Consider the following 288,358-nt stretch of genomic DNA (forward strand, 5'->3'; position numbering starts at 1 on the left):
CTTGTTACAGTGTGCACTGACTCTATCACTATCACTCCTGCACCACTCTGACTGAGCATAGATTTGTTCTCTTGTTGCAGTGTGCACTGTCTCTATCACTATCACTCCTGCGCCAGTCTGACTGAGCATAGATTTGTTCTCTTGTTACAGTGTGCACTGACTCTATCACTATCACTCCTGCACCAGTCTGACTGAGCGTAGATTTGTTCTCTTGTTACAGTGTGACCTGACTCTATCACTGTCACTCCTGCACCAGTCTGACTGAGCATAGATTTGTTCTCTTGTTACAGTGTGCACTGACTCTATCACCGTCACTCCTGCACCAGTCTGACTGAGCATAGATTTGTTCTCTTGTTACAGTGTCACCTGACTCTATCACTATCACTCCTGCATTAGTCTAACTGAGGATAGATTTGTTCTCTTGCTCAGTTATGAATAATCAGAAATTTAATATTCCTGTTCCTGAGGGACTTAGCATGAGGTGGCTACTTGTCATAGCTTAAATGGATGATCACAACTAGAGTTCTTTCCCTGTTAGCTGACTCCTCACAAAGTGAATGTGCTGTGACAGATTCCTAAGACGGTGGGGTAATAATGCCTGTTGTAGTGATGTGGATGCTGGATAGTGCTATGATCCTTAGCAAGTGACAGACAGTTGGTTATATGATAACAGATCTTATCCACGTTGATGTGATGCACCTGTAGGCACTCAGATCCTCAGCCAGTCTCTTTGGTACCTCTCTGCACTCATCTTCTCCAGCGCTTCCAGCAGCTCAGCTCCGACAGACAGCACAGGGCAGACACCACTACTCCGCCCCTGGCTCCACCCTCTCCTGGGGAGCCGCACCTCTCCTATCTTCTATCACTGGGGTGGGACGGCTTAAGGTAGTCTGACTCCTCCTCTAGGGGCCGTCTCACAGATGCTGCTAATCTAAGAGGCTGCTGCTCTCTGCTCCGCCTGGTCTCCTCTCTGTCCGCGGCAATGGCTCCCTCCAAACAAATGACCAGCGACGGCAGCACAGCCCTCTTCTCCTCCGGTCCTCTCAGCAACTGCTGCTAACGGCCGGTGAGTCCCACAGTTAAGCCCCCTTTGTTGCCCGGATCGTTCTCCCTCTAACTGTAACTGCAGCGCGCGGTGATCAGGGATTTCACCCACATGGCAGCGCACACTACAGCTGCTCCAGTCCCGGCCACTGTCACCAATAGCGGGGGCACATTTAGGGGGCATTACAAATGTAGCAGGCACATTTAAGGGTATTACAGAGGGGATTTTGGGTCTATGACTCAGAAGCCCCTCCGGCGTCCTTCTGCGCATGCGCCCATAAATAAAAAGTCTTACACTTCAAATAAAAGCACCTAGGGGTATATGTAATAAAGTGAGAGTTTTTAGAAATGGAGATGTTGCCCATAGCAACCAATCAGATTTTACGTAACATGCAACTAGCACCTTCTAGAAGATAAGAGCTAGAATGATTGGTTGCTATGGGCAACATCTCCACTTCTAAAAACTCTCACTTTAGTAAATTTACCCCCTAGTCTTTTGCCCGCTGTTTCTGGTGCGTAGTCGCTCCAACATTCACATTCCAACTTACTATTCCACAGATCTCACAGTGTATCTTTAGCCATGTTGATAGGATGTTTGACACTTAAAGATAAATAAGCACAAAAAATCGCCACAATAGTGTAATCTCAAAGGGAAAAATGTTGACAATTTATTTCCACATTACACTCACATATCATATATAAAAACATGGATATCACCACTTCATCCTGGTTTTTATACCTTTAGGATCCCTGCTGGACCATCCTGCCTCACCTGTCCCCACCGATGGTAATGAGTAGCATGGTCTTGGTAGCGGTAACCGTAATCCACACAAAGGTAGGTGTACGGCGTTCTTCCAGCAGCGTCTCCATAGGGAGGCTTTGTCACACGCCTCTGAGGACATGTAATAATACTTCTGTTGAGGGAATATCTTGCCCCACATCATGAAATCTTGTGTTACACGGGTGTGTTATGATGCTGGTTTGTTGGGCTGACGTCTTATAGTCAGACTGATGCAGAACAACAAGAAGAGTAGTCAGGTGCAAGATGGAGTTTATGTACAAACTAATAGCCTGATACAGCCCAGATCACACGGCTGCGTTCTCACACACCTGCTAGCTGCGGAAATATGCTAATGAGTGCGATCTCACAGCAACCGCAGCGCTATACCAAGACGCCCATCACTTTATAAAGCCGCCCACTTCCCATGACACATCCGCAAGTCAGCGATAACATTAGTAACATCGGAACCAGTCGCACAGATGTGGGTGACCTGACCCTGCCGCACAAGGTGCTAAACTTCCTGTCACCATCTAGACCTCTCAGTTAGAGTGTGCACTTGCATCTGTCTTTTTTTTTTGCTTGCAGCACTACAAGTCTCAGCAAGTAGCACCTCACATTGTCCTTAGGGTGTGCAATCTAGGGCCCCTCCCCCTATGTACTCTGCCAGCGTCTGCAATCACAGGGGCTTATTTATGTATGCCCCTGTAACAGTGTTCAACGCACAGGCACCCCTGCGTTCCGCCAACCATCCCACCTCTCCACCCCCAAATGGTCACTGTGAAGGCTCTACGTGCTCACTGCAACCGATTGCCGATCGCAGCAGCCAGATCGCACACGCGCCCTGCAATGTATACGTATGCGCAGTATGCAAACATTGGCCGGCTGCGTGCGAACACAGCCGTGTAATCCAACCTGCATGAGACCCTATGAGAATTACATGCACAATATCAGGAACAGAGTAACCACAACACACAGGATACAGGAACCAAGATGGATTCTTCCTAAGTTGTAGTACTGACATCTCAGTTACAGTCACGTTCAAGGGCTGTTTAAAGTTTCAAACTAAAAGTATTAGTTCCAGGGTATCAGTGGTGTAAATTCATCCCAGTAACATGAAGCTAAGATAGATGTTAGCGCCACCCTATGCCGACTCATCAACTTTGTAACATTAACGACATGTCCTTAACATCCCTATAAAGATGACTTGTATTCAGGGCCGGATTAAGGTCTGTGGGGGCCCCTGGGCAACAAATATGCGGGGGCCCCTATCACTAAAAGTTGAACATATATATATATATATATATATATATATATATAGATATCACAAGTCCCATGAGGTTGGCACTCCCTTAGAGAGAGTTTAAAAGACCGTGGTACCAGCAATTCAAATTCCAATCAACACATATCAATTATATATATAAATACATAAGTATATATATATATATATATATATATATATGTGTGTGTAATAATTTTATCTCTCTCTCTCTCTCTCTCTCTATATATATACATAAAATTATTACCCACACACATATATATATATATATATATATATACACACACACACATATACATACTGTGTGTACAATATATACATACATATATATATATATATATATGTATTTTTTTAATTATTTTGTTAACACACATACAGTATATACCCAGACACTCCTCTCATTCACCAATTACTTCCCTCCTCTGTCATGCACCAAGGACACCCCAGCAGCACCCAATCATACGTTCATCACCAACACACAGTCCAGACACAACCCTCATCATTCACTATCAGCACGCACCGTCACATACTGCACTAAAAACCAACACAGACACCCCCCTCCTACATTAAAATCACACAGACACCCCCCTCCCACACTAAAACCACACAGACACCCCCCCTCCTACACTAAAATACACAGACACCCCCCCTACCTTCCGGCTGCAGTGTGCTGCTTGTGCTCCCTCCATGGTGCCCACTGACCTGAGCAGAGGAAGCAGGTCCCGGGCCTCGACCGCCTTGTGTGTGGGCGGAGAAGAAAGGAGCCAATAGGTAGCCCGGTCAGTTTGAAAAGGGGGCGGAGCCAAATCGCGGGAGGGGCGGGGCCTAATTGCGGGCCGCGGCACCGTTAATAAATAATTTTTTTTTATGTTTTATGGGGATGTGGCTGGGGGCTGTGTGTGGGGGCCCCCTATGTGTGGGGGCCCCAGGACGACTGCCCCTGTCGCCCTGCCCTTAATCCGGCCCTGCTTGTATTGTGCCACTTGGTACTCCCCATCCAGTTACAGACCATATCCTGCTAACCTGTTACCTCTCCCGTTCACCTATCGATGCAAATCCATGGACCTTTGAGCTGCTAATTTGACACATAATTTGCCATATAATTATTATTATTTATTAGTATTATTATTAGTATTATTATTAGTATTATTCTTATTAGTATCCTTTATTTATATGGCACCACAAGGGTTCCGCTGCGCCTTACAATTCAGCAGAACAAAAGGACAGTGACTTTCAGTACAAGAAATTGCAGCACAAGTACATGGTATATAAACATTGCTACAACAGCGATCATATCACACAAATAAGTAGCAGGGTGGCAGAAGGCAAGGGATAGGTGCTGCTGTAAGGAGCGTGGAGTAGATAATAGTATAAGTAAGGGAAGGAGAAGCACATGGGGAAGAGGGTCCTGATTGTCAGAGCTTACATTCTAGGGAGAGGAGGGGCAGACAGACAGGTGTGACACAGATGGAGTACACAGTGAGCATGGGACAGAGGGTTAGGATGAGAGATGGTTGGCTTTGATAAAGAAGTGGGTGTTGAGATCCCGTTTGAAGTTTAGCAAAGAGGTGGAGTCTGATAGGGCGAGGTAGAGAATTCCAGGGGTAGGGAGTAACAAGTGCACAATCTTGGAGGTGGTCATGGGAGGAAGTAATCAGTTGGCAGGATAGACAGCATTAATTTGCAGATGGAAGAGGGTGGGCAGGAGTGTGAAGGAAGATAAGGTCAGAGATGTAATTGGGAGAGGAATGGGTGAGGCTTTGTAAGTGAGTGTGAGAAGCTTGAATTGGGTGCTGAAGGGGAGTGGGAGCCAGTGGAGGGCTTGTAGGAGAAGGGAGACAGGTGTAGTATGTTTGGAGAGGAAGATAAGCCAGACAGCAGCATTGAGGACAGATTGTAGTGGAGAGAGTTGGGATTTAGCAAGGCCACATAGGAGGAGATTATAGTAATCCAATCTGGGGCAGTGACGTGCGGTAAAGTCAATGACTGGGGAGTGACACATGGAGATGGGTCTGAGTGCTGGGAGCCTGTCTCATCCCCTACTCACTGTAACTCTCCCCTCACTACACTAAGCTTCCGTGTCCATTGACTTCCCTACCTGCATCACTGTGTCTTCTCTTGCTGCTGCTGACTGAGCTTTGATCTCTAAACACTGCAGTGCATTTTCTGGTCACATGACACATCTAAGGAGTCCCTCAGTGCTCAATCTATACATTAGTGTAGATTTACCATTGTAAAGTGGAAGATTATGGCCCTTGCTAAATATCTGTCCCATAATGGGGGAAAGGGGAAAAGGGAATGGGACCCTGCACAGGCCAAGTAATTATATGAGTATGTATTAACAATGAACCAACTGTGACACGTTATTATTCTAGATAAATATTCGTATAAATAACAATGTGTTGGTGGTGCTCCCTGGAATAAATAAATAAATATCTATAGTATAGTAAATTGCAAGGGTAAAAAAGAAAATTCCTTTTTTGGGGCACTCTAAAAATAGAAATGTAAAGATAATGATGATTAAAACTTAACATTTATTACTTACTTGTATTATAAAATATTGTTTGATAAATCAAGGCGAAAATTAAATTACTATATATTCCTGTATGATCTAGGTATCCAGGAATTCACCTCCAATCACAAATGTTCAATTAAGGTACTATTTATTGTGTTCAATTAGTAAGTACATATAGTCAGGTGCATAAATATTGGGACATTGACAGAATTTTCATATTTTGGCCTCTATTCTCCACCACAATGGCTTTGAAATGAAACAAACAAGATGTGCTTTAACTGCAGACTTTCAGATTTAATTTGAGGGTAATTACATCCAAATCAGGTGAACAGTGTAGGAATTACAACGGTTTCTATATGTGCCTCCCACTTTTTAAGGGGCCAAAAGTAATGGGACAAACTAAACAATCCTAAATCTAACTTTCACTTTTTAATACTTTGTTGCAAATCCTTTGCAGGCAATTACAGACTGAAGTCTGGAACGCATAGACATCACCAGACGCTGGGTTTCATCCCTGTTGATGCTCTGCCAGGCCTCTACTGCAAATGTCTTTAGTTCCTGCTTGTTCTTGGGGCATTTTCCCTTCAGTTTTGTCTTCATAAAGCGAAATGCATGCTCAATCGGATTCAGGTCAGGGGATTGACTTGGCCATTGCATAACATTCCACTTTTTAGCCTTAAAAAACTCTTTGGTTGCTTTTGCAGTATGCTTCGGGTCATTGTCCATCTGTACTGTGAAGCACTGTCCAATGAGTTCTGAAGCATTTGACTGAATATGAGCATATAATATTGCCCATTACAATTCAGAATTAATTCTGCTGCTTTTGTCAGCAGTCACATCATCAATAAATACAAGGGAACCAGTTCCATTGGTAGCCATATATGCCCACGCCATGACATTACCACCACCATGCTTCACTATTGAGGTGGTATGTTTTGGATCATGAGCAGTTCCTTTCCTTCTCCATACTCTTCTCTTCCCATCACTCTGGTACAAGTTGATCTTTGTCTCATCTGTCTATAGGATGTTGTTCCAGAACTGTAATGGCTTTTTTAGATGTTGTTTCGCAAACTCTAATCTGGTCTTCCTGTTTTTGTGGCTCACCAATGGTTTACATCTTGTGGTGAACCCTCTATATTCACTCTTGTGAAGTCTTCTCTTGATTGTTGACTTTGACACATATACACCTACCTCCTGGAGAGTGTTCTTGATTTGGCCAACTGTAGTGAAGGAGTGGATTATTTTGGCCTTAGCTAAATATCTTCGGTCACCTCTGGTGCTATAAAGACATGTAGGAGACACTAGTATAGGTTTATCCATTTTAAAGAGGAACATTATGGAACTGGCTAAATATCTTTAATCCTCCCCGGTGTGCTAAACACTTTTAGGTGACACTAGTATTGATTTAGCTATTGTAAACATTATAGACCTTTCTAAGTATTTTTGGTCCCTTCTGGTGCGGTAAACACATTCAGGTGACAAATTTATAGATCTAGCAATTGTTGAGTGGATTATTATGGCCCTGATTAAATATCTTCGGCCACCTCTGGTGTAGTAAACACTTTTAGGTGACACTACTATTGATTTAGCCATTTGTGCCTTGCTAAATATCTTTGGTCCCCTCTGGTGCCATAAACACTTTCAGATGATGCTATTATAGATTTAGCTATTATTGAGCGGATTATTTTGGCCTTGTCTAAATATCTTTGGTCCCCTCTAGTGCAGTAAACACTTTCATTTGACACTATTATGGATTTAGCAATTGTAGACCAGAATATGTGGTGCGTTAAACACTTTCAGGTGAAACTAGTATTGATTTAGCCATTGTAAAGCTGAACATTTTGGGCCTTGCTAAATATCTTTGGTCCTCTCTGGTGTTGTAAACACTTTCAGGTGACACTAGTATTGATTTAGCCATTTAAAATAGGAATATTATGGGCCTTGCTAAATAACTTTAATCCCCAATGGTGCAGTATACACTTTCAGGTGACACTATTATCGATTAAGCAATTGTAGACCAGAATATTATGGCCCTTTCTAAATATCTTTGGACCCCTCTAGTGCGGTAAACATTTTCAGGTGACACTATTATTGATTTAGCCATTGTAAACTGAACAGTTTGGCCCTTGCTAAAAAACTTTGGTCCCCTCTGGTGCCGTAAACACTTTAAGGTGAGGCTATTTTTGATTTTGCTATTGTTGAGCTGATTATTTTGGCCCTGGCTAAATATCTTTGGTCCCCTCTAGTGCAATAAACACTTTCAAGTGACACTATTATGGATTTGGCAATTGTAGCCCGGAATATTATGGCCCTTGCTAAATATCTTCGGTACCCTCTGGTGCAGTAAACACTTTCAGGTGACATTATTATGGATTTAGAAATTGTTGAGTGGATTATTACATCCCTGGCTAATAATTTTCGGTCCCCTGTGGTACAATAATTACATTCAGGTGAAATTAGAATTGATTTAGCCATTGTAAAGGCTAACGGTATGCAGTCGGGATGCCAACAGTCTAAATCCCGACCATCGGCATCCCGACTGTCTAATCCCAGCAAGGGTCTAATGACAGGCATCGAAATCCCGACGCCTGTCATTTTACCTATGCTGGGATCCCAGCGCCACCGGCATCCTGATCGAAGGTAAGCCGGGCGCCAGGCGCAGAACAGCCGCAGGGGAGAGTGGTTAGGTTAGGGGCTCCCGGGGGGGGACTTAGGGTTATGCAGCCCCCCGGGAGAGTTAGGCTAGGGGAAGAGGTGGTTAGGGTTAGGCACATGGGGGGGAGTTAGGCACCCCTAAGGGAGGGTTAGGGTTAGGGGGGTGGGTTAGGTTAGTTTATACTTACATTTAGCACAGTCGGGATCTTCACCTCTGCCGGGCTTCCTCTGTCGGGATTTGAACCGCGGCCAGTGGTTAATCATACCAATCCCAGAGTAACATTATGACCTTGCTAAATATCTTTGGTCCCCTCTGGTGCAGTAAACACTTTCAGGTGACACTAGTATTGATTTAGCCATTGTAAAGCAGAACATTATGACCTTGCTTAAAATCTTTGGTCCACTCTGGGTGCAATTAATGTTATTTTATATTGGTGACTATTAATGTTTTGATCAAGCATATAAATAATGAAAACATTTATCTGATTTACTGAACACGTCAAGCGATGCTGTTTCTTTATGTGCTTTATATCGTAACAGTTGAAGATGACAGACAGCAAACAACAACAGCAAGCACACTGACGCACCACTGCAAGCGGCTTACGTCACTCTAAGAAGAGATGACTATGGTTTGTCTGGATCCCTGAGTACAATTCCAAAGGAAAATATCCATGACAAGAACGCCTTTCCGAATTGTGCTTGAGGACTTGGCTATGCAAGGATACAGTGCTTTTGAGACTGGAACTGGAAACCGTGACTCCAGCATGGCTTACACATCCTATCAACAACATGCCCACCACTAGAAAGTCACTTCTAAAGCGATATGGAATTTTTATCCCCTGCTTGACAATGCCGATAATCCCATAGGGAGAGACCAAGCAGAGGGGAAGGTGCTTGAAAACGGGGAGTGGAGATCCGAACGCAGGCGTGCCTAGCGGTCAAAACGGGCGTTTAATGGGAGTGCATAATTAACAAAGCAGTGTCATCGACCACGTCACTTGGTTGTCTTTTAGCCTGAACTGCTCGCAGTGATTGCGAGAAGTAAAACCTACCACAAGCACTGCGAGCAGTTCAGATGCATTTTGATGTACTCGATTAATCTAATAAATAGCGGAGATGACTTGTGATGCGACGGCCAGGGGGCATCTTTACAAAATAGCGAGCCAGTAGAAAAATAGTGTAGCGCTGTTATTGCAACAGAGATTATCAGTGAATTGTCGGCAGCTGACACAAGGGGATAGCTGCCTGAAAATCCCCAGATCAACCTATACAAACAAGAAAAAATGTGTCTGCGCCGAGGATCACTGCTCTATCAAAACAAACCAAAAAATTGAATCACATAATATATTTATTAAAATAGCAACAATGTGCCTATAGAACTGCAGTTCACATACAATGATTTACCCATACAATCAGAACAATAAAACAGAATATAACCGCACATTAGTAAGGGCATGAGGCCATATAAAGTCCAAATGACCTACACAATACAGTCACTGATGAAAATATATAAGTTCCTTTATCAATGGTATAGCTCCATAAAAAAGCTGGGAATCAAGGATAATTCAATGGATAGCAAATGGCTATGTCCCCTTACTTTGGATATTCGTATCTCCTCTGTTATAGACTGCCACTCACCACCGTCATGGAATCCAGAGCAGGTCAGGGATCGGCAAGTGGGGATGCAAGTGGGCAATCGACCCAGCCAGGGATATGTATCGCCGGAGCACAGCCGGCCACGGGTGACAGCCTTTCCGTTCACAGAATCTCTGATTACAAGCTGATTCCACAACGGGATGCAGCAAAGTTGCGTATAGCAGTAGACCCCGTCACCTGAGATCAAATTGGGATCAGTCAGCGGCAGAGTGGTCAGCAGGGCAGCAGGATCCACTATGGCCTGGGATCAAATGGAATCAGTCAGCGGCAAAGTATTAGGTGAAGCAGCAGGATCCGCTAAGGTTTAGAATGAGTGATACACACTCCAGTGTGTTGTTCCTCCTATCAGCGGCAATCGACTGCTTGGCTCCCCATCAGCAGCAGTTCAAAATAGAAGGATCTGTTCCTTGATGCGTTTCTCCTCACTTAGGGAGGAAGGCCGAATAAGTCCCCCCTTTCCAAGGAAGGGATTAAAAATCCACAGCTACCAATGGTAGACTTCCATGTCCAGCTTGACATGATTAGTCAATTATCAACCCTAAATCAAAAACATAGCTGTCACATTACCCATATAAGAATCAATACTTCTTGGTTTGTTTTGTTAATAATAAAATACACATATATTATACTATATTATCAATTGGCTGGAGTACTCAAATTTAAATGTAAAAATAGGCTCACAGATATATTAATAACATTTATCAAACATAATAACTAAAAAATAATAATAATAAACATACACATATATATATATATATATATGCACATACACACATACATACATACATACATACATATATGCATATACATATAAATAAAAAAACAATTCGAATAATAAAACATATATTAAAAAACACAAAAATTTATTTTTAATAATAAATATATATATAAAAATTCATTAATTGGACAAAGTAAATATAAATGAATCAAGAGAAACAAAAAATAATAATAATGTGATATAGAATGAACAATAAATAATGAATCCCCATAACTGAAAGAGGATCTAGCAAAGATATTACATACAAAATAAAATCCACAATCAGAATGGGGAACAAAAACACAAAAAGATCCCCCTAAAAATCTATATCCACCGTTTCATTCAATCCATCCGGAGTAAGGGTCCGCAAAGTGTATCCAATATGCCTCACGTATACACAATCTGCGGAACCTGTCTCCTCCTCTATCGGTGGGGGGAATATGTTCAATGCCCACCACTGTCAGAACACTTGGGTCTCCAGAATGTTGCAATGTAAAATGTCTTGAGACACTATGATTTCTGAAGCCCTTAACAATGTTTCTACAGTGTTCCATAAATCTAGTCTGAAGAGATCTAGTAGTTCTCCCTACGTAACTCAGCCGACACGGGCATTGAAGCATATATATGACATATGTGTTTTTACAATTAATGAATGACCTAATCGGGTATTCTATAGCAGAAGATAAAATAGCGAGAGCATGTTTCGTTCGCTCGCTCAGACATAGAGGCGTCAACAGACCGCAAAGAGCGAGCACACAATTTAAATAGCCGGCCCCTTTTTCTGAACTACCATTCGCAAATAGCGTCCGGCTCTGAATCAGGCCCTCTGTACACAAGGTCAGGGTGAAGCATTGACGTATAAAGAAACATTGAATGTAGGAAAATACTTGAGGCCTAAATTCAAATTGACATGAAAGAGTACCCTATAGCTACAGATGTCTGTTTATTATAGCACTTAGCGTCTGCGCTGTCGTGCATTGAGCTCATTACCCTTCTAAGGTGATCTGCGTCTAAAGTGTCTGCCAAGGAATGGGTGGAGCAAACCCCCTTACCAGTGAGCGACCGGGAGCCACCTGGTCACACTGAAGATTTTTACTGATCCGCGTTCAACGATGCAGATACCGCCATCCTCAGGTATTTAGCGTGCCATTATTTTCCATCTTGGTCTTTAGAACTGCTTCCGTAGAAGATGCGCCTTATGTAGAAAACTAGTAGTATTGTTAGTGGAGACACACTAAGAAACCATTCTCTTTGACTCACAGAATCACACTAGTGAATCCTCATTTACTCACATGGGAGAGGACTCGCAGGAACCAGGTCAGGAGAGGGACCCAACCAACAGCCCAGTAACCTGTGAGTGTTCCAATGAGGATGTACATGACATATAAATATAGATAAATACATGTACCCAACAAGACAGTCAACGGTGACCAAACTAGATATGGAGAACCAGGTGCGCTAATTAGCTGAGTATCAGAGTATACTATATCCTCAGCTGCTGACCCAAAAACAGGGGATTCCTGCCTATATCCCCTAAATAGAGTGAAAGAAAAAAAGAGTGTTTGTAGGGTCTGCGCTAAGATATATATCAATTAAGAAAAAATGTATACAAATTGAATGTACCAATGCCGATGTGCTAATTACAAACAATTTATTGGATAAATATCAAAATGATTGATTGACTGCAGTCGGCTATATAAGTATAAGATAAAATGTGCGCATTAAGCATTAAAACCAAGAACCATCATACTCTTGTGACATATTAACAATCCACCTGTATTATCTAAAAAGAAACAGTCTCATAGCAGCTGTTGTTGAAGCTGTAAATACCAGTCTCCCAGTGTGGGCTTGCCAGAGGATTATGGGCCTGATTCAGAGCCGCTCGTAAGCGGCCGCTCGTTCGCTCCGAGCGATATTCGCACATCTGCGCATGCGTATGGGTCGTAATGCGCATGCGCCAACCAATCAGTGCGGTCGGAAATCGTGTGCTCGCAAAATAGCGAATACCTTCTAATTTGAGTGACAGGATGAGGCATTTGTGGGTGGTAACAGGGGAAGGTGCTTGAAAACGGGGAGTGGAGATCCGAACGCAGGCGTGCCAAACGGTCAAAACGGGCGCTTTAAGGGTGTGCATAATTAACAAAGCAGCGTCATCGACCACGTCAGTTGGTTGTCTTTTAGCCTGAACTGCTCGCATGATTGCAGTAGGAAAATGCTACCACAAGAATAGCGAGCAGTTCATACGCCTTTCGATGTACTCGATTAATCTAATAAATAGCGGAGATGACGTATGATGCGAGCGGCCAAGGGGCGTCTTTACAAAATAGCGAGCGCATGTTTCGGACGCTCGCTCAGACATAGAGGAGTCAACAAATCGCAATGAGCGAGCGCTCAATTTAAATAGCCAGCCCCTTTTTCTGAATGAGCGTCCACAAATAGCGTCCGCTCTGAATCAATCCCTATATATGACCTCTGATCAAAGGGTCCATAAGCATAGGTGTATGAGATGTGCGCAAGAGAGAGAGGACCTCATTCAGGGTTGGTCGTAAACGGCCGCTTGGTCGTACGCCTAATGACCGCGAAACTGAAAAAGGAAGCAATCGCACGGCCAGCCGGTCGCAACCAAAGTGACGCCCATACGTGAACAATGCAGCTCCTCTAGATAGCGAGTGATAGCAGCTAGCGATCGAGTTAATCGTTGTCAGTCGCTGTATGTTAATTTTCTTCTGATGGTTGCGGCCGCTTGTGTTGTATTGTTCAAATGTCATTTAGTTCATGCTGATGTTTTACCGGTAGTGCATTTGTAAATTAAAAAGATTTTAAACCCGGATTTTGGAATAATAATGTTGTGTTGTTGCTAAATACATGTTAAAATTAACAAAAAGCCGCATAGAATAAGCCATCCCCATGAAATGTATTTATTCTTATTATTTGCTAATTCTAACGCAGCTGAATCAATTACAAGCCAATTAGCAGTGTTATTAGCTTCAACAAACGATTATTAGCTGCTTGCATTGTGTGGCTCAAACTAGAAACATCAATCCTAACATCAATAACATTCGATAGTATCGATTGTACTCTGGGGCTTGCGAGAGCACGTACCCAACCTCAAGCTGGACGATCAGCCAGGCCTCGAACCTGCTCGCAGAGTGACGTTTTACTACTTCCGGCCTTCTATGTCGGTCGTAGCAGGTAAATTATGTATGCCACTAAAATGCCCTCAAAACGCTGAGGCACGCCTGCGTTTTCTGACCACCACCTCCGTTGACACCAACAAATGACCTTTCATGTTAATCAACTCTCGGAAGCCACTTCCTGCTCGTAAGCCGTACGATCTACAGCATTTTGGATCGCAAAGCCTCGTATGCACATGCGCACAACTAACTGTGCGCATGCGGGTCCTCACTCTGATAACGGCCAGTGTGTGGCCGGGACCCAGACACGAGCGCGTGCACTGTGGCGGGTCTTCAGAGTCCGGGCTGTGGTGGGTCCTCAGGGTCCGGTGGCTTCTTAAGGAACTGTGGGCCTGATTCAGACCCGGTTGCTAGGTGCATATGCTCGCACCCAGCGTATGCAAATTGGGCTAAGTGATGACATGGCAGGCGAACACATGGCAAGAAATAAGCATGCCCACTATGTCTTGGCGTGCGATTGCTCAGTACAGTATATGAAGGTGCCCAACAGGCTGTCTTAAGATGCCCACTTGCGCACGTACATTGGTACATCGAGTACCATCGGAAGCGAACGCAGCACTTGAAGTTGACTATACCCTACCTCAAACACTGCGAGCACTTCAGTGTGAAATACAACCAGGTGATGTGTACTATGATGCTGCCTGTTAATTATGCACGCCTCTGAAATGGTGTTAAGATGCTCAGGCACGCCTGCGTTCTCACCTCCACTCCCCCACTTTTAGTGGCCTGTCCCTGTAACCACCCACAAACGGTTTCTCCTGTCACTCACTCTGCTGGGCAGTCTATGCGCAAGGAGCGAACGCTTCCCGATCTCTAGCACTGGTTCGCGCACGCATCCTGCGATACATACGCAAGCGCAGAATGTGAAGATCGGCCAGCTACAAGCAAACGCTTCGTCTGAATCAGGCCCTGTGTTTTATTATAAGTTTTCAGGAGTAAAACTCACGCAAGCAAAGGGAGAACATACATATAGTGAAGGTCGAACTAGGGACCTAACTATGACTGCTAAGCATTATGCTGTCCATAGACGAATTGTGCTTAAGAAGCACATATATCATATATATATATATATATATATATACACTGTATATTTATGTATATCCCACAGACAGCCCTGACGATTGTTTATGATGAAGGTAGGTCAAGTAGTCTAGAACGTCCATAGGCTATAGGGCTGCCTGCCAGTTATGATGACAGACATGAGTCCTTCTGAAAACTTGCAGTGGTCTTATCCAAGTCAGATACTGTAGCAGCCATATTTAAAAGACAGCATTTTCTTCACCAGAAGGGTTGTTCCATTTGAGTTACATGGGGCACCTGCTACCTTTCAACGGATGATGGATAAAATTCTAAGGCCCCATAGACAGTATGCTGCTGCTTATCTAGATTATGTAATTATTTAAAGTCCTGATTGGCAGCCTCACTTACCCAGAGTACAAGCAGTGTTGGGCTTGGTTAGTACTTGTAATGGAATGGGTATGAAATAATCCCGTTAGCGGCAGCCTGACAAAAGCAGAGTTAGAAGCAGCGGAAGCCCGACAGCGCTGGAAACCTGATCGTGGATAGGTGAGTATATAATATACTAACCTAACCCCCCTAACCCTAACCCTCCTTAGGGGTGCCTAACTCTAACTTCCCCCCAAGGGCCTAACCCTAATCCCCCCTCTAAGTGCCTAACCCTAACCACCCCTTTCCCCGCTGCCTAAACCTAAGTCCCCCGGGGGGGTGCCTAACCCTAACCACCCCCTTCCACGCTGCCTAAACCTAAGTCCCCCCCGGGGGTGCCTAACCCTCCCTCCCCCTAGCCTAACCCTAACCCTCCCGGGGGGTGCCTAACCCTAAGTCCCCTCCGGGAGCCCTAAACCTAACCCTCCCCCCCGCGGCTGTCCGCTCGCGGCACCCGGCATCCCTACGATCGGGATGCCGGGCGCCGGTCTCCCGGCATCGGGGAAATGCGGGCATCTACATCTAGACGCCCGGCATTTCACCCTTGCCGGGAAATGACTGTCGGGAAGCCGGCTGCCAGTATTTAGGCAGTCGGCTTCCCGATTGCTTCCCCTTGTAATAGGATCAGGGTAGGAGGCCTCTCTCCTGTGGTAATTGGACACATCCTTACACACTGCAGCCAGGAAACAGCACACCAGTTCAGGGTTTTCGTACAAGCTATCCGGAGCTAGTTTTTATTATGAAGTAATAAAAAAAAGGTAAATCATAAACATAAATCCTAGCCTGCCTGGGCACTAATTAGACAATATCTTCCCTCTCTCAAACAGTGTTAGGGCATCCCCACAAACATAGGCATATGCACATTACTTACAATAAGTAAATCACAGTGTCTCTGAACAAGCATGCCTGCTTGTTCTTCCCAGGTGTGAGAACCTGAGCCAAACCCTGACACAGCTTATATGAGCCTCTTTCAGGTGCAATCACTAAACAGCCGGCTCTCAGGTTGCAAGGCCCAACATATGAAAGGACCCTGTGGATGGAGCCCTCCCTTCTCTCTCACATCCACACCTCCAGGACCCATTATCCGGCTTTTACTTATAGCCCCAAACTCCAATAAAGCAGATACAGCAAACTGTCTTCATAGGCCAGCTGGCTTCCTGGCCTGTGTTCTACTGTAAACTTAAAGTTTTGCAATGTCAAGAACCACCTCGTTATTCTTCCATTACTCTCTGACATCCACTTCAAAGGGGTATGATCAGTAATCAACCTGAATTTCCTTCCCATCAAGTAGTGCCTGAGAGTTTCTAATGCCCACTTTATGACCAACGCTTCTTTCTCAAACGTAGCATAATTTCTCACATATACAATATAAATAATAGGATGTTCTTCACCTTCTTTGCTCTGGGCTAGGACCACTCCTATCCCTACATCTGATGCATCAGTTTGCACATCAAATTCCCTGTTAAAGTCAGGCGTCATCAGAAGTGGTTGGGTACACAACGCTACAGTACCTTTAACTCCTGAAAAACCTTCTTTGCTTCAGGACACCATTTAACCATAACTTTATGTTTGCCTTTGGTAATGTCTGTCAGTGGGATTGCAATGGTGGCAAAATTAGGTTTAAATCTTCTATAATACCCTGTGATTCCTAAGAAAGCTCTCACCTGCTTCTTATACCTCTTTTCCACCAAAAACCTTGGTCCAACCTGGGTTTTTGGACATGGTTCCAACCCAGGTCAGACCCCATTTACACTGCACCTTCAATCTGGGTTACTCCCAGGTCAGCCCTGTTCACACTGAACCTGGGTCTGTCCTGCTAAACCTGTAAGGTCATAAAAAGTGTGAGTTGACTGCTCCACAACCACCAATCAGCTCATTTTAGGCATGACCCAGGTCAGATAACCCGGGTCACACTGTTTACACTGCACCATTACCCGGGTCCATCCTGGGTCCAACCCTGGTAGCTACCTGGGTTGGATTGCTGGGTCACTTGACCTGGGTTATATTTCAGGGACACTTTCACACTGAGCTGCAACCCGGGTAGACCGAGCAATAACCCAGGTTTTTGCTCTGGTGTATTTTTAAGGGGTCGTGGCCAATTTTTTATTGCCTCAATTTTATTAAGTTGGGGCTTTATCAAACCCCTGCCAATGGTGTATCCAAGACATTTTACTTCTTCCATCCCTAGGCAACATCTTTTTGGGTTGGCTGTCAATCCTGTCTTATAGATGGAGTCCAACATTGCTTGTACTCTGGGTAATTGAGACTGCCAATCAGGACTATAGATGATTACATCATATAGATAAGCAGCAGCATACTGTCTATGGGGCCTTAGAATTGTATCCATCATCCTTTGAAAGATAGCAGGTGCCCCATGTAACCCAAATGGCAACATCTTCTGGAACACTGGAACAACCCTTCTGGTGCATCTACTGGAACAACCCTTCTGGTGCAGAAAAAGCTGTCTCTTCTTTGGCAGTCTTTGGTTAAGTCTAATGTGGTTAAATACCTTGCTGTTCCTAATCTTTCAATTAGCTCATCCACCCTAGGCATTGGATAGGCATCGAGCTTTGACACACTGTTCAATTTATGGAAATAATTGCAGAAGTGCAAACTCCCATCAGGCTTTCGAATAAGCACAATGGGACTTGACCACTCACAATGTGATTCTTAAATTACACCCAATTCCAACATTTTTTAAATTTCTTTGGACACTGATTTCTTTGGGTTTTCCGGTAATCTATAGGGCTTTTGGTAAATCTTAACCCCTGGGTCAGTGATTTGCGTCAGCCCTGAAGGGGGCACCTGGCTCCATTGTCCCCGGGAGCTGCATGGAGAAGGAGCGCCGATCAGCGCCACCTCCATTGGCGTAACTACAGAGGGTGCAAGGGGTGCGGTCACACCCCTGCACCCTCCATTTGCCGGGCGCCCGCTGAGTGTGTTACCAGCGGGCGCCCGGCTCCTATCCTCCTGGCGGTAGCCGGAGGACGGAGCTCCCTCCGTCTTCCGGGTCCCGCAGTGTACTATGGGAGTGACGTCATAATGTCACTCCCATAGTGCCGAGGAGCGGACGCCGGGGAAGGAGCTCAGGAGTGAGCTCCGTCTTCCGGGTCCCGCAGTGCACTATGGGAGTGACGTAATGACGTCACTCCCATAGTGCCGAGGAGCAGACACCAGGGATGGACGGCAGCAGCACTGGAGCGGGGATAAAGGTAAGTGTGTGTTTGTTTTTTTTGTGTGTGTGTGTGCGCGCGGTGGGGGCCATCACTACTGGGGGCAACTACAGGGGCCTACTACTGGGGGCAACTACAGGGGCTCACTACTGGGGGCAACTACAGGGGCCTGCTACTGGGGGCAACTACAGGGGCCTACTACTGAGGGCAACTACAGAGGCCTACTACAGGGGCCTACTGCTGGGGGCAACTACAGGGGCTGCTACTGTGGGCATCTACAGGGGCCTACTACTGGTGGCAACTACAGGGGCTCACTACTGGGGGCAACTACAGGGGCCTACTACTGAGGGCAACTACAGAGGCCTACTACAGGGGCCTACTACTGGGGGCAACTACAGGGGCTGCTACTGTGGGCATCTACAGGGGCCTACTACTGGTGGCAACTACAGGGGCTCACTACTGGGGGCAACTACAGGGGCCTACTACTGGGGACAACTACAGGGGGCTCACTACTGGGGGCAACTACAGGGGCTCACTACTGGGGGTAACTACAGGGGGTTCACTACTGGGGGCAACTACAAGGGGCCTCACTACTGGGGGCAACTACCAGGGGCTCACTACTGGGGGCAACTACAAGGGGCCTCACTACTGGGGGCAACTACCGGGGGCTCACTACTGGATGTACTGCATAGGGGGACTACATAGGCGGACCACTACTGGGGGCATTATATAAAAGGAACTGCATAAGGGGGGCGGCGGCAGCTGGGGCTGGCATAGGTGCTGGGGTGTGGTACATTTTAGCTGGGGGGGGGGCACCAACATTTATCTTGCCTCCGGGCACCTGGGATGAAGTTACGCCACTGCTTGGGAACTACCAATTGTTCTTCAATATTTACCCCTTTTTTAATCACTTGAAACAAATAATCATGGTGTACTGCCATGTAAGGATATGACAATGGCTTTTACCAGAGCAGGGTCATTTAACTGCTCCACAGCAAAGATCTCTTTTCTGACTTCAAGATCTGGCAGACGATCAACTGGTTCAAACAACATTTCCTATCTCAGTGGGAGGCACATCATTCGGCGACCCACCATCACTCTCAGCATTCTCTGGTTCGACAATCATGCTAGAAAAAGAGAACATCTCAGACTCGGAAGGAACTCCCACTGCTACTGTATCAGTAACCTTCTCAAATGGGTTGGGGTTATTTACTTCTGTAACAAATCGGCTTTCCCACAACTTCCAGAAGTGGGCAAAGTCTCTCCCCAATATTGCATACATCAAGCCATAACCCAAACCCACAGAGACTACAGCTGAACCATACTGCATTACTATTTTCACTTCCGCAGTAACATAATACAGAGTATCCATGTATGCAAGTCACACTAACAGTTTTTTCCTTAAGGGGTTCACCAGTTAAGCTTTCTTAAGATTAACCAGGCTACCAGAATCTAACAGAGCCTCTACCCGGTTGCCTTCTATAGTGACTATACACATTTGCTTATCTGTCTCAGCCTGTTGGTCAGCAGTACAGGCTGGCTGAGCAAAGAAAGACCCTCTGCGGTTGACATGAGCTGTATCACATTGCATAGGTTCAGAGATAAGTGAACAATTAGCCGCAATATGACCCAAACCACCACATCAAGAACAATGTATCATATTGTTATCCAGTCTTTTAAGGGGTAGGAACCTTCCTGGCCCTGCTGGCCTATTTCCATGTTCCAAACCCGCAGTCTTAGGTTCATTCCACCGCCCAGTACCTTTCTCCCCTGGAACAGTCTTACCAGTGATCACGGGAGATTGCCATTGTGGAACTAGGGTTTGGTGGGGTACACTTAATAGTTCCTCAGCTGCCACTAACCTCTCCACCAGTTCAACCAATTGGTGTGCTGTTTTAGGGTCTGCATGGCTCACCCACTTCTGCAGAGTTGTAGGTAAGGGGTGCAGATGTTGAACCATAACGACCCTTTCCATGATCTGTGATCCTCTTATAGACTCTGGCTGTAGCCATTTTGTGGTCAGATGGACGAGGTCATGCATTTGAGAGTGGGGAGGTTATTCTGTTTGGTTTTCCAGCAGTGGACTAGTTGGGCATAAAAAAACACTGTGACTCCCAACCAAGTTAGGATTTCTTGTTTTAATATGTCATAAGCTTTGTCATCAGTCAGACACAAGTCAAAACATGTTGGTGTCTGTACTTTTAAAATTTAAACTTTTCCTAATACTGCAATTTTCAGTGTGCTGCCTGAATTCTCCACCATTTGTAATATGATCGGGGTAGGAGATTCCTCTCCTGGGGTAGATGGACACCTTCAAATACACAGCAGCCAGGAAACAGCACACCAGTTCAGAGTTTTCGTGCAAGCTAGCCACAGCTAGTTTTTATTGTGCAGCTAGTTTTTATTGTAAAACATAAAAATAAACTCTAGCCCGTCTGGGCACTAACTAAACAATAAATTCCCTCTCTTAAAGTGGTAGGCCCTTCTACCCTCACAATAAACATAGGCATATGCACAGTACTTACATGTAGTACATCGCAGTCTCTGAACAAGCCTGACTGCCTGCTCTCCCAGGTATGAGACCCCGAGCCATAGCCCTACACAACTTATATGAGATTCTCCCAGCTGCAGGCACTGATTAGCCTGCTCTCAGGCTTAAGGCCGGAAAAGCTGAACCGGCCCTGTGGATGCAACCCTCCCTTCTCTCTCACATTCCCACCCCCAGGACCTATTTTCCGGCTTTTACTCAAATACCAACTCTCACCAAGCACAGACATTTCCTGGGAGATTTAAAACCTGGGACACATATATATGCCATTTAGCAGTTTACTAGTGCTTCTATCACATATCCCCCGCGCTTTGTTTTGACCTGTGGGGTGGAGCAACTGCAGCCCCCCAAAAAAACACACAAGACAAAGCATCTGCATTTGTCAGTTGGCTTCCTGGTCCATGCTCTACTAAAAATTTTTAATTTTGCAGTGCCAAGAACCACCTCATTATTTGTTCATAGCGCTCTTTATTCTCAGATATCCATTTTAACGGGGCATGATCCTTAACAAATCTGATTTTCCTTCCCAGCACTTAGTACCTGAGAGCCTCTAATGCCCACATTATTGCCAATGCTTCTATCTCAGCAGTAGCATAATTTCTCTCATGTACATTTAGTTTTCTGCTTAAGTAAATAATAGGATGTTCTTCACTTGCTTTGTTCAGGGACAGGACGGCTCCTATCCCTACATCTGATGCATCAGTTTGCACAACAAATTCCCTGTTAAAGTCAGGTGTCATCAGAACTGGTTGGGTACACAATGCTACCTTTAACTTCTGAAAAGCCTTTTTTGCTTCAGGACACCATTTACCAATAACTTTCTATTTGCTTTTGTTAAGGTCTGTCGGTGGGACTGCAATGGTGTCAAACTTTGGTATAAATCTCCTATAATACCCCGTGGTTCCCAAGAATGCTCTCACCTGCTTCTTATTTAGAGATCATGGCCAATTTAGTATTGCCTCAATTTTATTAAGTTGGGGCTTTATCAAACCCCTGCCAATGGTGTATCCAAGATACTTCACTTCTTCCATCCCTAGGCAACATTTTTTTGGGGTTGGCTCTCAATCCTGACTTACAGATTGAGTCCAGCACTGCATGTACTCTGGGTAAGTGAGACAGCCAATCAGGACTATAGATGATTACATCATCTAGGTAAGCAGCAGCATACTGTCTATGGGGTCTTACAATTGTATCCATCATCCTTTGAAAGGTAGCAGGTGCCCCATGTAACCCAAATGGCAACATCTTGTATTGGAACAACCCCTATGGTGCAGAAAAAGATGTCTTTTATTTGGAATTCTCAGTTAATGGCACTTGTCAATACCCTTTGGTTAAGTCTAGAGTGGTTAAATACCTTGCTGTTCCTAATCTTTCAATTAGCTCATCCATCATAGGCATTGGATAGGCATCGAACTTTGAAACACTGTTGAATTTACGGAAATCATTGCAGAAGCGCAAACTTCCACCAAGTTTTGGAATAAGCACAATGGGAATTGACCACTCACTATGCGATTCTTGAATTACACCCAATTCCAATTTTTTTTTAATTTCTTTGGACACTGATTCCTGTTGGGCTTTTGGTAATCTACAGAGTTTTAGGATAATTTTAACCCCTGGCTCAATGATTATGGGGCTTATTCATGAAATGATAAATGGCCCAGTAACCATGCGGAAACGCCAGTTTCCGCATTTTTAAGTTACCGGGCCATTCATCATTAGGGGCCCTATCGGACCACTCCGATATTCAGCAAACTCAGAAAACTTAAAGTTTTCGGAGTTTGCTTGCCGAGAACAAGTGCCATCTTCAGACGGTGCTTGTTCTCAGATTCCCGATCCTTCCTATGGGAAGGAGTTCTGGGGTTGTGAAGAGGGATCCAAGCGGATCCCTCCGCCGCCTCCTCGCCAGCTCCCCGGCGGCTGTGCACATGCGTGACCCAGCATATCCGGGATAGGTGGACTATCCGAGCAAGCAAGTACATTTGTTGATTTACATCTTAGACAATATGTGACTATATTACCCTCCCATGCCCAAGATACCTTGGATGTATTGAGGAAGATAGATGACATCAAATTGGATGCTGGTCAGATACTAGCAAGTATTGATGTCGAATCCCTCTATACATGTATTCATCATCACCAAGGTATGGAGGCAGTTAGATCATTCCTGAACATGGATGAGACATCTGAATTTCATGAACTACTGATGGAACTGCTAGAATTTATATTACACAAAAATTATTTTGTGTTTAACAATAGATTCTACCTCCAACCAGAGGGATGGCCATGGGATCAGTGTGCACTCCCACTTATGCTAATCTCTTTTTGGGATGGTGGGAGAGCACAAATGTCTTTAATGAAGAGAACGAGGAATTCAATGCATTGATACCCTTATGGGTCCAATATATCGATGACATATTGGTTATCTGGCATGGACCAGTTGATAGATTCCATGACTTCATGAGGAAGCTCAACTATAATAACCTCAATCTTAAATTCACCTATGAGACCAGTAATAGATCAATTAATTTCTTGGATCTGAAATTAACTGTCGATGAACAGAGGATACAGTAACAAGGGCATATCATACTGTATCAAAAACAAGAGGGAAATGCTTATTTTTCCAACCAACAAACCAAAGGAAAAGAAACCAGACAAAATCAGGTTCATAGGGAATTTTTGTCAAGAATGGCAATCCATACATGACATTATACAAAACATTGGGACATATTGATAATAGATCCAGATCTAAAACAACATCTAGACCCCAAAGCCCAAAGTAGTTGGCACAGGGCACAAAATCTGAGAGATATGTGTGTCCGCAGCCACTTTTCACCAGACACCAGGAAAAATCCAGATGTAAAGGGCTCTGTCCCATGTGGACAGTGCAAAGCATGCCCTAATATGCTCAAGAGGAAGGAGATAACAGACCGCTTTAGCAAAAAACATACCTTGTGACACTTTATCAACTGCAATACTACCGCAGTAATATACTGCTTAGAATGTACTTGTGTGAAAAGATACATAAGTATGACAACTAGACCTTTGAAACAGCGGATACTAGAACACATTGGAACCATAAGACACACAGCTACGGACATACAAAGGATGAAAAAAATCACAACAGTAGTGAGACACTTCCTTACATATTATCCAGAATATTGGAAAGACCTGAGAGCATTTGGCCTTGACAAGATATCTTTGGGTTTGAGGAAAGGTGATCTAACTAAAGAACTCCTCAAAAAGGAGTGTGAATGGAATTTCATATTAGGTACAATAATTCCTAATGGGATGAATGAGATGAACAACTATAGTCCATTCCTTGATACATGATCATATATTGAAATAACACAATTATCCATCACATATTTACTTCTCCCTCTATTATTTTATTACTATATTCTGTTTTCACTATACGTCACGTATTTTTTACATACATATACTCATTTGTTTATGATTCACTCACTTATTTTTTACTTCTTTATAGAGTAAGCTTATTCTTACTGAATGTCTTCTAACGAATAGCACTTTTCCCAACACCTTCTTTTATTACTACACTTATCTAAGATATTATAGGCGGACACCCTTTGCCTACATACTTGACAAATTGAGGGTATATATATTTAATACTCTGCTCCACATCTTTATCTCTGTAGATGTTTATATTGATTATATATCTATCTTCTTTTTTATTCAATCTCACATTAGCGCAACCTTATTGGACTAAAATAATGTTCATTCAGAGGTGTTGATGGCCGTCTTTTATAAATCCTATTTTATCCATTTTGAGTGATTACTTCTCTACCCAATAATGTTCCGTGTTTAGCCTTATGATTAATACTCATTCACAATTTTTGTTATCTTTAGACTATAAAGTCCTTGCGTATAATCTCACTGGTCTGTCTTCCTTTCACTAATCTATTTTTTTTTATAGATTTAGGATTTACACTAGGAATACTATAGTATCTTAGTTAATACTTATATTTCTTATCTCCTTTTTTACTCATTTGCCACATATACAGTATGTCCAATTTAGCAGCACAGTATTTAAATGAATATACAGTACTTTACTGCTTTTGGAAGCTGCACACTACAAATTTGATGAGTGATTAATGTACTAATACTAATCCCTTAAACAATCCTTGTGAAACATAGATAATATATGTATGGACTTTGGGCCTGATTCAGAGCCGCTCGTAAGCGGCCGCTCGTTCGCTCCGAGCGATGTTCGCCCAACTGCGCATGCGTACGGATCGTTATAAGCATGCGCGAACCAGTCAGTGCGGTCGAAATTCATGTGCTCGCAAAATAGCGAATGCCTGAAAATTTGAGTGACAGAAAGAGGCGTATGTGGGTGGTAACGGGGGAAGGTGCTTGAAAACGGGGAGTGGAGATCCGAACGCAGGCGTGCTTAAAGGTCAAAACGGGCGTTTTATAGGTGTGCATAATTAAAACAGCAGCGTCATTGACCATGTCACTGGGTTATTTTATAGTCAGAACTGCTCGCAAAATTGTGGTAGGAAAAACCAACCCCAAGAATAGCGAGCAGTTCATACCCTGGTCGATGTACTCAATTAATCTAATAAATAGCAGACATGACGTTGGATGCGAGCGGCCAGGGGGCGTATTTTTTCAAAAAACGACCGCAAGTTTTGTTCGCTCGTTCAGACCTAGAGGCGTGAACAGACCGCAAAGAGCGAACGGTTGATTTGAATAGCCACCCCTATTTTCTGGACGAGCGAGTGCTAATTGTGTCCGGCTCTGAATCAGGCCCCGTGTGCTTTTCTATTGCTCAACTGCGCGTTTATATTTGGGATACCACTTATTTATTATTTTATTCTAAGACCTTTATAGTAATTTTTATTCCATCTCTAATTATATGTTATCCGTTCATTTTGTATAACTGAACACGGCAGCACTAATTTCCATAAGAACCTGAGCCTCTTAATTGTTGTTCCGGTAACTTCACTATCATATAGGATTGTGCGTACATATTATCTAATGGTAGGATCAGCTATGGACTAATGTATCTACAAGCTAACATATCTAAATTGAGTTCTATATGATCCCATTGATGCCATGTGTTATACTTCTAGGTGGCAAAATTATAGCACCACATCGACTTGATAATGGTACATATTAGATTTATCTAAATAACAATTATGTATGTTACTAAATATATTTATCTGATTCAGCGCTAACCAGGTTACTAATCCATCTTATCTATTTTTTTAGTCTCATGTGACTTCGGTTTGTTCGATACTGTTCTTTTATTTGTAACATTACCAGCATCATCTCACAGATCTATTTTTATTTCACTGATCTATTCTGTTTCATTTTAAGATTTACACTAGGAATATTACATTAACTTGGTTAATATACTGTATATTTTTTATTCCTTTTGAATATCCATCAGCCCCTTATATACGCTATTGAGCAGCAAATTAACACACAGCACCTTTCTGTTTCTGAAAGCTATGCACTATACACTTGATGACTGACTAATGTACGAATTCCCTAACAATCCATGTGAAACTCGCTCAACTGCGTGTTAATATATGGGATACTACTTATTTATCACTTTATTCTATGACCTCTTTTGTACTCTATAAATTATCCGTTCATTCTTGTAATTGAACACGGCAGCACTAACTTTCACAAGTACCTGTGCCTATTAATTGTTGTTCCGATAGTTTTAGAGTCACATAGGATTGTGTTTACAGATTATGTAATAGAAGGATCAGCTATGGAATAATGTGTTTACAAGTTAACATATCTAAACTGTACTCTATATGATCTCCATTAATGCGATATGTCATACTCTTAAGCTGGCCACACACATGGCGATATTTTACCCGATCAGGCTGATTCCAACACATTGGAACGACAGATCTTGTAAAATATGGCCAAATTGAGAATAAATCGTCAGTCCCCACTCACGATCACGATGTGATGCGCGTCCCCGCTAGTCGCACTTTGCATCGTCAGATCTGCCGTGCAGTAGGGCAGGTATGACAATCTAGGAGGCGATGCACTGAGAAAGTCTGACTACAGAAGAGATCGTTTGAAGATTGGACACCAAATTGTGCGCAGAGCTGCCGGGGAGAATATCAAGGGAAATCGTACACATCGGCTCATCGTGTGCAGATCGCTATGTGTGTGGGCACCTTTACACTGCAAACATCTAGAAGCATCATATCAATTTGATAATGTTACATAATAGATAACAATTACTTATGTTCCTCAATACATTTATTTAGTTCAGCGATAACCCGATTACTAATCCATCTTAGATATTTACTTAGTTATTCTCATGTGACTTTGGCTTGCAGTTAATGTTTGATATTGTTCTTTCACTATTAACCTTTTACCATGTATCAGACATAGCTTCTCTCAGCGATACATGTTAGGTTGCTAATTAGCTGATCAGCTGTTGACTCGGTTTCTCAGCTGTAACTCCGCCCAATTTGTGACATCACTCCAGTAAATATAGGAATCTACCAATTAATGAACAGCCGGCACCATTTAAACCCGCTCTCATACACATTGTGCTGACAGCTTCCTTGACAAAGCCTCCGGCGAAACGCTCATCGGCCTCGCAGCTGGGGGGGACTTAGGCCCTGATTCAAAGCCGGACGCGCGGAGTGCTCGCTCTGAATCAGGGCGGCATTATTTTTTTTTGTGTCAGCCTCCTGGCCACTCGCTAAGCTGTGGGTGACCACCCACAGCTTTTGCGAGCGGCCAGGTGATGGTCGCGATGATCGCGACCATCGGGCTTGCGACGACACCCTTGTGGTAGGGTCTCGTCCATCGCAAGCCCCAGTGAGCTTCCGGCTCTAATAGAGCTGGAAGCTCACTACTGAGGCCACCCCCAAATGGCAGGCGTTCCTTCGGGAACACCTCCGTTTGGCCAGCCACTCCCCCTGCCTGCCTCCAAAACGGGGCAAGCTGTCAATCACAATCGACAGCCACCCCTTTTTGGTGCGAGACCCGTAGCGACGGAGTGCCCGTCACTGGCCGGGTCTCGCGCATGCGCAGTGGGGGACCATCGACCTACTTGCGAGCGCTATGTGCTTGCGAGCGGGTCTGAATCAGGCCCTTGGTGCGCACTTTGGACCTCCACACCACGATCCTGTCCTGGGAGAGATAGAGACAGGTATTTACCTTTACTATTTACTAGTAACGTGGTGATCAGCTCTTTAAATTTCATATATTGTTTGTTTGTTTATATCATATGTTTCACTTATTTCGCCATAGCTATCTGTGCAACTTAATTTTGATACCCCTGTATACTATAACTACGAGATACACCATAATTGTGGACTATTTAATATTGATGTTTAACGTTTTTGAGGGGTACATGTTGTACTTTTAGGATTTATTACAATCATAATCACGATTGTCACACTTCTCAGTCGTCTGTCCTGCACCTGTTTGATGCTTATGTCTGGTACTTTGAACTTGGCAGTATTATTTTAATTCCTGGGTAAATAAAAGGTATATTTTAATATTAATCAGATCCCATATTTCTACCAGAGTGTGCCCCACTACAGGAGTTATTTTTCTTTGTATATGCTTATAATACTCTGAGGGAGCACCTCTGTATTAGACACATACTATTCCTATACCGCCTTATTTTGGCTGTTTCTTCTCCTGTGCAATTGTTTTCAACCCATTCCCCTTCTCCCTATTCTTGTAATTAAACACAATCTCTATACTCCTATAGAGAGTGCTGCAATATGAATCTTCTAGTCTCACAGTAATTACTTATATTTAATATACAACTTATCAATATATATTGCAGCCCTACAGAGGGCGCTAGAATAGTTACATTGGACGATTTACCAACAAACCATATATTTCCTGTATGGTGTATATATCGGGGATTCAACGGCCTGGATGTTAAGTGGCAATTATACCAATTAATCCAACAATTATTTAATGTCTGTGTGTATTTAAAACACAACTACAAGCTATGTTCAATATATATTATGTGAGCCAGCTTTGTAGTCCTATAGGGGGTACTATGATAGCCTTTATATTCCTACAGAGAACACTATAATATCAACACTAGATAGCGAAAGGGATTTATAATCCATATAGCGACCACAATTTTAGGGTTTAGCACACTCTGGGCCTGATTCAGAGCCGGACGCTATTTGCGGACGGTCATTCCTAAAAAGGGGCCGGCTATTTAAATTGAGCGCTCGCTCATTGCGGTTTGTTGACGCCTCTATGTCTGAGCGAGCGAACGCAAAATGCGCTTGCTATTTTGTAAAGACGCCCATTTGCCGTTCGCATCACACGTCGATGACGCTCCTTTACTAATTATGCACTCCCATTAAACGCCCTTTTTACCGTTAGGCACGCCTGCTTTTGGATCTCCACTCCCCCGTTTTCAAGCACCTTCCCCTGTTACCACCCACAAACGGTACATTCTGTCAATCAAATTAGCAGCCCCTCGCTGTTTTGCGAGCGCTCGATTTCCGACCGCAATGACTGGTTTACGCATGCGCATTACTACCCATACGCATGCGCAGTTGTGCCAACATCGCTCACAGTGAACGAGCGGCCACTTACGAGCGGCTCTGAATCAGGCCCTCTATTCCAATAGGGGGTATAATGTTTTTTGAAATAGAAACTGGATACATGCTCCCATGTGGCAAAATTCTACAGCTGTAGACGTTTTACTCCTATAGAGGGCGCTGTGACTGTTATTACAATACAAACCTTTCAGAACCATCTTCAGAATATACAATCTGTGTAACTTCAATACAGATTATGGCCAAAAGATGGCAGCATTCCACTGAAAATTGAATACTGTTTGAAGATACAGTCGGGCTATTATAAGAAAGGGAAATGATAATAACATCACCACCAATCTCTATATAATGTACAAGTGATAAAATAATTTGATGTAATTAAGAGTGCATCATTAACACTAGGAGATATTATAAATTCATTGAATATCTATATATAAATATATATTTATTGTCCTTGGTAGCACCCCCACAGAATTATTACAAAATGATTATGAATTGTCTAACTGGGGCCATTATATAAAATAATCTTTAAGACGCAAACCTAGTGCAGAGGTATCTCCCAAACCCCCCATTCCTTTATTTAATAAGAACTGCATTCATATAGCTCCCAATCAGGTCCAGGGGGATGTAGTCTGGAACCCGACGGTCGAAATGCCGACCGCCGGCTGCCAGACTGCTTTATCCCGACTAGGAACGAATGACAGGTGTCTAAATCTAGACGCCTGTCATCTCCCCGACGTCAGGAGACCTGCGCCCGGCATCCCGATCGAGCGGATGCCGGGCGCTGCAGCGGACAGCCGCTATTAAGTTTAGGTCTCCCGGGAGTACCTTAGGCACCCCCCCGGGAGGTTAGGATTAGGCTAGGGGGAGGGAGGGTTAGGGTTAGGCACTCCCGGGGGGGGGACTTAGGGTTAGGCACCCCCCCCGGGGGACTTAGGTTTAGGCAGCGGGGAAGGGGGGGTTAGGTTTAGGCACTTAGAGGGGGGTTAGGGTTAGGTACAGGGGGGAGGTTATGGTTAGGCACCCCTAAGGAGGGTTAGGGAGGTTAGGGTAGTAAATACTTACCTTTACGACAATCTGGATTTCCTCCTTTGTCGGGCAGCCGCTGTCGGGAATTGAACCGCCGGCCAATGATTGGTCGCTTTAGAAAGAGCAGCCTTTATTGGAGTGTGGAGTGTTATAAATAGCACACAGAAAATGACAAAGTGCTAACTTTACTAGTAGCCTCAAATAAGAGCCCTGATGCATACTTGCTTACTATCCCGGCCGCCCGGAAAAGCGGGCAAGTCTCCCGGCCGGCCGCCTACACCCGGACCCCTCCACCCAAATCCCCTGCTTCACAATGCCGGTGATCAGAATGCAGAGATTACTGGCATGCTTCACAATGTTGGTAATCTCGGCATTGTGTAGCAGGGGCAGGGCCACAATGACGCGATTTGCGCAGTCACACCCCGCCCTATGCCGCAAAACGTCCCCCGCAGCCGCAGCCCCCATGGCTTTCACTGGGCTGAGTCCAATGGGGGCTATCAGACTTACCAAGCTAATTTGGCCCCAGCAGCTAACGCCATCTGAAGATGGCATTAGCCGCTGTAGACTATGGGCTACATTTTGCAAAAATTACCAGGAGACGGTTTCTACCGAACCCTCACCGGCAATGGTCTTCAGTGCACTCATGCGTGGTCGGAGGACTGCGCATGCACAGTAGCATACAGGGGATCCCAAAATAATAGTGAAGTGACCGCTAATGCGATCCCTTCACTACCAGCAACATGGCAAGTTGTTCCTGAACGTATTTTTTGATACATTCAGGCAGTAATTTCTTATTGACGTGAATAGCGGCGATAATTGATAAATATTAGACATATGTGCAGACCCTTGTGTTTTGGTTTTGGTTCTGACTTCTAAATCATTGTGTTTTGGTTTTACTTTTGTAATCCTTTAAAAATTGGCAAAAACAGCTAAAATCCTGTAACCTAGACCTGCTTTCAGGACCGTAACTAGGGGTGTGCAACCGGAGCTGCCACACAGAGCCAAGGGCTCTCTGGGCTGCACCATCACTGCCCCATGGCCCTTGCTTCTGGCTTGCAGGGTACCTGGAACTGTTTCTAGACGCTCCGTGCAGTGTGACGATTCCAGGTGCTGGCTAGCCCCGCCCCTATGTGTGAGGTCATGACACTATGCACAAAGGGGGCAGAAGCGGCGCAGGGCGAATTGAAGCCCTGTTATGGCATTGACTGTTTTTGATCCTATATTATTATTAACAACAATAACATTAATTTCCAGTCATTTCTTCTCAGTTTTGGCCACTTCACAAAGTGAGGGACCTAAAAGCAATCCAAAACAATCAAGGTTTTTTTTTTTTTAGATCTGAGTTCTGAACTTGACGAGAAGACACGAATTAGGATTCGGTTTTCCTCGGAACCCCAAAGTGATCCGAGCTGGGACATGGCTGGACTCGGAACCCTAAAGTTCAGGTGTGTTCGGTTTTTGTCAATATCGAACCGCTCATCTCCTACCAGTGGCGTATCTATAATGGGTGCATTATAGATACGCCACAGTGTGTGTGGGGCACACGGGTCCCCAGATCCAGCGGGCCCCGCACCGCACACCCTGCACCCATATTAGTTTAAACCTACCTGTCCGTGGTCCCACGTTGGGTGTCAGCGCTGCTCAGAACATGGGGAAAATGGCCGCAGCGGCCATTTTTCCGGTGTTCTGCGCATGCGCAGTAGGCTCCGGGCACACTCTAGTTATTCCTGCCCCCGAATCATGTTCATACTGTATGTGGTGTCAATCCCTGTCCCCGGACCTTCCCAGACCGTCGCACAGTTTCTCAGCTATACATCTGACCTGTAACCTATTCCACTCTCTTCCTATAAGCAAAAGCAAACGTCAAAGAACTCTAAATATTATGTGTAAATACACTAATCTGTCTGAAAAGTCTGTGGTCGAAAATCTCAGACAATTTAAGATGAGGATTATTTGGGAAAGTAACAGCTCCCTAGGTAAATAGTTCTCAGTAAAGAAAGATACAAAAGTCTCGTGTATATATAAAAGCACAGTGCAGCCAGGGATAACGCAATTTTATTGCCGTGACCTGTATATCGAACACAATGGCGCTGCGTGTGTTAGCGATCTTCACTGTCATCCTGGCTTCCATGCAGCTCCTGGAGACTGAAGCTGGCCCTGTGCTGTGTGAGTATATGGACTGTATATACTTGTATGAGGGGGGATTTGTTTGTGTTGATGACTTTGTATATAGAGCATTGGGTCCCTTGTGATTATGAAATGGATATTATTAGGTCCAGGTAAGTATTATGACCAAGTAAGGTTTGAGCAACTTGAATGACCTTCAGCTGTTGGGTAACTACAATACTGTAGGTCCTTAGATTGTCTCCCTCTGATTTAAAGGTACATATCTGCAGGTGACGTCTAATATACATGCAGGCCCTCATTCAGACCCACTCGCGAGCGGCTGTCCGCTCGCAAGTGGGTAGATGGTCTGCGTGCGCATGCGCGAGACGCGACGAGCGAAGGACTTTCCTTCGCTCGTAGTGTCTCATCAAAGGGGGCGTGCTGTCGATGGTGACTGACAGCACGCCCCCTTTGGTGGGCGTGTCGGGGGCGTGCCTGCCAGACGGAGGCGTTCCCAAGGGACCACCTACCGTCTGAAGCCGGCCCACTGACATCCCTAGTGATGTCAGTGAGAGTCATTTTGGCTCTGATAGAGCCAAAATCACTCCTGGCCTTGCGGTTGAGAAACTCAACCGCAGGCTTCTGCTCGCAGTTTCGATGGTCGCGATGGTCAAGACCATCGCGACCATCATCCTGCACGCTCGTAAATGCTGTGGGTGGTGACCCACAGCTATACGAGCGTCCAGGAGGACGCTCCATATTTATGGAGGTGGGCCCTGATTCAGAGCGAGCGCTGTGGTCAGAGCGTCCGGCTCTGAATCAGGGCCATAATCTGCAGCAGATCGTATCCTATTACTTACAGTTAGAGGTAAGCAAAGCTGCTCAGTATGTTTAGAATCTTCCCGATTTTGGCTTTGACAATAGTTCCAGTACTGACTATTTCTACAGATGAGCCATTAAAGATTGATTTGAGCAATGTACAGTAGGTCTGATTTACCAAATTTAAAAAAATAAAAAATAATATTAAAATGATGACCATTGTTTGGGGCAATAGTTTCGGGACAGCCATCAGAGTGTGCAATTGTTACTAATGTACCGAGCCTGGGCTCAGAGAGGGGGCCCACATAGCGCCGATGGTCTCACCGGCGAATGCTTCTCATTTACTGGCAGTTCGCTATCAGGATCATCAACAGCCTCCCAGGGTCGCAGAAGGCTTAGCCGAGCCCGTGTACTTTTCGGGGGACGTGGCCTAATTGTGGGAGGCGTGGTCATGCTACCTTAGAATAAGAATACGGAAAAAAATTATGTAATTAAGTAGGGCGATGAAGAGGGGCCGCCATGAGCCCTTCAGCAAGGGGCAAATCCAGGGGCTGTGGGGCAATCACTGTGACCAAACACACACAGGCAGAGGAGACTGCTTATCAGCCTCCCTGACCTCCCTGAAGCGCAGCGCACAGCAGCGTGTGTTGGGCTGGGGAGAGAGACTGCAGCTGCTGCTGACAGGTAATAGGGGGGGTGAGACAGGGGCGGCGTCGGACACGGGCCCCTCCAACAAGCCCAGGTTATTAGTATCCCTCTTTCTTGGCAGCCTCTCTGCAGGACCCTCCTGACAGTGGGGGATTTTCTACCGTTGTGTGTCATGGCGTATATACTGTATATGTTGGCTTGAAGGCCGGGGTAGAGGATTCTGGACCTGATTCAGACCCGGTCGCTAAGGCACGATCGCTCGCTGCCAGGCGATTGTGGAAAACTGCGAATGCGTATTAGTCGCAGTGCGCCTGCATAAACCACTCACGGCAATGGGGAATCGAGCGCTCGTAGCACAAAGACAGCTCGCTAGTTTGATTGACAGATAGTGGCGTTTGTGGGTGGGTTAATGGGAAGGTGCTTGTGAACGGGGGAGTGGTGCTGCGAACGTAGGCGTGTCTGGGTGTGAAAACTGAGTTTTATGGGTGTGCATAATTACCATGGAGGCGGCATTGTACATGTCACTTTGTTGAACTTTAGCCAGCACTGATCGCAGTGCTTGCGGCGGGGTAAGGTCTACCTCAAGGGCTGCGAGCAGCTCCGACGGCTCACGATGTTACCGATTATTCATACACTTCCTGGAGATGACGTGTGCTGCGAGGGGAAAGGGGGCGTCTTTATCCACCAGCGACCGCTCACTGCCGTAGCTCGCTAAAGACACAGAGGGCGTCCTTACACTACACAGTGCGACCGCGGATTTTGCATACCCGGCCCCTTTTGGAAGCGAGCGATCGCGCCCTAGCGACCGGGTCTGAATCCGCTCCTCTGTCTGTTTCATCTTGTGGCAGCCCTGAGCATTTATGTTATGATTGAATCAATTCAATCCAGTCACTAAGGGGGGAATTTAATTAGACCCGATAATTTTTCAGGAATATAAATCAGGATTTTAACGCTGGAATTGCCTTTGGGAAGTTCAATTAGATCCCATTTTATTCGCCTGAAAAAATACCTGTTTTCAGGCGAATACACATAGGATCCATGATAAGTTCACAAATCCTGTGTGTTAATGCTGCCGTCAGCCTGAAAACAGTTAGTTTTCGGGGATTTTTTCCTGAGCCTGCTGAGCTCCTGAAAAGAAATGGCCGATAAGCACACGCTGCTGTATGCTGGGCTCCAGCGGGACCAGGGAGACTGCAGTCACTGAGCAGCAGCAGTCAGCTCTCCTCTGCCTGTGCAGGGGTGGGGGGATGACCACACTGATCGTGCCCCCCCTGGATTTGCTCTTGGCTGAGGGGCTCACAGAGCCCCCCTCCTCAGCACCGTGGCAAATAATTAAATTTTTTTTTCCTAAGGGAGCATGGCCACGCCTCCTGCAATTAGACCACACCCCCGCTAAGTGTAGGCTTCAGGACTAATTGGATCCCCCCTAAAAGTAATAAATAGTAGATAAACTTGTAGTAAACAGTGTTATTTTATTTTATTTTTTGCCATAATTCAAATAAGGACTAAAGAACATTTATTCTATTTTATTTTATAATTGAACAATTTTACATATTAAAACAATCTCCTATGAGCGAGCGTCCTGCTTCAATTCTACAATCCACACATTTATTTGAGAGGAATCCGACACACTGTGAATTGTGTTAAATGGCTCAAATTTAGTAGAAATAAATAAACAAAACATACATACACACATACATATGTACATACTTACGTATGTACATATATATATATATATATATATATATATATATATATATACACACACATACATACAATTCTGTCGTCAAATTCTATGTATGTTTCTGTTTCTATGTTACATACATACATGCATACATACAGGGCCGGCCCGCCCGTTACGCCGACTGCGCAGCTGCGTACGGCGCCGGCCAGCAGAGGGCGCTTGGATTTGTCACCAGGCCACAGCTCAATAGCGCGGCCACACTCCTTCCCGTCCCGTCCCGTCGCCACACTCCTTCCCACAATACTCCCCCGACCACCGCAGGGAGGTCCATTTGCCGGGCACCAGCTGTGATTCTACCAGCGGGCGCCCGGGTCCACACACCGGCAGCCGGAGCTCACTCCTGAGCTCCGGCTTCCGGCTCCCCCCACAGGCACTATGGGAGACACGTCATGACGTCTCTCCCATAGTAACGAGGAGCGGCGGACGGCAGAGGATACAGGATCGCGGCTTGAGGTAAGTATTGTGTTTTTATTTGTGTGTACAGTATGCGTGGCACTCTTACATAGGGCATTACTGCTGGGGGCACATTTACATAGGGCATTACTGCTGGGGGTACATTTACATAGGGCATTACTATGGGGGGCACTCTTGCATAGGGCATTACTACTGGGGGCACATTTAAAGGGGGCATTACTACTGGGGGCACATTTACATAGGGCATTACTACTGGGGGCACATTTACATAGGGCATTACTACTGGGGGCACTCTTGCATAGGGCATTACTACTGGGGGCACCTTTAAAGGGGGCATTACTACTGGGGGCACTTTTACATAGGGCATTACTGCTGGGGGCACTCTTGCATAAGGCATTACTACTGGGGGCACATTTACAGGGGGCATTACTACTGGGGGCACATTTACATAGGGCATTACTACTGGGGGCACTCTTGCATAGGACATTACTACTGGGGGCACATTTACAGGGGGCATTACTACTGGGGGCACTCTTGCATAGGGCATTACTACTGGGGGCACATATACAGGGGGGAATTACTACTGGGGGCACATATACAGGGGGGAATTACTACTGGGGGCACATTTACAGGGGGCATTACTACTGGGGGCACTTTTACATATGGTATTACTACTGGGGGCACTCTTACATAGGGCATTATTACTGGGGGTACTTTTACAGGGGCATTACTACTGGGGGCACATATACAGGGGGCATTACTACTGTGGGCACTTTTACATGGGCAATACTACTGGGGGCATTATAACAGGGGCATTACTACTGGGGGCACTTACATGGGCACTTCTACTGGGGGCTAACTACTTGGTGCATTATTACATGGACATTACTACTGGGGGTGCTTTTACAGGGGGCATTATTACTGGGGACACTTTTACAGGGGCCTTACTATTGGCTGCAGTACTACTGGGGGCATTATTGCAGGGGCATTTCTAATGGGGGAACTGTTACATGGGGCATTACTATTGGGGACACTACTACAGGGGGCACATTTACAGGGAGCATTATGTTTGGGGGCACCATTACAGGGGCACTACCACTGGGGGCATTACTACTGGGGCCATTACTAATGGGGGCATTGCAGAAGGGGCGCCACTAATGGGGGCACTGCATAAGGGGTACCACTGCTGTGGGCATTATGTGTAAGTGACACTATAGCTGTAGGCATTGTACAAGGGACAGTACTACTGTGGGCATTGTATTAGGGACACTACTACTGTGGGCATTGTGTATAAGGGGCACTAATATTGGCACTGTGTATAAGGGACACTACTGTCTGGTGTAGTTTGCATTGGGGATACTATTGTGACCACACCCCTTTCTTTTGAGACCTCGCCTTTAGCATACCTCCCTACCACCCCGATTATAGCAAGAAAGTGTCCCAAATGGGGGGAGGAGGTGTTGAATAGATGCCATGCATATGCATACAGCATCTATTGACTGGAGAAAGTGACAGAGCATGCCCAACAGCTCCAAGAGCACTGGGCATGTACCCAGCATGATTGGAATTACAGGGCGGTGCTCATGATTATAGCTTTTCCCATTATACCACACTCCTTTCCTTTGTCGGGTGCACGCACCTTCGACACATGCAAATTCCGCCAGGGGGCGCCAAAATGTATCTTCGCTGACCAAAAATATTAGGCTCGGGCCGGCCCTGCATACATACATACATATATTGGTGTCAAACACACATTTTGTACTGTAAAATAAAACTTATTAAATTTCCCAGCTGAAGCCCAGTGCACCTTGTCTCCACGCCAGAGGACAGACTGTGGATACGGGGGGATCAGTGAAGAGGAATGTGTCAGCAGAGGCTGCTGCTTCGACTCAAGTATCTCGGGAGTTATCTGGTGTTATAAGATTCCACGACCCGCGGCTCCAGTAATCGAGGTCCAGCCTGCGGCTCCAGTAATCGAGGTCCAGAGAGCCTTTGCTGTGCAGCCCGTGCAAGCAGAGATACAAGAGGCTCAGACGCTACAGGAAGAAGAAGGTCTATACACTTCTTTACAATCATTGCAATGTCTACTTAAGTGCATGTTCCAATGGTTCCAGATAAAAACTTTTTAACATTAATACATGAAAAGATGTCATATAACATACTAAGCACCTGTCACTTACACACATCACAGGCAGCCATTTTGAATGTTGAGCCCAATATTTGAATGAATGCAGCCTAGCCAGCTCTTAGGAGGCACTGAGGCTCTCTCAATTCCTGTTATGAGTACTGTATGTCACTGAATTAGGGTTGCTGTAATATCCCTCTAAACATGGACACATGAATTACACAGGTTCTCTGACTGACTAATGTCAAGTCTGCATTTCACCTGGATTTATTCAGCCGCAGGAGGGACATTAAAGCCAGGGCCAATGAGAGCTCTGATGGGCCTGGGCCAGGTGCGTTTTAAGAGAGGAAGGGGCCCGTGTGCAGCTTCTAATGTGCATACACACAGGTCTCGGGAAACATGGCGCTGGAGACATCTCTAGTGCGCATGTGGAAATCACCGGGAAGATGGCCGCTGAACCATTTTCCCAGTGATTTCAGTTTGCAAAACCAGCCAATGCAAAACTCAGGAGCGGTAAATATAATAATTATATAGGTGCAGGGTGTGTAGTCTGGACCCCCCTGGAACTAGAGGCCACACCCTGCACCAATTATAGATATGCCAATGGCCCAAGCCAAGGGGGGAATGGCACAGCATGCTCAGCACAGGGGGGTAACTTCAGGGAAAGGGAAGTGATCAGTGTGATCGTCCCCACCTGTAGCACAATCGCTGCCCGTGCCTGTAATGCAGCGTAGCAGTGCATCGGGCTGTGAGAGACTGCTGCAGCAGCTCTCTCACTGCCTAATGTGCCACTGTGCTGCTACATAGGTGTGGCCAGCGGTAGTGGGCAGAGCAGTGGGGGTGGTCACTGACTTGGGCCCCTCCAACCAGCCCAGGCAAGTAGGGCCCCTCCCCCCTGGCCTCTCAGCACCCTTGATTATAGCAATCCTACACTGGGTTGTAGCATATTCATAAGCTGCATGCAAATTAATATATTAGTTTATGTGACCTTTTATATGTTTTATTGCAGATACTTGGGGGATGGCACAATTCTACTTATCCCATGTATCCAAATGTGTTTTCTTTTAGATACAAATGTGCTTTATGTGTTTGCTTTTAAATTGTCCTTGTACAGTATTATCTGTGCTTACTATTTCTTGTTTCATTTTTTTTACAGATTGTATTTAAATCAAGAACCAGACAGCAATGTATCAGCTCATCAATCTCACCGAACGCCTCGCCCACTTCCACCTATTCTTCCACCATGATGGTTCTAATTTGCAACAATAAAACAGATTTGGCTGTGCTGAATACACTTATCTCCTGAATCCATCTCCTAAATGTTGTAGACAAGGGTGTTAAATACCAATTTTTATCACACAAACATGTAAAGGGCAGGTGTTACTATGACACATGGGTATGAATAACAGCTGATAAAACAAGGACCCTTCCATTTTTAATAAATATTTACATTTTGGGGAATTTTTGATGCTTGAGCAGTTGACCATTATTGGCCCATCTGTCACAGGTGAGGCGCGGCAATGTACAATGTGTTATTTCATGGTTTCTAAAAATAAGCATGTAGACATCGCAATTGGCTCTGGCCATAAGACTGTCACTGGCGGAGGGGTCTAGGTACAAAGGCAAAGGAAATGATGAGAAAGAAAAAGGGGTTTTATATACTAAGCCTTGGATGGAGGCAAAGTGAATGGAGAAAGTTCCAATCAATCAGCTCCTAACTGCAATTTTTCAAACACAGCCTGTGACATGGCAGTTAGGAGCTGATTGGCTGGTACTTTATCTCCATTCAAGGCTTAGCTAATAGACCACATACTATTGCTTTTATTAAACCATTTCCCTGTTTGACATATACATAACAAACATCTATATATTAAATACTAAGATATTGTGTGGAGTGTGGATAGTCTGTTTTAGAGGAAATGGCATTTGTGGACCTTCACCTCTGTAATTAGATTAAAACATTTCACAACATTATGGTGGATATAAAGGGTCATTTGTGTACCACAATATCTGCAGACTGGCAATTTTGTGTATTTTTATTTCTTATTAACAGACAGGTAAAAGGTCACAGAGACTTCATTATTTCTGTGATACTGGGGTGAGCTCCAACGAGACTGATCACACACACATTGATGTTAAAAGGTTCACAATTGTACCCCACATAGTCCAGCTAACAGCAGCTTCCTGTGAGGGCTTGTCATAAAGATAACAATGCTACAAGACCCTCTGCTACAAGTCCATGAGTCATTTTGTCCTCCTCACTTCTCTCTGTCCCCGAGCAATAACACCTAATCTTGTGTACGGGCACCCATGTCCCCACTGGGCAGGAAAATGGTAAAATAGTTGAACTGGGAGACAGTTGTCATTTGGTGCCTTCCTCAGGTCATGGCTACCAGTGCTGATGGTCTCTGATGGTTTTACACAAATATATTCAGTAACATAAGAAGGGTAAAGGTGTAATGGATGAACAAGTGGACCCTTCCCAGTGCATTATACATGAATTTCATTTCATGGAGTGCATGGGATGTGGGCACACTTGGGTGACTACCCTAAAACAAAACAGTAGTAAATTGGTACCTACACACGGAATAGGGTGTCAGGTAGGCTTGACCATTATTACATAGCCTGGCACCCCATATGGGCACAACAGATCTGTGCTATAGTTTTACACTGTTGCTATTCACCAATGACCCTTATTGTAGGTGATCAGGAGTGTGATGCTCAGGTAAAAGGAACATCCATGGGAGCAAGACTTGCACCTCTCTCAGCAGCAAGAAAACAACTGTAGTAATTGCCACCAAGCATAAGGAAGTGAAATTGATATGGTGCCTAATATATATACTGTTCTCATAGCTTTTACCATTGTATGCTAGCTAGTCTGTGACTGAACCATCTTTTTACATATAACTTGCCTGTTCCCTTCTCATTATTCCACATTTCTGCTTATGTGTCTTATTTTGCCAAGGAAGAAGAGCTTGTGTAAAATCATGAGACGTGCATATATTTTTTGTCAGCTAGTGTCCCCTTGGTACAAGTCAGTTGGGGTAATTCCTGTCACCTTACATTTCATGCTTGGGCACTTGAACAAAAACCCTAGAGATGCTAGCTGTGTGGAGCCACTGAGTAAGATCAGTCACCTAAACATGTGTACACTGAAAGTGGTGCGTCATATTTACAAAAGTCTATGTAATGTTGTTTCATTGATTAAACACTCAGACACACCTATGAATGTCAATAAGGGAAACCTCCTTTATTGAAATGCCCCACATCCTAATAGTTAATTAAATGTACAGTACATTTTTCCAATGAATGGAGAGCATTTACAGTCAATAACCCATGTTATCTAGAGCAGTGCAAATCTATCACGGCGTGCATGGAGCAGAAATCCTATGTGCCCCAATGAAACAGTGCAAAGCACTTCACACATGGAAACAAGCTATATATGGTCCACTTCCACAATATACATAAATGCACATTGCCGCACGCTGATTAAAGGTTTCTTGCATTGATTCTTGCTTTGTTAAAAAAAAAAAAGAGAAAAAGTTCTGAGACATGTTAATATAACATTAAATATCTTACAGGTTTAAACCTTTTTTTTCCATTGTGACTAAAGGTTAATTAGGTTAAAATATAGTTATAAAAAAGAAAGCAATCTGCAACTTCCCAAGAGTACTGTACAAACATAATATATATATTTTTTCATTTGCAATATTTCCATTTATGCAGTAATTAAAAAAATAACTTTTTTTTTCATATTCGGGAAACAATAAAATGCAGTATTGTTTTTGTATACAACCGTGGTTTACACCTTTACCCAAATGTATACATGCTCTGAATAAAATAATTCTCAATTAAAACTTTTTTTGCCCCATAAAGGCAGCAATACTTTCACATGTCAGTATTTCAACAGGAATGTCTATCCATTAATACAGTGCTGTACTAACACAAAGAGGGGCATATATCTGCTATTAATGTGGGGGAAATGTATCAAACCATATAAAGAGTGGTTAGGTGGAAAAGTTACCCATAGCAACCAATCAAGTTAATTTCAGTTTATAGAATTAACTTGATAAATGCTAACTTGAAGCTGATGAGTTGATATGCACCACTTCTGCACTTGTCCACCCTTTAGAAGCCTTAATACATCTCCCCCTATGTGTTCTAGGACCAATAACTATATTTATAAAAAAAAAGTATCCTACAGAAAAATCAATGAATGTTGGTAGGAGTGAACAGAGCCACAAAAAGTCATGGAGGGTCACGTCAAGACTTGGCACACTAGTTGGACAGCTCTGCATTAAGATATCATAACTCTAGACTCTCCTGATTTTAGGCTGGTGTCATGATTCTGGGTTACTTTTCCCCACAACCCCAACAGCCAGAGATGTTGGGACATGTCCCAATCACTGCTATTCTGCACAGTAGTGCAAGGGAGTTTGTAGAGAAGGGGTTCAGTTGAATGATATATATTACAGCTACTAGACTTGCCCCCATGGATGTACCTACATCTCTATCAAGATGCATCCCATTATAACAATAGGAGAGGTGGGAGGTATGCAATAATACTAAACAATTCAGGTGATATACATTAATAAAAATATATGTCCTAACAAAGTAATACTAAAACTAAAAGTCAGAGACTTTATTAAAAAAAATTGTTGGGATAGATACATAGGCTTGTAGATACTTTAAAATGTCTTTGCATTATATGTGCATGTGTTTGGCGTGTACAGAAAATTACCTCTATACTACATGTGTAACGAAAAACAGCTTCCATGTACAACATGGATTCCGTTCTACCTTTTTTCTTATCATTATTTTCTCCCAGTAATGTACCCTTATCCAGGAAGGGAAATGCTAACAGGTTTACAATTATTGCACATTCAAAGAAAGACACAGTAGGGATAAGGGTTGTATGAGCATTATAGAATTCAAACTAGCACCAGGTTTTATGCAGGTCATAGTCCTTACTCATCGGCTAGCACGGTGGGACAATCAGTAGAATGAATCATTTTCTAATTAACTCTTTCATGGGAAAAATGAAATGCATGATTGAAAATCACTGTCCTAACACATGTATATAATAAGATAATAATATGAATTTGTGTCTAGTTAGTAATTCTGCAAAGCTGGCCAGACAGTGATCCCATTAGAATCCCCAATTTATGCAGCAGGCTAGTAATGTAATGTGTCATTCCAGTAAATCTCCCCAATCTGTCCCATACTTGCCAATGGTTTCCAGGGACACATTCACTTTATCTCTGGGGACGCTGGAGAACTACAATACCCATCATTTCACGTTTAGTGAAATTATCATAGCTGCCATAGCATAATTTTTAGCTTCTTGAAATATATCTCTTTAATAAATATAAACGTAAAAAATCCCTGCAAATGAAAGATAATAGGAATAGCACCTACAGTAAGAGGCAGCTAAAGAAAAATGTTACTGTCCAGTTGAGCAATAAATGTTGAGAAATAGGGACATTTCAGGAGATACAAGTCTAACAGATGGGATCGTGTGGAAATGAGGGACAGTTGGAGACTATTCCACTACCTGGAATAATATTTTTGGTATTTACAGTAATGTAAATATGGAGAAACAGAAGCAGAAGTGCTACTGTAACTGTACTATGTACTAACTGTACTATGGACACAGAAATGTTACTGGGCATGAAGAATTATCCAGGGTGAGAAGGAATTGGCAGAAATGCAATTTATGGCAGATTATAAAATAGCATGCCTAAACTTTTTCAGAAATGTCATCAATGTGTTGGCGCTGTTGTGAAGGCGCTGTACTGTATATCACAGTTGGAAGCAACTTTTTTATAGATACATATGACCCTAATTAATGACACATACCAAAGGTAGTAGCTAGAATGTGTCCCCAATGCTGTACAGTGGTGTAACTTCATCACTGGCACCCAGGATTCTCCCAGGTCCCCACTCCCCTGTGCTTCTGCGTATTCCAAGCTTATTTTTCTGGAACGTAGCATGGACACAAGTGAAGCATGGAGTTGAAGTCCAGGAGGAAGTGGGGACACACAGTGTTAATGGCCACTCACTGCGTCACTATAATGCTACAGGCAGTGTATTCCCCAGACTACAGAGACTGGTGCTGTGGGCCTTCAGCATTCTATAGGAGCCCTCCACTCTCTGCTCCCCTGCTGGTGCTCCCCACCACCAGTGCCCAACAGGGAATGTTTCTGTTATGCTTCCAGGAGTTATGCCACTGCCCCTGTATTATCCTCCACTTGTGAATGTCCCTGATCCACATCCTAAAGTAGCCACAAGTGTGAGATACGTGTGGCTGAGAAGCTGCCACAAGTTGGGCACAAGTACTGTAAAGTGACACATTTGATGCATAATAACATTGCCCAAATGCTCTTGAGTCCAGCTTGAAATCAGACCCAAAGTGAGTACAAAATGTACATTTCAGTTGCCTTGTAGAAGTTCCCTTTGATTTTTCTATGTAAATGAATGCACAAGGGTGTTGTAATTCTGACAGATGTGTTTATACAATATTGATGTCGGTGCCGTACTGTATTTAAAAATAAGAATTATACTACATTATATGATCAGGCACAATGAAACTTTTAGTGCGCAACAGCGAAATATTAGTTATATCGAGAAGAGCGTTCTGTGGTGTGTGAACTTTACATGAACAAAACTATTGTTTTGTAGAACTACAAGTCTCAGTGATTGCTGCAATCTGAGGCTAGCTTTACTATTGAAATATAAAAGGTTCAACAAAGGCTGGAAAGGCCTGCTGGGACTTATAGTTCCACAACAGATAAAGAGCCACAGGTTGCCTATCCCTGTTGTAGAAAGTCAAGAAGTCTTGTCTTAGAGCAAATAATTAGTCTAAAATGTTACTTACCTGGGGTCCGGAGTTCCAACCAATCTGGGGAGTCTCTAGTGTCCAACAATGCTCTCCTCACTCCCGTCAAGGCAGGTTTTATATACAGACAGATGCTGTCATTCCACAGCACTCACACAGCCAGTAGGAGTGAGGATAACATCGCTGGACCATGGGAGACTTCAAGGGCCCCTCAGCCAGAATTCAAGGTACCCAGCAGGACCAGGTGGAATGTCGGACGAATGGTTTAAAATTCAAGTTTGCCTTTAGTTTTCTACAGACACCTGACTCAAGAGCTGTAATGGTGCATACACACGGTCAGATTTGATGAAGGATTGAACGATTTTTTACAACAATTTGAACGATTTCATGAACGACTGAACGATTTCTGACTATTAAAATGAATGAAATCGTTAAAATCTGACTGCAAACACATCAGATTTCAGAGATCGTTATCTGACATGCGGGAATGCGCATCGTTCGTCGATGCGTGCCCCACATGTCACAGATATGAACGATTGAACTATTTTTACAATCGCTATTGTTCAGATCTGACACAAAATCTGACAGTGTGTATGCACCATTAGAGGGTGAGAGACATCCACATTGTGGCCTTGCAGAGCAAGTTTACAGATTACATTGGGTAGCTACAGGGCCAGATCATCCATTGGGAGACTCTAGACTCCTGACTAGGTCCCTCCACTGTATGGTGGCATGAGGCCTAGGTTACCTAACGGGTGATCCTTATGTTGGGACGGACATAGCTATAAAGTGGGCAGCATCACTGGTGCTCTGCTCCCAGGACCAGCCACCAACACGCTGCAGACAGACAGAAGTAAATCATAGAGACAGCTCTGAGCAAAGCTATAGCAACAGATGGGACTAATGCCACAGATACAGCTTGGAGGAGGGGCACAGAGGCAACGCAAAGGCTAGCCATGCAGACAGTTAGTAGGAATGACATAGAGACATCTAGTAAGTGTCACTGAGACAGTTTAGAGGAATTTTACAGGGACAGATCACAGAAAAGTGATAGAGAGACAGTTAGGACTAATGCCACAGACACAGCTTGGAGGAATGTCACAGAGACAGCTCAGGGAAAGACATAGAGAGACAGAAAGGTCTAATGCCACAGATAAAGCTTGGAGGAATACCATAGAGACAGCTCAGGAGAAAACCATCGAGAGACAGATAGGACTAATGCCAGACACAGCTTGGAGGAAAACCATAGAGACAGCTCAGGGGAATACAATCGAGAGACAGAAAGGACTAATGCTACAGGCACAGCTTGGAGGAATGTCACAGACACAGCTCAGGGAAAGCCATAGAGAGACAGATAGGACTAATGCCACGCTTGGAGGAATACCATAGAGACAGCTCAGGGAAAGCCATAGAGAGACAGATAGGACTAATGCCAGACACAGCTTTGGGGAATGCTACAGAGACAGCTCAGGGAAAGCCATAGAGACAGACAGGACTAATGCTACAGACACAGCTTGGAGGACTGCTACAGAGACAGCTCAGGGTACGCCATAGAGAGACAGATAGGACTAATGCCACAGACACCGCTTGGAGGAATGTGTCAGACACAGCTCAGGGAAAGCATCGAGAGACAGGACTAATGCCACAGATATAGCTTGGAGAAATGCCATGGAGAGAGCTCAGGGGAAAGCCATAAAGAGACAGATAGGACTTATGCCACAGACACAGCTTGGAGGAATGTCATAGAGACAGCACAGGGAAAGCAGTAGAGAGACAGATAGGACTAATGCCACAGACACAGCTTGGAGGAATGCCATGGAGACAGCTCAGGGGAAAGCCATAGAGAGACAGAAAGGACTTATGCCACAGACACAGCTTGGAGGAATGTGTCAGAGACAGCTCAGGGAAAGCCGTATAGAGACAGATAGGACTAATGCCACAGATGTAGCTTGGAGGAATACCACAGAGACAGCTCAGGTTAAAGCCATAGAGAGGCAGATAGGACTAATGCCACAGATGCAGCTTGGAGGAATACCACAGAGACAGCTCAGGGAAAGCCATAGAGAGACAGAAAGGACTTATGCCACAGACACAGCTTGGAGGAATACCATAGAGACAGCTCAGGGAAAGCCGTATAGAGACAGATAGGACTAATGCCACAGATATAGCTTGGAGGAATTCCACAGAGACAGCTCAGGGGAAAGTCATAGAGAGACAGATAGGACTAATGCCAGACACAGCTTGGAGGAATGCCAAAGTGACAGCTTGAAGGAAAGCCATATAGAGACAGATAGGACTTATGCCACAGATGCAGCTTGGAGGAATACCACAGAGACAGCTCAGGGAAAGCCATAGAGAGACAGAAAGGACTAATGCCACAGATATAGCTTGGAGGAATTCCACAGAGACAGCTCAGGGGAAAGTCATAGAGAGACAGATAGGACTAATGCCAGACACAGCTTGGAGGAATGCCAAAGTGACAGCTTGAAGGAAAGCCATATAGAGACAGATAGAACTAATGCCACAGACACAGCTTAGAGACATCTCAGGGGAAACCATAGAAGTATCTGGGAGGAAAGCCATAGAGACATCTGGGAGGAATGTATAGAGACAGCTCGGAGGAAAGACTATAGACATAAGGGATGAATGCCCTATTCTCATCTCATTACATTATTTTTGGCCCTCTTTTATTATTTATCACAATAGTGACATAGGAGAATGGGGGGTAACGGTATACTGTATTTAGCCAAAGTCACCGTACATTACTGTGCCGTCAGCGTGCAGCAAGTTATATGTAATTCTCAGTTGGTACAGTGATGAGCTCACCCATTCTGTACAGAACTGTGTATGCAGAATACGCCGGGCCCTGTATATAAACACTCTCCTCGTCACCCTGTACAGTCAGTGCCAGTGCTGGCACGGCGCCACGTCACACCCTCCAGTGTAAAGATTAGGGAATGCCAGAATTGTGCTCCCTGGATTACAGTATATCACTTGGATCACAGCAACTAACTGATAACATAACACCTGTGTCACATACTTAGCCACTCAGTCTACAATTGGCATTAGCCCTACAGATGGTCACCTTAAATCCTGCATGTGCTCAAATAAAGCTATTAAGTATATAAAAAATAAATAAAAGACTGTCACATACTGTAGCATTCTTACAATAAACAGAACATTGGTTTAAATGCCCAGTAATAGTTATAGTAGTTGGCAACCATACTGTCTGCATTATATAGTAGATAACTGTAGTATGAGTTCTGCTCTAGGATACTCTACTAGGAGGTAAGTAAAAACAGTGAGTGCGTTTCCACCTGTTGGCAAAAAGTGGTACTGCAGTCTCTATATATGGGCATCTCAGACAAATGTAGCATCTCCTAAATACAACTAAGCTGCAAGTGACGTGAGATGTGACAGATAAGTTTTGACAAGGTTTCTATCCTTTATCTTTGTTTGGATGCTGCAACATCATTAGAAGACCATCCTTTTTGTTCAATATATAGCTACTCAAGTGGGCAAGTCCCTTGTATATGATCTTCTGCTTCTTGAAGCTGAAAGCATTCACCTAGATGGGCAGATTTGTTTGCTTGGACTGAATGCCTAGTGATGGGATCAATGTACAATAGTAGCACCCAGGCAGGAGATCAGGTTTAGGTTCCAGGCAGGAGATCTGGTTTAGGTTCCCAGGCAGAAGATCTGGTTTAGGTCCCAGGCAGGAGATCTGGTTTAGGTCCCAGGCAGGAGATCTGGTTTAGGTCCCAGGCAGGAGATCTGGTTTAGGTCCCAGGCAGGAGATCTGGTTTAGGTCCCAGGCAGGAGATCTGGTTTAGGTCCCAGGCAGGAGATCAGGTTTAGGTTCCAGGCAGGAGATCAGGTTTAGGTTCCACGCAGGAGATCTGGTTTAGGTTCCCAGGCAGAAGATCTGGTTTAGGTCCCAGGCAGGAGATCTGGTTTAGGTCCCAGGCAGGAGATCTGGTTTAGGTCCCAGGCAGGAGATCTGGTTTAGGTCCCAGGCAGGAGATCTGGTTTAGGTCCCAGGCAGGAGATCTTGTTTAGATCCCAGGCAGGAGATCTTTTTTAGGTCCCAGGCAGGAGATCTGGTTTAGGTCCCAGTCAGGAGATCTGGTTTAGGTCCCAGGCAGGAAATCTGGTTTAGGTCCCAGCCAGGAGATCTGATTTAGGTCCCAGGCAGGAGATCTGATTTAAGGCCCATTCTTGGATGGATCTGGCCACTTGGTGCTCAGTCTGACCGGTTTAATAACTTGGATCTCAATTAGTTATCCCTAAGTCATTAGACATTAGTTTAGCAGATTGTTGTTATCAGTCAAATTGATTTTCTGGCAACACTAATGTTCTCTTACCCATCACAATTGCCACATGTGATCCGCAGCGCCGTACAGAGGGCAAACAATAAGACAGTACATTGTAGACAGTACATTACAGTAACAACAAATGCCAAAAAACACTGCATTGCGCAATACAGCTATGAAGGCAAGAGGTGCAGGGCAAAGTAAAAATCTAATTCCTGTCTCTTATTCTATGGGAGAACAGCGGCTAACGGTCGCATAGGTAAAGGCAGCTGTTCCTGGCTACAAAAATAGAAATAGAGAAATAGACCGTTTGGTAGAACATTTTTCTAGTTCAGTATATTTGTGTGGTTGCTGTACAGTACATTGATGCCGTCACACCAGACTTGCCTACTTTTGAAAGAGCGTTTTAGGGACATTGTGAAAACAGCAACTATAAGCGGCCACCTATAAGTGGTCGTGTACTGCTACATCTGAGAGGCGTGCCAAAAAATTTACTTCCGTCCACATGGACATGAGCCCCAAAGAAATTAGTAAGATCTACTTGTTGATGAAAACACACTGATACTTTTCAGGGCTTGCTCATGTATTCTGTTTTGCAAATGGTCCATATACTGTACCATATATGAAAGCCATATGGATCATAGGCCCTCATTCAGAGCCGTACGCTCTGAGCAGAGCGCACGCTCTGAATGAGGGCCGGGCTCCATTTTCATGGAACGTCCTCCTGGACGCTCGTATAGCTGTGGGTCACCACCCACAGGCTATACGAGCGTGCATTGTGATGGTCGCGATGGTCGAGACCATCGCGACCATCGAATTTGCGAGCCGGAGCCTGCGGTTGAGGTTTTCAACCGCAAGCTCCGGAGTGATTTTGGCTCTATCAGAGCCAAAATCACTCCCACTGACATCACTAGTGATGTCAGTGGGCCGGCTTCTGACGGGAGGCGTTCCCGTGGGAACGCCCCCGTCAGGGAGGCACGCCCCCGGCACGCCCACCAAAGGGGGCGTGCTGTCAATCAACATTGACAGCACGCCCCCTTTGATCGGACACAACGAGCGAAGGACTTTCCTTCGCTCGTCGCGTCTGGCGCATGCGCACGACAGCCGCTCGCGAGTGGGTCTGAATCAGGCCCATAGTGCCTTATTATAATAACCAACGCAGGGAAAGGTTACTATTTGAACATATATATCTCTAAATTTATTTATTTTTCCCATGTATATAACAACGTCATAATGGGGGTACGGTGCAATCAGGGAGATTGCTAGACTCTTCAGGGAGTCAGGGAGATTGCTACTATTTCAGGGAGTCTCCCTGACAATGAGGGCGAGTTGGCAAGTACAGTATGCGTCACATATCTACACACAGCATGGATCTTCCCATAATTCACACACAGTTACTGGGGTTTCGGCGGCCGCAAAAGGGAAGATTAAACCTTCTAAACAGGATAAGTGGTGGTGTTGCCCATAGCAACTAGATTCTAGCTATCACAGTATTTAGTACAATCTATAAAATGGCAGCGAGAATCTGATTGGCTACTATAGGAAACACCTCCACTTGTCCTCCTTAGAAGGATGGATAAATCTTCCCCCCCCCCTCCCCCCCGGGGATAGAAGGAGCCAATCAGCCCTTAGTCTGCCTAGCATATTGGGGTCGCAGGAGAACCCTCAGAGCACTGGTGCTGTTACTACATCTGACAGCTCTATGACTGTGCCCTTGAATGCTAATATAGGTAATTAGTGCTCCCCAGACAAGCACAAATATTGACTTTTCCCATCCAGAATGTTCCCTTCCTGCTTTAAGCATGAGATTAGCAAATTGTCCTTTGGTCACCGGTCTAGTTACTGCTCACTCTGAATTTCATTTATCCATCTGCGTTTGCTTATTTTCAAGGCGGTTACAACAAGAATAACAGCCACTCCCGGGTGTGCAGGAACACGGAGGCCGCAGCCCTTATGCAAAGCACTGAGCAGAAAAGGGAATTATCTACACTGATCAAACGCTGGCAGAAAGAAGTAAACCTAAACACAGAGGTAGGCAACCTGTGGCACACCAGCTGGCACAGCACTACAAGTCCCAGCCTGCCCCCATGGCACACACAATCATAATAATGCTCTAAGAGGGACTTCTTTAGGGACCAACTGCCCTCTTGTCATTACTATTGTCCCTATCTATAAGCTACATTCTTTGTCCGGATTAATAAATTCAATATAAAGATATAGCTCCATCCCTCCAACATCTCTGACACTCTGTCCACTCTCCCTCCAGCCCTGTCTGCTGCTCCACAAGCTGCCACCTCACCCAGATCACCTCTTCTCACTCTCGCATCCTGGTTTCCTCCTGTGCTGCCCCTTTCACTCCAGAACTCACTCCCTCGCTATATCAGATGTTCTGCCATCGGCCCTCATCATAACTGACCACTGGTGTATCTAGAATGGGTGCAGCGTGCACAGCGCTCATGGGCCCCTAGGTCCAGAGGGCCCGCACACCCAGCACTAAGAGCAGTATGCCTGCAGTGAGTCTCCCCAACAATTTGCTGCCTGTGCCATCTTTCATGTGATATAGTTGGAGAGATGGTTCCAGCACAGATGAGAGTAAGGGGCACTACGCTAGAGCTTTTTCCATCTCCTGTGCATGCGCTGTTTTCCCAACATATCACATGGAAGATGGCAATGCCGGCAAAAAAGGTAGGAAGGGAGCAGCATCACTGTGAATGCAGGGGGGGGGTCCACATGGAATCCATAGACATTAATGCTTTAGACTGCAAGCCCTCATGGCCAGAAGGATCCCTTTGTTCTCTCCTCCTAGCACTATCCCTGTCACTAGTGTGCAATTATCCCCCCGTGTACGTTTCCCCACCAGTGACTCCGATCTTGTCTCACCACTTACTGCAGGGATGGGGAACCTCAGGCCCGCCGGGGACCATATAAGGCCCCCAGAATCATTTGGTGTGGCCCTCTGAGCTTTTTTCTGTTAGCCTCATCTGGCTTTAAGGGTGCCTAGAATGGCACCCTGCAGCCAGAATCTATGCAACAGCGCCACCTGGAGAATCCTTAGGACGCTTCAGACGGTCACACCGCTGCCCTTACAACTCCCTGGAGCATCCACAGGATGCTCTGGGCATTGCTGTAATCACCGACGATTGTGACTCCGCCCCGTGTGATGTCACACGGAGGGGGTGTGGCCTGCACCGGTTCTGCAAATAATGTTATATATATCAAAATGGCCCTCAGCAGAAAAAAGGTTCCCCACCCCTGACTATGCTGGATATACTGTAGGTATATTGAGTGCTCCCTACCTGTCATTGCTGCTTCTACAGTCACTCTATTCCGCTCCCACTTCCCATCCACTGTCCTATAGTTTTATTATTGTGGGTTCATGTTTATCCTATATATTTATGCTATACTCATGTTAATGTTTTTTTTATCACTGTACAGCACTGTGGACACCCTGTGGCGCCCTGTAAACCAATAATAATAACAACAACTAAGGTTATAAAAATAATTTGAGCACAGCCTCTATTTTTTTTTTTTTTAGTTTACTTTTTGATTCTAGCCTAGATTTTTGGCATAGGGGCCCCATAACTATAATAACAGGAGTTTGGGCACCGTCACGTGTTTACTGTATGGAAGACACAAAATAGGTGAAAACAGTCACCAGCTCCTAAATATCATTACTTCCTCCATAATTATCATTAGGTATAACGTTATACAGTATTATTTCTGTTTGAAAAATGACAGTTAGGAGCTGATTGTTTGGTACTTTATCTCTCTACAAGATATGATACATCTCCCCCGCTAAGTACCTTAAAATGATTTTGTTGTAGGGTAAGTGCTAGTGTCTTATTCTATTAATCCTTCCCACAATATAAATACTTTTAATAGCCTGATTTTTCCCACAACAAAACCCTGTGAGATTAAAATCCTCCTATTTATATATACTTAATGCTGATATATGAATCCTATAGTTATTTCATGAACAATGCTGGATGAATTGATGTGCAGTGGACATGTACATTTATACTAGTGCCCGATTTAATTTTATTTAATGGTTATGTGGACAATTGTCAGAGGGAGCCAGGAATTCAACTCATCGCTGCATGGTAATCCAACATTCACAATGTTCTCAATATCAAGCCCAGGGGCGCTGAGGGTGGGGTGGAGCGGGTACTAATTATCCGGGCCTGCTGGAGGGGCCCGGCAGGGGACCGGGTCCGGCACTGCCCCCCCCTCCCTTTTACCTCATAGCAGCCCACCACACGTTGCTGCGTGAGCAGCCGCAGCAGTCTCCTATGCCTGTGGGGGAGAGTAATCACACTGATCGCCCCCCTCCTGGCTTCACACCAGGCTGAGGGGCTCACGGCACCCCTCTACCCAGTGGCACTGCCAACATAATATTTGTTATCCTAATGGGGCGTGGCCACGACTCCCACGATTAGGTCACGCCCCCTTCCCCGGGCCTGGCACGGCTCTCAGTGCCCCTGATGAAGCCATCACTAACTGCACTCAGTTCCACACCTATGAACACCGTTAAGAGAACTTTATAAATTGTTACCAGTATGGAAATGTGATTGAAATGAGGTCAGATGACAAATGGCAGGGATGAAATTTAGGTTTTCAGTACAAATTTATTTCTCTATACAAAATGTTATATATGTTCTCTGCAAATCCAAAGTATACAATATAGCAGGATCACTGGAAATATTTTGGACAAATAAAAATAATATAGGAAAATCTCTATAATTAATTTTAAGTGCGTCTTATAAGCAATGACTTAAATAATAATAATACAAACATTTAGCAAGTCATAAAAAAAAAATCTACTGACAGAATATTATATGCTACTGCAGTATATATGGCTGAGTTAGTGCAATTTCCTAAATGGTTACCGCCATTGATGGCACATACCCACAATGCACTACATGCTTGTGGCAGAGGGACCATCGACGGGGCGGTTGGTGTGCGTGCTTTCTATACATGCAAGTAGCCTTCTAAATATATTCTAGCATGGGACAGTTTTTTACGACGCGTTTCAGCAAGAACTCAGTTTCAATGGACTCGATTTGTGCATTTCATTGAGGTAGTTTGTGTCCGCGACTGTGATCTGTACAGTGGAAAGAAGCCATAGGCCAAACTCAAGGTGCGTTGGGCTTGATATTAACTTGCGACTTAATGGTGAGAAGTATCATGATTGAGGGTGCGGTCATAAAAAAATTGGGGCATGATTGGGCAGATCGTGTAGATGATTGGGTGGACGGGTCATAGCGGGATTGTTATGTACCCCTTGTTTCTTTCTTGTTTCTTTCTTGGCAACTTGGGGTGTATGGTATGTTGAAGGACTGACTGTGTTTGAAAAAAAAAAAAAAAAATTCTCAACCCCTATCAATGTAATTGAACCATGTCTGGTGACAAGGAACCTCGTGGTGTCATGGTATAATGAAGAAAACGGAAAACATGATGATGTCATTGTTGAATGGACTGGCAGGTGACGTCACACAAATAGGGATAGTTAAGGTCTTTCTGGACAAGGTGTCCCTAGAACAACATGAGTATCTTGGAATATCGCCCGTATAACCATACCAACCACATTTCTCATTTGTCACTACTTTTTTTTCCGTAAGATATGAGACCAGCTCTATGAATAATACACTAGATCCTTATACATAACAGAGTAAAGGTAGGCTTGTCAGGGCAGCTTATAGCTTTTTCAAAGCTTGACAAGAGAAGCATTAGACTTCTTTGAAAGCTATAGCATCCGATACATTGAAGTAACACTACAGGGATCCAAAGAAGTAGACCTCTGTTGTTCCAGATGACAATAAAGCCCTGTACTATAGCCATGAGGTGCACGGACGTTCTATAGGAGTTATTGGCCAGCGTTTATAGAAAGAAAATTGTATGTCATCAGTCTCAATGAAATACTAAACAGACTGTCCAAATTTTACAACCCCCTTCTGTTTCTTCCTAGTTAAATCTAGAAAGTATAATTAACAAATAATCCATGGAAAAATCTCCGCAGGATTTATGAAGCTTACCTAACGAACCACCTAACCCAACAAAGTTCCAGAAAGTTAGGTCTTGGTGGCATCTCCACAGTTAGCCCCCGATTGGCCATGTATAGAAGTACAACAACAATCTTCACCGGAAGTCTTCTTGGTAGTATCATGTCTTTACCTCTCTGCCCGAATTTTATATCGGAGTACAAAATAGGCTACGAGGCGCAGAGTGACGAAGAAGACGCCAAGAATAATAAAGTCAAGGTACAGTTTGGCGTTCTCCACGTCAAGTTCCTTAAGAATAGCCTGTGACTTCTGGAAGTGGCATGTTTCGTCTTTGTCGCAGTGCAGATCTTCTCTGTCCAGGCCGTAAATTGATAAAATCACCCCCTCAAATCCATATCTGCAAAAGAGATGCAATATTATACGTTTAGGGAGAAGTAGGACTGGAAAATTGGGGAAGAGTGTTCTGTAGCACGCACATTTCTATGCTATCCAGTGCAGGTGGTCTCACATGGAGGTTTTAACTCAAATCCTATATGGAGGCCAACTGCCAGCCCATCACAAATCACTTAAGGTAACCAAACTCCCCCCCCCAATAACACACGAGAAGCCCATCGGGACTGGTGGTGCTGCCGTCCCCAGTAGGGTAGAATCAGACTAAACTGTGTATTGGCAGTCCCCAGTAGGGTAGAATCAGACTAAACTGTGTATTGGCAGAGACAGCACCTCTAGATCTAAAACAAAACAGCCACTGCTATCATTGATGAATCAGGGCGGCCGAATGTTTTTCGTTCGGCCTCCTGGCCACTCGCTAAAGCTGTGGGTGACCACTAAAGCTGTGGGTGACCACCCACAGCTTTAGCGAGCGGCCAGATGATGGTCGCAACCATCGGGCTTGCGACAAGACCCTTGTGGTAGGGTCTCGTCCGTCGCAAGCTCCAGTGAGCTTCCGGCTCTAATATGTCTGGTGTTTGGTTGTGCTAGATACAGTATTTTAAGTGGAGTTTATACTTTACCCAGTAACACACAAGAAGCACATCGGGACTGGTGGTGCTGCCGTCCTCAGTAGGGTAGAATCAGACTAAACTGTGTATTGGCAGAGACAGCACCTCTAGATCTAAAACAACACAGCCACTGCCATCATTCTTCCCCGCAAGATAATAAAGCCAACAACTAACCAAACCATAAAAAGGAGAGGGTGGGTGAGAACGTCTGAAGACGGTAGCTGCTCAATCACCTTAGTAATATCACTCAGGTGCATGAAAGGGTTAGTCTATACAAGAAACAAAAGGCATCCCCTAGCACTCAGAATGATATCAGCAATAAGATTTTAAAAACTACATGGTGGTAGATAATTCAGAGATCTTAGTTGCATATATTTGCAAAAATATGTCTAAGCCTCGAGGCCGCGTCACGGCTTCTCTGATACTGGAGGTTCCTACTTCTAAGGCAAAGTCTGGGGCGCGGAACCCCAAAAAGCCAGCAAAGGCCAGCCACCCCAGGGCAGCACACCAGTGAAAGACTAAAGGTGTTAGTAAGTGTTAATGATAATATTAATAAATCAAAAGCTATGTGTTAAGGGGTGATACATAGGTGAAGGGTGTAATTAAAATGATAAATAATTGTTGTTATTTTTGGGGATAAGTTTGTGGTGCGGTGCTCCTTGGGTTGGTATGGCTGGACTGCTTTGGGGTGGCACACTAGAACACTCTATTTAGCACTTTATTAATATTTATTTTCTACTAATACTACTTTATTTAGCATTTTAATTACACCCTTCACCTGTGTATCACCCCCTAACACATAGCTTTTGAAGAATACCTCCCAGTTCTAGAAACAATAATATAAACACCAAATAATGCCCATATCATACCCAACACACCCTGAAAGTCCACAGCCTACTACCAATATAAATGTATACTGACCCATCCTGGTGGCTTAAATTCCACCGGACATATTAAATGCCTCCTGTCTCCTTTATTTGTCTAGTTGCTAAAGTGTTCACATGCCCATGTGACACCACACTAAAAGCTTCAAATGCCGAAAACGTGACTGTCCAAGGAGATTGGAGCACCCTAAACGTGTACCTGGGCATGCTGTATATTAGTCTGCACTGAACAGCCTTTCACACTGCAACGGTTATATCCATAGTTAAGAATTAGAGCGGTGCGGGTTCGGTTTTACGCTGTTCTTTTCGCCACATTAGCGCAAGTTCGGATTAGTTTGGATTAGTGGCGGAACTAGAGAGAGTGGTGGGCCCAGGTGCAAGAATATGCTTTGGGCCCCTCCCCCCTACATTCCTGGCACCCCGACATCTGACACAACCCACAGAAGAGGAACAAGCCTTTTTTTACCACCTCACTTCCCCCCAGTCATTAAATTCAGTGTGTCCCCCGCTGCCCAAACTGTTTTTTTTACCACTGTACACCGCAAACCCCCCTCCCCTGCTGCCCAGCCTTTTTTCACACTTTACATCGTCCGCAACCCCCCCCTGCTGCCCAGCCTTATTTTCACACTTTATGCTGTCCGCAACCCCCCCTGCCCAGCTTCCCAGTCTTATTTTCACTTTCACCACTGTACACTACAACGCAACCTCCCCCCACACTGTCCAACCTTTTTTTCACACCTTACACCGTCCACAACCCCCCACCTATTTTTTTTTTTACCACATTCACTTACCTTGTTTCCTTCGGCTTCTCCTTGTCAGAGTCTGCTTCTTTCCCGGCGCTGCTCCTCTCGATCGGCGACTCTTACATCTCCCTGCAGCAGCGCGCGTGACATCATGACGTCACACTCGCCGTCTCAAAACAAGGACCGGGCCGCGGCGGGTGTCTGTCATGTTGGTGGAGCCGGAGCGGGCCCACTCCGGCTCCATCCATTTACTTAATGGGCACAGGGTCGGCGGGCAGTGGCGGTGGCGTTGTTGGATGCAGGTGCTATGGGCCCCTGTACCACAGCGGGCTCCGGTGCAAGGCACCGGCTGCACTGCTGCTAGTTCCGCCCCTGTTTGGGATTAATCCTATTTGCTATCCAAAACACGTGAGAGCTGGACAGCCAATAAAATAAATCTGAACGAATCCGAACTTGCGCTAATGTGGCGAAAAGAACCAAGTAATACCGAACCTGCACATCTCTATTAAGAATACTGCATGCTATCAAAATAACTAGTGAGAGGTCTGGGTGAGGGGAGATTCTGTATGGAACAAGTGAGGCCAAACTCCACACCAACATAATACGCAGAATCCTGTAGCCAATGACAGAACGGGGCAAATATGCAGCAGAACAGCTCAGGAAATTAACATTCAACACATAAAATAAGAGAAACTGTACTGTCAATTTCATCAGCATCGGAAAATAGAGACCTGAGGAAATTAGTGATGTGCGCAAATCCCCCGTGTTTTGGTTTTACTTCTAAATCATTGTCGTGTTGGCAGTGGCAAAACCGCCTTCAAGTGTTTTGGTTTTGGATTATCTTAAATATTGATAAATAAAAAAACAGCTAAAGGGGCCTATTCATCATAACTATAATATCGATGGAGGTAATTAGGTTTAGAACTGGCATGAAGTTCTACCTAATTACCGGAGGAATTCATCTTTCCTCCTCCCTATAACTATCTATTCCGAAAAGCTGTCATTTTTGCGATGACAGCTTTTCGGGAAATAGATGGTTTTCCCTGCCTATACATACCTTACCGCAGCTGGAATCCGTGCTGCGCATGCGACTTTACGTTCACAAAATCGGCGCATGCGCAGCACTGCCTACAGCTGCGGTAATTCTGTTTCCCCCCCAACCCCTCCCCCATCCTCCCCTCCGCTCACCTCCCTGTCCCCCACCTCCCATCTGAAGAGGAGAAAAATAAAGTTAAAAAAAAAAAAAAAATCTATATATTTTTTTTAAACTTTACGGTGTTCTGTCGGGAGAACACAGGGCCTGATTCAGAGCGCGTGCTCTGAATCAGGGCGGCCGCATGTTTTTCTTCGTTCGCCCTCCTGGCCACTCAGTAAGCTGTGGGTTACCACCCACAGCTTTAGCGAGCGGCCAGATGATGGTCGCGACCATCGGGACCATCGGGCTTGCGACGAGACCCTTGTGGTAGGGTCTCCTCCGTCGCAAGCTCCAGTGAGCTGCCGGCTCTAATAGAGCCGGAAGCTCACCACTGACATCACTCACGATGTTAGTGGGGCCGCCCCCAAATGGCAGGCGTTCCTTAGGGAAAACCTCCGTTTGGCAAGCCACCCCCCCTCCCCGCCTACAAAACTCGCCTTTTGGATGCCAGTGCTGGAGCGAGTGATTTCTCGCTTGCTCTGGGGCTCGCGCATGCGCACTGCCCGGCCATCAACCCCTGCTTGCGAGTGCATAGCGCTTGCGACCGGTTCTGAATCAGGCCCACAGTTGGAGCAGCAGCCAGAGCCGGAGGAGGGACCAGGGATCAATGGAGCGAGTCGGAGAAGGACCTGCCCTGCTGAAAGCAGGTAAGTGTAACCCGCTATATGCCATCTGAGAGTGACGTATAGTAACACCATCAAATCCTGAAAATACACAATTTTCGAATTTTGATGAATAGCCTAATTTCTACATCCCCATACTAATGTACTAATATACTAATGTACTAATGTATGGGGAGTGTGGAAATTAACGCAGAAGGACTTAACCAGGAGATATCAGTGGTAATAATACTAAAATAACTTATAACCGTTATTCTAGTGTTGATGAACAGGCCCCAAAATCATGTCACTTGGGCCTGTTTTTGTTTATATAGTATTATTAACATCAATAACATTAATTTCAAGACACTTCCAGTCAATTTTGACCACCTTAGAGCACCTGAGATCACAAGGGAGGGACTTAAATGCAACACAGACCACACAAAATCCATATTTTTTAGATCCAAGTTCCGAACTTTGGCGACAAGACCTGATTCGGGACTCTGTTCTATTCCAAACCCCAAAAGTGATTTGTGACGTTACTCGATTTGACTCGCGACCCCAAAGTTTGGATGAGTTTGGTTTTCACTGAAACGCTCATCTCTAATAGAAATGTCAGCTGCTGTATAAACACTAAATACTGGATTTATACATAAATTGTAAATTTAAGGGAGAATGGCAGACCCATGAAGTACAGTAAATGGTCATCATTATTATCTTTCCCTGTTGATACTGCTGTTTTGGAGGGAAATTATATTGTAAGCTCCTCTGGGACAGGGACAGATGTAACTTAATAAACATTTTGTGAGTGTGAAAAGTCATGCTTCCGTACCTGACATAGGACATGTAAGACATCCACTGAAGATAGCCAGGAATGGTGTCAAAACTGACAAAGAATCCAGAGAAGAGAAGAACTGGGATTGCGGTCACCGGACCCACAAATGTTGCCACCTGCAGAAAGAAAGGGTCCATTAGTAGTCAACCAAAGATTCACCGCTTTATCTCATTCCAATAGTCATGCTCTGAGCAAAGGGAACTATTGGTCCACAAAACTAAGTGCCATTGGTCCTCCTTCATAATGTATAGGAAGATTGTGACTCTGCCCAACCCCTTACCTTGCCCTGTCCAAATCTAAGCTCTTCCAATAAACACTACTCCCCCCCTCCATCACCACAGCGCAACCCTATGCACTGTGCTGGAAATCAGCATGGACGGAATTTTTGCTGGGCACCGGTCATTGCCGTCTCTTCTGCTAAATGTTATGTACCCTTCCATACCCAGTGTATTTTCTTTTGTCTTTCAATTCATTAAGTCATCCAAGTAGAAGGAACCTAAGTCTGTATGTAACACAGGCAGATGGAGTGTATACACCCCTGCAGTCTATACAGCTACAACACATGCTTAATAGTGGACTAAAGAAAGGCCCCAAAATATTGGAGTACAGTGCATGGCACAATCCTACATAACATGTATGTACCTGCAGCGACGTGGACGCTGCCCCTATTAGGAGCCCCAAAGATTGAGCCACTAATGACGTCATGGTTCCAAGGGCAGAAAACAAGACGAATCGCAGAGCGTCCGATGGCTGGGACGTCATCCAGTACACGATACTGCAGTACGCTACAGGGAACATAATCTGAAAAAAAGATACAGTGGTTAACTCAGGAACAGGCACACATATACTCAAAATATAGCAGGCATAAGAATGTCACTGTAGAAAAGACTAACTGAAATTGAAAGAGACAGCGTGCTGTGTTTGCTATCTATGGTTTTCATCACTTTTTTCCTAATGCTGCTCATCCACTAGAAGAAAGGCAAAAGACTGCACGATTACGACATTGCAATCGTGCAGTCGTTTGTCAGTCTGTGATGAGCAGTCGTTCAGTGCAGGCACAATCAATCATCTGCTCACATGCTCAACCTGACGTTATCGTCAAGTTGTCCAGCATGTTTGCCCGATGATAGATGTCTAAAAAGACCAACGGGAGCGCGCATCGCTGGTTTATTTTTAGACATTTTAGTGAACGATTTGCAAACCATTAATGAACGATTGATATCGTTATCGTTCAATCGCTCAATTTAATCGAATAGTGGATGGGCAGCTGAAGTCAACACGCCTATCACATTTGCCTATACAATATGTTATGCGGGATAAGTCTAGCATATAAATTGTATCCAATAACATATCAGCTCAAGAACTGATTCCAGCAAGAAATGGAATAGATCTGCAGAGTACTCCGGATGATACATTTCAATGCAAAACGCATTTTGTAACTTATTAGTCTTTTAAAGTAGATTTTTAGCTGGAATGATTTCTTGTCTTCGTAAATACTGTTTTTAAGTTGTCCATTGTCTCATATTGCTTGGTATGGTTATTAACAATAAAATATATAATTTTCCATATGTCTGGTGTTTGGCTGTGCCAGATACATTACTGTAAGTGGAGTTTATACTTTATTGTCTACACAGAACAACCCATCTACCATACATATTTAATGAGCTTTTGTGAGCATGCCTTTATCATACTGTATAATTGCTGGAAAGCTTCAGATGAGCTATTCCTTTCTTATATATGTAATAAATTTAATAAGTCCATGTTTTAGTTGTATAAAATGCATTAATTACCTGGAACGGCACATCAGCCATTGTCTTGGCTAAGTAGTATGCCTTTAAGCTGTACCAGTAGTTGAGATGCTCTCTGAGAAACACTCCCATTTCCAGCGGAACTGGTAATAAACAAAGGGGCGTGGAGGAGGGTAGAGATTAGCTTTTAAGACAGATATCACTGATTTACATCCATCGTTGCTGGTAATTTGCTATCATATGTTTAAAGGTGCAGTAACCGGTTACAAAGAATCGGACATTTACTTTGGTCTACTGACTTCCTCTGGACAGTTGAACATTAATAGCTGATTGGTTGAGGTACGTTATAGCTTATTGGCACTTTTTTTGTTAATCGAACTTAATTAATTACTTCCAATATAAGAATAAATTATATACAGAAATGTAAGATTAAGAGCTTTTGATTGCCAAATTTTTTTATTTTTCCACCGAGATCTAGAACAGGGGTGGGAAACCTGTGGCGTTCCAGCTGCTGTGGAACTACACATCCCAGCAGTCACTGCCACTTAGATCATGCTTAAGCTGTGCCATGGCCATAGGTTGCCTACCCCTGATGCAGCATACAAGAACAGTCTCAGGGGACAGTGAATTATGAAGTAACATTCTGCCCACTAGTAGTCTATTCTTGGGATTTAGACAATTCTAATAGTGACCCTTAGGAGCGATCCCAGTAGACTCACCGGTTTACGCCTCAAGCTGGTTACAACTATTACTGTGCCTGTATCAAGCATTCCATGTGCGAAGTAGCAGAATACACATGAAACTTGACTGGATTTAAAAGTAGGGATCAATGATCCCTGTGACAGGTAGAGGAAACTTACACATGGGAGTTATAAAAACAAGAAAAATTGTCATTTCTGCAGATAAGACCTTTCCTCTGTTAGTCACACTGTAGATGTGTCAAATTCTGTAAAGCAACTGGAATTCCTCCTGCAGCAGCCTTTATCCAGGCACACTCTACACATTCCCAAGTGCGAAACGCGTCACAGCAAATACTCACAGGTGAGGACAGTCGGCATGAGAGCTGCAAACATCAGGAAGAGCATGGAGAAGAAGAGGAAGCCAGAGTTGCTTAGGACCTTTTTAGCCTCGTTACCGATGCCCAGGTACAATAATCCTATTAGTATCCCAATTCCTATGTGTGATGTGATACGCAGATGGGTCAGCACCTAAAAGAGAAAGGGAATTATAGTTTTACCAACAGCTACAACCTTAGCAGGATTGAACCTTGTGTTGTAAAGGAAAGGAATCAGGACACCCACCACATAGAAATTCAGAAAGAAAAACAAAATGCCCCAATGCCCCATGACATCTCAGTGCCAGGACTGTTTGTACAGAACTAGCGCTGTTTAAAGTAAAAATAAATAAATGAATGACAAGGCCTGTACCATTGGGCAGAGAAGCCTATTTGCAATATATTCACAGCCTGCAAAAACATTTCTGCGCGCGTGTGGTCCTCCTGCCGTGGTGCAAACCTGCCCCAGGGTGGACAATTGTGGACTGGAATTTTCAATGAGTGGGGGTCTTGTAATTGGCTGCTGGTGAGGGGTAAAATCTTTTCTATCTGGATTATTTTTAATTTTTTTATTTTTTATTTATTTATTTTTATTTCGACCACGTAGGTTAATTAAAGCAGATAACTTTTTGTATTTAATACATTTGTAACTTAGGATTTGGGGAAGTCTTTGATCAATTAAAAGATGTTTATATTATTTTAAAATTGTGCGCCTGTCTGTGTGCATGTGTGCGTGTGCGTGTGTCTGTGTTTTTTTTTATATTGGGACTGCCGATGTAGCACGCTTGTGATTTCCCTGTTATATAGAAACCAGTCCATGCTGTGTAGCATTAGGGCTGTTTGGGGATTTGGGTAGCCCGTGCACGCTATAAATTTTCTACTTTCTTTTTCTTTTTACACAGTCGCAGCGGCAATAATATACAAACGCTAGTTTCAGCCAACCCCTCGTGTGCTAGCGTGCACCGGAATGTGCAAGCGCTGAGACGGCCTCTTTCAATACCCGGTCCAACAAAGCAAATTGCTCCATGTGTTAGGTGTCTGACTGCAATGTATGAAGTCCTGGGTTCGAGTCCTGGGTATGACATCTTATATAATGTGTATATTAAAATAAAGGAGGATGTCAACTGAAGGTGCACATAGCCTCCTGTACGCCTGCCCCGTTACCCCACATAAAAGTAGATCGGACACTGACAGGGAGGCCTGCAGCATGTTGATAATTCTGACAGCTGATTCTTACTCAAACATCTTCCTGTGAAAAGGAAGCAGCTCACAGACCAGACCATCAGCAGGCCCACCTCTGAGTCCGGTACGTTAGTGCAGGTTGTACTGTACCCAGGGGCGTTTCTAGAGAGGAGGGGGCCCCTCCTCTCCGCCCGGCGGCCGGCAGCGCACTGAGCTATAGACTCTGGGCACTAGGGTGTGCCCAGAGTCTATAGTGTATGCACAGGGCACCGGGAAAATGGCCGCGGCGGCCATCTTCCCTGTACTGCGCATGCGCAAATGACGGGAAAATGGCCGCCACGGCCATTTTCCAGTCGTTTTACAGGGCCGGAACCCCGCGCCAACGTGGGACTCCAGAGAGGTTAGTAATATTATGGGTGCAGGGTGTGCGGTGCGGGTCCCCCCTGGACCCAGGGGCCCGTGTTCCCCGCACACCCTGTACCCATTATAGATAAGCCCCTGACTGTACCCCACTGAGGGCACCCCTATATCTCCACAGCTGCATCAGACGAGTTGACATAGACCCTGATAGTGCATGTAAGTAAAAAGCTTTGCCGAATAAAGACGTTGCTTTTTTGCGTTGTTTTTTTAATATATATATTATAAACTATAAGGTATCCCTGGTTCTCTGTTTTCTACAGCTCAGTCTCTCTAATTCTATCCTCCCACACGTATGTTTACAGCACTTACATCCATTATACTTCCTTGTTGTTTTGTGACATTGCAAGAAAAAGTCAGTATTCCCATGTACAGTATGTGCCTGATGTACAATACATACTGTGGCTTTAGCACATACAGTATACCTCACACATTCTTTGCCAGCCAATCAGATCAAACATTTCCGTAGGCATGGAAACTGATTTGTCGTCACTATGCAGGCAGCATGAATCTGCTTACATGACAGATCGACACGGCGTACTTATATAAAGTACACCGATTACTCTTTGCTCAGGCGGGAATTATTTAAAAAAAAAAATACAAACTAATATATGAGATAAACAGAAAATGCAACTTGAAAAGGACATAGGGGAGGATTCTTCCCATAAGAGCCAACAACCTGCTGTTATAATATCCAGATGAAACCGTCATTACAGTATATGAGCAGGCACTCACCGAATCCCTCATGATACTGAGACATGTCCTCTTAAACAGAATACAGAACTGAGTGAGGCAGCTGGCAGAGAAACTGTGGCACCCTTCTGTGGGCGAGGAGTCCTGCAAATAACACAAGCCGTCAGGGATCTAAACTGTAGCGGTGTCAGGTAAATGTATCAAGTTTATACATAATACAATTGTCATGGCATACAGGTTATTTGCATTCATTACAGTACAAAGAGTCTGATACAGATTAGTACGCAAACGCTTGCGAACTACTCCGATGTTAGAAGATACGCAGGATCTGTACTGCGCGTGCGCCGGTCTTCTACAGCGAGATATCTCGCAGTTCCCCAAAGCCGCAGCCTGATTGACAAGCTGCAGCCTTTTGGAGGCGGGGAGTCGGTGGTGTCGGCCTCTGGTCCAAGAAAAACTGGGGAGTGTCTCCACCGTTTTCTGGAAGTGCCAAGACCGGGATCTAGTTCTTCTGACACAGACTTCCTGGCCCCGGCTACGGTGCTGCGAGGGGCAATCTGAGTAACCTCAGGGTTACTGAGTAGCCAATGGTCTCGCAGAAAATCCGATGCTGTATCTTAGGATACAGCACTCGGATCTGTGATGCAGTCAGGAGAGGTCTCTCTCCTACAGTCGCCTCCTGCATTAGCAGATTAGTTGTACGGTATTGTGTAGCCGCTTTCCTGGAGCTGCGCAATACTGTACAGCTGTGAATCAGGCTCTAAATCTGCATGAAATCTACAATATCAACAGCTAAGTAAAAAAAAAAAAGTTTGCACCATCAGATAACTTCTACATATTGGCTTGTACATGCACTCCTGCAACTTTACTAATTACGGGCCGTATTCAATTAGCGGCGAAAACAGGCGTTTTTTTTTCGCCATAGGCAAAAACAGCTGGTTTTCACAAAAAAAATGGCGATATTTTCACCAAAAAACAGGCGAAAACGCAATTGGCAAAAAAAAACTGGAGATAAGTTTTCTCCATCCCAGACCAGGCGACAAAAAAATACAAAATCCCTATTTTTGGCTAAAAATGTGGGGATTTCTTTCAGAACCCTTTGGACACCCTCCCTAATGATACATGACCCAAAAAAATGTTGTAAGTTGCACACTTTGGCGATAAGCGACCGCGTAATTTTGGGTGGAAAAAAATAAACCGTTGAAAATGATAGGAAGCAATTCTTTTTCCAGGAAATTACTGTTCCACCTAAATTGGGGGTACGTTAAAATGGGTGCAAGTATATTTTTGTGTCGTACAAACGCAATTTTGAAAACCGTAATAAAACGCCTGCTGCGACCGCGTGCGATGTTTAAAATACTTCACACATCCATACCGTTCCCTGAAAAATCAGACCCAATACATTAAAACCATTTTCAATGTTTTTTTTTTTTTTTAAACCCAAAATTTTTGCAGTCGTTTTTCGCCAAAGTGCGCAACTTACAAATTTTATGGGGGGTAATTTATCATTAGGGGAGTGTCCAAAGGGTTCTGAAAGAAATCCCCACATTTTTGCATTTTTTTTCACCTGCTCTGGGATGGAGAAAACTTATCTACAGTTTTTTTTTCGCCAATTTCGCTTTCACCTGTTTTTTGGCGAAAATATCGCACAGTTTTTTTAGCGAAAAATGTCAGTTTTCGACGCAAATTGAATCTGGCCCTACATTGTGGTTAGTTTCTGGCATTGTGCTTCACGCAGAGAACACAATAGGGATGAGTCGTGTCCCAGGAAAGAAACTGGCCTGGATGATATCAATATTTTGCTGAAAAGCACAGACGAGTTAGCAAAAGATGAAGTACGGCATGTACAAGTCTATAGATTAAAATTAGGCACGTGGCTACAGCAAGTGTACGTGGGAGCTGGCAGAGACAAAAACACTCTGGGCTATGATTAACAGTCTAATATTTTAAATGGCTTCTTGCTGATTCGGTCCCACTTCGTTCACCTTTACTGCATGTCATTTGTTGAATGCCACAATGAGGTTAATTTACTAAGGGTCGGGTTCTAAAACCTGGCAGTTCAGATCATGCTCAGGTCTGAAATTTAAAAGGGCGATGATTTTACTAGCAACAGGTGATGAGACTCTAATCAAGCACATTTAAAATTAAAAGTGATTGTGGGCTAAAAAAGTGCTCATAAACCCAGTAATAACATCATTATATTATATTGATAAATTAATATTTAGACAATCAGCTATGTGGATACTAAAAATATAATAGACATCCCGGTTAATAAAAAAAAAAAGCAATGAAAATGTATGCTTTGATGGTCACCCTGTAACTTACATCATTTAATGCCTGAACTGCAAAGAATACCTGCAGTGAATTCACCATAATTCAGTAAACAATACTTTAGATACTTATTGATATTGGCATATCATTACATAATGCAGTATATTGGCACTAATATTTGTATGTCATCAATATAATGTAAATGATGAATGCATCAATCAACGTGTTCTTTCCTATGAGGTATTTGCAGGCATTTGTATTATTGCTGTAGGATAACTTTTGTTAGTTTACCTCATCAGATGGTTTGTGCCACATGAAAAGGTTGGTATCATTTTCTCCACAATGGTCCATTTTCTGTTCTGACACACGCATGTCTTGTACGGCTCTCACAAGACGAGGGTTTTGGTCTCCATACTCTCCTGAGGCTACTTCCATTACTACAGGTAGAGTGAAAAAAATGTTTTCTATCATTATCTCCTTTTCAATATCTCTCAGGAGGGCACTCAAATATGGCTGAAACAGTTCTCAGCATGACATGTGATGTCAGGGTAGTTAGAAAGAAGGGAACAAAGTCACAGAGCACATAGAAAACATATTGGGCTTGATTCAAAGCCACACGCAACGTTCACAGGGTTGATTGACTTTTTCGTAATGCGTGTGTGTCCAAAAATACCCATGCCCAAAAGCGCTGTTGCGATTGAGATGCGCAGTAACAGGAATGTCTACAGTAAAGTTCTTGGGCGGTGACTGGAAGGTGGCTAAACAGACACGCGGAGATGGTCCATATTGTGTGCATGTTATGGGAGTATCGCGGACGTGTCGCTGTACACAGATGCTCGATCGTACACAGCGGAGGCCATACTCAGAGTGAAAATCTGCACCTGCCAAAGGACTGGTGCAAGTCTCGATGGTGAGGCCGATGGTGGCATATAAAAACACAAATCGGTATTACAGTACAGAGTCTACAGATGATCGTTGTGGGTGTCTCAGTCCTTCTAAATTCGGACACACGGATCTACACCAAGGAAGGGCTTTATAGCGACATTTGCACGAAGCCGCAGACAGGTCACCGCCAAAAGACGCAGCTGCTTCTGCATCCACACCTCAGTCAGGCCCAGAGTCTGGCTGACTGAGGTCTAGCTGAAGTCAGAGGTGGACGGATTTAGAACATCGGATGCCAGCACCAGATGCTTTAAATCTGCGCATGCGTCTCGATGGTTACGGTTGGTGTAAGCATATCGGAATTGCATGGGGATCCATGCAGTTTCGACAGGTGTTCATGGGCAATGACTGGGGGGTGGCTTTTATCAGCGGGCATGTTTCGCTGACCATGGACCGGTGGATATTCTGAGCAACCATGGGTTTGCTCTGATGTCCGATGATTTGGCAATGTCCACTTGGTGGTGTGACTTTCAGCGCAGCCAGTGGGCGTGTCAGTAGGAAGCTCATCGGCTGCGTCATTACCATAAATTAGCAGCAGCGGCTACAACAAAAGCCGACCAGGCACGCTGGTTTGGGGGCAGTGTCCTCCAGCTGGATAGACGGGGTTTCTATCATGAGGCCTTGTAATGAGATCTGCTTTATGTGTGGTTGTTTGGGAAAGTGACTTTCTACGTGCCCTATACAGTGACTGCTGGGCTGTGACGGAAGCCTCATTATCTTTTCAGTACCAGACTTTACAGCTAACATAAGACGGTGCATCTGCTATGGAGCCAGGAGGTGCAGGGCCCCACCAAGGCTTCTGCTGTACATGGTCTATACACAGAGAAGCCTAATTAAGCTATATATATAGATTGATAGATATCGAGTGTAGGAAGCTGGCACTCATTCTTCTATAGCTCGCATCTTGCCACAGTGCCGCTAAAGCAAGAATCAATATACACCAGCCTACAAAGTAGTGGCACTCTGTGGACTTAATATAGATGATACAACCAGGTACAAATCACCAGGTCACCAGAGCTATCCTTAAATAGTCAACGTTTACTTTTTATTAAAAACGACTAGATTTTTTTAATAAAGATATAGATAGATAGACAGACGGATATATATGAGATAGATAGATAGATAGATAGATAGATAGATAGATAGATAGATAGATAGATAGATAGATAGATACTGTAGATAGATTGATATGAGATAAATAGATATGAGATAGATAGATATGAGATAGATAGATAGATAGATAGATAGATATGAGATAGATAGATAGATAGATAGATAGATAGATAGATAGATATGAGATAGATAGATAGATATGAGATAGATAGATAGATAGATATATATGAGATAGATATGAGATAGATAGATAGATAGATAGATAGATAGATAGATAGATAGATAGATAGATAGATAGATAGATAGATAGATAGATAGATAATTAGATAGATATGAGATAGATAGATAGATAGATAGATAGATAGATAGATAGATAGATATGAGATAGATAGATAGATAGATAGATAGATAGATAGATAGATAGAATCAAATCTAACAAGGGCCATAACAATGGAGTACTAGTAATATTATATGTCTTTCATTTCTAACATTAGGAATACAATACCTTATAAATCACAACACAAAGAACTCAAGTTACAGGGAATAGTCAGAGGTTCCCAACCACGGTCCTCAAGGCACACGAACAGTCCAGGTTTTAAGAATAGCCATACTTAAGCATAGGTGTCTTAATCTGTGCTCAACCAAGAATATCACTAAAACCTGGACTGTATGGGGTAAATTTACTAAGATGGGAGTTCCATTAAGAAGTGATGTTGCCCATAGCAACCAATCAGATTCCAGGTATTATATTCTAGAAGGTGCTAGATAAATGAGAAGTAGAATCTGATCGGTTGCTATGGGCAACATCACTTCTTAATAGAACTCCCATCTTAGTACATTTACCCCTTATGGAGCATACACATGGTCAGATCTGTCAGATGAACGATTTGAACGATTTGACCAAAGATTTGAACGATTGAATGATTTTGACTGCATTAAAATGAATGGAATCATCCAAGTCTGACTGCAAACACTTCAGATGTCAGATATCGTTATCTGACCATCGGGAACGCGCATCGTTCAAATCGTTCATCAGACAGATATGTCAGATATGTCACATTTTCCTTCAGATATGAACGATTGAACGATTTTTTAAATTGTTATCGTTCAGATCTGAAGAAAAATCTGACCATGTGTATGCACCATAAGTGTGCCTTGAGGACCGAGGTTGGAAAACACTGGAAAAGATCATGGGAAGTTATAGACCCCCAATAAAGCATATACGGTAAACAAATACAAAGCAATATTAGTAAATTCAAAATGTTCTACTGTATGTGAAATACAAAAATCCCCTCTAAAAATGAAAAGACAAATGGGCATGTTATCATCTGCAAAGTAAATGTACCAAAACTATTCTGAAACACTGTAAAATGTATGCAAGTCTGTAGTATGCCAAGTAACCACCAGGGTGCGATAGCACACCAAGAATGGGATGAGTTCTTGTCTGTACATCTGCCAATTATTTCAACTATGAAACTTGTTTGATACATTGGGGTATATTTACTAAAGTGCGTGTTTTTAGAAGTGGAGATGTTGCCCATAGCAACCAATCAGATTCTAGCTATTATCTTCTCAAAGGTGCTAGATAAATGTTAAGTAGAATCTGATTGGTTGCTATGGGCAACATCCCCACTTCTAAAAACCCGCACTTTAGTAAATATACCCCATTGTTTCATACTTATGGTCTGCACTGCTACTTATGTTACAATTTACACCATTCACATGTAAAACTTAAAAGTTAAGCTTAGAATAAGACTTTTTAATGGTTGCAGCTGTCCTTTTGCTGTGTCTATGTTTATATCATGATCTAAAAGGCTTCTTCATACACTATAACTAGCTATTTATGTAGCAAATATATAATTATTTATATGATATACATTTAATATTAACCTCAGAAAAATTTAAATGACTGTGGGCTCTATTTACTACAATCCGCATTGGTAATGCAGATTGTAGTGTGATATTACCGAGTGAATTCGCATTGCGAATTCAGGCAATATCACAGGGATTTACTACAAATCCCTTACAGGGACAGAGCTTGCGATAAAGCTCTGTCCCTGCTAATCCCCTTCGGAGCCTTATCACGGTATTTTCGCAAAAAATACAGTGATTAAGAGCCCGCGCATGCGCCGACCTGTCGCCGCTGCTACCCCCCGGCGCTAAGCCCCGCCCCCCGCGATCGCGGACCCCCCGCGACCCCCCTCGCCCTTACTTACACTTACCTGCATGCTCCGGGCCTCCGGTGATGCTCTCCATTCCTCCGGTCAGGTGATCTCCCATACTGCACTGGGGCCCGATCACCTGATGACCGGGCAGCAGTGCACTATGGGAGACCAGCTGACCGGAGGGGAGACATCACCGGAGGCCTAATCACCGGTTCCTGGAGTCAGGTAAGTAAATTTTTTTTTACTATTTTTTCTTTTCTTTTTTTTTACAGTAATCAGCTTGCGGACTGTTTAGACCACACAGCTGATTACAGGGACCGACTCCCGGCTCTGCTCTCCCCGTTAGAGCAGGGCAGGAGGCCGGTAACCGGGGGAGACCCTGGATAACGCCACCTCCAGGTGACGTTATTATCACAGGGCTTTCCCCGGTATTTTTTTTCACATTTATTTTTAGTAACTATGGTCAGATCACATTTCCCATTACAATTATGGGAAATGCGATCTGCTTTACTAAAAATAAGTGATACTTAGGGGTTGGAGTAGAATTTTACGAATTCTACACCAATTGCCCTGTAATAACTATAGGTGATACTAAAATAATGTGAAAAGGGTGTGAAAACATCCTTTTTCACATTATTTTAGTAAAAATAATGTTGATAAATAGAGCCCTAAATATTAATATCTGGTTTCTCTAAAAATCATTGAAGTCATATATAAAATGACAAAAAATTATAATGGTTCTCATGAAACAAAAGTTTATTTTCCGTGGATGTGCTGACATTCGGATCCACCACGGTGCTGCGATGTTCCCGTGGGGATATGTATCAAAGCTTCTACAGAGTGCACAGTTGCCCATAGCAACCAATCAGCTGCTACCTATCATTTTATAGAATGTGCTTGATAAATGGTAATGATTAACCCAATAAATGTGCATCTGTGCCCTTACTCCGCCCCTATTTCTCTGGGCATGCCCCCCAGCTATGATCTCACCCAGTGAGATGGGATATGTATATGGGGGTGCTGTATGGATGGGACAGGTATATGGGGGTTCGGTATGGATAAGACAGGTACATGGGGGTGCTGTATGGATGGGACAGGTATATGGGGGTGCTGAATGGATGGGACAGGTATACGGGGGTGCTGTATGGATGGGACAGGTATACGGGGGTGCTGTATGGATGAGACAGGTATACGGGGGATGCTGTATGGATGGGACAGGTATATGGGGATGCTGTATGGATGGGACAGGTATATGGGGGTGCTGTATGGATGAGACAGGTATATGGGGGTGCTGTATGGATGGGACAGGTATATGGGGGTGCTGTATGGATGGGACAGGTATAAGGGGGTGCTGTATGGATGGGACAGGTATATTGGGGTGCTGTATGGATGGGAAAGGTATATGGGGGTGCTGTATGGATGGGACAAGTATATGGGGGTGCTGTATGGATGGGACAGGTATATGGGGGTGCTGTATGGATGAGACAGGTATATGGGGGTGCTGTACGGATGGGACAAGTATATGGGGGTGCTGTATGGATGGGACAGGTATATGGGGGTGCTGTATGGATGGGACAGGTATATTGGGGTGCTGTATGGATGGGACAGGTATATGGGGGTGCTGTATGGATGAGACAGGTATACAGGGGGTGCTGTATGGATGGGACAGGTATATTGGGGAGCTGTATGGATGGGACAGGTATATGGGGGTGCTGTATGGATGAGACAGGTATATGGTGGTGCTGTATGGATGAGACAGGTATATGGGGGTGCTGTATGGATGAGACAGGTATATGGGGGTGCTGTATGGATCAGACAGGTATATGGGGGTGCTGTATGGATGAGACAGGTATATTGGGGTGCTGTATGGATGAGACAGGTATATTGGGGTGCTGTATGGATGGGACAGGTATATTGGGGTGCTGTATGGATGAGACAGGTGTATTTAAGCTTGCAGGTGGGAGTTACAGGAGTTTTATTTTAACTAATTTGTAAAAGTGGCAAAAATAACACAAACAGAAATAACCGTGCAACCGCCGGTGTAATAAGCCTTTTCCAACTGAATTGTGCAATAAGCGGGAGCACGCCCACAAATGAAATCAGCGTGCAATAAGTGCGTTAAGTCAAGCTGCAGTAAACAAAAATGTTGCCGCCGCTAATTGAATTCGTCCCTCAGACCTTCAATGATTCTTTACGAAATACGGCACCAGCTTATCATATCGGTAATTTGGTCTTTTGCCCTTGGTGGTAATTTGTCTTTGGAAAGGTGTAAGAACGTTTATTTTCCTGCAATGGAAAAGCAATATATATCTGCTGTACCCGACCTATTACTACGTCTAACAGGGATAACGCCGTGTATATGCACAGAGACTGAGGGCAGACGAGCAAGAACAGTTTATTTATACTCACTGAAATCCGCTGGGTTGTGATACGTTGGGCAGTTTAATCCTAGAAGCCGCAAGTAAGGAACAAGGTTTGACACTTTCCCACGGTAGATGCATTGTCCCTGGCTTAGCACATAAAGCTGTATAGAAAAAAGAGAGAAGGAATGAGGATCGCGTAATGCTATCTGTCCAGCAGCTGAATAACATAGAGAAGTAATAGTATAAAGCAATTTAACCATATTGCGGACAAGGAACTGCGAGCAGCGATTTATGCTACATAAGAGCTGAGATTTTGTTATAACTTCTAGGGCGGAATTCAATTCTTTCAACCCCCCTTCACACCCAACAGAGCTATTCAATTGTTGCTCCTGTCGGGCGTGATCAGCTCACGGCGCTGGAATTTCAGCTCGCACCCCCCCGGGCGGGTGCGAGCTGAAATACAGGAAAGGTGACCCGTTTGGGCGTGTCCAAACGGCAATTTTCACGATCGCGCCCAGCACTTTGGTCGGGTGTAGCGTTTGAGGCGGCTAAACCCAACCTCTTTGGGTGTGATCGACCCGAAGATCGGCGTCAATTGAATAGCGCCCTGCGATCACCCGTTACTTTAGATGCGAGATAATCGAATACTTCCCATTACGTTAATTGAAGGTACACAGCTATAAGGGTATACAGTATACGGTAATCAATTGTGAGATGATCACTGGTGTCCTTGCTCCATACTGTTACAAAGAGATCTATGGGGGTCATTCAGACCCGCTCGCGAGCGCAGGACGCTCACAAGCGGGTCGATGGTGCCGAATTGCACATATGCACAACGGAGGGAGCTCCGTCGTGCGCATGCGCGAGACCCAAATAACGACGGCCAAGCCATCGTTATGGGTCTCGCACCAAAGGGGGCGTGCTGTCGATGGTGAGTAACAGCACGCCCCCTTTGGTGGGCGTGCCAGGGGCGTGGCTGCCAGACGGAGGCGTTCCCATGGGAACACCTACTGTCTGAGTCCGGCCCCACTGACATCAGTAGTGATGTCAGTGGGAGTGATTTTGGCTCTGACAGAGCCAAAATCACTCCAGGGCTTGCGGTCACCGAGACCCTACCGAAGGGTCTCGTCGCAAGCCCGATGGTCGCGATGGTCTTGACCATAGCGACCATCATCATGGACGCTCGCTATAGCTGTGGGTGGTAACCCACAGCTATGCGAGCGTCCATGAGGCCGCTCCAAGTTGAGGGAGGAATCAGGCCCTATGTACTAAGCCTAATAACCCTTTTCCTCCAAAATCCTAGGTCTGACTCTGGAGTTTTTACCAGGGCATTTTCGGGTCATACCTGGCTTAGACCCAGTTTCCACTGCACCCTCGGACCAGGTTTTTCCAGGGTCACCTCCGTTTCCACTGAACCCGGGTAAGCCCAGCAAAATCTGTGGATGTCATTAAAAATGGCCTTTATTCAGGTCATTTTAATGACATCCACATTTAATGCCATTTTTAATGAAATCCTGTATTATTTTTTATTACTATTGTTATTTAATTTTTTTTATTATTTATTACATTTAATTCTTCTTATTATTGTTTATTTATTATTTATTTAATTATTATTATTATTATTATTATTATTATTATTTAATTTATTTATATATATATATATGACATTTTTAATTACATCCTTTATTCAGGCATCTCCTCTGGTCTCTGGGTGTTCTCATCAGCAGCCAGCACCCTGGAAGGACCAATCAGTTGGTTTTGCAATTACCTGGGTCAAAAAACCCGGGTAAGACCTGTTTCTACTGCAGTGTTCCTGGGTTTTACCCGCTAAAAACCCTGCTCGATACCTGGGAAGAAATCCTGGGTCAGTAGACCCTGGATTTTTTTCCTTGGAGCCGTTTCCACTGAGCTAAGTCCCGGGTAGACACGGCACTTACCCGAGTTTTCTAGGCAGTGGAAAAGGGGTATTAGAGAGAGAAAAAGCGGATAAAGATAAAGCCCCAACCAATCAGCTCCTGTTACTTTACAGGTTGTGTTTGAAAAGTGACAGTTAGGAGCTGATTAGTTGGTACTTTATCTCCATCAATTTTACATAGATTGAGGGGTCTATTTACTAAGCAGTGTTAGGAGAAGTGAAAAGTGAAGAGTGAAAAGTGATAAGGTACCAGCCAATCTGCTCCCAACTGTCATTTTTCAAACACAGCCTGTGAGATGACAGTTGGGAGCTGTTTGGCTGGCACCTTATCACTTTTCACTCTTCACTTTTCACTTCTCCTAACACTGCTTAGTAAATAGACCCCTCAGACTCAGTCACACACAGATGTACGAATGTCGCAGGCACTTATGGTCAGTGTAGGCCAAAAATGTAGTTCTGTTGCTACCAGTTGTTATATTTATGTGAAGATGAACATTTTGAGCTAACAAGAGGCTCAGCGTGGCGAATTGCACAGGACCTGGCGCACCGACAGGGCTATTTGGAGCGACTGAAGCCACAGTATAAAAGGACACATCTGTACACCTGGTGCAATGTGTATAGTTCATGTTGTTTCCAGCAGTGACATAAATCAGCCATTCCCTTGTATGTGCGTTTCGGTTTTACTCGGTTATGTTCTGATCTCAAAAACGGCATGATATTGGCTATCCGGCTCTCACGTGTTTTGGATAGCCAATAAGATAAATCCGAACTATTTCAAACTTGCGCTAATATGGCGAAAAGCACAGAGTCAAAACCGAAACCCTCATCTCATATTATAATTTGGCGGTTACATATCACAAATACAAAAAAATACAAGTAGTGACGAGCCACTTCCACCATCCATAGCCTAAAGTAGATATACAGTCAGGTGCATAAATATTGGGACATTGACAGAATTTTCATATTTTGGCCTCTATTCACCACCACAATGGCTTTGAAATGAAACAAACAAGATGTGCTTTAACTGCAGACTTTCAGATTTAATTTGAGGGTAATTATGTCCAAATCAGGTGAACGGTGTAGGAATTACAACGGTTTCTATATGTGCCTCTCACTTTTTAAGGGGCCAAAAGTAATGGGACAAACTAAACAATCCTAAATCTAACTTTCACTTTTTAATACTTTGTTGCAAATCCTTTGCAGGCAATTACAGCCTGAAGTCTGGAACGCATAGACATCACCAGACGCTGGGTTTCATCCCTGGTGATGCTCTGCCAGGCCTCTACTGCAAATGTCTTCAGTTCCTGCTTGTTCTTGGGGCATTTTCCCTTCAGTTTTGTCTTCATCAAGTGAAATGCTTGCTCAATCGGATTCAGGTCAGGGGATTGACTTGGCCATTGCATAACATTCCACTTTTTAGTCTTAAAAAACTCTTTGGTTGCTTTTGCAGTATGCTTCGGGTCATTGTCCATCTGCACTGTGAAGCGCCGTCCAATGAGTTCTGAAGCATTTGACTGAATATGAGCATATAATATTGCCCAAAACACTTCAGAATTCATTCTGCTGCTTTTGTCAGCAGTCACATCATCAATAAATACAAGGGAATCAGTTCCATTGGCAGCCATACATGCCCACGTCATGACACTACCACCACCATGCTTCACTGATGAGGTGGTATGTTTTGGATCATGAGCAGTTCCTTTCCTTCTCCATACTCTTCTCTTCCCATCACTCTGGTACAAGTTGATCTTTGTCTCATCTGTCCATAGGATGTTGTTCCAGAACTGTAATGGCTACTTTAGATGTTGTTTGGCAAACTCTAATCGGGTCTTCCTTTTTTTGAGGCTCACCAATGGTTTACATCTTTTGGTGAACCCACTATATTCACTCTTGTGAAGTCTTCTCTTGATTGTTGACTTTGACACATATACACCTACCTCCTGGAGAGTGTTCTTGATTTGGCCAACTGTTGTGAAGGGGTTTTTCTTCACCAGGGAAATAATTCTTCTGTCATCCACCACAGTTGTTTTCCGTGGTCTTCCAGGTCTTTTGGTGTTGCTGAGCTCTCCGGCGCGTTTTTTCTTTTTAAGAATGTTCCAAACAGTTGATTTGGCCACACCTAATGTTTTTGCTATCTCTCTGATGGGTTTGTTTTGATTTTTCAGGCTAATGATGGCTTGCTTCACTGATAGTGACAGCTCTTTGGATCTCATATTGAGAGTCGACAGCAACTGATTCCAAATGCAAATGTCACACCTAGAATCAATTCCAGACCTTTTACCTGCTTAATTGATTATGAAATAACGAGGGAATAGCCCACACCTGTCCATGAAATAGCTTTTGAGTTGATAGTCCCACTACTTTTGGCCCCTTAAAAAGTGGGAGGCACATATAGAAACCGTTGTAATTCCTTCACCGTTCACCTGATTTGGATGTAATTACCCTCAAATTAAATCTGAAAGTCTGCAGTTAAAACACATCTTGTTTGTTTCATTTCAAAGCCATTGTGGTGGTGAATAGAGGCCAAAATATGAAAATTCTGTCAATGTCCCAATATTTATACACCTGACTGTATTTAGCATTCTGAGCAAGCAGTTACTGGAGTAAGATAAAAGCTGACACCAGCAGCTTCCTGGTGAGAATTCTATAGATACAGTAGGTAGGTAATGTGACGTTAATGCTGAACATAAGTCTGGATTATACTGTATATGTTTTCCGTCAGTGATTATAAATGATGACTAAATTACAATATTTATTATGTTGCTGTCATAAATCTATTTGTTATAATTCTTTTACCATCAAGATAATTTAAGACAGAGCTAAAGTTTGTATTCTCAAAACCATGCACAACCTGTAATTGGTAAAAAAAGGGACGATTTAAAATTTACTCACACATAACAGGTAAAATGTTTAATCAATCTGGTATCAGTGGGGTCCAGTATTGGTCCCCATTGCATTCCTCTATTTCATTGGTCCAAAATACGTAATAAAAGGAGCAAATATTTTCCATTATAGAGTTGCCTCTAGTGACGTCACCAGGGAAGGACTCACCTGATCGAACAGCTCAAACAGCTTGGCACTGGGCTGGTGGATGGTGCAGATAATATTCCGCCCACCCTGGGCCAAAGATTTCATTAGGGAGACGACCTGGAAACAGGACGAGCTGTCTAGACCACTAGCATGGGGAGATAGATGATACGTTTAGTTGAAAAAAAGTGAGCGTCAGTACAAACTACACTGAATGTCACTCTGTCTGCATCAGGGCATCTTCATGGGTTTGTTGGAGGCTGTCTCTCACTCTCTACCTCAGTCGTGACCCTGCTCAGTCCCTGACTCCCTCCCCTCTCTAGGCTGCTGCTAAGCAACAGGGCACATTGCTATCTCTGATTAGCTCTCACTGTCTCAGAGAGCCAATCAGAGCGCAGCCCTCGGACCTGCAGCAGCAGTCAGTCACTCACACAGCACAATAGTTTTTTCTGTGACTTGCTATATTCCAAGCCTCAGTTTCAGATGTTCTCTTGCTGTTTCAGCACCCTGGCAAGCTCCTATACAGCAGCTTGGTGTAAGATTTTTTTCAATGACTTTGCTTCACTAAAATCATCACTGCCTGGATCCCTTTTGTCACAGATGAATGGTTCTAAACCTTCCCCCACCAAGCTGATTTTAATATTGCAGCAGCAGAAAGTCTCTTATCACATTTTCATTCATTGAGTTCGTGTAACGATGGTATGAAGAGACATACAATAATAATATGAAGAAACACAATAGTATGTGGTGAGGATAACATATAAATAAATCTACCACATCCTCTTGGCTTGATTCAGTAAATTTGCAATATTAAAACAGCTTGTATATAATGCTGCTATAATAAAGACGTTACTGAGAGATTTTGTTCTGTTATAATATTAAAATCAGCTGATATATGTTGCTTCTAAAACACAGAAACAATTGAGAGACTTTCTCGACCAATGCTGTATATTGAAAACCCATCGAAATCTGTGTAGTGGATCAAGAGCTGAAGCTGAACGAAGAGGCAGACCCTTAAACCAGGGACTTTAATTTATATAAAGAGTGTATATAAAGAGTATATATATATATATATATATTTTTTTTTTATTTTTTTTTTTGCATGGAATCTCGGCTCTCACCTCCTGCAGCCTAACCCTAACCCTCCCTCTAACCCTAGTCGTGAACCTCCCCCATATCCCTAACACTTACCTATGCAATCTGTCGGGATTCTGACAGTTGAGATGCCGACTACATCCCGTTATTGTTAAAGTATTTATCACAATTATAGAAGCCGAGAGCACAGCAAACAATACAACCACTACCGGTTAATCCAGGTAAAATTATATAGGATTCACCACTTTCAAGATAATTTACTTAAATAAAAGTGAAAGGATGAAAGTTTAGACGTTTGCAGTTTCTCGTCTTAGGTGACACATGTCAAACAAGTAGAAAGCATTTTAATGTAATGACAAGAAGATAGTAGAACCCAGGACATCATGTGATCCCCTGGAGAGGTCATGTGATCCCCTGGAGATGCATTGTGATCCTGCCATGTGATCCCTGGACATGTCATGTGATCTCCGTGATGTCATGATGTTCCTGTGATGTCACGTAGTACAGGGTCATGGCACACATACTGACCACCTACCTGGTAGGTTCATCAAAGAACATCACCGGGGGGTTGTTCACTAATTCCAGCGCAATGGCCAGTCGTTTTCTCTGACCCCCAGAGAGACATCCCGTCCTGGTGTCGGCGCACGGCAACAGGCCCAGAGCCGTCAGTATCTCCTTCACCTGAAATGAGGATATGGAACATCAGCCACCAGATCAGGCCTTAGACACTGTGAACTAATATCGCTTAGTGGGGGATTAAAGCAAAGCAATAAATAAATTGGCAAATACAGATGTGCGCCCATACATCTAGCCTCAAAACGCCATGCAGCGCGGTATGCCTAGCGTGAGAGAGCCGCCAGGTCCCGTGCATCTCTGCTATTGTCAGGCGTCTTTTTATATGCGACGCTTGTGTATTTGTGTGCACCGTAGTCTGTATATGAATCACAGCGGAACTTGGAATGAAAAAAGCATTTAGCACTTCGTATTAGGATTCAGAGACTCAGTCACAGACAGATCTACTGTTCATGCGACTTTTTTCCTTCAAATGCATGTGAAACGCTACGTTACAGTATCACAGCTGCTCACACTGTAACGTAGCGTTTTGCATGCAGATACAGCCGCAGTCGCATACAGAATATAGGCCGCATATCATTTTAATCAGCAGAAGTTGCTTGTGTGTCTTATTCACATAGCTCTGCGAATAAGATGCATTTGAACGTAAAAAAGGCGCACCTCGGCACTACCAAGACGCATGGAGCTTCTGCGTTACGTGTAGCGCCACTTGTAGCACATGGGGGATAGGTGTATGTGGACACATCTGTACAAGTGTCGCATATCAAATTAATCAGCACTCTCTGCTGGTGCATCCTGGTCACATCGCATTGGCTTCTGGCTTCTGGCTCCAGCGCCCGGCCCTTCACCAGGCCTGCGCGCGACCCGCGTCGGGGACAGTGGCAGGTGGGCAGTTTGACTGGGGCGGTACACCTGTCAAACCATAACGCAGGCGTCCTAAGGCGAGCTCTGGGAGGACAGAAACCTCCCGTGGAGCAGAAGGGCTATCAGAGTCTCATGGGGGATATAGTCAGCATCCCAGCGTGTGGGAGGCCGATGGTCGAAATACCGATGCCGAAATCCCAACAGCATCAGGATCCCGGCACCAGAATCTCGACCGCCGGCATCCGAAAGGTATTAGGGGTAGGTTTAGGTTTAGGCACCGGGCAGAGGGAGGTTAGGGTTAGGCACTAAGGGGGAGGTTAGGTTTAGGCATTGGGGAGGGAGGATTAGGGGTAAGGGTTAGTCTTACCATGCTTACCTAAGGGTGTCGGGATTCTGACTGTCGGGACGCCGCTGTCGGTATTCTGACTAGCGGCAACCAGACCGCCGGGATCTCATACTCAACCCTCTCACGGGACCTGGCGCGCAGAGAGGGGCTTTTTGCCATGACTGCAGCAAAGATGTGTAAGGACACATCTGTAACTACAATTTTCTCCAGTTGCAGGAACCACATCAGTTGTGGCTTTTATGGTGTTGTGGCCAAACACTGCTGAATTATTGTCAGGTAATTACTGAGATAATTAAATATAAATATTGTTTTGAACTCTCATCAGGTTTATAATCCCACTAGGTCACAAACCAGGAAGAAACAGAATAAAGTGTATTAGTGGACCAGCTGAGAGTACTCGTTATATTATAATTCACCAGGCAATTTCTATTTTATAGGACTACAAAAAAAAAACAGCAGAGCAAACCGGTTATTTTAACGTTTGCAGCAGTTGCTAAGAGCAGGATCCTGACATTAGGCCTGATTCAGAGCCGCTCGATGTTACCCCACTGCGCATGTGCCACGTCCGGCGTGCGCGAGCCCTGCTAAGCGACTGCAGCTCAGTCGCTACGGGGCTCGCTACAAGACGGGGCGGCTGTCGATGGTGAGTGACAGCTCACCCCATTTTGTAGGCGGAGAGAAGGGGTGGCTGCACAAACGCAGGCATTCCCCTAGGAACGCCTGGCATTTGTGGGAGGCCCTACTGACATCACTAGTGATGACAGTAGTAGACTTCCTGCTCTATTAGAGCAGGAAGTCCACTCGGCCTTGCGGTAGCCGAGACCCTACCACAGGGTCTCGTCGCAAGGCCAATGGTCGCGATTATCACGACGGTTTCCTGGCCGCTCGCACAAGCTGTGGGAGGTCTTCCACAGCTTTGCGAGCGGCCAGAGAAAACAAAAACGCCCACAGACCCTGCGAGCTGCCTGCGGCAGCGAGCGGTTCTGTATCAGGGCCATTGTTCACTCTCCAGGGCGCAGGTATAATAGTAACAGTCTACACAGCGACTCACTCATCAGAGGGACATCTCCTTATAGAGCTGCCGCGTATCATCAGGGGCGACTTACAAATGCGCAGTGCGAAAGGCACGATAAGTCTGAGTGTTCCTATACTGCCACCAAGGCAGATGTGTTTACAGAGCGATATAACAGCATCTGCCCAGCAGCAGCCAGAGGGAGCCGGAGAGAGTAGAGGCATTCCTGCTAAAGGACAGCACAGATGTACTGATGCAGTGTACACTACAAACTAAGGGGTATATATACTAAAGTGCAAGTTTTTAGAAGTGGAGATGTTGCCCATAGCAACCAATCAGATTCTAGCTATTATAACCTGCTAGATAAATGTTAAGTAGAATCCGATCGGTTGCTATGGGCAACATCTCAACTTTTAAGAACCTGCACTTTAGTCAATATACTCCTAGATCTCCTTTTGCAGAGCACAAACATTATAAGAGGCCTATTTATAAATAAGTGTGATTTGCTGGTGCTAATTACCATTCCTTATACCCAGTCGAATAATATATTTTTTATTATAGATAGGGGAGATGTATCAAACCTTTGCGAGAGATAAAGTTGGGTAGTTGCCCATAGCAACCAATCAGCTTCTGTCATTTCATAAACTAAATGACAGCTTTATCTCTCTCGAAGGTTCGATCTCAGCTATAGAGAGCCAGACAGTTGTACAGTGAACCAGCTGTCGGAGAAGGATTGTGTAAGCGCGTCAATCTTCACTGTTGCCGTTGACCGTGCACATCTGAGACCATCGGGCAAAATAATTGAGTTGTGCATCGGAAAGAGCTTCAGCCCGCCAACGAGGTTTCACAAGAGCGCTCTCCGGTCAGGCTTCCCCCATAGAGGAGAGCGGGCTAGCGCTAGAGTTTTCAGAGCTTATTTTAGAGCCCCACATAGCGCTGTCCCTATAGAAATCTATGGGTGCGGCTGCAGCGAGCACCGTGGATCAGAAAGCACTTTCTAGCCAAGCTAAATAGGGGTGATAGGTAATTCTGCCATTAACAGCCGTGTCTGCATGTTTTAAGGACAGAAGTACTTTAATAAATAGGACCCTGGATGGATATAAACGGCTGGAGGGACCATCTTGAAAACTCTAGCATTTTTGGTTAGAATTTTTATTGCTGGGTGGGTGTGGACCAGCTATCCGAATGACATTGTGATGACAGAAGCCTGAGACGGCACAATCTGGATAACATTCAGTGATAATGGGGGAGAGGGAGCGGCATGTGAGCGCAGAGGGAGGGACAGTGTCGGACTGGGGTATGACGGGCTCACCAGGGGAATGCAGTTATAGGGGCCCATACTTAGAGGTGTGGCCAACCTCCAGAGGGGGTGTGGCCAGCCTCCACAGAGGCTTGGCTAACCATTAGAGAGTGTATGGTCTGGGACCCTACATATATATAGTAAATACTGCTATTACATGCGTGATAATGTACCAGATTAATGACAGTAATGCATTGTAGAAAATACACCATAGTCCTGTGCAGTATAATGTAATATATGTATATTGTATAATTCAGGTGCACAGTCTGGAACCTGATCCCTAGAGAAGAGGGTGGGCTCTCAGTCAGTGGGGCCCACTGGCGGTTTCCCCTGTACCCTTGTGGGCCAGTCCGACCCAGGGGAGGGAGACGGCTTAGAGAACAATAGACGAGGTGACTGCGCTGCGTAAGGCGTTCTCACCTTGCTCGCAGGACAACCGTCCCGACCAATTATACACCGCGGAGAGTGACAGTAAACACAATGAGAATGACATACTATAATCAGCCGGCAGCGTGCTGGACAGGACACTCACCATTTCCCTTCTCCCTTCATCTTTCTCTTGAAGCTTTAGATGGGCAGAGACCTGGGGGGAGACACAATATGTATCAGATGATGCAATAAATTCAGTCATTCAATAATTAGCCTGTAATATTGGGATATAGGGCACCAGTTGTCATGAAAATAGCCGTTTATGTGGAAATTAATCTACAACAGGCCTGGGTGGTCGTGCTGGGACTTGTAGTTCCCTCAGACCTGTGGGCGGATGTATCAAACCTTCGAGAAAGATAAAGTGGAGAACTTGCCCCTTGCAACCAATCAGCTTCTAAGTGTCATGTTATAGACTGTGCTAGTTAAATGACAGCTAGAAGCTGATTGGTTAATGGGTAACTTCTCCTCTTTGTCTCTCTCTCCAAGGTTTGATACATCACCGCTCTGGAGACAGAGACGTTAGTTCATTTACCATCATGGCCTCCTGCACGGTGAGGTGCGGCAGCAGCATGTCGTCTTGCATGATGTAACAGGACACTTTGCGAAACGTCCGCAGGTCTCGGGGCTGCCCGTTAATGAAAATTTCCCCCTTCATGCCGGTCTCTCTGGAATACAAATGACACAAAGGGCATACGTTATGAATGAAATTCATATAGCTAGCCAGTGTATGCTGGGACTTGTAGTTCCACAGCAGACGAAGAAGCGCCACTGGTTGCACACCTCTGAGACAGAACCCCTGCGCCAAAATCATTTCTAATATAAATAATCTTTATGATAGGTTCCACCATTACATTACTATGAGTGGCCATGCCCACCTACAACATATACTAAGTTCATCCACTCGTCTATACATTAAATACGATTGTACCAAGAGACCTGCTCTGTGTCATATAAACAAATCCAAGATATAAAGACAAGGATAAAAAGCACAGAATAAAGGAAAATGAACTTAGTAAAAGTTAGATGTTTCCAATGTACTTATACAGCAAAAAACAAAATTAATCCAAAGGTGGAAAAGTCTTTAACATCCATAACAATATCCTATTATGAATACATGTCGGTGACTCCACCAGCATCCCGACAGCAACTATTCCCCATTGGTACTCTAGTTCTATTGTCGTTTGTCCCTGTTTTTATCATGTTCAATAAAGAACATACAGTCATCACCTGCTCTCAGATGAGTTTGTTATATGCATGACGCCTGGCAGCTCAATGCATTATAAAGTACAGCACCAGTGAATAATAGATGGCCTGCTAGGGGCTGTATAGTAGTTCAAGCTCCAACCAGTGTGACCTCTGTGTGGCTCGGATACTTTTGAGCAGGGATATTGTTCTGGAAAAACAGGTTCAGGAACTGTGGGTGGAGTTGCTGGGGGTGGAGCTACAGAAAAAAAACAAATTTTACATATATATATATATATTTTATAAGGGCATAGTCATGCCCTTATATTAAGGCTGAATGACAAATAAACCGAATTCTCCCATAGAGAATTCCTGAGGGGCGGGGCATGGTGTTTAAGGGGCTACACCTCAAAAGCTATTGGTGGTACCGAGCTGAAATTTGGCATGGGAAGGTAGAACTGTCACTCGGTGCTGCATGCCAAATTTCAGGGCAAATATTATGTACAGTACCAGTCAAAAGTTTGGACACACCTTCTCATTAAGTGGTTTTTGTTTATTTCAATTATTTTCAACATAGCAGATTAATACTGAAGACATCAAAACTATGAAAGAACACATATGGAATTATGTTGTAAACAAAAAAAGTGTTAAATAAATCAAACTATGTTTTATATTTTAGATTCCTCAAAGTAGCCCCCTTTTGCTTGGATGACAGCTTTGCACACTCTTGGCAATCTCTCAATCAGCTTCATGAGGTGTCTCCTGGAATGGTTTTGAAGTAACAGGTGTGCCTTGTCAAGAGTCACTCTGTGGAATTACTTGCCTTCTTAATGTGTTTGAGACCATCTGTTGTGTTGTGCAGAGGTAAGGTTAGTACACAGTGGACACCACTATTTGACTACTGTTGTAATCGATATTATGGCACCAACCACTCAACTCAGTAAAGAGAAACGACAGTCCATCATTATTTTAAGACATGACGTGTCAGTCGATGCAGAAAATTTCAAGAACTTTGAATGTATCCTCAAGTGCAGTTGTAAAAACCATCAAACGCTATGATGAAACTGGCTCTCATGAGCACCGTCCCAGGAAAGGAAGACCAAGAGTTACCTCTGCTGCAGAGGATAAGTTCATTAGAGTTACCAGCCTCAGAAACCGCTACTAAACAGCACCTCAGATTAGAGACCACATAAAGTCTTCACAGAGTTCAAGTAGCAGACAAATGTCAACATCAACTGTTCAGAGGAGACTGCGTGAATCAGGCCTTCATGGTCGTATTGCTACGAAGAAGCCACTACTGAGGATGAACAACAAGAAGAAGAGAATTGTTTGGGCCAAGAAACACAAGGAATGGACATTAGACCAGTGGAAATCTGTACTTCTAGGTCTGATGAGTCCAAATTTGAGATTTTTGGTTCCAACCGCCATGTCTTTGTGAGACGCAGAGAAGGTGAGCGGATGGTTTCTGCATGTGTGGTTCCCACTGTGAAGCATGGAGGAGGAGGTGTGATGGTGTGGGGGTGCTTTGCTGGTGACACTGTTGGTGATTTATTCAAAATTCAAGGCACACTTAACCAGCATGGCTACCACAGCATTCTACAGCGCCATGCCATCCCATCTGGTTATATATATATATATATATATCGTGTATTTACAGAAGAAGGCACTTAAAAGGGATGTTAAAATAAACACTTATCTTACGGAAAACAGCTGAGCGAGTTTTGGCAAACAGCGAGTCGTATAGATCTCAGCTGTATCTCTCTGTCCGTGAAAATGGCGTTTCTGTGTGTCAGCTGGGCGACTACTTTGCTAATATGGGGTAAAATTCCATAAGTGAAACATTAGTACAAAATATCCCGGCGTGTCGCCCCAACACTGGTGACCAATGTGCTGCACTTGATTTTCTTATTTAATTACACCAGAAACTGAGTTGTAAGTATCGGGTGAAGTTAAACCTTTAAGAGAGTTTTATAGATCGCTATCGGCCACTTTAATAATCCCAGTAATTGGTTTTCCTGCCAGTTGTATATGGTTATGCTGATGGCTTGGGTACGGGATTCCAGCGCTCAGGATCCTGGCACTGAGAACCCTACCCCAAAATTGTACCCTCCCCCCTGCAGCCTAAACTTACCCCCTAACCCTAGAGCCTAATCCCAACCCCTAACCCTCCCTCTAATCCCAATACTTACCATCGGAATGCCAGCGGTCTGGATGCTGGTGCCGTGATTCTAACTGGGGTCGGGATTCCAGAGCGATGCCAACTACATCCCATGGTGATCTACCAAATCTCAAACCTGGTAATTATTACTGACTAATGTGAGACCTACAAACGTAATAATTATTACTGATTTTCAGCTTTTTGGAAGCGCCAGCAAGGGGTTACCCATATGTAATGTTTATTAGATGGTGTAGTGACATCTGGGATTTCCTATTCTAGGCTGCTTCAGGTGCGCAGATTTTGGTGTCTAATTATTGTACTATATTTGATCTCCCGGCTGCCTTTGTGATTCTGGGCCTGATTCAGAGGAGGACAAAGTGTCAATGTTTACGCAGTTGAGCGATTATTTGCTACTGAGCATGCGCAAAAACTCCTGGAAACCCCTACGGCCCATGCATCCCCCTGAGTGTATACAGAGACCGCCGTTACATACGGAATCGCTCCCATTTGAGCTGGCGGCGGACAGCCCTGGGCGTTCCAGGGAGGAGGACTGATGTGAACGCACAAAATGGCCACCTCATATGCGTGTCATGGGAGCGTCGTAAGTGTCGGTGGTGGTTGAGATGGTGCGTCGATGGTGGAGTGCTTCAGTCCACAGGCGGATTTGCACCGTCCACGGACATTTAAAGTGGGCTTCTCAGAGACTGTACAGTCCGTCACACACTGGTACACAAGGGGAAGGCTGACACTAGCATTTGCAGTTTATCGCAGCTAAGCCAGCATTAGCATGCAACTCTGAAACAGGCCCCCTATATAACAGCCCATTCACGTTTAACATCACCCAGTCCTTACGTCTCACCTATATCCAGCCAGGATGTTCATGAGCGTAGACTTCCCGGCCCCCGAAGGGCCCATTATCGCCACAAGCTCCCCACAGCCGAAATTCCCTGAGATTCCTTTCAGCAAAGTTTTATATCCTGAAAAAAAAAAAAATAGAAATAAATATAAATTCGAACTAAAAGTAAACAGGAGTTCAGAACTCAATTACAAAGAGAAAAGAGGGATAGGGTCATTTTACTGCTGAAAATAAAATAACATACAGTATGTGCGTATTATCAATCATAGGAGAGGAATGACTCTTGATAACGACCATTGATTGCCGCACACATTAAATTTGTCATTTGTTGATATTGCGGCATAAGAGCTGAAATGTGCAATTTAGAATGTGAAGAATTAAATGGCAGATCCCGCTGTTCGGCATTGAATAATAAAGCTATTATTAGCCTCAGGAAATTACATTGTATAAACGTGACTGTACTTAGTGGTTAGAACGGTGAACTGGAAACATTGCAGAAACGTATAGAAGACCTCATACTAGCTCCAATAGGGAATCGGTATGACATACCGCCGGACGTGAGCCCGGCGGATGTAATATCGACACCGGAAGACAGAACAGTGAAGATCCCGACAAGATAAGTAACTAACTATCCATAACCTTTCCCACTCCCTAACCTTAACCCTCCCCCCTAGTGTCTAACCCTAACACCTCCCCCCAGGGATGCCTAAACCTAACCCCTCCCTGCACCCTAAACCTAACCCTCCCGAGGGGGTGCCTAGCCCTAACCTCCCCCCGGGGATGCCTAACTCTAACCCCCTTCCCCTAGCCTAACCCTCCTAGGGGGGTGCCTAACCCTAAGTCCCCCAGGGAGCCTCTAAACCTAACCCTCCCCCCCTGCGGCTGTCCTTTCCCTTTGTTCGGTATGCCAGGCGTTGGGATTTCTGTGGGTGGATAATGATAGGTGTCGGGATTTCGATCCCTGCTATTAGTCCCATGCCGGGATTTGACAGTCAGGAAGCCGGCGGTCGGCATTTCGACCGCCGACTTCCTGACCGCATACCCTCCTATATCATTGCTATCAATCAGGGAAGATACAGGAGCAAATGCAACAGGTTTCCAATTTGACAAAAGTGCAAAATTTAAATCCCACCGCCAAGTCGCCGGAAAACTGGCAGTTTGCCAAATTAGGCCGTTACATTTGCCACATTGGGCTTGATGCTGAGTCAAAGGCACTACCAATGTCAGACGCAGAGAATTCATCCAGATAGCGTGCGCACAGAGTCGCAGTTGCGATTGAGAAACACAAGAGATGCACAGTATCGGAAAAATGTGTTTATAATGTGGTGGGCATACCTGGGCGGTGACAGGGTGGTGGCTTAGCACACTCGCAGAAATGGTCCATCTTATCGGCGCGGTATGGGATCGTGGTGGGCTTGTTGCTGAAAGCATCTGCATACAGAGGAGCTGAACCGCTCACATAGGACGCCATGGTCAAAGGAATATATGCCCTTGTCATAAAGATGGGGACAAGTTTCCATGGTGAAACCGATGGTTGCGTCTACGGTGTGTTGGAGACGAGCGGTGAGACGCCCACTTTCAGGCTGCGTGGTCTGTGCATTTGCCATGGAGATTGTAAACACTCCAACATTGGAGCGACATTTTTTGAATCATCGACATTTGCGGTACCCTAGGGTCTACTCTAACTACTCTCCCCTATTCCAACTAACATGGCCTCTGAAGCGTTGGATTTGCAATGGGGAACGCAGCTGTGCTTCCAGATACGCCCATGAAACTACCCCTTTTTGCAGTCACCTTCCAGTCTCCACCCTGAAACGCCCAGGGATCGCAAACCCCTCCTCAAGTGTGAGCAATGCCGCAACGCAATTCACAAACGCCATCGGACACTCGGAATCGCAGGGATTCCTGGACACTTTGCACATACGCAGTAGCAAAACATCGCTCAGCTGCGTCCATCTATGCATCAGACCCAAGATCCAGGTCAACATTTTTTTGGAAAATGATCGTTAAATAAAATAATAAAATAAACATTGAGCTGACGGAGACAAAACGGTCTGATATCCTCGGGAAAATGCCCTGAAATAGAATGTATTTCAAATTATAAGTACAGTTATTTAATTTACCAGCGCAGCCTGGACAGAAGTGCTGTGCGGTCACACTCCAGCATTAAGCTTTCATTCTGTATATTTTTTATTTTTCCATTATGCAGTTAACGGGATCAATATTATTTACACGTAGAACTCGGCTATTGCAACGATTCTTTGCCCGTTATTGATTGCGTGGGAACAATCTAGGTCACTGTCCTTTCTTTGCCAATCCATTAGACTATGTAATATAAACAGCCGGCACACCGGGCCTGGTCACAGTCGCTGGTAAGTGAATTGAACTCTACGGGTTATAGGAGTACAAAAGAGCAATCCATAGTATTAACTTTCTATAATATTAAATACGTACCACTTATGGCAGTGGCGATTTTTACACAGATCGATCAATTGTTTGCTAATACGCATACATCGCACTGCGCATGCAAAGAAATTACATTGCGATCACGTGTGCACAGAAGACCACTCGCAATGTGAGTGACAGGTAGTCAGCATTTGGGGGCTGGTAACAGGGCGGTTAGAAAAATTCAGACGTGTCTGACCGTTTAAACGCCGTTTCGTCAGCGTCCATAAATTAGCCGTTGCGCAGCATGAGAGCCCTCTGCATTTCAGGAGCGCTGCAGTGTTTGTGGCTGGTCAGACCTGACTTACACGCTGCCTGGCTGCCCGATGTACGTCAATGTTCCCAATGTTTTACCCTGTAGTACGTCATCGTGATACCCCAGACCCCAGAGATCATTACCAGATGGGGGGCTGCTGGGCTTGGTCAGGCTGGGCATCGCCACAGTTTCTCTCACGATCGCGTTCCTGCAGGCTGCCACAAAGCTCCCGGGTCCCCACTGAATGATACTGTCACTGGACAGAGAGCAAATGCTTCCGGCTCACGCAGGCTCAGGACAGCCCCCAGCGGGCACCACACTACCAGCATTGCACCGCAGTACTGTATTCGGGCACAGCCCATGCCTTGCCATTCTTGCCTCGGGCACCCTGCTCAGGGTTGCGGTGCACACAGATCAGTGAGTCAGCGCTTCCACAGAAGTGCTGACAGCTGAACAGGCAGCCCTGTTTCGTGGATGGCCCGCGGCTAGTGTAGAGACAGAGACGAGATTGTCTCCGTCTATGAAAAAAGGTAAAAAGATAGGTTCGTGGGGGGGGGGGGGGGTGCGCTAGTGTACGATTATGAGAAGGAAGCAGCGGGCGTCCCTATGCTCGGCTGTGACATTAGCATATTTTAGCAGCTGCGATCTGTGAGTTTGCGTTTGCATTTGCATTGCCACCTGTCTCTGAATCAGGCCCAAAGTTCCATTTTGCTAGGGTCAAGGTCCAGTTTAAAATCAGGGAGACTCTTATGGCTTGTTTCTGAGTTGGGCCCAGAAGTGAACGCAGTAACGTGAATTGGCGGTCGCACATCTGTGAGTTTATGCAAATGACTTGCAAACTCCTTCCTGTCACAAACCGCGCTATCTGCTACAGCCGCCAGGTCGCTTACCTGGTTCCCCGCTCCATGATCCGGCTCCATGACAGTCTCTCTCCAGCTGCTTCTCACCCCCCTGCAGTCTTCCCAGCTTTCACATGCAACATTCCCTATAAGGTTGCTGCTATATCCTATGAGGAGAAAGGACCTCTGTGACGTTGCAACCACGTGACCGCTGCAGGAGCACCGGACCGCTCCAGTGTTACCATCCACGTGGGCATAGAGGGGGAATACATTTTTGTGGCAAGCGTAGCAAACCACCATACCCGAAGCATAGCGAGCCCGCGAGGAGACTTTTGGCCCCCCATTCTGATCCTTGCCCCTCCCCCTTTGATCGCGGATCACATGGATGTGATGTCAGAGGTCCTTTGCAGCTCCCTATTCTAGCAGCCATGACAGTCTGGATCAGGTAACCGTATCTCCACCCACATGAGACTAGAATGCGGTCACATGACACCTGTAGCCAATCCCTGCTCTCCCAGGGGTATATAAGGACTCTCCCTGCCGATGCAATGTTGTGTTCAGCCCAGCTGTAGAAGCATTAGAGAAAGCTCCTGTGGATAGTCTATCCTATGCAGCGACTCCTATGCAGATTTAATTTTTGCTGCACTCCTGGCTCCAGTATTTGGTTCCATCTCAGAGATCCTATACCATTGGTTCCAATCTGATATCCTCTACCATCGGTTCTAGTCCAATATCCTCTACCTTCGGTTCCAAACCAATATCCTCTACCATCGGTTCCAGTCCAGTATCCTCTACCATCGGTTCCAGTCCAATATCCTGTACCATCTGTTCCAGTCTGATATCCTCTACCATCAGTTCCAGTCTGATATCCTATACCATCGGTTCCATCAAAGTGCATACTTACCGACATTCTAAATCCCCTCCCTGGGAGAAGCCCCGAAGAGGACATTCTGTGACATCTTCGGGGGGCGAGGCCGGATTGTATACATCATTATACCCCCACCATCGGAAAAAGACAGCGATTTGCTGGTCCGTGAGCAAGGGGCGGGGCTAAATGGCACGATTCGCATAATTTTAGCCCCGTCCCCTACTCACGGACCCTAAAATTCCCCGTAAAATCTCCCCCTCCTGCCCACTTCACTAGGAAGTGGGAGGAATGCGAGAGATATGCCTACTCTTCTGTGGTTGCGGGGGGTTACCCGAAAACTCGGGAGCCTCCCGTGACTTCCGGGAGAGTAGGTATGTATGTCCCGGTGTCGTCCAGTTCGGTTCCTTCCTGGAGATTCAGTCATCAGCTGCCAGTACAGGGAAACACAAGTAAAGGACCGTGACCCGCATTTCGGGAGCAGCTAAGCCCAAATTCCCTTGTGGGGGTCCCTGGTATAAATCACCGGCGTGTTAGATCCGCACCTCTGTTCTGGTTCTCAGCCAATTCCCCTGAACTGTTCAGCTTCCTTCAGCCTCAGACTACTTCTCATAAGCTGTAACTATATTAGACCAGCCAGTTTCCAGACATCCACTCCAGAACCCACTCCTGCCAGAGACTCAGGTCCGGATCCACAGACAAATCCAAACATGACAGTGACACTTCCCTTGTGAACTGTACATTCGCGCAGCTGAAAGTGCAAGGACCAAGATGCCCACTTTTAGCGCCCGTGCACGCTGCAATACCAATTGGTGAGTCCTAATACGCCACCATCGATTACACCATCGAAATTTGCAACAGCCCTAAGGCAGGTGCAGTTTCCCTGTCTGACTATTGCCTCGTATGCTTGCAGCTGTATCTGTGAACGCATCCACTTGCATTGACACGCCCACGACACTTACATAAATACTACAACCACTGAATGGATCATTTTTGCCTGCATTACTAACCATAACCATCTCCCAGTCACCACTCAGGAACGCCCATCACATTTCCGCTACCTTTCTGATGCCGACTGAATCGATCAGGTACACTCATGGCTGCCGAGGGCTGAGCAGGGCCCGGACAGTAAGGGGGTGCATGACCAAATCCAGGAGGCACGTGCGCAGTTGTAAATAACATCAACATTGCATGCGAATTGCGCGTGCCTCCGAATCAGGCGCTGAATAAATGAGAGCTCGAAGAAAAAACCCTAAAGCCATACCTCCCAAATCTGCCGATTAGTCAGGGCAGTCCCGATTAGGCAGCTCTAACCCACCGCTCTGACTGTGGAGCCCATGTGTCTTGTGGTGGGGAAGTTGAAGGTGCATCGTAGATCCGCGGTGATTGGGAGGTTCTCACATCTGCTATTGGCAATGGATGGGTGTTTGGGAGGAAGGGACGTGGCTAAGCGGCAGTCACACTCCCTGTCCCAATTGCTGGGTATAAAATGTTGGGGGGGTTATGCCTAAATTTCAAAGGAAGTTCTAATCGAATGCGCAGTAGTTAGTGTTGATGGTGCGCTGCCGCCTAGGGATGGACATCGAAAGCCAATGGTTAGCAACCATCAATGTTCCCTAGTCAATGGGAGCGGTTTGCCAGGCTTACAATGGTTGCCGACCATCGCATGCTTGCTTCAGATGGCTCATCTTATGTTAATTATGTCAATTCAGCTGTGAACACCTGGAGGCAGTGTAGACAGCACAGCATCTTTGAGCATGTGTACAGATGTGCCCTCACTCGTATCTGCTACAGTCGCGCCAAACAGCCCCTCTCAGAGCGCCTGGTCCCGTGAGACTCTGCTAACACCCGGAATCTTTTTTGCATCTTTTTTGGTTTCGACTGCGCAACACATAACATCACGTATACTCTGGCCAAGTGTATCACCATCCTGGTTTACCAAGCTGTCTGGGACACACAATTTTCCACCATTGTCATTTGCACACTCTGCTATGCACTACATCGTGAAGCTACTCTGCTTACCGGTTGTGGGCCCAGAGTTCTTAACCCAACTGGATCCCCATACACCAGCCGACACACTCTGTCTATGGTCACATAAGATGCAAGCCTGCGAGAAGAAGTCCGACCAGCTCCCATTTCTTGCAACCATGCTACGCGGTTCTGTTGGAATAATGCCTAATCAAATACAAAACGGTGCTTGTATTGTGTAGCTCTTCAGGTAGCTTCAGGTATAAACACAGCACGCGTCTGTCCCAGTGCTATCATTTATCTGCCCATAAAAGTCACTTCTATTCACTTTTTGGATGCCGCTGATAGATTCATATTCTTTTTCTTCTTATCATTATTCTCTTTTATTTGTATGGTGCTACAAGGGCTCCACAGTGCCGTACAGGGATTGGCAATACAACTGTACGTCAATACATAGGATAACATAAGATAACTATAAGTAAGCCCGAAGGATGACATTTGAGCGTGAGGGACATTAAACCACGAGTGTTCTGAGTGTTGCCAGTTTAATAACGTGTTGGATATTGCCCCGTTATCGTTCAGTCGTCCACTTTATCGTCCATTTTTAACCCCAAAAAGATGAATGATAACGAGGACGCGCGTTCCCGCGGGTCGTTCGTCATTATCGTTCATCGGGCTGACATGCAGGCCAACCTGACGATCTCGTTAGGTTGCTGCATGTTGAGGAATGGGGGAGAGAGCCTGGCGCTGAACGATATCGTTAATGATATCGTTCAGCGGCTGTGCTCAATGTCATGAACGACATTGAGCACAGCCTGCCGGGGACACACTACACGATATCGCTCAGGGAGCATATCGTGTAGTGTGTACCCACCATAAGAGTATTTAATGTAGCGATGTATGTAAATCTGCCCTTTGTTCCAGCTTTTTCCCACCCTCCCTCCCTCTTTTTGTTGAATGTATGATGGTTGGTTTGGTGGTTGCTGAAAAGAACGATACTTAGTTTATGTTAATACTTAGGATTAGTGGGTGCGCTCTCATTAAAGTGGAGTAAGGCGACAGCCAATTGTCCTGGATGGGAACTGGCTATACCACCTGGACCGGTGGTTGAAGGTAAAGGAGATTTATCACCAATGCTTGGCTTGTGTGTGTGTTTGTTTGAACGGTTTTGTTGTTATTGCCCTGTGCGTACTTTTTGTGCCGTCACCATTATTAATATTAACTTATAGTCTAAAAATTAATGACTTGTCAAAAATAAATTTGACAAAATATTTAAACGCCAACACTGTTGTCTGTGTCTTTATTTTAGAAGTTAAGTTACATTGTATTTAAGAAGGTGTTATATGGTAACACGATAATACACGTTAGTGAGTTTACAAAACAAAACAAACGCCGGGTGGAGCGAATGGGGAAAGTGAGGGGACGGGTAGAGCAACTCAATAGAAGCAAGTAATGAAAATTTACATTGGATGGGTCTAGGATAAATCAAAATAACTGCAATGCCATTACATTACCACTGACCCTATAAATGAAAGGTGGGCAACCTGTGGCTCTCTGGGTGTTGGGGAACTAAAAGTCACAGCAGCAGCTTATGCCAGCCAGCGAAAAGGGTACATTGGGTACTTTAGCTGCCAATACAGCTTGAGAACAAGAGTCGCTGTGACCAGCCCTGATTATAGGACTATAGAATACTTAGCCAGCAAATCTCAGTGACAAAACAGGACATTCCGAAACATATTACTGAGGGTTCTACGTCTTCTGACAGATACAGTATGCTCCAAATATGTATCATAATGTATTTCAGGGAAGGAGCACAAGAGAAGTGGCTACGACACCAGCTATAAGTGCCAGGAGAGAGGCAAGGCATTGTGGGAAGAGAAGAATAGAAAGTGCCCTAGGCATGTTCAGATCCGTCACACTCCCTTATGATGAGATGGGGTTTTTATCTGTACTTTTAGTGTTTTCCGTGGAAAATGTAACTTTATAAAAATACTGGAAACAACAACTGTTCCGAATACGATCGCTTAATGTCAGCCTCCAAATCATAAATCCGAGCAACATCCAGGAACGAGCGGACACACCAAGAAGCAGCCGAGAATTACAACTACCGTCTCGGAAATCATCTGTCTCTTCTGCTAATACCATATGGAGAATGTTCCCTATAGACAGCTAATATACAGTCTACATTTCCAATATTCAAAGAGACAGAAACTTACTCCAAGTACAAGAAAATGAATTTTAAGTGGCAAACCTCTAGCTGCCTTTTTTTTTTTTTACTTAAAATTATGCAATTCATTGGGGAATGTTATAAAGTAGGTCAGTGGTAGCAGCTTCAATTAGCAAGATGTTAAATATTTAATCCCAGCTCCAGATGAATATTTACGAAACGGGTTGGGTACGGGATGCCAGCAGTCGGGAACCCAGCGGTCAGAATCCCGACGCCAGGATCCCGACAGGGTTAGCATACCTCGCCCTAACTCTAACTCTCCCTCTTTAGTTCCTAATCCTAACCATCACCTAATGCCTGAACCTAACCTCCCCCTCCCCGATGCCTAACCCTAACCCTCCCCCTTAGTGCCTAACCCTCCCCCTAGTGCCTAACCCCTAACCCTCTCCCCGAACCCCGCTACTCACCTTCAGCATCTCGGCGGTCGGGATGACTGCGCCAGGATTCTGACCGGTGTAGGGATTTTGGCACCAGTAATGTAAGCATTGGCATTCCAACCCCCGGGATGCCGAACATATTTGCTCAAAACATTACATGGGTAAAAAATGTGCTTAACGACACCAGTAAGTCGTAAGACTTGGAGATATGATGCATCCAATATATATATAGAGATGTTTCTTTACTTTAATTACTTTATTTTCTTACAGAAATATTTACTAAAAGTTCAGAGCGTCATCTTTTTTATCAGGATTACTAAATAATTGTATACCTTCATATGATGGTGGAAATAACCACATCGGCATAAGGGCATACTTGCCCACTTTCTGTTTCTCCTCTCTAGGAGAAGCCTAGGTCTTTTGCCATCTATTGAATGGCGCTGACATTGCACTATCAATGGCGGTGCCCCAATGACCAAGAACATCGGTAGTGCAGGCCCAATGTATGATGTCTGCACATGCCCAGTAGTCATCCATCGATGGCTAAACCAGAGATGGATTTTTATGGATGGTTTAAAACCATCGGCCATCGATGGTAGAGCTATCAATGGCCATCACTAGAGAAGACCAGAGAGGACTTGCAGCTGATCACTATGGGGGTGGGGCAGGCTCCTCATGTCATTAGGCCTCACACTGGCAAGGCAAATTGCAGCGAATCGCGGGTACATGGGTACATCCCCCGACTAGCAGAGAGCGGCTTCCAGTGGAAGCCACTGCTCTGCCTTTCGGGCAACCATACCTGGCTTCTCGGGGCTGCAGACAATACAGTCCCTAGAAGCTGGTGTTATGTACAGTACGTGCTCAGCACGATTGCCACTTCTGTGCATGGGCCAGTCCCAGCACCTGCCAGATCCATTGAGTAGGCACCGAGACCCGACCAGCTGGACCAGCAGCGGCAGCCCCCCTCATGCAAAAGGGTAGGAGCTGGTGAGAAGCCAAGTGTTCCGAAATCCTAATTGTCTGCAGTGTGCAGCATACTGTACATGATCTGCTCTTGTAAAGTCTCCAGCCTCCTTGCTGTATAATTCGGTGTCAGCCCCTTTGCCAGTACACCCTGTCAGTGCTGTGGGGATCAAAACTGGTCCTTCCAGTTTTATGGAAGCAGATGGTGACACCCTCTATTCTGTCTGCAGGACAAAAGCAACTGGCACCAATTCACCTTAACCCCTTAACTCCTGAAGTCGTGTGTCACTTATAGCAGGGAACATGCTCAATAAAATAAAAGCACTTTTATTGACATTTGAAATGGTTTTAACTAAGGTTTGTATTACCCCAAAAGTGATCTGACCCAGGACTTGGTTGGACTCTGAACCCCAAAGACCAGGCACGCTCATAAACCCAACCTCATATCTCTACTTAAAAGGTATCACTAAACCTAAAATAAAAGGAGTTTTATGCTAAAAGTACACATCCCAACTGTCCCAATTTCAGCTGGATAGCCTTATTGCTTCTGGCTTCTAATCCATTATTTTGTCTAAACAGGGCCATAACGAGGGGCGGGGAAGTGGTGCCGACACCCAGGGCCCAGGTGGTGTCGCTGTCACTGCCCTGTGGCACTAGAACGGCACCCTGCAGCCTAATGGGCTGTGGCAGACCCACTCAAAGAGTCCTTAGGGTGCTTATCTTCTTCCTAGTCCTGGAATCATGACATCATGTATGCAGGAGGCAGGTCTGGCAGGGGGTGCAATATAGCCCTGCTACGGGCCTGTACCTAGGTTTTAATAAATGGGTTTATATTTCACTCAGTAGTTCATTCAGTTACTCATATCATTTATATTGAAGTTTCAGCATTTAAATTATTTTTAATTTTTTGTACCTAGGCACTTTCTATTGCGCTGTCCTTTACTTGTTTCGGTTCCCTTGGTGACCACACTGTACATGACAGCTGCATAATAATAAGTGTTGCCCAATAATAATAACAGTTTTATATTGAATACGTCTCACAACAGAACCACCTGAGCCAATTGATTCCGGTTTCCCTGCCTTTCAATATTGGATCAACTCACATTTTAGACTTACCGGCCCTTTATTTTTCGGAATGCAAGCGGTCGGTATTTTGATCCTTTCAGGATGCCGGCGTCGACACTCTGACGGGCATCGGGATTCCGGCGTCGGTATACAGACGTCCGGCATCCCTTCCGCCAGCATCCCATATACTCTGCCTTGTGAATAACAGTCTGTGTAAGCATAACAGTGAGTACGGATGTACACTTCACATTACTGCTAATTAAACAACCCCACTGGTAAGAACTGGGCTGGTCGTTGACTCAGGGCATCCGCTGGTGTGTACCTTCACTCTGCCATACCACCGCCAGCTGTACACATATATTCCAGCAGGTTATAGTGATAATCAGTCAATATTGGATCAACTCACATTTTAGACTTACCGTCCCCTTTATATGGGTTATGTTGAAGTTGGGGAGCGCTACCGACGCATACTCCATGTTTAGATTCCTACAGGGAGGCTTCAAATGCCTAACCAAGATGGACGCTGACCATACTTCTGCCCATGTCTGGCGCCATTTCGTCACTGTGTTAGAGCACCACAGTGGGAGCTGGACGTCTGAGATTGCCGCTGATTCATCCTGCCAGAGCCGCTATTGCTGCTTGTACACTACATCACTACCCTGATACAGTTACCGGCTAATGACCTGTATACTCGGAAACAGTATGATTTACCGGCAGACAGGATGCTGGCGGTCAGAAGACAGCGACATCCCGATGGGGCCGGTAAGTAGGCTAACCCTCCCCCTCACCCCCCTAACCCTCACCCCCTCTCCCCCCTAACTCTCCCCTCGGTGGTGCCTAACCCTAACCTGCCCCCAGTGGTGCCTAACCCTAACTTCCCCCTGGTGGTGCCTAAACCTAACACCCCATCTCTACAACCTAAACCTAACCCTCCCTGGTCGGTGCCTAACCCTAACCCATCCCAGCAGGTTCCTAAACCTAGCACTCCCATCCCCTGCCTAACCCTAACCCACATACTAAAGCTGGCCACACACTAGACCAACTTACATCCAACCAGCCAACTAGTTGATTGGTTGGAATGAAAATCTGGTAAGGAATGGGAGTAACTGACGATCAGCAATTTGCTCCTAAATGCCAGAAAACAGATGAAAGTGGCCGTCAGACAAGTTTGTTAAATGTTTGATCTAAACAATATGTTCAAAGAACAGTTTTCGTCCATTTTCCGGCGTTTGGGAGGAAATTGCTGATTGTCATTTGCTTTCATACCTTACCAGATTTTCATTCCAACCAATCAACTAGTTGACTGGTTGGACATATAATCTTTAGGTGTGTGGCCAGCTTTACCTTCGGAATGCAAGCGGTCGGGATGCCTATGTCGGTATTTTGATCCCTTCAGGATGCCGGCGTCGACACTCTGATGGGCGTCGGGATTCCGGCGTCGGTATACAGACGTCCGGCATCCCGTCCGCCAGCATCCCATATACTCTGCCTTGTGAATAACAGTCTGTGTAAGCATAACAGTGAGTACGGATGTACACTTCACATTACTGCTAATTAAACAACCCCACTGGTAAGAACTGGGCTGGTCGTTGACTCAGGGCATGCGCTGGTGTGTACCTTCACTCTGCCATACCACCGCCAGCTGTACACATATATTCCAACAGGTTATAGTGATAATCAGCCCATTATGACAGCAGAAATGTCCGTTTACAACTCTGCTATGTACAAACTTCTCCTCCTGTGGGTCTGTGAACATTTAGATCCTCCAGTATCCATTAAACTACTTAACCCATTGTGGGCAGGCATAACATAATAGGAGTTGTACTTCAGAGAAGACCAAGGTCACCAGTCCTTCAATGTAAGATCAGGGTTAGGTAACATCATGTACGCAGTTGTTTAAGCTACAGGCAATTACTTCTTATTTTTTGAGAGACCATGATTAATAGCACAGAAGTAGGTTGTCGTTAGGGATAAAAATAGAAGAACCCCTCAAACAATACAAAATATTAATAGTGCGCCATTTCTATATTGTACATTAAGTCAGTCGCTGACACAGCAAGTGAGCTTGTTCTTACATCGGTGTTATGCTGAGAATGAGGAGAGTGATTTATAGCCAGGCTGCACCATCACACTGATCTATATGCTTTGCGGTATTTATCTATGACAGTGTTCCAGCAGTGAGAACCATTTGTCTAACACCGACATTCTCTCCTTCTTAAAGGGACTGTCTATAGGACACCAACCCACCCATCCTAATAGTCACGGCAGCTGGAGACAAGTGCCCTTATCCTATGGGAGGCAGCGACCTGTCGACTCTTCTTATTTTATTATATATATATATAATGGAAGTTATATAGACTTATATAGTGGAAGGAGCAGTGTCGCCCAGCAGCACAGAGTAAATCAGGGGCAGTGACTAGATCAGTGGTTCTCAAACTCTGTCCTCAGGACCCCACACAGTTCACTTTTTCCAGGTCGCCTAGCAGGTGCACAGGTGTAGTCGTTACTCACTGACACATTTTAAAAGATAAACAGGTGCAGCTAATTATTTCACTTGTAATTATGTGAGGAGTCCTGCAAAACATGCACTGTTTGGGGTCCTGAGGACCGAGTTGGAGAACCTGTGGACTAGATGCATACCTCCCAACATGACCCATTCCAGGAAGGACAAAATGCTCTGTTCCGGACTTGCCTCTTCATTTATGATCACCATCACCTTTGTTGAACTAGGTAATCGATAAGAAAGGTGTCACCAATCACAAATTATGAGGGAAGTCCAGGATCAGAACTGTATACGTCATTAGGCCCCACCACAGGAAAAGGCAGCGATTCAATGGTCCACGGGTAGGGGGCGGGGTTAACTTACGTGATTCTCATCCTTTTAGCTCCGCCCCTACTTGCGGACCTGGAAATTCCCCGTAAAATCTCCCCATCCTGCCCACTAGGAAGTGGGCAGGAATGTGGGAGATCTGCCTACCCTTCCGGGGGTGCAGGGGCTTACCCGAAAAATCTGGATCCTCCCTCAACTGATGGGAGAGTAGGCATGTATGACCCAGATCCATACAAACCACACCCAAAACCACCCAATCCTTGTCCAGATCCACGTAGAAATTTTTTTGGATCTCCTGAGAATACTCAGAGGCCGCACCCCATTCAGACTCTCTTTGCCAAGTGCGTTAGTGTGTGACAAGCAAAGCTACGGTATTTGTAGCATTGTGCTATAGTACTTGTGTACTTTGGGTACCAATGGTCGCGATGGTGTTCCGTCTGCTAACGTTAGATGCCTCCCGCTGCATTTGCATTTTAGCTGGGCCGTATTGCACAACCGCATCCTTGCGGCTCTGCAACCCCATCCACTTTGGAATCAGGCCCCTTGTTAGTAAATAGCCCCTTTTATTAGTATACTGTACATGGATGACTATGACTATAACATTAATACCAGCAGCAGTGGCAAATGCAGGATTTTGAAAGGGGGTTTCCAAATAATTGGCTACTGACCCGATGACAAAAACGTGCATCCCACCCCCCTGCAAAAACATACACCACGCAGCAGTCATCTGGCATCACTTAATACATATTATCCCCCGGCTGCAAATACATGCAGCAATTATTTGGAATAATTTTAATAAACATTATCCTCCTCCACAGCCGCCGCCCGGACCCCCATCCCCCGCCCCATCCGGGCATATACATTGATACAGCACTGGTGGTCATCTGGCAAACATTATTCCCCCCGGCGGCTGCACACCTACTTTGTCCTGCTCCGTGTGGGACTCATGGCCGCTCTGGCAGCAGTACTGTGTCTCGGGCAGGTGGCGGCAGGCGCTCTGTCACATTACCGGTAACAGAGTGCCCCAATGGGAAGTGACTGGGAGGGGCTTGTGCGCTGCAGCTCCCCCTACAGGCCAGCCCAGGCAGTGTCAGACTCGGTACAAAAAATAGTTATAATATTGATCAGCTGCTTGCCGGGCGCCGGCGACGATGGAGCAACAGGCACGGGGGGTTTCTAGGTACTCGGAAACCCCCCCTGTGTGCGCGGGTGCAGCAATAGTATAATCTCTGTGTGCTGCTCACATAGTATAGAGATTCTGCATAGAACACATGCAATTTCCACTCATTTCCTTTATATGAGAAATTTCGGTTTTCCCTCTCCCCCACATTCAGCTCTCCATCAGTCGGTAGCGTTTTATTACTAAAAACCTTATTCAGCAAGGAACGCAAGTGCTAAGACGTACGCACCCGGCCACTGCGAATATATATGCAAATTAATGCGATCGTAATGCCTCCGCAGCACAAGACTCAGACGCCCGGCACTACATGAAGCTGCCCCCTTCCCTTTACTCATGACCGTAATACTTAGCAAGATTGCGAACACATCGGTACAATCGAGTACCATCGGAGCCTCGCGCAATATAGTGGTGGACCTGACCTCGCTCAGGAATTGCTAAACTTCCTGCACGCAGTGAGGGCTCAGGCTACGTATGGGTAAGCAGTGATAATTCATGTACGCCTGTAACGGCGTTCAAACGCACTGACACGCCTGCGTTCGTTTACCCCCCCCATCACCACCAACAAATGGCGCTTCCTATCAATCACTCTGCGATGGGTCTGCGTACACGCTGCGATCTTATTCCTGATCGCAGTGGCTAGTTTGCGCACGTGCACTGCGATGCGTACGCATGCGCAGATCATGAAAAATCGTCCGACTGCGTGCGTCTTAGCACTGGCGTTCCTTGCTGAATCAGGCCCTACGTCCACTGCAGTTATGACATCATCGTCTAAGCTGGAGAGACCGGCAGCCAGGGGGCAATCTTGCAGCATTTACAGTAGATCTATTTTTCATTTGCAACCAGCCCTAATTCACAGCCATGCCAGAAAAGTGCCAAGTGTCACTAATCCCCGACGTGCTATACAGAGTCATCCTGCCGTTATACTGATATAACAAACCCCCCCCCCCCCCACAAAAAAAAAAAAACATTACAACTCCACATGACGTTCTCCTCTGGTGTGTTGGAAATATTAAAGATTAGTGGGGTTCAGATTCGGGAGTGCTGCTGTTATGTACAGCTAGGAGATTATAGGAAAACTTCATCTATGGTAGAGGTTCCCAAACTCTGCCATTACAGTCCACAATTTTAAGAATATCCATGCTTGAGCAAAGGTGTTTAATTCATACTTGCCTAGAAGCAGGTGGGTTGCGATGGGGGCGGGGCCTGACGGGTTGCGTCATTAAACCCAGCCCCCTTCACGGTAAAGTGCCACGGGGATCCGGTCTAAAGATCTACAGTAAAAAGGTAGACAGTGTCTAGATAGACAGCAGATGTTAGACAGTCAATAGGTCGACAGGGACAAAAGGTCGACAGGGACAAAAGGTAGACACACTAAAGATCGACATGTAAGAAGGTCGACAGGTACAAATGGTCGACAGGGTCAAAAGGTCGACACAAAAAAAATGGTCAACACTTTTTTTTCCTAACCCTAACCCTCCCCTGATGCCTAACCCAAACTGGGTATGCCCTACTGCGCCTCTGCTAATTCATTTGCAAATGCAGAGGCCCTGGTGTCTTAGGTTGAGACAGAATAGGGTTACTCAGAAGTTTGATGGGTGACCAATGTTTCTGCTTTTGTACCTAAGTGGCGGATATGAGACGCCAGAGGTGGGTGTCTTTGTGCATAAGACATCAGCCAAGTTATTAATATATTTTTGCAAGTCCTCTGCGTACAGAATCGCAGTCGCGACAGGATTTGCGGTCATCTCCGAGACAGGCCCGTCGTTCAGTGCTGTGTGAAGTTATTAAACCTTTTCATCCACACTTGCATAGCTGATTAATTATCAGGTTTTTTTTCTACACATTGCCATGTAATAATCATTGTATTAACCAGTGATAGAAAAGGATCTCCGCTGGTGTTAAGAAAAATCTTTTACTCTCCAGAGATGTACAGGTGGACAGGTGCCAAGATGGTGAACACGTACGTGAGCCTGTTTATGTGTCTACAATGCCAAATTTGATATCATCAGGCCAAGCAATGCAGTATATATAGAGTGCAACGAACGGAACAATCTGTGCATTGATCTCCCTCTTCCCTCTTAGCAACAAGGCAGCAGCGACAGCCAGTGAGAAAGCTCTTCCCCACAGTCAGCATCCCGATTCGAGGTTACTGTAGTACAATGACCGAGAGTAAACGGGTAGAGATATTATTCACACAGTACCTACGCTGCATTGCACCTGCTCGCTGGCCCATCTCACTGTCTGCTGGGGATTAGCTGTAATGTAGGGCACATCCGAATTCTGATTATAAAGAAGAAACAATGAACAGCAGATAATAGAAACAAACCTGCCCTCTAAACATAATTAACTACAAAAGCCAGCTATGGGAACAGGGTTTTGCAAGCGCTGAACGAGTTAATGTAGGGTGGAACTCTGAATGGTGCTGCCAAAATTCAGTGGCTTTTCTGCAGTAATGCAGCAAAAAAAAAAAAAATTATCTGTCAGCTTGCAATTCATTAACAGGCTCGTAGAGTCAAGAAAATAAAAATGTTTCATTATGTCAAAATGCGACATGGTCAGGCAACCCCCCTCTCTCCAGATCATGCGGAGCTACAAGCCTGTGGCTGGCAGGGTACGCTGTGACTTTTAGGAATCTAGGCCCTCATTCAGAGCCAGACGCTCTGAGCAGAGCGCTCGCTCTGAATGAGGGCCATCCTCCATAAAAATGGAGCGTCCTCCTGGACGCTAGAATAGCTGTGGGTCACCACCCACAGCCTATACGAGCGTGCAGGTTGATGGTCGCGATGGTCTTGACCATCGCGACCATCGCCACTGCGAGCCGGAGCCTGCGGTTGAGTTTCTCAACCGCAAGGCCCGGAGTGATTTTGGCTCTATCAGAGACAAAATCACTCCCACTGACATCACTAGTGATGTCAGTGGGCCGGCTTCTGACGGTAGGCGTTCCCTTGGGAACGCCCCCGTCTGGGAGGCACGCCCCCGGCATGCCCACCAAAGGGGGCGTGCTGTCAATCAACATCGACAGCACGCTCCCTTTGATCAGACACAACGAGCGAAGGAAAGTCCTTCGCTCGTCGCGTCTCGCGCATGCGCACGACAGAGCTCCCTCCGTCGTGCGCATGCTCAGTGCACACCATCGACCCACTTGCGAGCAGACAGCCGCTCGCGAGTGGGTCTGAATCAGGCCCCTAGTTAGCACATACAGTACTTGCCGACATTTGACTTCTCCTCCCCGGGAGAAGCCCAGGACGGAGAAGCAACAATTTGTCGTGAACGTCGCATATTTAAATAAAGGGGCAGGGCCAAATGGCACAGTTCTCATAGAATTGTGTCATTAGGCCACGCCACTCCGTTTCGCAAAGAAATTCTCCTTATTCTGCCCACTTCACTTGGAAGTGGGCAGAATTCGGGAGAAGTGCTTACCCTTCCGGGGGTGCGGGTGGGATACCTGAAAAATTGGGAGCCTCCGGGAGGGTAGGCATGTATGATTTAGCAATAAGTGCGATATTGGCTCAAACATTTTCGGCCAATATCGTCGCGATTATTACCAATTTTTTTTTATATACAGGACAGGTCCTTTCAGCTACAGCAGTTGCGTTAGCAACCTGTCCCTGCAAAGTCCACCACGCAGGCAGTCTTTTCAGTTGTCCAAAAAGACTGTCCTGCCCTGTCTCGTATTGCACATGCCACATCTCTTCCAAGCAAATATATAGTGTAGATATTTCATTTGTACACTATATATATATACAGTCAGGTGCATAAATATTGGGACATTGACAGAATTTTCATATTTTGGCCTCTATTCACCACAATGGCTTTGAAATAAAACAAGATGTGCTTTATCTGCAGACTTTCAGATTTAATTTGAGGGTAATTACATCCAAATCAGGTGAACGGTGTAGGAATTACAGCGGTTTCTATATGTGCCTCCCACTTTTTAAGGGGCCAAAAGTAATGGGACTATCAACTCAAAAGCTATTTCATGGACAGGTGTGGGCTATTCCCTCGTTATTTCATTATCAATTAAGCAGGTAAAAGGTCTGGAGTTGATTCTAGGTGTGACATTTGCATTTGGAATCAGTTGCTGTCGTCTCTCAATATGAGATCCAAAGAGCTGTCACTATCAGTGAAGCAAGCCATCATTAGGCTGAAAAATCAAAACAAACCCATCAGAGAGATAGCAAAAACATTAGGTGTGGCCAAATCAACTGTTTGGAACATTCTTAAAAAGAAAGAACGCATCGGAGAGCTTAGCAACACCAAAAGACCCGGAAGTCCACGGAAAACAACTGTGGTGGATGACAGAAGAATTTTTTTCCTGGTAAAGAAAAACCCCTTCACAACAGTTGGCCAAATCAAGAACACTCTCCAGGAGGTAGGTGTATATGTGTCAAAGTCAACAATCAAGAGAAGACTTCACAAGAGTGAATATAGAGGGTTCACCACAAGATGTAAACCATTGGTGAGCCACAAAAACAGGAAGACCCGATTAGAGTTTGCCAAACAACATCTAAAAAAGCCATTACAGTTCTGGAACAACATCCTATGGACAGATGAGACAAAGGTCAACTTGTACCAGAGTGATGGGAAGAGAAGAGTATGGAGAAGGAAAGGAACTGCTCATGATCCAAAACATACCACCTCATCAGTGAAGCATGGTGGTGGTAGTGTCATGGCGTGGGCATGTATGGCTGCCAATGGAACTGATTCCCTTGTATTTATTGATGATGTGACTGCTGACAAAAGCAGCAGAATGAATTCTGAAGTGTTTTGAGCAATATTATATGCTCATATTCAGTCAAATGCTTCAGAACTCATTGGACGGCGCTTCACAGTGCAGATGGACAATGACCCGAAGCATACTGCAAAAGCAACCAAAGAGTTTTTTAAGGCTAAAAAGTGGAATGTTATGCAATGGCCAAGTCAATCCCCTGACCTGAATCCGATTGAGCATGCATTTCACTTGATGAAGACAAAACTGAAGGGAAAATGCCCCAAGAACAAGCAGGAACTGAAGACATTTGCAGTAGAGGCCTGGCAGAGCATCACCAGGGATGAAACCCAGCGTCTGGGTTTCATACCTGGTTCTGTGGCTGGCTGACTCCAAACCTGCATTTCACCTGGTATTAATGAGCCACAGAACCTGTGCAATTAATGAGTGTCCCAGTTTAATGGGATGATACGGTAAACCTAATATAATAAGTATTTTTATTTATCTTCGCAAAAACCTACAAAATACGGCTGCCACAGTTTCCCTCACTAGATCCTTATACTCATCCCCTAATAGTAGCACATTTAAGCCTATTTATCAAACAGTATTTGCAGGACATCCCCCCAAAAAAAACATTTTCAGGGGGGTTCCTAAAAATAGAAAAGATCCCCTGGATGTTCCATTGGTGGAGCACAGCAGATACTGTATAGTATCGCCATTTCTGACAGGAGGAGATGCTCCCATAGCTTTCTAAGGGGGCTGCAGCCTCTGTCAGATTTACCAAGCCCAGGAATGCGTTCGCAGAAATTTTTGGAAGAATGATCTGTAGGACCCCCTCCCATTGCTGGCCACTCACACCTGCACCGCCGGACATTGGCGCATGTGCAACTGGCCGAAGCAAAGTAAAGTGATTGCAGATGTGATCACTTTACTAAAGTAAAGTTGGACTTCACAGATATGCTGATCACAATCAAAAAAAGATCGTCATTGGCACATCTGTGAAATTTAATTAGTAGAATTTCACCAATCCTATGATGGATCGCGGAACAGCGATGGCTGCCGGACGGTATTTCTGATCTGACCACATGATCGCGAGATCGGACGCCTTATAAATGGGGGCCTTTATAGTGATCGCCGGAACGAGCTCTTATCTGAGCCCCTGTCCCGGCGACTCGATAATTATAGATTTGAGCGAATAAGGATTCCTTAAAGTTGCGAATTGTGGCGATAAAAAAATCCTTATTATCAGGGGTTAACCACATAGATTAATAAATATGCCCCTTAGACATAGAAAATAGGGACAAAATAAACCCTGCCATCCTTTCCATCCAAACCCTGCCCCTATTAACCCAGAGCCCGCCACTACTGACCATGAATGTGCGCTTTTGGCAAAACTCAGATCTGCAACTTGGGACTGGTCTGCCACAATCAGGACATATGGGTGCTTTAGCGTTAACACCTACCAGCATTTTTTATTTTTAAATGTTACATGTATTTTAAAACAAAGGGCCTGATTCAGACCCGTCGCGAGTGCATAGCGCTTGCAAGCGGGTCGATGGTGGCCCAGTGCGCGTGTGCGAGCCCCGGAGCGAGTGAGACCTTCACTCGCTCTGGAGCTCGCAGCAAAACAGGGTGGCTGTCGATGTTGATTGACAGCTCGTCTCGTTTTGTAGGCAGGTAGGGGGTGTGGCTGAACAAATGAAGGAACGCCTGCCGTTTGTGGGCGGCCCTATTGACATCACTCGTGATGTCAGTAGTGGACTTCCGGCTCTATTAGAGCAGGAAGTCCACTTGGCATTGCAAGTGCTGAACCCTGCCACAGGGTCTCCTCGCAATGCCGATGGTCGCGATAATCGCGACCATTGCCTGGCTGCTCGCACAAGCTGTGGGTGGTCACCCACAGCTGTGCGAGCGGCCTGGAGGCCGGAATTAAATAAAATAGGGACGCCCTGATTCAGAGCCTCTGAATCAGGCCCATAGTAATGGGTCTGACCCTAGAGTAACTGGTTCTCGTGTTACCATACCCCTTGGTGTTTTTACTTGTTCTACACTCTGATGCAATATCGTTTTTTGGAATACTACTTGTTCCATTTCAGCGTGTTTCTGCATTTCGACGCATTGTAATACTAGTAATAATGTCTATTAGAAAACGGTTTTTCTCTTGCGTCACGTGTTTTTACCGGCATTTTACCCTAGCTTTAAAATAAATAAAACAAACATTAAACACAAACATTTGCCCTTGTGATGCCGGCTATATTGTATTATCATATGCGCCTTCGTGTCTATTCCCTTTGTTTAACTAGCGGCAAAGCCGGGAGAACAGCGGAACAAAACGGAAACCTTTCATTTAGAACAATCAGCGAATCTGTTCAACATTTTTAATAATGAATGCAAATAATCTTCTGTGCACACAGCGCTGGAATGAAACGCCAAGGATGTTCTTGAAGTTGCATTTACAAGGTGCTGCTTTGTGTGATCTCTGTGCAGTTTTCACGCTGCACCCAAGTGATAATCAGTCTCTATTTTATTAATGCCTTGCGGACAAAATGCCGATCCAACACACTAAAGCTGAATCGATGTGATATTTATTGTTATTCTCAAGCAGGAACGGTCACAGCTCAGAGATTCAGCAAAGATGGCTTTTCTGCTAATAAGCACACAACGCAGTTGCGAATATCAGCAGTGACATGCAAATGATTGCATTCGCATTGTGAGCGCAGCATAACATAAGGTACACCCAATTCCTCTTACTCACATCCGTATACTTTAGCAAAATAGCGAAATAATCGCTAACATCGGACCCATACGCACACTTGCACAAGCCCAGACCTTACTCAGAAATTGCTAACTTCCACGCACGCTATGAGACCTCAGACTGCGTATAGCATCGCAGTGGCTAATTTGTGCACGCTCCTGCAATGGCATGCGAACGCACTGGCATGCCTGCATTTCCTCGACCACCACCCCTGCCCCCGTTATCACCTACAAACAGCACTTCCTGTCAATCACTCTGCGATGCATACTATCGCAGTTGAGCTGTGTGCGTAATCGCTACTGCATTCACAATTGCGATCGGTAGTGAATCAGGCCATAGACCTCACAGTACCAACCAATCGGCTCCTGTCATTTTTTAATAACAGCCTGTAAAGTGACAGTTAGGAGCTGATTGGTTGATACTTTATCTCCGTCCACTTTATCTTTCTCCAAGTCTTAGTACATAGACCCCAAAGATTGTAAGCTCCACTGGGGCAGGGACTGATGTAATGTGAATGACTAATATGACTGATATATCCTCTGCCCTATTTACCAAGCTTTGAAAATATTTTATGGTTCCGTTAGGTACATCCCCCTATAGGCTAAATTTCAGATTTTTTTTACTTCTTGCGAATGCGAGCAACCCGGCCCAGAGAGGGATCTTCTGATCTCCGGTGGGTTGCGTCTTCTGATCTCCAGTGGGTTGGCATCTTCTGATCTCCAGTGGGTTGGGGTCTTCTGATCTCCAGTGGGTTGGCGCTGTACACAATGCCCAGTAGTAGCTCGTCCGTGTCCGTACTAGAGATGTGCACGGATCCTTGTATTTTGGTTCTAATTCATCATTATGTTTTGGTTTTGGCAAAACCATGCTCAAGAGTATTGGTTCTGATTTGGTTTTGTTTCGATTTTGGATTCCTTAAAGACCGATGACAATAAAATAGCTATTTACGACCTGTTTACATGTAATCCAAAACCTGTTTTCAGAAATAAAAATCCGAGTGCCAAACAGACTGCAGAACCGAACCGGGAGTCTCTCCAACCCGGAACCCCAAAGTGATTCTGAATTAGGACTCGATTCGACTCAGAACCCCTAAGTTCGGGTGTGTTCGTATTTCAGGAAAACCGAACCGCAGATCTCTAGTCCGAACCCAGAAGTAATCTTTTTAGCATTCTCCAGTACAGGCTATTTTTCGGAGCCCTTGTTCCCGCGTCTCACTTTACACAGCCCCGTAAATAATGAATGTGCCCCTAAGGGTCTAATATGCCGGTATTGTGTGATTTGTATTCCAGACATGTATATAAAGTTGTTTCTTTGTTACATTGTAATAAGAACCTCAGGGGTACAGGAGTCACAAAAGGATCAGCTAATTGTTACATTGAGTCCATGGTGTATAGTACAATTCCCAAAGGCAGCACCAGAGAATGTTATGGGATATTAATTGAATCTATGTCTTTATGAGTAGACATGGTGCCTGATTCATTAAGGATCGCTATTGCTAAAGCGTACGCAGATGACCGATTGTTTTGTACAGTGCATGCGTATGCATCGCAGTGAGCGTGGGCGAAGGTGCCATTGCGATCGCACTGCGATCATGGAGCCCACACAGAGCCATCGCAGAGTGATTGCCAGACATTGAGCGTTTGGGGGTGGTGACGGGAGGGGGGTGGTCGGAGAAATGCAGGCGTGCCTGACCGTTTGAACGCCATTGCATGGACATGCATAAATCAGCCAGTGCGATTGCATACGCAGCTTGAGTACTCAATGCGTGCAACGAGGTTAGTAGCTTTTAAGGGGTCTATTTACTACGCAGTGTTAGGACACAGAGGGCTGATTCAGAGCCGGTCGCTATTTGCGGTAGTTCGTTCAAAAAAAAGGGGTGGCTGTTCAAATGAACCGTTCGCTCTTTGCGGTCTGTTCACGCCTCTAGGTCTGAATGAGCGAACAAAACTTGCGGTCGTTTTTTGGGAAACTACGCCCCCTGGCCGCTCGCATCCTACGTCATGTCCGATATTTATTAGATTAATCGAGTACATCGACCAGGGTATGAGCTGCTCGCTATTCTTGTGGTTGGTTTTTGCTACCACAATTTTGCGAGCAGTTCTGGCTATAAAATAACCCAGTGACGTGCTCAATGACGCTGCTGTTTTAATTATGCACACCCATAAAACGCCCGTTTTGACCTTTAAGCATGCCTGCGATCGGATCTCCACTCCCCGTTTTCAAGCACCTTCCCCTGTTACCACCCACATACGCCTCATCCTGTCACTCATATTATCAGGCATTCGCTATTTTGCGAGCACATGAATTTCGACCGCACTGACTGGTTCGCGCATGCGTATAACGATCCGAACGCATGCGCAGATGGGCAAACATCGCTCGGAGCGAACGAGCGGCCGCTTACGAGCGGCTCTGAATCAGGCCCAGAGTGAAAAGTGATAAGAAAGTGATAAGGTACCAGCCAATCAGCTCCCAACTGTCATTTTTCAAATGAGATGAGAATTGGGAGCTGATTGGCTGGTACCTTATCACTTTCTTATCACTTTTCACTCTGTCTCCTAACACTGCTTAGTAAATAGACTCCTAAGTAAGGTCAGGGCTGCTGTAATTGTAAATGAGGGGCCGATGGTACTCGATGTTTCCGATGTGTACACAGGACTGCAAGGTATTACGGATGTGAGATAGCAGTAGTGGGAGGCAGTGGGCGTCTCTAAGCTGGCAGTGCGACGGCATTGCGATAGCAATCATTAGCATATTTTCGCAGCAGACCTATGTGAAATTACGGAGCTGCAATCGCAATAGCGATCCGTAATAAATCAGGCCCATAGACCATACATTCCTTACGGACATATTTCATGGCACAGGCCTGATCTGATGCTGAAACATATCCGATGATTAATATACACACACTGCATGATCCACTATAACAATGTGCGGTATGTATCTGATCTGAGTTAATCCTACAGCTCTTAGCTCTGCATTTAAGAATTATCGGGATTAGAGGGTTTAATTGCCTGATAATAGAAAAGAGTAAACCTGACGCGGGTCATGTCTCAAAACCTTACACAATCTCTACTGGGAAATTAAGGTGAGGCTTACACCAAGGCTGGAAAAGCCCTCCCAGGACACCGGGGCCAATTCTGTGCTGGGAGCAATACAAAACTAACCAGTAACTTTGTACCTGGGTAAAACCATGCTGCACTGCAGGTGGGGGAGAGCAATGGCGTAACTACAGCCCCCGCCGACCCCGCGGTGGCTTGGGGGTGCGGAGGCTTGGGGGCTGCAGATTCCATGCGGACTAGCTGTCCGCATGAAATCTTCTGAAAACGGGCCCTCCAAATATGGCTGCCGCATAGGAGGACAAATACACTAGAGATCCTACTGGACCTCTAGCGTCTTTTACGCTTAAGGACCCAGGGGCTCCCCGCTGTACTGTACCGGCAAACTCAGGCAGCGCTGATCAAAGGAGTGCCCTGCTTGGTGCCGAGCCGCCCACGGAGAGCGTTGTGGATGGGAAGGAGGAGATGCAGCCGGTCTTTGTCAGCAAAGGGGGACTGAGAGGTACTGTAACTGGGGCAAAGTAGTGTGAGCACAGTGAGGTGCAGGGAGTAGTATAGGGAAGCAGGTAGTGTGAGGCGCAGGGGGTGGGGGGGGGAAGCAGGTAGTGTAAAGTGCAGGGGGTGGGGGGGGGAGCAGGTAGTGTGAGGCACAGGGGGTGGGGGGGAAGCAGGTAGTGTAAAGCGCAGGGGGTGGGGGGGAAGCAGGTAGTGTGAGGTTCGGGCGTTGGGTGAGAGAAGCAGGTAGTATGAGGCACAGAGGTTTGGGGGGAAGCAAGTAATGTGAGGTGCAGGGGGTGTGGAATAATGTGTAAGGGGTATTACTGGAAAAATACTGTAAACTGTCTAGGGAGGGTGGGGGCAAATTTTTTACTTTTGCACTGGGAGCCAAATTGTGTATAAACGTCCCTGTAATTATTTTACCAAAATCCCATGTGGGGGGGGGAATGGGGCAGGAATGGGGGGGGGGGAATGGGGCGTCTGAAACTTTTTTGGCAGGGGGGAGCAAAATTTATAGTTGCGCCACTGGGGGAGAGATGTAAGATGTGCAGAGAGTTTTAGATATCGGCGTGTCAAAACTCAATCTAAATAAAGCTGCTAGAGTACTGTACATGCACAAGCAGCCAGTATGTACCCTGCATGCACAAATAATAAATATATTTACACCGTCTGCACTGCAGAATGCTTTGTTCCAGGTGCAGAGTTACTGGCTTTTTTTTTCTGGGAGAGTTGCCCATTTTTCCGGGCTTCCAGGAGAGCCATCAGAGATTCCGGAGTTCCAAGGGAGGAGCCAAGTATGCAATGGGACCTATGCAAAGTTACACGCAAGTCCATTTTGTGGTCAGTTTATCTTTTAGCACTGTGCACGCTCCAGAGCCAAGTATTGGGCCACTCAGAGTTCTACATCCCGCACTAAATGGGTGGTAACAGGGAACTGTGGCCTAAGCATACAACTTGGGGTATAGGCGAATACAGTATATGCATTTCGTTACGTGCACAAAATGCAGATATAATTAGGAGTAATGTTTTCTTCATGATAATATATCAGCACATCTGTACGTGTAGAACCTTATATATCCAACTTTACTAGATAATATTATTATGACTGGAATTTCAGAATACAGAATTTAAAACAGTGCTCCAAGTGGCTACTTTAGGAAGAACAGCTGTGAAAGACATTCTATAGCCGGGGTGGCCAACCAGTTGGAGGCAAAAAATATATGTAGTCAAGCGAAAGAGCAAATAGCATGTGCGCACCGCAGGCATTTTTGTGCGCACGCCTTTGGTATGACATTTGCAGGAGCATGACCTTGTGTCACACCCCCTGTTTTTAGTCACGTTGGTGGCGAGTCCAGGACATTAATAATACACATTTTACATAATCTTCCCAATATACATTTTTCACTGTTGAAGTGAAAGAATAAGCCAGAGCAATATAGAAAACATTGAGATAGCCACGTTCACATAAAATAAACAGAAACAAGCCAAATCCACATAAAATACACAGAAACAAGCCAAATCCACATAAAATACACAGAAACCAGCCAGATCCACATAAACTACACAGAAACAAGCCAGATCCACATAAATTACACAGAAACAAGCCAGATCCACATAAAATACATATTGAAATCCAGAACCACATACAATACATTGAGAAAGCCAGTGCCCATTAAGCAATGCCCTCAGTAGTTGTGTCCCTTAAGCAATGCCCCCTGTAGTTGTTTCCATTAAGCAATGCCCCCAGTAGTTGTGTACATTAAGCAATGCCCCCTGTAGTTGTGCCCATTAAGCAATGCCCCCCATAGTTGTGGCCATTGTGCAATGCCCCCTGTAGCTGTTCCCATTAAGCAATTCCCCAGTAGTTGTGGCCCTTAAGCAATGCCCCTGTAGCTGTGCCCATTATGCAATGCCCTCTGTAGTTGTGCTCATTAAGCAATGCCCAGGAAGTAGTTGTGGCCATTATGCAGTGCTCCTGTAGCTGTGCCCATTATGCAATGCTCTCTGTAGTTGTGCCCCTTCTGCAATGCCCCCTGTAGTTGTGCCCATTAAGCAATGCCCCAAGTAGCTGTGCCCACTAAGCAATGCCCTCTGTAGCTGTGCCCATTATACAATGCCCTCTGTAGTTGTGCCCCTTCTGCAATTACCCCTGTAGCTGTGCCCATTAAGCAATGCCCCTGTAGCTGTGCCCATTATACAATGCCCTCTGTAGTTGTGCCCCTTCTGCAATGCCCCAAGTAGCTGTGCCCATTAAGCAATTGCCCCAAGTAGTTGTGGCCCTTAAGCAATGCCCCTGTAGCTGTGCCCATTATGCAATGCCCTCTGTAGTTGTGCCCCTTCTGCAATGCCCCCTGTAGCTGTGCCCATTAAGCAATGCCCCCATTAGTTGTGGCCCTTATGCAATGCCCCCTGTAGCTGTGCCCATTAAGCAATTGCCCCAAGTAGTTGTGGCCCTTAAGCAATGCCCCTGTAGCTGTGCCCATTATGCAATGCCCTCTGTAGTTGTGCCCCTTCTGCAATGCCCCCTGTAGCTGTGCCCATTAAGCAATGCCCCCATTAGTTGTGGCCCTTATGCAATGCCCCCTGTAGCTGTGCCCATTAAGCAATTGCCCCAAGTAGTTGTGGCCCTTAAGCAATGCCCCTGTAGCTGTGCCCATTATACAATGCCCTCTGTAGTTGTACCCCTCCTGCAATGCACCCTGTAGCTGTGCCCATTAAGCAATGCCCTCATTAGCTGTGCCCACTATGTAATGCCCCCAGTATTTGTGCACCTTAGGCAGTGCCCTCTGTATTTGTGCCCCTTATGCAGTGCCCCCTGTATTCGTGCCCCTTATGCAATGCCCCCTGTAGCTATGCCCATTATGTAATGCCCCCTGTAGCTGTGCCCATTATGTAATGCCCCCCAGTAGTTGTGCCCCTTCTGCAATGCCCCCTTTAGCTTAGCCCATTTAGCAATGTCTCCAGCAGTTGTGCCCCTTCTGCATTGCCCCCTGTAGCTGTGCCCATTAACCAATTGCTGTGGCCCTCCTGCAATATCCCTGTAGTCGAGCCCCCTAAGAAAGTGCTCCCAGCACTAGCTCCCCCTCTCCGCCCACACCCCTATGAAGAAACTTACCTTCATGCTGGCACCGCTCCACGCCGTCAGGGCTCCCAAGTCCCACCGTCGCTGCTGCTGTTTCCGCCGCCTGCTGGATCTAACTGGATCCAGCAGACGCACGGGCTCCTCACATCGTGGGTGACGTCATGACATCACCTGCGCACTGCATTACTGGGAACGCTGGCCTCTGAAGCGATCAGAGGCTTCTTTAGTTTCTGATGGCTTCAGGGACCAGTATTCTCAGTAATAATGGGGGTCTGCCAAGCCTGGAGCCGCATTAGAAGCTCAGAAGAGCCTCACGTAGCTTGAGAGCCGTGGGTTGGCCGCCCCTGTTCTATAGCATGCGGGAAGACCTATACATCTATCAAAGCAAACTGAAAAAGCAAACTCATACTGCGACCACCCTGCATGAGCTTTAGAACAGAACAGGGACATTCAGAAGGGATGAACTAACAGCGCCCTCTCACAGTAAATTAAGTGGTGGCCAGCGACCTCTGAATAGAGCGTTAGTTGTTGGGGCCAAGCTTCAGAGTTTGGCAAATTACGCAATTAAGCAGACCCCATAGAAGCCAAAAGGTGCTGCTTTTGTGGTCGAAAATGGGGAACCGCAGCAGGTTTCTCTGTACATACATCCATGGGATATTTAGCATTTGCGGTTACGTCCTGTAAATGGGTGTTTTTGGAGGATATCCTGCAAGTATTAATTGATAAATAAGCCCCACAGAGTGATTATGTTGTAGTATAGTGTATTTTTTACAGTAAAAACATGCCAAGATACAATATATCAATTTGTCATTTCTATGGAAGACCTACAAGGTGCACTATAGTACTTTTTCTTGACTTGGGGGAGAGCACTGTTTAATGTAACAATCGAGTTGCCCCAGATCACTTAGTGGTCTATATTTACAGTATGTGACCCAGGAGGCAGCTGGAAATCTGTATTGTGTCATATCACTGCGGTACAACTTTTAGTTGCGCTGCAATTTGCCAATATGGGGCTCCTAAAGGAGGAGAGCAGCCTATGTGTGTTCTGTATAAGATTATGGAATCTATTTATTAATGTTCAGTGCTTAAAAAAAGCAGCAATACAGAGCTTACTTGCCCCACAATTCTCCGATCCTGGTTCCTCTTTGGAGCCCCGGCAAAACCTTGCTACTCTGTGATGATTTCGTATAGTGTACATCGTGCAGCTTAAAGTCCCTGTGTAAAGCGAATGCTCGATTTCCTCCACCACCGTCTAATCCTTTTAAGGGAAGGAAAAGACTCTGCTGCAGCCCTGTCGTCACACCTTGAATTTCATTTAAATATCATAAATAATAAAGTAGCTATACGCAAATAGATAGTGACATCATCCATTGTAGCATAAATGCAATTATTCCATTTTTTAACTATCTGCAATATCCTAAGTAATTGTGTTCTAGAGAAACATGTTTACTTTATTAGAGCCCACGTCACGGCTACTGCCCCTTAATAAATAACCCCAAAATAACATTCCAAATCTCAGGAAACATGCGGTGATAAGTAATGTGAATTCTTGATCATGTTCTTTTATATAGGATGAACTTTCACTTTTGTGCAGTGTAACTGCAGAGATAATTGATTCCTGTCTGGATTCCCGTCTGCTAACACAGCATATTTTTTTATTTAAAATGCACAATGACAAAGCTTCTGCTTCAGAATCACAAAACAACTCTAGAGCTTTTTCTTATTCCACTCGAAAAGACGTGCCATTATCCGAGCAATTTTTCAAAGCTTCTCCAGTTAAGTACAAAAGGCGAAAAAGCTCTATAGAAAATGAATGGCAGCAAAAGGAGAACTTTCTTGGTTATAGGAATTGCTGTACATTACCATAGCACAAGATAAATTGCAGGAACAGCTTTAGGATTCAATAAAAAACTCTTTCCTACCATCCATCTACAGCACTGAGCAACACGCTTACAAAACAAACTGGGATGAAGGAACAGATGTTACGTATGAGAGGTGACTAGTGCACATGACAAAATATTTGGCGCCAGGCCTTTCTACCTTATGTCAGCCCCAGTGGTGGATGACAATAAGGGCGTTGGAACCACAGCCATGTGCAGAGGTGCAGAGAGGAACATTTTCCCTGGGAGACAACAGGCAGAGTTTTTCTTTAACCTTTACATCATACAGAATTGTGAGGAGCTCTGCTGGACTCCTGAGGGAGGACACCAGGCTTCCCCTGTAAAGTGGGCAGTCGAGGGCTTGATGATAAGATTTGTGGTGAAAATGTCATTGTGGCCTCACCCAACATGGCTCAATGGATCAATCATGACACTGAGCACTGAGGGTCAGGGTGCGATGACATGATTCATGGCACCATGGGCAGGAACATTGAGGAACAGGGGCAGGAATAATGAGGAACAGGGTCAGGAACAATGAGGAACAGGGTCAGGAACAATGAGGAACAGGGGCAGGAACAGTGAAGAACCTGGGAAGGAACAATAAAGAACAGGGTCAGTACCAATAAAGAATGGGGCAGAAACAATGAAGAACAGGTACAGGAAGAATGGAGAAAGGGGGAAGAAACAATGAAGGAAAAGAGCAGGAACAATGAATAACATGGACAGTAACAATGGAGAACAGGATCAGGAACAACGAAGAAGAGGGGCAGGAAAAATGAAAATCAGGGGCAAGAACAATGAAGAACGTGGACAGGAACAATAGAGAACAGGAGCAGAAACAATCAGAACTGGGGCAGGAACTATGAAGAACAGGGGCAGGATCAATGAAGAACAGGGGCAGGACAATTAGGAACTGGGGCAGGATTAATAAAGAAAAGGGGCAGGATTAATAAAGAACTGGAGCATATACTATGAAGAACAGAATCAGGAACAATGAAGTACAGTGGCAGGGACAATGAAGAGCGGGCAGGAAAAATGAAAAAAAGGCAGGAACAATGAAAAAAAAAAACACAGGAACAATGAAAAACGCGTAGGTACAATGAAGAACATGGGCAGGGACAATGAAGAACGGACAGGAACAATAATGGACAGGGGCAGGAACAATGAAGAACGGTGGCAGAAATTAAGAATATCTACTGTAGTTACAGTATGGAATAAACTTTATTTATAAAATATACCCAGCAAAGTTTACACTCTGATTACAGCTGGGGCACATGGGCAGTACCCCTGGATAGAGTTGCAGTGTGATTTGTCAAATATTGAGTCTTGTGTAAGAAAGGGCCACCTCCCTGCTTACAGTTCCTGTGATGGAAGTCCCTCTCTGTCTTTTCTTTCGTACTAATGAAACAACACTTGAGATTTACCCCTCCCCCAGCCGCACCGCCCAGCTGTATGAATGGATGGTCACCGGCCCGGCTCTATTCATAGACTGCAAAGTCTGCGAAATCTGAAATTACGTACACAAATTACATTCACGTGAAATCTTATCGCACCTGTGCTCATCTCTACTTATGACTCATGTGAAAAATGGAAACAACTCTGTTTTCCAACACGTGCGAGACATAGGGACGAGCTTCCGGCTGGGTGACAGCACATTCCTGTGAGATGGGAGAGATAGCATACTGGGAATATAGAACATTCCTGTCTCTGATTCATCTCTCCTATTATAAAGGCTGTTGGTTCTAATCGTTGGAAAGAATACCATACTTAGTGAGATTAGCCGCTGAGGCAACAATCAGCCTGCAGCTGACTTAATAACCTTCTGTGCCAACCTGTAATTTACTTTTCAAAAGATTACTTGACTGTCTGTACCAAGCGAAAGTCAGTTTTAGAGGTGCTTATCATCCAGAGGCACAGGGATGTAGGTGTATTCTAATCTACTGTATTGTGAAGGGGATCATCTATTATCCCTGATTAAATCTGAGGTTTAGGAGACAGTAAACCCTTTCCCCCATGTTACATTTATTTATGCCTAGCCCAGCCGGCTGTTTTGGGGCACCCATTCTGAAGGTGCTAGGAGTGGTCTCCATTAAAAGGGTTAACTATCGATGTCCATTTGGGCCTAGCGTCGATGGCATAAAGCCATTGACAAGTGATTGATGTGAGACACAGTGGGTGAGAGGCCAATCAGGGGTGGGGGTAAGGCCGAGCAGTGCAATGTAGCGATGCCGTGCCCCCTACACCGGGGAAAGGAAATAAAACACTGTTGCCTCTCCAATGATGGAGGACCACTGAATCTCCACAGTCGATAGCAAACCCATCGACCATCAGTGGCAAACCATACTAGCCAATGATGGCCGGTGGTCATCTCTACCCAGTGCTGGGTAGCTTATTTAGGGCTAGTTACACTTGTAACTAGGTAATATTGTTCAAGGACAGAATGGCTATAGGACAATGACCCTGATTCAGAGGCGCTCGTTGTTTGCGAGCGCTCGCTCTGAATCAGGGCAGGGGTTTTTGTTTTTTTTCGGCCTTCAGGCCACTCGCTAAGCTGTGGGTGACCACCCACAGCTTTTGCGGGCGGCCTGGCGATTATCTGGCTTGCGAAGAGACCCTTGTGGTAGGGTCTCAGCTCTCGCAAGCTCGAGTGGACTTCCTGCTCTAATAGAGTAGGAAGTCCACTACTGACATCACAAGTGATGTCAGTAGGGCCGCCCGCAAAAGCCAGGCTTTCGTAAGTGAATGCCTGCGTTTGTGCAGCCACCCCTCCTCCCCGCCTACAAAACGGGGAGAGCTGTCAATCAACATCGACAGTGGCCCTGTCTTGTAGCGAGACCCTTTGCGACGGAGCTGCCGTCGCAGTACGGGTCTCGCGCATGTGCACCCCGGAGGTGGCACATGCGCAGTCGGGGACCATCGACCCGCTTGAGAGCGATGTGCACTCGCGAGCGGGTCTGAATCAGGCCCAATGTTCTAACCACATTGGGCCATATAGCGTAAGCATGTGGGACGGGTATGAACTGATGTGATAGTTTTATTTACAAATATGAAATACAGCCATGAACAGCTGGAAGAGAAACTCAACCACTAAGCATTGTTACTAAGTGCTAGTTGATGATCTAGCAAGTGGGCAGATGAAAACATTGCCCATAGCAACCAATTAGCTTGTAGCTATCATTTTATAGAATGTACTTGATATATGATTGCTAGAAGCTGCTTGATTGTGTTAGGTGACAGACATCTATAAATTGCACAGAGAATATGTAGGGACAATTGAGACGGTACAGTTAAAGCCGAGCACAGCAGACAATGCAGGAAACTAGCATCAGACTTTATTGTACAGTTCTTCTCAATTCTACGCTACTGCTGATAATTAGAGAGAACTCTTGTTGTTGTACTACACTGAACTGCAATCAGGACACTACAGTACACTCTATAATAATTGTTAGCTGATTAACACTCGGTTTCCATAGTGATCCGATAGTGGGTTCTGTATGTTATAATATAATTATTATTACTGTCTTTTATTTTATATGATGCCACAAAAGTTCAGCAGACCCGTACAGCAGGCGGAAGGAGACCAGCAATAAAACAAGTGAGATGACATAATACAGTCAGGTCCATAAATATTGGGACATTGACAGAATTTTCAGATTTTGGCCTCTAATCACCACCACAATGGCTTTGAAATGAAACAAACAAGATGTGATTTAACTGCAGACTTTCAGATTTAATTTGATGGTAATTACATCCAAATCAGGTGAACGGTGTAGGAATTACAACGGTTTCTATATGTGCCTCCCATTTTTTAAGGGGCCAAAAGTAATGGGACAAACTAAACAATCCTAAATCTAACTTTCACTTTTTAATACTTTGTTGCAAATCCTTTGCAGGCAATTACAGCCTGAAGTCTGGAACGCATAGACATCACCAGACGCTGGGTTTCATCCCTGGTGATGCTCTGCCAGGCCTCTACTGCAAATGTGTTCAGTTCCTGCTTGTTCTTGGGGCATTTTCCCTTCAGTTTTTCCTTCATCAAGTGAAATGCATGCTCTATCGGATTCAGGTCAGGGGATTGACTTGGCCATTGCATAACATTCCACTTTTTAGCCTTAAAAACTCTTTGGTTGCTTTTGCAGTATGCTTCGGGTCACTGTCCATCTGCACTGTGAAGCGCCGTCCAATGAGTTCTGAAGCATTTGACTGAATATGAGCATATAATATTGCCCAAAATATTTCAGAATTCATTCTGCTGCTTTTGTCAGCAGTCACATCATCAATAAATACAAGGGAACCAGTTCCATTGGCAGCCATACATGCCCACGCCATGACACTACCACCACCATGCTTCAATGATGGGTGGTATGTTTTGGATGATGAGCAGTTCCTTTCCTTCTCCATACTCTTCTCTTCCCATCACTCTGGTACAAGTTGATCTTTGTCTCATCTGTCCATAGGATGTTGTTCCAGAACTGTAATGGCTATTTTTTATGTTGTTTGGCAAACTCTAATCTGGTCTTCCTGTTTTTGTGGCTCACCAATGGTTTGCATCTTGTGGTGAACCCTCTATATTCTCTCTTGTGAAGTCTTCTCTTGATTATTGACTTTGACACAAATACATCTACCTCCTGGAGAGTGTTCTTGATTTGGCCAACTGTTGTGAAGGGGTTTTTCTTCACCAGGGAAATTATTCTTTTGTCATCCACCACAGCTGTTTTCCATGGTCTTCCGAGTCTTTTGGTGTTGCTGAGCTCTCCGGTGCATTCTTTCTTTTTAAGAATGTTCCAAACAGTTGATTTGGCCACACCTAATGTTTTTGCTATCTCTCTGATGGGTTTGTTTTGATTGTTCAGCCTAATGATGGCTTGCTTCACTGATAGTGACAGCTCTTTGGATCTCATATTGAGAGTTGACAGCAACTGATTCCAAATGCAAATGTCATACCTAGAATCAACTCCAGACCTTTTACCTGCTTAATTGATAATGAAATAACGAGGGAATAGCCCACACCTGTCCATGAAATAGCTTTTGAGTTGATAGTCCCATTACTTTTGGCCCCTTAAAAAGTGGGAGGCACATATAGAAACCGTTGTAATTCCAACACCGTTCACCCGATTTGGATGTAATTACCCTCAAATGAAATCTGAAAGTCTGCAGTTAAATCACATCTTGTTTGTTTCATTTCAAAGCCATTGTGGTGGTGAATAGAGGCCAAAATCTGAAAATTCTGTCAATGTCCCAATATTTATGCACCTGACTGTATATAACATCACGTATATATATAACATGATAACTATAGTGAGTGGCATGATACAATGTAACATGACAAATAAAATATACAACAATGCAGGAGAACAGGACACGGGGTAGCATGCATACAGTACATGCACAGGAAGAGACAGACAACAGGATATAGGGATGGTGCATAATAACGTGCGCGGAACGTAAGAATAAACTAGATGTAAAAGAGGGGAGAGGCAATTTAGTAGCCACCAATCACTTTGCTCTGAATTGTAAACTAGCTACCAGGTTATGGGTCAAGTATCATACACAGGGCCACCAAGAACAATCTGGAACCACGGTGTGAACGTTTCCCCAGAGATTTAAGCTACAGTAGGTACACACTGATAGCTATATCGGCCGTTCCATTGAATGCCCATATATCTATAGTACAACGTCGTTCACAGACATATCGGATCGGCCCTGCAGCACATGAAAGATATATCGGTCATCTGCTAGTGTGTATGGACGACCCATCGATGTTTGACCTGCCGATGAGTGATGGCTCAACTGTGCAGACAAATTTAAATGCCTGCCCAGTTGTGATGTCAAGTCGGGCGGACAATTGGTAAGTGGGTATGCACTTACCAATCGTCAGAACGGTTGACGGGTTGGATAAACGGCCAACTCATCGCCCTAGTTTGTACCCAGTTTTATTAGCAGCAGAGCTGTGCACACAGCCTAGGGGTGTATTACTGTGCAGACTAACAGGATTTTATTTATCCATGCAGGCACTTTCCCGCGTCCACACTAGGGACTCTATTTATCAAGAAGTGAAGAGCTATTTTAACGGTGTAAGCACCAACAAATATAAGCTGAGGCCTGGATAAGCACAAAGCAATACAAGTGGCCTAATTTTTTGTAATTGGTTAGACGTTGGGAACCTGTTGCTAGGTAGATTAATTGGTTTGTTGGTATTGATTGGTCAAAATAATTGGCCTATGAGTGGGGTTTGGGGGCGTATATCTTTGAAGGGGCTATTTAAGGTGAGATTTGAATATGGTACAGCCTCTTTTTCGGTTTTGAAGCTTTTAAAACTATTTGTTTGTTTGTCTTACTAACCTTTAAGAAGCGTTAAGCAGAGTCAGAAGGCGGGAAGGCGCTACTAGCCAGCAGCCACAGGTGGCATAAGTGGTCGTTGTGGGGCATTTACCCTTTTGAAAGACGGCGGGTGTGTCCTACCACTGCGGAAGGACAGCGGACGTTTCCTTACGGAGCGTCCATACTGTGCCATAGTAAAGTCTAGTCATAGTCCGGCACAGCGCAGGTTAAGTCGTTATAGAGGGGGGGTGGGCGTTTTAGTCATCTCCCAATTTTTTAAGAGAATCAATTGGCTAGAGCTGGTTCTTGGTAGCATCCTTCTTTGCCACCCTTATTGAATTAAAATTAGTTACAATGAATAAATAAGTAACTTTGATCTTTAAATCAATGCAGTGGTGTCATTGTCATTATTCGTTTGTATTAAGCTAGCTTAATGGTTTGTTAATTGCAATAAATTAATGGTCGCCTTAATGCTCTATGGCCTTCCCCTACTTTGCGCTCTTTACAACTGTCCCCAAAGGCTCTATGGGGATGTAGAGCTGTGCAGAAGTCCGAACCCACTCGAATTTTGTGAATCCGGACAGATCCGAGTCGCGGTTCTAATCTCCCCCGCTGTTCAGAATTTGGATTTTAAATCTGACATGATATTTGCTGTTTTATAAAAAACTTTTTGTCAAACCAAAATCAAAACACTTGAGGGTGGTGTTGCAAAACCAAAACCAAAACATGAAGATGCATCCAGATCCAAAACGAAAACACAGGGGTCAGCGCAAATCTCTATGGGGATGATGGCTAAATAAACGATAAAATAAAGCAGAGCGCAGAGGAGGAAAACACCGCCACGGTTACCCAATGAGGGTAAGTGTTGATGAATAATGTCGGGACACAGTATGTATCGCTGCCAGTGGCAAAACGTTAATCGGGACCACTTACTGGTGGAGGTATTTATGAACATTTTGCCTCCTACACACTTGGCAAACCGCATTGTCCTACCAGTGACTAAAGTGACATTTACGCCAACCGGACTTTTCTTTTCAATGTACTGTATGATAATAGCATGCTTCTGCTTTTCCCACTTCTTTACACAAGTAATAACTTGGGCCTAACAAACCCATTTTAAGAACCATTAGAGAAGTCAGCACAGGTTCCTGCAGCAGAACCAGACTATTATCATTCTGCGAAGACTGGAGCCAATTTGGTGACGTCCCACAACAACAATGGACGGCTATGGGAACACATATCAGATTTTCTGCTTCTCTTGCAAACAGCCTGTTACTGATGACTTTTCCATATCGCCTACAATGATTGACATAAATGCAATGCTTCGGAACGCAGCCAGTGGTCTTTGTGTTTGTGCAACAAGAGGATGGGTGTGGAAGCTTCTGATCGTTCCTTTGTCTCGTTTTTCATTGTGAGTGGAAGAATTGATCTGGAAGAAAGGAATACACTGACACGGCAGAATGTAGCCGCACCCCGCCCGGTGTGCAGGAAGAGATTGCATCTCAGAGCAGAATCATTTCTCATGTTGTGAGCGTGCTGAGGATGAGGAAGACAGAAGGGACCGTGATGCAGGACAGAGGAGCCTGTGGTTACTTGTTGAGATAATTCACATTTCTGGTGGCTTTGCTTACGTTGGGGCGGAGACAGGCTAATAACACTGTGATATTTACATAAAGGTGCTGCAGGCTACACCAACCAATCAGAATCTAGCTTAAATTTTTTTAACATTTTGTTTTAATGCAGGTTAGAATATAAAAGTAAACTGTGATTGGTTAAACTCACTAAACGGCTGATGCCGGTATGGTTAGCCCTTTAATTCAAAACTTTTCAACCAATCAGAATCTAGCTTTCTTTTTTTTCTTTTAGTTTTTTTAGTTTTTTTTAATGCAGGTTAGAATATGAAAGTAAATTGGTTTCTATGGATTACACATAACTAGGGGTGTGCACCGGCCACTTTTCGTGTTTTGTGTTTTGGTTTTGGATCTGGATCTTTCTTCGTGTTTTGGATCTGGATTGGTTTTGCCAAAACCACCCTTCCGTGTTTTGGGTTCTGGGTTTTGTGTTTTGGATCTGTATTTTTTTTAAAAAAAGCATAAAAACAGCTAAAATCACAGAATTTGTAGGTTTTTCTGCTCCTATGCTATTATTAACCTCAATAACCTTAATTTCCACTCATTTCCAGTCTATTCTGAACACCTCACACCTCACAATAGTGTTTTTATGTCCAAAACGTTGCACCGAGGTAGCTGGATGACTATGCTAAGCGACACGAGTGGGCGGCACAAACACGTGACCCATCTAGGCGTGAAACTGCAGTGGCAGACAGGATGGCAGTTTGAAAAACTAGGCCCCAAACTGTACATAATGCAAAGAAAAAAAAGAGGTGCAAGATGGAATTGTCCTTGGGCCCTCCCACCCACCCTTATGTTGTATAAACAGGACATGCACACTTTAACAAACCAATCATTTCAGCGCCAGGGTCTGCCACACAACTGTGGCTGAAATGATTGGTTCGTTTGGGCCCCCACAAAACAAGCTGGCAATTAATGTGTCCCTGCACAAACTGGCTCTATGGAGGCAAGATGTCATCCTCATCCTCCTCATCCACCGATTCCTCACCCTCTTCAGTGTGTACATCCTCATCCTCACAAAGTATTAACTCGTCCCCACTTGAATCCACCACCACAGGTCCCTCTGTACCTTCTGGAGGCTGGTCTCCCTGGAAGAGCTGATAATTCATTTTGATGAACATCATCTTCTCCACATTCTGTGGAAGCAACCTCCTACGCCTTTCGCTGACAAGGTTCCCGGCTGCACTAAACACTCTTTCGGAGTACACACTGGAGGGGGGGCAACTCAGGTAAAATAGAGCCAGTTTGTACAGGGGCCTCCAAATTGCCTCTTTTTCCTGCCAGTACAGGTATGGACTGTCTGCCATGCCTACTTGGATGCTGTCACCGATGTAATCCTCCACCATTCTGTCAATGGTGACAGTATCATATGCAGTGACAGTAGACATGTCAGAAATTGTTGCCAGGTCCTTCAGTCCGGACCAGATGTCCAAACTTGGTCCTGCCTGCCCTGCATCACCGCCAGCGGGTTGCTTAGGATACCTAAGTTTTTTCCTGGCAGCCCCAGTTGCAGGAGAAAATGAAGAAGGAGCCGTTGACGTGTCACGTTCCGCTTCAGCTGACAGTGTGTTCACCAGCAGGTCTTTGCACCTCTGCAGGCTTGTGTCGGCCGGAAAGAGAGACACCACATAGGCTTTAAACCTAGGATCGAGCACGGTGGCCAAAACGTAGTGGTCTGATTTCAACAGATTGACCACCCTGGAATCCTGGCAAAGCGAATGAAGGGCTTCATCCACAAGTCCCACATGCCGAGCGGAATCGCTCCGTCTTAGCTCCTCCTTCACTTTCTCCAGCTGCTTCTGCAAAAGGCTGATGAGGGGAATGACCTGACTCAAGCTGGCAGTGTCTGAACTGACTTCACGTGTGGCAAGTTCGAAGGGCTGGAGAACCTTGCACAACACGGAAATCATTCTCCACTGCGCTTGAGTCAGGTGCATACCCCCTCCTTTGCCTATGTCATAGGTGGATGTATAGGCTTGTATGGCCTTTTGCTGCTCCTCCATCCTCTGAAGCATATAGAGGGTTGAGTTCCACCGCGTCACAACCTCTTGCTTCAGGTGATGGCGGGGCAGGTTCAAGAGTGTTTGCTGGCGCTCCAGTCTTCGGCACGCAGTCGCTGAATGGCGAAAGTGGCCAGAAATTTTTCGGGCCACCCAAAGCGTCTCCTGCACGCCCCTGTCGCTTTTCAGAAAATTCTGCACCACCAAGTTTATTGTGTGAGCAAAACATGGGACGTGCTGGAATTTGCCCAGATGTAATGCCCGCACAATATTGGTGGCGTTGTCAGATATCACAAATCCCCAGGAGAGTCTAAGTGGGGTAAGCCACTGGGCGATGATTTCCCTCAGTTTCTCTAAGAGGTTGTCGGCGGTGTGCCTCTTACTGAAACCGGTGATACACAGTGTAGCCTGCCTTGTAACGAGCTGGCGTTTCTGAGATGCTGCTACTGGTGATACATCTACCCAGTGGGCTGTCACAGTCATATAGTCCTTAGTCTGCCCTGTTCCACTTGTCCACATGTCCGTGGTTAAGTGGACATTGTGTACAACGGCATTTTTCAGGACACTGAGGACACTTTTTCTGACGTTTCTGTACAGTCTCGGTATCGCCTGCCTAGTGAAGTGGAATCTAGACGGGATTTGGAACCGGGGACACACTACCTCCATCAATTGTCTAAATCCCACTGCACTAATGGCGGATACCGGACGCACGTCTAACACCAACATAGCAGTCAAGGCCTCAGTTATACGTTTTGCTTCAGGATGACTGCTGTCGTACTTCATCCTCCTCGCTAAGGACTGTTGGAGGGTCAATTGTTTAGTAAAAGTAGTGGTGTTCCTACTTCCTCTCTGGGATGATGAACGACTCCCAGCAGCAGCAACAGCAGCAGCGGCAGCAGTAGGTGTAGCAATGCAGGATCCTCCAGAGGAATCCCGGATAGGAGAGTCAGTCATGCCAGTGACATGGCCTGCAGGACTACTTCCGATCCTGACTAAGGAGGAAATTGACGAGGAGGGAGTTGACGGTGTGGTTTGCAGGCGCTTGGATACAACAGGACAACGGGATTTAGGTGTCCCTGGACTGCTTACGGTCTTAGCCAAAGTTTCTGAACTTGACAGTAACTTTTTATGAACGCGCTGCAGGTGCCGTATAAGGGAGGATGTTCCTAGGTGGTTGACGTCCCTACCCCTACTTATTTCACCTTTACATATGGTACATATGGCAAGACAGTTGTTGTCCGGATTTGGATAGAAATATTGCCAGACCAAAGAGGTGGAATGTTTGGTCTTCTGCCCAGGCATGACCGTGATGGGCTTTTTCATCCCACGGACAACAACTGTCTCCCCCGGAGCCTGATTTAAACAAACCACATCACCATCAGAATCCTCCTCGCCAACTTCCTCCTCAGCGCCAGCTACACCAGTATCCTCATCCTGTTGTACTTCAACAGTGACATCTTCAATTTGCATATCAGCAAGTGGACTGTGGGTGCTCCTTTCAGCACTTGCAGGGGGCATGCAAATGGTGGAAAGAGCCACCTCTTCCCGTCCAGTGCTGGGAAGGTCAGGCATCGCAACCACCACCACACTTGGACTCTCCTTGGGGATTTGTGATATCTTCTTAGAAAGCACAGTTCTTCGCTGTGCTTTTGCCAGCTTAACTCTTTTGATTTTTTTAGTGGGAGGAGGGCTTCCATCGTCATGTGAAGCTGAACCACTAGTCATGAACATACTAGGGATCGACCTTAGCCGTTCCTTGCCACTCCGTGTCGTAAATGGCATATTGGCAAGTTTACGTTTCTCTTCAGCTGATATAAATGTCTTTTTCAAGGTAATTTTCCTGAACTTTGCCATTTGGGATTGTATGTGCCCTCTACTATGACATTGGGCATCGGCCTTGGCAGACGACGTTGATGGCATGTTATCGTCTATGTCATGACTAGTGGCAGCAGCTTCAGCACTAGGAGGAAGTGGTTCTTGATCTTTCTCTATTTTATTTTTATCGGAGAAAGTTTGGTCCTCCATTTATGTTATATCGATTTGATATATACGTGCGGCTAAACACAGAAAATAATTTTTTTTTTGGTTTGGACTGGAGTGTACTTTGTGGGTTACAGCACCCTTTAACGGTCAAGCCAGCCGGCCCTTTACTTATGACACAGGCGCACTCTTGGCACTACTTTGTTGATGCACGTGCGGCTACTGCGCACACAATTCACAAACACAGAAAATAATTTTTTTTTGGTTTGGACTGGAGTGTACTTTCGGGGGTTACAGCACCCTTTAACGGTCAAGCCAGCCGGCCCTTTACTTATGACACAGGCGCACTCTTGGCACTACTTTGTTGATGCACGTGCGGCTACTGCGCACACAATTCACAAACACAGAAAATAATTTTTTTTTGGTTTGGACTGGAGTGTACTTTCGGGGGTTACAGCACCCTTTAACGGTCAAGCCAGCCGGTCCTTTACTTATGACACAGGCGCACGCTTGGCACTACTTTGTTGATGCACGTGTGGCTACTGCGCACACAATTCACAAACACAGAAAATAATTTTTTTTTTGGTTTGGACTGGAGTGTACTTTCGGGGGTTACAGCACCCTTAACGGTCAAGCCAGCCGGCCCTTTACTTATGACACAGGCGCACGCTTGGCACTACTTTGTTGATGCACGTGCGGCTACTGCGCACACAATTCACAAACACAGAAAATAATTTTTTTTTTGGTTTGGACTGGAGTGTACTTTGGGGGTTACAGCACCCTTTAACGGTCAAGCCAGCCGGCCCTTTACTTATGACACAGGCGCACGCTTGGCACTACTTTGTTGATGCACGTGCGGCTACTGCGCACACAATTCACAAACACAGAAAATAATTTTTTTTTTGGTTTGGACTGGAGTGTACTTTCGGGGGTTACAGCACCCTTAACGGTCAAGCCAGCCGGCCCTTTACTTATGACACAGGCGCACGCTTGGCACTACTTTGTTGATGCACGTGCGGCTACTGCGCACACAATTCACAAACACAGAAAATAATTTTTTTTTTGGTTTGGACTGGAGTGTACTTTCGGGGGTTACAGCACCCTTAACGGTCAAGCCAGCCGGCCCTTTACTTATGACACAGGCGCACGCTTGGCACTACTTTGTTGATGCACGTGCGGCTACTGCGCACACAATTCACAAACACAGAAAATAATTTTTTTTTTGGTTTGGACTGGAGTGTACTTTCGGGGGTTACAGCACCCTTAACGGTCAAGCCAGCCGGCCCTTTACTTATGACACAGGCGCACTCTTGGCACTACTTTGTTGATGCACGTGCGGCTACTGCGCACACAATTCACAAACACAGAAAATAATTTTTTTTTGGTTTGGACTGGAGTGTACTTTCGGGGCTTACAGCACCCTTTAACGGTCAAGCCAGCCGGCCCTTTACTTATGACACAGGCGCACGCTTGGCACTACTTTGTTGATGCACGTGCGGCTACTGCGCACACAATTCACAAACACAGAAAATAATATTTTTTTTGGTTTGGACTGGAGTGTACTTTCGGGGGTTACAGCACCCTTAACGGTCAAGCCAGCCGGCCCTTTACTTATGACACAGGCGCACGCTTGGCACTACTTTGTTGATGCACGTGCGGCTACTGCGCACACAATTCACAAACACAGAAAATAATTTTTTTTTTGGTTTGGACTGGAGTGTACTTTGGGGGTTACAGCACCCTTTAACGGTCAAGCCAGCCGGCCCTTTACTTATGACACAGGCGCACGCTTGGCACTACTTTGTTGATGCACGTGCGGCTACTGCGCACACAATTCACAAACACAGAAAATAATTTTTTTTTTGGTTTGGACTGGAGTGTACTTTCGGGGGTTACAGCACCCTTAACGGTCAAGCCAGCCGGCCCTTTACTTATGACACAGGCGCACGCTTGGCACTACTTTGTTGATGCACGTGCGGCTACTGCGCACACAATTCACAAACACAGAAAATAATTTTTTTTTTGGTTTGGACTGGAGTGTACTTTCGGGGGTTACAGCACCCTTAACGGTCAAGCCAGCCGGCCCTTTACTTATGACACAGGCGCACGCTTGGCACTACTTTGTTGATGCACGTGCGGCTACTGCGCACACAATTCACAAACACAGAAAATAATTTTTTTTTTGGTTTGGACTGGAGTGTACTTTCGGGGGTTACAGCACCCTTAACGGTCAAGCCAGCCGGCCCTTTACTTATGACACAGGCGCACGCTTGGCACTACTTTGTTGATGCACGTGCGGCTACTGCGCACACAATTCACAAACACAGAAAATATATTATTTTTTTAGCACTTGGGGGAGCACCCCTGATGGACAGAGCACCCCCTGGACAACACTACAGCACTCCTTTAGGACTGGGACACTGCACAGGACTTTGGAGTGGACACAGCCCCTATGGAGAACTGACTGCACAACACAGTCCAGCCAGCCCCTATGGACTTTGAAGTAGTGGACAACAGCAGCACTACACTACACTACACTACACAGCCCTAACTCCCACCCTCCCTCTTCACTGTCCACAGCCGAGTGAGAAAATGGCGCCGACGTGTGTACCTTATATAGGATCCAAAACCCGCGAGACTCGGAAGGCGGGAAGATGACGTTTTGCCTCGATTTCAGATCCGAGTCAGGCGGGAAAAGTCGAGCCTGACTCGGATCGGACTCGGATCGGGGGGGCTCGGGGGGGTTCGGATTTCAGAAATCCGAACCCGCTCACCCCTACACATAACACCATTTTAGTCAATACACCCAATGACTGCAGAACACTTTCAAGATGAGTTGGACTGTTTATTAATAAAAAAAAAAAATTCAGATGAATCAACCTAAATGTACGATGACAAATGCCTATTATACTGGCCTATAAAAATCTGCGATCCCCAACAGTCCCTACTTTCCCAGGAGATTGACGATATCCTGCAGACAGGTGAGCTTTATCTACAAGATTACATGGGTCGGTGATAGGTCTTTAGGTCAAAGTGTGACTTTCTATGGCCCAATGTATTTATTTTTTAAGGTGCGTACACGCATAACGATTTTTTGAACGGTTTAACTATAACGACGTCGTTATCGTTAAATCGTTTGTAAAATCGTTCATCTTTATAAGGTGAACGATGATCGATAATCGTTCATGCGCGTTCACGTTTGTAGTTTATCGTCCATTCTGACTGTCCAACAAACGATTTTCGATCAGAAAATAGTTCATGTTGTACAGAATGAACGATAAACGATGAACGATTTCCATTCACTGTATGTATGATTAAAAAATCGTTCATCGTTCAGTAACCAATGATTTTTAGTGAACGATTTCGTTCACTTTTTCAAGGGAAAATCTGAATGAAAATCGTTCACTAAAATCTTTGGTTAATAACATCATTGTGTGTGTATGCAGCTTAAATGTTGGAAGGATGGCACTCAGAACTAAACCTAAAGCCTTGCAATGATGAATTGATCCTGCTGTATATTGGCTTAAATTAGAGCGATGTTTGTCCCTACAGATTGCAGACTCCTTAGTGTAAATTTATTAAAGTGAGAGTTTTTAGAAGTGGAGATGTTGCCCATAGCAACCAATCTGATTCTACTTAACATTTAACTAGCTCCTTGAATAAGATAATAGCTGGAATCGGATTGATTGCTATGGGCAACATCTCCACTTCTAAAACCTCTCACTTTAGTAAATTCACCCCTTTGACTCAGGGGTAAATTTATTAAGATGGGAGTTCTATTAACAAGTGATGTTGCCCATAGCAACCAATCAGATTCCAGGTATTATCTTCTAGAACAGGCCTGGCCGACCTGTGGCTCTCCAGTTGTTGTGAAATTACACATCCCAGCATGCCCTGCCACAGTTTTAGCATTCCCTAATAGCAAAACTGAAGCAGTGCATGCTGGGACTTGTAGTTTTACAACAGCTGGAGAGCCACAGGTTGGCCATTCCTGTTCTAGAAGGTGCTAGATAAATGAGAAGTAGAATCTGATTGGTTGCTATGGGCAACATCACTTCTTAAATAGAACTCCCATCTTAGTAAATGTACCTCTTAGAACTTGTCTGGAAGAGGAGTACTCTCTCACCCTGAGACTCTCACAATGGGGTCTATTTACTAAGCCTTGGATGGAGATAAAGTGGACAGAGATGAAGTACCAGCCAATCAGCTCCTTTTTTGTCATTTTTCAAACTCAGCCTGTGACATGGCAGTTGGGAGCTGATCGGCTGGTACTTTATCACTTTCTTAGCACTTTTCACTCTGTCTCCTAACACTGCTTAGTAAATAGACCCCTTAATAAATACACCCCACTGGCTGAGCTGGCTGGCAGCTTGGCTGTTGGCGAACATTAATGAGAGCTTGATGACAGGAGTTGCTTCAGCAGTATTACATTATCCAACTATCACATCATACAAATGTCATCCTAGAGGAAGTGTACGGTACCACTACATTATTAAGAGCTGTGCAAAACAATTATTTTTTATTTTTGGGGGGAGATAATCACTGAGCACGATGTCCTTACACCCTAATTACCTTTCTTCTTCCACCACGGTCCCTCAGGGATAGAAAACGAGAGATCCTTGAATTCAATATTCACAGCCGGCCTCCGGGGTAACGAGGAGAAGCGCTGGGCTTCTGTCAGGCTGTTGTCGACTTTTTTCAAATGCCCGTTTAGCAGAGGCGTGTCTTGATTGCCGGCGCAGTTGGAGACCACTTCATCCAGACATACGCAAACTGATTTCGGGTCTGACATGGCGGCAGAAGAAATACTGGAACTCTGCAAAAAAATATATATATAAAGTAAGAAATCTTAACAATCTTAATTAGAAAACAGTAGATGATACAGTAATACGAGGTGTACAGTAATCATCAGACATTCTCTAAAATTAGCCGACCGTATTTACTAAGGAAATCTATATGAAGCGCAGATTGTAATGTGTGCTGCGGTAACTGAAGCGCAGCCTTGCATCCTGTATCATCGATTTGTTTCTGCGTTACATAGTCAGCTTGTTAAAAGGGTTCTCCATGGTCTAAAGCTGGGTACACACGTAAAGATTTTCTGTCCAACCAGCCAACTAGTTGATTGGTTGGAATGAAAATCTGGTAATGTATCTGGTAACTGACAATCAGCAATTTGCTCCCAAACGCAGGAAAATGGACAAAAACTGTTATTTGAACAAATTGTTTTAGATCAAACATTTAACAAACTTGTCTGACGCCATTTTCATCTGTTTTCTGGCATTTAGGAGCAAATTGCTGATCATCAGTTACTCTCATACATTACCAGATTTTCATTCCAACCAATCAACTAGTTGGATGGTTGGACTGATAATCTTTACGTGTGTATGCAGCTTAACAAGCACAATTTAGTGAGAGTCATAACAAGTGCACTGAGAAAGAAGAATAACCACATTTTTCAGGAATAGCAACATGAACTTTCAGAAAAAAATAACTCTCTGGGAACCAGACAAGTGGACTCTTAGAACTATAGGGGGAGATGTACTAAGATAAAGTGGAGAGTGATAAAGTACCAACCAATCAGCTCCTAACTGTCAGTTTACAGGCTGTGTTTGAAAAATGACAATTAGGAGGTGATTGGTTGGTACCTTATCTCTCTCCACTTTATCACTCTCCAGGGCTTAGTGCCTCTCATATGAACATTACATTTAGAGTTACACAATGTCAGATAAGGATTATGGGAGTCTATTTACTAAACAGTGTTAGGAGACAGAGGCCCTGATTCAGAGCCGGACGCTCTGACATAGTGCTTGCTCTGAATCAGGGTCGTCCCTCTGAAATTAAAAGCAGCCTCCTGGCCGCTCGCATAGCTATGGGTGACCACCCACTATAGCTACAGCAAGCGGCCAAAATGATGGTTGCGATGGTCAAGACCATCGCGACCATCGGGCTTGCGACGTCTCGTCGCCGCAAGCCCTTGAGTGCTTTTGGCTCTATCAGAGCCAAAAGCACTCCCACTGACATCACTAGTGATGTCAGTGGGGCCGGGCCCAGACGGTAGGCGTTCCCATGGGAACGCCTCCGTCTGGGCAGCCACGCCCCCGGCATGCCCACCAAAGGGGGCGTGCTGTCAATCACCATCGAAAGCACGCCCCCTTTGGTGCGAGACCCATAACAACGGCTTGGCCGTCGCTATCCGGGTCTCGCGCATGTGCACGACGGAGCCTCCTCCATCGAGCGCATGCGCACTTGGCCAACATCGACCCGCTTACGAGCGCTCAGCGCTCGCGAGTGGGTCTGAATCAGGCCCAGAGTGAAAAGTGGTAAGGTGCCAGCCAATCAGGTCCCAACTGTCATTTTTCGTACAGCCTGTGAGATGACAGTTGGGAGCTGATTGGCTGGCACCTTATCACTTTTCACTCTGTCTCCTAAAATTGCTTAGTAAATAGACCCCATAGTCTTATGTATACACAATAAAATGCAGTGATGTTGAAGACTGAGGGCCTGATTCATTATGGATCGCTATTGCTAAAGCGCATGCATAGGTATTGAAGTGCACATGGGCGAAGGCACCACTGCGATTACGGAGATCGCACAGAGCCATCGCAGAGTGATTGATAGACGGTGAGCATTTGGGAGTGGGGACGGGAGGGGTGGTGGTCAGACAAATGCAGGCGTGCCAGACCGTTTGAACGCCATTGTATGGGAGTGCATAAATTAGCCAGTGTGATTGCATACGCAGCTTACTTACTGCGTGCAACGAGGTTAGCGATTTCTAAGTAAGGTCAGACCTGCTGTAATTGTGCATAAGGGGCCGATGGTACTCGATGTTACCGATGTTTGTGAAGGTTTGCAAGGTATTATGGATGTGAGATAGCGATAGCGGTAATGGGAGGCAGTGGACGTCTCTATGCTGGCAGTGTGACGGCCAAGCGACTGCATTAATTAGCATATTTTCTAAGCAGACCTGCATGCGATTACGGAGCTGCGGTCACAATAGCATTCAGTAATGAATCAGGCCCTGAATTTGCATTCATTAAATTATGTTTTTTATCTGGGAAAAAAAATTCACCTTACTTACTCATACGTGCCGACTTATGAATTCACCTCCCCAGGAGAAGCCCAGGTAGGAGAAGCAGGTGGGCGGAGCTGGGGCGGGGCCAGCCAGATTAAGCCACCATTAAGCCATACTTGCCGACAATCAGCTCCCCTCTTCCGGGAGGGAGCGGATTCTCGGCTAACAGCGGGTGGAGTTTCCGGGCAGTTGTGACACATTGGGGGTGGAGTCAGGGGCGGAGCCACGTGATTGCGTCATGGTGGCCCCTCCCCCTCTTCGCAATGGCATTATTTTCGGCTTAGTGAAGCAGGGGGCGGGGCCACAATGACGCAATTCAGCATGAATCGCGTCACCGCCCCCCCCCGCTGCCGGGATTTCTAGTTTATTCTGGGGGGAGGTCGGGAGGGTTGGTAGATGATGGGAGGCTTGCCTACCTTTCAGGGGGGCTAGGAGCGGCACCCGATATTCGAGAGGCTCCCGGCCAAATCGGGAGGGTAGGCAAGCCTGCATTAAGCCCCGCCCCCACAATTATGTCTATTTCAAATAGGGACGTGGCTAAATGACGCAATTCTCATAAAATCACGTCATCAGGCCCCACCCCCAACGCACGGACCTGCCGATCCCCGCTAATATTCTCCCCATTCTGCCCACTTCACTACGAATGGGTAGAATGTGGGAGAAGTGCCTATCCCTCCTGAGGTGCGGGGGGTTACCCAAAAAAATCGTGAGCCTCCAGCGAATTAATGGGACATATTTCCCCAATTATCTTAAGTAACACCCCCTGCACATCAGTACATTCTCATAAAGCATTGCACAGTTATGTCCTATGTCCACACTCTCACATTATAGAAACATTCAGGTTTTCCTGCATAGAAACTCAGAGCCTGATTCAGAATTGGGAATAGAGTAAGGGGTAAATTTACTAAGATGGGAGTTCTATGTAAGAAGTGATGTTGCCTATAGCAACCAATCAGATTCTACTTCTCATTTATCTAGCACCTTCTAGAAGATAATACCTGGAATCTGATTGGTTGCTATGGGCAACATCACTTCTTACATAGAACTCCCGTCTTAGTAAATTTACCCCAAAGTGCATCTTGGTAAAACTATGCTGCACTGCAGGTGGGGCAGATATAACACATAAGGACATATTTAGATTTGGGAGGGGTGTGTCCAAACTAAAATATAAACTGCAGTGTAAAAATAAAGCTGTCCAGCATTTGTGGGCTACATGCAAAAGTAGCCAATATTTAGTTTTCATGCAAAAAAATGTATGTATCTGCACCCCTTGTTTTGCAACATGGTTTGTCCAGGTACACAGTTGCTAGCTCTGAATCAGGCCCTCAGTCATTATGATCTGTGGCACCTGATACCCATCAACTGGGCAAAAAGTTCAAATCTTTCTTGTTCGGTTCCCAAAGATCAAATATCTCGCCAACGGCACACTCACAAAACGCAAAGGATCATATTATCGGGCTGAAAAATAAACAGCACTGTTGTCAGTAAATCTGGATCAGAATTCAAGGCTAAATCGCTATGAAGGTTTATATTCTTTTATATTCTTTTTCCTATTGAAATACAGCATTACTGACGACCGCCAAGTCACGAAAGAAAGAGCTAACTGTTCCTCTACGGTTTATAGAAGCTACTTATCATAACAAAACCCACAGAAAATCCTTCTTGAACGCAGCAGAATACAGGGGCTTTCTGATAAATATGCTGTATAGTAGAAGGGTTACTTGAAGAGCACTTATCCATTAGATACTTCAGGAGCATCTGCATTGTCATTGAATATTGGCTGAGCCCATGAAAAGTCTACCTTGCCTCTGTGAAGGTGACGGGTACAGATCAATGGGCATATATATGGAATCGGTATGTAATGCCGCCAGATGTAATGCCGGCGGACTACATACCGACACTGGAAGCCTGATTAGGGACTGGTAAGTACCCTAACCCTCTCCCCCTAACCCTCCCTTAGTGGTGACTAACCCTAACCTCCCCCCCCAGTGGTGTCTAACCCTAACCTCCCCCAAGTGTTGCCTAAACCTAACCCCCCTCCCTGCACCCTAAACCTACTAGGGTGGTGCCTAACCCTAACCTCCCCCAAGTGTTACCTAAACCTAACCACCCCTTCCCGCACCCTAAACCTAACCCTCCCAGGGTGGTGCCTAAACCTAAGTCCCCCCCGGGGGTACCTAATCTGACCCCCCCCCCCCCGTGCACAGCTAAACGCTAACACTGCCCGGCTTACCTTCGTTGCGGTAGCCGTCTGTCTAGATTCCCGACGTCGGGACCTAGAAGGGCGTCGGGAGTTCGACGCCTGTCTTTAGTCCCACGTCAGGATTTAGACGCCAGGATTTAGTCAGACGGCTTCCCGGCCGCCGGCATTTTGACCGCATCCCATATATACATAGTCTTGTATTTTTTAAACAAAAAAACATTATCTTTACTATCCGAGCTGAGTTTATGTTTCATGGCGCATGCATCCTGCGTTGCCGCAAATGGCCATGTGATCGGGCTTTTTAAAAAGTTAATTGTGATCTAGATTCACAAGTTCCATTCAACACAAATTGGATGGAATGCAAATGAAGCGGAGATGCAACGCCGGCTGAACGCCCATGTGCGTGAACCCTGAAAAAGGCCGTAGAAGTAGCGGGCCCATCCAGTACCACCGGGAGGAGAGCAGCCATCATGAACCTTGTATAAGATTATGGGGTATGGAACTAACAATCAATCATGGTTTGTGGCAGAAGTTTAGTTCCGTCACGATTTACCGATCCGTGGTTACTTCGGGAGCCCTGGTGAAAACCCAACACCTCTGTAAGGATCTTCTCTCTGACGGAAAAGGTCAGAGTAAAATGTGCAGCGGCCAGGCATGAGCACAGTAGTCTGTCATGGCAGGGATCAAGCAAAGTCTCTGGCCTCCCAGGTCCCCCATTGCCGGGAACAGGGTAACGCCAGGTCAAGTTTTGCTCGTTGTCACTTAATAAATTGCATTAAGCCTCCATCATCATAGATGTCCATGAGGACAGCAATAAGCAGTGATAAATAGGTGAGCACCATAACGTTTGGATAAAATATGTTTTTCTCAGCTTCATAAATAGATTTCTATCACTTTAATTTAATAGAAGGGAAACTAAACGCAAAGAAAAAAAACATATCAATTATTCCTCCGCATCATATAATGAAATTACTGTCTGTTGTCTTTGTCTAAGGGGTCTATGTACTAAAAATCGCGGTACTGCCATGATTATTATGTACCTAACTTGTCAGGGATATTTTCATTTTTAATAAGAATATCCCGGCTATGTACTACAGGGAACTCGCAGGGACAGCGGGTGCGGTAACCACTGTCCCCGCGAGTTATATCCCCGGCATCAAGGAAAAGTCTTTCACAGAAGAGAAAGACTTCCCCAGGGAAGCTGACTCTGCGCACAGCGTCTGCTTCCGGAACTAGCCGGGGACTGTGGGAGACAGATCGAAAGATCTCTCTCCTGCACCTGGAGCCCCCATAGGCTTACAGTAGTTTACATCAGGGCCGTAGCTAGGGTAGTGCGGCCGGTGCCATCACACAGGGCACCACAGGTCAGGGGGCGCTGTTTGGGCCTGTCAAATTTCTGTTTATTATCATTCTTGCTTGTAGCTTCCTCTTATTTCATCCCCAGCATTTTCTGGCCTCTCCTATCTCTTCCCTGACACTTCCCCATGAAGCCATGGCCCTTTTTTGGGTGCATTATGTCCCTTTGAAATATGAGGGGGGCGCCAATGCTCTTTCTGGCACCGGGCACCAAAAAGTCTAGTTACGGCTCTGGTTTACATCATCTGAAGATGGTGTAAACTACCGATGCTAAACTCTGAAAAGCTTTGTTTTTTGAAATTTAGTACATAGGGGTCAGATCGTACTTGCCAACTCTCCCTCATTGTCAGGGAGACTCCCTGAAATAGTAGCAATCTCCCTGTCTCCCTGAAGAGTCTAGCAATCTCCCTGATTGCACATTACCCCCATTATGACACTGTTATATTTTAAAAAAACAGAGATATATAGTACATTCAAATGAGATCATTAGTATCATTTCCCTGCATTGGTTATAAGGCACAATGATCCCTATGGCTACATGCACTTTCTGAAAAGTATTAGTGTGTTTTCATCAACAAGTAGATCTTACTAACAGCTTTGAGGCTCATTTACATAAGGATGAAAGTCACTTATATGACACGCCTCTCAGATGTAGCAGTACACGCCCACTTTACCGCCGCGCTCATAGGTGCTGCTGTCACACTCTCCCTGAAATGCTTTTTCAAAAGTGGGCAAGCATGGGTCAGATTGTAATGCCCATTGATAATAATGAGTACTGGAATCTGAAGTGCTAATTAGCACTGCCGGAGAGTTCTGTGAAATCTCCTGCATCCTGCTATTAGTACATAGCAACAATACATAACAACAATACATAACATTATGCAGAAACTGTAGTTTCTGCATAATTTTATGTAAAAGTCAGCTTGATACATAGGCCCTCATTCAGAGCCACTCGCTATTTGCGGTCGTTCGTTCTAAAACAAGGGGTGGCTATTCAAATGAACCGTTCGCTGTTCTGAACGAGCGAACAAAACTTGCGTTCGTTTTTTTGAAAAATACGCCCCCTGGCCGCTCGCATCCTACGTCATGTCCGCTATTTATTAGATTAATCGAGTACATCGACCAGTGTATGAACTGCTCGCTATTCTTGTGGTTGGTTTTTGCTACCACAATTTTGCGAGCAGTTCTGGCTATAAAAGAACCCGGTGACATGGTCAATGACGCTGCTGTTTTAAATATGCACACCCATAAAACGTCCGTTTTGACCTTTAAGCACGCCTGCGATCGGATCTCCACTCCCCGTTTTCAAGCACCTTCCCCCGTTACCACCCACATATGCCTCTTTCTGTCACTCAAATTATCAGGCATTCGCAATTTTGCGAGCACATGAATTTCGGCCGCACTGAGTGGTTCGCGCATGCGTATTACGATCCGTACGTATGCGCAGTTGGGCAAACATCGCTCGGAGCGAACGAGCAGCCACTTGCGTCCGGCTCTGAATCAGGGCCATAGGCCCCTATACACAGAAAAAACACCTTGTCTCCCAACTGTCCCGATTCTGGTGGGACAATCCCGAGTTTATGGCTGTCCTGCCTCCCCTCACACGGGGATGTACTTAATTTACCGGTGGTCGACGGAATCCAGATGTCGAAAATCCGCTCTGGAAGGAGACAAATAGGACCTTGAGAACGAGATGTAGTGTACCAAAAAGAATTTATGCTGTTTTGAAGGCAAAGGAAGGTCACACCAAATAGTGATTTGATTTAGATTTCTCTTCTGTTCATTCACTTTGCATTTTGTTAATTGATAAAACATAAACTATTAAAGCCGGGCATCCACTATACAATTATGTCAGATATCTGTCCAATCTGGCTGGTTGGAATGAAAACCTGGTAATGTATGGGAGCAAATGACAGTCAATCATATGGTTTGAAACACTGAAAAAAGGACATAAAAAAATTGTTCAAATTGGTTAAATTTGTGCATTTTAACCAATTTGTCTGAACGACCATTTTTGGCTATTTTCCAGTGTTTGAGAGCAAATGGACGATTGTCATTTGCTCCCGTACATTACCAGGTTTTCATTCCAACCAACAAGATTGGACAGATATCTGACAGTAAATTGTATAGTGGATGCCCGGCTTAACACTTCTAATTTTGAAAGCAACTGTAGCATTTTTTCCACACCTGCATAGAAGTCCGAATGACAACTTGTTAAATAGTTGCTGGCAAATCAAAAACAAGGAACAGCTGCCAAATTTCCATTTTATCATCTGACGTCTTCCAGTCTGTTACCACACAGACCAGTCAGCGGAGAGCACACGTGTGGCTACAGATTCACGGTCATCTATACGTTAGGATAGGCTACAATGGGAATACAGATGTTGGGGACATTGATCAGAGATGCAGTTTTGTGGATGGATGCAGAAAAAGACCCACTCACGTGCTGGATATATTATATGGGGGGAAAAGATATTAATGATCCCAGCTGGCCACAGTGACGGCAATTTTACAAAAACACCTAGGGGCATATGCAGTGGCGGTTCTAGGGGCGGGCTAACAGGGCCGTCGCCCGGAGCGCCGGCCCCTAGAGGGCGCCACTGAGTCCCCAGGAGAGAAAAAAAATCCCTCCCCTCCCAAAAAAAAAAAAACAGCGCCGGTCCCCCCCCCCCCGCTAGCCGCCGCAGTGAGGCTCCATTTACCGGGCGCCCACTGATATTTGTTATCAGCGGGCACCCGGCTCCCTCCCTGCAGCGGCAGCCGAAAGCCTGAGCTCACTCCTGAGCTCCGGCTCCCGCAGAAAGCACTATGGGAGGGACGTCTCTCTGTTGGGGTCATTGCCAATGGGGCACTACTTAGGGGACATTACCAATGGGGCACTAATGAGGGCACTACATGGGAGCACCACTACCGGGGCCATTGTGTAAGGGGCACCACTGCTGTGGGCATTGTATAAGGGGACCTACTACTGTGGTGGCACTAGTACTGTGGGCCTTGTGTATAAGGGGCACTAATTTGGGCATTGTGTAAAAGGGGCACTACTGTGTGTCATAACATGAATAAGGGACTACTGTGTGGTGTAATTTGAATTGGAGATAATGTGTTATACAGGGCATTACTGTATGTGGCACAATGTATTATACAGGGCATTACTGCGTGTGGTATAATGTGTTATACAGGTTATTACTGTGTATGGCATAATGTGTTATAAAGGCCATTACTGTGTATGGTATAATGTATTATACAGGGCATTACTGCGTGTGGCATAATGTGTTATACAGGGCATTACTGCGTGTGGCATAATGTGTTATACAGGGCATTACTGCGTGTGGTATAATGTATTATACAGGGCATTACTGCGTGTGGCATAATGTGTTATACAGGGCATTACTGTGTGTGGCACAATGTGTTATACAGGGCATTACTGCGTGTGTCATAATGTGTTATACAGGGCATTACTGTGTGTGGCATAATGTGTTATAAAGGGCATTTACTGCGTGTGGCATAATGTGTTATAAAGGGCATTACTGAGTGTGGCATAATGTGTTATAAAGGGCATTTACTGTGTGTGGTATAATGTGTTACAAAGGGCATTACTGCATGTGGCATAATGTGTTATACAGGGCATTACTGCATGTGGCATAATGTGTTATACAGGGCATTACTGTGTGTTGCATAATGTGTTATAAAGGGCATTACTGCGTGTGGCATAATGTGTTATAAAGGGCATTACTACATGTGGCATAATGTGTTATAAAGGGCATTACTGCGTGTGGCATAATGTATTATAAAGGACATTACTGAGTGTGGCATAATGTGTTGTAAAGGGCATTACTGCTTGTGGCATAAGGTGTTATAAAGGGCATTACTGTGTAAGACAAACTGTGTAAGGTGCATTACTGCACATGGCAATTATTCGCCACGATGGGAGAGCTTGGGGGAAGCCCAGCACCTTCGTAAGTGCTGGGCACGCCCCACAGTGTGATGAATTGGGGGTGTTCTGCAAGGACACACCCCCTTTCCTGAAGCGCGCGCGCTTTCAACACGTGCAGAGGAACACCATCTAAAAACAGTTATTTCTTTATTTTTTTTTTATTTTTTGGGGGGGGGGTCACTACTGGGAACTTTCGCCCCCTTAGCTCCACAATGTCTAGAACCGGCCCTGGGCATATGTATCAAAGCTTGATGTGAGATAAAATTATGAGGCATATATATCACCAACCAATCAGCTTCTAACTTACATTTAGCAGGCTGTGTTTAAGAAATGATAGTTTGGAGCTGATTGGTTGGTGATATATATTTCACAATTTTATCTCACATCAAGCTTTGATACATATGCCCCCTAATCCTTGTGTAATCTGGGACCAAGTTATAGTAAACACTTTCCTCTCAATGCTCCTCACATACCTGTCACTAACAACACACATTACTTATCTTGTTTTGGTTGCTCCTCTCTGTTCTTTTCCTGTATGATGTTTGGTCATAAAACACAAGAGGATTGCTTTATGATCATGTCTATAGAGCAGATATAATGGTGTAGAATTGCTGCTCTTTGTCTCTGTAGACAAAGCTATATGTACATAACAGTTTCACCTGTCAGCAGTGAGGTATGAACGTTGTACAGATTGGGGCTGGGACCGTGGTGAACGTACAGAGGTGACCATATCTCCATTTACATGAATTCTCACTGTGCCTCATACTTGCCTACTTTTGAAAAAGCATTTCAGGAAGATTGTGAAAGCAGCACCTATGAGCGCGTGTTACAGTGGGCGTGTACTAATAAATCTGAGAGGCGTGTCATACATGTGATGGGCGTGTACTGATAAATCTGAGAGGCGTGTCATACATGTGATGGGCGTGTACTGATAAATCTGAGAGGCGTGTCCTAAACCTGACTTACATCCAAATGTAAACCAGCCCAAAAGCAGTTAGTAAGATCTGTTTGTTGATGAAAACACACTAATACTTTTCAGAAATTCATAGGGATCATTGTGCCTTATAATAACCAATGCAAGGAAATTACACTAATGATCCCATTTGAATGTATATATCTCTGTTTTTTAATATAACAGCTTCATAATGGGGGTAAGGATGAAATGAGGGAGATTGCTAGAGTCTTCAGGGAGACAGGGAGATTGCTACTATTTCAGGGAGTCTCCCTGACAATGAGGGAGAGTTGGCAAGTATGCTGTGCCTGCACTAGAAAACAGGCTCATGCAAGTAGATGCAATGCAGAGTCACATCATGCGTTTTGGTAGCACTGACACTTGCGTCTGGAGAGACGTAACGGGGGAGTGAAGTGGTGTACTCGCATAGGCAAACTTATAGAAGGGGCTGTATATGCAGACCTGGATGTAAGCTAAAATACGCCTGTTATGAGCAGGCCCGCCAAGAGCCGTGGCGGGCCCTGGTAATAGGAGGCGTGGTCTAATCGCGGGAGGCGTGGCCACGCCCCCTTGCTCAGAAAAAAAAAAGATTTGCAGCGCTGGGGAGAGGGGGCGCTCTGAGCCCCCTCAGCCCAGCGCAAAGCCAGGGAGGGGCGCAATCAGTGCGATCGCTCCCCGCACAGGCATAGGAGACTGCTGTGGCTGCTGCTCAGCAACCATGAGCAGTCTCCAACTGCGGCTCAGCACACGCTGTGTGCTGGGCTGCTGTGAGGGGGTGGGGGGGGGGGGGTAGTGGCGCTCCAGGTGGCTTTCCAGTGGCTTGCAGCTGGAACTGGTGAGAGGCTGAATGCCCACAGTGTCCTAGGGACATTCTAGGAGGCTCTCCAGCTGGCTTGCTGCTGGAACTATCGAGATTCTGAGTGCATGCAGTGTCCTAAGGATGCTCCAGGAGGGTCTCCAGTGGCTTACTGCTGGAACTAGTGAGAGGCTGAGGGCATGCGGTGTCCTAAGGATGCTGTACAGTAGGAGGCTTTCCATTGGCTTGCTGCTGGAACGTGTGAGAGGCTAAGTGCCCGCAGTATTCGAAGGACATTCTAGGAGGCTCTCCAGTGGCTTGTTGCTGGAACTGGTGAGAGGCTGAGTGCATGTAGTGTCCTAAGGACACTCTGGGAGGCTCTCCAGTGGCTTACTGCTGGAACTAGTGAGAGGCTGAGTGCATGTAATGTCCTAAGGACGATGTAGGAGGCTCTCCAGTGGCTTACTGCTGGAACTCGTGAGAGGCTGAGTGCATGCGGTGTCCTAAGGCTGCTGTAGGAGGCTCTCCGGTGGCTTACTGCTGGAACTCGTGAGAGGCTGAGTGCATGCGGTGTCCTAAGGATGCTGTAGGAGGCTCTCCAGTGGCTTACTGCTGGAACTAGTGAGAGGCTGAGTGCATGCGGTGTCCTAAGGATGCTGTAGGAGGCTCTCCAGTGGCTTGCTGCTGGAACTAGTGAGAGGCTGAGGGCATGCGGTGTCCTAAGGATGCTGTACAGTAGGAGGCTTTCCATTGGCTTGCTGCTGGAACGTGTGAGAGGCTAAGTGCCCGCAGTATTCGAAGGACATTCTAGGAGGCTCTCCAGTGGCTTGTTGCTGGAACTGGTGAGAGGCTGAGTGCATGTAGTGTCCTAAGGACACTCTGGGAGGCTCTCCAGTGGCTTACTGCTGGAACTAGTGAGAGGCTGAGTGCATGTAATGTCCTAAGGACGATGTAGGAGGCTCTCCAGTGGCTTACTGCTGGAACTCGTGAGAGGCTGAGTGCATGCGGTGTCCTAAGGCTGCTGTAGGAGGCTCTCCGGTGGCTTACTGCTGGAACTCGTGAGAGGCTGAGTGCATGCGGTGTCCTAAGGATGCTGTAGGAGGCTCTCCAGTGGCTTACTGCTGGAACTAGTGAGAGGCTGAGTGCATGCGGTGTCCTAAGGATGCTGTAGGAGGCTCTCCAGTGGCTTGCTGCTGGAACTAGTGAGAGGCTGAGTGCATGCGGTGTCCTAAGGCTGCTGTAGGAGGCTCTCCGGTGGCTTGCTGCTGGAACTAGTGAGAGGCTGAGTGCATGCGGTGTCCTAAGGACGCTGTAGGAGGCTCTCCAGTGGCTCTCTGCTGGAATTGGTGACAGGCTGAGTGCATACAGTGTCGTAAAGATGCTCCAGATGGTGGCTGTTCCAAGCATCCTGCATGCCAAATGCAGGTGCCACTGGGCAATGATGGTGCCCTTCCTTGGTCCTGAGGCCTGGGCAGTGGCACTGTTCACCCAAATTACCTCCAACTCTGCATTGAAAGAATAATCAGAGCTCATTTGGAGAAACTAAGGGTCTGATTCAGAGATTTATGCAATGACGATATTTACAGAGTATGAGCGGTTTTTAGCCATTGCACATACATGACAGCCACACTGCACACGCTCAGCAATTGGTTTGCTATTACGCTCACACAGTGGATTGACTCACAAAGTGAGTGACATGTAGTCAGCATTTGGGGGAGGTAACAGGGGATGGCTAAGAGAACGCAGGCGTGTCTGGCCGTTTAAATGCCATTTCATGGGCGTGTGTAAATTAGCCATTGTGATCTCCTTCTCAGCATGAAAGCTCTCCGCATGTCAGGAGAGGACGCTGTGCTTGAGGCTGGTCAGACTTCACTCAGAAGCTGCCTGGCTGCCCGATCTGCGTCGATGTTTGCACTGTTGCACTTCAGTGGACGGATATATGAGGAGGTAGCAATGGGCGTCCTTATGCTCGGGCAAGTTTCGGAAGACATTAGCATATTTTCGCAATTGCGATACGTTAGAGATCACAGTTGCGATTGCATTAGCGTAAATCTTGGAATTAGACCCTAAGTAGCCCGGCAACACGGTTATTATTAACCTGTTATTATTATTATATACATTATAGCCAAGATCACTAAATAATCTATAATGGAGATTGTGTCATACAAATGTCTACCTGGACTGATGATCTGCTGGGCACCAAGATGTCCCCTCTTGTAGTCACAGAGCAGAATTTCCTCCTGTATTGTCGCTCAGTCAGGAAATGTGATAAAATACCGTCTTGATCAGTGAAATTAGATCCCCACGATGAGACTTTGTACTGATTAGAATTTCTGGCTGCTTCATTCTAGCCACGTTTACCAAAGTAATTTACCCAAATTGGCCACTGAATTTGGGGATTTGACTTGAGAAAAAAGCATTTCACTCAAGTCTAGTAAGAATTCCGTCCCATAATAAAACATAATCATGTAAAGGAATGCCTTACCCTAGAATTGTACATATGCAACACTGAAACATTCTACTGCAGTAACTGTGTGTAGAAAAGTAAACTTTGATTGACTGAATTTATTTTGTACCCACTTGTACTGCAGACAGCTATCTCCCACAGCTTCCTAAAGGATCTGATTGAGGTCAATAAGCTGATGTTAAACGGCTGTGTCTACACTTGTCCCACCCCTGTGTATGAACCCACCAATCCACACAGTGCATTTTGTTCAGAGCAACAATGCAAGCCTTCCTGCCTTAGATAGAGAAGCACCTCCCTACTAGCATGGTAGCCGGTTGCCAATGGGTAAAATAGAGCATGATGAACTTTAGTTAAGCAAAACACTTCAGTTACCTCATACATATTATTCAGATTAGTGCTACACAGCCTATATACTATATATCAAAGTAATAGACAACAGGTGCTAGACGTAAGCTGCAGAGTTTGAGCCAGAGAGAGTTCCCAGAAAGAACTCCCACACTAGTAGATATATTGTTTGAACGATATACCGGTTGTGCAACGGCGGTTATGTACACCCGATATGTCTGATAACTACGTCATTCACAGCACAGCCCAGTGGTTACACCCAATGTGGCAAGTTCCCTGTGCGAGAGCCGAAGAAGCGTACGGTCGAAAAACGGGCGTGGCCTCATTGGAAGGGGCATTGCCTCACAGCACCCCCCCGTTTCATCACTCTGGGGGTGTGTCCAGCACTCCCAGAGATGCTGGGCTGCCTCCAGAGACTCTCCCTGCACTGCCAGCTCGCCCTTGGTGACTGGGGTCGGGCGCTGCACTGTGATGTTAGTGTGCAGCACCCGGCTCCCTGTCACTGAAGAGGAACCGGCATTATGGTGTCACCTACTCGAATGGTGACATCTGGTGCAGTCCGCACCGCCCTAGTTATGCCATACAGTACATGGGCACGCCAACGACCACCCGTACACTAGCTGCAGTGACCGCTGACACTGACATCACAACTGGGCGGGCAGATGTAAATACCTGATGTCTGGCCAGATATATCGAGCAGCCTATTGGCAAGTGCTTTTGTGGAATTCTGCCAGTGAGAGGGAGCTGGAAGACTAAGAAGAAAGTTTTGGAACCCAGCATGGGGCAAACCATATTTGACAACTTTATGTTCCTCCTCTCTGAGAATCCAGGTTAGAAGATGCAGCTGACCACTTCAGGGACAGCCTCTCGCGTTATTAGGCCCTGCCCTTGGCCTGTCCAAATGCTTTGAATTACCGGTCCGTGGGGAAGGGGTGGGGTCAAACTGACGTGATTCACATCATTCTAGCCCCGCCCCTTCCATACTCCGGACCCCTGATTCCCGGTATTATCACCCCTCTCTGCCCACTTTACTGTGGTAGATCTACCCACTCTTCTGGGGGTCTGGGGGGGGGCTATTTGAAAAATTGCGAGTCTCCCACATATCCCAGGGAGTAGGCAAGTATGGGGCAAATACAGGAGTTGGTTAACTGCTAAGGGGCCTAATTATTATTAGGACTTAGTCCCAATAATTATAATTTATCGCTGTTTATTGTGACAATAAAGAATTAAGTAATGCAGGAATGTACCAAAAATCACATGGGGGCTCCGACAGAAGCCCGCCCCTGCAATGTATAAAAGTAAAGTGATCTGTAATGTGATTGTTTACCCGCAGTGTGATTGACAGTCAGCCACCATCTGTAGGAGGTAGTGGGGGAGTGGTGGCAAAACCTGCAGGCATGTCGCAACCGTTTTTGGGGCGTATCACAGCCTGCGATCCCATACGCAATGAAAATGGCTCAGTACACGCGGACATTCTGCACGACCATACGGCACCTCAGAAGGTCGAACACCTAAGGACCAGTGACCGATGCTGCGTCCTTGTATGCAGTCATATGGATCAGCGATGCCGCCTGTGGGCGTCTGAATACAAATCCCAACTACATGTTTTCGTACAGCCGCTGCATTCAAAGATGCAGCAGTGATGGAAATGGCGTCCACCTCCGAATTGGGCCCAGAGCGATTATGCAGATCAGCAAGATTGTCAGCTCTGTGGACAATTGCGTGATATTACACTAATGTAATTAAGCAACTAATAAATGCAGGAGGCACAAATTCAGCAAAAGTGATACTTTATTCCATTACAGGGATGACCTGGAGGAGACCATTCATTTATCAGCTACACATGTAATTGTACTGTGTGTGTCACTGGGTGGGGACTGAAAGCTCCACAGTAAAAAGGTCGACAATGTCTAGATAGACACCAGATGTTAGACAGTCAATAGGTCGACAGGGACAAAAGGTCGATAGGGACAAAAGGTCGACACACTAAAGGTCGACGTGTAAAATGGTCAACGGGTACAAATGGTTGACAGTGTCAAAAGGTCGATACGAAAATGGTCAACACAAAAATGGTCGACACCAGGTTTGTTTTGTTTTTCCAACCCTAATCTTCACCCTAATCCCCTTGGTGCCTAACCCTAACCGTTGGGGTAGGTGCCTGGCCCTAACCATCCCTTCGAGTGCCTAACCCTCCGGTAAGTGCCTAACTCTCCATCCTGGTGCCTAACCCTAACACTCCGGTAAGTGTCTAACTCTAACCCTAAACCTGACCCTAAAAAAAAAATGTGTTGACCATTTCTGTGGTGACCATTTTTGTGTCGACCTTTTGACCATGTCGACCATTTGTACCTGCCGAACATCCCACACATCGACCTTTAGTGTGCCAACCTTTTGTCCCTGTCGACCTTTTGTCCCTGTCGACCTACTGACTGTCTAGCACCTGGTGTCTATCTAGACATTGTCGACCTTTTTACTGTAGATCTTTAGTTCAGATCCTGTGTCACTATGCTGCTGTCAGATCACCTTTCCGTTGTCACCAAACCAGCATGGGCAGGGCACCTATGTGGTCAGTTACCCCCTGCATCCCTATATTCTAGGAATACAGGACTCATGGGGATATGTGGGGTGAGCAGGAGTCTCTCTAGAGTAGTGATTCGCAACCTCGGTCCTCAAGGCACACTAACAGTCCTGGTTTTAGTGGTATCCATGCTTAAGCACAGATGGTTACATCAAAATAACAGAGGTACTAATTAAGTCACATGTGCTCAAGTATGGCTATCCTTAAAACCTGGACTGTTAGTCTGCCTTGAGGACCGTGGTTGGGAATCCCTGCTCTAGAGGTAAGTGCCGGAATGTATGCACTCACGTCACCCCACAGGGACTATAATTACAATAATAAACATCACCAAATATCAGGAAGTGACACCAGACAAACATATACAGTAGGATGACATCATCTGCTTAACTTTCCCACTATACCTGTGTTATTATCAGCTGCCCAATCCTGTACCGCAGGCTCAGGCAGCAACAAGGCAGCTATATATATAATTCCTGCTTCACAAAGCTGTCTCTCGCTGTTCCTTTCCCTGGATGAGAAATAATATAATATTCATTTTGCACACACTCAGCTCCTCTGGAACCAGGAGGAATTTGTTCCTAGCACTTAAAAGCTCTAAACCTCTGATGCCAATTGCCAGTTTGGCATGAAATATACCATTTCACCTGCCAAATAAATAAAATCCATGGGCACTCATACCCAACAAAACAAATTATCTGCACTGGAGGAGTTCTGCATAGACAATTCCTGATCTGTGCTGAGAAAATGACTGTAATTGCCCAGTTCTCACTCTTTGAAAATAAAATAAGATGCTCTAAAGGGCATCTTTATATTGAAAAACTAGCAAAACCACGACTCGCCGTTTGCCCCGAGTATAATGAGTTGGCATTGGGAGGTGGCTGTTGATGTGTCTGTGAGGGTGGGAGTGGGGAATTTGCCACTAATTACATGACACATGACATAGGGGACCCTATTACACATCCCAGCATGCCCTGCTACCTTTTTGCTATTTGGCCATGGTAAAACTTTTGCAAGGCATGCTAGGATTTGTAGTTCACCAACAGCTGAAGGACTGCTTATTGTCCACCCCTGCCTTATTTATACGCACAGACTCACGATTACGATGCCGATGCGCGTACCCGCTGGTCGTACATCGCATCTTTAGATCTTGCCAGCTGCAGGCAAGATCTGAAAATCTTATCACGATGCACTGGAATAGTATAGGATGCACGATAGATCGTGGGTCAATTTGGATTGTTTTTAACACCAAATCGTGCCCACGACTGCAGGGGGAGAAATTGGACACGATATCAGATCGTGACCTCAACACCTAGTGTGTGGGCACCTTGAGTATTGTGACCCTTCTCCTAACCCACCTTTCCCACAGCCAAATCCTAACTGTCCCCTTTTGCAGCGTAACCCTAATCCTCCCCCTCCCCCCAGGCAGCCTAACCCTAACCGTCCCCTCCTGTAACCTAACCCTCCTTCTAGTGCCTACCCTAACCGGCCCTAACCTTAACCCTAATACTCACTGTCGGGATCACAGCCACCAGGATTCTGGAGAATCTGTCCCGGGTTGGTGACTACACCCCTTTATTAACATCTTAGTTTTGTGCAAATCTTGCACCAAACCAGGGTAACTGCAGAAATGAACTTTAATCTGTTTATTGCAGGCTAGTGAGCTGGGTTTATTTACTAACAATATGTTTAGGTGCACAATTTGCATTGAGCCACAAGCAACCAATCGAGCACTAGCTTTTATTGTTAAACTTGAGTAGACATGTAGAACCCAGTTGCTGGTTGCTTGTAATGTTAATGAGACCTTATGTGTCCTATGGAAGGAGCTTCACATGGCTTTCCATGATTTCTGGCTTGTACATTGCATTGAACTTGGATATGAATTTCCCATTACAGATGGGATTCCAACCCCACACTTTAAATCAGTGTTTCCCAAACTGATTCCTAACAGTGCATGGTGTCCATTTATCCTAGTTAGTGTATTCATTACTGGCTGACACCCTTTCAAAAATCCATAGGTGGAGCTAATTATTTCACTTGTCATTCTGTGAGGAGACCTGGAAAACATGCATTGTTAGTGCTCCCTGAGGAATGAGTTTGGGAAACGCTGCTTCAAATTATAAAGAATCAGAAAGCTATCAGATGTTCAATAAGATGTTCAATAAGATGTTTAGTGTGATGCTCTGGGGCACCCAGGGTACCGATTCAGTTGAGCCCAACGTCTCATTGTCACCTTGTGGGATGTGTTTTTGCGCACATTTTCAGCAATCATGATGCATAAAGCCTCGCTTATTTTTGTAGGAGCAAGCAAAAATTAACAATAGTTATTGACATAAACATCCCACGAAGACACAGCGCGAGGATACAATAGGACCACATGCTTAACTGAATCTGCCCATTAATAGACATTACTAAATAACCCCAGACAACTGTGCCCACATTTCCTAAAAAGACACATGAACTTTTGAAGCACAACCCTAAATACCATTATATCATTAAAAATCCAACCAGTACAATAATTAAAAAGATTTTCTTTCCATTTGCAGAATGACTCACAAAACAGGAAAAGAAAGTAACACAATACTGGCACATAAAAGGAATATACCAATACAAACTTAAAAAAATACAAAATAAAATAGATTACATTGGATCTTGAATAAAATCTAAATAAATAAGGTGACATATCTACAAAAGCCGCATCAAAAATAAGAATAAATTAATCCTCATACACCATAGAGGAAAATGATCACATCACTAATCATAAAATAAAATTTGAATGGCATGATTGGAATCAATGAGACCGATGTACAGGGGCCACAATTAGAAGCTTGTGGGCCCCATAGCAAGATTTTGAAGCAGCCCATGTATACTGCTTAGGTGCACCCTCCACCTCCTTATTGCCCACCCCTGCCTTATTTATACTCACGATTAGGACATATTTTACACGATCTGTCGTCCCGATGCGTCGGAATCGAGCTGATGGTGTAAAATATTGCCTAGTGGGTGGGCACCTTAACCTGAATGTGTCGGGATTACGCTGCCGGGATTCTGACCACTGGCATTATCAGTGCAGGGATCGCGTACCCAATTATTAACAAACTAACCCTTAAGTGTACTATAAACCATTATGTTTCTATGTTCTTGTATTATAAATACTCTTGTAGAATCCTTAATTCCCCTGCAAAAGTACATTTTACACACATTGGTTCGTTTAATTAAAGCTCCTGATAGGCATTTAGTTGCAGAGTAAAGAACCATGTCATTGTCCAAACTATGGTCCTGTCCTCAAATAGCTCCAATGTCCCCCTGCAAAAGCTGTTACTGTGTACAATGAGCTTGGACGGCTGTATATCTTATGGCCAGGAGGATAACAGGGCAGAGAGAAGGGATGCATTGACCTGGCACTGCGCATGCTCAGAGGATCCTATAATCCTGAGCTCACCGAGGTAACTATCGGTCAACTGCTAAACTCCTGCCCTAAAAAGCAGGTGCACCCTGCCCAAAGCTTTCAGGGAGGGGACAAGGCACGAATGCAGCTGGGAGAGCCTCACAGACCCCGACAAAAATAACATTTTGTATTACACAATAACGATTTTACCTGAAACTTCCAGCTGTGCCAAATATCCTTTATTAACACCTAAATAACCGCTTGCTGTCAACCCCCATTATTAAAATATCTATCTTCCATTTATACCAGTTGGGAGTTACTTAACCCTTACCAGACAAAAACAAAACAAGCTTTGCTGCCATGTACTACAATGCATCCAACTAGATAGATCTTGCAGGGCAATTAGCCTAGCACGAAGATTGCAACATCAGTCTGTAAGCAGGCTCGAAAGAGTTAAATGACGGTCACATTGAACGACATCACCTCCTTTAATTACAGCCCAGGCGATGAATTCGCAGCAAGCATGTGATTCACTTCCTTAATATTCCAGTTGTGCGGATCCATCCACATCCAGCTAATCCCCTATACTGTAGCAATGATTGCTTCCCTGCACATCAGCCACCGGGCACAGACCTCATGCCTCTATTACACAGCTGATGGCATTCAAATGAGGCTCAAGATGGGACGCTAGGCAGGCAAAGGGTGATTCTGCAGCGGTGGCGACACTACAAGTCCCAGCATGCCCTCCTGGGACTTGTTGTTCCACAGCAGTAGAGCCACCATCCACTTAGCAGAAATCTTCTGTGCCCTGGTCACTTAAGAATTGCTGCAGATAACCAGTAAAGTCCATCCTAAATAATATGTTATTATCACTCAGTGCTACCCAGCAGCAGACGTCACCATCCTATCCAGTGCAATTCCAGTATGGGCATGATTGTCACTCAGCAGGGATCACTTAAGCACCCAGGTACCAGGTTTGTACATTGGGGACAGCTATTGCTCTTAAATGGTTTGACCTTGAGTGCTGTTTATTGCATTGATGTTATACCTGCTGCATTGGGTAAAAGTGATAATACATGGGTAAGTGATAATAAAATGCAAACGATATATATATTAATATTATGTATTGCACTCACCAGGGTAGTGCCCACACTGAAAGCTGCAGTCAGGCAGGCCATCCCCCGGCCCTGGCGCTGTGCTGTGCGCTGTCTATTGCTGGTGGTGCTGAAACAGCTCGAGTCCCTCCGCTACCTGCTCACTTTCTGCTCTCCCTCCAGCACTGCACACAGCTACAGCCCGGGCAGCTGCCAGTCATCACATCCCCGCCTGCTGATTGGCTTGGAGCAAGGGGCTGGGAGGGGCCTTACTGGGTGCAGATAAACGTGTTCTTGTTTTGCTCACCAGCTGCCAGCCCCCAGGCTATGTCATTATCACCCTCACTGAGAGAGGAACCAGGGTATGCTGGTATATAGCTGGGGTCGCTGAAGCTACTATAGCAATAGCATACAGAGGCGAGTTGTTGATTCAGTCCTGTACCCAATGTATGAGCGTTGCAGTGTCTGAGTCACTGTATGGGGTAAAGAGAAGAAGAAATAGTTCGAATCAGGGGTTTTCAACTCCAATCCTCAAGTACTACAAACCGATCATGTTTTCTGGATTTTTTTTAATCATACCACCTGCTTTTCACAGAGAGAAATCCCAAAAAAATGGTCTGGGTACTTGAAGACTGGAGTGGAAAACCCCTGAGATAGATGAGCCAGTGAAATGCAGACTACTGTATTCCGTACTGTGGGCTTCATTCAGAGATGGACGCTATTGCGACCGCAGCTGAGATTTCGTACGCAATGAAGCTGTGAAAATATGCTAATAGTTACAAAGCTTACCCGAGCATAAGGACGCCTGCTGCTGCCTCATCATATGCATACGATATCTCATACCTGCATAATATCGGTAACATCGATGCACATCAAGCGGCCTTCTTGCCCTTACGGAAGATCTGACTAGCCGCTGGCTCGGCAGCTCTCCTGACACGCTGTGGGCTCTCATGCTGCGTAGGAGATCGCATGCCCATGTATCAGCGTTTAAACGGTAAGACACACCCGCATTTTATTGACCACCCCCGTTACTCTCCCCAAATGCTGACAACCTGTCACTCACTTAGTGATGGTTTCCTCTGTGCATCCGTAATCCCAATGCGCACGCACAGTACAGCTTATACGAATGTGTAACTGCAAATAATCGCTTGATCAGCGTACGCAATTGCCATTGCGTCCATCTCTAAATCATGCCCTGTGCCTTTGCTGCTGGCAGTGGGCTTGTACTGCCTCTGTTTTATAAGGAGCTTCTTCCTGATAAACACAAGAGTTTCTGGGTAAAGGCAGATAGCGCTATTTACCAAGAACGTGCAATTATTTAGTAGCGTCTAATAATCAGTGTTCAGTTGTTATTTTACAAAGCCGCATATCTATGCAATCCCAAATCTCAGAATGATGTGTTGTGACGCTATGTGCTATTTTATAGGGAGCGCAAGGCTTTGTGCATCAAGTTGGTGGCATCAACAAGAGCGTAGATGTTCAAATCTTCTGATCGCTGAAAACGTGTAGATCGGGTTACTCCTTTCTGAATGTGGGGTAGACGCAGCCGTGCTCTTCATGTCGCACAAGCATGTACTGTACAAGCAAGTTGTTATACTGCGGGAAAAGATATGAATGGTGAGAACGAGGCTGAAGTTAGCTTCTTATTCACTTCTTATTCGAGCTCCAGCTTCTTATTCATTTTCCAGCTTCTTATTCAGAACATGTTATACTAAAACATTTTTATCAAATACAGGGCCTGATTCAGAGCCGGACGCTCTTTGAGAGCGCTAGCTCTGAATCAGGGCGTCCCTGTTTTTTTTAAAGACAGCCTCCTGGCCGCTCGCTAAGCTGTGGGTGACCACCCACAGCTTTAGCGAGCGGCCAGGTGATGGTCACGGCCATCGCGGCTTGCGACGAGACCCTTGTGGTAGCGTTCCCGCAAGCCCCAGTGAGCTTTCGGCTCTAGCAGAGCCGGAAGCTCACCCACTGACATCACTCGTGATGTCAGTGGGGCCGCCCCCAAACGGCAGGCGTTCCTTCGGGAACACCTCAGTTTGGCCAGCCACCCCACCTGCCCGCCTCCAAAACAGGGCAAGCTGTCAATCACAATCGACAGCTGCCCTGCTTTTGGTGCGAGACCCGTTGCCCACTTTAATGCCCTATTTCATGCCCAAGACCTTGTTAGGCAAGGCCAATTGCATGTGGGTCATATGTAAGTGACCCCCTCTGTGGATTCCAAGTGTCAAATTTGTTGCCCAAGGCTAGTTAACCCTTGCACAACTACAGCTACTTATTCAAATATAGAAAATCTGGTCTCTGTGCCCACTTTACCACCCTATTTCATGCCCAAAAGCTTTGTGGGCCAAGCAAAATACTATTTAAATTTGTGTAATAGATACCATGTTTTGTTTATTCAATGTAAGCTTAGTGATTCTAGTTGATAAAAATGTTTTAATATAACATGTTCTGAATAAGAAACTGGAAAATGAATTAGAAGCTGGAGCTGGAATAAAAAGTGAATAAGAAGCTAACTTCAGCCTCGTATGGTGAGAGCACATTTCCTGGGCACTCCGGGGTCCGTGGGAGGCCACAGGGCATGTTACCCGAGCAAAAGGTCTTGATATTCAGACATGCTTGGAGATGGTGGCATCTGGTATCTGGCTGTACACACGGCTGGTCACAATTTGTGGCTTGGTGTTTCCTTGCTCTCATGATTCCTTTAAGACATAAATCAGGGTTCCAGTATTTTAGAAGGAAAAAAGAATAACTGGAGAGGGTAATCACATGGTTGCAGTAGGCAGTACTACCAGGGGCGGAACTACCGTCCGTGTGGGCCCGTCGCAATATAGGGGTCCACACTGCCCGGCGCCATTTATAATTGTATGGCAGGCTGCCATGCTGCTGCTTGCCGGGCAGTCATTAAGGCTGTGACTGACCCAGCCGGTAGCTACACGCATAGAGGACCAGCATACCTCCCAACATTTACTGGGAGGGAGTCGGGACCTGTGCGCGCCCGGAAAGGGGGCGTGGCCTAATCGTAAAGGAGGCGAGGTCAGATGACACGCCCCCGTTTACATCACTAATGGGGCGTGCCCAGCATCTCCGAAATGCTGGGCAGTCCCCGGGCTTCCCCCCGTGCTCTCAATAGATGCTGTGCATCTATTCTACCTCTGCATACACGCTGCTCTGCATAGCAGAGCAGCGTGTATGCTTCCCCACACTTCCCCCCCACCGCTGGACACTGCGGCCTGCGGCGGGACAGTCCCAGAAAAACGGGACTGTCCCGCTAAATGCAGGACAGTTGGGAGGTATGGACCCCGGCACAGTTCAGTCAGGCTCAGCACTGCAGTGCAGTACTGGGTAATAAATCCCAGTAGTCTCTAGAGTAGGGTCAGAGGAGCATGTGCTGAGCTCTGATTGGAGGAGCCCATCACATGCTCCTCTGACCTGGAGTTTAGCAGCAGCGCAGCCTCATGGGTGTGACTCATTGTGAGGCTGTGACTGCTGCTCTGCCGGCTGCCTGAGGATGCTGCTGATGAGTACGTGTGGGCACTAGAGGTGGCATTATTTGTGGGCACTACAATGTGTCATAATGTGGGGGCACTACAGTGTGACATAATGTGGGGGCACTACAGGCGGCATAATGTGTGGGGACTACAGTGTAGCATAATGTTTGGGCACTAGAGGTGGCATAATGTGTGGGCACTACAGGTGGCATAATGTGGGGGCACTAAAGGTGGCAAAAAATGTGGGCACTATAGTGTGGCATAACGTGGGGGGCATCCACTGCATCTCCCTGTCACCCACTGCCTGTCAATCTCTCCCTGTCACCCTCTCCCTGTCACCCACTGCCTATCGCCTCTCCCTGTCACCCACTGCCCCTCCCTCTCCCTGTCACCTCTCCCTCTGGGGAGATGTATCAAACTTTGGAGAGAGATAAAGTACCAACCAATCAGCTTTTAACTGTAATTTTACAGGCTGTGTTTGAAAAATGACAGTTAGAATATGATTGGTTGGTACTTTAGCTCTCTCCACTTTAGCTCTCTCCTAGGTTTGATACATCTTCCCCCCTGTCACACTCTCCCTCTCACCCACTGCTTTTCCCTGTCACTACTGCCTGTCAACTCTCCCTGTCACCCTCTCCCCCTCTCTGTCACACACTGCTTCTTCCTGTCACCTCTCACCCTCTCCCCTGTCACCCACTGACTCTTCCCTCTCCCTGTCACCCACTGCTTCTCCCTGTCACCTCTCACCCTCTCCCCTGTCACCCACTGCCTCTTCCCTCTCCCTGTCACCCACTGCTTCTCCCTGTCACCTCTCACCCTCTCCCCTGTCACCCACTGACTCTTCCCTCTCCCTGTCACCCACTGCTTCTCCCTGTCACCTCTCACCCTCTCCCCTGTCACCCACTGCCTCTTCTCTCTCCCTGTCACCCACTGCTTCTCCCTGTCACCTCTCACCCTCTCCCCTGTCACCCACTGCCTCTTCCCTCTCCCTGTCACCCACTGCTTCTCCCTGTCACCTCTCACCCTCTCCCCTGTCACCCACTGCCTCTTCCCTCTCCCTGTCACCCACTGCTTCTCCCTGTCACCTCTCACCCTCTCCCCTGTCACCCACTGCCTCTTCCCTCTCCCTGTCACCCACTGCTTCTCCCTGTCACCTCTCACCCTTTCCCCTGTCACCCACTGCCTCTTCCCTCTCGCTGTCACCCACTGCTTCTCCCTGTCACCTCTCCCCTGTCACCCACTGCCTCTTCCCTCTCCCTGTCACCCACTGCTTCTCCCTGTCACCTCTCGCCCTCTCCCCTGTCACCCACTGACTCTTCCCTCTCCCTGTCACCCACTGCTTCTCCCTGTCACCTCTCGCCCTCTCCCCTGTCACCCACTGATTCTTCCCTCTCCCTGTCACCCATGGCTTCTCCCTGTCACCTCTCACCCTTTCCCCTGTCACCCACTGATTCTTCCCTCTCCCTGTCACCCACTGCTTCTCCCTGTCACCTCTCACCCTCTCCCCTGTCACCCACTGCCTCTTCCCTCTCCCTGTCACCCACTGCCTGTTATCCCTCTCTGTCACCCACTGCTTCTCCCTATCACCCTCTCCCTGTCACCCACTGCTTCTCCCTGTCACCCTCGCCTTGTCACCTTCTTACCACTCTTTGTCTACCTCTTGCCTCTCCCTGTCACCCCCTACCTCTCCCTGTCACCCACTGCACTTTGAACTTGGAGTAGGGTGGAAGACAGGGGCCCAATGCAAATTTTGCACCTGGGCCCACCACTCACAAGTTCCGCCACTGAGTACTACTCTTTCCATTGTGCGCTGTTTCATCCAGGACCCACAAAAAGTTACACAAAACATTGTTATAAGGTTAGTCCCAAGTGGTAGAACATGGATGTGCAGCTATGTGTGTGCTAGGCAGGCAAATGCTTACATATAACTAAATGTGCTCTGTGCTGCATTATTCTGGATCTGGTAAATGATGTCACTTGTCTGACATGTGCTACGTCTATTGATGACAATTATTTTTAACCCTATCTGTAAATAGGTTCCTAAAGGCCCTGTTGACTCTTCATGATCATAGATTAGTAATTTTAGATCTTTTTGAGCCATGTACCAAATACTGGTGGTCACGTTATAACTGGGCTGGAAAATCCCATGTACAGATCTACTTATCATTTTAGGAACTATACCAAAACAATAACGAGTACTGTAATAATAACATTTTATTTTAGTGCAGAGATAAATATGTCCAAGATATATGTCCAAAATATGTCCAAAATATGTCCATGAGGTACAAACCTAAGAAGACCTTATATCAGGGTCAGTTGTAGGGAGTGACTGTGTTAGTGGCCTCAGGCCTGTGAGTACATCAATGTAAACTGCTTGGCTTCAATTGCTGGTTGTCATTAAGGAATAGCACTCGAAGCACCCTGCAAAATGCTCTGGTTTTACACAATACTGCACACCTACAGGATATGGCCCTCCCAGGGCATGTCAGGTATATACAGTGTCGTAAAAGGCCAGGAGTGTGCCTTGTGCCAGCCCCGCCCCCTAAACACGTCTGGTATTTGCCTTCTCTGCAAAATTGTTACCATCCTACCAGTTTAGTAGCACCCATTAAAAAAAATTAACTTATGGTTTCAGTAAGCCATGAGGGCAAGTTAATTTAGGCTGTTGTCTTTACATGAGGCATGTTTTTTTTCCCTTTAAGGGCCATATTCAATATGGGGCGAAAAGTCCGTTATTGGCAATAATTTATTGCTGACGACATAATTTTCGCCTGTTTCAATTATCCCCGTATTCAATTTCAAAGACTTTTCGCCTGTACGAAAAGTCTTTGGGCCTCATTCAGACCCACTCGCAAGCGGCTGTCCGCTCGCAAGTGGGTCGATGGTGTGCACTGCGCATGCACACGACGGAGGGAGCTCCGTCGTGCGCATGCGCCAGACGCGACGAGCGAAGGACTTTCCTTCGCTCGTTGTGTCTGATCAAAGGGGGCGTGCTGTCGATGTTGATTGACAGCACGCCCCCTTTGGTGGTCGTGCCGGGGGCGTGCCTCCCAGACGGAGGCGTTCCCAAGGGAACGCCTACCGTCTGAAGCCGGCCCCACTGACATCACTAGTGATGTCAGTGGGAGTGATTTTGGCTCTGATAGAGCCAAAATCACTCCAGGGCTTGTGGTCGAAAACCCCGACCACATGCTTCTGGTCGCACTGGCGATGGTCGCGATGGTCAAGACCATCGTGACCATCATCCTGCACGCTCGTATGAGCTGTGGGTGGTGACCCACAGCTATACGAGCGTCCAGGAGGACGCTCCATTTTTATGGAGGACGGCCCTCAATTCAGAGCGAGCGCTTTGCTCAGAGCGTCCGGCTCTGAATGAGGGCCTTTGTTAAAAAAACGGGGATAAGTTTTCACCATGTAATACATGGTGAAAAAAAGTGCAGAATTGGGGTTTTGGGGTATAAAGTAATAAAAAGTAGCCTGCACCCCTTGTAATGTCCCCCTTAGGTATTGTGTGTCAAATTTTATTTATTTATTTTTAAAACCTCTGGTCACCCAAAAAAGGTACTTTCATTTTGGGGCGAAAAAAAATATATTGGGGAACAAAGTTCTAAACTAGCAAAATTGACTCCTGCGGGGTTCCCAAGTATGCGGCAGGTGTTTTCTAGAATGCGGGCAGTAGCGGCAGGTGGACTTTTGAAGAATTAAAAAAAATAACTTGAGGGACTTAAAAATATGCTTGCACCCATTTTCATGTACCCTAAATTTGATGGGACTAGTTATTTTTTCCCCAAAAAAAACCTAAGTGCTATTCTTCACCACTTCGTCTAAAGCCGCATTCATGCACCTGCCGCGGCTATCTAAAAACCCTGACTACCTTCAGCAGGCCAAATCGAGGGTACCCATAGTGATCCCCCATGTCAGGACATCTTTTTTGGGGAGTGACAGCATGATTCCCCAAAAACTGACAGGACTTTTCGCTACTTAACTTTCCGCCAGGTCCTGTGTTCGCCGGATCCCAATTGAATACAGGGATAAGCGGGCACGCGCCCGATACTTTATCCCCTCCTAAAACGACGATGAGGGCGAAAAGTCCGACCTCGAACTTTTCGCCTCAAATTGAATATGGCCCTAAGTAACAAACAAGAATCTTTGTTCTTGCTATAGTCCAAATATAAATTGTAAATGTCAAAATGTGAAAAAATGTCTGCAACATCAATATAACTGTGACTTTAATGAGTTATGTGCTATCATCTGGAAGGATCAATATACGCAATCAGCCAACCTTTTTGCAAAAGGTAACGTGGTCACTGTACTTCGAAAAGGGATGCAGCTTGTGGCCTGACCTCTGTAGCTGCTCCACCCCCTCAGCTGGATATACTCACATCCTCACCTCTGTTCCTCTCCTTCCTTCCTTCCTTCCTTCCTTCCTTCCTTCCTTCCTCCCTTCATTCCTCCCCTTCCCTCCCCTTCCTTCCTTCCCTCCCCTTCCTTCCTTCCTTCCTTCATTCCCCTTCCTTCCTCCTTCCTCCCCTTTCTTCCTTCCTTCCTCCTTCCTCCCCTTCCTTCCTCCTTCCTCCCCTTCCTTCCTTCCTTCTTTCCTTCCTCCCCTTCCTTCCTCCCCTTCCTTCCTTCCTTCCTTCCTTCCTTCCTCCTTCCTCCCCTTCCTTCCTTCCTCCTTCCTCCCCTTCCTTCCTCCTTCCTCCCCTTCCTTCCTCCCCTTCCTTCCTTCCTTCCTCCCCTTCCTTCCTTCCTCCTCCCCTTCCTTCCTTCCTTCCTCCCCTTCCTTCCTTCCCCCCTTCCTTCCATCCTTCCTTCCTTCCTCCCCTTCCTTCCTTCCTCCGCTTCCTTCCTTCCTCCCCTTCCTTCTTCCTCCCCTTCCTTCCTTCCTCCCCTTCCTTCCTTCCTCCCCTTCCTTCTTCCTCCCTTCCTTCCTCCCCTTCCTTCCTTCCTCCCCTCCCTTCCTTCCCTCCTTCCTCCCCTTCCTTCCTTCCTTCCTTCCTCCCCTTCCTTCCCTCCTTCCTCCCCTTCCTTCCTTCCTCCCCCCCCTTCCTGCCTTCCTTCCTCCCCTTCCTTCCTTCCTCCTTCCTCCCCTTCCTTCCTTCCTCCCCTTCCTTCCTTCCTCCCCTTCCTTCATTCCTTCCTTCCTCCCCTTCCTTCATTCCTTCCTTCCTCCCCTTCCTTCCTCCCCTACCTTCCTTCCTTCCTCCCCTACCTTCCTTCCTTCCTCCCCTTCCTTCCTTCCTGCCTCCCCTTCCTTCCTTCCTTCCTCCCTTCCTTCCTCCTTCCTCCCCTTCCTTCCTACCTCCTTCATCCCCTTCCTTCCTTCCTTCCTCCCCTTCCTTCCTCCCTCCCCTTCCTTCCTTCCTCCCCTTTCTTCCTTCCTTCCTTCCTTCCTCCCCTTCCTTCCTCCTTCCTCCTTCCTCCCCTTCCTTCCTTCTTCCTCCCCTTCCTTCCTTCCTCCCCTTCCTTCCTCCCCGTCCTTTCTTCCTTCCTTCCTCCCCTTCCTTCCTCCCCTTCCTTCCTTCCTTCTCTCACATCAACAATTGTTGCCCCACAGAACCGGCAAGCTGTCGACGACAGTTGAATTCAATGGCTCTCATCATGTGGACTGTACTAAGTATTATAGCGGCACAAGTACCAAATGGGGAGATGTGTCAAGCCTTGGAGAGAGATAAAGTGGAGCAGTTGCCCAAAACCACCAATCAGCTTATGTCAGTTATCTAGCACAGTCTTTTAAATGATAGCTAGAATCTGATTGGTTGTTTTAGCCAACTGCTCTCTCCAATGCTTGATACAATTCCCCTTTAGTCAAGTTATTTTCTTGATAAATTGTGGCATTAATGTGTTTTTTTTCACTGTAATAAATGGGGATAATAAAGTCACATATTACAACAAAGGGACTCTTCATGATAAATAGGTCCCTAGAGCTTTGAACTGTTTTTACCATAAATAAAATTTGTCCTGCTCCCTAGCCATTTTGAATAGACTATTTTAGACATACAATATCAAAATGAAATTGCTTTTAAAAGCAACAAAAAAATCAATTATTATTTTTTGAAAATGTAGATTTTGTGAATTTTTTTTTTTTTAGTAAGAAAAATGTAAATATTAGACTTTCGATTACATTATTGTTTACACATCATCCTCCAACCAACACAAACTTCAAAAAGCAGTGAAATTGCGATAATTAAGACTGACGCCTTAATGGATGTGTTCCTTGCATAATACAGATAAGGAATGCCATGACACCATATGGTTAACTGCAGATTCAGCACTCTCACAGAGTGAGATTGCTGTCACTCACAAAATGGTGGAGCGGCTAATTCACAGAAGGTGTAGCCCCTTAAACACCCTGCCCCCCCCCCCCTCCGGAATTCTCTATGGGAAAATTGCAGCTTTTTACACGCAGCCTTAATATAAGGGCACGACTGTGAGATTGATTGTGCCTTGAATTGGATTTTTTGGTTTACATAAAAAAAACAAAAAAAACTGTGGAATCTTATTTACAAAGACATTTTGTGATCAATGTCTGCAATATAAAATAGACATCACAATATTAGATGCCACTTCGGTCTTTGTAAATTTAGCTCCACTGAGCAATAACAGACATCGTGGAAAACATGCAGTGGTGTTCTGATGGGTTTTTTTTTTAAATTCCTGATAGCTATGCATCCCCTGTTTCCTTCCTGGTACTGTGTCTGCTTCAAGGCATCTTCATGGGTTCAATGGAGATTGTCTCTCACTCTGTGCCTCAGACGGGACCCTGCTCAGTCCCTGACTCCCTCCCCTCTCTGAGCTGCTGCTAAGCAATAGGACACATTTCTTTCTCTGATTGGCTCTCACTGTCTCTTGCTGTTTCAGCACCCTGACCAGCTCCTATACAGCAGCTTGGTGCAGGATTTTTTTGTATGATTTTGCTTCACTAACATCGTCACAGCTCGGCTCCCTTTTGTTACAGATGAAGGTTTAGGTTCATACACCTAAACCTTCCTCAACAAGTGCTGTATAGAATAGTAAAAACCTCATCAAAATCCATCCAGTGGTTCAAGAGAATAGCCCGAACAAACCATTAGCAGTTGCTGATCATCATCTTCAGGGCGTATTTTGCACCATGGGTGAAGCATCTGAAACAGAAACGCTTTATGTTCATATTGGTCTGTTTCATTGTTGCAGATACGTGAACACTCCCTTACTGTACTATGCTTGCACACCCCTTCCCTAACACAGTCTGCTCCTGTCTAGCTTTTAGGAGTCATAAGTGCACAATGGGGGGATTCAGCAGTGGACGGAATTGCAAAGCTGGGCAAATGCAGCAGGAGGTGTATAACACAACATATGCAATGCCACATGTGAGGTCACAGTCTGGGATCACCACCGCGACCATCGGGCCACCAGCCAGCTGAGTAAGCCTCAGCTTACTCTGGCTGACCGGCTTGCGAGGCCAAGAAAACTGCATCCCTCGACGCAGTACCTGGCCTTGCCACTCCTTGAAAACGAGGTGGACACACCCCCGATTCCGGGAACGCCAGCTGACCCCACCCCCGCATCCCTCCTTAAATGCCTCTGCCTGTCAATCAGGTAGAGGCACCAAAGGGGCTGCATGTGATTATGCAGGACCCAATCTGCACACTCGCAGAATGGGTCCTGCGCACGCAACGATTCCTGATAATCAGGAATCTGCGCTCAGCCCCAATGTGACCAAATCTGCTAATGGAAGGAGGCATAAGACCCTTTTGTGCGCATGTGCGGTATGGAAAAGTTTATTATATGTAAAACAACGATGCGTACATCCATACCTACACCAGCTTGTATAAATGAGAATGTAGAAATTAGATCCACAACAAGCTGGAGTATTGTTTTTTCTCTAGTATCCATTACAGTTCTTGATAGAACTTCAAGCTTGTTCTAGATTGTAAAAAAATAAATAAAAAATTAAACATTATTTTTATGATTCAATTATTATTTTATCTTCAACATCGCAAAAGCAACAATATGGTACACCAGATGGAGAATTGGAAATAAGTGATACTAATCAAATTAGTATAAACAATTTACACATCTACAGTACCTACAAATTCTAACCATCTCTAATACAGAAGTTGCAGATTGCAGACAAAACAATTAGTGGTATTCAAATGATTTTACCGACAACCTGTTTTAAAAATTAATAATAATCAACCGCACGTATCCAAAGTACAGTATTCATTGAATTTTTTAAATCAGCTGCTTAAGTGACAGTTCAAGGATACTTTACTAAAACTGTTGAAACTGTTATTATTAACTTTTATCTATTAGGAGCAGAGCCGGCAACAGAAATCTTTGGTCCTGGTACACTCAAGTTTTTGGGGCCCCCAATCCCCTCCCAGTAGGTACATGTAGTTTGGGAATTGGCTCATCCCCTGTGTCTCTCCAGCCTCATTCCCACAATAATTAACCATCAATAGCTCAACTATTGATAGATTCCTGCCAATGTTTGGAAATCATCGCCCATCAATGGTAAAGCCATTGATGGCCAACATTAGATCAGGATAGGAGGTGAGGCAGTAGTCTTTGGAAAAAAAGGTGGCAGGGAGTGTAAGTGGCAATGAGACTAGGTTGTATGAAGGGTAGGAGTGAATGAGGGTGCTCCGGAACTGCCTTTCAGTAGGGTCAGATTAACCACCGTGGGACTGCCAAGTGGGTGAGCACGGTGGTCGGGTAGGATCGCACCCATACTCGTACACATATTTATATATGTACGGTGGTAGCTATTGATGTATCTATAAAATACAATTTAACTATGACCTGATTATAGTTATATGATATTCCGATGGTTACGGCCAAGGTACCTTTGCGACGCTGCCGCAGTGATGATTGCTTCGCAAATCGATTGACAGTCAGGGACCGTTTGGGGGAGGTAACTAGGAGGTGCGGCACAATATGCAGGTGTGTCCCTGCCATTTTCAGGGCTGCGTCTGTTATCCCATAGTGCACAATGTTTAAATGTGCCCAGAACTTACAGATGTGCCTAAAGAGCGAATGCTTGAATGTGCGCCAGACATGACATATGCACAAGGTTTAGAAAGTGCTTATTTAAAAAACAAAAAGACACGTGTGAAAGCGCTCAGTGAGCAGGGTACATACATGTGTCCTCATGTCTGTCACATTCAGGAATGTAAGATTCACTCACTGCACCTGGCGGAGCACCTGGCTGAGTGTCCCAGCTTGTGGATGTAGTGAGTAAATCTTAGCAATGTCAGACATCAGACATGCCTTACTAACAGGTATGACTCAGAGGCGTAACTTCATGCCTGTCACTCATAGGCAAGATAGGAGTTACCCCCTTCACCTTTCATTGGGAGTGAGGCAAAGGGGGTTCCAATCAAAAGATCTACAATAAAAAAGTAGACAGTGCCTAGGTAGACACCAACTGGTAGACAGCCAATAGGTTGACCGGGTCAAAAGGCTGACATTGGAATAGTCGACACGAAAATGGTCAACACATTTTTATTTTTTTTTTGGATTAGGCACTTAGGAGAGTTAGGGTTAGGCTGTAGAAGGGACGGTTAGGGTTAGGCACTTACCCCGACGGTTAGGGCTAAGCACTAGGAGTAATGATTGGGGTTAGTCACTAGGAGGGATGGTTATGGTTAGGCACTTACCGGAGGGTTTGGGTTAGGCACTAGGAGGGACGGTTAGGGTTAGGCACTTACCCCGACGGTTAGGGCTAAGCACTAGGAGTAATGATTGGGGTTAGTCACTAGGAGGGATGGTTATGGTTAGGCACTTACCGGAGGGTTTGGGTTAGGCACTAGGAGGGACGGTTAGGGTTAGGCACTTACCCTGACGGTTAGGGCTAAGCACTAGGAGTAATGATTGGGGTTAGGCAGTAGGAGGGATGGTTATGGTTAGGCACTTACCAGAGAGTTCGGGTTAGGCACTGGGAGCTATGATTAGGGTTAGAAACCAAGAGGAGGGTTAGGGTGAATATTAGTGTTAGAAAACAAAAAGAAATGTTCCAACCATTTTTTAGTCAGCTATTCAAATGTCGACCTTTTGACATGTCAACATTTTTGTACCTGTCGATCTACATCCATGTCGACCTTTTGCGTGCCAACCATTTGACCATGTTGACCTTTTGTACCAGTCGACCTATTGTCTGTCTACCAGTTTTTGTCAACCATAGACACTGTTGACCTTTTTATTGTAGATCTTTTAATCCACACCAGGGTAAAGACACACGTACGGAGGGGACGGAATGCAGAGGCACATAAGATGAGAGGTTGGAGGCACACATGGGGAGACAGATAAGAACAGAAGTTCCCCTAGACCAGTGGTTCCTGAATTGGATGCCGTGGCACTCTGGGGTTCCGCAATTCACTTGCAGGGGTGCCTCATGTTGGTGGTCCAGTACAATATAAATTGATTTTTAGTCAGTGTGATAGGCAATACCAGTGCTTGGTTTGATTTTTGCTGAATTTCTCAATAACAAACTTTTGGCCCAGGGATGCTGTGGGCAAAATGCTGATACTCTAGGGTGCCGTGATTCTAAAACGTTTGGGAACCACTGCTGTAGACAAAGAAACAAATACAAAGAGGGAGATAGAGACACGGGGGCAGAGATTTATAGACACATTGGGGAGATGTATCAAACCTTCTAAAGAGGGCAAGTGGAGAAGTTGCCCATAGCAACCAATCGGCTTCTACCTATCATTTATCTAGTACTGTACATCCTATATATTGATAGGTAGAAGCTGATTGCTTGCTATAAGAAACCTCTTCACTTGTCTTATCTAGAAGGTTTGATACATCTCCTCTAATGTCTTGTACTGCCCAGGCTGTACCTTGCTCAGTAACAGGCCAGACCATTGCAGTGGAAGACGGTGGACTAGGAAGGGGGGGAAAGTGTAGGTGGAGGCGGGGAAACACTTGCTAGCAGTTACGCAGCACGTGCGTCTGGTCTGGGGGAGGTGATGAATCCATGAGGGAAGGGGGCCCGAACTAGGGGCCCCAAATGCACTAACTTAATCCAGCACCGCCGGTGTTGTTGATCTGGCCACAAATTACTGCTGAGTCGCAGGCAGACTGTGATAATTGGTGCCACCTTATATGTGTACCTCCTGTACCCCCCTGATGGTGGCTCTGGTCCTAGATGGCATCACTGCAGTATAAGCATTACTTTGTATAAATTGATTGATTTAGTAACTCTTTGAAGGTAGTAAAGCATAAGTATTTGTGCCAAATGTACAGATTTCTCATATTAGGAGAACTGTACAGCTCCCTCACATACACAGAGATCTCAGCCCTTTCTATGCACCAAACAAGATGGCCAGACATCTGTTTGTCCCAGGGACGGTCCTAGGGTCTGATTCAGAGATTTATGGTGAAACGACATTCATGCAAATCTCCGATGTTTGAGGATCTGCAATGTGGAACGCAGTGCGCTTGCAGACGTCAGGTGAGTGTCAGTCCGCAGCTGTTTAGGGGCGTGGAGTTGGAGCATCCCAGGAAACAAGGGGCCTGTCAGCCCCATTTTCTAGGGGTGCTGAAGCCAGAGGATGTGTCCTCAGATGCAGTTTCACTGGCCCTGGCAGCGTGGTTTGGCCGGACATCTTGAGTAACCTGCTCAGATGTCTGATGCCGGCCTGATCCGCCAGAGGATCTCAGGAAAGACTGACTGATTATGTGTTTAGAAAAACGAGCGCTCTTATCTCTGTGTTAGCAATCCCTTTAAAAAACAGCACTAAAACAAATACTTTAAAAACATTAAAAAACATAGCACCATTTGAAATGTTTATAGCTCTTAATAAAGTGGGTGGTAGGATGGGTGGGTAGATGGTTATTGGCAGTGTACTCAAATAACTCTGGCCCTGCCTTACCCTATTGGTAACCTTTTTCTCCTCCAGGATGCGGTCCGGTTGCTGCTCGGCTGGTCTTCCTGTATTCTCCATTATGTTGGAACAGTGACAGGTTCCCGATAAGTTGTTGGTAAGTTCAGCGGGTCCCGCTGTGTCTGCGTGTCCCGCCACATCAGGTGTATATGACGTCACCGTCCACCCGATGTTAAGAGGTGCGGTGGTATTACTGAACCTCCGTCCTTTGCTTGCTGTTACCCAACGCGTTTCACACTACAAGTGCTTTTTCAAGGATGAGGCTGTGGTCTCAATAGTCTTTATTTATACTAAAAAAACTTTATTGTCCGTTTTGGATTTACAAAAACTTTATTCTTCTCTCTGACTGATGACAGCAGAGTCGGTCTCACTGGTCATCATATGTGTTGCTAATGCTCCACAATTACTGGGTCCATGTATACAGTTTTCCAGAGCAGTCCACGTTTCTCAGGAACATCCAAAAACCACCCATGCAGAGCCTCTCCACCATTCATTGCTGTGTGCATATCCTGGTATTACCCGCAAAGCTGGAGATGACAGGAACATTTTTGGAGCAACTAAAGTGAATGGGGTATAAGGGGGCCGGGGACCCGGGGGTGGACTTTATACAATCTGTGTAAATAAGTTGGACAGTTGAAAGAGGGTCTCTGTGCAATGTATGATCAACAATTAGGGTTCTATATACTAAGCTGTGTTAGGAGATAAAGTGAACAGTGATAAGGTACCAGCCAATCAGCTCCCAACTGTCATTTTTCAAAAACAGCCTGTGACATGGCAGTTAGGAGCTGATTAGCTGGTACCTTATCACTGTTCACTTTATCTTCTAACACAGCTTAGTAAATAGACCTCTTAGTGTGATCACAGGGCCTGATTCAGACCCGCTCGTGAGCGGGTCGGTGGTCCACCCACTGCACATGCGCACGCCGGAGCCGGCTCCGGTGTGCACATGCACGAGACCCGGCCAGCGACGGGCACTCCGTCACTACGGGTCTCGCACCAAAACGGGGCGGCTGTCAATTGTGATTGACAGCTCGCCCAGTTTTGGAGGCGGGCAAGGGCGGTGGCTGGCCAAACTGAGGCGTTCCCGAAGGAATACCTGCCGTTTGAGGGCGGCCTCACTAGTGAGCTTCCGGCTCTATTAGAGATAGAAGCTCACTGGAGCTTGCGGCAGATGAAACCCTACCACAAGGGTCTCGTCGCAAGCCCGATGGCCGCTCGCAAAAGCTGTGGGTGGTCACCCACAGCTTAGCGAGCGGCCAGGAGGCCGGCTCTCAAAAAAAAAAAAAGCCGCCCTGATTCAGAGCGAGCGCTCGGAAAGAGCGTCCGGCTCTGAATCAGGCCCACTGTGCAATGGAAACTGGCGGAGGGGATCTATATGCAATATATAACTCAGATAAGAGTGTGGTGACTGGTGGTTCTGGCCAGAGAGAGAAAGGTCCTGAGTCAGAGATGCACGCAATGCCCGTTGCTGCTGCGATCCCATTTGCAGTGAACTTATGAAAATTTTCTAATGACTCAGCTGCCATCTTGCGCACAGAGATGCCCACACATCCGCCGCTTACATACAAAAGTGAAAACATCGGTCGCACTTCAGACGCACCTTGAACCTCTGGGCAAGCCTATGCTGTCTCAGAATGCCCGCCATGCTCAATTACAGCAGCTCTGACCTGTCTCAGAAATTGCAAGTCTCGTCACAAGCAGGGAGTACAGAAGCTGCGTACGCTGTCACGGTGGCTAATTTATGCACCTCCATGTAACAGCGTTGAAACGGACAGTTTCTCCAACCACTCCCCCGTCACCACCCCCAAACGCTCACAGCCTGTCACTCACTCTGCGACGGATTCCTATGTGTGTGCGTGGTCGCATTGAGATGGCAGCACACGCAGTGTTGTGCATATGAATACGTAGTACGCACCATCTGCCGATTTGCATACGCAGTTGCAATTGCGCTTCGTGCTGAATCAGGTCCTTAGTGCAGAAATTGACAGACAGAAATTCAGTCTCAGAACTATTATGGCCTAGCTCTTAGGATAATGGGCCTGATGCAAAGGTGAATGCTAATCCCGTTGCGACTACGACTTTTTTACGCAGCAGTACTGAGATTTCATGCTAAGGCCGCACCTGCTGTCATTTGTACTGAGACGCTCACTGGCCGCCTGTCTAATCTGCTGCTTGCACACAAAGACTCACCATCAAACCTTTCAGCAACCCTATGGCTGCTCAGAATGTCCATCGGAACTAAGGGGATGATTCAAAGGTGGGTGGCAAAGGCACTGACGCTGCGTCTTTGAATGCAGTGGCTGTGCTAAAGTATGCAAAAGTCGCCGGAGCGTCCTCTGTTAAAATACGCCCACTGCCAGCTTCTGTGATCCGATGTTTTGATCCAGTCTCAGATCCCTCAGGTTACTCAGGGTGTGCAGTTAAGCAACGACTTTGTGGGGCCAGTGAAACTGCGTCCAAGGACGCAGCCACTGGCTTCTGCACACCCTGAAAACGGGGCAGATGTCCCTGTTTTCTGTAGCGCTCCACATGGCCGCCCCCAAACGCCAGCAGCATGTTAAGCATGCATTTTCCTAGCGTTTTCCGAAGGCATAGTGGGGAGATCACCGGGAAAATGGCCACCACTCCATTTCCAGTGACCGGCGCATGTGCAGTAGACTCCGGCATAGCACTAGAGTCTACTCTAGTGCCCGGAGTCTGCTGCGCTCAGTGTTCTTAATACACCCCTGCGCTGGGGCCTGTGAAACTGCATACAATGGCGCAGTCGCTGGCTGCGACTTGCTCACGAAATCTTGCGCCTCGCCTAGTTTTGACAAATCACCCATCGTTACCTCCCATAAACGCACACTGACTGTCAATCACTCTGTGTCCAATCACTACGCAACGCATGCGCAGTGCTAGTCAGACCTATGCAGAGTACAAAAATCATCTGCCGAATACGCAAACTTTGGCTTCGCATCCACCTCTGAATCATAGCCCAAAGTTCCTTCAACATTTTGACAATTACAGTATATTACAATCAGCTATATAACCTGCTCATCAATAATGACCACTGCAAATTACCCAAATGTCTCTTGTTATAATTATTTATATGATTCTGGTGTTTCACTTCCTGCGAGACAATTTCATGACAAACTAGAAATCTGAATGACATTTGCAATCCAATTCCGAACTCGCATTGATTTTTCAGCGGGAATTCACTTTTTTGTGCCCACCCCCTGCGCAGGTGAAAAGGTCGGGAAAATCTTTATTGTTAGAAGAAAATGTTGGGACAGCGCATAACCAGAAAAACAGATTGACTTTCTGCACTGGGAGCCTGGCAATGACGATTTTTATGCAGATGGAGCAATTGTTTGCTAATGCGCATTCATGAACACCGCACTGCGCATGCACAGCAATTGCATTGCGATCACACCTGCACAGGCGACTCACAATTGCAAAGTGAGTGACAGGTAGTCAGTGTTTGGGGAAGATAATGGGGGGTGGTTAGAAAAAAACAGAGGAGTGTCTGACCGTTTAAATGCCATTTCACGGGCGTGCGTAAATTAGGCATTGCGGTCTCTTTAGCAGCAAGAGAGCTCTCTGCGTGTCAGAGGATCTGCCGAGTCTGCAGCTGGTCACACTTGCCGAATAAGACGCATGGCTGCCTGCTGTGCGTCGATGGTACCGATGCGTTGTTATATGGATATGAGAAGGCAGCGGTGGGTGTCCCTATGCCCAGGTAAGCAACTGCGATCCATGAGAGTATGCAGCTGCGTTTGAATTACCGTCTGTCTCTGAATCAGGCCCTGGGTTTGAAAATAGGAATGTACGATTATCTTGAAACCAACCATAAAATAATATTGTCCCTAGGAATCAAAATTGGGATGTAGTTCAATTACCGGCGTCCGGAATGCCGGCTGACGGAATCCCGACGGTGGAAGCCCGACCTGGCATTAGGCACCACCAGTGCGGGCAGGGAGAGGCTAGGTTTAGGCACGCCCCTGGGAGTTTTAGGGCTATGCTCCACTAAGGAGGGGTTGGGGGGGGAGACGGGAGGGTTAGGGTACTTACCTGCCCCAGTCGGGATCTTCATGCTTCGGCCTTTCAGGGTGGGTATTTCATCCGCCGGGCATAGATCCGGCAGCATTACATACCGATTCCTCAAAATTTGACAGGTTGGTGGTACACCTAGGGGTATATTTATTAAAGTGAGTTTTTAGATGTGGAGATGTTGCCCATAGCAACCAATCAGATTCTACTTAGAATTTATCTAGCACCTTCTAGAAGATAATAGCTAGAATCTGATGGTTGCTATGGGCAACATTTCCACTTCTAAAGACTCTCACTTTAGTAAATAAACCCCCTAGAGTCAGTATGTTCATAGAGTATGGGAGAAAAAGACAGAAGACCCTTTGTGGGGCATGCTTGTGGTAATAGAAAATTTGAAACTTAGGGGTCTATTTACTAAGCAGTGTTAGGAGACAGAGTGAAAAGTGATAAGAAAGTGATAAGGTGTCAGCCAATCAGCTCCCAACTGTCATTTTTCAAACACAGCCTGTGAGATGACAGTTAGGAGCTGATTGGCTGGCACCTTATCACTTTCTTATTGTGATACCCCCATAGTTATGGGGTTACCCATTAGTAAATCTGGGAGACACTTAGGTGTTCTTTAGCCCCTGTCATTTTTTTATATATATACAAGATCATACAGCACCATTGGCCCCATAGGATAATACAGTGAACTCTTGCTGACCTTTCTCCCTCAGACCTTACTGAGCATGTGCAGACAGGGAGGTAGAAAGTGCCCCTTGGTCAGCGACCCAATTTTAGAAGGAAAATCCTGCCCCATTGATTGGTAGCCTAGGTATCCAGGCAGAGATCCCTGTAGGCGGCCTGTTGCTGGGTCCCCTCTGTCCACTCATAGATGCCGGACCGACAGGGAGGAGAGTGAGGGAGAGCTTATATAATACCTTTCTCAGGGCTGTCAGTGCTGAGTCTGGGAGGAATTTCTGAAAAAAGGATTGTCTGTGAGGAGTTGCTGTGGAGTGCCCTTGGATCTGTAAAAATAGGGGAGAGTATGCCCCTGTGTTACCTTGGATTACAAATACTGCACCTGGTGTGCTGTCTGTGAGGAGTTGCTGTGGAGTGTCCCTGGATCTGTACAAATAGAGGTGCAGTAACCCCTCTCATTTATCCTGGATTACAAATACTGCACCTGGTGCTATCTGTAAGGAATCAGTGGAGTGCCCTTGGAGCTGTAAAAATAAGGATGCTATAACTTTAATGTTGCCCTGGATTACAATTACCAGACTTCACATTAGCCGGAAGGCTACCTATATATCCTGCCAGGAGAGGTGCTCTGATGCTGGATGTGAGTCCCTGGAGGAAGCTTGCCTGGGGATTTGCATAGAGCACCCTGCTTTGGAAGAAGCCCCCTCTGAATAAAGGACTGTCTTCCTAAGTGCCTGTTATCAGGAGGAGCCACATGAGGAAGTCTGCGCATGCTGGGAGAGAAGAGGAGCTGCCTGGGAAGGAGGTCTCATCGCTCCATCGTCGCAGATGAAGCCCCAGCTGAGGAAAAGGTCCCGCCAGTGACGAAAATCCTGCTGCTGTGTGTTTGCCAGACAGAGCCCCTGTGGAAAGGGATTTTGCACCTGTTGCTCCTTGTAAAATACCTGCCGGAGGTCTGCAGCTGGGAGCTCTTGTGCGGTGCTGTGCATCCCAGAGTTGCCCTGGACATCGGAGGAGGCTGAATAGCCACTGCCAGGGGTGAGATCATACCAGAACCTCCCTATACTCTGTCCCTCCACAGCTCCTATCTTCCCTCCATTAAGGCCCTGCCCCTCTGTACACCTATCCTATCTGGGTCCCCTGGGTCTATTGCATTATCCTTTACCTTGTGGCTAAACATGATTAGGCTGGGAGACTAGGTTTTGTGTAAGATCTGGGACCAGGGGTTAGTCTCCCACACAACTGGGTATAGAAAGGGGTCATAGTGTCTTAAATTAGGTCAAATGTGTGTGTAGTGATGAAATAGGGGGGAAGTAAAAGACAGGTCTCCCCCTCTTTTCCCCAAGTATTGTATTGGTGGTCATTTTCTTTCCTGTGAACCTCTGGCTCATGTCCAGGAGGGGACGTGACTGATGGGCGTCGGCTCATGTCCAATGCCACTGTGGGTGATGTATAAAGGATTTTATGTTTAGCTTTAAAGTAAATGTAATGCCATATGATATGTATTTGGCTCTGTTTACTGTTTGACTCATGTGTTAGCTAAAGTGGTTGATAGTGGCCCTCCGTGGCCCTTTATGTGTTATAGCACTCTGTAAAGCTGTTCACTGCTCGCTGTGTTATCATTGTCAATGCTGATTAATATTTTGCTTGCATGAAATGTTTGAATCTTTACTGATATTGGGGTTAATGTAAATTGTCTCTTATACACTGCTTGGCCCGGTATCCATTCATGCTGATGTAATTTATATTACTTGTGCTGTCATCTCATTAGCAAAAGGTGTATGCTTACTGTGAATCTGTTGCTTTGTCAATTCCCATGATGTAATGTACATTACTTGTTTATTTAGCCCTGTGTAACCCCGGCTGGCAATTCTGGTAGTAAAAGTTGCATTATTTTGCTTGGGCCATTTACTCTGCGTGAACTGTTAGCCAGTACAGCTGGAGAACTACAAGTACCAGCCTAACTTGCATGTGCATTATTGTGCTTGGTCCATTTACTCTGCGTGAACTGTTAGCCGTTACAGCTGGAGAACTACAAGTACCAGCCTAACTTGCATGTGCTTTATTGGGCTTGGGCCATTTACTCTGCATGAACTGTTAGCCGTTACAGCTGGAGAACTACAAGTGCCAGTTTAACCTGCATGTGCAATATTGTGATTGGGCCACTTACTCTGCATAGACTGTTAGCCGTTACAGCTGGAGAACTGCAAGTACCAGCCTAACATGCGTGTGCTTTATTGAGCTCGGGCCATGTACTCTACATGAACTGCTAGCCGTTACAGCCGGAGAACTACAAGTACCAGCCTAACTTGCATGTACTTTGTTGAGCTTGGGCCATTTACTCTGCATAGACTGTTAGCCGTTACAGCCGGAGAACTACAAGTACCAGCCTAACTTGCATGTGCTTTATTGAGCTTGGGCCATTTATACTGCATAGACTGTTCGCCATTACAGCTGGAGACCTACAAGTACTGGCTTAACCTGCGTGTGCAATATTGAGCTTGGGCCATTTACTCTGCATGACCTATTAGCCGTTACAGCCGGAGAACTACAAGTACCAGCCTAACTTGCATGTGCTTTATTGAGCTTGGGCCATTTACTCTGCATGAACTGTTAGCCGTTACAGCTGGAGAACTACAAGTACAAGCTTGGCCTGCATGTGTTTTTTTTGCTCACGTTATTCCTCAGCAAAAAGGGAGCGTTAACACAGACTGTATTTTTAAACTATAGGCTGCTGGTGCACTACTGATATAAGCCTAACCTGCATGTGCTTTTCCCATGTTTTTCTCAGCAAAAAGGGAGCGTTAGCACAGACTGTATGTCACAGCTATAGACTGCCGGAGCACCATTGATTCAAGCTAGCCCAGCAGGATTCATATTTAGGTCTCTCATTTGTTTTTTTGGTAAAGTAAAGTTCTGCAGGAATTGTGGTTCTTGTTGGTGTCACATTGCTTGCCAGCTGGGGTCACCGGTAGATGACGGGGATGTAATAAATAAATACCTTGTCATTGAAAAGTGTAATTAATTTCATTCCATCTGTAAATGGTAAATATCTCCTGTCATTTGTTGTTAATTATTAACAAATAATAAAATTGCGTTGCACCTTCCCTCCTGACTGGTCATTGTGTCTGCAAAAGGGGAATACAGGCTTGCCTCTCTGTCACGGTGTGTCCTATCTGAACACGGGAAAATCGGCCACCGAAGCAATCCGAACACACATGGGCCTGGTGCTGGTGGTGCAGCACTGTACAAACCAGTCAGTACATCACATTATCACTTTTCACTCTGTCTCCTAACACTGCTTAGTAAATAGACCCCTTAGCTTTTATTGTGAGAGTTAAAATAAACGGAGTAGTTCTAGACCAGGGCTGGGAAATCTCCTGCCGTGGGCCTTATAAGGCCCTCGGTATAATTTGGTCTGGCCCTCTGAGCTTTTTTCTGCTAGGCTCATCTGGCAAGCAGGGAGCCTAGAATGCCACACTGCAGCCAGAATCTAAACAGCAGTGCTACCTGGAACATCCTTAGGATGCTTCAGAAGGTCACACTGCTGCCCTTACAGCTCCCCGGAGCATCCCGGGCATTGCTGTAATCATCGGTGATTGTGGCCCTCCCCTGCGTGACATCACATGGAGTGGACGTGGCCTGTACAGGGCCCGCAAATAATGTTATATAAGAAAAAGGTTCCCCACCCCTGTGTCACGTCTGAGACTGGAGAAGAGGACGTGGTGGGCCTCAGTTGGGGAAAGAAACGGAGACGAGGGGCCTGGATGTACGTTCTCCTCATCCACAGGTCTTGAGTGTTGGCGAGACCTGGGCAAAGGTGCGGAGTCTAACCCACAGGATGGTTTTCGCCAGTGACCCCCCCAATTGGGATATGGGCTTAGCTGCACCCCGTGAGCAGGTCGCGGTCCTTTGACCAGGTACCCAAGCCCTGCAGGGATAGAGACACTACACCCGTGGCCCAGCGAGGATATGCCTGTTAGGCACAACACAGTCCCTGAAAATACTGTATAGACAACAACTTGACACGAGGATCAAAAACGTCAGTAAGGCTTTCAAAGTAGGAAGCGACTCACAGTTACTTGAGACGTCACCAGAGATAGAAGGCACACGGGTAGAGGTGGTAAATGTTGTAGCACGGATGTCCACGGGAGACGTGAGGCACACAGGTGGGGATGATCACACTACTGCACGTGTATTCACCAGAGATGTTAAGGCACACAGGTAAAGGTGGTATCACTGCTGCACGGGTATTCACCAGAGACGTAAAGGCACACAGGTAAGGGTAGTAACACTGCTGCATGGGTATTCACCAGAGATGTTAAGGCACACAGGTAAAGGTAGTAACACTGCTGCACGGGTATTCACCAGAGATGTTAAGGCACACAGGTAAAGGTGGTATCACTGCTGCTGTACGATGAATAGGAACCTGGACCGGGAACTCACTAAGGCACGCTAGGAGACAACCGTTGTTCAGGCAATTTCCCATAACCTGTGGGACAGTTTTATACCCAGGGGAACCCTTAGACAGGTGCACAGCATCAGCTGGAAATGAACCAATCAGGAGGAAGGATCCAGTCACATGGGCCGACTGTCATGGCAGCGCCCATGTCTGGATTTGAGATGCCGGACACCAGCCCTCCAGGAAGCCACAGCAAGCGGGGAGAATCCTCAGCTTCTCCCCCGCCGTCGCGCAAGCCGACCGACCACCCAGGAAGAAAGGGGAAGCCAGCGGTGCGGTAAGCGGGTGCCGATCCTTGGCTGAGCCCTGACAGTACCCCCTCCTTTAAGGGTGGGCACTGAACACCCACCAGGCTTATCTGGGAATCGCCTATGAAAACTCTGGATTAGTCGCGGAGCGTGTACATCAGAGGCTCTGATCCAGGCCCTTTCCTCGGGGCCGTAGCCCTTCCAATCGATGAGATATTGAAGGGTGTGGAATCTGTCCCGGGAATCCAAGATCTTTTCCACCTCAAATTCAATGTCTTGACTTTGAGGCAATTGTAATGCCTTGTAATGTCTTGACTTGAGGCAATTTAAGGGAACACTTCTGAAAACGATTGAGCACCAGGGGCCGTAAGAGAGAGAGACGTGAAAAGTATTTGAAATCTTCATTTGAGGGGGAAGTTCCAATTTATAAGTTACTGGACTGATTATCTTAATGATACGATATGGACCTATAAAACGCGGAGCAAGTTTCATGGACGGGACTCTTAAGCGGATATTTTTGGAAGATAACCAGACCCTGTCCCCGACTCTCAACAGGGGAACCGCCAAACGTTTCCTGTCCGCAAATTTTTTGTGGGACAGTTTTATACCCAGGGGAACCCTTAGACAGGTGCACAGCATCAGCTGGAAATGAACCAATCAGGAGGAAGGATCCAGTCACATGGGCCGACTGTCATGGCGGCGCCCATGTCCGGATTTGAGATGCCGGACACCAGCCCTCCAGGAAGCCACAGCAAGCGGGGAGAATCCTCAGCTTCTCCCCCGCCGTCGCGCAGGCTGATCGACCACCCAGGAAGAAAGGGGAAGCCGGCGGTGCGGTAAGCGGGCACCGATCCCCGGCTGAGCCCTGACACCCTGTTCTAGACAAACAGAAATACTCTAAGCACATTTATTAATAATGTCTCTTGAAACGAGAAGGGGTTTTGCATATTTATCCATTTCCCCTTTTGCGCTAATGCACTGTCACTAGTATGTAGTACGACAGTAAGCGCTTTGCTACTCTGATACTTCACAGTTATCACAAGGATTTTTGGCCTTGTTACATTGTTCTAAAATAAATTATTGTAATGAAGGTGTGTGTGTCTTTATGTTCTTTTATAATTATCTGGTTGAAAAGAATACCAACCTGTTAAAGGAACAGCGGTGATTCATACAAATATCAGGTAGAAACAAGGATATAAAGCGAAAATACAGCTTCATATAAAAGAAAAAGGTATTTTTGAATGCTCAATTGCATGTTTCTATAAATTATGCTAAGTGCCGTCACTAGGGGGAGCTCTTACACAGATTGTAGGAGTTTTAGAAGCTGCATGTCTGGACCATGACTCCCATTACACATACCTCGTTTATGGAATCAGTTTGAATACAAGTGTGTCACAATATCCCTTTGGTTTTAAGTAGGGATGTGCAGGCTCGGATAGGTTCGAATTTGCACGCCGAGTTCAGATTTTTCCCTCCACAAAACGGGACTCAAAAAGATCATTCCTGGACAAAATTCCAGGAATGATGATGTTTGTCCATGCAAGATGACGTTTTGCCTCTTTCTGAGTCCCGTTTTTTGGAGGGAAAAATCCAAACTCGGCGTGCAAATTCGAACCTATCCGAGCCTGCACATCCCTAGTTTTAAGTGCAACTGTCCCCAATGCTGATAATCAGATACACAGCAGTTGTCTTGTAACATATCAGGAAAAACAATATCACTAGTCAAACGTTTGTTGGGAGTTGTGATCCCTAATGTAGTTTGAAGGGTTAAATTGAGTATCCAAGTAGTAGTGAAGCTCCCAATAGGAATTTTTCATGGACATTAGGTGCATATGAAAATGCTGGATACTATAGTGACTGCAGTCATATGTGAGAAAAGAAGCAGCACCATACCTGCCTGCTCTCCCAGAATGGCCAGGAGGCTCCAGAAAATTGGGTGGCGCTTCCAGCCACCCAGAAAAGTAGGTAAGTCTCCCGCACCCACACATCCCCTTGCCCCCCCATGGACCGCCCTCCACCCACTCGCAGAGCACAAGTGGGTGGTCCCAGGGGGCCGATGATGCATTTTCGCGGTGAGTCGCGTTATTGTAGCTCTGCCACCCACTGTATAGCGAGGGGCGGGGCCATGATGAAGCAATCGTGCTGCCACACCCCCTGCACCGCCCACTTTCCCAGGCACCAAGACCCCTCTCTGCTGACCTGGTAAGTATGAGCAACATGCATCCCAAATAAGACCTATAAATAACATTTATATGCCTTATTTGGGTTACATATTGCTTCCAGTCAGGTCCATAAAGGAGGGCGGCGTGGGCTGGGAACGGAAGTGGCCATCTTTACTTTTTGGGGGTTCAGGATGGTTTCCCCACTTTTTTGTGCACTTCTCCCAGGTCACTTTATGTCGGAAAGTCATACACCCTAAAGGCGAATTGCCATTTCTTTTTGGATCTCGCACGTCATGGGCACGTGCATTCATGTGATGTATGTGAGCTTCATGAAACAAACTCTCATTCACAAACTCGCAACTAAAAGGATTGAGCCCTAAATATATGCATTTGCCATTGAGGCAATTAGGGCTGTAATACTTTATTGTCGTTACTCTAAAGTTTTCTCTGTACAGATTTAGCGAATAAAAACCTGCATGCAAAGTTTGCATGCAGGTTTACGCGACTCACCGCAAAAATGCATCATCGGCCCCCTGGGACCACCCACTTGTGCTCTGCGAGTGGGTGGAGGGCGGTCCATGGGGGGGCAAGGTTAGCCTTATCCTACTTACAATTTCACGTTGCTATACTGTGATGTATCTGTCTAATACACTGTTGCTGTTGTGCATGCACTACCAGGGAAGGCCACATGGGGGACTCTTACAACACGGTGATGTATTTGTAAATAAAAAACAATTCTTCTGTTGAAAATAAATAAATGGATGAACCTGATAGTGTCCTCCTTAATATATTGGAATAAATTAGCAGTTAAAGTCCAAATACAACATACCATAAGCCATCGGGAGGGGATACTTTTATGAAGTTTGATATTTATAATACTTATATAAGCTTAAATCCTTCCCCTTTATCTAGAAGTATCTTTAATGAATAATAATGGTAAGATCACTTCTTTATTGTTAATAGCTGTTGGCTACATTACATTAGTACCTAGCTTTTGCAGTTAGCGTTCACCTGTAAAAATAATGTTCATGTTTTTTTTTTTACTTTTGAACTTGAGGAAATCACTTCTAGGTGAAGAAACGCGTTAGGATTGTGTTTTAATGGAATGATGCTGCCTTCCTTATGGGCTGCTATCTACTATTAGTACTGTCATTTATTTGCTTAATATAATGGCCGGTTTCCCATCTAATCATATCCATGGATGGTCATTGGGATTTGCTGACCAGAACATTGGTGTCCATCCAGAGAATAATAACCACTGAGTATCAGAGGGACATTTTCATCAGGATACTAGAGTGTTAAGGTTCCCATCCACTAGAAGATTAAATTGAGCAATTGAACGATAACGATATCGTTATCGTTCAAACGTTTGCAAATCGTTTGCAAAAACGTCTTAAACGGCCAGCAATGCGCGCTCCCGCTGGTCGTTTAGACATCTATCATCGGGCAAGCATGCTGGACAACCTGACGATAACGTCAGGTTCAGCATGTTAGCAGATGATTGATGAGCCTGCACTGATCGTGTGCTCGCTCAGTGTAGGCACATCACAGAATGACAAACGACTGCACGATTACAGTATCGCAATCGTGCAGTCTTTTGCCTGTCTTCTAGTGGATGGGCAGCATAAGTCCTGGAGGACGCTCCTAAACAGAAGGGAAATCTTCCCCACCCAGATCTTTAAATTGATATCAGGACCCTGGATTAGAGTGAATTTTCTTCCAACCAGTTATATGAAATATTTATTGTTAAAGAACAGTGGGCAATCTGGAGGATGAGTTTTTTTGTGTTCAGGATCACAATCTGTGTATTATGTGGTAATAAATACAGGTTGAGTCTCCCATATCCAAATATTCCGAAATACGGAATTTTTTTGGCATGACTGAGAAAATGAAACCTTTGATTTTTGATGGTTCAAAGTACACAAACTTTATCTAAGGCACAAATTATTACAAATATTGTATAAAATTACCTTCAGGCTGTGTGTATAAGGTGTATATGAAACATAAATGAATTTCATATATGTACACAAACTTTGCTTGAGCCACAAAATTATTGAAAATATTGTATAAAATGACCTGCAGGCTGTGTGTATAAGGTGTATATAACACATAAATGCATTCTGTGTGTATATTGGGGTCCCATTCCCAAGATATTTCATTATGATATGCAATTATTCCAAAATACGGAATATTCCGTTATCCAAAATACCCCTGGTCCCAAGCATTTTGGATATGGGAGACTCAACCTGTATATATAAAAGTTGGGTCTTATAATATAATGTGTAGTTTGTTTTTTCAATATGACTCGTTCCAATTCTCAAATAGATTTTTTTGTGACTTCTGAGTGTTACATGTTATCAATTTATTTTTGTGACTTCTGAGTGTTATATGTAATAATTTTTTTTGTGAGACTCTTATGAATTTTCATACTTATAAAAGTTAAGGAAGCCTAAATCTTCCCCTCTTCTCCAAAAGGCTTCTTGATTAATAAATAATCCGTTTGGTAAGATCACCTCTTGATTGTTGATAGGTGGTGACTACAGTATGTTATTACCTGGATTTCGCAGTTAAGCCTTCACCTGTGGGAATAATGCTCATGTTTGTTTATTCACTCTATTTAGATGATGTACCAGGGTTATAGTGGTTTTAGTGGTTTGTGGTTTTGTTTCACTTATTTACTTTGGGCTATTTAGATGGGGGAAGATTCTCTATCTATTTAAAAGAGTTGATTTGACATCAGCAAAATCTTCCACATATTTCTGTGGAATATTTGCCTGTAGTAACTTGTACAATAAAAAAATTCACATTACTAATAACCTCCTTTAAATAAAACAATCTTGACTATCTTCCCAAATATAATTAATATCTTGTAGTACAACAAACATTTAATACTAATCTACCCTCACAGTAAACTCAATTAACAAAATAAAAACCTATTAGTATTACAGCTGCTCATTCAAGGGTCTAGCGAACATTTTAATAATCGGACGTTGGGTGGGCCCCGATAATTAAGTTTCCAACTTGCTGCGAGTAGTGGATACAAAATCACTGGAGCAATTCAACATTGCTTAGGTGCGGAGACAGCTGATCTGCAAATTAGCTGTCCCCGCGATTCTTGTGGCTCGGCAGTGCTAGAGCGCATGCGTGAACTGGAGTTCACACATGCACACAAGATCCCTGCGTCTGGCGGAAGGAGTTGAAAAGGGGCAACACCGGGGACCTTCTTCCTATAAGAATGAGTGGAACAAACGCTATCTGAAGATGGCGAATGTTCCCACTGTCATGCTCTGAAAATCTAGTATTTTCGGAGCTTGATGAATTCAGTTCACCATACAATGCGGGACCGCGCATCGGGATCGTTTTCGTTCGTGGAATGTTTTGCACGATTTGTTGTTCCAATGCATCGGAATCGGCCAAATCGTGAAAAAAAGCGTCTAGTGAGTAGGCACCTTAAGAACCATACACTAGGGCCAAAATATAAGTAAGAACCATACACTAGAGCCAAAATATAAGTAAGAACCATACACTACAGCCAAAATATAAGTAAGAACCATACACTAGAGCCAAAATATAAGTAAGAACCATACACTAGAGCCAAAATAGAAGAATCATACATTAGAACTAAAATATAAGTAAGAACCATACACTAGAACCAAAATATAAGTAAGAACCATACACTAGAGCCAAAATATAAGTAAGAACCATACACTAGAGCCAAAATATAAGTAAGAAACATACACTAGAACCAAAATATAAGTAAGAACCATACACTAGAGCCAAAATATAAGTAAGAACCATACACTAGAGCCAAAATATAAGTAAGAAACATACTGTACACTAGAGCCAAAATATAAGTAAGAACCATACACTAGAGCCAAAATATAAGTAAGAACCATACACTAGAACCAAAATATAAGTAAGAACCATACACTGGAGCCAAAATATAAGAACCATACACTAGAACCAAAATATCAGTAAGAACCATACACTAGAGCCAAAATATCAGTAAGAACCATACACTAGAGCCAAAATATAAGTAAGAAACATACTGTACACTAGAGCCAAAATATAACCAAGAACCATACACTAGAGCCAAAATACAATTTTGAACCTTACACTAGAACCAAAATAATTTTGAACCATACACTAGAGCCAAAATATAAGAACCATACACTAGAACCAAAATATAAGTAAGAACCATACACTAGAGCCAAAATATAAGTAAGAACCATACACTAGAGCCAAAATATAAGTAAGAACCATACACTAGAGCCAAAATATCAGTAAGAACCATACACTAGAGCCAAAATATAAGTACGAACCATACACTAGAGCCAAAATATCAGTAAGAACTATACACTAGAGCCAAAATATCAGTAGAACCATACACTAGAGGCAAAATATCAGTAAGAACCATACACTAGAGCCAAAATATCAGTAAGAACCATACACTAGAGCCAAAATATAAGTACGAACCATACACTAGAGCCAAAATATCAGTAAGAACTATACACTAGAGCCAAAATATCAGTAAGAACCATACACTAGAGCCAAAATATCAGTAAGAACCATACACTAGAGCCAAAATATAAGTACGAACCATACACTAGAGCCAAAATATCAGTAAGAACTATACACTAGAGCCAAAATACCAGTAAGAACCATACACTAGAGCCAAAATATCAGTAAGAACCATACACTAGAGCCAAAATATAAGTAAGAACCATACACTTGAGCCAAAATATAAGTACGAACCATACACTAGAGCCAAAATATCAGTAGAACCATACACTAGAGGCAAAATATAAGTATGACCCATACACTAGAGCCAACATTTCAGTAAGAATCATACACTAGAGCCAAAATATCAGTAGAACCATACACTATAGCCAAAATATCAGGAATAACATCTATGTTGAAGCCAAAGTTAATAAAAAAAAATAGCAGATTCACAAAAATAGGTGACTGCAGATAAAATAATCTATATATTTTTAATGCAGGTACAATACTAGCTGGGAGGTTCATGGAATCTACATACTGTAACTGTCATCAGGGACGAACTGGGACTCTAGATCAGCCCTGGCAGTCCCCTGGGAAGACCTCCTCTGGGATCAGTGGGAGGTCGTCATTGGCACATTGGCCTTAGACTGGTTACACCTTAGTGCCAAGCACCAGGATGCAACCCGAAAAAGAAGGGTAGAGGGATGGGAACAACACACAAAACATGGATTACGCTCACCAGAGAAACTCTTGTCCCCTTGATGTATGAATGGTCCTATTCTCAGCACTTGCAATCAAACACATAGACAGCAGCTCACACATTCGTCTGCAATACACTCGTTTTCTTAGTCTGTGCCACCCACCTTTACCTGGCTATTCAATCAGCATCAGGGTACTAATTCTCGCTGTCCTGGTGAACAACAACAATCACAGGCTGGGTGTAGAGAATGCCCTAACACATGCCTCTATTAATTCCCCACAATGCATTTACATAACCAATGCCATTATAGTTACAGAACAATGCAATACTCACAAGCAGGTAGCTCACCAACGGTCTACCTGTAACAGAGGCCTGACTGCAGGGGATGCAAGGACTTACCCACAGTCTACCTGTAACGGAGGCCTGACTGCAGGGGATGCAAGGACTTACCAACAACCTACCTGTAACGGAGGCCTGACTGCAGGGGATGCAAGGACTTACCCACAGTCTACCTGTAACGGAGGCCTGACTGCAGGGGATGCAAGGACTTACCAACAACCTACCTGTAACGGAGGCCTGACTGCAGGGGATGCAAGGACTTACCCACAGTCTACCTGTAACGGAGGCCTGACTGCAGGGGATGCAAGGACTTACCAACAGCCTAACTTTAATGAGGGCCTGACTGCGGGACAATGACTTACTGACAAGATTACATGACAACAGACATTTTCTACTAATAGGGCCTACACACCAACCAGGGCCTAATTTCTGCCTAAAAATGGGGCCTCTAACACCATCTGTCCTACTGACTCCTACACCTCAGACCTAATGCCTGCCAACCAACGGAGCCTTTGCTCACAATACTACTGAGGCCTAATGCCCTCTGTGTGTCGGCCTAGGGCCGGGGTTAGTACAACTATCTTTATAGAGCCTAATGCCCTCTGTGCTAAGGCCTAGTGCTGCCTAATGTGGCAGCCAGTACAATACCTATAGGGCCTAATGCCCTCTCATGCACCACGACCACATACAAAACTGTAGACACCGAAACAAATACAAAGCGGGAGACAGTCAGACACACAATGGAGGAGGGAAAGAGGGCTGTACACAGAGGGTGATATTTCTGTAATCACATTGTCTTCTGCCCAGTCTGTGCTGTGCACAGTAACAAGACGCACCAATGCAGAGGTAGCCGGGGGAGTGGGAGAGAAGGGGAAGTGGAGGTGGGGGGGCATTGAGACACACTTGTGTACAGATGGAGCAGGGAAGGGGGCTGTATGTGTACAGGCTTATTCTGGTTAGACATTTGTCATTGGTTCTGTAACCAATTATTTGGAAACCCCCCATTCAAAATCCTGCGTTTGCCACTGGTATGGTATGCAAGAAGTGCCCATCAAACCAATCCAACTTGTGGGAGGTGCTTCAGGAAGCGTGGGGTGACATTTCTTCAGATTACCTTAACAAATTAACAGCTAGAATGCCAAAAGTCTGCAATGCTGTAATTGCTGTAAAAGGAGCATTCTTTGACGAAAGCAAAGCTTGAAGGACAAAACTATTATTTCAACTATAAATCATTATTTCTAACCTCTCCAATGTCTTGACTATATGTTCTATTCATTGTGCAACTCATTTGATAAATAAAAGTCAGTTTTCATGTAAAACACAAAATCATCTGGGTGACCCCAAACTTTTGAATGATAGTGTATATATACTGTACACACATTCTGTTTTATTGTTAGATTCACTTATTCTGCGCTGCGGCAGTTTCGCCCTCTTCCCTTGGCTGATTCTTAAATTGGGCCGTATTCAATTAGTTTCGCGTACGCGATAAAGTTTCGCCTGCTGGACTTTTCGCCTACATCGCGTATTTTAGCCGCAAGAAACTTATCGTGGGCGTACCCGCTATTCTCCCTATTCAATTCCAAAAGACGCAAAAACTGAGATACGCGATGTCAGAACAGGCGAAAAGTGGTGTCATAATCGGGGAAATCAGCCTGAACCCCCCTAAAAAGATGCAGAAACATTGGGGATCAATGTAGTAGTGCCCCATTAGCCCTAATGAAACAGTTTGGGGTACTTAACTTCGCACAATTGCCTCTATATAGCGTCTTTGCACAAGTGGTGAAGAATAGCATTCAGATGTATGTTTGGAGAAAATAAGTATTCCTGGCAAATTTGGGGTACTTGAAAATGGGTGCTAGCATATTTAAGAGTCGCTAAAGTGAAGTTATAAGAAATGTAAAAAACACACCTGAAGCAAGCACCTGCAATCCAAAAAACACCTCGCCCATACTTGCAGACCCCCCAAAAGTCTATTTAGCTACTTTTTTATGTTTGTACCCCCACTTTGTACTTGTTTGCCCCCAAATTCAAAGCACTTTTTTGGGGTGTCCCACACATTTGTTTAGGGATTTTTTGATGCAGTTATTCTTTTGGGGGGCTGTCCCAAGAGTGCTGAGTGGTTTCCCCACCTTTGCACCCCAAAATGAAAAAAAGCATTTCTTTTCTCCTGCTATTCAGAGGCGAATCTTTTTTGCCTATTACATTGCATTGACTTTCCATGTATGCGAAAAGTGGATGGAATTGAATACGGAGATAAGTTTCCGCCTGGCGAAGAGTCGCAGTCGGCGATACTTTTTCGCGGATCTCGGCTTTTCGCTTCTAATTGAATACGGGCCAGTGTCAGATTTATCATAGACACAATCAGTAATGTATTTCTCCTGCTGGTGACACCTGAATCCCGGACACAGCGATGCTGACATTCGGTACCAATGCAGCAATTCCTATTCCCTGACATCATCTGTTTTTACATATCCACCATGGCTGGGGAACACATGCGTCATCTTCCCTAGATAACTGTAAAATATCATTTGCATTAAGTATCATTAGCAGAATGTGCTAAGAAAGTCTTCATGCACCCAGGAGGGGGAGGGTGCGGGTGTCAGACAGGTGGGAGACTGGTGCTTGTTACATTACACAGAGCTCAGTTCAGGGGACAACTAAGGAAGACAAAGAGTTTTATGTAAGAAGAAACATCTTTTGTATGCTGCTGCTTCCCGGCGGGTTGCAGGTGAAAATTCAAGGTGCATACACACACAACGATTTTTTTGAACGATTATCGTTAACAATATCGTTCAATCGTTGAAAAAAATCGTTCACTTTCTAAGTTAAAACGATGAACGATTATCGTTCATACACGTTAGAGTTTGTAGTTTGTAGTTCAGTCAGACTGACCAACTCAACGATTTTCATTAAGGGAATAAGCAAAAATCATTTGTAGTTCAAAAAAATCATTCATTACACTTTAAAAAATCTGACAGAAAATCGTTCATAAAATCGTTCATAAAATTGTTGGTAACAAAATCGTTGTGTGTGTATGCAGCTTTAAAGCGGCACCCTCAGTCAGTATACAGCGCACCGGGCTTTACACTGACTACGGATGCTGTTTTAAATTGTTACTTGCCACCGGTCTGGAAGCAGCAGCTGACAAAAACAGTTAGGTCTAAAGTGAAGTGGTTTACAGGACCTCTGACGTCACAACCATGTGACTCGCGACAACAGGGGGAAGAGCAAGGTTCAGAACAGGGGGCCAAAAGTGTTTGCTCACTACGCTTCAGGACCCCGGAGTAGCTGATTGGATGCTGCATCCATTCAGTGCCGGGAGAGGGCTGGGGGAAGCCCAGCTAGTGACGTAGTGCTGGGCTCTCCCCCAGCCTGACGTTACATGGGAGGCGTGTCATGTGGGCACACCTCCAAGTATCGTCATTTAGGGCGTGGCCTATGGTAATTAGACCACGCCCCATTGTGCTGGGACCCAGAAACAGTGCATATGGGCCCCAAATGTTTCTTATCTAAACATCTTATATGAACATTGAGAGGAAACATTTATATATAGTTTTTCAAACTACAAATCATTTTCTAATTTACTTTGTAAATACTCAATTTTCTCCACTGCGCAAGGAGTTTTAGATTACATTATTCCTAAAATCACAAAGCAATTGCTTTAATAACTGATGGTAACAATCACTAATCACTGATGATAACAGTCACAAATTACTGATTATAATAAACATTACATACGACATAACAATCAGTAATCACTGACAATAATCACTTATCATGGAGGATGATAATCATTTATAAGTTCTGATAATTATACAACAATCACTAATGACAAAATAAAATGCAGTTACATTAGAATCACTAATTACTGCTGAAAACATACAATAATCACATATGACATTACACTTACTATTCACAGATGACAGAATAATCACGAATTACTGATTACATAAGAATCACCTATTATAGATGAAAACACACAATAATCACATATGACATTACAATCACTAATAACTGATAAGATAAGAATCACTTATTACTGCTGACACAGAAGAATCACATTACCAACGAAAACACACAATAATCACATGTGTCATAGCAATCACAGGAGAATCACTAGTTACTGATGATAACTACTAATCACTGATGACAGAGGAATCACCTATTACTGATGAAAACACAATAATCTTATGACGTAGCAATCACAAATCACAGAAGAATCACTAGTTACTTATGATAACTACTAATCACAGATGACAAACTTACCGTTCACAACAGAATCACAAATCACTCATAACAGGAATTAGGAAACACTGATGATATAATTTCCGCCGGTTTTAAGGACAGAATTACTGGATGGATAAACGGCTGGAGGGAGCATCTTGCATACTCTAGCATTTTTAGTTGGAATTTTTTTGTTGGCCTTATCTAAGCTAACAATCACTAATCACTGATTATACTAATCACAGATCACACCTTAAAAGTCACTAATGATAATAAATACAAATCAATAATTATAAAAATCATTAGTCACCGATGACAATGATCACTAATTACTGATGATATAACTGTCACTAATAACTAAGGGGCCTAGTCATCATCAGGGGCCACATGGCTGCCGATGATGAAGTTTCCATCTCACCACTGAAGTAGCCACCTCGCGGCAGGACAAATTTATCACCGGAGCCATTCAGCATGGCTTCGGTATGGGGACAGCTGCCCCGAAAAGCAGCTGTCGCCTCGATTAGTAGCACTGTTACTTCGGTAGCAGCGTTACTTACCTCCCAAGTGGTCGCCTATTATGCACCAGAAGTCACTCAAGCGCAAAGCCACTGGAGAGGCAGTGAGGAGGTGGCGGAGGGATCCGCTTGGATCCTTCTTCGCATATCCCAAACTCCTTCCATAGGAAGGAACGAGGCTAAGAGAACAAGCTCCATCTGAAGATGGCATTTGTGCTCACAGGCAAACTCTGGAAACTTAACGTTTTTGGAGTTTGATGAATATGAGGTGGACCTGTCTGACCTCTGATGATGAATGGCCCGTTACCTAAAATATGCACCGAGTTCTCGGTCTGTAAGCTGACTGGGGTCTGTGCTAGTGATGTTTCCCAATGTGGAAAACACAACACAGCTTCTCACAATCCCCAACATTGCAAACTTGTTTTTAAGGTTTGGTTCAGCTTTCACCTACTATGACAAGTACAGTTACTTAAAATGAATGGTCCTTCCTGTAGATCTTCATAGGGTCAAATTAATTGATATAACATCTGGTGTCCCCGTGATGAGGATGTAGTTATTATCTCGGCGGTCAGGATGCTGGCGCTCAGAATCCTGACAGTAAGTATTAGGGTTAGGGGGAAGGGTAGGGTTAGGCACTTGAAGGGAGGGTTAGGCTGCGGGGGGAGGTTAGGGTTAGGCTATGGGAGGGGAAGGTTAGGGCTAAGCTGCGGTGGGGGGGAAGGTAAGGGTTAGGCTGTGGGAGGGGAAGGTTAAGGATAGGCTGTAGGAGGGGAGGTTAGGGTTAGGCTGTGGGAGGGGAAGGTTAGGGATAGGCTGCGGGGGGGGAAGGTTAGGGTTAGGCTGTGGGAGGGGAGGTTAGGGTTAGGCTGCAGGAGGGGAGGTTAGGGTTAGGCTGTGTGAGGGGAGGTTAGGGTTAGGCTGTGGGAGGGGAGGTTAGGGATAGGCTGCGGGGGGGAGGTTAGGGTTAGGCTGTGGGAGGGGAAGGTTAGGGTTAGGCTGTGGGACGGGAGGTTCGGGTTAGGCTGTGGGAGAGGGAGAAGATTAGGTTTAGGCTGTGGGAGGGGAGGGTTAGGTGGAGGGTTAGGGTTAGGCTACTTACCATTAGGTGTCGAGATTTTAACTGCCGGCATCCCGTACCCAGCCCCTGTGACGGTACTGCACACGCAAGGCAATATGTTTACCAGTAGTAGACAACAGACATTGGGGTCTATTTACTAAGACACCATATATCATTGAGTTAATGCCATTCCTGCTTGGCCTGGTACCGCTGTGAAGCAGGAGCTGGCTAACGCAGCACTTACTAATAATAGACCAGCGAGGAGCGTGAACGGTAAGTCACCCCGTCAGCGGTAACAGCTGAGACTCCTTTCCCCTGACAGCCCTGTGTGTGACTCACCATCTCCGGCCGGCAGCAGCAGCAGCAGTGACTTTTTTCCAACAAACTTTATTAACAGACGGCCAAACTAACACAACTCAAGTCCTGCTTCTTCAGTGAGGAGAAACAGATACCGGCAGCTACAGGAGGCGATATCAGCGCTGGAGAAGTCAGCAGACGGTAAGTGACATCTCCTCTTAGTAATACCTGGGACACTTAGCGCTGCCATAGGTGTTTATGGCAGCGCTAAGTGCCCCAGGTCCAGTGTGATATTGTAGCCTGCACTTAGCGCTGGCAAGCTGCAGGTAGAGAAAAGCCCTTTAGTACATACTAAGAAGCGCTATGTACAGGGATGTTCTCTGCCTTTAGCGCTTTTCCCCCTTTTCTCCCTTTAGTAAATAGACCCCATTGTGCTGTTTCTCCAGAGTAATAATGAAAGACAGACATCAGCGTACAGTTACATTCTCAGACGTTGTCTGTATTTTAGCTGCCATGACGCACATACTGTAAATAACCCTACAGGCTGACATTGCTTATTCACCATCTATCACATAACGCACTTCCCTGCAGATAAGGTAGTGCAATCACTTGTAGCTACAGAACTGTCATAGGCCTGTATTCAATTAGCCACGAAAAGCAGAGAGCCGCGAAAAAGTATCACCGATCATGGCTTTTCGCCAGTCGGAAACTTATATCTGTATTCAATTCTAAAGACTTTTCGCATCCGCGGGAACTCAATGCAATGTAATTGGCGAAAAAGATTCTCCTCTGAATAGCAGGAGAAAATAAGTGCATTTTTTTCATTTTGGGGTGCAAAGGTGGGGAAACCACTCAGAACCCTTGGGACAGCCCCCCAATTGATAACTGCGTCAAGAAAAAAACCTAAAAAAAAAAAGTTAGGAACACCCCAAAAAAGTACTTTCATTTTGGGGGCAAAAAAGTACAAAGTGGGGGGACAAGCATAGAAAATAGTGAAATAGACTTCTGGGGGGTCTGCAAGTATGGGGGAGGAGTTTTTAGGATTGCAGGTGCATTTTTCACATTTTTTAAAACTTCACTTGAGAGCCTTTAAAATATGCTAGCACCCATTTTCATGTACCCCAAATTTGACAGGACAACTTATTTACAGCAAAAAATACTGCTTAATGCCATTCTTCACCACTTGTGCAAAGACGCTAATAGCAAGCAATTATTAAAACTTAAGTACCCAAAATAGCTTTACTAGGGCTATTAGTGCTCATCTATATTGATCCCCAATTTTAGTGCATCTTTTCGTGGTGTCAGGCTGGTTTTCCCAATTCTGACAGGACTTTCCGCCTGTTTCACATTCGTCGGGTCCCGGTTTCGCGTGGTTTGGAATTGAATACGGTGAATAGCGGGGGGCGCGCAAGAATAGTTTTCACATCCAAAACACACGAATGTAGGCGAAAAGTCTGAAAGGGCAAAACTTTTCTGCGGGTGCGAAACTAATGCAGCTGCAGTTACAGATCTGTCACAAAAGATAGACACACAGATCAGATTCACCTGTTAAGGTCAGATTCCATCTACGAAACGCGCTCACTTTTGTGGCCAAATACAGGCATCATACTATATATTTCATAGGACAGACTATTATGCTCAATTCTTTGAAGTGAGTGCAAAAGTGACACCTAGTGGTAAATTAGCTAACTGTTGAATAATGCACTGTGCACTGAATGTTATGAATGTACACAAATATAACTGGAAATAAGCTTATCTTCTAAATTTCTCTGAGCATTTAATGAGAACTGGAGAAAGAGGAACAACATTCATTTAATAACTGTATCAGAATTTCTCTAGCTCAGGGCATGTTTGTTGGAAGCTCAGATTTGGTGAAACGTTTTGTTCATCTCTGTTATTTTCCCATAAATCTTCTGAATCACCCAGCAACCGGCCGGGAGACTTGCCCACTCTTCCAGGTATCCGGGAGCGCCACTCGATTTGCGGGATCCTCTCGGTCATACCGGGAAAGTAGCCAAGAAAGTTACCCCGTTGGCTAGCAAGCACTGCGCAGCTCGGTGTAGCGTTAAACTCTAGGTGCATGCCCACAACACTGAGACAGATCTCTTGCCTGCGACTGCAGCATTTTCGCCCAGTTCCCGCCCAGAAACACTCATCTCGTGCAAAGACAGATCCGATCAAGATTCGCCTGGGAATATGCAAAAAATAAAAAAAAAATAGCTTCTGCGCATGTGCAGTATGTCAAAATTCACGCTAAGGAGCTGCGTGCGTCTTAGGATCTGATGCAATGTTTCAAGTTAGGCATGGCCATCGGTGGTGCTACCATCGATGGTTACCAACTATGCCTTAGATGACCATTGATGGTTTAACCAACCGTTGGTCATCCCTGTTCTTTGACTGAATGGCCCATTGGCCAATCAAAACATGGGGGTGGGGCTTCACAGGTGCCAGGGGCAGAGCTATGTTCCGTCTCCTGGCACTTTGTGAAAAAAATAAATAAATATCCATTCAGTTATGCTGTACCATCGATGGAGGGAAACCATCTAGTTCTCCCCCCATCGCTGGTAAAAACATTCAGCATCGGCCATAAACCATCGATGATTATGAATCATTGATGGTCGTCCCTATTTCAAGTATCATGTCTTCGTGAATTCTTCTAAATAATGTCTGAGCAAGTTCTGGGAGCAGTCTTAATCGCCCGTGTGACAGGTGCTAGAGACATAAATAATGCATACCCTCAATAATCTGGTTTGTTTTTAATGTTGTTGGACAATACTGCAGAAAAGAGCTGATCCGGGGGGTAGTTTCGGCAGCATGGTCTAAAATGTCTAAAACAAATGGAGAATTAATATAGGTGGCAATTTATTAAGGGGGCTATTTATTAGGGCCCACATTTTTGGCACGTGAATTAACATACGTCATCGCTGCTCTTTGTGGCACTATCTCTGTGACTACACACGGTATTTTGGTAAATAGCTCAATTAATACACAAGTGCATAAGCCCCATGTTAATAAAATAATTTGTTTATTGCATTCAGCTTAAATAGCATCATAATAAATAATAGTAAACAAACATATTATCTTTATCTGTTTATCTCACCATAAATACAGTACAATAGTGACATACACATAGACATTCACCATATGCGGCACTCACAGACGAAACAATATAAATGCGATAATTAACCGAGAAAGTGTGGTGCCTTAGGACAATATGTATGGACCTACTCTGTCCATAAATCTTAATAGCTATATGGTATATAACTGCATATTTAATCATATTTATGAAATATATTTATCATTACAATTAGTAAACCATGAAGAGTACAATTTGTTCATGTTTGCGGCTAATTGGCGCAGATTACATTGTGTTGCCCCTCTGGCAATATGTCTTATACATGTGTTTGGCCCTTACGTGAATTAACCACAGATAAAACATAGCCAACGGGACACCACTCTCACCACATAACACCGCCCTTATTACGCCAAAGGTAAGTGCGCGGTTCAGGCACTTATTGCGTGGTCCAGGGACCGTCTGATCATGCCACGTATCTAACGCCTCAGCCTTACAGATTCCACTGTATAAATAAAAGATCATTCCTGCCCGCAGTAGTTTACGTATAAAAATAGTCATTAAAAATTAAAGCGCTTTATGTTTCAGTGCAAAAATATCACTATTTACATTCTCTGGTTTTGTGCTCCCAGTAACCGCTATGTGACTTTCAAATCTTAACGGAGGAACCGATAAATCGTTTAAAGTTATCTATACCTCATATAAAAATATAGTATCTGATTCCAAACGTTTGCACACCCAATGGGCAGGTCCCCTAGATTTGAACAATATTTTTTATTCTCTCTTCTTCAACAGAAGTACTTAACATCATTAACAGAAAATCAAGTTGCATAAACTGTATGTCGTCAGATACAGCGTGAGTAGATCCTACTCAGCCTTCCCGGAATATTTAAATGAGTCCATATAATGAATGATGAGGGATAAGGTAGATTAGCTGGCTCGTTACAGGATGACCTAGAAATGTCTATATGAAGAACAGGAAACGCCGCCAGTTGAGGGCGAGAACTTGCCAACTCTTCTTTTTGCGTAGATCCACAATGCGGAGAGAATGACAATTAACAGTAAGAGCGCTCCTAGCAGAACAGCGATGACAATGGTGGCCGTCCTCCAACCGGAATCAGTGGACTGGATTATTGCTGCAAAGTAAGGATATATAGATAAATATATTGAAATGGAAATTATTATTATATAAAAGTGACAGCTAAGTGTATAGAGAAGGGTTAGTGGTGATTAGCATGCCATGTAAGCATTTAGTAATGCTTGTGAAATTCTTGCTGCAGTACCACATATGGCCAACAGATGGCAATACAGAAAGTATCACACAGTTTATTTCTCCAATGCAGATACTTGTAGTGAGCTGTACGTTATTTTAGGGTGAGATGAATAACTATATGTTTTTTGGGGGTAGTTGTATGTTTTTATTTGTTATTACTTGTCTACTTTGAATATATAGACAGAATAAAATGTGTCAGTTTTCATTTAAGAAAATGACCATAGTAAGTTCCCCCTATACCAGCCATTTTTTAAGTAACCTGAACAATGACTCGTGTATAAATGGACAAATGAAGAAACAACTTTTATTTCATTACTCTGTAGTTATTATTGAGCGTCCCCCATTTGCGCATAATACAAATTATTTTATTGCAATATTTCTGTTACAAGCTGCTTGAACAGTACGTTTTTAGATATATATTTTTCAAGACTTGAAGGGAAAGTATCGCTTGTTTTACATGTTGAATCTTTGTGCAGATACTGTGGGCCTAGTGCAGAGGTGGGTGCAGTGTCGATGGCACATGTGGGGCAGATGTAACATGTGCAGAGAGATTTATAGCTGGGACGTGGCGTGTCCTAGCTTCATTCTATATACCAGTGTAAATACAAAGCTGCCCAGGATTTGTTTGATTTATGCAAAAGCAGCCAGTATATTTACCCTGCATAAAAACATGTTTTGTTCCAGGAGCAAACTGCTCCTTTTTTGCACATTTTTGTATATTTGCTCCCAACTCTGAATCGGGTCCAAAATGCCAGCTTTGGCAAATGCATGAACTACAATATGAGCATATATTTGTGACCGAATGATAGATTTCTGAGAAATAACTGATGGTGCCTTTTTAGGATGACTTATCCTAAGATCAAAGACTTGTTTGCATATCCAAATGGATGAATGAATTCAAATAACTGGGATAGAAACAAGATGATGCTGTACAATATATAGCAAATAACAACACTAGCTGACACTGATGTAACACTAACGGCAACAGTGCTTCCTCAGGATATAACTGCTGTGAGCATTCTGCGCAGGGAAATGAAGACCCCGGTAGGTATTGGTGGGTACTTACAAGGTGACACAGTAACTGAGAAGTCTTTAGATATCTGTTGAATACCACTCTTCAGAGCGTCCTCAAAATCTGAGTTACTAACTGGAGTAGATGAATTTATCGCAGACGTGAAATAGGCGTTCACACTGCCCGGCCGGAACCCGACCACAATAATCTTGAGGCTGTTCACGTTCAGTTTGACTTTCATGTGACCTGCAAGCTGAAAAGGAGAAAATATGGCATACATAAATATAGACAGCTGAAACACAGCAATATCTTATTTATTAACATTTACATAGCACCAGACTATTTAGTTGCGCTGTACAATACGGCGATCAGTCCAAGGGGCCCTCATCTAATTTGGGAGTTTACCCTCCTGGACATTCCGGGAGAGCAGGCACTATAACTTTATTACTGAATAAGATGAAGATGGACAGTAAGCAGAAGTTAATGTAAGGGCTGGCATTATAGTTTTTAACAAGTTTGCTGCCCAGGTGAGACTACACCTCTGGTGCCCAGACTGCAGTCTGACAGATTAGCTGATCACAAATCAGATGGACGGCTGAGCAATGAACAATTGGATTGTTACGTTAGTGTTGATGACAAGTGACTTACCTGGACTGTGAAGTTTAATGACAGTTCTCTGTAATATACACTGAAGGAATTGTACAGGTCTACGGTGAAATTCTTGTCTCTCATCAGAACACTACATGGAAATGCTTGATTACCTGGAGACGGAAATAGAGGCCGGTCATACCAGGTGATCTCTTGGAGAGTTTTGCATTGTATACTAGCATAAGGAAGACATCACAGACAGATGGTGCCTCTGGCAAACTGCACCACAATAATGAAGAATTCTGTATACACAAATACCTCTCAGTCCTTACATAGCAGGTTACATAATCTATACACAATCTATAACAGATCTCTAGCAACAAATAACAGGGCTAGCTTTCACTCTGTAACGTGCACTATCATTTAGGGACACTTTAAGAGGAGCATGTGGTACTACGTGCTACATTGCACACGCACCTGGGTGAAGCCATAGTCAGGACATTAGGGTATCACTCTTTGCAATCATCGACTTGGGGACCCCACATGGTCTTGTTTACTATGGTCTACTCTATTATGGAAGCGTGAACTCCATTCTGCTCCTGACAAAGAGCACACGGAGTATGGATCCACATCGGTGGTTGTAGACATTATCAGGGGCGTATCATTCTATTGGCCAGGATGGCACTCGCCAGGGGCACCGGTTGAGGGAGGGGCCGCCATTGCCGCCTGGCGGTGCCACCCGCAGCTAGTTCTATCCCTTTGTGGGCACACCGATTCCCTGCTGCCAGCCCCAGTGAAATCCCGGCTACCCGGCGCTTAGTATACACATACACACTGAGTCTGTCACAATCACTACAGAGTGACAGACTCAGTCTGGATCTGGCAGCGCTGGTCGGCGGCGTGACCCCTTAGTGACGTGTGATGTCACACACCATGCGTGCTTTGATAGAGAGGACACACGCCTAATTGCAGCATCTAGATGCCCTTCAAAGCAGGTGTCAGGGAGGGCACATGCTGCACTGCTGACTCTGGCGGCCAGGACCTGCGGGAGTGAGGACGAACAGGCAGACAGGAGAAAGTTGGGATCTGTCTGTGATGGGGTGATGGGGGCTGGCTGAGGGTGGTAATGGTGGCTGAGGAAAGTGATGGGGACTGAGGAAGGTGATGGGGGCTAAGGAAAGTGAAAGGGGCTGGCTGAGGAAGGTGATGTGGTCTGAGGAAGGTGATGGGGGCTGAGGAAGGTGATGGGGACTGAGGATGGTGATGAGAGGCTGATGGGGGTGATGAGTGGCTGAGGGAGGTAATGAGGGTCTGAGGATGGTGATGAGGGGATGAAGACAGGGATGAGGGGCTGAGGACACGGATGAGGGGCTGAGGACAGTGATGAGCGGCTGAGGACAGTGATGAGGGACTGAGGACGGTGATGAGGTGCTGGGGGAGGGAGTGGGACCAAGTTCCAACCCACTGGCCTGGTCTGGACTCTCTGGAGGGAGACAGTCACTGGTCTGGACTTTCTGAAGCGACTGGAGGCTGGTCTCCTGCAATTAGCTCTGCAGCTATCTGTGACAGCCCAGCAAGTGAGGTCACTCAGTCTTCTGTAGGGGGCTGGGGGGAATTAATATTTAGTTTTATTTACTGGCTGTGGGGGCAATGAATCAGTGCGTGTTTCATTTCCTGTGGGAGCAATCATTGATTCATTGGAGGGGGGTGCCACTCCCTTAGTTTGCCAGGGGCACTCGGACCCGTAGATACACCCCTGGAAATTATAATCCCTTAGTATACTTGCATGCTGTGTTCAAGCAAGAAAAATTGGGCTGTTGTCCATCTCGGAGCATTGGTGGACCTTCAACCTTGTCACCCGGAGGCAAGATATCCTCCTCCTCATCCAGCATGGGGAGTAGATCTTCTGTACCGGGGCTGTCCCCTAGATGCTGTACTCTGCACCCATGGTGGTGCCCCCCTCCCTCTCTGAAAGATATGTCACTGTCTCGGAGAACTAAACTGATCCTCATGTTATAGAATTCATAGGCTTCGAAACTTCATATTTATCACATCCCACATTTTTATTGCAGTTGCGAAGTGATAAGATCTCCCCAATTCTCAAAGCAAAAATGAATATTTTTGCTTGCATTTATCAATAATCAGGTGCCGGGATAGAGCTGGCGAGAAAGCCGAGCCCCAGTGAAGAATCAGGAAAGTGACAAAGGGGTTGATGTATCAAGCAGTGAAAAGTCTGGAGAAGTTGACCAGTGGAGACGTTCCCCAACCCACAAAGTAACTTTCTTTCCGGGTATAGTCTCGGCAAGTGCAGTGCGCATGCCTGGCCAGTGTAAACCTGCAACACACTAGCCCTTAGGCTACTATGGGCTACCACCATCTGAAGGTGGCATTAGCTACCAGGGTTTTGCATTCCTGATCTGGATAAATTTCAGCCTTTAGCAGTCACCTATGGGTAATGAGGCAAGTGTGGGTTAAGAAGGTGGGAGTGGGCCCAACAAAAAATACCTGTTGCGCCCTGCGGAAGGGGATGGGCAATGCATTTTCAAAAGTATATATCCGAACCAAACCTCTAAGGACCGCAGGCCATGGATCTCAAGTTGTTCTCACACTAATTTTCCCACTCAGTTTCTAAATTTATCAGAGTCCCCGTTACAAAGTAGGACACATAAATCCGACCTGTCCTCAGGGAGCCATAGGACAAAACCCCCCAGCAAAGTATGATAAATCTAAGTTATAAGAACAACACTGCACGGCATATTGCATGTTTGATACGTTGATTGGCAGACTTACTTGTACATATAGTGTCTTTAGAATTGATACAAAATGAACTTTCTGAACAAAATGTCGATTTGCTGTAACAGCTGACGGGATCTGTAAAACAAATACGAGTTCATTGATATGTGACAAGTTTGTGATCAGATTTACAACATTGTCTATCAGTTATTATTCCGGTGACACTGAGATGCGGTTGTCGTTTACACCAAGAGAATGTTGTTTAATTTATTTTGATTTTAGTCATATTTCTATTGTTCTGTTTCCCAGCACCGTAACAGGGTGCCGCTGCGCCCTCAGCTGCACCCGCCTCCTAAGTGGTGCTCAAGCCATCCTGAGAACCCCAAGGGGTGGGCGGGAGGGGATGACTTCTCCGGACCACTAGCTTGCTGCTCGGTGCGTCCTTCAGATGCTCCAAGCGACAAAACAGATCCCGACTGTCACCTGTTTGAAAAATGACAGTTGGGAGCTGATTGGCTGGAGCGCCATTTATCATACACAACCAGTTTTACGCTCATAATGTCACTCGCCACACAGTGTGGGAGCTGTGAGCCGAGCGGGGCGCTGGTTGCTGCATAGGGTGAGTATGGCTGCTGCCACCTTCAGGACACCACCCTCTGTGCGACGGCACCGGCCGCACCGCCCTCCTTACGGTACAGCTGTTGAGCTCCGAAATGGGGAGGTGTTTATTAAGCATAAAGAGCAGTAGCATCATGTTTCTTTTGCATTGTTTTCTCCATATTATTTTGCATCTGTTTATAACGTAAAAAATAACTTTTGTTTTTAATTTATTCTGATATTTATTTTACTGTCAATATAAGGAAACTGGACCTTTAATATCGGAGTCTCACCCCTGTGTAGCCAGTTATTATGTGCACATCAGCCGCAAGAAGGGGACCGCAGGCGGGTACAGAAGGGAGTCCTTTGTACTTACCACAATTACAATTTGGGAGTTGCCCGGGGCATTGTTGTGTAAATGTTTAATAACAGATGACTCATGTAAGAAGAAATATTTGTTTGTTTTACAGGATTAAAGCCTTTGTGAAGTATTACGGTATGGGAGACACAATGATTTAGGGGCCTGATTCAGACCCGGTGACAAGGCTGCGTTCGCAAGCTGCTGGATAATTTTCGCTATCTGCGCATGCATAATAGACGCAGTGTGCGTGCGCGAACCAGACGTTGCGATCAGGAAGCGATCGCAGCGAGTACACAGACGGCCTGCAAGTTTGAGTGACAGAAGGTGCCGTTTGTGGGTGGTAACGGGGAGGTCGATGGAAACGGGGGAGTGGTGGTGCGAACGCAGGCGTGCCTGAGTGTCTATACGCAGTTTCTAGGGTATACAAAATTAAGACGCAGCGTCATAGTCACATGGCTGTTTAAAACACTGCAGCACTCGCAGTGCTTGCGGTAGGGTAGGGTCAACCACAAGCGCTGCGTATGGTTCCGATGGTACTCGATGTTACCGATTGTTGCATACTTTTCCTGGAGATGACGTGTGTTACGAAGGGAAAGTGGGCATCTTAAGACAGGCTGGTGGGCGTCTAAAAACATACCGCGATCGCACCCCAAGACATAGTGGGCGTACTAATGTCTTGCCGGGCGATCGCGGGATTTGCATACTTGGGCAGCTGACTGCTGCGTGCGAACGGGTCTGAATCGGGCCCTAGGTATGGTGCCAATTTTAGGAAGGGACACTGTAACAACTGAGCTAGCACTCGTTTCTGATATATAAGTGTGCTCCAACCAACAAGTACAGCATGGGCTGGCTTTTATAAAATCAGATTCCCTTCTGTCATATTTTTAGCATTGGTAAGAAAATGAAAGCAATCATTTGGGTGATCATTAATACGTGTTACAGGAACGTGTGCGGCCGTGTACTGTACCAATGTGCCGTCAGGTGCAGGTTAATTCATTTTCTAGATACAGGTTACTGTACTCCTAGATTACTGTGTTGGTATATGACCAGGCTGCCATGAGAAATGTCAGGTCCAGGTATAAAGAGGGAAACGACACCCCACATCATGATCGCGCCTCTTAGGCAAACTCCGCCCATTTGTCCCTAAATAGAAGCATGACTACAGTATGCCTGTATCTTCCCTCTTCAGATTTCCAATTCTGCATAATGTGATCTCATGGTTGGTCCCAGGTAATATTAATGTTGAAATATAAACACTTAAAATCTCCAGTTTGAACTGTATTGTCATCTCAGCGTTCACAGCCAATCAGCTAAATCACAGGAACATTCATTTAAATGCTTAAACATTGTTTAACTCCTTGGAAATCCCCAGAGAGGTTAAAGGTCCCGCTATACCTGTAATTACCAGCGTTCAGGGGAGTTTTGGATAACCCTTATTAAAGCTTAAAGCTCCAACCATAATGACATAGTGTAAATTACTGCCGTGTATTGAAATGAAGCATGGTCTGGTTAGGGGACATTATTTTGTTAGAGACCAAAGAAAAATAATCTGTTTGTCTTCCACACAAAAAAGTCTCCTCACCCTATGTTTTAAAGCACTGCGCAAATGAATGACTGCTCTGTATATAATTTAGTTATTAGCAGGTGCCTGGTCAGTGTTTATTTGCACTATTCTGTTTTCTCTGTTGTTCCATGTACAATACTATTAGGCCCAAGCGTTATAAGCTTCAATTTGCCGGTCCCGATGCGATTCCAGCAATATAGCAGTTAGATATAAAGCAGTAATGAGTTTTAAAGCAAGACCAGGTTGATTTTGGGGGAGATGTATTAAGCCTTGGAGAGAGATAAAGTGGAGAGTGATAAAGTACCAACCAATCAGCTCCTAACTGTCACTTTTCAAACAGAGCCTGTAACGTGACAGTTAGAAGCCCATAGGCTTCTATAGCAAATGCCATCTATAGGATTTGCATTTCCGTAGCTTGATACATATGGGATTGCGACAAACCTCAGAAAATTGTAGTTTTCAGAGGTTTGACTACATTTTAGTCCTTAGTATATCCCGTCCTGAGACCGGCAGTCTGACAAACACTACGTTACTACAGTATAAAAGTTTTCATTGCAATATCTTTAGCTGAATTAAATGTTTGCTGTGAAATATTTTTAATATTATTTATGTCATCACAATTTTTGTGCAAAGATGGAGAAAGTAAGCGCAGATTGAGGCTGCATTTGAGTGTGTTATGTTGACATGTTATTAAATGATTAAACGCTACGTGCTGTCTCTTAACTGAGTGTTATTGCGCATGACTCATAAGACACTATAACATCACATGTCTGTGTTATTGTGCATGATTCATCAGCCACAATAACATCACATGTTTGAGTCACCAGACTTAAAGATTCGGCTAATTACACTGCAGGTACAAGACTTGTTTACTTGGCACTATAAAAGGGTCTATATGATGTGCCCAAGCCTATCACTGTGTTCTTGGAGTGTCACAGTGCTGAGCTTACAATCTAAGTTCCCTATCACATGCACACACTCTTACACACTATGGTTAATTTTGTTGGGAACCAAAGTAACCTACCAGTATATTTTTGGAGTATGGGAGTAAATCAGAGCAAGCAAGCACAGGGAGAATATACAAACTCTGCACAGTTAGGGCCGTAGTGAGAATCAAACCCACAACCTCAGTGCTGTGAGGCAGTAATGCTAACCATTACACCGTCTGTGCTGTCCTATTTTACATGTTTTGCGTTGGAAGGCAGAATGTTAGCCCCTGTGATGTATGAGTTGGCTTTTATTTAAAATGATATACAAATGTAATCATTTTAATATTAAAGTATATTTTTATAGAAGGCCTGATTCTCTGTTACACGCAACATGCCGATGTTCACGCACTTGAGTGATATTTAGCAACTGCGTATGCGCAAAAATTTCTGAAAGGCGCACGGCCGCAGCCACAGGAGCCCAGAGTCAGACGGTGACACTGCACCTGTTATAGGACTTGAGCAAGTGTTTCGATGGTGCATGCAATGGTGGCTTGTCAAGAATCAGCAGCGGTATGACAGCATGCGGAGACGCAGAAAGTGGGCGTCTCAGACCTGGCACATACTGACGCAGGCGGCTACACCGGGGGATGGGCTGATATTGGCATTTGAATTTTATCGTAGCTGGAAACAGACACACCAGTGTCCACTCTCTGAATCAGGCCTAGCGAGTGATAAATGGTGATTAATGGTGTCTGTGAAAACTGGGACTTGCGACCACTTGACGTAAAGATAATAACCCAGACAAGAGTGAGGGGTATTTATGTATTTATGGGGACTCACACACACGCTAGCGCTCTCTCTCCTGCACTGATTGATTCTGGGATACAGATACAGTACTGTCCCAGGACACGTGCGGGACCTGTGAATGCACTCACCTAGACAATCCTTTCCAGGATTAGAATTGTTCCGATCCACTATTCCTGGATAGCACTGACACTGATAGCTACCAATGCTGTTGGTACAGGATGCCAATTGGGAACATTTGTATTGGTTGGGGGCACATTCGTCAATATCTGCAATTAGTACAATGAGCCAATGTTACATATACATAAAATATAGCCCAGATTTATCAATGAGTGATATTCTTGTGATCGCTCGTTACTAATCTTAATTGATGCTCCAACCAATCAGCTCCTGTCATGTGTTTGAAAAATGACAGCTGATTGCTAACAAGTGATAACAAGAATATTAATAAATCTGGCCCTAAGTAAGTCAATAAAATAATGTGCATATCACTTATTCAATGTGTCCTTCTATTAGTCAGAAGTATATTGTTACAAATATTACAAATTAACTTATCTTTACCATTCACTATAACTGTCAGATTTATAATGTGGTCACAGTCATTCCTATACATTTGTATGCGTAATTTGTCATCAATATAGGATTTTAATATATGTATATATACTATATATATATATATATATATATATATATATATATACATATATAAGATATAAGAAAATTCATCAAGTAAATCAGAAGCCACTGTCCTACGGGTAGATATAGATAGATATTATACACACACATATACATATATATATATATATACACACACACACACTTTACAGATAGTCAGGTATTGTACATGGTTATACATACTGTAGATACATATATAGATATAGTAGAGATAACTGATGGTGACATTGATATAATAAATGGATAAAATAGATATATATATATATGTATATGTGTGTGTATAATATCTATCTATATCTACCCCTAGGACAGTGGCTTCTGATTTACTTGATGAATTTTCTTATACTAGAGCATTAGGAATTAGTTTTCGTTTTTAGATTAATTTAGTCTGTGTGCACAACCTACCGGTGACATTACTGACAGAAGCTGCTGCACCTCCATCCTTTTATCTTATCCTTATCTCCAATATATTTACTCCTGATAAGCTATAAGGTTTACGATCACTGTACTGACTTTTATATTAAATAACAATCTACGTTTTAGGTGCAGTGGTCACTGAATGCAGCCGGTCATGGCATCAGGGCAGGGACTTGGCGGCTGTACTCACCTACGCAGCTCCGTCCTGGGTTAGTTGTGTTTAGATCTTGCATTCCTGGCTTGCACTGGCACTCATAGCTCCCAATAGTGTTTGTGCAGGTTGCATATGGTGAGCAGGTGTTATTATTACTGGCACATTCATCTACATCTGCAGAGACAGGACATGAAAGGTCATTATTACACTCAGCAAACGTACAGGAGTAATAAACCCATGTGCGTGACAGTGTTGTGGGGCTTGTACTGTGTACACGACGGAACTGAGCTGCTAAGTGCACACTTTATATGGCATCACAGTACACACTCTATACATTAATATGTGTAGGTCTCTATAATACTGAGCTTATCAAAGCTTCTAGGGAGTGGAGAAATTACCTATAGCAACCAATCACCTTCAATGTTGGTGAACTGTCCTAGAGATAGAATGATTAGAATCTAGTTCAGATGTTCATGTGAAGGCACCTGCGATCATAGCGCCATTTTCCACATCACACTCAAATACTACTTGTTTCATGCGGGATACTTTGGGAGAGGTCCTAAATGTTTGGCAAAAGGCTGCAATTATTCTTAGTGGAGCGCCACAACCTCCTCATTCCTGTGTTTTGAGTATATATATTATATCTATCTATATATACCCCTAGGACAGCAACTTCTGACTTAGGCCCGTATTCAATTGCCGGTGAAAAGTCCGGGACTTTTCGCCTCTTGGACTTTCTGCCTACATCGCGTGTTTTTGGAGAAAACACTTTTTCCGTGCGCGCGACCGCTTTTTTGCCCTATTCAATTGCAAAGGATGTGAACACGCGTCCCGGCGAAACGCAAACAGGCGAAAAGTGCTGTCAGATTTGGGGAAATCAGCCTGATACCCCCGAATAGCCCTGCTGAAGGTATCTTGGGTACTTAAATGCTCTCAATTGCTGCTATTTAGCGGCTTTGCACAAGTGATGAAGAATAGCATTTAGCCGTTTTTTGGGGCAAAAATAACTAGTCCCAGCAAATTTGGGGTACTAGAAAATGGGTGCAAGCATGGTTAAAAATCACTAGAGTGAAGTTTTAAATTTTTTTTAAAAAAAACGCACCTTCAGCAAACACCTGCAATCCAAAAAACACCTGGGGCATACTTGGGGGACCCCCTGGAATCTATTTAGCTAGATTTAACTTTGTCCCCCAACTTTGGTTTTTTTCAACACCCCAAAACAAAAGTACTTTTTGGGGATGTTCCAAAGTATTTTTTTAAATGTTTTTTTATGCAGTTTACCTTTGGGGGACTGTCCCAAGGCTGCAGGTTTGTTCCCGCAACTTTGCACCCCAAACCCCCAATTCTGCACTTTTTTCAGCCTCCATTCAGAGGCGAATCTTTTCTGCTGGTCACAAGGCGCAGACTTTTCACAGTGGCGTAAAGTCTTCGCAATTGAATACGGCGGAAAGTTTCCGACAGGCAAAATTAAGTAATTGAACGTTTTTTAGCCGGCAATTGAATACAGCCCTATATCATTGATGTTTCTCATACTAGAACTTTAGGACTTTGGACCTCATTCAGAGTCGGTCATTGCAGCCGCTCGGTCGTAAGGGAAAAGGGTCCGGATATGCAAATGAAGCGCTCGCAAGTTGCGTCGTTAAGATGGGATGGTTAGCTGGACGAGCGAGGGGAGGATGCGGCCGTAAGACTAAAAACACGCCCACTTCTCGATCGCATATAAGGATTAATCGAGACCATCGGAGCTGATCGTACAGCTTAAGGTTGACCATACCCTCTCTTAAGCACTACGATCAGGTCAGTGTAAATACCTCCCATGTCACGTGTGCCATGACACTACTTAGTTAATTATGCACTCCCATAAAACACCGTTTGCATAGTCAGGCACGCCTGGGTTCGGATCTCCACTCCCCCGTTCACAAGCAGCTTCCCCTGTTACCACCCACAAACGCCTCATCCTGTCACTCAAACTAACGACCTGGCTGTGTTCAAGGAGAGAGAAATTTCAGATCGCAACAGCTAGTTTGCGCACGCGCATTGCAAAACTTGCGCATGCGCAGTTTAGTGAACATCGCTGGGTACGACCGAGCGGCCAATTACGATCGACTCTGAATGAGGTCCTTTGTTTTTGTTTAGATTAATTTAGTCTGTGTGCCAAACCTACCGGTGACATTACTGACAGAAGCTGCTGCACCTCCATCCTTTTATCTTATCCTTATCTCCAATATATTTACTCCTGATAAGCTATAAGGTTTACGATCACTGTACTAGACTTTTATATTAAATAACAATCTACGTTTTAGGTGCAGTGGTCACTGAATGCAGCCGGTCATGGCATCAGGGCAGGGACTTGGCGGCTGTACTCACCTACGCAGCTCCGTCCTGGGTTAGTTGTGTTTAGATCTTGCATTCCTGGCTTGCACTGGCACTCATAGCTCCCAATAGTGTTTGTGCAGGTTGCATATGGTGAGCAGGTGTTATTATTACTGGCACATTCATCTACATCTGCAGAGACAGGACATGAAAGGTCATTATTACACTCAGCAAACGTACAGGAGTAATAAACCCATGTGCGTGACAGTGTTGTGGGGCTTGTAATGTGTACACGACGGAACTGAGCTGCTAAGTGCACACTTTATATGGCATCACAGTACACACTCTGGACCAAAATGCGAGCGCTTGCTCTGAATGAGGGCGGCCGCATTTATTTTTCGGCCTGGCCTCCTGGCCGCTCACTAGGCTGTGGGTGACCACCCACAGCTTTAGTGAGCGGCCAGGTAGATGGTCGTGATGGTCTTGACCATCGCGACCATCGGGGCTTGCGACGAGACCCTTGTGGCAGGGTCCCGTCTTCCGCAAGCCCCTGTGAGCTTTCGGCTTTATTAGAGCCGGAAGCTCACCACTGACATCACAAGTGATGTCAGTGGGGCCGCCCCCAAACGGCAGGCGTTCCGTCGGGAGCGCCTCCGTTTGGCCAGCCACTCCCCCGCCCCGTCCACGAAACGGTGCAAGCTGTCGATCACCATCGACAGCCGCCCCTTTTGTAGTAAGCCCCAGAGCATGAGAATTTCTCTCTCGCTCCGGGGCTTGCGTATGCGCAGTGCAGCCGCTACGCGTGCACAGGGCCTCTACATCGACCCGTTTGCGAGCGCATCGGCGCTTGCGAGCGGGTCTGACTGAGATCCTCTATACATTAATATGTGTATGTTTCTATAATACTGAGCTTATCAAAGCTTCTAGGGAGTGGAGAAATTGCCCTTAGCAACCAATCACTTTCTACCTATCATTCTATAACATGTACTTGATCAATGAGGACCACAGTTGACACAATCTTGGTGAACTGTCCTAGAGATAGAAACAAGGGCCCGATTCAGACCTGGTCACTAGGCTGCGTTCGCACACTGCTGGTCGTCGCAGTGCGCGTGCCAGTCATTGCGATTGCCCAGATCTTCTACAGAACACACATTCGGCCCGCTAGTTTAAGTGACAGAATGTGCCGTTTGTGGGTGGTGACAGAGGGAAGGTCCATGAAAACGTCACCTGGTTGTTTAAACCACTGCAGCACTCGCAGTGCTTGCGGTAGGGTAGGCTCAACCACAAGCGCTGCGTATGCAGCCAATGGGTCTCGATGTTACCGATTGTTATATACACTTCCTGGGCAAGTGGGCGTCTTAAGACTGGCCTGTGGTCACACGCTAAGACATAGTGGGCGTACTGATATCTTGCTGTTGCGATGGCAGGATTTGCATACTCGGCCTTCTGACGACTGCGTGCGAACGCAGCCTAGCGAACGGGTCTGAATCGGCTCCCTAGTTTAGATGTTCATGTGAAGGCACCTGCGATCATAGCGCCATTTTCTACACCACACTCAAATACTACTTGTTTCATGCGGGATACTTTGGGATAGGTCCTAAATGTTTGGCAAAAGGCTGCAATTATTCTTAGTGGAGTGCCACAACCTCCTCATTCCTGTGTTTTGAGTATATATATTATATCTATCTATATATACCCCATAGGACAGCAACTTCTGACTTAATTGTTGAATTTTCTTATACTTGAGCATTAGGAATTTCTCTTTATTTTTAGATTAATTTAGTTTGTGTGCAAAACCTACAAGTGAGATTACTGATAGAAGCTACTGCACAGGGGCGTCTTAAGAGAGGAGGGGGCCCATGTGCACTCCCCGTGTGGGGCCCCCTCCTCTCTCTCTGGTGGCCGGCAGTCGACTGACATGGCTGGCCGGCCACCGCAGAATCAGTAGACTCTGGGCACTAGAGTGTACCCAGAGTCTACTGCGCATGCACAGAACGCCAGAAAAATGGCCGCAGCTGCCATGTTCCGGTGTTCTGTGCAGCGCTGACACCCGACGCGGGACCACGGACAGGTGAGTTTAAAATAATATGGGTGCAGGGCCCCCCTGGACCGGTTCTACCCATACGCATGGTACGCAGCTGAGTAGGGCGCCACATAGTGGAGGGCGCCTCAGCTGCGACCACGCGGGCCGCGGGCAGACTGTGTTTCTGTGACACAGCTGCACCGCGCGTGTAGTGTAGTGCTGACCGGCTGCGTGTTTGTTCTAATTAGCAGCCAATGAGAGTCTGTCAGACTCTCATTGGCTGCTGCGCCAACTGCAGGAGCCGCTCCATCTTCCGGCTCCGGCAGTGGGTAATGGAAGAGATGTCATGACGTCTCTCCCATAATGCAGAGCTGCCCGGGAGGACAGACCGAGGAGCTGGAGATGTAGCGGGGAGGTAAGTGTTTTTTTTATTACATGTGTCTACTCGGGCGGACTACTACCAGGGGCACTACAAGGGGGTGGCTACTACTGGGGGCACTGCATAGGGGGGGGGGGGGGGACCTCCACTGGGGGCACGACAAGGGGGGGACTATTACCAGGGGCATTACAAGGGAAAACAATCTACCTTTTAGGTGCTATGTACATTGAATGCAGGGCAGGGACTTGGCGGCTGTACTCACCTACGCAGCTCCGTCCTGGGTTAGTTGTGTTTAGATCTTGCATTCCTGGCTTGCACTGGCACTCATAGCTCCCAATAGTGTTTGTGCAGGTTGCATATGGTGAGCAGGTGTTATTATTACTGGCACATTCATCTACATCTGCAGAGACAGGACATGAAAGGTCATTATTACACTCAGCAAACGTACAGGAGTAATAAACCCATGTGCGTGACAGTCTTGCGGGGCTTGTACTGTGTACACGACACAACACAGCTGTTACAGTAAGCGCACACTTTATATGGCATCACAGTACACATTGCTGTAATCAATTGTGGCCCCGCACCCTCCATGTGTTGTCACTAGAGATGGCTACTGAGTGAGTGTCTCGACACAATGACTGGAATAATTTAGATGTTTGAATGATTCTAATCATTCAATGTTTGAAGTGTCGAGACAGCCACCCCTAGCCTCTCTGTCAGACCCAGAGGGAGCCGCTACCGCCGGGCCCAGGGTGACTCAGTGAAGCAGCCAGTAGAATGGGTCTGGTGGGGGGCGGAGCTGGCAGCGACTTACTGAGTCGCACTGCTACTGCCGGGGGGATCGGGTCTGTGCTTGTGCACTGATCTGCAGTGCTGGGGTGCGGAGCTCAGTACGAGTCAGCGGCTCACTGCCGGGGCCCTGTACGATGTTCTGCAGTGTGTGGGTCTGGCGGGGGGCGGAGCTGGCAGTGAGTCGGCTCATTCGTAGTCGCGCTGCTAATGCCGAGAGGAGTCGGGTCTGTGATTGTGCACTGATCTGCAGTGCTGGGCTGCGGGGGGGGCGGAGCTCACTTCAAGTCAGCGGCTCCCCTGCTTCCTATTGCTCCACTGCAGGGCCGTAGCTAGGGTAGTGCGGCCGGTGCCATCGCACAGGGCACCACAGGGCAGGGGGCGCTGTTTGGGCCTGTCAAATTTCTGTTTATTATCATTCTTGCTTTTAGTTTCCTCAAATTTCATCCCCAGCATCTCCTGGTCTCCCCTATTTCTTCCCTGGCCCTTCCCCATGAGTCCATTCCCCTTTTTTGGGTGCATTATGTCCCTTTGAAAAATGAGGGGGGCGCCAATGCTCTTTCTGGCACAGGGCACCAAAAAGTCTAGCTACGGCTCTGCTCCACTGTATCTAAATGAGCCACGTCTCGAGACACTGTCTCGAGACACTTGACTGAGCTGAGCCATGTGGCTCAACTCAGAACACTGAGTCCCTCTGCCCATTGTCACACGGAGAAGGCGTGGCCTGCACTGAGCCCACGAATGATGTTAGAAATATTCAAATAGCCCTCAGCAGAAAAAAGGTTCCCCACCCCTGTTCTAGAGAGTGTAGAAATGGCCCATAGCAACCAATCACCTTCTACCTATCATTCTATAACATGTACGTGATCAATGAGGACCACAGCTGATACAATCTTGGTGAACTATCCTGGAGACGGAATCTCGCAAACATAACATTTGGAGGCAGCGATGTCTGCTCGATTGTGAACAGGCTGCAACGTACGCTGGGTCCCGCAATGTGACAAACTGTCCTTTCCTAGGTGCTCATCATTTTTTACAGGGTTGGATAATTGGAGGCAGAAGTGGCCGCAATTGCGTCATCAAATGACCGGCGCAGTTTGTGATGACTGGAAAAGCTGTAATTGCGTGCCAATGCAAAGTGGCAGCTAACTGAAGGCGCATGCTGTTCGGTAGCTATAGTACATGCGTCTGATATATCCCAGGCACGCGTCTCAGACGCTTACGTCCCACTTACTGAGTGACAAAAAGATCACCGACCAGCGCCAAGGGAGGATTCACAAATACCCACAAGCGGCTCACTAGTACTAGTGACCTTTATCAACATCACCTTTTTATTTGCACTTCCCCCTGACTACCTGCTTATAATACATCACTAAACCTTCTATCGGATGAGGTGTTGTCACGTGTGCAAACCACTTATCATACTAAGATAAAATAAAGACACTGAGACGTGGATTTGGCAGATAACTTGATGGCGATTTATTGGAGCAATAATAATTATTATTTATTTATTATTTATTTAAGGATGTATGGTGGCAAAGAAAGGACGGCCAGAAATCAGCCAGATCTGCTATGCCCACACACAAACAACAAAAGGCATAGCTGGCGTAGATCGCCCAGAGTGCATACACATAACCATGTAAATCATGTCAACAACAAAAGGTAACGCTCACCCCCATCTTGACTTCCCACCCGTTTAGGTGGTGATACTGCCCCCCGTTAGGTTGGTACAGCCAACTACCAGTCAACGAAGGTAGCGCCCTTAAATCATAATTGCACCCGGACTGGCGACCTGCCGTTCTTTCCCGCCACCCAAAACCAAACCCACCACATACAAAATTTATAGGGGAGGGAGGGTGGGGAATCTGGAACAAAGAGGCTTTGGCCCACACTTTTAGCCGACTATATAATGTTCCTGTTACAAACCCGCCCCTGCTTGCCATAGGCTAACTCCCACAAGTAATTTGCATACATGCCTGCCCCCATCCTAGAGGTTTAAAACACCTCTTTTCTTATGCAATCTTTCGGTTTCTCTAAACCTTCTATCGGATGAGGTGTTGTCACGTGTGCAAACCACTTATCATACTAAGATAAAATAAAGACACTGAGACGTGGATTTGGCAGATAACTTGATGGCGATTTATTGGAGCAATAATAATTATTATTTATTTATTATTTATTTAAGGATGTATGGTGGCAAAGAAAGGACGGCCAGAAATCAGCCAGATCTGCTATGCCCACACACAAACAACAAAAGGCATAGCAGGCGTAGATCGCCCAGAGTGCATACACATAACCATGTAAATCATGTCAACAACAAAAGGTAACGCTCACCCCCATCTTGACTTCCCACCCGTTTAGGTGGTGATACTGCCCCCCGTTAGGTTGGTACAGCCAACAACGAAGGTAGCGCCCTTAAATCATAATTGCACCCGGACTGGCGACCTGCCGTTCTTTCCCGCCACAGCAAGGTTCAGCTTATAGAACCGCCGCACCGCCACCATACCAAGTACTACCCCAATAACGCCAACTCCTCAAAAAGATCCCCAATAAACAATGACACACCCTCCTCTGTTAAATTAACTCCATCAGGTCTATACATATAACTAAATCGAAATTGAATGTTATTATGGTAAATGAAACGGCCATAATTGGCCATCACAAATTTGGCAACTGCGAAATTAAGTTTCTTCCTAGCGTCGTCATTAGCAGGAAAACTCCTAACCCCACGCCAGACCTGTCGAGGTACAATGCAAGACCAAATTAATTTACACAAGGGCCAGGCCGATAGCACCCTCGCCAAATCGTTGACAATATCAACTCGTAATTCTACAGTGGACCTCTGCCCTAAGTCGTTGCCTCCTAAATAAGCCACCAAAATACGTGGCCTACCAAAAAGCCTTGCATACTCTAACAGTTTAGGACAAAAGGAATGCCATCTCATACCTCTGGAACCTATCCAACGGACCCTAGCTGAATATTCAAAAATTGGAGCTTGATCTGAACTCAAACCTAGCAGCCCAGAAAATATATGAGTGGCCTATAACCCAAATGTCCAGCGTGTCAAAGAGCAATCCTAAAGGTGGAGGAAAGCAGTAAATAAAAATTTAGTAATTGTCATAAAACAATAAAATTTTATGGTGTATTAGTGGAATCTGATAGAACATAAGTGAGTATCTGCCAAAAAGAAAAATTTTCTATTGGTCGCCGACTTTACTATTTGAAGTGGCTGAGACAAACAGAAGACACAAAGGGGAAGAATGGGTGGGGGGGAATTGGGAAAAAACAGGTGAACTCGGCAAGAGGTAAAATAAAAACCTGCTGAGGGATGGACTATGGCCTAATTAAATGATTGAGAATAGCCGAATTGAATCCGTCAGTTCAGGTAAAAATTGTAAAATCCCTCAAGACTCCCATTGCCAGCAATGGCGAGTAGCTAAACCCGAGTAGGACGGACAGGGGTAACAGACAAGACAGGACAGTACATGAGACAAGACAAAAACCAGGCAAGCATAAAATATAAACGTAACCGGAACAGACTGTGAAATGACTTTAAACAAAGGGCCTTCATGCCTAGGTCGAATGTAACCTTTATAACTATCCGATTTCCAATGTCCTAGGGCCTTAATTTCTGATGCCGAGAAACCCGCAGCTGCCGCCGAAGTTGCGGCTCCGATCAGAAACGAGTGTGTACCAAAATCTTGAGGCGGGAGGCCTAAAACTGATACACACCTCTTCAAAAACCAACCAAACTGGTATTTGGTAAGCGGAGTCCTGTCCATATGCATGAGTCATGAACCAGGAACATCCGGCCGCAATAACTCATACCGCATAGCTAGTGCCACGGGGCAGATCTGTTCGTCCCTAGATGGACCCAACGAGATCCACCTACCCCTACCAGTCTGGTCGGTCTTCGACTGCCGAATCCTACAGAGAACAGACCTCTCACTGACCAGGATATCCGAGAGGAGCATGGCGGCATCAACCCATTTGGATGATGCCACCAGCTCCGATACCCTCAAGGTGCCGTGAAAAGCCTCCGAAAACACCACTTGAATCAGGACCGCCTCATACGCAGTAAGAGCCACTCCGAGAACCGCCCCTAATACTGCCGGAAGCAGATGAGCGTCCACAGGTCTCCTACGGTCAGCTACTGGCCGGGAGACCCGTGCCAAACCCTTTAAAGCCTTCACTATCAGAAAACTTTTAGTAAAGTCAGGTTGGCCCTTCAATTTACAATAAAATGCAATGCCCCCCAAAGAGCGCGCAACAGAAGCCCTGGATCTGCCAGCCAAACGGAGACTCCAAATAAAAGAAAGCATCGAACGATGCTGACTCTTACCTGCCTATTTGCTGCTACGGGAATAATCTTCCCATTCATTCCATGCCTGCCGATATGCTCGCAACGTGGAGGGGGCTAAAGACTGTTCTGCTTAGCCCTCCATGCCAGCTCGATCACCTGCCAAACATAAGAGGGGCAAAGCACAACGTCAGCACCAGGGGCCACAGATCGGGACCTAGCCCACTGGAAACGTGATAACGCATCGTCTATCTCATTCTCCACCCCAGGAATGTGTCTTGCCTTAAACATGATGTCACAGCGCAAACATGTGAGCACAGCTGCGCTAGCAAGCGCAAAACCAGCAGGGAAGCCGCATGTTGCTGATTGTATCGCATGGACCATGCCCAGGTTGTCACACCTGATAATGATGCTGCGATTGCGTAACCATTCCCCCCAGATTTCCAAGGAAACCATTATGGGAAAGAGTTTGAGAAGGAGTAAGTCCTTAGTCAAACCCTTTCCCACCCATTCTTCCAGCCAACGGCCAACGCACCAGGAGCCATCAAGGTAACATCCGAACCCCGTGGTGCCTGCTGCGTCGGTGAACAGCTGCAGCTGCAAATTGTCAGCGGCTGGAGACATCCACAACCGAACGCCATTAAAATCCCGAAGAAACGAGACCCAGACAGAGAGGTCCTGCTTAATCTCTGAGGATAAACGTAGCAAATGTCTCGGTTAGTGACACCAGCCGTGGCCCTTTCCAATTTACGTGAAAAAGCTCTGCCCATTGGAATTACTTTACAGGCCCAGGAGGGATTGCGCCTGCCGCACGGTAATTCTACTGGAAGCCGTGCATTCCGCTATGGCATTACTTGACAGGCTTATCGAGAGGAATGCGACAAGAACCCACCGAGGTACAGATCTCGATACCCAGGAATGACAAGGGGAAGGGCCCTCCGTTTTGTCCACAGCAACGGGAACTCCAAATGAAAAAACAGCGCTCGTAAAGAAAACAAAAGATAACTGCATCTGCCTGAACCGGAAGGGCCGACACACAGAAAGTCATCGAGATAGTGGGCTATTCCATGACTACCGCAAAAATTAAATAAATAAATTCCGCGCACCAGTGTAGGAAGGTGCTAAAATGCTCGAAAAACGCACAGGACACAGAACACCCCATAGGCAAGCATTTGTCTATGCAATATCCGTTGTCCAAGCTAAAAACCCATAAACTGGAATGACTCTGGGTGCAAAGGAAGTAGACGAAAAGCTGACTCAACATCTATCTTAGCCATCAGTGCGCCCGGACCATAACACCTAATGACGTCCAAAGCATCGTCAAAAGACTGGTACACCACCGAGGAAACCTCAACTGGTATGGCATAATTTACTGACGAGCCTGGCGGATAAGACAGATGTTGCATGAGCCCTTATTTTCCTGGAATTTTCTTGGGAACCACTCCCACCGGGGAATTCACAAGATCCCTAATGGGGGTTCTGCAAAAGGCCCAGCAATGCGCCTGCGCTAACCTCGCCAGCCACTTTTTCCCTAAGAATGTGAGGCAATTCAAAGGCAGACTTCAAATTTCTAGGCGGATATGTGTCGACATCCCTGCAAATAGGTAAACCAAAACCAAAACTGAAGCCTTTTAACGAAAATTCTGCATCCTGCAGGTACCAACTCAACCATTTTGCTATCGCTGTGACACGGACAGGGGATGGAACTTTACTTAGCACTTGTGCCTTTTGCTGGCTGTGCAGGCTGCTGCTGGGCACCCCCCTTGAAACACTTGGCAACTGGGTGATTGCCACCACATCGCAAGCAGAGGTGACGAAAACGACATTTTAATGTGGAATTATTAAAGGCGAAGCATTTTCCCCAGACGCCTGCTGTTAGCCCTGACGAACTGAACTAGCTGCTTTGCACGCGTTGTACCCCTCATAGGCAGGACGCGAAGGCTGCGTGACCTCCAGCAATGTATATTTGTGGAAGTAGGAGCATAGCTGAGAATGGAGCTTCCCGGTGATAGCTGCTTGGGGCAGTGATTGCAATAATAAGCTGTGCACCCTGTAGAAATTCACTGTAGCACATGTATTCTGTCTATTTTGTAAGTTAAATGCTCAGAATACAGTATATAATACAATCTCCTCTATTGGCTGATAATAATGATTCAAAGGAGATAAAAGCTAGATCTTAGGTGCTATAGATAAATAAAGCAGAGTCAAAGCCATTACCCCTTACTGTCATATAACGCATCACTAAAGCATTCTATTCCCCCAATGATACCTCAATGCCCAGCATAATACTGACACTGTTTGCTGCAACTGTTTTCTACCATTAAGAGGGCATAATCAGCACTTAGACCATCTATAAAATACATCATACGAATGTACTGAATGATATAATTCTGGCATATACAGGACCAGCAAACACAGTAAGTAATTATATGTAGAAGTAGGGCCATCCTGTCTGAGCTGAATCTTTTTATTTCATGTGCCGGCTCCTTTACAGATCATATGAGCAAGTTGGGGAATCTGGGGGAGGGCAGAAAAAGAAACCATGCACTGTCCTGGACACAGATGCACAGATTGGTCCCCCTATGTACTGGATGGTGTATTATCCAGTATTAATAATTGATCCAATAGGTGATCCATATCAGTGCACCCCGTACAGTGCATGTTTTCCAGATCTAGTTGGTGCACAACAATATTCATTACTGGCTTTTTAACTTTTTCTACTGGCTGACACATTTAAAAGATCAACAGGGACTGTAGTGCTAGTTATTTCATTTGTGACACTGAGGGGATCCTAAAAAACATGCAACTTTAGTATTATATGCTATTTCTATTGTAGTCATCATGGTGTGTGCTGAGGGGGGGTTCAGGCAAGGCACTCATAAACCCCTCCTGCATTTGCCTATGGTGCTGGCCATTGCAGCCACAAAGATAATATTGACCAGGGGCATTAAGGACTAAAGGGAAGCACCCCTCCCCCGCACTGGCACACCTTCCACAAAGCTGCTGCAGCCTGAGGGGGGATAGAACTATCAATAGGGGAACCACACCTGCAGCTCCTAATAACATGGGGACACTGTGGAGCCAGGGACCAGGGTCTGGGGAGGCTCATTACTAGGCAGGACATAGCTACACCCACCCCCAGCAGAACAAGAAATCAGAAAAGACACTGATTGAGGACAGAAAGGAAAAGTAATAGCAATGATATGAAGTAAATGAAAAGAATGACTAAATACAATAAGGAAAAGGAGGAGAGAAGAAGAGAAGAAGGAGAAGCACTAAGAGAGTTTTATTAAGGAAAATGACAACTGACAAAATGCACTTCCCTGTCCTGGAGGAATCTGGAACAAAGAGGCTTTGGCCCACACTTTTATCCCACTATATAATGTTCCTGTTACAAACCCGCCCCTGCTTGCCATAGGCTAACTCCCACAAGTAATTTGCATACATGCCTGCCCCCATCCTAGAGGTTTAAAACACCTCTTTTCTTATGCAATCTTTCGGTTTCTCATATGTCACCTGGACTGCCTATTATTGCAGTAATGACAACACTCCCGTACATTGTTCTGCGCATAGTGACATCACGCTATTTACAATATGCGTAGTACTCACTCTGCGCAAGGCCCTTGCTGTGTCTACACCACTTGCCCAGTCTTTATACATTATTGGCGACTCCGGCGAGTGAACCAATATAATACCGTAATCGCTCACGAGCAGGGCGCTCTCTCCCCTCTGTCTAGTGTCTGCACCTTCTCCATTCATCTTATATATGTCAGATATATTCCAGGCAAGCTTAAATTTCCTTATAACATAGCTATCTAATATACAAACAATATAAATAAAATAAACCCCTGTAAATAATATCTGTATAACTATAAACAAGTTTGAGTTCTGATGTCATCACTCCCGGTGTTTATGAAAAATATGTGCATTATGAGGAATAACCTGCCTAAACTTTTTATAGTGTCCTTATAATTTACAGTGTGCGTGTAAGGGGGGTTACATTTTCCCATAGATAAATGTATCGTGCTTACCTGCTGCACACATTATTCCTGGAACATTTGGGCTGGTATCGACAAAATCTGCGAAGCATTTGCAAGTATACTGGCCGTTAAATGGCGTACAGGTGGCGTTTAGTGAGCATCCATTTTCTCCGGGCACGCAGCTGTTTTGTGCTGCAAATAAAATAAATATTTATTTAAAAAAACAAGCTGAAATGATAAAGCACACCTTTTGTCATCTCACTGACGAACTGCTGACACTCACACTGACCGCAATAATCACAATGACTTGATGGCTACGGTAAAGTATTACACCGGTCACAGCTTTGTGTACTGCGACTACAGGGATGGTGGAGGCTCCCTGGGCATCCGATCTCTCCCCTTGGGTGCACCCTCATATGCTGCAGCCTGAATTTTTACCTTGTATTGTGGGGTGAGGTGATAGGGCCCTAGGGGGCACCGGCATCTTCAGCTCCTCTGTGGCAGATGAGGAGGGCGGTAATACTGTAGTTTGACACCAAAGTCAGATCATCCAATAGGCTACTAAGGGTGCCCAGTGGGAACTGTAGGGCCTGGATTGCTCTAATATGGGAAAGGGGTCCACGTCACTATGTTGCAAAGGACCCTATAGAATTTTACTCAGCCTCTGGCTGAGACAACATATCCTGTCGCCACAATCTCAGCCCACAATAGATATGTAACAGCAGCTTTACAGGCAACAAGCTGGCAGCAGATGGCAGCTAGTATGGGGGAACTGTGCTGACATCCAAAGGAATGAGTGACATTATGGGGGAGGTGTGTTAAGCCATCCTAAAGAGGAGGAGTTCCACACATCAACCAATCAGCTTCTAGCTATCATTTTACAGAATTAACTTGATAAATGATAGGTAGGATCTGATTGGTTGATATAGGCAACTGTGCTACTTGTCCTCTTTATAAGATTTGAAACATCTCCCCCTATGTGTCTTATTGAGGGTTGTAGGCGGCCCGGGAACCATGACGCTCTAGGTGACTGCCTCAGGCCCTGTGTGGCTATAACAGAGCTAAGGACTATGATTATTATAGTAGGACATATAATTACTAAATTGCACACAACAGGTTTCCCTGTACAAGTAAAACCAAACCAACTAGCAATGCATTAACAGGTTTTCCAACTGCTCATTCATCTCATTTATTGGTTTGCGTGTCTCTCGGCCGCATTTACTAAATATTTAGCATTTTCTGTCTGCTTTCCCTATCTGTTTTCACCCAATGGAATATATGGGGTAAATTTACTAAAGCGAGAGTTTTCAGAAGTGAGTTTTAGAAGTGATGTTGCCCATAGCAACCAAACTCACTTCTAAAAACTCTCACTTTAGTAAATTTACCCCTATGACTCAGGAAGACAGCGGATGGAACACCCTCTGTATACAGATGTATTCACTAGGGAGGGGGGTATTCAATCCTCTGCCATGTGCAGCCGCACGGTAGAATATTGTTAATTTTCCCTCGCCCCCCTTTATGGGGTGACAGAGAAAATTTGCGATACTAAGTGTATTTGTTATGGTGGCACTTTCTGGCCATTGATTAAAACTAAATGTCCCCCACATAATAGTTTTGTGAGGGAGTGTTATTGACGTATATAATATATTTAGTTGAAAAATACTTAGCCAGTGGGATAAAGCAACGTGTATAGCAAATGTTGCAGGAGGGCATCATCATAAAAGAGTAAATTAAGGTTATATGAAAGGTGAAAACCTGTATTGTACACTATGCTTCAAAAAAATGCATTGTAGAATAAAAAAAAAATTTCCTATTGTTTTCTAATAAGTAATTATTGAATACACAATTAAAATCTTTATATACTGTATCATGAAATAAATGAAGTTATATACTTACTGTGGTCAGTGCATTATGGCCCTCATTCAGAGCCGTACGCTCTGAGCAGAGCGCACGCTCTGAATGAGGGCCGCCCTCCATAATTATGGAGCGTCCTCCTGGACGCTCGTATAGCTGTGGGTCACCACCCACAGCCTATACGAGCGTGCAGTTTGATGGCCGCGATGGTCTTGACCATCGCGACCATCGCCACTGCGAGCCGGAGCCTGCGGTTGAGTTTTTCAACCGCAAGGCCCGGAGTGATTTTGGCTCTATCAGAGCCAAAATCACTCCCACTGACATCACTAGTGATGTCAGTGGGGCCGGCTTCTGACGGTAGGCGTTCCCTTGGGAACGCCCCCGTCAGGGAGGCACGCCCCCGGCACGCCCACCAAAGGGGGCGTGCTGTCAATCAACATCGACAGCACGCCCCCTTTGATCAGACTCAACGAGCGAAGGAAAGTCCTTTGCTCGACGCGTCTGGCGCATGCGCACGACGGAGCTCCCGCCGTCGTGCGCATGCGCAGTGCACAACATCGACCCACTTGCGAGCGGACAGCCGCTTGCGAGTGGGTCTGAATCAGGGCCTATGTTTTGTTACTATGTACATAAAGCACAGGAGTCTATGGGCCTGATTCAGAGCTGAACGCTCTGACCATATAGCGAGCGTCCATGATGATGGTCGTGATGGTCAAAGACCATCGCGACCATCGGGCTTGCGACGAGACCCTGCGGTAGGGTCTCGCTGCCGCAAGCCCAGGAGTGATTTTGGCTCTATCAGAGCCAAAGTCACTCCCACTGACATCATTACTGATGTCAGTGGGGCCATAATCAGACGGTAGGCGTTCCCATGGGAACCCCTCCGTCTGGCAGCCACGCCCCCGGCACGCCCACTAAAGGGGGTGTGCTGTCACTCACCATCGACAGCACGCCCCCTTTGGTGCGAGACCCCGAGCGACGTATTTCTCGTCGCTTGCCGGGTCTCGGGCATGCGCACGACGGAGCTCCCTCCGTCGTGCGCATGCGCATTCCCCAAACATCGACCCGCTTGCGAGCGAACTTCCCTCGCGAGCGGGGCTGAATGATCCCCTATGTACTAAGCCTTGGAGAGAGATAAAGTACCAACCAATTAGCTCCTAGCTGTCACTTTACAGGCTGTGTTTGAAAAATGACAGGAGCTGATTGATTGGTACTTTCTCTCCATCCACTTTATCTCTCAAAGGCTCAGTACATAGGGCCCGATTCAGACCCGCTCGCTAGGAAGTGTTCACACGCCGCCAGACGATTTTGGCATTGTGGGCATGCATACACATCGGAGTGAGCATGCGCGTACCAGGCCGAGTGATAGGGAAGCATACGATCGCTGCGCATAGACTGCTCAGCCGAGTGAGTGACAGGAGAATCGTTTGTGGGTGGTGACAGGTGTTGGTCTTTGAAAACGGGGGAGTGGAGGTGCGAACGCAGGTGTGCCTAAGCGTCTCAACAGCGTTTCAGAGGCGTGCATAATTAAGACATAATTAATCATAGTACACGTCACCTGGCTGGATAGTACACTGAAGTGCTCGCAGTGCTTGTGGTAGGGTATGGCCACCCACAAGCGCTGCGTTCACTTCCGACGGTACCGATGGTTGCATACATTTCCTGGAGATGACGTGCAAAAGTGGGCATCTTAAGACAGGCTGGTGGGCATCTGCATACACAGAGCGATCGCACACCAAGACGTAGTGGGCGTGCTTATGCCTTGCCGTGGGATCCCTGCCTTGCTATCACTTAGCTGAATTTGTATATGCATATAGCGAGCGAGTCTGAATCGAGCCCGTAGACCCCTGAATAACAAGTGAAGAGAGGAAAAACAAGTGTAAATAATGTAACTATATAATATTTATAATCGACACTTTGCAGATGACTTATGACTTCCTGGCGGCCAATAGCACAAGGACATGCCTACATACCGTTGAAACGATACGATGCTGGATCTATGTCGAGGATGTCGCTTCTGTTAAGAGCATCTACGAATTCTGTGGTCACATTCAACACCGTAAAATTATCCTCCACGTTGGTGATAATGTCGTAATCCACGATGACACTGCCAGGTCTCAGGCTTTTTACAACAACGCGCATTTTATCAGCTCTAATCAGTGCTTGCAAGAGAGCGTTGAGGTACTTTAGAAGCTGCAAAGTACATGAAGGAGTAACAAGGGTTAGTACGGGAACCGAGAATATCTCATATACAGTAATCTACAAGTCACTGATATGTAACATCAGACAAGCAATCAAAGTTCCTCATATAACAGGACACATATTTAAAACCCCACCCTGTATACCATTTTCTTAGCTATGTAATCTGGGCATTATTATGCGAATGCGTCCCGATAGTGTGCGCACAGAGATTCCCAATATGTTAAAAATATGCAAATCACTAATTCGACGCCCAATGAAAGCATCTCACACCTGCCGCTCACACACAAAACTGGAAACATCGGAAACATTGCAGGCAGGTCAGGCGGCCATCAGCCTTCCTAGCGGGTCTAAGCTGCCGCCGACACAGTGGGTCTCCAGATACACAGAGGGCTCTCCTGCCGCGAGCAAAGATGCAGCAACTAATATTCGGGAGCCCATGGTCAGACACACCTGCGTTTTTCTAACCACCCCCTAAGTGATGGCTACCTGTCATTCATTTCGCGAGTGAATCCTCTGTTAGAACATATTCGCAATTCAATCGTTGTGCATGCGCAGTGCGGCTTACACACATCCGCAATGGCAAATCATCGCTCAGTCTGCGTGAATATCAGCATTGCGTTCGTCAGGCCCAGGGTCGAGGTTGGAATTGGGGTGCATGGGAGACGCACAGTCTCAGAAATATTTAGAAAATGTCTTGGGCGTGTCGGTGATAATGGCTGCATACAGAGACGCAGAATCCTTCACATCGGAGGCCATATTGAAACGGTGAATCTGCCCCTGGCGTAGGGCTGGTGCGAGTTTCGATGATGCGATCGATGCTGCGTCTAATGGCGCACCAATAGTATTACAGCATGTGTGGGCGCCGACAGAGGGCGGCTGCGTCCTTGCACATTCTTTCTAACACGACACCAAGGAAGGGATTTTTAAGGGGATTTGTATGAAATTGCAAACGCACAACCGGCAAATGATGAAGACACGGACGAGGCTGCGTCCGACCCCCATGGCCTATGCAGCAGATAATAACGTATGACACTAATAATGTACGTATGCTATGGATGTCTATGTGGAAGTGAGATGAGGTCATTATTGCAAAATACTTTCAAAACTCCAAAGCAGGAAACATGTTACACATCCATGACAGAGTGATAGAGTACACGCACCGTATGAATGACACTGGACACACACTATTGTTTCTGTTGGCAAATATTTATCTTTCTGTGTAACCTTAGTTCTGTTAGTATTCTGAAAAAAAATCTGTATAGTTACCAAGTCTGTACTGTACATCATTAGTAATGCATACACTGTACTGTACATCCTTGGTAATGCATATACTGTAATGTACATCATTGGTAATGCATATACTGTACTGTACGTCATTGGTAATGCATATACTGTATGGTATACCGTTGGTAATGCATATACTGTACTGTACATCATTGGTAATGCATATACTGTACTGTATGCCGTTGGTAATGCATATACTGTACTATACATCATTGGTAATGCATATACTGTACTGTATGCCGTTGGTAATGCATATACTGTACTGTACATCATTGGTAATGCATACACTGTACTGTACATCCTTGGTAATGCATACTGTACTGTATGTCATTGGTAATGCATATACTGTACATCATTGGTAATGCATATACTGTACTGTACGTCATTGGTTAATGCATATACTGTACTGTACATCATTGGTAATGCATATACTGTACGTCATTGGTAATGCATATATTGTACTGTACGTCATTGGTAATGCATATACTGTACTGTATGCTATTGGTAATGCATATACTGTACTGTACATCATTGGTAATGCATATACTGTACTGTATGCCAATGGTAATGCATATACTGTATGGAAAATCAATGGTAATGCATATACTGTACGTCGTTGGTAATGCATATACTGTACTGTATGCCGTTGGTAAAGCATATACTGTACTGTACATAATTGGTAATGCATATACTGTACGTCATTAGTAATGCATATACTGTACTGTACATCCTTGGTAATGCATATACTGTACTGTACATCATTGGTAATGCATATACTGTACTGTACATCCTTGGTTAATGCATATACTGTACTGTACATAATTGGTAATGCATATACTGTACTGTACATTCTTGGTAATGCATATACTATACTGTATGTCATTGGTAATGCATATACTGTACTGTACATCCTTGGTTAATGCATATACTGTACTGTACGCCATTGGTAATGCATATACTGTACTTTACATCCTTGGTTAATGCATATACTGTACTGTACGTCATTGCTAATGCATATACTGCACTGTACATCCTTGGTAATGCATATACTGTACTGTATGTCTTTGGTAATACATATACTGTACTGTACGTAATTGGTAATGCATATACTGTACTGTACGTCATTGGTAATGCATATACTGTACTGTATGTAATTGGTAATGCATTTACTGTACTGTACGTCATTGGTAATGCACGTACTGACTTGCTGAAGGCTAGGACCTAGTATACCAGTACGACGCCTTTAATGAGCCCAATTCAGGGAGCTGTCTCAGGCAGCACCTAGTTTGGCAGGGCCATTAAAATTAGAAATATAACTTTAAATAGCGATTTTCTCATTGCAAAATATAAATGAACGGTGTTTTCCTGTGCGGTAGCTCTAATAATACTTATGGCAATATTATAGAACTTGTATATGGAAAGTAGTGATGCCACTTGTGTCATTATGAAAGCGACCGTGACGGAATGTCTGTCCCCTGACAATTCCATGACATCCTTATGGCTGTTCCTGTGACTCCCATTACATTGCCCTCACATGACTATGACACTCCCCTGAGACGGATCACTTCCATTCAATCGCATTGTCGCCATCCACTTACCGAAAAAAAAAAAAAAACATCTCACGCATAGGGGCAGATCCAATTAGCCGCGGGAGTTACCCCACGGCTAATTTCCGCTCTGAACCTATTCAAATAGCGGGGATTCCTCGCGCGGGAATCCCTGAGACCCCGTGCGCGAGTCCCCGCAGTCGGACTTTACCTCGCACCTCACGATTTTGCAAGATAAAATCGGTGTCAAAACGACCAAATTGGCCTCGCGCTCGAGGAAAAAACACATTGATTCCGCAGTTTACACGGAATCAGTGTGTTTCCGCGCGTGACTATTTCATTGAATAGATTTCCCTGCGTTGCGGGAATTTAGGCCGGCAATTAGTAGCGGGGTAAATCCCGCGGCTAATTGAATCTGCCCCATAGCGTGGTCCACCAGCAGATGGATCAATCTGTACACACTAGCAAACACTGTCCATGTACTTAAAGTCTGATTTAGCAAATGCGCAGTTTGGGCGCATTACCCTTTTCTTCTGACTCAGAATAAGCCCCTATAGCTTTATTTATTTTTGGACTCATTTGGTCATTTTCCTGCCCAGGTAAACAGCTTATGGACTGGCCAACATACAGTAGTCAGATAGACTTTTAAAAGAGTCACAGGCACTCTCTGACTCTTCTCACCTCGTTGATAAAATTTTCCTCAAAGCTCTTGAACGCATTGCTGCTCGGATTGCTGTAATCAGGTTTGTATTCTTGATTTGTCACCTTGATTTCGGCAGCAAATATTCTTGCAGCTGGTGAGATCAGAGAGAGAAAGGAACAGGTTAGAATGTAAGGGCAGATGAATGAATGCATAGGGGTGGTTAGGCCCCAAACGTACAGGAACCTGTCACGTGTCACTGCACCACGAGCGGCCACTGGTGTCTTTAGTAACAGCAAATAGTTGCTTCGATATGTTGTAAGTAACTATTGTTCACCCTTGTCACGTTTTATGACAACTAATTAGATCTAATGGAGATCTGTGCAGTCTGACGGTCACTATGTGTATAATAATGTAATTAATAGCATGCTATTTACAGACTTTACACCAAACATTGACTTTGGGATATCACTTTAGCTGAAATTTCCATGCTGTGACTGAATGGGTGTGATACAACATATACAAGAATCACAGGTTACCAGAGTCAGTGGGAATTGCAAACAAGCAAGTGTGTGTGTTTACAGTATGTGTATGTGTGTGTGTGTATGTATGTGTGTGTGTATGTGTGTGTACAGTGTGTGTGTGTGTGTACAGTGTGTGTGTGTGTGTATGTATGTGTGTGTGTATGTGTGTACAGTATGTGTGTGTGTGTGTGTGTACAGTATGTGTATGTGTGTGTGTGTGTATGTGTGTGTGTACAGTATGTGTATGTGTGTGTATGTATGTGTGTGTATGTGTGTATGTGTATGTGTGTGTACAGTATGTGTGTGTATGTGTGTATGTGTATGTGTGTGTACAGTATGTGTATGTGTGTGTGTGTGGGGGGGGGGGTTGTCTGTAGAGTACACTGGAAAATAGAGCACTTGTAATCAACCAGTTGGTTCAAACACCAATATGAAGGGTCACGTACTGTGATACTACCTGAGCTGCTGCCTGAGCAATGTCTACCTGCCAGCATTACACCCCTTGGGACAGCTAAACACACACATATATATATATAATATATATATATATATAAAGCTGCAGCACTTAGAGGTTTTAAATAAATTATATATTATTACGAGCAATCAGACGTTTCACCTGTTACCTTGACAAATGGGCGGTTGTGCCCCAAAATATCAGAATGCTCATGGAATAATAATATATACTTTGAGCCTCTAAGTACCTCTGCTTCCTTTATTTATTCATTGTCTATACCGGAAGGCACTGAAGATATATATATATATGTATTTATACATATACATACACCCACACACCGTCCTACCACAATCTGACTGCTGCTCATCTCTCCAACTCTCACCTGCTTCGCACCCCTCTCGCTCTGCTCCATCCTGCCTCCCCCTCCCCCCACTCTGCTTCATCCCATACTTACCCTTGGTAGCCTTCTCTGCTGCACTAGGTCTCTCCCTGTCTCCCTACAGTCATACCTTGGATTCAAACTTATCACCTCATACTTTGCAGGAAGACAGCGTGCTAATGGAGCCATTTGGTACTACAATGGAAGCCTGTGAATTCCAACTATATGAAGCTACTTCACATTCTCCTTAATTTAAAATACAGTCATACCTAGAATTCGAACCTATAACCCACACTTTGTATTCGGACACCCATGGAGCCATTTACTCCTGCATTAAAAATGTGTGAATGCTAACTACATGAGGGCGCAAATTTATAGTTTGCAGGGAACACCCTAGCACCATTCCTGCATTACACAATTATTTTTATATAACAACTATTGTAATCCGCATCCTTACAGATTGTATAAAGTGTGAGCTATAACCCACAGCTACCAGGTATTAGCTTTTGACGATTGCATACCTAACCACTGTCCCATTATAGGAAGGACATTGTCCCAGTTTTAAAGTCGGGTCACTACTTTAGTTGGGAGCTATGAAAGTTTGTCTGGGGTAGGTGTATTAGCCTTGGGGACTTTTATTTACATTTTCTCAAAGCTTTAGGACTAACTCTTATATCTATATATAGTTAGTGCGTCTACAGTATACTTCAGGAGCCGAAACCCTTTGGGCCTCCCACTATGTGAACAAGGCTTTAGAAAATAAACGATTTACTGTGTAACCTGAGGAAAAAGATCTACATGTTGACTAACGATATCGACATAAGTACTTTCTAAACAAAACTAGCCCTGTCCATGACTCGGTTAACAAACCAGGCAGATTCCTTTATTCTGAGAGAAAAATATTTCTTTACCATGTAAATCTATATATTTCAAAGAGATGGGATTAGTTTAAATATGCTTTAATAATAATTATTAATATATTGTTGAGTTTTGACTAGAAGATTGTGTGTTCTACTTGTAAACATATTAATATACAGTATGCGCTCTATTCAAGAAACATTTTTTTGTGGGACGTGCAACTATGCGCATGAAACCGTACGGATCCTCGACTTAGCGCAAAATGCTAAATCTGACTGCCGCGGCCGTACATATTTGTGGCTGCTTTTCATCCAATCAGATCACATCGTCTATGATTGGATTATTTGTGTGTATGGAAAAAAAAAAAAATACAATGAGTTGCTTTATCTGTTTCTAGGAGCGATGTACTCACTTGTCCTGACCGTAGTGGTGTAGTTTGCTCTCTGAGGGCAGTAATCCTGTCGGATCGATATTTGATACTCAATCGATGGTTGGAGGTCTGTGAAGTTCACCTTTGATTCTCTTGAACTAACAGTCTTTAAAACGCTGTTGCCTTTAGACAGTGTCACTGTGTAATTAGCGTTTGCTGGTGCTCCTTGTTTGACTAGCATAATTACAATCAAGTCGCTGGTGACATTGATTAATTGTATAGAAACGGAAGCACTTACTGCAGAGATAAAGATACAGTCATCATTAAATTAAAGGGACATGATAATGAAGAATATATATATTTTTATTTTTAACGCTGCTTCTGCAAAAATCTGTGTTATTTGTATTGCTCTGATGATAGGTAATGACAGGGAAGCCGTTCAGACATTTTCCCCAATGATTTGGCCCAGGGCCACTATAAAATATCAGCAGGCCCAGGGTGAAGATTACAGAAAGCATATCTAATGGTGCTAGTAAAATACAAAAATCTGTCACCTGATTAACTTAGAAAAAAACTTCAGTGTAGTTTTATATAAGGTACCAAAACCAAATGTTAGGCTGCATTTGGGAAACTATTCAATTATGAGTCAAGTAGTTAAAACAAATATCTAATTAATTAGAATCTAATAAACCTAAACATCATAATAAACACATTAATAAAAAGCAGTGCCTCTTGTATACTAAGAATTTAGATTGTTATATATATATATAAGTATCTGACTCACATTTTTTTAATAGGTTAAATATTTTACCTTCCCAAGGCCTGTCTATCATTTGTTAATTTAAGAAATCATTGTATAGTCTATGGGCCTGATTCAGACCCACTCGCGAGCGGCTGTCCGCTCGCAAGTGGGTCGATGTTATGGACTGAGCATGCGCACGACGGAGGGAGCTCCGTCGTGCGCATGCGCCAGACGCGACGAGCGAAGGAAAGTCCTTCGCTCGTTGTGTCCGATCAATGTTGATTGACAGCACGCCCCTTTTGGTGGGCGTGCCGGGGGCGTGCCTCCCTGACGGGGGCGTTCCCAAGGGAACGCCTCCCGTCAAAAGCCGGCCCACTGACATCACTAGTGATGTCAGTGGGAGTGATTTTGGAGCCAAAATCACTCCGGAGCTTGCGGTTGAAAACCTCAACTGCAGGCTCTGGCTCGCAATTTCGATGGTCGCGATGGTCACGACCATCGCGGCCATCACAATGCACGCTCGTATGTGCTGTGGGTGGTGACCCACAGCTATACGAGCGTCCAGGAGGACGCTCCATTTTCATGGAGCCCGGCCCTCATTCAGAGCGTGCGCTCTGCTCAGAGCGTACGGCTCTGAATGAGGGCCTATATTCTTGTACTTCTAAGATAACTTCTTATTATTTGGCCTTACATTATGTTAACACTTTATGATTTTTTTTCTATTGTTATACAGTAAGTAATTATACATAACTATACAATGATTTTCATTTCAAAGTTAACTGTTATAACATTTGAAATTATCTGTTGAAATTATCTCAAGACCCTCTACTTCATTAAAGCCTTCCAGCTCTCATACTAACTTGCTACTATATGTTCCTTCCTCCCCGTCACACCTGTTTGTCTGCCCCTCCCTTTTAGAATGTAAGCTCTTAGGAGCAGGGCCCTCTACCCTCTTGTGCTTCTCCCTACTTTACTTTCATCTTCTTCTTACTCCCCACTAGGGCACCTAACACTTGGTTGGTTATGCTCTGTTGCTTATGTGGGTGTTATGGTAGCTAATGTAGCAGTGTATATTATCCATGTCCTGGTCCTGTATTGTATTGTACTGTAAGTCACTGGTCACCTATTTGTTTATGTACTTTGTAAGGCGCTGCGGAACATTTGTGGCACCATATAAATATATGATAATATAATAATAATAATCTGTTAAAGGAAATTAGGTGTGCTCAGTCTAATCTGAGATCATACTGTGTGAATTATATTTACTGGAATTAAGCAACTTGTCGCCCTAGGCCCCTGGTAGCTTGTCCCTAACTTACCGCAAAATGACGGTGTCGTTGATGTTGTAGTAGGGTTTACATGTACTGTTGTTACTGTTGTCTTGATAGAAGTGACAGGCGTTGTTACTCTGGTGGTGGTAGTAGTAGAAGATGTTTTAGCTGGTGATGATGCGTTGGAAGTAGAAGCAACTATTGATGTGGATGTCGGTGTAGTTGTGTTAGTTACTCCAGAACTAGGCATAGTAGTTATAATAGTTGCTGTAGACATATTGAATGCCGTTGATTGAACAGTAGACGAGGTAGAAACTGTTGTGTTGGTTTTACCAGTTGTACTAACAACAGTGTCTGCAGTTGTAATTATACTCTCGCTGGCATTTGTAGAAAGCTTGCTGCTTGTAGGAGTGTTGGTGGTTGTTGCACTTGTAGTGTTAGGACTGTGTCCTAATGTAGTTGTGCTTGATACTGTTGATTGTGTATCTGTGTTGGCACCAGCTGCTGTCGTTGTTGTTGTGTTGGTGGCAAATGCTGCTGTGTGTGTGGATGTTGGTGTGCTTGAAATTGTTGAAGTAGTTGTGTTAGTTACTCCAGAACTAGGCATAGTAGTTATAATACTTGCTGTAGACATATTGAATGCTGTTGATTGAACAGTAGATGAGGTAGAAACTGTTGTGTTGGTTTTACCAGTTGTACTAACAATAGTGTCTGCAGTTGTAATTATACTCTCGCTGGCATTTGTAGAAAGCTTGCTGCTTGTAGGAGTGTTGGTGGTTGTTGTACTTGTAGTGTTAGGACTGTGTCCTAATGTAGTTGTGCTTGATACTGTTGATTGTGTATCTGTGTTGGCACCAGCTGCTGTCGTTGTTGTTGCGTTGGTGGCAAATGCTGCTGTGTGTGAGGATGGGGATGATGTGGACACTGTTGAGCTTTCTGTTCCTGCGCTGGTTTCAGTGGAAACAGAAGGGGATGATGTGGACACTGCTGAGCTTTCTGTTCCTGCGCTGGTTTCAGTGGAAACAGAAGGGGATGATGTGGACACTGTTGAGCTTTCTGTTCCTGCGCTGGTTTCAGTGGAAACAGAAGGGGATGATGTGGACACTGTTGAGCTTTCTGTTCCAGTGCTGGTTTCAGTCGAAATAGAAGGGGATGATGTGGACACTGTTGAGCTTTCTGTTCCTGCGCTGGTTTCAGTGAAAACAGAAGGGGATGATGTGGACACTGTTGAGCTTTCTGTTCCTGCGCTGGTTTCAGTGGAAACAGAAGGGGATGATGAGGACACTGTTGAGCTTTCTGTTCCCGCGATGGTTTCAGTGGAAACAGAAGGGGATGACGTGGACACTGTTGAGCTTTCTGTTCCCACGATGGTTTCAGTGGAAACAGAAGGGGATGATGTGGACACTGTTGAGCTTTCTGTTCCCGCGATGGTTTCAGTGGAAACAGAAGGGGATGACGTGGTCACTGTTGAGCTTTCTGTTCCTGCGCTGGTTTCAGTGGAAACAGAAGGGGATGACGTGGACACTGTTGAGCTTTCTGTTCCTGCGCTGGTTTCAGTGGAAACAGAAGGGGATGATGTGGACACTGTTGAGCTTTCTGTTCCTGCGCTTGTTTCAGTGGAAACAGAAGGGGATGACGTGGACACTGTTGAGCTTTCTGTTACTGCGCTTGTTTCAGTGGAAACAGAAGGGGATGACGTGGACACTGTTGAGCTTTCTGTTCCCGCGATGGTTTCAGTGGAAACAGAAGGGGATGACGTGGACACTGTGGAGCTTTCTGTTCCTGCGCTGGTTTCTGTGGAAACAGAAGGGGATGACGTGGACACGGTTGAGCTTTCTGTTCCTGCGCTGGTTTCTGTGGAAACAGAAGGGGATGACGTGGACACTGTTGAGCTTTCAGTTCCTGCGCTGGTTTCAGTGGAAACAGAAGGGGATGATGTGGACACTGTTGAGCTTTCTGTTCCTGCGCTGGTTTCAGTTGAAACAGAAGGGGATGATGTGGACACTGTTGAGCTTTCTGTTCCTGCGCTGGTTTCAGTGGAAACAGAAGGGGATGATGTGGACACTGTTGAGCTTTCTGTTCCTGCGCTGGTTTCAGTGTAAACAGAGGGAGATGACATGGTCACTGTTGAGCTTTTTGTTCCTGCGCTGGTTTCAGTGGAAACAGAAGGGGATGACGTGGACACTGTTGAGCTTTCTGTTCCTGCGCTGGTTTCAGTGGAAACAGAAGGGGATGACGTGGACACTGTTGAGCTTTCTGTTCCTGCGCTGGTTTCAGTGGAAACAGAAGGGGATGATGTGGACACTGTTGAGCTTTCTGTTCCTGCGTTGGTTTCAGTGGAAACAGAAGGGGATGACGTGGACACTGTTGAGCTTTCTGTTCCTGCGCTGGTTTCAGTGGAAACAGAAGGGGATGATGTGGACACTGCTGAGCTTTCTGTTCCTGCGCTGGTTTCAGTGGAAACAGAAGGGGATGACGTGGACACTGTTGAGCTTTCTGTTCCTGCGCTGGTTTCAGTGGAAACAGAAGGGTATGACGTGGACACTGTTGAGCTTTCTATTCCTGCGCTGGTTTCAGTGGAAACAGAAGGGGATGACGTGGACACTGTTGAGCTTTCTGTTCCTGCACTAGTTTCAGTGGAAACAGAAGGGGATGACGTGGACACTGTTGAGCTTTCTGTTCCTGCGCTGGTTTCAGTGGAAACAGAAGGGGATGACGTGGAAACTGTTGAGCTTTCTGTTCCTGCGCTGGTTTCAGTGGAAACAGAAGGGGATGACGTGGACACTGTGGAGCTTTCTGTTCCTGCGCTGGTTTCAGTGGAAACAGAAGGGGATGACGTGGACACTGTGGAGCTTTCTGTTCCTGCGCTGGTTTCAGTGGAAACAGAAGGGGATGACGTGGACACTGTTGAGCTTTCTGTTCCTGCGCTGGTTTCAGTGGAAACAGAAGGGGATGACGTGGACACTGTTGAGCTTTCTGTTCCTGCGCTGGTTTCAGTGGAAACAGAAGGGGATGACGTGGACACTGTGGAGCTTTCTGTTCCTGCGCTGGTTTCAGTGGAAACAGAAGGGGATGACGTGGACACTGTGGAGCTTTCTGTTCCTGCGCTGGATTCAGTGGAAACAGAAGGGGATGACGTGGACATTGTGGAGCTTTCTGTTCCTGCGCTGGTTTCAGTGGAAACAGAAGGGGATGACGTGGACACTGTTGAGCTTTCTGTTCCTGCGCTGGTTTCAGTGGAAACGGAAGGGGATGACGTGGACACTGTTGAGCTTTCTGATCCTGCGCTGGTTTCAGTGGAAACAGAAAATGATGACGTGGACACTGTTGAGCTTTCTGTTCCTGCGCTGGTTTCAGTGGAAACAGAAGGGGATGATGTGGACATGGTTTCAGTGGAAATAGAAGGGGATGATGTGGACACTGTTGAGCTTTCTGTTCCTGCGCTGGTTTCAGTGGAAACAGAAGGGGATGATGTGGACACTGCTGAGCTTTCTGATCCTGCGCTGGTTTCAGTGGAAACAGAAGGGGATGAGGTGGACACTGTTGAGCTTTCTGTTCCTGCGCTGGTTTCAGTGGAAACAGAAGGGGATGACATGGACACTGTTGAGCTTTCTGTTCCTGCGCTGGTTTCAGTGGAAACAGAAGGGGATGACGTGGACACTGTTGAACTTTCTGTTCCTGCGCTGGTTTCAGTGGAAACAGAAGGAGATGACGTGGACACTGTTGAGCTTTCTGTTCCTGCGCTGGTTTCAGTGGAAACAGAAGGGGATGACGTGGACACTGTTGAGCTTTCTGTTCCTGCGCTGGTTTCAGTGGAAACAGAAGGGGATGACGTGGACACTGTTGAGCTTTCTGTTCCTGCGCTGGTTTCAGTGGAAACAGAAGGGGATGACGTGGACACTGTTGAGCTTTCTGTTCCTGCGCTGGTTTCAGTGGAAACAGAAAGAGATGACGTGGACACTGTGGAGCTTTCTGTTCCTGCGCTGGTTTCAGTGGAAACAGAATGGGATGACGTGGACACTGTGGAGCTTTCTGTTCCTGCGCTGGTTTCAGTGGAAACAGAAGGGGATGACGTGGAAACTGTTGAGCTTTCTGTTCCTGCGCTGGTTTCAGTGGAAACAGAAGGGGATGACGTGGACACTGTTGAGCTTTCTGTTCCTGCGCTGGTTTCAGTGGAAACAGAAGGGGATGACGTAGACACTGTGGAGCTTTCTGTTCCTGCACTGGTTTCAGTGGAAACAGAAGGGGATGATGTGGACACTGTGGAGCTTTCTGTTCCTGCGCTGGTTTCAGTGGAAACGGAAGGGGATGACGTGGACACTGTTGAGCTTTCTGTTCCTGCGCTGGTTTCAGTGGAAACGGAAGGGGATGATGTGGACACTGTTGAGCTTTCTGTTCCTGCGCTGGTTTCAGTGGAAACAGAAGGGGATGACGTGGACACTGTTGAGCTTTCGGTTCCTGCGCTGGTTTCAGTGGAAAGAGAAGGGGATGATGTGGACACTGTTGAGCTTTCTGTTCCTGCGCTGGTTTCAGTGGAAACAGAAGGGGATGATGTGGACACTGTTGAGATTTCTGTTCCTGCGCTGGTTTCAGTGGAAACAGAAGGGGATGATGTGGACACTGTTGAGCTTTCTGTTCCTGCGCTGGTTTCAGTGGAAACAGAAGGGGATGACGTGGACACTGTTGAGCTTTCTGTTCCTGCGCTGGTTTCAGTGGAAACAGAAGGGGATGACGTGGACACTGTTGAGCTTTCTGATCCTGCGCTGGTTTCAGTGGAAACGGAAGGGGATGACGTGGACACTGTTGAGCTTTCTGTTCCTGCGCTGTTTTCAGTGGAAACAGAAGGGGATGACGTGGTCACTGTTGTGCTTTCTGTTCCTGCACTGGTTTCAGTGGAAACAGAAGGGGATGACGTGGACACTGTTGAGCTTTCTGTTCCTGCGCTGGTTTCGGTGGAAACAGAAGGGGATGACGTGGACACTGTTGAGCTTTCTGTTCCTGCGCTGGTTTCAGTGGAAACAGAAGGGGGTGACGTGGACACTCTGGAGCTTTCAGTTCCTGCGCTGGTTTCAGTGGATACAGAAGGGGGTGAAGTGGACACTGTTGAGCTTTCTGTTCCTGCGCTGGTTTCAGTGGAAACAGAAGGGGTTGACGTGGACACTGTTAAACTTTCTGTTCCTGCGCTGGTTTCAGTTGAAACAGAAGGGGATGACGTGGACACTGTTGAGCTTTCTGTTCCTGCGCTGGTTTCAGTGGAAACAGAAGGGGATGATGTGGACACTGTTGAGCTTTCTGTTCCTGCGCTGGTTTCAGTGGAAACAGAAGGGGATGACGTGGACACTGTTGAGCTTTCTGTTCCTGCAGTGGTTTCAGTGGAAACGGAAGGGGATGACGTGGACACTGTTGAGCTTTCTGTTCCTGCGCTGGTTTCAGTGGAAATGGATGGGGATGTCGTGGACACTGTTGAGCTTTCTGTTCCTGCGCTGGTTTCAGTTGAAATGGAAGGGGATGACATGGACAATGTTGAGCTTTCTGTTCCTGCGCTGGTTTCAGTTGAAACGGAAGGGGATGACGTGGACACTGCTGAGCTTTCTGTTCCTGCACTGGTTTCAGTGGAAACGGAAGGGGAAGAGGTGGACACTGTAGAGCTTTCTGTTCCTGCACTGGTTTCAGTGGAAACAGAAGGGGATGACGTGGATACTGTTGAGCTTTCTGTTCCTGCGCTGGTTTCAGTGGAAACAGAAGGGGATGACGTGGACACTGTTGAGCTTTCTGTTCCTGCGCTGGTTTCAGTGGAAACAGAAGAGGATGACGTGGACACTGTTGAGCTTTCTGTTCCTGCGCTGGTTTCAGTGGAAACAGAAGAGGATGACGTGGACACTGTTGAGCTTTCTGTTCCTGCGCTGGTTTCAGTGGAAACAGAAGGGGATGACGTGGACACTGTTGAGCTTTCTGTTCCTGCGCTGGTTTCAGTGGAAACAGAAGGGGATGCCGTGGACATGGTTTCAGTGGAAATAGAAGGGGATGATGTGGACACTGTTGAGCTTTCTGTTCCTGCGCTGGTTTCAGTGGAAATAGAAGGGGATGATGTGGACACTGTTGAGCTTTCTGTTCCTGCGCTGGTTTCAGTGGAAATAGAAGGGGATGATGTGGACACTGTTGAGCTTTCTGTTCCTGCGCTGGTTTCAGTGGAAACAGAAGGGGATGATGTGGACACTGTTGAGCTTTCTGTTCCTGCACTGGTTTCAGTGGAAACAGAAGGGGATGATGTGGAAACTGTTGAGCTTTCTGTTCCTGCGCTGGCTTCAGTGGAAACAGAAGAGGATGACGTGGACACTGTTGAGCTTTCTGTTCCTGCGCTGGTTTCAGTGGAAACAGAAGGGGATGACGTGGACATGGTTTCAGTGGAAATAGAAGGGGATGATGTGGACACTGTTGAGCTTTCTGTTCCTGCGCTGGTTTCAGTGGAAACAGAAGGGGATGATGTGGACACTGTTGAGCTTTCTGTTCCTGCGCTGGTTTCAGTGGAAACAGAAGGGGATGATGTGGACACTGTTGAGCTTTCTGTTCCTGCGCTGGTTTCAGTGGAAACAGAAGGCGATGATGTGGACACTGTTGAGCTTTCTGTTCCCGCGATGGTTTCAGTGGAAATGGAAGGGGATGACGTGGACACTGTTGAGCTTTCTGTTCCTGCGCTGGTGTCAGTGGAAACTGAAGGGGATGACGTGGACATGGTTGAGCTTTCTGTTCCTGTGCTGGTTTCAGTGGAAACAGAAGGGGATGACGTGGACACTGTTGAGCTTTCTATTCCTGCGCTGGTTTCAGTGGAAAATGAAGGGGATGACGTGGACACTGTTGAGCTTTCTGTTCCTGCGCTGGTTTCAGTGGAAACGGAAGGGGATGACGTGGACACTGTTGAGCTTTCTGATCCTGCGCTGGTTTCAGTGGAAACGGAAGGGGATGTCGTGGACACTGTTGAGCTTTCTGTTCCTGCGCTGTTTTCAGTGGAAAAGGTAGGTAATGACGTGGACACTGTTGAGCTTTCAGTTCCTGCGCTGATTTCTGTGAAAACGGAAGGGGATGACGTGGATACTGTTGAGCTTTCTGTTCCTGTGCTGGTTTCAGTGGAAACAGAAGAGGATGACGTGGACACTGTTGAGCTTTCTATTCCTGCGCTGGTTTCAGTGGAAAATGAAGGGTATGACGTGGACACTGTTGAGCTTTCTGTTCCTGCGCTGTTTTCAGTGGAAACGGAAGGGGATGACGTGGACACTGTTGAGCTTTCTGATCCTGCGCTGGTTTCAGTGGAAATGGAAGGGGATGTCGTGGACACTGTTGAGCTTTCTGTTCCTGCGCTGGTTTCAGTGGAAATGGAAGGGGATGTCGTGGACACTGTTGAGCTTTCTGTTCCTGCGCTGTTTTCAGTGGAAACGGAAGGGGATGACGTGGACACTGTTGAGCTTTCTGATCCTGCGCTGGTTTCAGTGGAAATGGAAGGGGATGTCGTGGACACTGTTGAGCTTTCTGTTCCTGCGCTGTTTTCAGTGGAAACGGTAGGGAATGACGTGGACACTGTTGAGCTTTCTGTTCCTGCGCTGATTTCTGTGGAAACGGAAGGGGATGACGTGGATACTGTTGAGCTTTCTGTTCCTGCGCTGGTTTCAGTGGAAATGGAAGGGGATGACGTGGACACTGTTGAGCTTTCTGTTCCTGCGCTGGTTTCAGTGGAAATGGAAGGGGATGACGTGGACACTGTTGAGCTTTCTGTTCCTGCGCTGGTTTCAGTGGAAACGGAAGGGGATGACGTAGACACTGTTGAGCTTTCTGTTCCTGCACTGGTTTCAGTGGCAAGAGAAGGGGATGATGTGGACACTGTTGAGCTTTCTGTTCCTGCGCTGGTTTCAGTGGAAACGGAAGGGGATGTCGTGGAAACTGTTGAGCTTTCTGTTCCTGCGCTGTTTTCAGTGGAAACGGAAGGGAATGACGTGGACACTGTTGAGCTTTCTGTTCCTGTGCTGATTTCAGTGGAAACGGAAGGGGATGACGTGGACACTGTTGAGCTTTCTGTTCCTGCGCTGGTTGCAGTGGAAATGGAAGGGGATGACGTGGACACTGTTGAGCTTTCTGTTCCTGCGCTGGTTTCAGTGGAATTGGACGGGGATGACGTGGACACTGTTGAGCTTTCTGTTCCTGCGCTGGTTTCAGTGGAAACGGAAGGGGATGACGTGGACACTGTTGAGCTTTCTGTTCCTGCGCTGGTTTCAGTGGAAACAGTAGGGGATAACGTGGACACTGTGGAGCTTTCTGTTCCTGCGCTGGTTTCAGTGTAAACAGAAGAGGATGACGTGGACACTGTTGAGCTTTCTGTTCCTGCGCTGGTTTCAGTGGAAACAGAAGGTGATGATGTGGACACTGTTGAGCTTTCTGCTCCTGCGCTGGTTTCAGTGGAAACAGAAGGGGATGATGTGGACACTGTTGAGCTTTCTGCTCCTGCGCTGGTTTCAGTGGAAACAGAAGGGGATGATGTGGACACTGTTGAGCTTTCTGTTCCTGCGCTGGCTTCAGTGGAAACAGAAGAGGATGACGTGGACACTGTTGAGCTTTCTGTTCCTGCGCTGGTTTCAGTGGAAACAGAAGGGGATGACGTGGACATGGTTTCAGTGGAAATAGAAGGGGATGATGTGGACACTGTTGAGCTTTCTGTTCCTGCGCTGGTTTCAGTGGAAACAGAAGGGGATGACGTGGACACTGTTGAGCTTTCTGTTCCTGCGCTGGTTTCAGTGGAAACAGAAGGGGATGACGTGGACACTGTTGAGCTTTCTGTTCCTGCGCTGGTTTCAGTGGAAACAGAAGGGGATGATGTGGACACTGTTGAGCTTTCTGTTCCTGCGCTGGTTTCAGTGGAAACAGAAGGGGATGACGTGGACACTGTGGAGCTTTCTGTTCCTGCGCTGGTTTCAGTGGAAACAGAAGGGGATGACGTGGACACTGTTGAGGTTTCTGTTCCTGCGCTGGTTTCTGTGGAAACAGAAGGGGATGACGTGGACACTGTTGAGCTTTCTGTTCCTGCGCTGGTTTCATTGGCAACAGAAGGGGATGATGTGGACACTGTTGAGCTTTCTGTTCCTGCGCTGGCTTCAGTGGAAACAGAAGAGGATGACGTGGACACTGTTGAGCTTTCTGTTCCTGTGCTGGTTTCAGTGGAAACAGAAGGGGATGATGTGGACATGTTTTCAGTGGAAATAGAAGGGGATGATGTGGACACTGTTGAGCTTTCTGTTCCTGCGCTGGTTTCAGTGGAAATAGAAAGGGATGATGTGGACACTGTTGAGCTTTCTGTTCCTGCGCTGGTTTCTGTGGAAACAGAAGGGGATGACGTGGACACTGTGGAGCTTTCTGTTCCTGCGCTGGTTTCAGTGGAAACAGAAGGGGATGACGTGGACACTGTTGAGCTTTCTGTTCCTGCGCTGATTTCTGTGGAAACAGAAGGGGATGACGTGGACACTGTTGAGCTTTCTGTTCCTGCGCTGGTTTCATTGGCAACAGAAGGGGATGACGTGGACACTGTTGAGCTTTCTGTTCCTGCACTGGCTTCAGTGGAAACAGAAGAGGATGACGTGGACACTGTTGAGCTTTCTGTTCCTGTGCTGGTTTCAGTGGAAACAGAAGGGGATGATGTGGACATGTTTTCAGTGGAAATAGAAGGGGATGATGTGGACACTGTTGAGCTTTCTGTTCCTGCGCTGGTTTCAGTGGAAATAGAATGGGATGATGTGGACACTGTTGAGCTTTCTGTTCCTGCGCTGGTTTCAGTGGCAATAGAAGGGGATGATGTGGACACTGTTGAGCTTTCTGTTCCTGCGCTGGTTTCAGTGGAAACAGAAGGGGATGATGTGGACACTGTTGAGCTTTCTGTTCCTGCGCTGGCTTCAGTGGAAACAGAAGAGGATGACGTGGACACTGTTGAGCTTTCTGTTCCTGCGCTGGTTTCAGTGGAAACAGAAGGGGATGACGTGGACATGGTTTCAGTGGAAACAGAAGGGGATGATGTGGACACTGTTGAGCTTTCTGTTCCTGCGCTGGTTTCAGTGGAAACAGAAGGGGATGACGTGGACACTGTTGAGCTTTCTGTTCCTGCGCTGGTTTCAGTGGAAACTGAAGGGGATGACGTGGACACTGTTGAGCTTTCTGTTCCTGCGATAGTTTCAGTGGAAACAGAAGGGGATGACGTGGACACTGTTGAGCTTTCTGTTCCTGTGATGGTTTCAGTGGAAACAGAAGGGGATGACGTGGACACTGTTGAGCTTTCTGTTCCTGTGCTGGTTTCAGTGGAAACAGAAGGGGATGACGTGGACATGTTTTCAGTGGAAATAGAAGGGGATGATGTGGACACTGTTGAGCTTTCTGTTCCTGCGCTGGTTTCAGTGGAAATAGAATGGGATGATGTGGACACTGTTGAGCTTTCTGTTCCTGCGCTGGTTTCAGTGGCAATAGAAGGGGATGATGTGGACACTGTTGAGCTTTCTGTTCCTGCGCTGGTTTCAGTGGAAACAGAAGGGGATGATGTGGACACTGTTGAGCTTTCTGTTCCTGCGCTGGTTTCAGTGGAAACAGAAGGGGATGATGTGGACACTGTTGAGCTTTCTGTTCCTGCGCTGGCTTCAGTGGAAACAGAAGAGGATGACGTGGACACTGTTGAGCTTTCTGTTCCTGCGCTGGTTTCAGTGGAAACAGAAGGGGATGACGTGGACATGGTTTCAGTGGAAACAGAAGGGGATGATGTGGACACTGTTGAGCTTTCTGTTCCTGCGCTGGTTTCAGTGGAAACAGAAGGGGATGACGTGGACACTGTTGAGCTTTCTGTTCCTGCGCTGGTTTCAGTGGAAACTGAAGGGGATGACGTGGACACTGTTGAGCTTTCTGTTCCTGCGATGGTTTCAGTGGAAACTGAAGGGGATGACGTGGACACTGTTGAGCTTTCTGTTCCTGCGATGGTTTCAGTGGAAACAGAAGGGGATGACGTGGACACTGTTGAGCTTTCTGTTCCTGTGCTGGTTTCAGTGGAAACAGAAGGGAATGACGTGGACACTGTTGAGCTTTCTGTTCCTGTGCTGGTTTCAGTGGAAACAGAAGGGAATGACGTGGACACTGTTGAGCTTTCTGTTCCTGTGCTGGTTTCAGTGGAAACAGAAGGGGATGACGTGGACACTGTTGAGCTTTCTGTTCCTGCGCTGGTTTCTGTGGAAACAGAAGGGGATGACGTGGACACTGTTGAGCTTTCTGTTCCTGCGCTGGTTTCAGTGGAAACAGAAGGGGATGACGTGGACACTGTTGAGCTTTCTGTTCCTGTGCTGGTTTCAGTGGCAACAGAAGGGGATGATGTGGACACTGTTGAGCTTTCTGTTCCTGCGCTGGTTTCAGTGGAAACAGAAGGGGATGACGTGGACACTGTTGAGCTTTCTGTTCCTGCGCTGGTTTCAGTGGAAACAGAAGGGGATGACGTGGACACTGTTGAGCTTTCTGTTCCTGCGCTGGTTTCAGTGGAAACAGAAGGGGATGACGTGGACACTGTTGAGCTTTCTGTTCCTGCGCTGGTTTCAGTTGAAACAGAAGGGGATAACGTGGACACTGTTGAGCTTTCTGTTCCTACGCTGGTTTCAGTGGAAACGGAAGGGGATGACGTGGACACTGTTGAGCTTTCTGTTCCTGCGCTGGTTTCAGTGGAAACGGAAGGGGATGTCATGGACACTGTTGAGCTTTCTGTTCCTGCGCTGGTTTCAGTGGAAACAGAAGGGGATGACGGGGACACTGTTGAGCTTTCTGTTCCTGCGCTGGTTTCAGTGGAAACAGAAGGGGATGACGGGGACACTGTTGAGCTTTCTGTTCCTGCGCTGGTTTCTGTGGAAACGGAAGGGGATGACGTGGACACTGTTGAGCTTTCTGTTCCTGCGCTGGTTTCAGTGGAAACGGAAGGGGATGACGTGGACACTGTTGAGCTTTCTGTTCCTGCGCTGGTTTCAGTGGAAACGGAAGGTGATGACGTGGACACTGTTGAGCTTTCTGTTCCTGCGCTGGTTTCAGTGGAAACGGAAGGTGATGACGTGGACACTGTTGAGCTTTCTGTTCCTGCGCTGGTTTCAGTGGAAACAGAAGGGGATGACGTGGACACTGTTGAGCTTTCTGTTCCTGCGCTGGTTTCAGTTCCTCCGCTGGTTTCAGTGGAAATAGAAGGGGATGTTGTGAACACTGTTGAGCTTTCTGTTCCTGTGCTAGTTTCAGTGGAAACATAAGGGGATGTTGTGGACACTGTTGAGCTTTCTGTTCCTCCGCTGGTTTCAGTGGATACAGAAGGGGATGATGTGGACATTGTTGAGCTTTCTGTTCCTGCGCTGGTTTCAGTTCCTCCGCTGGTTTCAGTGGAAATAGAAGGGGATGTTGTGGACACTGTTGAGCTTTCTGTTCCTGTGCTAGTTTCAGTGGAAACAGAAGGGGATGTTGTGGACACTGTTGAGATTTCTGTTCCTCCGCTGGTTTCAGTGGAAATAGAAGGGGATGATGTGGACACTGTTGAGCTTTCTGTTCCTGCGCTGGTTTCAGTGGAAACAGAAGATGATGATGTGGACACTGTTAAGCTTTCTGTTCCTGCGCTGGTTTCAGTGGAAACAGAAGGGGATGATGTGGACACTGTTGAGCTTTCTGTTCCTGCGCTGGTTTCAGTGGAAATAGAAAGAGATGATGTGGTCACTGTTGAGCTTTCTGTTCCTGCGCTGCTTTCGGTGGAAACAGAAGGGGATGACGGGGACACTGTTGAACTTTCTGTTCCTGCGCTGGTTTCTGTGGAAACGGAAGGGGATGACGTGGACACTGTTGAGCTTTCTGTTCCTGCGCTGGTTTCAGTGGAAACGGAAGGGGATGACGTGGACACTGTTGAGCTTTCTGTTCCTGCGCTGGTTTCAGTGGAAACGGAAGGTGATGACGTGGACACTGTTGAGCTTTCTGTTCCTGCGCTGGTTTCAGTGGAAACGGAAGGTGATGACGTGGACACTGTTGAGCTTTCTGTTCCTGCGCTGGTTTCAGTGGAAACAGAAGGGGATGACGTGGACACTGTTGAGCTTTCTGTTCCTGCGCTGGTTTCAGTTCCTCCGCTGGTTTCAGTGGAAATAGAAGGGGATGTTGTGAACACTGTTGAGCTTTCTGTTCCTGTGCTAGTTTCAGTGGAAACATAAGGGGATGTTGTGGACACTGTTGAGATTTCTGTTCCTCCGCTGGTTTCAGTGGAAACAGAAGGGGATGACGTGGACACTGTTGAGCTTTCTGTTCCTGCGCTGGTTTCAGTGGAAACAGAAGGGGATGACGTGGACACTGTTGAGCTTTCTGTTCCTGCGCTGGTTTCAGTGGATACAGAAGGGGATGATGTGGACATTGTTGAGCTTTCTGTTCCTGCGCTGGTTTCAGTTCCTCCGCTGGTTTCAGTGGAAATAGAAGGGGATGTTGTGGACACTGTTGAGCTTTCTGTTCCTGTGCTAGTTTCAGTGGAAACAGAAGGGGATGTTGTGGACACTGTTGAGATTTCTGTTCCTCCGCTGGTTTCAGTGGAAATAGAAGGGGATGATGTGGAGACTGTTGAGCTTTCTGTTCCTGCGCTGGTTTCAGTGGAAACAGAAGAGGATGATGTGGACACTGTTAAGCTTTCTGTTCCTGCGCTGGTTTCAGTGGAAACAGAAGGGGATGATGTGGACACTGTTGAGCTTTCTGTTCCTGCGCTGGTTTCAGTGGAAATAGAAAGAGATGATGTGGTCACTGTTGAGCTTTCTGTTCCTGCGCTGCTTTCGGTGGAAAAAGAAGGGGAGGATGTGGACACTGTTGAGCTTTCTGTTCCTGCGCTGGTTTCGGTGGAAACAGAAGGGGATGATGTGGACACTGTTGAGCTTTCTGTTCCTGCGCTGGTTTCGGTGGAAACAGAAGGGGATAATGTGGACACTGTTGAGCTTTCTGTTCCTGCGCTGGTTTCGGTGGAAACAGAAGGGGATGATGTGGACACTGTTGAGCTTTCTGTTCCTGCGCTGGTTTCAGTGGAAACGGAAGGGGATGATGTGGACACTGTTGAGCTTTCTGTTCCTCCGCTGGTTTCAGTGGAAACAGAATGGGATGATGTGGACACTGTTGAGCTTTCTGTTCCTCCGCTGGTTTCAGTGGAAATAGAATGGGATGATGTGAACTCTGTTGAGCTTTCTGTTCCTCTGCTTGTTTCAGTGGAAATATAAGGGGATGTTGTGAACTCTGTTGAGTTTCCTCCGCCTGTTCCATCTGAAATAATTTTTTGGAAAATGTAAAATCTGGGTAATTGTATATCACATAATAATTATACAGTATCTGTTGTGAATATTAGGAGTCATATTTACTAAAGTGGGTGTATTTAGAAGTGGAGATGTTGCCCATAACATCCAATCTTTTTCTAGCTTGTATGTTCCAGAAGGTGCTACATAAATGTTAAGTAGAATCTGATTGGTTGCTATGGGCAAAAACTCCACTTCTAAAAACTCACACTTAGTAAATATACCCCTAGATATCAAAGTACCTCCACTGCAAAATGGATTTATTAAAAAGTCAATGATGCATTTACACATGAATTCAATCAGACTTGTTATATCATGTGTGCATTTGAGTTTAGACTTTGGCCCTCATTCAGAGCCGTACGCTCTGAGCAGAGCGCACGCTCTGAATGAGGGCCGCCCTCCATAATTGTGGAGCGTCCTCCTGGACGCTCGTATAGCTGTGGGTCACCACCCACAGCCTATACGAGCGTGCAGTTTGATGGCCGCGATGGTCGTGACCATCGCGACCATCGAAACTGCGAGCCGGAGCCTGCGGTTGAGCCAAAATCACTCCCACTGACATCACTAGTGATGTCAGTGGGCCGACTTCTGACGGTAGGCGTTCCCTTGGGAACGCCCCCGTCAGGGAGGCACGCCCACCAAAGGGGGCGTGCTGTCAATCAACATCGACAGCACACCCCCTTTGATCAGACACAACGAGCGAAGGAAAGTCCTTCGCTCGTCGAATCTGGCGCATGCGCACAACGGAGCTCCCTCCTTCGTGCGCATGCTCAGTGCAGACCATCGACCCACTTGCGAGCGGACAGCCGCTCGCGAGTGGGCCTGAATCAGGCCCTTTGTTTTTTCTGGGCTGCTCATGTCTTTATAAAATGACCTTGCTGGAGTTTATGTATTTCATAAACACACGTAATGTTCTGCTCTGCATGTTCCACCTTTACTTATGTTGTTAGGTCACCGCAGATGGTCATAAAAGGGATGAATGGCTCCAGTGGAATTGCATTGCTAATATGAAACAGTCATTAGGGCTGGCAGCGTGTTGAGTACCGGATCCCAGCAGTCGGGATGCTCATGGTCACAATATTAACAGTGGCATCCCGACAGTCAGAATCCTGACCCAACTGGGTATGTGCCCTAACCCTATCCCTCTACTTAATCCTAACTCTTCCCCCTTGCAGGCCAATCCTAATCCTCCCCCACCCTGTAGCCTAACCCTAACCCTCCCCCTAGTGACTAACCCTAATACTAAACCTAACCCTCCACCTATTGACTAACACTAAACCCTAATGCTAAACCTAACCCTCCTGCTAACCCTTATACTTACCATCAGGATACTCGTGCTGGGATACAAACCATCCCATTGCAGCATCACGGTATACATGGCTGAAATAGTGTATCACATATGTGGATTTAAGACAACTACAACCAGTCCTGCAATGTCCTCTTCAGCCATGTATGGTAATATTCAACACTTTTGAAATTAGTAATATAGTCTGAGACAGTAATTTATAAAAAGGAGGGGACCCGTGTGCAGTCTCCGACATGGGCCCCCTCCTCTCCCTCTGGCGGCCGGCAGCACACTGAGCTGTGCACGGCCAATGCCGCACTCATAGACTCTGGGCAATAGAATGTGCCCGGAGTCTATAGCGCATACACAAGTCACCGGAAAATGGCAACAGCGGCCATTTTCCTTGTACTGCGCATGCGCAAACACGGCAGCCATTTTCCAGTTGCTTTTACAGCGCCGCCCCCCATGCCGATGTTGGACTCTGCAGAGGTAAGTATACTATGGGTGCAGGGTGTGGACCCAAGGGCCCTTGTGCCCCGCACACCCTACATCCATTATAGATACGCCCCTGGTGTGAGAAAGTGTAAAAGGAATGCAAGTTAGTAAGGGGATTTTCTCCAAAATTCTACAGTTTGACTCTGGAAATGGCCAATTCTATTTTCTTTCTTATACATATTTTCAAACTCTATTGATAAAATAAGTATCCTAGTATTTGAGAATGATTGAGCTTTGTTATCTATTAAGACAGCTTGAACTTTGTTACAAAGGGCTCTATTTACTACAATCCGCATTTTGAATGCAGATTGTACTGTGATATTACCGACCGAATTCGCATTTACTAAAAATCCATTGTAGGGACAGAGCTTGCGATAAAGCTCTGTCCCTGCAAATCCCCTCTGCACACTTAACTTCGCGAAAAATACCGTGACAAGTGCCGACGCATGCGCTGACTGACCGTTGCTAAGCCTTGCCCCCCGGCGCTAAGCCCCGACCCCCCTCCCTTAATTACACTTACCTGCAGTGATCAGTGCTCCGGTGATGTCCTCCGTGACTCCGGTCAGCTGACATCCCATCCTGCACTGGGACCCGGTCAGGTGATGACCGGGCACCAGTGCAGGCTGGGAGACCAGCTGACCAGAGGGGAGACATCACCGGAGCCCCGATCGCCGGTCCCTGGACTCAGGTAAGTTTTTTTGTTTATTTTTTTATTTTTATTTTTTTTTACAGTGATCAGCATGTGGTCTGTTTAGCAGTGATCAGCATGTGGTCTGTTTAGCAGTGATCAGCATGTGGTCTGTTTAGCAGTGATCAGCATGTGGTCTGTTTAGCAGTGATCAGCATGTGGTCTGTTTAGCAGTGATCAGCATGTGGTCTGTTTAGCAGTGATCATCATGTGGTCTGTGTAGCAGTGTACCAGCGTGTGGTCTGTTTAGATCACACAGCTGATCACTGTGGCCAGCTCCGGGCTCTGCTCTGCCCGTTAGAGCAGAGCAGGAGTCCGGTAACCAGGGAAGACCCTGGATAACGCCACCTCCAGGTGGCGTTATTATCACAGGGCTTTCCTCGGTATTTTTTCACAATTTATTTTTAGTAACTTTGGCCAGATCACATTTCCCATTACAATTATGGGAAATGCGATCTGCTTACTAAAAATAAGTGATAATTAGGACTTGGAGAATTTTACAAATTCTACTACAATTGCCCTGTAATAACTATAGGTGATACTAAAATAATGTGAAATGGGTGTGAAAACACCCTTTTTCACTTTATTTTAGTAAAAATAATGCTAATAAATAGAGCCCTTATAGAGATACATTTTATACTATAATCATCCTTTATTTGTTTGACAGAAGTCTCGCATGACTGCTCTGTGATGGTAGAGATCTGCTCCCACCAGGTAACTCTGAGGCTCTGACTCTCCTGATATCATGTCACTGCCCCTGTCACATGCAGCTCTGTCATCACTAACACATCACTCATCTCCTGATATACTCTGTGCTGATAGGGACTCTCCTACTTCTACTATTTAACTCTCAGTCTGTGGTTTCCCGCTGCTTCCATTTCCCTTCCCACATCATATCACTGCCCCTGTCACTAACACAATCACTCATCTCCTGATATACTCTGTGCTGCTGGAGGAATGCTCCTTCCACCATATAACTCTCAATCTGTGGATTCCTGTTGCCTCCATTCTCTTGCTCACATCATGTCACTGCCACTTTCACATGCAGCCCTGTCCTCACTCTTCTCCTTATATACTCTGTGCTGCTGGGGGACCCTGCTGCTTCCACTATATAACTCAGTCTGCGGTTTCCTGCTGCCACCGTCCCCCTTATCACATCATGTCACATGCAGACCTGTCCTCACTGACATAATCACCTGAGTGGAAAGGGCGCTGGTGATCACAAGATCAGAACACACTTCTGCTAAAATACTCTGTACTTTCAGCAACATTGTAAAAATAATAGCAAATAATAATAATAGTAATATAATAATCATCAAATATTTATTATAATATTATTAATAGTTGCTATATTATAACACAGTTATAGTAATATACTACAATGTAATAATAATAATAATTATTATTATTAATATTATTATTATCCTTTATTTATATGGCGCCACAAGTGTTCCGCAGCGCCTTACATAGTACATAAAAAATAATATGACAAGCGCCTTACAGTACAATACAATACAGAACCAGGACATGGATAATATATATTGCTACATAAGTGACCATAACACCCAGATATGCAATAGAGCATAAGCAACCAAGTGTTAGGTGTCCTAGTGGGGAGTAAGAAGTAGAAGAAAGTAAAGTAAGGAGAAGCACAAGAGGGGAGGGGGCCCTGCTCGTAAGAGCTTACATTCTAAAGGGATAATAATAATAATAATAATAATAATAATAATAATAATAATAATAATAATAATAATAATAATAGTCTTACAAGGTACATTATGCCTGTAACATCAGTAATATATTAAATGTAACGGGTGATAATAAAGTAAGGACTTGTATATGATATCACCTTTATTGTCCAGTACATTTTGACTTGGGGGTCTAGTTACTAAGAAGTGTTAGGAGACAGAGTGAAAAGTGATAAGAAAGTGATATGGTGCCAACCAATCAGCTCCCAACTGTCATTTTTCAAACACAGCCTGTGAGATGACAGTTGGGAGCTGATTGGCTGGCACCTTATCACTTTCTTATCACTTTTCACTCTGTCTCCTAACACTTCTTAGTAAATAGACCCCTGAGTCACCAGTAAATGGCAAGCCACAGTCATGTCAGTGTATAACCATGTCTGTCTACACAGAACCGGTTCTAGCAGTAGTGGAGCTCAGGGTGAGAGCTTCCTTTGGCACCCTGGGCTCCAGGGGGCTGAAGGGATGCGGTGGCCATGGCTACCCCCCCCTCCCAAAAAAAAATTAGTAATTGCTTGGCAGCGAAACATTCTGGGATGGTTGTTGGGAGACTGGGACTCCCGAGTCGGAGTCCCGGCAGCAGGCATGAGTGGGCGAGATGATGACGGCTGCCAGCGGTGCGTAAGAGTTGACGGGTGCCGTCAGATCTGATGGCGCTGGCCTGTTGACTGCAGCCGCGCCCTCATGCCACAGCGCCCAGGGCAACAGCCCTGCTTGCCTGTCCTTAAAATCACCACTGTGTGTATAATAAATAAATGTCAGGCACACATACAGTAATACTGTGGAATCTGTATTGTCTTTTTTTAATTTAAGATATATTATAGACATTAATTTATAAATGATCATTATGTATCATTAAGGTGTATTATTAAAAACTTGCATAAAATAGGCAATAGTTTCTCTTTAGACTGTACTGTATTAAATCTTCTTATCCAATCAAATAAACAATATTTTAATATCATAACTGTCACATAATGAACTGTGAGGTTTATGGGAGATTACAAGTGCTTCTCACAGTCAGCATTGCACAAAAGACGCTAAGTATGAAATAAATGCAGTACAATTTATGGCCACCAGGTGATACAGAGAGCTATATGAGTACAATGTTATAGAGCAAGAGCTATATGTAATTTACTGTGTGTATTTTATATGTACACTATACATGTATAAAAAGTTGATGAGGTATAAATCCTATACACCATTTGATTATTCTAATTATTATTATTTTTTTTAAACTCTTGGAATCAGCCTCCAAGGTTGTCCCTAATTACTATACCACAAATAATAACTGTGGGCCTGATTCAGAGCCGTTCGCTATTTGTGGTCGATCGTTCAAAAACAAGGGGTGGCTATTCAAATGATCCGTTCGCAAATTGCAGTCTGTTCACACCTCTAAGTTTGAACGAGCGAGCAAAACATACGCTCGTTTATTTGATAAAAACGCCCCCTGACCGCACGCACCATACGTCATGTCCACTATTTATTAGATTAATCGAGTACATCGTACAGCGTATGAACTGCTCGCTATTCTTGTGGTTGGTGTTTTCAACCGCTATTTTGCGAGCAGTTCTGAGTTAAAAAAACCAAGTGACGTGGTCAATGACGCTGCTGTATTAATTATGCACTCCCTTAAAACGCCCGTTTTGACCTTTAAGCACGCCAGCGTTCGGATCTCCACTCCCGGTTTTCAAGCACCTTCCCCTGTTACCACCCACATACGCCTCATTCTGTCACTCAAAATAGCAGGCCCTCGCTATATTGCGTACCAACGATTTTCGGCCGCACTGACTGGTTCGCGCATGCGTACTAAAAACCATACGCATGCGCAGATGTGCGAACATCGCTCGGAACGAGCGTACTGCCGCTAGCGAGTGGCTCTGAATGAGGGCCTGTATTCCCTAATTAGCAGATGGCTTTTGTCCATAGCTCAGTCTCTGTTGGAACACGAGTGAATGAATTCGGGGCTAGCGTTTGCTCAGTTGCTGCACACGGCCGTTATAAAACACAATGGAACGACGCACCCAGTGACTTCAGTGCAATAGAACATTTGATTTTACATGAACTGCAGTATAGGGAACTATCCGATGCTCAGAGAAACAATAGGGGAAAGCCCGTTCCTCAGGATACTGTCCTTCCCACCTCACATTTATTGTAACCAACATCAGAAGGCGGGGAGCTCCCTGTGCAGCGGGATAATCTCTTTGTTCTGGCAAAGAAGCAAATATGACATAAACTGAGAAAACAATGATTCAACATTTGGTAACACTGTCTTGCAAAATAAGGGATTTGTCATGCTTCTTTTTTTCTTATCAAATAACTTTCATAAAGAACTGATACACAAATGATACACTTATTTATTATAAACCAGTGATAGGTAACCGCCACACGCGGCCCTCCGAGCCTCCGCCTACTGTACGACCCCCAGCTCCTTCCTGCTTTATTGTCAGATATGGTTCTTATAGCATGTAACATTTGCGTATACTCCTGCTGATGTGTTTTTAAGGGTAGGTGTCTCTTTCTTTGATCTAATGTTTTACTTTACATTCTGTGTATTAAAAGTGACAGGAGCTGATTGGTTGGTACTTTATCTCCATCCACTTTATCTCTCTCCAGGGCTCAGTACACAGACCCTTTTATGTACTGCATAATTCATCTGTATTAGAAGCGGTGTTCTATCTATACTTGGGCTAAGCATTTTGAGATAATGTTCCACTGAACTGTGATGGTTACTTTCATATGTTTTCATTAATATTACTGTATTCTGACTAAAACCACCCTTCCCAAAAATAATATTGTTACTTAGTGGAGTTTGCTGATTAAGGTGGGGCTCTTGAAAGATAATTAAGAGGCCACAAGGTGGACAGTCCTGTCCTACGCACTGCTAAGCACATTAATAATATCTAGAGTGGTTTGTACTAGAGAGGATGCAGTCAGGATACAGGTGGGCGCTATCCTGCCCACAAATAACAAAATCACGACGCCTATCATTAGCCCCACTACGGAATCCCGACACCCGGCATGCCGAACAAAGGAAAGCCGGGTGTCTTAGCGTCCAGACACATGAAGGGGGGGTAGGTTTAGGGACCCCCGGGGGGACTTAGGGTTAGGCACCCCCTGGGAGGGTTAGGGTAGGGGAAGGGGGAGTTAGGCACCACTAGGGGGGGTTAGGGTTAGGCACCCCCCAGGAGGGTTAGGTTTAGGGTGCGGAGAGGGGGTTATGTTTAGGCACTAACGGGGGGAGGTTTGGGTTTGGCACAAGGGGGGAGGTTAGGGTCAGGCACCCCTAAGGGAGGGTTAGGGTGGGGAGAGGGGAGGGTTAGGGTACTTACCTACTGCTGTCGGGATTTCAACCTGCCAGCTGCCGTTATTGGTATTTGATCCGACGGCTAAACAGCCGCCAGCATTACTTACCGATTCCGAACTAGAGATGTGTAGTATGGTTTTCCTGAAAACCGAACACACCCTAGATTTGGGGTTCCGAGTAGAATCTGCTATAAGTTCGGAACTCTGATCTACAAACTGAATCTTGGGTTTTGAATTGCATGTAAACAGGTCCAAATTATATGATTTTAGCTGTTTTTATAAATTAAAAAAAAAAACTAATCTGAACGAAAATACTTGAGGGTGGTTTTGCCCAAACCAAAACACGGGAGTCTACTCACACTTCTAGTTTCTAGAAAAAGAAATACAAATAATGATATTGTGGATATTTTTATATTGCCAGCAATTCTTCGGATGTATGTGCTCACTGGGAACAGTTTTATGGCATGATACAGCAGGATCCTTGTTCAGGATTAATAATTAACATAACTGTCCTGTTTTATAATAATATTCTCTGTCTGGAGACTTAGTATACAGTTCTCTATGTCACCAGGGTTATTAAGGATCAATCATGGTCACCAACTGTCAGACGGTATATTTTTAGTGAAAAAAAGTGAAATCTTTATATGTCAGTAAAGTAGACATCCTACTAAATTACATAAAGTAAAAATTAATTGTAGGAGATCATATTCAGTTACTGACAAAGATTTGCCTTATTTTTCTCTAAAAATAAGTTTACTGACATCTGGTAACCATAGTGATACATATTGCATGCTGGATACTGCCTTGTACACATGTAGTGTTCTTAGGCCCTCATTCAGAGCCACTCGCTAGCGGCAGTACGCTCGTTCCGAGCGATGTTCGCACATCTGCGCATGCGTACGGATCGTTATACGCATGCGCGAACCAGTCAGTGCGGCCGAAATTCATGTGCTCGCAATATAGCGAATGCCTGCTATTTTGAGTGACAGAATGAGGCGTATGTAGGTGGTAACGGGGGAAGGTGCTTGAAAATGGGGAGTGGAGATCCGAACGCAGGCGTGCTTAAAGGTCAAAACGGGCGTTTTATGGGTGTGCATAATTAATACAGCAGCGTCATTGACCACGTCACTGGGTTATTTTATAGCCAGAACTGCTCGCAAGATTGTGGTAGCAAAAACCAACCACAAGAATAGCGAGCAGTTCATACGCTGGTCGATGTACTCGATTAATCTAATAAATAGCGGACATGACATATGGTGCGAGCGGCCAGGGGGCGTTTTTAACAAATAAACGAGCGTATGTTTTGCTCGCTCGTTCAGACTTAGAGGTGTGAACAGACTGCAATTTGCGAACAGATCATTTGAATAGCCTCCCCTTGTTTTTAAACGAACGACCGCAAATAGCGAACGGGTCTGAATCAGGCCCTTAATCCTTTATATTGAATCCATTTGCACCCAAATTTGCTGATAATTTAATTATTATAAAATGCTGTTCATGTTAAATCAGCAATGTGTCAGCAAGACCTGGTCGGTCATGAGTAACTGAACAAAAATGTTACAGGGATGGAAGATCTATAGTCTCTAGATAGACAGCCAATAGGATAGACAGCCAATAGGATAGACAGCCAATAGGGTCAACACATGTTTTTTTTTAATTTTTCATGATTTATAGGGTTAGGATCAAGGTTAGAATGAAGGTTAGGGTTAGGTTTAGGGGTAGGGTTAGATATCTTGGCAGAGGATTAGGGTTAGGCTGTGGAATGGGGCGTTTAGTTTTGGGCACTAGAGGGAGGGTTAGGGTTAGGCACCAGGAGGAGGGTAAGGGTTAGGGTCAGGATTAGGGATAAAATAACAAAAATAAATGTTTCAACCTTTTCTGTGTCGACTACTTGTGTATTGAGCTTTTGGCCATGTCGACCATTTGACCCTGTCGACCATTTGAACTAACAACTTAAAATAATCTATGCAAGTAAAAGTAGGCATCCTGTATTGACGTAAAGCACATAATATAGGTATATTATTATGGAACACGCAGATATATATTACACAGTGATCTTGCACAATAGTATCAATTCCAGGATTCCCAACCGCTGAAAATGTGTTTTTCTTGGGTGTGTTTTATGTCAATACAGGATGCTTACTGTTACTTATCTAGATTATTTTATGTTGTCTATGTTTTACATACAGTATAATATCAACAACCACGTCATGGGGCCAGTGTATCAGGATTGACAGTTCTTTTTTCCCCCACATTTCTCAGCAATACAATTTTTTTTTATCAGGGTTACAGTATGTATTAACATTTTCCCAGAGGGATAGGAACTCCCATAGGACACTGTCCCTGCTAATACGATCGCTTCACTTCCAGGTTCCCGAACGCACCATTGCGCGGCCATTGGTCGGAGCGTGCACAAGCGGGGATTACCCCAGAGGGATCTAAAGGACACTAATTCGTTAAATAATAGCAAAGATATTGTAGCTACAGTGTCTAACAATGCCTAATGCCATCAAATGATTTCTGTGGTGACTTCTATGGGGAATGCATTTGCTAATACAGAGGGATGGCAGCAGTTAATGTGGAAACCCTCAGAAAACAGCAGTTTTCAGAGGATTTTCCGCATAAATGATTTGATACATCAGACCTTATATCAGTATGTATAGAGCCAGGATACATACTATACAACACAAAAGTGACCTTGGAAATTCTTTTAATGCATTGTTAACTATGGTAAATTATACACTTGACCAAATTTACAAGTCCATGTACTAAAATGCCATAAATATTTTTAACACTGTTCAAAATCACCGACAGAGACAGAATTAAAGCAGCTCAATATTTCACATGTCCAAATGTTACAAAAGATGAATGTATATGATGGCGGTGTTGGGGGTAAATACACATCCATATAAATATAGTTCATTATACTGTATATACTGTAGCTATAAACACAAGACAATAAAACTGACCAAGCAAGCAAGGTGCATGCTCTACATTTAAATCCCATTAAGTTTTGTATAAAAATGTATAAATTACATATGCAAATAATTGTTTGGTTAAACTGATTCAAAGCCAATTGTGGATTTCTACTAAGACCAGCAACCAAAATGCTTCAAATAGTGTGCCATGTACAGTACAATTAGCAAGGAGTACTGATAAAAGCAGCAATATAATATAGATAACCATTAAACAAGACACAAGCATTTCATAAAAACAGGTATTGCATTACTATCTAAGTAACCAACACTGTGGTGGGCAATACTATAGAGGGGTCTTTGGCGTGATTTTAGCCAAGCATTATAAGGACACATCTATCTGTACATAACTATATTCCTCTACATGGATCTTATTTTTTTAGAGATCAAACCTACCATGAATATATTTACACACGATGATAGCAACACTAAAAATAACATCAAATCTAATAAAGAAGCAAAGTATAGGGGAAATAAACACTATTTTATTAAATACAGCCATCTAAATCCATGCTATTCTAAGAAACGTGTCATTGTGTAAATGCTGCATAAAATAATTTTAAAATGATATTGAAATATAATGTGCAAACATTTCAGGGAAGCTACTAACAAGTTAACATGAATTGCTAAAAATGTTACAATAGCAGTAAATGTGACAGCATTGGAAAAATCTGCGCCACAATTACGCTAAATCCCCCCCCCAAATTTTTTTCTAAATATATAATATGTGTGACGAGAAAAAAATACAATTAAAATTAAAATAATAGTATAAAAAAAAAATGACTTAAAACTTACACTGGAGGAGCGTTGCTAAAACCGTCAGATAGATCCACGTCCCCATGGCTTGTTGTCGGAGATCTTATCACAAGCACTGAACTATCATGATGATAGGCTGTGTAAGAGATTTTGAAGCCTCTGTAGTGGGTGAGGCTTGTCTACTATTTACCTATATAGGACAGGAAACCTCAGAAGATAAACCTGTTCTGTCTCCTGGCAATATCTCCGCTTACGTAAGAACACAGTTACAATTGAGTTTACAGAATTCCTAGAATGATGCTCTATGAATTGTCGGAGGTTGCACCAGTATAATTTGGTCTGTATGCATTTCTCCCAATGATGTGGGATTGGTGCTCTCTAGTATTGTGTTGACGGTTAAGAGTACAAAATGTTGCACTCTTGTGGTGGAAAAAAGTCACATGATTAAGGGTAGCTGCAAAGCAACCCTACCCCCCCCCCCCTCTCCCCCCCCAAAAAAGTCTTGCTTTGTTACCCCAGCATCGTGGAACAAGGTCTAAATTATAGATGGGTACAGTGACATGCAGTAGTAGTTTGTTAAAATATGGTAACGCTGCAGGAGGCGTCTTGTGTAAATATACACCGCCTGCCGGCTTCTGTGATTCGGTGCTCTACCTGAAGACGCACCATCGGATCGCTTGCACAAACATCGGCCATCTGAGTAACGTCCAGGTTATTCGGGATAGCCAGGCTGTTAACACTTCCAGGGCCATTAAATCTGTGTCGGAAGACAGCCCCTAGCTTCGGCACTCCCAGAAAATGGGACCGACACACAACCGTTTTCTGAACCGCAGCCCAGCACTGCCCTGTCCCAGTGCCTCAACAGCCACAGTATGCCAATCGTGCTGCAGCTCAGGGGCCGTGCGGCCGTAGTGGCAGAAAGAGACCTGCACACGCGCACCACAGATCCTTCGCAGGCCTCTAACCAGCGTAGATGTACGTAAACCATCGGGTTTATGTACATCTCAGAATTAGGCCCTATGATTGCACGTTCTCATGGGGCCAGGTTGTACAAAGGACACTTTTAGTGCTGGGGTTCAGGCCACTACAGGTATGTACTGTAGGATTGTTTAGCAGGGACTTGTTTTGTTTTTGAAAGTTTGCAAAACCAAATTGGTGACAGAAAGAGATATTCGTAGCATCTCTATGATAATCGAGGATGTCATGTCCTGAGATTGACAAGTGCAGTAGAAACCGGGTGCGACACCCCCCTCTCCCCACTAATGGAAAGAAAGAGAGAAACAGGGTCGTATCTATAATGGGTGCAGGGTGTGCAGTGCACACGGGCCCCTGGGTCCAGGGGGGGGGTCCGCACCGCAAATCCTGCACCCATACTTTTTTTTTTCATACTTAGCTCTCCGATGTCCCACGGAATAGCACTGGGAAACGCCTGGAAAATGGCCACAGTGGCCTTTTTACCGGCGTTTTGTGCATGCGCAGTAGGAAATCACAGGAAAAATGGCTGCCGCGCCATTTTTCCAGTGAACTGCGCATGCTCAGTAGACTCCAGGCACACTCTAGTGCCCGAAGTCTTCTGCTGCTGTCAGTTCACTGATGGCAGTCGGGGAGAGAGGAGGGGGACCTGGACGAGGAGTGAACACGGGCTCCCTCCTCTCTTAATACGCCCCTGGAGAGAAGGCAGCCAGTACTGCAGCCGGGGTACATACAGGGCAGATTAAGGGAGAGGAGAGACCCCTCTACTTCAGCAATAAAGATAGGGGAAATAAAATTGTGAGTGGGATCACATTTGTAGCAGAGTAAGCGGTGATAGTGTACCGGGTGACACAACCTGTTTGGGTCAATGTGGCTATCAATATGAAATGCAAGCAGACGTGCTGGGAGCAGTAGTCCTCCAGACAGAAAGTAAAACCAGGGTATAATGCAGTTTGGCCATGGCACATGTGGTGGTGAATGTGTAACACTGTTGTTGGTGCTGGTTGTGGCTAGTCCACACGTGGTACGGCTTAACCAGTTCTTAGATTTATTGAATCAGATTGAACAACAATAGCATATGACGCAGGCAGGCTTGGACTGGCCCACAGGGGTACAGGGAAAATCACTGCCTGGGGGCTCACCCCCTCCTCTAGGTATCATGTTCCAGACTGTATACTGAATTGTACATTGTTACTCTATAATAGGGTCAGTTACTTTGTGGAGCAGGATCACTCATAAACATTCTTGGTTTTTCTACTATAGAAACTACACCAAGATTTGCCTAATCTTAGCCAAGTTAGCTAAGTTAGCCAAGCAACTGTGGTGTGATGACCACTCCCTTTAAGTATGGGCCCCTATTGTTGCATTCCCCCCGGTGGGTCCTTTATGCCTCAGTACGACACTGGACACAGGGTTATCACAGGTGTAACATGTGTCAGGAGAGAAACTATGTTTGTGGCTGGTCAGACTTGCCGCATATGCTGCATGCATGGCCGCAACTAGGGGGGGGCTGAGGGGTCATGTGCAGCGGGCGCCATCCTGCAGCGGCACCGGCCACACAATTTTCTGTGCCGGAGGTCTGCAGATAGAGACCTCCGGCTGATGCGCGCCGGACATTGAAAAATTGGTGGAAGATCCCGCCCGCCCTCCTGCTGCTGGAAGGTAGGGTTAGCGCTCGGGGGGGGCGGAGAGGGAATGAGAGGGGCGGCAGTGCTGCACTGGGCGCACTGCCGTCTAGCTACGGCACTGCTGCATGGCTGCCCGATCTGCATCGATGTTACCGATGTTTACATTGTTGTACGTCGTCGGATGGATATGAGAAGTCAGCAGTGGGCGTCCCTATGCTCGGCTGTGCTTTTGAAGGCATTAGCATATTTAGAAACTTAGATCCGTAAGGGCATGCAGTTGTGATTGCATAAAACCTCTATTGTCCTAGGGTCTGTTTACACTATCACACTTAATTAAATGAATAAAGACACAGACAACCAGATTGCCAATGAAAATTGTCAACTTTTATTTATTATTATAAACATGAGTATGGTGGCAAAGGAGGGACGGTGTAGGTGAAAGAGTCAGTATGTGAGGTAATATCCAATATAACACTCAACATAAGAGGTCCAAGATCCAACCCAACCTCACCACCATCTCGAGAGGGGGGGATAAGCGGCCACCTGTCAACCACTCTTGGAAATAACTCCGGGAAGGATGGTGGCCAACTGCCCACCCCACCCATCCCAAACTTGTGGTGCCCTGTCAACCTGTCACGTCATGAGATCAAGGAGTCCACCTGGATCGGTGATGCCCCAATCACCCATGGGGCAATCGCCAATGCCCACGTTGACAGTACCCCTAACACCTCAGGGCACTTACAAACTGACCACATGCCAACCAGACCGTCCCACCCGCCAAGGTTCAATGAACCCCGCCACCATACCCTCAATTCCTTCAAAACCTTAACCTACAACTCAAGGTGCATACACACGTAACGATTTTTTGAACGATGTAATTATAACAACGTCGTTATCGTTCAAAAAATTGTTCAGTTTCTGAGTTATAATGATTAATGATTATCGTTCATGCGCGTTCCCGTTTGTAGTTTGTAGTTCATTCTGACTGACCAACTGGATGATTTTCATTAAGGGAAGTTACAAAAATTACACTTTAAAAAATCTGACAGATAATCTGACAGAAAATCATTCATAAAATCGTTGGTAACAAAATCGTTGTGTGTGTATGTAGCTTAAGGCCTGAAATCTTTATCTAATACTCACTACTAAACTAATTGTACATTTATTGTTTTTTTTTTTATTACTTACAGTATATATACAAGTTTATTCAAATGTTTGCAATAGTCTATTGATTATTAGGTAAATCAAAACCAGGCATTGCTGCCAAATATCTCAAGCATATGTATTTTCTCTAGTTAATAGATGTATAGATACATTTGTTAGCTTTGTGGCATTATTGCTAGCCATTCACGTGGGGAGGAGATTGGAGGCTGTTTGCAATCATTGCATACACATGCCAGGTTTCATTATTTAAGAGACTCTATTAGGCTGTAGTGCCTGGCTTTAGTGTGAAACTTAAAAGTGCATTTTAAACATAATTTCGGCGTTATACCGGCATTAAACAGAAGTCAAACAGAAGGATAACACCCCAACTTCAAACCCACAAGATATCAAAACAACATTTGGACAAAGTATAATCAAGAAGTGTGAGTTCGAAATCTCTTCACTACAAGCACCGGATCTGCATAACCAGGACATTCATCACTGGGCTCTGGGCCTGATTCAGAGCCGGACGCTCTGACCAGAGCGCTCGCTCTGAATCAGGGCCCTCCTCCATGAAAATGGAGCGTCCTCTTGGACGCTCATATAGCTGTGGGTGACCACCCACAGCTATAGCGAGCGTCCAAAATGATGGTCGCGATGGTCAAAGACCATCGTGACCATCGGGCTTGCGACGAGACCCTGCGGTAGGGTCTCGCTTCCGCAAGCCCAGGAGTGATTTTGGCTCTATCAGAGCCAAAGTCACTCCCACTGACATCATTACTGATGTCAGTGGGGCCGGCTTCAGACTGTAGGCGTTCCCATGGGAACGCCTCCGTCTGGCTGCCACACCTCCGGCACGCCCACCAAAGGGGGCGTGCTGTCAATCAACATCGACAGCACGCCCACTTTGATGCGAGACCCGGAGCGACAGCTTGGCTGTCGCAGTCCGGGTCTTGCGCATGCGCACGACGGAGCTCCCTCCGTCGTGCGCATGCGCAGTGGGGCAACATCGACCCATTTGCGAGCGTCCTTTGCTCGCGAACGGGTCTGAATGACCCCTTCTGTTTGCTCATTGTAACAACTTAACACTTGACTTGCTAATTGTGCAGACACCTTTTCTCCACTGTACTGTCACTTGCTTTTCTGCAAATCTCCTGCACTTTCACTCACATTCATACTTTATTCCTTCTTCCAGTTTTTCTCCCCCTATTCACCAGAGCCACACCATGACCTTGTTTTCTTCCACTTCCCCTTCAGTGTCCACCTAATCCACTGCTCTGCCCCCTTCTTCCACCTTTATCCTTTCCCCCTTGTCTGCTCCACCTCCTCCTTTCCTTATCTTCCCTCCTCTGTCTGCCTTCCTCCTTCTCCTCTCCCATTACTACACTTTTGTTCTCTTCTACCCACCATGGTCCTACTACCTCACCTCTAATCCCTCCTCTAAACCTCATCTCCATCCCACCTCCATCCACACAGGGCCAACTCAAGGCATGTTTGACCAGTGCAGTCGAACCGGGACGCCACTCCATAGAGGGCGCACCCCTCCCAGCCATTCTCGATTTCAGTGGGACGAAGTGTCCCTCGGTCGGCCGGGATGTTGGGCTCCTCCACCGGCGCAGCTGTGCGGTGGTGCTGGCCCCTGGGAATAAGAATGGATGCAGTGTGCATCCATTCAGTGCAGGGACTGAGCTCTGGGCAGCTGACATAGTGCTGGGCGCGCGAATACAAGGGCGACAGTCACCGGACCTGCAGGGTGCGGCAACCCCTGGAGCCAACCCTGAATCCCTAACTCCTTAAACTCCCTACCTGCCGACCGCCTACAGGTTCCCTTCCCAGCACTGGTGCCCACACTATCTTTCCACTCTATTCATCTCGGTCCCCCAAATTAATCTTAACTACTTGTTACAGCAACCCTGATAATCTCATTCACATCTCTCCCACAAACTCTGTCCCTTTATGCTGTGCCCTCTGGATTGCCAGATCGGTCTGTAATAAACTGGTACCCACCCATGACCTTTTCATCTCCAACAATTTGCATCTTCGAGCCATTACTGAAACCTGGATCTCACCCTCTGACACCAGTTCTTCTGCAGCTCTCTCCTCTGGGGTCCTCACCTTCTCTCACACCCCTCAGCCCGGGGGTCGCCTACCAACTCATACCGTCTGAACCATCCCTTACATTCTCTACATTTGAGGTTCATGCTATATGCCTCTTCCAACCAGTACACCTACGAGTAGCTATCATATAACGTCCCCCTGGCCCTCCCTCCAAATTCCTTGAGAACTTTGCTTCCTGGCTCCCTCACTTTCTCTCCTCAGACCTTCCCTCCATTATCCTAGGTGACTTAAATATTTCAATTGATATCCCCACCAAGATAAGTAAGAACTGACACCGCACTTGTTCTGTGCCTTAAGGACGCCAACTGACCAATATTTTCCTGCTGGATCTCTGAGAATCCACTCGCTGAGCGCAAATTACGCTTTCTACTCGAGCACCCCACACCTTTTACTGGCAAAGTAACCATACATGAAACCTTCCCTTAGGAAATACCGCGTCCTCCCTCTGCGTATAAACCTCAAGCCAGATTCCCAACTTCTGAAGCCTAATAGGAGTAAATGCACTAAATAGGGCCAGCAGATACCAGGGCATGACTGCTGTTTGCCAGTAGTGCAAAGGGATCTTACCCATTAAAACAGAACGTCACTGTTGCGCTAATTGTTGTTGAATCTGCTGAAGCTGTGTTACACCCATACATTTTTTTTTTTTGCAGTAGCGTACATCTCTGAATCAGGCCTTTAGTCCCAGAAGTAAGATAAGCAACTACAGGTATTCTTCCACTTCCTTCCTTTGCAATTCAGTTCACAGCATTTGATGCTCTCATGCTTCTTAGACAAGTACGTTGGAATTCGGGACCTATAGAAGACTTCCACTCTTGCCAATCATAGCTTGGTTTAGCAAGCAAGTCCAGCAAACTCCTCTCTAAACTTTAACCTGAGGTCTCCCATTGCTGCTCCTCATGGAACTCCTACTCCCTGAATGTGTTTACTTTTGTTTGCGTTTGCTTTCTGACACGCTGTCAGCTGCAGGCATACACACCTGAAGCAGCCCCCGGCATCCAGCTTAGCCACAACCATGTGACTGGCCAGCAGCACTTCTGACGGACACAGCTGAGTTGCACACACATGGCATACAGAAGCTACAGGCAAACTGGCACCACAACACAAGACCCAGCAGGGCCGAAGCCCTGTGGAACATCCTAAACAGACGCACAGCTGGCAGCAACTCCCACTGCAACAAAAGGGATAAATACCGCATGGTGCGCCATGTAAGACCACCATTGGCAGCAACTCCCGGAACTGAATAACCAGGAAGCAGAGCACCCTGAAACAACTAGGACAGAATCGACACCCAGACAAACAAACAAACCAGAGGCAGCGTCTCCCAGCCACCGCAGGCACCTCACCTGGACCATGCAGAATGGGCAAGACATAGAAATGCAGGACGCTGCTCTCTGTCATTAGCATCTCCAATACAGGCACACAAGGAAGTGTGGACATTTATTCTGTATGAACAATATTGACTCTCCTTCACTTTATTGATTTTCTACGGGAACTCTATGATGCGACATTTCATTGTGTCATTACAACTTGCTGTAATATTTCTATATTATTGCACAATACGAACTGTAATGTATCTGCACAGTACGTAGTCTCCTCATTGCTTATACCTCGATCATACAGAACAGCACACATCTATGATCCAACCTGCACATACAACAGGCAACTGTTGTCATTTACAGAAAAGGGTCCTCACTCCTGCTGTCTACTTGTCTGTCCTCATCTACTCCACCTGTGGGTGTTTTTGACAAATTAATAAACTGTTCCTCAATTCATGTCATAAATGTGTTATTGTGTGTATTCCTTTTACACATTTATTTCTTTCAAAAACAATATGAGTGTCAAAAAAGTGTCCCAGACTTTTTTTATTTTAAACGTTTTTGACACTTTCTAGTCTTTACAACACCCTGTTGCTTTTGATGAATCACCTGGCAACAGCTGAATCTAGTTGGGTTCAGGGGCCCAAACATCAGCAATCAGAAGACAACAATTTATGATTCTGCTATTTTTTTCCCCAATCCACCAATCTGCACCCAGACATTACCGATATTTTTCAGTGATTTGCAGATCATTTTCAGGAAAGACAGATCTGCCAATCGTGAAAAGGCTCATCCTTTTACTAGTAACGGTTGGCAAATCTCTGATCGTTACCATACAGTAGCAATCTACAGCCCAGGTGGTCTGTGAAATCCAACTTGTTGGACAACCTGATTCTTATGATTTTTGGTCAGAATCGGCAGTTGGCGTACACAATACATTTCTGATATTTTTTTCCCCCCATTCATCTCTCCCCTCCAGTCTGTCCTTAATGCTGCTGCTCGGCTTATCTTCCTCTCCAAACGCTCTACATCTGCCTCCCCTCTCCTATAAGCCGTCCACTGGCTCCCCTTCCCTTTGAGAACCCAATTTAAGGTTCTCACACTCGCTTACAAAGCCCTCAACCAATCTTCTCCCATTTATATCTCTGATCTCATCTCCCTTCACTCTCCTCTCCGCCCTCTTCGTTCAACTAATGCACGCCGCCTCACATGCCAACTGATTACTTCCTCCCACTCCTGCCTCCAAGATTTTGCCCGCACTGCTCCCCACCTCTGGAACTCTCTCCCACTCCCCATCAGACTCTCCACCTCTTTGCAATCCTTCAAACGGGCTCTCAAGACCCACTACTTAATCAAAGCCTTCCAGCTATCATTCTAACTCCCTGCTACATGCTCCTTCCTCCCCATCTACCCCATCTGTGTCACCCCTGTTTGTCTTCCCCTCCCTCTCAGAATGTAAGCTCTTACGAGCAGGGCCCTCTGCCCTCTTGTGCTTCTCCCTACTTTAGTTTAATCCACTTCTTACTCTCCACTAGGGCACCTAACACTTGGTTGCTTATGCTCTGTTGCTTATCTGGGTGTTATGGTCGCTAATGTAACAATGTATATTATCCATGTGCTGGTCCTGTATTGTATTGTTCTGTAAGTCGCTTGTCTACAACTTGTTTATGTACTTTGTAAGGCGCTGCGGAACACTTGTGGCGCCATATAAGTAAATGATAATAATAATAATCTACAAAATAGGGAATTACCCCGATCCATGGCAAATGTATAGGAGCCATTCGTTTTTGCAACTCATGTATTTTCTACTAATGACACCAGGGCCATATTGAGGAGTGTGCGGCCAGTGCCGCTGCCTAGATGGCAAGGCCGAGAGGGCATCATCTTGGCTGAGCAGATTGCACATTTTTGCAGCTAGCAGAGAGGGTCTACATAGAAATTGCAGGGCGCATATATAGGAAAATGACTGGCACCCATCTTACCGCTCCACAGGGCATGGGGGGGCTAAACCAATGGGCCATATTCAATTAGCGGTGATAATATCATCCGTTTTTACAGATTTTTGCGTGATATTTATCACCTATTCCAGCTTGCGCGCTCTCGTTTTCTGCCAAAAAAACATGCGAAAACAGGTAAGTGCGATAAATGCATCCCTTACCCTAAAAAATGGCTAACGTACATCGGAAATCAATTTAGAAGTATATTATTGGCCGTAATAAAAGTATTTAGGGTACGTAAGTTGCGTCAGTTGGCTGTAATTTGTGTATTTGAAAAAATTATAGAAAGTAATTTTTTTTCCAGGAAATTACTGTTGCACGTAAATTGGGGGTACGTTAAAATGGGTGCAGGTATATTTTTGTGTCGTAAAAGCGCATTTTTAAAAACATTTTTAAAAAACCACCTGTCGCATCCATATAGCCCCCCTGATATACCAGACCCAATACGTTAAACCCATTTTCAAAGATTTTTTGTTTTCTTTCACCCAAAACTTGACCGGTCGGTTTTGGCCAAATTATGCAAATTACAAAAACTTTTGGGGTAATTTATCATTAAGGGGGTGTGTCTAATGGATTCTGAAAGAAATCCCCAAATTTTTAGTCAAAAATAGGGAGTTTGCTTTTTTTTATTCACCTGGTCTGAGATGGTGAAAACTTTTTGCCTGTTTCACGCTATCCGATTATCGTGGGTGCGATAATTTACTGCGAAATTGTGGGTGCGATAACGATATTATCGCGGGTACGATAATTTACCGTGATATTGACACTTATCGCACCTAATTGAATACAGCCCTTTGTTTTATTTTGAGTTTGTAAACATTAATGCAGTCAGCCCTATTCCCTTTTCCTTTATTTTTGTTGTTAGTGTGTGTGTGTTTGTGTGCGTCTGTGTGTGTTTGTGTGTGCGCGCAGCTAATCTAGCGTGGGCTTTTTTGTAAAATTTATTTTTATATTTAAAAAAAAGTTCTACATTAAGGGAAACACAATTTATTCTGATTCGCACGCAATGCCAATATTCTGGCAAAGGGTCAATGTTTTTAAACTGCGCATGCGTCTAAGTCGGTAAAAAGTGACACAACGCATGTGTCCTATGAGGCGCAGTTGTGATTGAGACGCACAGCCTTGGCAATGTACTGGAAATGTGGTGGGCTTTCGTGAGCGGTGACTGGGAGATGGTTATTCAGCTGCGTGGCGATGTACCGTCTTTTGGGCAAGTTATTGGAGGATTACGGGTGTGTCGCAGAAGTAGTTGCGAACTCAGGGCCTGATTTAGAGATGTGCACTAACACGATGGTTGGTGCACATCTCCGATTGTTAGAGGACTGCGCATGCACAGGAGGTGTAATGCGCATGTGCAGCCACCCATCTGCAAGTCCGCTCGCAGTGTCCCCCAGCCGCAGCCTGATTGACAGGCTGCGGCGTCTGAGAGGCGGAGCGGGGGTGTTCCTGGGCAGTGTTCCCGGAAACGGGAGCATGTCGTCCCCGTTTTCTGGGAGGAGCGAGGCTAGGGTCTGCGACGGTGGACTCATATTTCCTGGCCTTGCAAGCTGCCAGGACCCGGTCAGGCTGCGGTAAGCTTCATCTACCGCAGCCTGGCCAAAGGGGCAACCATCGTGCTCGACAGTCGCGATGGCAATCACAAGCTGCGACCTCAGTCGCATTCGCATTTTAGATGGACGGAATTGCACATCCGCTTGTGTGCGGCTCTGGCAACTCCGTCCATCTCAGAATCAGGCCCTCAGATGCTTAATCGCTTGGAGGCCATACTTTTACAGAGAGTCTGCACTATAGCAGGCACAGCAGGGTGCTACTCAAAATCACCCCACAGGATTTTATAAGGGGGGTTTCCAAGTGGGGAGAAAGATCCCCACAATAAAGAGACCGAGACACACAAACACAAGGAGGGAGATAGGAACATATATGGCGAGACAGAAGTACAGAGATAAAACAAACATACCCTTATTGGAAGCAGGGAAGGAGGAGAAGTGATCACATGGAGCCAGGGGCTGACTGGCAAATTTTAGCCTGGGGGGCAAGCACACAGCACTGGCCCATTACCAGTGTAGATATGTACCTGCATAAGAATGTTCACCAGCTCATATGTTCCGCTTCCACTGCACAGGTACCACTAGAAGCTGATTGGATGTCTTGTACAGCTGATGTTCCGCTATTCTACACAGCAGGAGTGATGTCACCAGCCATCGGAAAGTAACCTTCGGAGAGGAGCATGCAATGGTGCAAATGGGGAAGACCATTGCAATCCCAGTAACGAATGGAAAAAAATCTCCATCGGATCAGGAAACATCGATGGTTGCCAATAATGATTTTTTTGATGTCCATCCATGACTAGTTCTGCATAAGCTTTATTTTGTTTGTTAACAAATGTAACCTTATTTTGAGTTATGTTTAACAGACTGAAGTTCCCCTTGAATCTAGCCCTTGGGGTAGACATACCACAGCTTCAGAACTTAGGTCCTAAACCAGGGTTAGCCAACTCTTGTGCTCGAGAGCTGCCAACAGTTCATGTTTTCCAGGCCACCGGTGGATCTGCATTAGGAATGAATGCATCTGTGACAGTTAGTCTTGACTACACCTACTGTTAGTAGCTTTCGAGGACCGGGTTGGCTACCCTTATCCTAAACCATACATAAAAGCTTCTAGACAGATGAAGAGTCAGGTGGAGCCCAGCATAGGCGTAACTACCAGCTGCAGCTATGTGCCCAGAGCCCATCATCCTTGTTACATGTGTTGCAGTATACATTTTTCACCATTGGGTGGTACATAAGAGCCCTTACAAACTTTTGCTATGGGGTCATCAAATACCTAGTTACACCCCTGAGCCCAGTTTAGATGTTGCCAAGAAAATCAACCGCTAGGTTCTGATGCATAAGCACCCTCTGACTTTGGTGGAATGCTTTCTGTAAAACCCTATATGTAATAACAATGACAATGATATGTTTCTAGGAGGAGTGGGATGGTTTATGCCCCAGGCTTGTCCAGGGGCTCCTGCGTATCGAACTTCATCACATGCAGAAGCAACAAAGTGTCATAGCCGGTGAATCTGTCATGCTTGTAAGATTTAATTTCACTGGGCCTAGATGAATGTTTCACCCTTTAATGTTATCTGTCTTCCATCGGTATGAAAACTGGATCTTACCTACACTTGGGAGTGGTTTGCATTCCTGCCCTGACAAAGACCTTCATGTGGGGCTTAGCATATGGCAACAGAGCTCCAGTTGGCCCAACCCTCCCGACTTCTCAAAATTTTCCAATTACGTTAAAAAAATATATATATATATATATTCTGAAAAGGCCACATTTTAATGAGGAGTACATTCTAACTTGGCAGCCGTGTAAAGGTAAACATGTTTTATCACTTGCAAAGAGTGACGCCCTTACTGTTACCTGTGTAGTTGCAAATTGTAAAAGCTATCTGTGCTACATCTTTACAGTATATTCCCTTCAACTTGATTCTGAAAGTATGGGTCCCTGTAAAACTGGGGGGTTAACTTTAGAGCACAGCTGAACACAGAGGTAATCAACATCTAACTTTGTGGCTCGTCACCAGGCTGCGCAATATAACGCAGAGCTGTTGTGCAAAGCAATAGGGTGGGTTTTGTAGAGGCTTAGCAGGAGTTTTCTGGAAGGTGGGTGAATTGGTGCTTGCTAATGGGATATGAATGTCAGTGCAAGGGGGCAGCAAAGCAGTGGAAAATCATAAAGATGTACTTTTATGTCGCAATGTAAATTTGATGCAAGTTTCAGAGATTGGACTAAACTGAAGCTATTCCTTACTTTTCTCATTATCCAACACTACAAAATAAAGTCAGTCTCTTGCTTTATCTCTGTTTCTCCAAGATTTGATGAATCTTCCCCTATGTGTTGCGAGAGGACGGGGACCTGTAGACCTCTCAGTTCATGGGTGGAATAAAGTGGATACGATAAGACAGTGGTTCTCAAACTCGGTCCTCAGGACCCCATACAGGTCACGTTATTGCAGGTCACCCAGCAGGTGCACAGGTGTACTCATTACTCACTGACACATTTTAAAAGATCCACAGGTGGAGCTAATTATTTCACTTGTGATTCTGTGAGGAGACCTGGAAAACATGCACTGTTTGGGGTCCTGAGGACCGAGTTTGAGAACCTGTGCGATAAGATGAAGGGAGTGGCCTCAGAAGGAACAGACTAAACTACTGAAGCATTTTTACGTCAGTGGAACTATGGAAAGATGGAATTTGACAATTGTTTTAAATCATTGAAGAAAATTAGAGGAAAGGGACATCATTTAACCTGTTCCGAGACAAGCTCACCTACAGACCTGTCCCGAAGCTGGGGAAATTCAAAAGTGACCTAGGGCTTATCTTGTTAGGGGCATGATCCCAATAGGATGATTGAGTAGTTAAGGCCCCCATACATCAGCACTTGATTGCAGCAATCGTGCAATTTGCAATCAATTGTGTATAAACATCTTTCCCTTTTTCAATCGATTGCAGAATTGCCACAGTCGATTGAAAAAGGGAAAGATTTTTATACACAATCGATTGCAAATTGCACAATTGCTGCAATCAATTGCTGATATATGGGGGCCTTTAGATAGACGAAGGGTGTGGTAAATTTTGCATTTGTTTTCTTGGGATCTTGAAAGGCATATCATACTTTAGGAGGAACCAGGCCAGATGTACCCAGGTAACATTTTATACTTAAGTGAATTTTACGTCTGATTGCCATGGAGGGGGGTCTTGAATGATGACCTTTATATATCATTAGTACCTGCTGTATGTACTAGAATTATTATTATTATTATTACTATTATATCACTGCCAGATTATATCGAGAACCCAAATGCATAACATTGTATAGTAATATTGGAACATAATTTGTGTGTGTATGGGGGAAGAGGGGGGGTTCTGTACACTCTGCTCACTTATATTTACAATCCAAAGGGAAACATGGGAAGTTAAGAATTAGTTTCACTCTTTCTTAACATCTTTGATGCATAGGTGCAGGACGAGTTCTACTCACCCTTAGCATTGAAGAGGTTAACTAGTCTCAAAACTCTGACAAAGACTTTTGAAAAACAGAGAGCGATACATTCTTGCACCTTGCCGACACGATGCAATACAGAGAGCCTCCTCTAGATGGCTTATAGATTGGGGTTTTGCATTGTACCTTGCTGCTTTTTTTTTTTTTTGATACAAGAAAACTTCATCAAAGTTAAATAGCGCCGGATGGATAGTTAAAGAAGGACATGTCTGCACAATATGAATAATGGTGTATATATTACTGGCCTTTTAAAGGAAATAGGATGGCAGCCTAAATTCATTCTCTTTATTTTTTTTCTTTTTTCTTTCAGATTACACAGAGAATGGCAGAAAGAGGGTGCGTGGTGTTACTGTATGTACATTTGACATATACCCATGACTGTAGTGTGGAGTCAGAGACCACGAGGGAAGTACAGCCCTGTAACTCCATCACTGTATGGCTGGCAAGTTCTTGCACAATGATCAGGTCGCACTGGGAGGCTGGAGATTGGGGAAGTGGGCATAAAGATGCCGAATTACCTAGGGATTATTTTTTACTTAATCCAGCTAGAATGGCAGATGGGGTTGGAAACAGCAATTCCATCAAATTGAGATACTGTATGTATCATCATGGGGTTGGATATGATTTGCCATGGGTTGGGATGCTGACTACATCCCCAGTAGAATATATTGTGGTTGATGTATTCAGCAGTGTACAGAGTTGAGAACTGGACCAGAGGAGAAGTTGCCCGAGAAACCAATTAGCTTCTACCTATCATTTTATAGAATGTACGTGAAACATGCCACCTAAAGGGTATTGACACCCACTCCGCTACAGACAACTAAACTCCGTACACACGTTTAGGACCATGCCCTGATGGGATCTCATTTCGGTCAAGACCTGAGAATTCAGTCACCTGTTACTGTGAGATCCCTGCCCCTGTGCATGAGTCCACCAGTCCGCAAAGCAAGTCTCAAGAACTGTTATACCCCTTTTACACAGGAGCTAAAACCCGGGTTTTTGAAGGGTTAACCCGGGCAGCTCCCTGGTGTAAAAGGGGTGAGGGTTGGATCGCCGGGTCGAGTGACCCAGCAATCCAACCCAGGTAACTAGCAGGGTTTCACATGGGCGTAGCCCGTGAAACCCTGCTGTGAGAACAGCGCACTCCGGGTCACGATGACCTGGAGTGCGCTGCTAGCCGGCCAATTGGTCCGGCTTCAGTGGCACTTGGAGATGACATCATCTCCAAGTGACCACTTTCACTCCGCAAAAGCTGGGTCTATGCAGACCCGACTGCGGTGTGAGCGGCGCTGACTCGGGAATATCCCGAGTCGGCACCGGCAAAATTCCGGGTCTGATCCGGATAGGAACTTTGGCCCTCATTCAGAGCCGTTCGCTATTTGTGGTCGTTCGTTTTCTAAAAAGGGGTGGCTATTCAAATGAACCGTTCGCACTTTGCGGACTGTTCACGCCTCTAAGTCTGAACGAGCGAGCAAAACATGCGAACGTAAATTTGAAAAATACGCCCCCTGGCCGCTCGCACCATACGTCATGTCCGCTATTTATTAGATTCATCGAGTACATCAACCAGCGTATGAACTGCTCGCTATTCTTGGGGCTGGTTTTTTCAACCACTATTTTGCATGCAGTTCTGAGTTAAAAAAAAAACAAGTGACGTGGTCAATGACGCTGCCGGATTAATTATGCACTCCCTTAAAACGCCCGTTTTGACCTTTAAGCACGCCTGCGATCGGATTTCCACTCCCCGTTTTCAAGCACCTTCCCCTGTTACCACCCACATATGCCTCCTCCTGTCACTCAAAATAGCAGGCATTCGCTATTTTGCGAACACATGAATTTCGGCCGCACTGACTGGTTCGCGCATGCGTATTACGATCCGTACGCATGCGCAGTTGGGCAAACATCGCTCGGAGCGAACGAGCTGCCGCTTACGAGTGGCTCTGAATCAGGCCCTTTGTTCCAACTCCGTGTCAGACCCGGAATTTAGGTGGAAAAGGGGTATTAGTCACTCTCTGTCTACTCTGCCCTGCGACAGAGGAGTCTCTTATAGTCAAGTATAAACAAACCATTTCTTTAATGTATTTTATTCAGCTATGTAATACACAGACTTTGACATGGGCCATCAGTGGCTGTTCTTATCTTTAAAGCAGGCGAGTCACTATTGATTTAACCTCTGGACATACAGTATGATGCTTCTATTATGTATCAAATATGAATCAATAGGAATAATAGCTCTCTGTGTACTTTCCCCTGAACCGTACTCACTGTAATGTATTTGCATACAGTAATTGTTCCCTAAAAAAAGAGAAGATCTTATGATAAGGAAGCAAAGTTATATCTACTAATAAAAGGTGATCAGTCCAACATACCGTACATTCCTTTTGTTCTATATGCAGCTTCTGTTATCAGTAAAGCATTTCTTGCCGTAAGGGATAGTGGCTGTTTCCGCAATCTGCAAAATTCTCATCCGAGCCTAAAGGCTCTGAGAGTGCGGTAGACAATGAGATTTCAGCAAGCGTTGGTCAAAGGTAATTCATATACAGTATGTAATTATGTATCGTACGAAAACAACAACCCATTGTACAGCAAGTTTATTTCTCACTGTCTAATTGTCTTTCATTTCTAAAGACATTGGAGCTCATTCAGAGCCGCTCGCATGTGGCCGCTCGCTCGTTCGCGGCCGATGGTAAGCGACCGCGCATGCGTACGCTTCATTCTGCGCGTGCGTGAACTACACAGAGCGATCGGAATCTGCTCGCTCGCCCAGCAAAGACAGCCAAGTGTAATGAGTGACAGGAGAGGCCGTTTGGGGTTGGTAACAGGGGCAGGACTCTAATAGAGTGGAGGTGCGAACGCAGGCGTGCCTGAGTGTTTCAATGCTGTTTCAGAGGCATGCATAATTAACAGCCAGCGTCAAAGTACACGTCACATGCCTGTTTTTTACACTGAAGTCCTCGCAGTGCTTGCGGTAGGGTAAGGCAACCACAAATGCTACGATCGCTTCCGATTGTCCTTGATGTACCAATGTTTTAATACACTTCCTGGAGATGGCGTGCGCTAGTGGGCGTCTCCTCATAAGCTAAAGGGCGTCTATAGAGACAGAGTGATCGCTCGCCAAAGCAAAGTGGGCGTGCTTATGCCTTTCCGATCGAGCGGCTGCCATACCATCACTTAGCCGAATTTGCATATGCTGGGGATGAGCGATCGCATCTAGCGAGCGGGTCTGAATCAGGTCCATTGCACAAAGCGAAGAGGCCCAGCTTTAGATCCACTCAGAATGCCGCAGGGGTCAGCCTCAAGATCTAGAGCCATCTGAAAGTGAAGATGAAGGCAGCGACACCTCAAGATTAAGGGGAGCTGATTCTTAGTCAGAAACGGTCACATCGGTGTCTTTATGCTGATGCTGGTACAAAGGCCTCCACTGGTGTTAATCCGTGCGTCTGAACATGCGAGGACTGTGGCTCCCACTCGCAGAGTCCGTAGACGCTGACGTGCCGTTTGGTGTGCCCTGAAATGCACCATAAAAGCTTGCACCAGACGTATGGCAGGAGCAGTTTCCCTGTCTGAGGATGGCCTCCTATGTCAGTGGTTCAGCGTCTTTCCCCCAGGGGCGTATTTATAATGGGTGCAGGGTGTGCTGCGCACACAGCCCCGCACCGCACATTATACTTGCCACTCTGGAGTCCCAAGTCGGCACTGGTGTCAGCGCTGTAAATAACGCCGGGAAAATGGGCGCAGCAGCAATTTTCCCGGTGTTGTTTACAGCGTTGACACCAGCGCGGTAAGTATAATGCGCCCCTGGGGGAGTGACTAAAAAGAGGCACAGAAATGTTGCATTATGGGAGTGTCTGAGGCGTGTCTCGGATGTGTTACAGGAAGCGGTTGAGTAGAAAGACGCAGAACCACTGACATAGGAGGCTATCCTCAGACAGGGAAACTGCTCCTGCCATACGTCTGGTGTAAGTTCTGATGGTGCATTTCAAGACACACCAAACGGTATGTCAGCGTCTACGGACTCTGCACATGCGCAGTATAAATCACACAGGGAAAATGGTCGTTGCAGCCATTTTCCTGGCATTTTGTGCATGCACACTATAAAAAACACAGGGAATATGGCCACCGCGGCCATTTCCCGGTGACTTGTGCATGCGCTGTAGACTGAGAGGAGGGGGTACATGACGGAGACTGAACACGGGCCCCCTCCTCTCTTGAAACGCCCCTGCACTCCCCTGTAACCTCCCGGTCACTGTCCAGGAACGCCCCTCACTTTTCTGCTACCGTGCGCCCAAATCTATACTGCGACTATCTACGTACAAAATGGTGATGCACGCATGTGCAGTTCAACTCAGACGCGTGCGCGTACGAAAAACATTATTATGACATCGACGCTGCTTCCGACGCAAAGGTATGCCAGCTGTGCCAAGACACCAGGCTCTTCCTGATAGAGAATGGTATAATCAGGGGCAAATGCATAATACGTAACAAATTGTGGGGTGATTCAGAAGTGGACGCAGATAAAGCAACGGGCGCTGCATTACTTCTGCGCATGCGTCCCGATGATTTCCAGGAGACGCAGGGCCTGATTCAGCAAGGATCGCAATTCTGCTTATACGCACGTAGCGCAGTTGCTAATTTCAGAGGTGATATGTAAATGTTTGCATTCACATTGCGAACGCAGCCTGACATAAGGACGCCCACTTCCCCTTACTCACATCTGTATACTTGGCGATAACATACAGTAGCGAAACCATTGGTAACATTGCGTAACATCGGACCCATAGGCACAGGTAAGGCAGGTCAGACCTCACTCAGGAATTGCTAACTTCAGCGCACGCTATGAGACCGCACGAGGGGTCTGGTATCGCAGTGGCTAATTTATGCACGCCCATGCAACGGCGTTGAAACACACTGGCACGCCTGCGTTCGCCCGACCACTCCCCGTCACCACCCACAAACGACACTTTCTGTCAATCACTCTACTCTGGACCTGCGTAGCCTCTGCAAATGCAGTTCCCATCACAATTGCTAGTTCGCGCACAGGCACTGCGATGCATACACATGCGCAGTGCTAATTAATCAACCGATTGCGTGCGTATTAGAAACTGCGTTCCTTGCTGAATCAGGCCCACAGATCGAAAATGCATGGAGATCCTCGCAATTTGTATGGACATTTCTGGGTGGTAATTGGGTGGGTGGCTGACAGTCACGGGGGTGTTATGGGCATGTCGGTGTCATTGACTGTGACTAAAGACACAGTTGCACTGACACCGACGGCCACGGTCACTCGGACATTCTGCCCCTGCCACAGGATAACAGATAGGCACACTTTACTTCATTCAATCATTTACGATGTAATACTCAATAAGAACCTTTTGGCCTAGAGGTGCCATAAAAACAAATACTGATACAAGAACATTTGGGAACCACTGCTCTATACCATCCCCTCCTCTATATTATCCCCCTCCTCTATATCATCCATCTCTATTATACCATCCACCTCCACTATACCATCCATCTCCATTATACCATCCACCTCCACTATACCATCCCCCTCCATTATACCATCCATTGCCTCTATACCATCCCCCTCCTCTATACCTTCCACCTCCACTATACCATCAACTGCTGCTATATACCATCCACCTCCACTATACCATCCACTGCTGATATGTATCATCCACCTCTGTTATACCATCCACCTCCATTATACCATTCACTGCTGCTATATACCATCCCCCTCCTCTATACCTTCCACCTCCACTATACCATCCACTGCTGCTACTGTATATACCATCCACCTCCATTATACCATCCACCGCTGCTATATAACATCCACCTCCGCTATACAATCCACCTTCACTGTATCATCTACCTCCATTATACATCCACATCCTCTATACCACCCCCCACCGCTACATACCATCCACATCCGCTATACCTTCCACCTCCACTATACCATCCACCTCCACTGTATCATCTACCTCTGCTATATACCATCCACCTCCGCTATGCAATCCACCTCCACTGTATCATCTACCTGTGCTATATACCATCCACTTCCATTATACCACCCCCCTCCTCAATACTATCCCCCTCCTATATATCATTCACCTCCATTACACCATCCCCCTCCTCTCTACTATCCCCCTCCTCTATATCATCCACCTCCATTATACCATCCACCTCCACTGTATCATCTACCTCTGCTATATACCATCCACCTCCACTTTACCATCCATCTCTGCTATATACCATCCCCTTCATTATACCATCCACCTCCATTATATACTATCCACCTCCTTTATACAATCTACCTTTGCTATTTATCAACCCCCTCCACTATACCAGCCACCTACGCTGTTACATCTCCATTCCCTATACCATCCTCCTCCACTATACCATCACCATTCGCTGTCCATTATCTCCATCCACTATACCATCCACCTCTGCTATACCAGCCACCTACGCTGTTCCATCTTCATCCACTATACCATCCACCTCCACTATACCATCCCCATACGCTATCCACTATTTCCATCCACTATACAATCCCCATCTGCTATCCACTATACTAACAACCTCTGCTATATAATATTCCCCTTCAATATACCATCCACCTCCATTATATACTATACACCTCCTCTACACCATCTACCTCCACTATACCAGCCACCTACTGTATGCTGTTCCATCTCCATCCACAATACCATCCAAATCAACTATACCATCCCCATCCACTTTAATAGCCACATCTGCTATACCCTCTCTCATGGCTTTACCATCCACCACTACTATACCAGCCACCTCTACTATATTACTCATCACTACTACACCATCCACCACTACTATACCATCCATCACTACTATACCATTCACCAACTAGTACACCATCCACCACTACTATACCATCTATAAACTACTATACTATCCACCTCTTCTATATACCATCCACCAACTACTATACCATCCACCAACTACTATACCATCCACCACTACTATACCATCCACCACTACTATACCATCCACCACTACGATACCACCCACCACTACTATACCATCCATCACTACTACACCATCCACTAAATACTATACCATCCATTAATACTATACCATCCATCATTAATATACAATCCACCACTACTATACCACCCACCACTACTATACCATTCATTACTACTACACCATACACCAACTACTATACCATCCACCACTACTATACCATCCATCATTGTTACCATCCACCACTACAATACCATCCACCACTAGGATACCACCCACCAACTACTATACTATCCATCATTACTATACCATCCACCTCTACTATACCACTCACCCACTATTATACCATCCACCTCTACTATACCACTCACCCACTACTATACCACTCACCCACTACTATACCATCCACCACTACTATATCATTCACATCACTACTATACCATCCATCACTACTATATCATCCACCTCTACTATAAAACCCACCACTTCTACACCATCCACCACTACTATATCATCCATCATTAATTTACCATCCACCACTTCTATACCATCATTAATATACCATCCACCACTACTATCCCATCCATCATTAATATACCATCCATCATTAATATACCATCCATCAATACTATACCACCCACCACTACTACACCATCCATCAGTAATATACCATCCACCTCTACTATAGCACTCACCCACTATTATACCACCACCTCTACTATACCACTCACCCACTATTATACCTTCCACCACTACTATACCACTCACCCACTACTATACCAACCACCACTACGATACCACCCACCACTACTATACCATCCATCACTACTACACAATCCACCAACTACTATACCATCCATCAATACCATACCATCCATCATTAATATACCATCCACCACTACTACACCATTCACCACTACTATACCATCCATAATTTCTATACCTTCCACCTCTACTATAGCATCCACCTCTACTATAGCATCCACCACTACTATACCACCCACCACTCGTATACCATTCACCACTACCAGACCATCCATCATTAATATAACATCCACCACTACAGCACCATCCACCACTACTATACCATCCATCATTAATATACCATCCACCTCTACTCCACCATCCACCTCTACTATAGCACTCCCCCACTATTATACCATCCACCTCTACTATACCACTCACCCACTATTATACCTTCCACCACTACTATACCACTAACCCACTACTATACCAAACATCACTTCTATATCATCCACCTCTACTATATCATCCATCATTAATTTACCATCCACCACTTCTATACCATCCACCAATTCTATACCATCCACCACTACTATCCCATCTACCATTACTATACCACCCACCACTACTATACCATCCACCACTACTATACCATCCATCATTCATATACCATCCACCACTACTATACCATCCATCATTAATATACCATCCACCACTATTATACCATCCATCATTAATATACCATCCACCACTATTATACCATCCATCATTAATATACTATCCACAACTGCTTTACCTTCCACTATTACTAATCCATCCACCTCTACTATACCATCCATCACTACTATACCATCCACTTCTATTATACCATCCATCACCTACTATACCATCCATCACTACTATACCATCCACCAATTACTATACCATCCATCACTACTATACCATCCACCAATTACTATACCATCCACCAACTACTATACCATCCACCAACTTCTATACCATCCACCAACTGCTATACCATCCACCTCTATTATACCATCCACCAACTACTATACCATCCACGACTATTATACTATCCACCAACTACTATACTATCCACCAACTACTATATTATCCACCACTACTATACCATCCAGCAACTGCCATACCATCCACCATTACTATCCCATCCACCACTACTGTTCTATCCGCCACTACTATACCATCCACCACTACTATACCTTCCACCACCACTATAACATCCACCTCTACTATACCATCCATCATTAATATACCATCCACCACTACTATACCTTCCAGTATTGCTATACCATCCACCTCTACTATACCATCCATCACTACTATACCATCCACTTCTACAATACCATCCATCACCTACTATACCATCCTTCACTACTATACCATCCACCAATTACTATATCATTAACCACTACTATACCATCCACCAACTACTATATAATCCACCACTACTACACCACCCACCACTACTATATAATCCATCATTAATATACCATCCACCTCTACTACACCATCCAAAAATTACTATACCATCCACTTCTACTATACCATCCATCACCTACTATACCATCCACCTCCTACAATACCATCCACCTCCTACAATACCATCCACCTCCTACTATACCATCCACCACTTCTATACCATCCACCACTACTATACCATCCACCACTACTATACCATCCACCTCCTACTATGCCATCCACTCCTACTATGCCATCCACTCCTACTATGCCATCCACCTCTACTATACCATCCATCAACTACTATACCATTCACCACTACTATACCATCCATAAACTGCCATACCATCCAGCAACTGCCATACCATCCACCACCTCTATACCAACCACCACCACTATACCATCCACATCCTACTATACCATCCACCTCCTACTATACCATCCACCACTACTATTCTATCCACCAACTACTATTCTATCCACCAACTACTATACTATCCACCACTACTATACCATCCACTTCTACTATACCATTCATCACTACTATACCATCCACCAACTACTGTACCATCCACCAACTTCTATACCATCCACCAACTGCTATACCATCCACCTCTATTATACCATCCACCAACTACTATACCATCCACCAACTACTAAACCATCCACCAACAACTATACCATCCACGACTATTATACCATCTACCAATTATTATACCATCCACCACTATTATACTATCCACCAACTACTATATTATCCACCACTACTATACCATCCAGCAACTGCTATACCATCCACCACTACTATACCATCCACCACTACTGTTCTATCCGCCACTACTATACCATCCACCACTACTATACCATCCACCTCTACTATACCATCCACAACTACTATACCATCCATCATTGATATACTATCCACAACTACTTTACCTTCCACTATTACTATACCATCCATCACTACTATACCATCCATCACTACTATACCATCCATCACTACTATACCATCCACCTATTACTATACCATCCACCACTACTATATCATCCACCACTACTATACCATCCATGACTGCTATAACATCCACCACTACTATACCATCCATCAGTACTACACCACCCACCACTACTATACCATCCATCATTAATATACCATCCACCTCTACTATACCATCCACCAACTACTATACCATCCACTTCTACGATACCATCCATCACCTACTATACCATCCATCACTACTATACCATCCACCCATCACTATACCATCAACCACTACTATACCATCCACCAACTACTATATAATCCACCACTACTACACCACCCACCACTACTATACCATCCACCACTACTATTCCATCCACCACTACTACACCATCCACCTCTACTACACACCATCCACCTCTACTACACCATCCACCACTACTACACCATCCACCACTAGTATACCATCCACTCCTACTATACCATCCACCACTACTATTCTATCCATCACTACTATTCTATCCACCAACTGCCATACAATCCACCAACTACTATACCATCCACCACTACTATGCCATCCACCTCCTACAAAATCATCCACCTCCTACAATACCATCCACCTCCTACTATACCATCCACCTCTACCATCCATCAACTACTATACCATCCACCAACTACTATACCATCCACCACAATTATACCGTCCACCAACTACTATACTATCCACAACTACTTCTCCATCCAGCAACTGCCATACCATCCACTACTACTATACCATCCACCTCTACTATACCATCCACCACTACTATACCATCCAGCAACTACTACTGTATACCATCCACCTCTTCTATACCATCCACCTCTTTTATACCATCCACCAACTATTATACGATCCATCACTACTATACCATCCACCACCATTATACTATCCACCAACTACTATACTATCCACAACTACTGCTCCATCCAGCAACTGCCATACCAGCCACCAACTGTT

The 288,358-nt window shown here is 45.4% G+C and overlaps 2 protein-coding genes across 2 annotated transcripts; both read right to left on the reverse strand.

Annotated features, from left to right (window-relative positions):
- Positions 1–54,433: 54,433 nt before the first annotated feature.
- ABCG1 (ATP binding cassette subfamily G member 1) lies at positions 54,434–158,838 on the reverse strand. Its single transcript, XM_088472578.1, has 15 exons — positions 158,733–158,838; positions 137,081–137,324; positions 89,586–89,703; positions 85,919–86,051; positions 85,490–85,540; positions 81,398–81,543; positions 79,792–79,915; positions 74,872–74,986; positions 68,534–68,679; positions 66,014–66,115; positions 63,665–63,833; positions 62,668–62,768; positions 61,520–61,678; positions 60,875–60,993; positions 54,434–56,017 (listed from the first exon to the last, which is right to left on the reverse strand). The coding sequence occupies exons 1-15, from the start codon at positions 158,772–158,774 to the stop codon at positions 55,789–55,791; spliced, it is 1,998 nt and encodes a 665-aa protein (XP_088328704.1). The 5' UTR covers positions 158,775–158,838; the 3' UTR covers positions 54,434–55,788.
- Positions 158,839–200,271: 41,433 nt separating this feature from the next.
- Positions 200,272–285,508, reverse strand: LOC148523885 (uncharacterized). The gene is made up of 27 exons (XM_088472549.1): positions 285,391–285,508; positions 249,995–250,188; positions 249,860–249,881; positions 249,565–249,738; positions 249,245–249,252; positions 248,510–248,572; positions 248,100–248,152; positions 247,442–248,054; positions 246,582–246,733; positions 245,102–245,429; positions 244,920–244,956; positions 243,731–243,798; positions 241,610–241,684; positions 240,132–240,268; positions 237,403–239,621; positions 235,384–235,638; positions 232,798–232,910; positions 229,057–229,276; positions 225,281–225,421; positions 216,423–216,560; positions 213,813–213,950; positions 211,482–211,619; positions 210,331–210,468; positions 206,002–206,082; positions 203,272–203,384; positions 202,678–202,876; positions 200,272–201,474 (listed from the first exon to the last, which is right to left on the reverse strand). Exons 1-27 carry the CDS (start codon positions 285,506–285,508, stop codon positions 201,293–201,295), a joined length of 6,117 nt encoding a protein of 2,038 aa, XP_088328675.1. The 3' UTR covers positions 200,272–201,292.
- Between the last annotated feature and the right edge of the window lie 2,850 nt (positions 285,509–288,358).

The sequence above is a fragment of the Taudactylus pleione genome, unplaced genomic scaffold (genome assembly GCF_031769625.1).
Source record: "Taudactylus pleione unplaced genomic scaffold, aTauple2 ptg000126l, whole genome shotgun sequence".
Classification (NCBI taxonomy): Eukaryota; Metazoa; Chordata; class Amphibia; order Anura; family Myobatrachidae; genus Taudactylus; species Taudactylus pleione.

Coding starts and splice junctions, on each gene's coding strand:
- ABCG1 (XM_088472578.1), bottom strand. CDS start 158,774: ATGGCCTGCCTGACTGCAGCTTTCAGTGTGGGCACTACCCTG. Junction 89,704..137,080: donor ACCGTGGTGGAAGAAGAAAG/GTAATTAGGGTG, acceptor TTTTTTTTTCAG/GATATAAAACTTTGCTGAAA. Junction 86,052..89,585: donor AACATCCTGGCTGGATATAG/GTGAGACGTAAG, acceptor TTTGTATTCCAG/AGAGACCGGCATGAAGGGGG.
- LOC148523885 (XM_088472549.1), bottom strand. CDS start 285,508: ATGGTAGATGGGATAGTAGTGGTGGATGGTATAGAATTGGTGGATGGT. Junction 244,957..245,101: donor CAGAAAGCTCAACAGTGTCC/ACGTCATCCCCT, acceptor CCGTTTCCACAG/AAATCAGCGCAGGAACAGAA. Junction 210,469..211,481: donor CCCAGGACGGAGCTGCGTAG/GTGAGTACAGCC, acceptor TACTAATTGCAG/ATATTGACGAATGTGCCCCC.